The sequence below is a fragment of the Astatotilapia calliptera genome, chromosome 14 (assembly GCF_964374335.1).
Source record: "Astatotilapia calliptera chromosome 14, fAstCal68.1, whole genome shotgun sequence".
Lineage (NCBI taxonomy): Eukaryota > Metazoa > Chordata > Actinopteri > Cichliformes > Cichlidae > Astatotilapia > Astatotilapia calliptera.
The window spans coordinates 20,140,093-20,428,450 of record NC_137435.1 but is presented as its reverse complement, the minus strand read 5'-3'; the positions used below and the strand labels follow the sequence as shown (position 1 = coordinate 20,428,450).

Here is a 288,358-nt window from a genome sequence, read left to right as displayed (position 1 = left end):
CTTGGATATATAGGCAAAAATAGTTCAAGAGCATGAAGGTTTAACTTTTTTTTCACAGATAATCATCAGTAAAGGTTTAGAGATTTTTATCTGCAACTTTAATCCTTGACTCTTTTCCTGCTGACTGCAAACCATTTTAAAGCAATTGTATTGTTCTATAAGAATTCATACATTTTTCTGTAGCAGGGAAACAGTGCTGTGAAAACTTTTTTTTCTTGCATATTTGTCGCACTTAAATGTTTCACATAATCAGACAGATTTTAATAACAGACAAAGAGAAATTGAGTAAATACAAATTGTAGTTTTTAAATGATGATTTTATTCATTATGGAAGGGGAAAGGGCCAGACAAACCTTATGTGAAAGAGTAATAACAAACCAGAACTGGCCAAATACCTTCTTACACCAATGAACATTTACTTACTTTAAGTATATCAGATTTGCAAAAAAGACAGCATGTTTGAATTGTGTTTTTATATTTATTTAATAATTTTTTTCTTTTATATTTTCTTTTTTCTGACCAGTTAAAACCACTGAGACTGCAGCTGTAGGAATAAAAACTGATACTGGTTCACATCTATCTAAATATGAATTAAACTAACAGTTTAGAATAACAGTTGTAATCTGTCAGATCCTCCTGACTTGTAATGATAGTATTGTGATACCAACACATACACAGTGCTTGAAGTCCAAAAACATTACTGCACCCCTTTTTTTCTCACACACCTTCACAGTCTGATGCTTTGTCTGCAGTAGCTGTATTTCTTTTAGTCTCTATTGTGTTTCCTTCTCCATATCTTTCTATTAATACATCTTTACATTTCTTTTAAAATCAGTCTTTCTGCTGCCAGTAGACCTGTCCATTTTTCTGATTGGTCATATATCGCCAGTCCAACCCCATTAAAGCAAAACTGCTAACAGTTCGGTTAGGAAACCATAGGTTGTCAAGTTGATGACCACCCTTGTGTGGCACCTTAGCTTGACTGGAGGAATGATTATTCTCAAACACTATTTTGTGTTTGAGAAATCCCTACACCATAGGGATTTATTTGACCATATATAAAGACTAGCAGTTTAATACATATAGAATCTATATAATAAAAATAGTGTTAATTTAAGGGGAAAAAGAGCTGTTTACATTATAACAAACTAATTACTTTACAGCCTTTAATTGTGAAAACAAACCTTTAATTTAACACGATTTATAATTTGGGCCTCTGGTGACTGATAGGTCTCAGTCTTCCATCAGCCGGATAAGAAGGATCAGAAAAATAAAAGTTTCTTCTTTGAAAATTGCAATCAGGGCTCCACAATGTGACCGTTTTTACATCACTGTCCTAAACAAAAGTCCCCCAGTACTCTCTGACTTTTAGGGATTTATCTAAACTTTCACCAGGGCTGCAGTCGTTTTGCTTTGTAAGGGTTCTTGCTGTACATCCATCATATTCACTACTCAATTCTGATGCATGATAGACACTTCCTTGAGGTTGGCAGCATAAGTAATTCACAATGCATTTAAATGGACTCTCCTGCAGGCACAAATCCGTGAAAAAGTATGAATATAAAATCAAACCTGAAGGAAGCTGCTGACAATTGCTGAACAGAAGACAATAAATATATTGATTTCGATCTGTAATTTGCTTGGGTTTAGACGGCCAAAGTCGTACAGTACAGCACACTGTGCAGGTTCGGTAAATCCAGCTTCGTCTGCTACAGCACCTGACGAGGGTCACATGACTGTATGAAGATTGTTGGTGTATTCACACTCCACAGAGTGAATAGGGTTTTTTAATTTAACTCTATTTTATTGTACACTGAAATGCACTATATATATATATATATATATATATATATAAAAACACCCAGCACGCCCCTGCGGGCGGTTTATCCTTCAAGCTCGGGTCCTCTACCAGAGGCCTGGGAGCTTGAGGGTCCTGCGCAGTATCTTAGCTGTTCCCAGGACTGCGCTCTTCTGGACAGAGATCTCCGATGTTGTTCCCGGGATCTGCTGGAGCCACTCACCTAACTTGGGAGTCACCGCACCTAGTGCTCCGATTACCACGGGGACCACCATTACCTTCACCCTCCACATCCTCTCGAGCTCTTCTCTGAGCCCTTGGTATTTCTCCAGCTTCTCGTGTTCCTTCTTCCTGATATTGCTGTCATTCGGAACCGCTACATCGATCACTACGGCCGTCTTCTTCTGTTTGTCTACCAACATATAGACAATATATAGACAAACATATATATATATATATATATATATATATATATATATATATATAGTGAGATTATAATATTATTTTATGCCATCTTATACCCCTAATTAAAGATTGTGAATTATTATGTAGTTTTAGTTTGCATTATTCTCCTGAATTAGAAGAAGGTGATAACTATTGCATTTGTTAAACTGATTTGCATTACATTAGACTGCTGATTTATTGTGAATGAATGATATTGTTTTATGATGCATTATACTGCTGAGTTATAAGAAATACTGTTCGCAGAAAGTCATCGCCTTAATTGTCTGATTAAAAGAGAACAGAATATACTGGAGTTTTCTGCCCCATCTCAGCAGGAGCAGATAAACAGGGAGCCAAGGTCATAGCTTAGGCGCTGGGTGAGAGAAAGTATGTGAATGTTTAGGCTTTTATGATTAGAGGCTATAAGAGTTTGATCAATGCTCCACCATTTTGAGATCTGATGCTGTCTGCGTACGGTGTCCATCTCCCATGCGTGTGATCATTAAAATCATCGTTTGACTCAACCCGGCCAGACCAGTGTTGCTATTGTGGTTTTTCCTCTTGTATCCATCCCCAATATTTGAATCCGTAACAATATATATATATATATATATATATATATATATATGTACCTCAACCCATAGTTCTAAATAGGTAATGTTGCCACTACACTATCCACCTGCTATAGGAACAGTAGGGGGAGCTATCATGGAAGACAAAGCCCCTCCAATGGAATGATTCATCAACAGACACAGGAAGAGTCTGAAAAGAAATGCCAAAAGTGGCTACAACAAGACAGTTTAAAGAACAGCACAGAGACTGTGATTATGGCAGCACAAGGACCAGCTCTAAGCACGAGATTCATAGTGCATGAATCTACCACAGTTGAGAGCACACTAAGGCTACGTTCACACTGCAGGCAAAAGCGCATCAAATCCAACTTTTTTAACCCTGTGCGACCCATATCCGATCATGGTATGACAGTGTGAACAGCACAAATCCGATATTTTCAAATCCGATCTGGGTCACTTTCGTATGTGGTGCTGAATCCGATACATATCTGATGTTTTAGAAAGTGTCCCGATTTGTGATTGAGGTGTGAGACAAACGACTACTGGTCCAAGTGCGTCAAAACAATGATTTTATTAAACACGTGTGTGGAAAGATACAGCTCTATATTGTCAATACCAATCTCCCGTCAAAACGTACTTTTAGCATGGTTTTATTATGTCAGGGTTAATGCCCCTTCTCGCGTCAGACAAAACATCACATGCATAGGTTATAATTAATGACAGTTCAACAAGTTTCTGTGTTCAACAGCATTTTTCCCTATACGGTTGTCTGGCCCCTCCAGATGTTTCCTGTAGACCCCGGATCACTAGTTGCCAAGCAGAGATAAAGCAAGATGTCTTTCACCTTTACCCTAGAAATTATACTTCATGTCTATGTATATGTAAGCATGTTAGGCATTCATTCACAGCATACAAGTCATTTCATCAATACATCAGTTCAGACATAACGCTGAAAAATGCTTTTAACCTTCATTAGACTGTATGCGACTGCTGTTTGGATGTACACGTCGCATTAAATCCGTCTTCTACATCACTGACACAAGACAGACGCCAATTATCAGCACTGGAGAAGTGCCCAAGAAGACATCGTGAACGCTTCCTGGCTGTCCAGTGTAGATATTAGTGAAACTGTTGGGAAGACAACGTTGGAGAAACGTTATGTTTGTACTGTATAATCTGCAGATTCTGACATAAATCTGCAACGATCCTTTGAAGCACCGCTCAACTCTAAAACAGCAATAAGGATAATTATTAGGCCATATGTAAATAACAAAATAACTTTATAACTTATAGCAAAATTGGGAAACGTCCGAAACAAGTCTTTATATTAAGGGCCATCAGTCAAACAATACTGTTTGGTCTGGGTCTAAGCAGAGTGCGTTCTGTGTGATGTCTTCTTTTGTGCATGCGGGCCACTTTGAGGGTTCACACTAGAGCTCGTTTGCCGTCACATTTTATCTGTAGTGTGAACAAGTAGACAAAAAAATTGGATTTGATCAAAAAATCAGAATTGAGCATTAAGACCTGCAGTGTGAACGTAGCCATAGTTGCAGACTATGTGAAGGTGCCCCAAAGACTATCCAGCATATACCAGCAAGACATACATAAGAAAAGCTGCCAACTTGAACAGTGTACACTGAGGGGCAAAACCGAGTCACTGGGATAGTATACTGGAACATCTGTGAGGCATATGGATTAGAAGCCCCCAAGTCCCAATGGGAGACACCACCAAAGGTTGTTGAGAATGACAGGGCTAAGGTCCTGTGGGACTGAGTTCCAGACAGACAAGCAGCTGCTGGCCAACCAACCAGACATAGTGGTGGTTGACAAGAAACAGAAGGCCGCAGTTGTGGTAGATGTGCCCATCCCAGCGGACAGCGGCATCAGAAAGAAGGAACACAAGAAAATAGAAAAGTACCAGGGTCTGAGGGAACAAATGGTGCATGTGTGGAAGGTAAAGTCCAAAGTGGCCCCAGTGGTAATAGGAACATTAAGAACTATAACCCCAAAACTAGAATAGTGGGTCCAGAAGGTGCCAGGCAACATCAGAGGTCTCCATCCAGAAGAGTGCAGGCCTAAGATACAAAACTCTCAAACCGCAAGTCACCCCCCAGGGGGTGTGGAGGGTTGTTCCTGTGCATAAATTTTATTCTGTACACTGATGTTTTTAGACAGAAATCAGTGAAAGGATACAGTAACGTTCAACCACTAAAACAATTTTTTTTCTTTTTAGCAATTCAAGTAAATAATCACTAATTGTCATTGATTTAGAGAGAGAGAGATGGGGGCACAAAACAAGTCTAAGCATATTCCAACAACCTGGTGTATAGTAGACTATTAAACATGCCATTACTGTGTGCTTAAAGCTTTGACAAGCCTAAAGCAGTTAACTGGCTGTCCAAGCACATTTTTAAGATAAGAAAAAGCATATTGAGGGTTCTTTCAGATGATTTTCAACCTAATTTTTTGGCTAATTTAAGTCAAATTCATTGCAGCTAAATAAGGTCAAATCTTTTCATATGCTTCTAATACCGAAGGGAACTTGGAAGAGCTGGAATGGTAGCAACAGGAATCTTAAACTGTAATGTATTTCTGTGTCTGTCTTTTCAGCAGCAAGGCTTCCTGAAATATTGAAACATACAGCTGTATCAGTATAATAATTTAGAAACACATCTGTGGCACAGTCCTTATGCATCATTCAAGAAAAAAAAAGTACTTTTCTGAGGAGGAATGGCTGACAGTGGCTAAATATTTCCTTGGGATTATATGGAAATGCCGGTGCATTATGGATGTGCCACACAGTAGGTTTTCCCTATGGGAATGAATGCTGTTTGCATGCACATCTATTTCAAGCTTACATCGGGGGGGCTCATCTATTTTGGCCCTTTTGTCACTGCTAAGGCCTGATGCTATGGGAGTGGGCCTTTTTGGCAATTCTTCTACTGTACTGTGCACATCACAAGACTACTGGCAGATTTAAAACCTGGAAGTAACAAGGACATCTAATCTCTTAATCTGTCTACCAACTGCTTGGCTCCAGTGGATAACAACAGGCTATCCAAGCAGCTGTCTGCAAAAACTCCCCTCAACGACAACTTAAAAGTCAAATCATGCTTCCTGGTCCACGATGTGATGCTGAAGGGCACTGATAGCAAACCAAGGGCTGCAATTTGTGGCAACGGGTAGCATTTGCTGATGCTGGCTGCTGATTTTCAACTTGGGTTGAAATCCATACGTTTTATGGATGTAATGAAGCAGGATGTGCAGGGGGTTGATGTGACAGAAGATGAAGCAGCTGAAAGGAGAAGAAGTTGCTAGTTGGACTGGTCACTGCAATGGCATGCTGATGTAAATCAAACCTGGGCACCAATTGTATCTGTGAACATTATTTGATAATGATGATGGAAAACTGTAACCTGTAGATCCCAAAAAGTGGATTCTGTTCATCTGGATGTGGCGTCACTCATCCAAGTGTCTTCTTCAGTCTCAGCTCATCAGTGGTCATTGATCAGTGGTTGATCAGTGGTCATGACAATTTGCATATAATGAACAAGAAACTGACCTCACAGCCCATTGTTCATCGGTAGTGCTAATTACAGTCTTTGTGCTAATGTGCTGTTAATAAGCTTGGGCAAACCTGCAGTCAGCTGAGAGTGAAGAAGTCACTTGGGTGAGTAACGAAATGTTTCTCCCACTGAAAACGCTACATCCACATGAACAGAATCAACTTTTGGGGATTTCCTTAATTGGATAACTGAACATGCATCAACACATTATAACCTGCACAAAACAAATTAGAAAAAGTTTCTCTCCTGTATTTTCTTCTGCTTCTTCTGCAATCTACTGTGCCCAACTCTGATGCTCAACCTTCACATTTACAGTATGCTTAAACAGATTCACCAGCACAGAAATGATTGCTTTCTCTGCTGTGTAAGATTTAAATTTCATGGCTGTTTTCTCATGAGTATGTTATTGGCAGTGCAAGGCTACAGGTATGTACATCTAGATAATAGCCTCTGAATTTAATTAAAACAGGCAGGACAACTATTACTGTCTTCTGCATTGTGTAACACAGTTACACATTATTGCAACATAAACCATACATTTCGTGGAGCAGCATTGTTTATTAAAATGCCAGAAAAGTCAGCAGAGAGCAAGGAATTTACATTTACCCTACCATCAGCCTGAAGGCTTTTTATGAGTGCAGGTATAGGCAGCTGTGGGTGTCTTCTCTCAGTGTATCCATGTATTAGTACAAGCACAATATTGCAGAAGGGAAGAGTGCTAAAATGTTGAATAACAGCTCCTAAGTTCCCTCTCTTCATTGATCTGGGAAACCTGACTAAATAGTTAAAGAGTTGAGAGACTGTGTTGGTGGAGCAGAGTGCACTGCCTGGAGACATGTTAAAATGAGGAGATAACACAGATATAAATGAAACACATTATTAAGACAATTACAGGGAAATAAAGCGGAAAGGAGAGAAGATAAAAACATGCAAGAAGAGTGCCTTGGTTTTCCTCGGTGGGCTGCTGCCGATAGGCTCCTTTTTAAAAAGCGAATAATTTCAAATGTGCTGGGCTTGGGAGCTGAATCTGTGGCTCTGGATGACTACGCGGAGAGTGCTATCAGTATCTCTGCCAGAGAAATGAGTCTTTTGAGGAGAATTGATCATCCGGACCACTGCTTCGTTAACCAGCATTTATTAACAGCTGCTTTGTACCATATGGTAACACTGTCACCTTCCTAATTGAGAAATATCATAATAGAGGTTTAATAACAAGGTGCTTTTTTTTTCTTTATTTCTTCATTTATTTTTTAATGCTGAATCAGAATGGGACTGGAACTTGAGTGATTTGAGATTTGCCATATCACACTGACCATATTGCCATATTAGCTTATCATATATACATAATGTGCACACACACTTCATTAGGCACACCTGTGCATCTCCTTCTTAATCCAAATATCTAATAAGCCAGTGGCAGTTCTGTCAGAGGTCAGAGGGGAATGGCTAGACTTCTTTGAAAGCAATAGTTATTCAAAGAATAACTTGTTACAGCAAAGGTATGTGGGGTCAGCGTCTGGTGCAGGATAGTGTCCATATGACTGACAAACATGTAAAAATGATAAAGGCTATAAGATCAAGATTTGAATAATGGAAGAGCAGAACAACTTGACATTTGTCACTGCTTTATGTTCTGAATGCAATTTCAAGGAAGGCTGTGGTAGGATCAGAGGGTACCAGTGATCTGATTGAAAATATGATGCCTCCGTGTCTGATGACACCCACCTGTTGTGACAAGGGGATATTGCTGAATAATGCTCAGTGCCTGCGCTGATCCTAGGATGTCAAATGATGAAGGAGAAAAACCAAGAAAGGTACCATTGGGGACGCACAATATGCAAAATATTGATTTGTACAAGTTCACCTGGTACAAATCAAAGAATATTTCAAGGAACTGACTCAAAAGTCACTCTCACAGGCATAGTGCTACAATGGTAACCTTTATGAGATTCTCTTTTTTTTTCTTGTTTTTTTCTTGTTTTTAGTGTTGTCACTGACAAGAATATATATATATATATATACATATATATATATATAAACACAACACCCAGCACGCCCCTGCGGGCGGTTTATCCTTCAAGCTCGGGTCCTCTACCAGAGGCCTGGGAGCTTGAGGGTCCTGCGCAGTATCTTAGCTGTTCCCAGGACTGCGCTCTTCTGGACAGAGATCTCCGATGTTGTTCCCGGGATCTGCTGGAGCCACTCACCTAACTTGGGAGTCACCGCACCTAGTGCTCCGATTACCACGGGGACCACTGTTACCTTCATCCTCCACATCCTCTCGAGCTCTTCTCTGAGCCCTTGGTATTTCTCCAGCTTCTCGTGTTCCTTCTTCCTGATATTGCTGTCATTCGGAACCGCTACATCGATCACTACGGCCGTCTTCTTCTGTTTGTCTACCACCAGTATGTCCGGTTGGTTAGCCACCACCATTTTGTCCGTCTGTATCTGGAAGTCCCACAGGATCTTAGCTCGGTCATTCTCCACCACCCTTGGGGGCATCTCCCATTTTGACCTCGGGACTTCCAGGTTATACTCGGCACAGATGTTCCTGTACACTATGCCGGCCACTTGGTTATGGTGTTCCATGTATGCCTTGCCTGCTAGCATCTTGCACCCTGCTGTTATGTGCTGGATTGTCTCTGGGGCATCTTTACACAGCCTGCACCTGGGGTCTTGCCTGGTGTGATAGACCCCAGCCTCTATGGATCTTGTACTCAGAGCTTGTTCTTGTGCTGCCATGATTAGTGCCTCTGTGCTGTCTTTCAGTCCAGCTTTGTCCAGCCACTGGTAGGATTTCTGGATATCAGCCACCTCCTCTATCTGCCGGTGGTACATACCATGCAGGGGCCTGTCCTTCCATGATGGTTCCTCGTCTCCCTCCTCTTTCTTGGGTTTCTGCTGCCTGAGGTATTCACTGAGCACTTGGTCAGTTGATGCCATCGTATCAATGTATTCTTGGATGTTCGTTGTCTCATCCTGGACTGTGATGCTGACACTCACCAGTCCCCGGCCCCCTTCCTTCCGCTTAGCGTACAGCCTCAGGGTGCTGGACTTGGGGTGAAACCCTCCATGCATGGTAAGGAGCTTTCTTGTCTTTATGTCAGTGGCTTCTATCTCCTCCTTTGGCCAGCCTATTACCCCAGCAGGGTACCTGATCACGGGCAGGGCGTAGGTGTTGATGGCCCGGATCTTGTTCTTACCGTTCAGCTGACTCCTCAGGACTTGCCTGACCCTCTGCAGGTACTTGGTGGTTGCAGCCTTTCTAGCGGCCTCTTCATGGTTCCCATTCACCTGCGGGATCCCCAAGTACTTGTAACTGTCCTCTGTGTCTGCAATGTTGCCTTCTGGTAGTTCAATCCCCTCAGTTCTGACTACCTTCCCTCTCTTTGTTACCATTCGACTACACTTCTCCAGTCCGAACAACATTCCAATGTCATTGCTGTATAGCCTGGTGGTGTGGATCAGTGAATCGATGTCTCGTTCACTCTTGGCATACAGCTTGATGTCATCCATGTACAGGAGGTGGCTGACAACTGCTCCGTTCCGTAGTCGGTATCCGTAGCCAGTCTTGTTAATGATCTCACTGAGGGGGTTCAGGCCTATGCAGAACAGCAGTGGGGACAGAGCATCTCCTTGGTAGATCCCGCACTTGATGGTGACTTGTGCTATGGGCTTGGAGTTGGCCTCTAGTGTTGTACGCCACATCCCCATTGACAGGAGCTTCCATGTAGTACTGAGGCAGGTTATTGGTCGGTAGTTGGATGGGACCGGTCCCTTCTTGGGGTCCTTGGGGATCAGGACCGTTCGACCTTCGGTTAGCCATTCCGGGTGTCTCTCGTTAACTAGCAGCTGGTTCATTTTATATATATATATATATATATATATATGATAGATAATATACAAGATGCTGTCAGTCATAAAATCTAAACTGTCGTGATGACAAAAGTGTTCAAACAGGCGACTGTTGTTGTGATTTGGCGCTATATAAATAAAAATTAATTTAATTTAATTTACAGTATGTTGAGCCATTCATCCCATTTCTTAACAGCTGATGCAATTCAGGGTTGCAGCTGCCATTAGACAGTGTGTCGCACGGCAAATACAGTCAGACAATCATTCACACTTATGGTTAATTTAGAATCACCAATTAACTAAACGTGCACATGTCTTGGGACTGTGGGAGGATGTACCTGAATACCTGAGTATAAACATGCTAACTCAGTGTAAAAGTGGCTCAAGCCAACTCAAGAAACCTCCTTGTAAACCACTGAACCACCGTCTCAGAAAGTTCTGTTGAGTTTGCCTGTGATAAAATCATGAAATAGTGTAACTGTTTCCATGCAGGCGGTTAGATTTTAAAGAATAGATTTATTTTTTAGTTGTTGTTTTTTTGTTTGTTTTTTGCCTTAACCACTGATTAACTGTTGATTTGACTGTCCATGCTTTCAGCTACTTCCTCTGTTGAGAACCATCTGAGGTTTGCAAAGCTGATTGTCACCTTGAGAAGTAGAAAAGCACTAAAAAGGCACATCCTCCATAAGGGCAGTGCTTTGAAATCTGGAACGTGTCTTGTAGTTAGTAATAAATTAGACACTTTTAGTGCTTGGGTTCCACCTTACAGACATAATTTGTTCCTCACTGGTTGCTCTCACAGGGTTCCACATGTGCAGAACATATGCAAAGCTAAGTAGCACTGCTAAATTTGTTATCATCTGTTCATGTTCAAATGACTCTGCTCTCTATTATGAAACACTTAAAATGCCTCTCCAAACGTGATTCCTGCAGGATTTGTCCTTGTTAACAAAAGAAATTCGCAACCATGCATGAGAGTTGGGATTAACTATCTGAGTCACAATGTTCGGGTTACTTCTCATCACAAAACACTTACTTTTATTTCTATTTTGTTTGACATTACTTCAGGGCATGCCCTCATCCGCATTAAATCAAGACTGCCTCAAAGAAGATGATGTCTAGTTGCCATAGAAAAAAAGACTTTCTGTCACAAACAGAAAATATGTTATATGTCACTGGCAACCAGCTAACTTGATGTTTAGCTATGGTGATATGGTGCTACTTTGTTTGCCTCAGAATTATTTAAACACCCAAATCTTTTTTAATCTTTTTCAAAGGTCAGTATATTGTTGTTTGCTTTTTCATTTTTATATCATTTTCAATGCCTGCTCTGGGATTAGAAAGGGGATATTCACATTAAAAGCTATTAAATACTGAGCCAGTCAACATGAGAAAAAGAAATAAGACATCTATGTGTCAGACACAGTAGAAGGCATCCTCAAATCAGAAAAAGAAACATTAAAAAAACCTGGATTATGCTGTTAAAAGTCTTCAAGCCAAAAGATTTCCTCTTGTGCTCTTGCCAAATTATCCCACTCACTACCAAATCACACACAATCTATATCAATTTGTGTGTTGTATGCAATGAACACTTTTACCCTGCAGCTACAGAATCAGTGAAGGCTGTAATATTTCATGCAAAAGTCAATGATTGCTGCAGTTAGTCCAAGAAATAAAAACAGCATTGTCCTTGGATTGTTATGCAAGGCATTGAGTTCAGGTTATGTATCAAATATAATTCTCCCACAAAACACTACGTCCAGATGAACAGAATCAACTTTTGGAGATATCAAGTATAATAAATTAAATGGTAAATGGCCTGTATTTATATAGCACCCATTCACACACACATTCACACACTGGTGATGGCAAGCTACATTGTAGCCACAGCCACCCTGGGGAGCACTGACAGAGGCGAGGCTGCCGGACACTGGCACCACCGGCCCCTCTGACCACCACCAGTAGGCAACGGGTGAAGTGTCTTGCCCAAGGACACAACGACCAAGACTGTCCAAGCCGGGGCTCGAACCGGCAACCTTCCGATTACAAGGCGAACTCCCAACTCTTGAGCCACGATCGCCACGAAATTAAGATTAGACTGGGGTTTTTTTTATCTTAAGATAACCTTGTTAAGTTGTGAAACATACAAAATGGGTCAAGCAAAAGGTCATTGGGATCATTTATGCTTAATTTTCAAAATCATGTTTAAATTATATATCCTAAATTAATTGCAAGAGCAAAGACTTTAAAAACACACAACATTAGTTGTGTTTCACTTAGGCTTAGTAAGTTTATGCCATAATTCTGTCCTCTCCTCTGATTTAAAGACCTTTAATAGATGGGTCTGAACAGCAACATGGGAGAAAAGCTTGAAGTTTACTACACAACATAAACATTCAGTTGATTTAATTGAATGTGAATACATCTTTTGCTGCAGTGTTGAAATATTACTCACTGTGAGTACTGTGGACCTGTACTGTATACAATAGTAGTAGTTCTCATAGTAGGCTCTGTACCTTCCAATATAAATCAGCTTAGGGCAACTGTAGTTGTGATTTGCTATATATAAACTGAACTGAATTAAAAAGTTGTAGCAAAAACTGCAGTCTGTGCAACAGCTTTTATCACATAAAATACAACCAGCCATCTATCTATTTATCCATTTTCTCAACTCCTTATGGATTTCAGGGTCATGGGCAGTTGGAGTTTTCTGACACGTCAAGTTTTGTGCTTGACATCTGTAAACACTGTTGGGTTTATGGTGTCAGTCTCTTATTGTTGATGCTGAATAAGAAATTAAATTTTAGCCATAACATTGTATAAAAGTTTTTAGAAAATATAAAATTTGATCAAATTAGTGTATTGTCTGCTGTATAAAACTGCATGCTCAGTGGCTAATGAGTTATCAGACACAAGTCATTTGCTAATGAGCATGTGCTTTTATCACTTCCTTGTCACATACAGTTTTGCAGAAGCAAGATGGCAACAGTGCTACAAAGCCACCAAACAAACAAAATATCATGTAAGAGCCCACTGATGCTAGTGATGCAGCATGCATAGTTTGCGTAACATCACAATGCCTCGTGATGAATTTTAACTATGATTTCTTGTCTAGTTGGCTTCTGAAGATGCGTTTGCAAGACAGCATGCCAAATTGTCAGCTTTAGAGAAATGTGTTAAATAATATTGCTCGGACAGTGAAAGAAGCCTTTTGTATATGCCACAGTGGACTATGGGAGTCCAGTCTTTAGCGATGACTAGTAGAAGGTATTTAAAGATACACACATGCATCCAAGGTACCAAACTGTGCACAAAGTTTCTTTAAATCAAATTAATAATGAAATTCAAACACATTCTCATTTAAAGGATCCAAGTGAATGCAGGACTTCATGGGAATGGATTTGATGATAGACCACAGAGACTGATGGTAGGTTCAGGTCTCCTGGTAGGGCTGTCTGACAGCTAACTTAAGCTTGCTGTCAGCTTTATGATAAGTAATAGTCCTTTTTTAGCTTCCTTCTGTGTCTCTTTTTCTCTTCCCGCTTCTATGCCAGACACAATTTTCCCTCAACAGCTTTGATGTTTCTCTCTTCCACCCTTCCCTTCTGTCCTTTATTCTAATCCATTTAGTCTCCCCTTTCTGTGTCTCCCTTTTCTCCCTGGCCACCATGTCTCTCTCCAATCCTTTCCTGCCTGTAAAAATTCAGGTGAAACTTCCCAAGTTAAGAAGCCGCTCATCTCTGCTCCTGTCTCCCTATCATCCTTCCCTCCCATTCTTGCTGATTAGCAGCTGCTCCTCTCCACCTTTGTCCCTCCCCACACCCCCACCCTCTTGCTGCAATCCTGTGAAAACTATCCTGACTGAGAAGGAAGCATAATATTTAAAAACAAAAAAAACAAAAGAAAAAAAAAACAGTTGAGCTGAAAGAATAAGTGGGAAAGACAGAGGAAAGATTGGAGGCAAGAGTGCAGAGGAAGAAGAAGAAACTTACTGATGTATGAAGAAAACGAAAACAGTAGAGGAGACAGAAAAATCAAACTGTCAAGACAATGAGACTGAGAAAATAACCAGAATTAGCTAGGTTAATTGCAGACAAACAGGCAGATTGACAGAAAGATGGAGAGGAAGACAGCTACAGGCAGCTATAAGAACACAATAGAAATGGACAAAAAGTGAAAGGGCACAGAAACATGGACGTGGCAAAGATTCTTTTTTTTTTTTTACTTCATAAATCTGCATTTTAGACATAGCTGAGAGATACAAAATGACTGCACAATACTTTTTTCAGAGTCAAAGACAGCAGGAGAGCATGCAAATAGACAGAGAGATGAAAAGGTCAAAGAAAAGTAGGCAAACAGACAAGCAAGGTACCATACTGTATACAAATAAGCAGATTTTCAAGACAGGATATTGTGCAATGTGTGAGAAGAGAGACAAGAATGCAGAAAGGGCTTAGAAAGGTTTGGCAGACGAATATGCAGACTTCTGGGCGGGCAAACACGCAAGCAAACAGGCAAGCAAGCTTTAAAAGGAAAAGCCACGGCATGCAGACAAGACACATTTAGGTAGGAAGAGGAATGTAGACTGGGGGAAACAATCACTCAGCATCTCATGCTCTACTTTATGTTTCTTACTGTCATCAGACATAGTGTTATGCACACACTTGTGCTTACAGACACAGACATGCAGCCAAGCAATCCAGTGATTACCCAGGCATGCTACGTTGAGTGCCATCAGAAGCCTGGGAGAAGTATCATGTAGCTTTTGAGTGCTTACACTCACACACACACAGAAAAAGAATAAGTGAGTGAGAGCCTTCACATCTGTTACTGGCTCTACTTCAGGGAAATCCACTTGTGCTACAACAGAGTTCACATATGTTATTCCTATGTCAAATTGTTCTTCGCTATTTCTTAACAACAGCAAATACTTAAGACTTGAATAAAAAGCAATGTGAATATAATCATAGCAATTTGCTATTTTAAAAATTTGAACATGTTTGTTACTTGCTGGTCTCTGGCTATGCAAAGCAACAGAGAGTGGTCAAGTTAGGCGAGTGAGAGAGTGCAGGCAGGGTGGAGCCGAGTGTCGGGGTGATTTGTGAGAGAAGGATAAAAGCGAGAGCGAAAGGGAAGGTTTACAAGATGGTAATGAGACCTGCTGTGATGTATGATTTGGAAATGATGGCATGGAGGGGGAGCTGGAGGTTGCAGAATTGAAGATGCTAAGATTTTTATTGGCAGTGCCCAGGATGTCAAGATTAGAAGTGCATATATCAGAGGAACAGCTCAGGTTGGGCAGTTTGGAGACAAAGTTAGAGAGGCAAGGCTAAGATGGTTTGGATATGTGCAGAGGAGGGATGGTGCCTATATTGGACAAATGATGCTGAAGATTGAGCTGCCAAGAGGAGGAAAAGAGGAAGATCACAGAGGAGTTTCAGAAAGGAGAACATGCCAGAAGGTTGGTATACCAGGATACTAGGGTTAGGGTGCGATGGAGGCATATGATCCACTCTGGTGATAAAGGGAGAGACTGAAAGAAGAAGAAGAGGCTCTTTGGTCTTCGTACCTTGAAGAATGCACAAAATTCTGTGTAATAATACCTGCTGGCTGTCCATGTCAGTATGCCAATAGCACATAAATCTTGACCCAAACGGTCAAGATTGCAGAAGATAGAAATTCTGTCACAAGATAGATCAAAATGGGTTGACCGTTGCTGCTGGATCAGGCGGCACATTTAAACTTTGGACCTCTAAAGGCCTTCAGAGCTAAAATAATGTGCAGCCTGGTAATCAGTAAATTCAGGATTAATGCACAGATAAGCTGTCGTTTGACTATTAATAAATATAATTAAACACTGAACTGTCTCTTTGACTGATGATCTTAATGTATTAGAGCATAAATTAATCTAAAGAGAGGACATGAATTTCTCCTCTCTTTTTCCCATGAAAGATTTCTTATTGCATCCAGCCCTGCATTTATTTTGAGCTTTATCCTCAACATGATCCAAGTAGATGTTGTATTTCTAGTACTTCCACAGAAAGTGGTGTGTATGCTATTTTTCTGCTGCTGCAATGACCCAATTTCAATACACAGATCATTAAAGTTTCATCTTAGAATGTCGAGTTAAATTTAGGGATACTGAAATACTTTAAAAATCAGAAAGAAAGAAAAAACACCTGCTTAAGCTGCAATTGTCAGTGTGCTCCTTATGGATATTTTTTATATTATAAAAGTTGTCAAACTTACTTACTAATTTCCTGGACTATGTATTTATGTGCTTAAACCACCATTCTACTTTGCAGTGTTTTTCAGGTTCGGCTCCAGCATTGTCTGAGAAGAGATAAGGGAGGACTGCAAGATTTCCGACTTGAGTCATGCCTTCTTCTCTAATATTGCTCACTTACAGAATAAAATCTCTCCCTCTCTGGTTTCTCCTCTCCTCCTTCCCCTGTAATTTAGGTGTGAACTCCTACATTTAAAGCTGCTATGTTCTGCCTCGCCTTTTTCCTTTATGCCCGTCTCCTTCTTCTTCCTCTCCTCCTTCTTCCCCTCTGGCAGAAAAAATGATCCAACTTAAAATGAAAGTGTGACATTTAAATAAGCACAAGCAAGAGCAAACAGAAGAAGCAGGAGAGGGAGAGGGTGACGGGGGCAGGAAAAAATGGGAAAGTGACTGATTAGAGAGGGAAAGAATGTGAAGAAAGTGAAGAAAGACTAAGTGAATACTTTCATAATATGGGTTAAAAATAGGCACATAAGAAGGGGGAATATGTAAATTGCACACTTTTAGGGCAAAAAAATCCTGAACCTCTATGTGCAAGAGGTAAATTAAAGGTTACATAAAGAGGAAGTGAAGAAAAAGTATATTCTCTCTGTAGGTATGATTAACCTTCACAAAGAAATAAAAGACTCCACATTTAGATAAACTGAAAAATAGATATTTAAATCATTCTTTATGGGGCGAAACTGCCTTGGTAAGTAAATGAATGCAAAACTACACTCATCAGCCAGGCAGGTAAGTGTACATTATTACCTGTTCAACTGCTCATTAAAACAAATATCTAATCAGCCAATCACATGGCGGCAAGTTAATGCATTAATAGATCATGAAGATGGCCTGGTATCAGAATGGGAAAGAAAGGTTAAGTGACTTCGAACTTTGAGTATATTAAAAATCACTGATAAGCTGGGGCTTTCCACAGAACGATGTCAATGATTTTAAAAAATGGTCTGAAAAACAGAAAATATCCAATGAGCGATGGTTTTCTGGTTAAACATGCTTTGTTGATGCCAGAGGTCAGAAGGGAATTGCCAGACTGCTTTAAGCTGATAGGAAGGCAACAGTAAGTTAATGAACCACTGAATTAACTGGTTAATTGATTAAGAAACGTGTAGTTATTTTTAATAAACAGTTTTAAGCCAAACATGTGCAAATGATCTAATGCAATGCAGATCTAATGCAGAGTTTTGTGCTCTGCAGAGCTTCTGTGAGCGACAGCATTTGAACATTTGGTTACCCTCATACAACGTCTTCTCTGCCTGTATAATGTATATTGGACCCAGTCACACAGGCATAGTGACCAGATGGTGTAACCACTGGACGTCAAGGAAAAATATGTATTCCCCAAATAGATGCTGGAGATCACTAGGTGAAAAGTGATTGCAGAGATAAATATGGTGCTGCACCAAAAACAACCTTGCGATTGCTTTGGTTGCTAATACACTGTCGTGGTTGCCTATAGTTTGTGAGACTTGTCTGCAAATGCTTATGACCTTCTCTCCGTGGGAGTAAAACTGTGAACCATGCAATGCAAAGTACAAATGGAGACTATTCGCCTTCCAAGTAAAAACGGAGCATTTTTAAATTTTAAATATGCTGGTTTCAAGGAGATGGATGGATGGATGGATGGATGGATGGATGGATGGATGGATATTCATTCTCATAAGTCCAAATGCAGGATTTTGTCAAGTCTGTAAAGACACAAAATAAAGACAAACTGCATTTTATTTAATCTACTTGAAGCACTTCTTCCAGACCAGTCCATTAAATGTCATTACAATAGAGAAGGTTATATTCACATCGGTACCAGAAGCCGCAGTTTGCAGAAACCTTAATTTTGTTATTTTTGTCTACTGTGATAGAAAAAAAGATTCTAAGCAAAAAAAAAAAGCCTTTGTGGTCTCTGGTCTCTGTTAAGCAAAGAGATATTGTGCGCATATTTCAGATTCAGGTTCACTGGTGTTGCACTGTTAAAATAAATGCCGTCAAACTTCAGTTTTAATCTTTTTTCACTTTCATATAAATGCTCAATTTCTCTGTATTTCATGTAGATTACCTACAGCTATGTATTCTTTAAAAAGCAACACATGCTGCTGCATAAATGCATCTCAATTTACTTATTATGAAATGAAGGATTTTTTTCTAATTCTATTGGCATATGTATTCTTTAAACCATTTTTCAGTGGCTACTATCCATTTTTGAGCTACTCAAAAACAGGAGCTTCGAAAAATTGTGTGCTTACCTAAGGCACTAAATACCACTGAATGCATTGGCTTGTTTTTTAAACAACGACACAAACACAAAAAGTATGGATCTGTGTATCCTTCTTACCTTTTTTTTATCCAGTTTTCAGGATTTAATAATAAATAAATGGATAATAAATAAATCATGGCTCTTTAGACATTCAACCTCAAAACAGGGACTGCATGACGCCTTTGATGGTTGATGTTTACTTCGAGCCCCACAGGGAATGTATCTTAGTCATTCAAGCTCTGTATGGAGAGATGTTTATAGACTTCTAAATATACAAGTGGAGCTCAGAGTGAAACTGAGAAATATAAAGCTGTCATCTAAAACCTTCTGTGAAGGGATACTTCTTGAAAGAACATGAGTCGTATTCAATTCATATGTATTCATATGGGTATGAGCTGAATAGAAACTGGCTCAGCAGAGAATTTAATAGCTGCGATCAGAATCTTCACCGACGACAAAACAAACTAAAATGTTTCATTTTCAACACAAATGCAAATAGTGGCATGTTGAGCACCCAGTTGTGTTACACAGTGACATGTCCACAATGCTCTTTTGGCATTGCTGTTGATTGGGATTACTGTTGACTGGGTGTCACCTATAGCACACCGACCAAATGAGAGAGTGATTTGGGAAAAAACATAATGTTTAGCACCATAACTGTGTCACAACGATGGATGGAAAGCAGGATTTGATGGTCCCAAGTGGAAGGAGAATGAATCAAGACCAAATTAATCACTGGATTTAGGGAAGACAGAAAACCAAAACTGTGGCACATAATCCTCCTTTAGCTTCTTTCTTGCCCTGCTACATGACCTTGGGCAGTCTTCCAAATCAATCCTGAATAGAAGTTATATAGGGACTGTGGGTGGCCTGCCAATGTAAGCCTGGAGAATAGCCAGTGGCTTCATTAGCTGTGCAATTATGGTCACCAATGGCCTTAAATGGGCGGGGTGAATTTTCAAATGTCACTTGTGATCATACATATTCCTATTACTAACAGAGCAAGTCCATTAAACCTTGTCACATTAAGAATGATACGAGTGATTGCGATTAACAGATATTGGGGTGACTGGAAATTTTTAAATTCTTACCACAGGTGCCTTTCAGCTAACCCTCTGTTCATTGCTTTTGTGACTAAATGGTTTATGTGGGGTTTTTTTCTTTAATTCTGGGCCAAAAGCAACAGTGCCTAATCAACTTTAATAGCCTTTCTGTGCTCAAGTGACCCATTTCTTTCATGTATCTCATTTAGAATGAGAGAGCAGTACATTTCTGTATGCACAGGCTGTCATTTTGTTTGCTTCCTCCTGTGCACGTCTCATCTGTGCTAATCACGCTGTACTACCCCACTGTCCTAACCGCATTCTCAAACGTGCAACTCCTATCTTTTGCTACATGTGCAGCAAGTCTTTAAAGCAGGTTTTTTATACTGTTGTGCTCCCTGCATCACATGTTTGGAAGATGGTTGAACTGTGGTGAGAAGATGTTCTATGTGTTCCTGAGGAGTCATTTTTCCTATCAGATGGCCTGTTGCGCTGGCAGGTAACTCTATGTACATTTTCCTCAAACAGTCATCAACTAAGTGGCAGTGAAACTGTGAGTGCAAACCAAAGTAGAAATGGGTAATGTTTGCCTTCAAAGTAAAAGTTGTGCCTTTGTAAATATGTTGGTATCAATGAAATGATAGTGAGCAGTCCATTAAATGTCATCACGTTAGAACAGGTAATATTCAGTGAGTATTGTGTTGTACTAAATTACCAGACAACTGTGCCAACAGTCATGAAAGATCAAGAACACACTCAGAATCAAAATTTGCAACAAAGAAGAGGACATATCCATCCATATGCTCAATGGTTTCAGGTGTAAGGCACAACTTTCTCTCAGAAGGTGAACGTTCTTTTTTTTTTTTTTAATTCAAGTTTCACTATTGTTTGGCATGTAGTTAGAGAGTGTTTGCAGGTAAGTGGGTGTTTTCCATTCTGCTAGCAACCACAAGGAGGTTGTTATTGCAGCACCCGCTCTGCAACTGATTGAACCCGGTGACTACCAGTGACCACTGAGGCTTTAGTTGACTTTGTATCATTATCTTTTGTTTTCTGTCTGTGTTTGGATTTCTTGAGACTCTGGTTATGATCATAATATAGCTGGATCAGGGTGGGTGTTACTAACCATTCAGAACATGATTCTGAATTTAGAAGAAATGTATTGCTACCTTATTCTTTCATTGGTCTTCCACAGATTATCAGAAAAGGACAGAAGCATTCTGGTTTGAGTTAAAGAAATGACTTTATTGCTCTGCATCTAGTAAAAGCATTAGATTTCTCAATGTACATTTACTACAAGTCTACAAAGCCAAGACAGATTTAATTTAATACCAACGTTTTCAACTGTGCTCTCAGTGGTTATATCTTCGGTACAGTGGCTCAGCATCTGAATTATTATGGCTGTGAAGACTAAAAGAAAAGAGAGTAGTCAGCTTTCACTACTTACATTCTCTCACCCAAATCATAGACGCAGATGAAGCGAAAGTCAAGATGTTAAAGTTGCCGTAACCCTACTGTGGACTGCTCTGTGTTTTTTATTCACTCTCTATCCCCTAATTTAGTTACTACTATTCTTCTTATATAATAAAGTCAGTGAGTTCCACACAGCAGTCTCCAGTCAGCAATTAGCAATAGGAGTAAATAAGCTGAGCAAAAGGGGATGACCAGGGCCCTATTTCAGAAAGCCGGTTTAGTTCAAACTCTGAGTAAGTATACGCTGAGTTAACGAAAACTCTGGGTTTTCGGTTTCACAAAGCGAGTGTAGATTAATTCTGAGTGAGTTACTATGACGACACACTCCGTGAAGCTAACCTGCCCCCTAGCAGGTTTACTTCAACTAACCCTGACGTTCTCCGCCTCTTTGTCGGAAACCTGACTGTAGGAAGTGTCAGACATGGCGTGCCCCTTCCTTGAAGAGCCAGTAGATGTTGAAGCACAAATTCTCCGCAGAGCTCTTCGCCGGGAGAGAGTGATTAGAGCGCGTTTGGACATTTTATCATTTCCTGATGGTTTTCTGTGTGAACGTTACCGTTTTTCAGCACAATCTATAATTTATTTGAATAACATCCTCAGGCCTAATATTGCTCATGTGACACATCGCGGACATTCTCTCAGTTCTGTACATATTATTTGTATCGCACTTCGGTTTTTTGCAAACGGGAGCTTTCTGTATAATATTGGTGACGCTGAGCACGTTTCCAAGGCTACCGTCTGTCGGGCAGTCAGGAATGTTACAGTTGCACTAAAACGTCTCCTGTACTCGTTTGTGGTGTTCCCCGGTCATAGACCCACAAGATTTATCAAAGAGGGATGCCACAAAATTGCAGGTATCAGGATGAACGAAACTAAATTCATGATATGGTGATACTTGAACTACAGTGGGGCAAAAAAGTATTTAGTCAGCCACCGATTGTGCAAGTTCCCCCACTTAAAATGATGACAGAGGTCAGTAATTTGCACCAGAGGTACACTTCAACTGTGAGAGACAGAATGTGAAAAAAAAATCCATGAATCCACATGGTAGGATTTGTAAAGAATTTATTCGTAAATTAGGGTGGAAAATAAGTATTTGGTCACCTCAAACAAAGAAAATCTCTGGCCCTCACAGACCTGTAACGTCTTCTGTAAGAAGCTTTTCTGTCCCCCACTCGTTACCTGTATGAATGGCACCTGTTTGAACTCATCATCTGTATAAAAGACACCTGTCCACAGCCTCAAACAGTCAGACTCCAAACGCCGCCATGGCCAAGACCAAAGAGCTTTCGAAGGACACCAGGAAAAGTATTGTAGACCTGCACCAGACTGGGAAGAGTGAATCTACAATAGGCAAGCAGCTTGGTGTGAAAAAATCAACTGTGGGAGCAATCATCAGAAAATGGAAGACATACAAGACCACTGATAATCTCCCTCGATCTGGGGCTCCACGCAAGATCTCATCCCGTGGGGTCAAAATGATCATGAGAACGGTGAGCAAAGATCCCAGAACCACACGGGGGGACCTGGTGAATGACCTGCAGAGAGCTGGGACCAAAGTAACAAAGGTCACCATCAGTAACACACTACAACGGCAGGGAATCAAATCCCGCACTGTCAGACGTGTTCCGCTGCTGAAGCCAGTGCATGTCCAGGCCCGTCTGAAGTTTGCCAGAGAGCACATGGATGATACAGCAGAGGATTGGGAGAATGTCATGTGGTCAGATGAAACCAAAGTAGAACTTTTTGGTATAAACTCAACTCGTCATGTTTGGAGGAAGAAGAATACTGAGTTGCATCCCAAGAACACCATACCTACTGTGAAGCATGGGGGTGGAAACATCATGCTATGGGGCTGTTTTTCTGCCAAGGGGACAGGACGACTGATCCGTGTTAAGGACAGAATGAATGGGACCATGTATCGTGAGATTTTGAGCCAAAACCTCCTTCCATCAGTGAGAACTTTGAAGATGAAACGAGGCTGGGTCTTCCAACATGACAATGATCCAAAACACACCGCCCGGGCAACAAAGGAGTGGCTCTGTAAGAAGCATTTGAAAGTCCTGGAGTGGCCTAGCCAGTCTCCAGACCTCAACCCCATAGAAAATCTGTGGCGGGAGTTGAATGTCTGTGTTGCTCGGCGACAGCCCCAAAACATCACTGCTCTCGAGAAGATCTGCATGGAGGAATGGGCCAAAATACCAGCTACTGTGTGTGCAAACCTGGTAAAGACCTATAGTAAACGTTTGACCTCTGTTATTGCCAACAAAGGTTATGTTACAAAGTATTGAGTTGTATTTTTGTTATTGACCAAATACTTATTTTCCACCCTGATTTACGAATAAATTCTTTACAAATCCTACCATGTGGATTCATGGATTTTTCTTTCACATTCTGTCTCTCACAGTTGAAGTGTACCTCTGGTGCAAATTACTGACCTCTGTCATCATTTTAAGTGGGGGAACTTGCACAATCGGTGGCTGACTAAATACTTTTTTGCCCCACTGTACTACTTAAATTTTACATTTATTCTCACGGTTCCCAGGCGTGATTGGCTGTATAGATGGCACTCACATTCCAATCATTGCTCCTTCAGTAAATGAAGGAGACTATGTGAACAGGAAGTCTTTCCACAGCATTAATGTACAGGTACATAGTTCCCTGTAGCATTTCAAACTAACAAATTATTTCATTATAGTAATGGATGCTAATTTGTGTTCTCTGCACTGTGAAGATCATATGTGATGCTGCCAACATTATCACAAATGTGGAAGCCAACTGCTCAGCCTCTGTGAGTGGTGGTGGTGGAGGACCTCCACCTGTTTTTCGGGCCTCCCCTTTTTTTCTGTTGGCTATAACGGGTCACATTTGAGCATACAGAGTAAGCAAATATGTACTTGTAATGTGCTCAGATAATTTCAATAAGTGCTTACAGAAAGAAAATTAATGTAGCCTCTAACTGCAATTGATTTACATCGGACAAACAGACCAAGCACTATGGCTCATAATACAATTACACCTTACCTGTTTGGACTATATTTTTATATTTCATTTTTACTTGCTGCCAGGAACGTTTGGGGCCTGTTGGGTTGCACCTGCGCTCAAATCACATCACAAAATAAAATGTATAAAATAAAAAATAAAATAAAATATAATAAAATAACGTGTTAAATGGGTGGAAATCCCTAGATCAATGTTTAAATGAACACTCACGCATTGACTCTGTCGGCTATGTTTTGCCATGCATGTTCCCTTTGTTTTGCAGCTGAGGCTGTGTTACTTTTTTTCTGCAAAATTTGCACGTTATCGGCATATGCTGCCATCGGAATTTCGGCCTCAAGCGCTGTAAAATACATTGACCGCGCCTTCTTTCCCTCCGTCTCCATGGTGACTCGCTTAATCTGTGGTCCACTAATCAGGGCTTTATGTATCCTCGTGCTCGCGCTTAACTTGGGGTTAAAGCAACTCCGCGTTGATTGAACTACTTGTTATCAGCCTTTCTGAAACCGAATATTCTGAGTTGGACAGTTCGGGGTTACTCAACCCTGAGTATCGTTTTTCACTCTGAGTTTTCTAAACCGGCTTCCTGAAATAGGGCCCAGGTCCAAAGAGATTTTGCTGTAGCACTGTTTGAGCTTTGTGCTTCTGGTTTTCTGGTTTGATTGTTTTGCTAGTGTAACGATGTAAAAGAATGGATATGGTTTTGTTGTTGTTAAATTCCTGTTAAACTTGGGATCGCAACCATGGGTTTATTTTGGAACTTTTATTTTGAAAATCCGCAGCGGAAGTCTGCTACTGGTAAACGGGCTACCCCCTAAGCCTATCGTTAGTAGCAATGAAGCTTTCGCTGTGGTAAGTTCCTCTCCGTCCGCTCTCACAGAGCATGAGTTTAAAACATATTTGAAAATCCTCATTGAAGCTAATATGACAGTGCACTAACTGCATGAACTGCCCATACGGTAGTACTTGAGTAGATTTCAGGTTTATGACCGTGTTTTGCAGTTAATAGATTAGACGGTAAGAAAAATGGACACGTGGAGCTAGCGGCTAACAGCTAGAGGAGGCTGTCGTGTCTAATAATTTTGAAACTTCTCTCAATAGTTTGGGCGGAATCCTGTTGCTGAAACCCATGGTTATTCATGTCCCATGTTATTGCAGGTATGTGTACTTTGAAACATGTATATGGTTGAGCTGCAGGCTAATTCTGTTTAAGACATATTGCTTATTAAGTTTGCCCAGTAGATGGCAGCATTGTTCCATTTACTATTGTACGTAAAAGGGAATTTTGGCTTTGGTTTATTTATATTTACATGAATGTGCATTTAAGTGAATTAATTTTTCTTTTGTTATCTAAACCACAACGCAGTAATGTTTCTATTTTATTTTCCGTGATAAGTATTGTTGCCATTTTATTTTTCAATCAATATTTGTTTTTATTTATTTGGGAAAACTAAGAGTTCCACTATACGATCATAAGCCTATCGTTAGTAGCAATGAAGCTTTCGCTGTGTTTGGGCGGAATCCTGTTGCTGAAACCCATGGTTATTCATGTCCCATGTTATTGCAGGGGAATAAATCGCGCCTGAGCTCTACCCACTTCGAGTCCAGAGAGTTTTATTCACACAGCGCTGGAAAGAGAAGCTGACCAGGGGTTACATTGGTGCCGTGAGCCGTCAATCGAGTGTTTGGACGGTGGACTCCTCTCAGCAACGTGGGCCAGTTTCAGCGCTGCACGTTTGTGATTCATTGTTGTTCTTTCTGACACAATTTTTTTTTAAAAAGGAGCCTATATAGCATTTTTGTTTTATTCTAGTTGTTGTGATGGACATCACAGAGGAGGGATCGAGTACTCCTAATGTTGTTGGTAGGGGTAGGGGGTTGTTATGTTCCCCTTTGCGTTTGCGTTATGACACTCCTGTTAGTGGGCGTGGTTTTGTTAGGGGGGATAGTCAGGGGATCCCAGGGCCCCAGTCCAGTGAAGGGGTTGTTGTCCCTCCCCCTAGCCATGTGTCACACACGTCTCAGAACAACAGTTCACCTTCTCCTAACCCAGATACTATTGCCACGGAGATTGTGAGTCAGATGGGGGATGTGATCCAACTGGTTGGTCAGAGAGTAGCGCAGAGTATCTTAACCCAGCTCAGCCCGTCTGCTAGTACCCCCTTACCTGCACCTACGGCCACACCTTTCCATGCTGTGTCATCTACATCTGCTGTTGATGCTGCGCCGGTGCAATTTGTGTCCCACAGGAAGCTTAAGGACCCACCATGCTTTAGAGGGGATGGTTCTGATCTCATTTCTGTGAGAGAGTGGGAGGATCTGATGAGAGCCTTTATAAAGCTGGGGAGTCTGAGACCCGAAGAACAGGCTGAGGAGATTCTTGTTCATTTGAGAGGCAAGGCTAAGGATGTGGTCCAGGTTGGCATTAGAAACAGTGTCGTAGATGTCACACGTGATCCTGAGGCTATTTTTGGAATCCTGAGGAGACACTTTGACTCTGCTCAGTGCTCACCTCTTCCGCTGGCAGACTTCTACACCACTCTCCCAGAGAAAGGCGAAAGTGCATTCGATTACTGGCTTAGGCTGCACCGTGCTGTTGATCTTGCTGTTGAGCGCCTGAAGGAACGAGGACAGGCATTGGGTAGCCCCAGCACTGAGGTCACCCGAATGTTCATCAAAAACTGTCCCTCCCCTGAGCTTGCCATGATCTTTAGATCAAAGACAATTGATAAATGGACAGCCAATGAGGTCCAGGAAATCCTGTGTGAGTCCCACTCTGGAGGAACGTTGAACTCAAGCAGCACGACGGCCGAGAGAGTTGCAGTGAATACGCAGCAGATATCAACAACGTTGCCTGTCCAGCCAACAGAGAAGCACATTCAGCCACAGTCGACAGATTCAGCTGCTTTGGAGCGGCTCATAGGCATGCTTGAGAAGGTTCTTCTGCAAAGATCCTTTCAGCCTGGTTTGACCACACGGCCTAACTCCAGACGTTCCAGGATTGAGGGCCTACATGATAAGCCCTGCTCCGTCTGTCATGATATGTCGCACACAGCTTTCAAGCACTGCCGAGATCACAAACTCTGTTTTCTGTGCCACTCACCTGACCACACCAGGCGTGCCTGTCCTGGATCCTCGTCGTCTTCTGCCCCTCGACGGTCGGAAAACTAGTTGATCCACATTTGAGGGAGGAAAGTGTGGATCATCTGAGTGACTCTCCCACTTGCGACAGCGATGACCTGGGATCCATGTATGAATCTCTGTGCTCCACTTCGCCACCTGGTACGACAGTTGTCTTCCAAATGACGCAAAGAATTAAGAAATCTGACAGTTTGTTTTATACGACTGTGGGGACTGTGGGCGGAGTTTCACTGAGAGCCATGATCGACAGTGGCTCTATGTCGTGCTCTATTAGTGAGGCTACTGCTACGCGGCTTTTACAGTCCTGCCCTGATCTGAAGCTCGAACCAGCTAATGACATTGTTGTTGTTGGTGCTGGGGGCCACCAGTTCCAACCTAAAGCAGTTTGTGATTTGGAAGTGACTCTTTATGGTTTCAAGCTGCTCATCCCCACGCTGGTTATTCCAGGCCAAAGTGACGACATGATTATTGGCAGTAACGCTATTAAGTCGTTGATTCATGTAATGAAGAATACGGATGAGTATTGGAGGCTTGTATCTATTTCAGGTGATGTCACCAATGATGACTGTAGACAGTTTTTATCCATGCTTTCCAATGTTGAGCGTTGGCGAGGAGGGGCGGTGCCTGATAAGATTGGCACAGTGAAGTTGAGACAGCGTGTTACGCTGGAACCCCTTCAGGAACACCTTGTGTGGGGTAAATTACCTCCCTCTTCACCTCTATCAGCAGGCTGCACTGTTATTGTTGAGCCTACACAGTCACGGTGTAGACCCAGAGACATCCTGGTTGGCCGCTCCGTCTCATCATTGTGGGGTGACAAATGGGTTCCTCTCAAGGTGATTAACCCCAGCAACAAGCGTGTGATTCTGAGAAAGAACTGTAAAATCGCTGATGTCTACCCCTGTGTCGCAGTTGAAGAGCTGTCTCCCCCTGAAAAGATCATGTCTAACAGCCACTCTTTTGAACAGGGTTCTGTTCCCATAAGGTCTGTTGAACAAAGGAAGGAACTCTTGCACAGACTAGGACTACAAGACTTGGACTTAGACAGTTGTGAGGTGTCTGACAGATGGAAAGATCAGCTTCTGCAGCTTGTGGAAAAGTATGAGTCTATCTTTTCTAAGGATAAAATGGACTGTGGAGAAGCTACCGATTTTGTCCACAAAATACACCTTGTGGATGAGAAGCCTTTTCGTTTGCCTTATCGCAGAGTACCGCCGAGTCAGTATGAGAAGCTAAGAACTGCTCTGAATGAGATGGAAGAAAGGGACATAATCCGGAAGTCGAACAGTGAGTATGCATCGCCGCTGGTCTTGGTGTGGAAGAAGGATGGCAGCCTGCGCATTTGCACTGATTTCAGATGGCTCAATGCAAAGACTGTTAAAGACGCGCACCCGCTGCCACACCAAGCCGACGCCCTGGCTGCTCTCAGTGGAAATGTTCTCTTTTCAACAATGGATTTGACCTCTGGATTTTACAATGTGCCTCTCTACGAGCCTCACAAGAAATACACAGCATTCTCCTCGCCCTTTGGTCTCCATGAGTACAACCGGATGCCTCAGGGCCTGTCGAACAGTCCGGCGACATTCATGAGAATGATGATGTCGATCTTTGGTGACGAGAATTTCAGCAGCTTGCTTTGTTACTTGGACGACTTGATGGTGTTTGCGCCTGACGAGGCAACTGCCCTTCAGCGCCTTGAGATGGTCTTCTCTCGGTTGAGGAGTCACAACCTTAAGCTGGCCCCTAAGAAATGCCATCTTCTTAAGAGGTCAGTTAGATTTCTTGGACATGTCATTTGTGCGGATGGTGTGAGAACTGATCCAGACAAGGTTAACACCATTACCAACATCAGGGAAGAACAGCTTATGGAGAGCGATGGTGTGACTCCCTCCCAGAAGAAGATCCGGTCCTTCTTAGGAATGATCCTCTATTACCAACATTTCATCCCTGATTGTTCTGCGAAGGCCAAGCCCTTGTTTAGGTTACTTTCGGGACGACAGGCAATTCCCCATGGGAGGAAAGGAAAGAAGCTCAGGAAGCAACCCTCTGCCAAACCATCTCTGACACCAAGTGACTGGACATCAGCATGTCGCACATCATTTCAAACGCTCAAGATGGAACTAGTTAATGTTGTCACCCTGGCTCATCCCAACTTTAGTGAGCCTTTCATCCTGGCGGTTGATGCCTCCTTTGATGGCATCGGGGCAGTACTCTCACAGGTTTCTCCTGGCGAGACAGTGGCTCGACCTGTTGCCTTTGCCAGCAAGACATTGTCACGGTCTCAGATGAACTACCCAGCGCACAGACTAGAGTTCTTGGCGCTTAAATGGGCCGTGTGTGACAAGTTCAGCCACTGGCTGAAAGGAAGGCACTTCACTGCTTGGACAGACAATAACCCCTTGTCCTACATCTTGACAAAGCCACGTTTAGATGCTTGTGAGCAGAGATGGGTGGCGAAGCTCGCGGCATATGATTTTGATCTAAAGTATGTGCCAGGGGTTAGAAATACAGTTGCTGATGCTTTGAGCCGTGAACCATTTGTCGAGTCATGTATTGGTCATCGTTTGCTGAAAGAACCTTATGTTGCCCTGCTAGATGAGGTCAACGGGGTTGTGAGAGGTACTGTGCAGGATGCTTTTCGGCTGACTAACAACTGCCACATTGTTCAAGACACAGAGCCAGACTCACCAGACTCTGTTTCTGAGTGCGACCTTCAGAGCGAGAGGGGTTCGATCGATGCTGATGAGGTGTCAGCTGTGCTGAGTGCGCAGTGTGACCATGGTTTGACCAATGTCAACCCACCTTTATCACAGCTCCCTGAGGTGGACCCGGTCGTTCCTCTTCCCCAAAGCCAGCTCTCGAGCCTTCAGCAACAAGATCAGGCAATAAACAGAGTCCTTTTCTATGTGCGAAGAAAAAGGAAGGCTACGAGGCGAGAAGCAGCTTCAGAACCAGGTGGTGTTGGTGGACTTCTCAGGCAGTGGAAGAAGCTTAAAGTACAGAACGGCATCCTGTACAGGGTGATAAGGCATCACCGCTTGAGTAGAAAGATTTTTCAGTTTGTTGTTCCTGATAGCCTGAAGGTTCAAGTCCTCCTCAGCCTTCATGATAATGCAGGCCATCAGGGCCAGGCACGAACACTTTCCCTCGCCCGTGAGAGGTTTTTCTGGGTCGGGATGGAGAGAGACATAACCAACCATGTTCGACAGTGTGAGAGATGTGTGGTTGGAAAAACACCTGAACCTCATGCCTGTGCACCACTAGAGAACATCCAGACGTCAGAGCCGATGGAGCTAGTGTGCATAGACTTTTGGACTGCTGAGCTCAGCGATAATAAGAAAGTGGATGTCCTGGTCGTAACCGATCATTTCTCCAAGATGGCACATGCCTTCCCCTGCCGAAACCAGTCTGCAAAACATGTCGCACGCAGGTTGTGGGATGATTTCTTTTGTGTTTATGGCTTTCCCAAGAGGATTCATTCGGATCAGGGATCAAACTTTGAGAGCAGACTGTTGAAGGACCTCTTAGAGATGGCAGGTGTGCAGAAATCGCATACTACGCCATATCATCCTATGGGCAATGGGGTCACTGAACGGTTCAACAGGACACTTGGGAATATGCTGAGGACTCTCCCTTCTACAGCCAAGGCTAGGTGGCCTCAGATGTTACGCACTCTCACGTTCTGCTACAATTGCACAGTGCATGAGACGACTGGTTTGGCCCCCTTTTATGTCATGTTTGGGCGAGTCCCACGCCTCCCTGTTGACATGATGTTCCAACATGTGCTGCAAAATGATGATGTGATCAGCCACCATGAGTTTGTCTCACGGTTGCGGAAAGACCTGTTTGATGCCTCACAGATTGCCCAGAACCACGCTTTTCACGAGCAAGCGCGCCATGCCAGACTCTACAACCGCAAAGTCAAAGGCTCACCTCTGGCTGTAGGTGATAGAGTGTTGTTGGCCAATCGTGGTGAAAGGGGAAAAAGAAAGTTAGCCGACAAGTGGGATCCCACGCCTTATGATGTTGTGTCAGTTAGGTCTGGGATCAATGTGTACAGGATAAGAGAAAGCCACACAGGCAAGGAAAGAGTTGTACACAGGAACCTCCTTCTCCCTGTTAACTTCCTGGGCTTAGGTGTGGAAGGGAGTCTGGCCTCCCGTGCTGACTTGGACGGAGGGAACCCGAACAGTGGAGATGACCAAGGGTCTGTGAGGTCAACACAGATGGATCATCATGACAGGACACTGGACTGGCTGCTGAAAACGCCAGAGATACAGGGTCTCGCTAATGAGCCGGTGGAAGTTGAAGGTTCCCTCGACGTGGGACACCATTCTCTCTGCGTTGTGGACCCCAGCAGTGGCTCTATCGCAGCGGAGGACCCACCCCCTGAAGTTAATGCTGAAGTGTTTGAAAACTCCATTAGTGAATTCCCCTTGCCTGCTCCCGTGATCAGTGATGCTGCTCTCCGTCAAGGCTCTGAACCTGTTGCCGTGGCTCCTGTGGTTCCCATGGCTGATGTTGACTTAGATCTTGCTATTTGCACACAGCCTCAGACTATTCAGGCGGGCATGGATGGGCTAGCTATCACTAGGTATGGGAGAAGTGTTAGGCCTCCCAAGAGACTGATTTGTGAGATGGCAGCGCAGAAAGTTGAGGAAACTTCTTCTGTTTCAGGGTCAGTTTTTGCATTTCTGACTAGTATGTTTTAGCTCTGAGGGAATTGACTTGGTTTCATGTATCTTTCGACTTATTTTTTTTGTGTGGTCCAGGATGTGATTTGGAGTATTATTTCGGGTGCTCTTATATGTGATGTTAAGGAGGTGTAGATGGCATCTTCTCTAGTCTGTTGAAGGTATTGGGCTTGGTACCACCCAATGTCTCGACATTTTTATATAAAAGGATTCTGTATCGACAATGATTAATATTAGTGTATCGATTTTACCCCGAAGCACCTGCTGTTCATAGTTCTTTTGTTTCTGGCCCTTGATACTCCCTTGAACTGGTTTGGAGTTTAACAGAATTTAAGGGGGGTGTATGTAACGATGTAAAAGAACGGATATGGTTTTGTTGTTGTTAAATTCCTGTTAAACTTGGGATCGCAACCATGGGTTTATTTTGGAACTTTTATTTTGAAAATCCGCAGCGGAAGTCTGCTACTGGTAAACGGGCTACCCCCTAAGCCTATCGTTAGTAGCAATGAAGCTTTCGCTGTGGTAAGTTCCTCTCCGTCCGCTCTCACAGAGCATGAGTTTAAAACATATTTGAAAATCCTCATTGAAGCTAATATGACAGTGCACTAACTGCATGAACTGCCCATACGGTAGTACTTGAGTAGATTTCAGGTTTATGACCGTGTTTTGCAGTTAATAGATTAGACGGTAAGAAAAATGGACACGTGGAGCTAGCGGCTAACAGCTAGAGGAGGCTGTCGTGTCTAATAATTTTGAAACTTCTCTCAATAGTTTGGGCGGAATCCTGTTGCTGAAACCCATGGTTATTCATGTCCCATGTTATTGCAGGTATGTGTACTTTGAAACATGTATATGGTTGAGCTGCAGGCTAATTCTGTTTAAGACATATTGCTTATTAAGTTTGCCCAGTAGATGGCAGCATTGTTCCATTTACTATTGTACGTAAAAGGGAATTTTGGCTTTGGTTTATTTATATTTACATGAATGTGCATTTAAGTGAATTAATTTTTCTTTTGTTATCTAAACCACAACGCAGTAATGTTTCTATTTTATTTTCCGTGATAAGTATTGTTGCCATTTTATTTTTCAATCAATATTTGTTTTTATTTATTTGGGAAAACTAAGAGTTCCACTATACGATCATAAGCCTATCGTTAGTAGCAATGAAGCTTTCGCTGTGTTTGGGCGGAATCCTGTTGCTGAAACCCATGGTTATTCATGTCCCATGTTATTGCAGGGGAATAAATCGCGCCTGAGCTCTACCCACTTCGAGTCCAGAGAGTTTTATTCACACAGCGCTGGAAAGAGAAGCTGACCAGGGGTTACACTAGCTTATACCCTCTCCTTTATCAGCTTATACGTTTTTCTGTAGTTTTGTTTTATTTTATTTTATGGTTAGGACATCTTTTAACAAAGAAAAACAATGAATAATAAGTATATAAGTAAAGAAATTGAGATTGACCAAAGACCAAAAATGTTCTTAATAAATGAATTCTAAAAAGATTTAAAATGCTTGTACATTCACGACTGCAGTTTCACATTACATTTTCATGTACAGTTGCACAGTGATGTGTGCCAACATCATCTATACCTCTGGCTGATTCCATCACAGCACTGCAACAGTTCTAATTCATCTTATGTTTACAGTAAGCCTTAATGAGCAGATGTGATCACCAAAAAAAAACAGCTGAAACTGTTGCGAACCTCAAAGCTGCAAGTGTGGCCAGCAGCTGCCATGTCTGGAGTTCCAGACTTCTCTAGCAGATTTTTCTTTTTTGCATGTTTTTCCCTATAATGTCTCTGATAACCCACATCAAAGTCATCTCCACTATTACTTAACGGTTTCCACAGAAACACTAAAAAACAGTCTTATTCAAAGCAGTGATCTCCTGTTGATTATTGACAAAAGGGAAAAATAAAGTTGCTTCAATATTCTAAGTTCAGACCACTGTTGATCTAAATATCAAAAGATAAATTTACACATTTTTTGTTAGATTGTATTTACTTTCATTGTAATCTCTATGGTAATATATACAGATATTTCCATATACTTGTCATGGGCAGGAACATCATGGTAATTTTGGGCTTTTAATTACTTTTTGAACTATTCAAGGATGGAATGATTGTACTGCATACATTTTTTTCTTTAATCGACACAGAGTCAAACAAATACAAATACATATTGTGACAAAATGGATGAGCAGTTGTAACACTGTCCATTTGTCCCAGATGTGTTGACCTTTTTTTTTGCACATTATTCCGTCTCTGTATTTATTTGCTGTGATTTGCTATTTGACAAAGTAACATTGCTGCACTAACTATCCCGGGTTTGTTTGTGTAAGCATTCTGTTGCCGGCAAATCAAACATTCTGCAAATTAAGGCAAATACTCAGTTACATGTTACTTTATATTTTATTATGTTACAGATTAAGTCATTTGTTCATACTTACTTTGTTCTTTCATTCAGTCTTCATGTAGTTCAGGCCCACCTATCATTTCCTCATTTTAAAGTGCTGATGATGTCACACATGACATCGGCAGGCTGAACCACGAGAAGGGGTTTCTTTTACCATAGAAATGCTTCCTTTTGTTTGTTTCCAGGTCAGAAGGGATTTGTTGAATCTTTTTTTTTTTGTTAATACAGCCATTTAGTTGTGTAAATGTGCTAATCAGAAGTGTATGGAGGTTTTTGTCATTTTTAGTCAACTATGTAGAGTTTTAGATCACTACTGGCTGGACTAATTGAAGGGAGATTGAAGGGAGATTGACCTATATATGGTCAGTCTCTGCCAGACTCAGATGAAAGGGAACCTGTTTGGAAGGATTTGAGGAATTTTTATTTATTTATTTATTTATTTATTTATTCATTCATTCATTCATTCATTCATTCATTCATTCATTCATTTATTTTTTGTTTTTGTTTTTAGCGTTGTTCCAGACCATACTCCCTACCAGTTGGTGGCGGTAATGCACCTTTCAGTTGTTTGCCAACTGCCAATACAAATGTAAGAAAGAAGAAAGAAGAAGACTCAGATGAGAGAGGAGAGGTGAGCTGTGTTACCAAATCCATGTACTTTGGAGTTTTGTTAATTAAGTCAGCAGTCCCCAACCTTTTTTGCGCCACGGACCGGTTTATGCCCGACAATATTTTCACGGACCGGCCTTTAAGGTGTCGCGGATAAATACAAAAAAAAAAAACTAGTACCGGTACCGAAAAAAAATAAGATTTATTCATAACACACGTGAAAAGACCCAGGAAAACCGAGTTAACGATAAAAACGATAACAAAATAACACTGAAAACCAATAAAAACCCTGAAAACCATACATTTCACACCTGAGCCTCAACTCTCGCGGCCTGGTACCAAACGACTCACGGACCGGTACCGGTCCGAGGCCCGGGGGTTGGGGACCGCTGAATTAAGTTACTTTGGGGGTAAGTTTTATTAAGTTTCACTGTAATTTCTCTGGAAACCGGAATGTCTAATGAGTCTGCTTCCCTACTAGGGCTGCACGATATTAGGAAAACCTGCGATGTGCGATAACTGTGATCAATACTGCGATAACGATATGACTTGCGATAAAATAAATAGCAAAAAAAAAAAAACGAATATATAATTTCCGTTTTACTGCAACTGTTTTATTTATTGAAAGCTGCTATATTAGCAGTGCAACAACAAAGTGCACTTTAACATTGAAACATTACCCCCATAAAAAAATTTCTGAGGCTTGAATCCTGAAAGACATCCTTCCCGGTCTCTAGAATTAGTTTTAAATAAACATAACTTAAATTATACTGCAAATTATCTCAATGCAGTTGTTCATCGTTTTACCACTTACCAAGTAGTTATGATGTAAGTCAAAACTGTTGAGGAAACTTTACTGTAGTGCTTGCGTAGTTTTCAGCTTAGCTCAGTTCAAACATGACGGTCTTGCGGCATGTTTTGAACATTTGTGGAATGGCGACATGGGAAATGTAGTTTCGTGAGGGGATGCGGTATCTCCGGTCCACTTTATGTATCAGACTGGTGAAGCCCTCTCTGCTAAGTGTATTTATAGGCATCATGTCTTTGTCAAAAATGTGTAATGGCCTCTGTTATTTCTTTATACTGACGTTTTCTCATAAGGAGTTCCACTTGAAAACTCTGATACAGAGATGGCTGTTGGACTGCTGTGCTCTTTGTCTTAACATTAGCAACCTTTGTTTGTCTAGCCCTGTCATTCTGGAACTCTTCAAACAGTTCTCTGTGGTTGTATTGAAGATGTGTGTGTGTGAATGGGTGGATGATTGGATATGTAAAGCGCTTTGGGGTCCTTAGGGACTAGTAAAGCTCTATATAAATACAGGCCTTTTACCATGATGGTGGAGATTAGTCGAGTTTCCTCTGGTGATTGCCACACGTGTTTGGCAAGTTTTGCAGAGTACCTGTGTTTGGAGAATGTCGTCTTTATCAAATCCAAAATACCTCCAAATAAGCGAGGTACTATTTTTTTTTTTTTTGCCACGAGTTCATAATCAGTAGCATTCTCGCCATGCGTCTCCCTCTCAGCCTTTACAACTCTGACTCGTTGCTGCAGCGTTGTTCGCTCCCCACCTGCGTAGGAGGCGGGCCTCTAATCCATTTGATTGGTTAATGCCGTGAAGGGCTCTATTCGACTGGTCAAATGTGTAAAGGGGTTTCTTTGATTGGTAAATTCTTTAAAGCACGTGTGTAAACATTTTAAGGTACCCAATTATCGCAGTTTATGTCGTCTTTTGCGATGGGCTCATCGCGCAGGATGACATTGACAATAAATTTTCGATTTATTGTGCAGGCCTATTCCCTACCACCTTCCTTGACATTCGAGTCTGACTACTTCACACATATATACAAATATATACATATATACACATAGACATAAATATATGCATACACCTCCAATAATATTTGGTTAAATGTCCCTCGGCAACATGCACACACAAACACACGCACACAAAATCAATCTAGTTCAACTCGAAGGGCGCAAAAATTGCATCAGTTTAATGCTGTGTTTAAATTTGTATGACCTCGTTTTCAACACCCACTTCAAAACTATATCTGCTTTATTAATGGACTGATTCCAATTAACAAATAAGTGTAAACACTTATTCATATGAGGAAACTGGCACGGAGACTGACAAAAACTGCAAGAAATCGTCCTAACCAGAAACTGGAAACTAGGATGGAGGGAAGAAAAAGATGGAGGGGAAGGGCAACCGGTGGGGGCGATAAAGGAGAGCAGTTCAGATAATCATGTGTTTGACATTTCAGTTTCTGGTGAATGAGAGAATATGGGAGAAAAGAAGATGAATTGACAGGGGATTAGGAGTCTGAAAAGGAAGATGGCTTCTCTTAAGATGCTTTCTTTCTTAAATACAAGTGGGAGGAAATGAGAGGAGGGCCTGTGGTCAGAAAAAAGACAGAGGAAGTAAGAAAGAAAATTATGTGTGAGGGGAGAAGAAAGTAAAAGCAAGATAACCCTCCTACACCCTAACACTATTTCCTCCAGGCTCTCAGTATTGAGTGACGCATGACTGGCTACCCAGGATTTACTTGCTGTCTCACACACATGGAAACACACACAAACAAGTTTTGTCGTCCCAGAAAACTGACTCTAGATTCAGAATTAAATACGAGATTTTAATGTTTCGTGTTCTGTTGCTTTAAATTATCATATCTGAATTTCATTACAAAATAGGATGTTTCTGTTCCTGTTTCCCAAAACAACACAGAACAGGAAATAAGCATGACATATCCACTTATCAGATCTGTGAGAAATGTTGTTTAATCTTTTCCATAATCTGGTTGTTGGGACGTGGCCATGAAGGGTTGTGTGAAAGCCAAGATATGGCACAATGAGACTGAATGAAAAGACAGGAGAATCCAGATCGTCGTGTTCCCAGAAACGGTGGCCTCCTTTGCATTCAGTGAACTAGATTTAGAATTATAAAGTGAGTGATTTTTTCTTTCCCTTAACAAGATTATCTTTCAGACATGACAAGTAAAGTAAAGTTCAAAGAGTTTTTTGTTTCCTCAAAGGGAACTTAGAACAAGCCAAACCCACATCTAAGTAAATAAGCAGAGCACATAGAGCTGTGTCTATTGCTGGAGGCTGAAAAATATTTATTATTACAATACAGTGTTTCATAATTACTATAATTACCCTTTTTAAGGGTGAGAAGCCAGTATGGGCTTCTGTTTGTATCACTGCTTTTTTTTATGCGGCTTCCTAAGAAGGGCAGTGAGATCTAGGCCACTGTATTAAATTCACATGTATTACACCCTATAAAAAGGGCAGCTCATGACTCTAATTTTCACTGATGTCAGCTTGCCATGTCCCCTTGCTTCCATGCTGAGAGCTATTTCAGTTCTCTGAAATGGGCCTGTCATGGACGGAGTAAGCTCATGGAATAAGTGAACGGTGACGTACAGTCAAGAGACATCACATCCAGTATACTGTATGCTGCTATCATTTACTCTGGACTATTCATCAGAGGGGCTCAAGTAATATATAGCGTAAGCAGGGGATATTTTTCTAATTAGCATCATGACAATATTGGATATTCTCCATGCAGTCATACTCACGCAAACAGTACCGTTTTCAGTGAAGTAGTATCACTTTTGAAACAAGTCAAGAAGTAGAATTGCGTTACATCTGTAGAAGTACATCTTTGCTTCTTTTTCGTGTCCTTGAAGTGTAACCTCAGTACCCACGTGTGGAGTGAATGTTTGTTAAAACAACCCCCTCCTGAACATTCTGACATGAGCGATGTTTCTTTCTAGCTCGGCCAACAATCTGTCAATTACAAGTGTGAATACCAATGAGAAAAAGTTCAGCTGAACCAGACGTTTCGCACTCTAAATCCAGACAGCCACTTTCTGTTAGGTCCCTCACTGCGTTTCTGCTCTACAGAATTCACAAACTTACTGCTGTCAGCTTGACAGTTTTAGGCAGGTGCAAGGAATATATCTCAAAGACCCGACACATTTTCTCTGTGCGAACGGACAACATCTACAGGATTGCACAGGTCAAAGTCAGCTGCTTGATGTGAAGTACATCCTCAGATTTGGTACAGTTTACCAAAAGTTAATGGAAAAAAATCTTACTTTTTGTCACAGTCCCTAATCAATGGAGATGCTGAATCTTAAACATGCAAAAAGGCAGATTTCGTTTTTTTACTTTTTTTAATGTTTCCTAAGAGTTGAAAAATTCTACATTAACGTGCAGAATCTCTACCTATTTTCCATGAACTTGTAGCTTAAAGATGTGAAAATGTTCCTTGAATTACTGTGGTTTAGTAACAACACAAACAGATAAATGCTCACTACACATTTGTAAGTGATTAACCTTCTTCTAAAAAGTCCACCAGGTTCACAAGAAACTGTCAGTAGATCACAATCCTCTCAACGTTATCGCCAAAGGCTAAAGAAGGAAAAGTCACCAGCATCTCCCTGGGGACAAATTTCACTGGCTGACTGGCGAGGTTGCACCTCTTAGCATGTGTGGCAATGTCCTCGTAGCTGAAAAAATACTGCACTGTTTATTTGCAGTTTAAGCATCAAAATTGTTCAATAAACTTCACTATAGACAACATAGTTTTGAGAGATATTTGCCAACAGTGAAGATAAGATAACAAACATTGGAAATATTGGAAAGTCTGCTTGTTCTCAGTCTGCATCTTTTGCTTTTCCCGTGCTACGTCATAAATAGTATCTTTATTTCTAGCACCTCTGCACCAGTGGATGTAAGCGTCAGCAACAATTGAGGCTATTTTATTTTATACATTTTTTTAGAGAGGAACTGTAACTGATATAATGTTTATGGGACTTCTAGCTACAGCTAGAATTTGTAAACCTTTTTCCCAGTTGCTAAAGTAAGATTTATAAAGCGGCAGGGAGAGGAAATCAGAGGAGGAGCAATCATGTCACTACAGTAGCTTTAATAAGTCTGCAGAGTCTGCAAGTGTGTGCTGTATCTGTGTATGTGCTGTGTGGGTACGCTTTCTACAGTAATAAGCTTGTTGGTGTCTCCAGTTCATTTATCTGGTTCTATTCACAGTGACCTTCAGCTGCACAGCTTGCACTCACATATTTTCCGCAGGGCACACACAGTTTCTATTTCACACGCACACAACCAACCTGGACACACACAGAGACAAGAACTCACAATCCTTAAACTGTCAGGTGTTAATCATGCCTGCCACAATTAGGGTGTTTAACAACATTTTATTTTGTTAATATTTAATCAGCACTGTCTGCTGGAAAATACAGATGATGGATGATTATTTGTCATCCTGCTTCCTTTCTTGCCTTTTCTTTCTCTTTCCTTTGCTCTTTGTAATCATGGTAATAATACATGTTATGTAAGTCTTGCAGCTTTTCCACAGATAAATGGCCTGTTTTCGTGGTGCACAAGATTAGATTTATGAGACCTGATTTATGAGCTTTGCTTGAGTTAGCAAGCAGGCTGTTCAGCAAATTTACATCATGATGTACAAGGTTTGAGCACAGATGATTGACACTAATAGTCCGAATATTAGCCAACAAAAGCCTGCAAAACCTTATGATCCAATTTATGTTGAAAAATTAGTGTCTGGTGGTTAAAAACACAAAATAAAAGCACTGCATTCCTGCTCTGTCAGCACCAAAATAGTGTTAACAGATGACTCTAGTTCACTTCTGCTATTCCCCTAAAATGTATTTCCTCTATTGCTGAAGTTTTGGACTTATGGGAAAAACACTGCAGATATAAAGTTGGAAACCACACATTAACCAAATAAGAATTCAAGTTAGTTGTTTAACTTCGGTGGACAAGAAATGTGCAAACAAGGGTATAATATAGCTGATGGATAATATGTGCGCCTGGTGAGGCTTACTGACGAGAGCTGTGTTGCAATAAAAGTACAAGGAACCTACCTGAAATATTCAACACATACTCATGCTAAACAGTTACAGTGACAATTACAACAATTCCAAAGTTCTGCAACTCCATTCATAAAAAACAAATCCCTTGTCCATAATTCCATCTATTTTCACGCGTGTGTACCACTTCCACTGCTGCTGTCACTTTCAGATCGCTCCCTAGAAGGCTCACTGTGACCCACAGCATGTGCGCATCAACAATTTCACTGTGAAACAAAATATCAGCTCCCACGTCAAACTGACCAAAACCTTCCAGCTCTCTAGGCTGATGTGACAAGTCTCTGCCTACAAGTCGCAGACCACTCAGTGGTGTTCATTAGAAGGACTGCTGCTGAGTCATTGGTGTGCATCCTCAAACACACATACCCACATCAGCTTCCTGAAAATGTTTTTTTCATTTACTTAATTTACAGAAGAAAAATGTAGACAAACTTGTTAGTTACTGCAATGTCAATAGTGATCATGTCTACGGATTTATTTGAGTCTTTTAAGTATTTTTCTTCTTCTTCTTGCTAACTTTGGATGAAATCTACTGAAAGACATAAAGTGTACGGCAAATGTCTCGGAGTAAAAGCTTTTGCAAAAACGAAATAAATAAAAATTGAACTGAAACTAAACTGACAGCAGAAATTTGCCAACCGTTGGAAGTTCTAACTACAGCTTTAACTTCAAAATCACACAAAATAATTCATCATTACAATGAAACATCTCAGCTGAACTACTGAGCTACAGCATAAAATTACTACATTATATATTTCTCTGTATTCAATATATGTAGGATCATTTCAAACAGTTTGGAAAGGAACAGCTGTCACATATTTATGAAAACTGACTTCTGACTCCTGAAACATTATTCACACTTTCTGCTGGGTTTATGTAAATTTACATATTGATGGGGGAAAACAAGTCTTTTTGACTGTGAACTATTTTGCCTTCTATTTCTAGTTTGGAATAAATATTTGATCTTTGTACCCTCCAAATAACTGAAAAGAACAAATAGGTTTGATATGATCACAGCAGATCAGATCATTTGACTTTGACAGCCTATAACACAAATGTGAGTGTCAGAGTTTCAACAATGTGTGTAAAATAATCAATTTTCTAAACCGATTTAAACTCATCTTTATATTATTGTTTCCTCTTTCCTTATTTTTCTACCTCATTCACCTCTGTATCTCATTTTTCCTCCACCCTCTGAGTCTTTCCCCTCACTTACCCCTCTTTTTGTCAGCATATGCTGATCTTTATTTATCCCTTTCTTTCTTTTTCATTCCCAAGAGAAACCCTGTGTTGATCTCCAGGCCTGATTTTATGACATTATTGTTTTATTGTCTGTTGTCTTGAATTATCTCTATATAAATCAACTGTGCCTCAAGGGAAATGACATGACTGACAGCCAGGGAGGTAGACAGCAGGAGGTGAAGGAGACAGCTGACAGCAGAAGAGGATAGAGAAATCCACATTAACTGCAAGGAAGACGTGGGGAAAGCAGGGGCAAGGAAAAGGAAGAACAATGAAAAATGGCAGAAGATAGGGATGGAGACGAGGAGGAGACAGTGCGGTTTCTGCAACTCAAATTTGTTTTTATATTTATTCAAAATGCAGTTTTAACACATACAATCAACCATAACAGATATTCACATATTCGTTTTATTTTTTTAAGTATGTTTGTAAAGTCTGAATAATGCATGTTAATAACTGATTAATCTGAATGTCACCTCTACCCTCATGTAATCACTTTTCCCAGTAGGAAACTGTCATTGTAAACCTGGTCATGCTGATCAGGGAGCTGAAAATACCCAAAAGATTTTTTTTTTCTTGTAATAACAACACCCCATCAAAGCCATTTACAAAAACATTTTTTTTAAAATGGACAAACGGTCAAATGTAATACTGATTATGTTTTTTAAACACTTTTTTTTCTGTTTTTCAAACTCCATTCATCCAGTTCATGAAGCAGACTTTCTGAAAAATTTGATCTGGTTTTAAGCCCATTCTGAGATGGTGTCATATTAAAAAATGAAATCAGAAAGATGGCTTTTATATGGCTACATATAATATGACTATTATTATACAGTACAGTGGAAAAGTATTTGCACCATTCTCCATTACTTATTTTCTTGCACAAGTGTTTGAGATCATCGAATTTTAATATTGGACAAAAATAACCTGAGTAAACACAAAATGCAATGATTTCATTTATCGAGGTAAAAAAGCTACCCAAATCTAACTGTAATGTAACTACTAAATTTAGTACAGTAATATGTTGCTGACAAATGTCATGTGATCACAGTAACGTGTTACTATAAAATGTCATACCCAACAATATTATATGTTATATAATATTATGTTTTTAACTGGTTGGGTGTGCTTGGGGAAAGAAAGACTTAATCCTGATATAACAGGGGGTTAAATGACAAATTGCATGAAATAGTGATTGACACATCTTGTAGACATATGCTCTGCCACTTTTTCCGTACATCTGACACGACAAGGAAAACACAGAGGGGACAGTAGCCAGCACACTACTGGGGTACTTGACACAAACACCATCCTCACCAGCCTTCATTCATAAAGTGCTCTACAAACCCAAGCATCATGCCCAACGGGTGGATTCACCTGCTTCAGTGGACTAAGAGACAAAGAGTGAAAGTGGACAGTCTTTTCATAAGTCTTTTTCATTTTAATTTCCTTGTTTTCAATATTATTTAGTTATTGGTTCTATCAGTAGTTAGCTAACATTGAATGTAGCACTACCGAACTAGTGACTTCATGTTCTTCACTTGGACAAGATGCCATTAAACATGCTCTAAAAACTGTAACTTAAAACGCTTATATTTTAAATAGAGTTCCACAGACAGTGTTAAATTTACAGTAAAGCGCCATGGTGTAAATTAGTTTTAATATATGTAGCGTTTCATTTCCACTGTAACATACTGTTTAAAATGGAATTATTGTCAGTTTTATAGATCTTTATGAATCACGTAATCACACTGCAGTTCAAAGTAGAACTCTGCTGCCTGTAAGAACACTGCATTAATCCTGCACTGAGATCTTCTTAGGCCTCATTTGTGCAGTACCTTGATATTACCGAATTGCTTTGCAGAATCTTTAAACACAGGTTCACATTCACATTTAACAATAACAGTAGGTGGTAACTGCAGAGCTCCAATAGCCAACCTGGCAAAAAAGGGAGACAAGCTTGTGATTATTGTTGGAACTGGTCAATGATGAAATTTCAAGCATTTCTTAGAGAATGTAAATTAAGATAATCGTGCATTTAAAAAAACACGTATTTTAATAAAGAGAGGTCAACCGTAAGTCTAACAATGTTTACTGTGGACTCATAATTATGATTAAACTTGTTTAAAATCTATGCCCTTAAAATCTGGAGTTGAATGGACTGTGCAACCTTTGATGGAAACATACCTTCTTTTGTGACTCTCCCGTGGGATAATACAGAGACCTTATCATGGTGGTGATCAGTGATGAGGTAGGTTATGTAGCACTCAACCTGAAAGACAGAATGACAGATTCAGCAATGGCATTTAAAGTTCAGTATTCACTAGTCGATCCATCAGTTTTATTTATTTATTTTAAGTTGATTCGCTAGATATGGGCATCTGGAAGTGGTGTGTATGGGACTTTGTACTTACAATAGGTGGGCATAGCAAGGCAGGAATTCAAGTAACACTATATTAAATCTATGACAAAAAAATCTAGAATTTATATAGTCCTCATTTGATGAAATGTGTTAATTTGTGTCCATATCCTTTTGATTGATCTTTACTTTATCATAGAAACATGTAAAAAAAAAAAGAGAGAAAAAAAATCAGCAAGTTTAAGAAACACAATCATTTTTGCCACTTACGTCTCATTGTCAAAACTTTTTGACCATAAATTCACACAGAAAGAAACATTTTAATAAGGTAGTTTCTGAGAGGTCAGTCCAAAGTGACTAATGAAGGACCTCTAAAACCTAACTTCACCTGACTTCATCATCATCTACAGTCAGTTCCTGCTGGGCTATTATTTCTGATAACTACACCTGTACCACTTTTTTCGTCTAAAGCTGAGGAGACTTAAACATTCTATTTCTTTTCAACATCCGCAAGAAGCAAATGCCTTTGCACTCTGTAAAAAAAAAAAAGTAAAGCATACTTACCTAGTTTAAAATGGTATAGCAATAAGTACAAAATATGTAGATAGTTTTCCAGTGGCTGCGCTGCACTGAGCTGAATGTTTCAAGGAAAGGTAAACCCTTTCACACTGACTGTAGGCACCACACTGGGTGGCAAATATGCATGCTTACAGCTGAGGGTGAATAAAAGAATGATCAAATCATATCTCTATAACATTCTATCCTTTTTCCTTTCAGCTGTCTTGAAGATGACTGAATCCAGGTCGAGTCATTCTTCTTTTGGTGCTTTCTGTAGCTGTTTCTGCAGAATGGCAATTCAAAGGTCAACTTCTTTCAACTGTGGGTTGTTATTAGTGATAAATTGAGTATATGTTATATTTCATAGGCCAAAAAATGTTGTTTTCCAAGAAATCTGAAAATAATTTGATCTGTAATACATTAGTAATGTGATTGTTATTTAACCTTCTTTTCTTCTTTTCTTTTAAAGCTGCTTTTTAAAACATTGGAAAATGGTTTAGTTTTATGTACAGCATTGCACTAAAGTCTTGAAGGACATTTTCAAAGCTCCTTTCTAGATTTTCGGTTCTGTATGCTGTCAACATCATCACACACTGCTTCAATAATGTTGAGGTCTGGCCTTTGAGGAGACCAATCCATAACTTATAGAGCTCTTTTGTGTTTTTATCCAGGTATGCTTTACTGAATTGGCAGTGTATTTGGACTTGTCATGCTGAAAAGTGACGCTCTTACCAATCAGACACTTTCCAGATGGTATTGCACGGTGGATCAAATGGTACTTTTCTGTATTCAAAATTACATCTTTTTTGACAAGTTCTAAGCAATGACAGAGCCTCCATCTGTTTTATAGATGACTGTAGACACACACTTTTCTACCACTTACCGGAACTCCTCCTTACAAATTGATGACAAATTGAACCTAAACTTTCCCATTACACCTGTTGACACAGGCACGCACACACTTTTTCCCTTTCTTTCTTGACAGACGCACTTCCACTTAGACCACTTCTACTGTTCTCCATTTATCCAGTTTGCTCTGAACTTTTAAGGACACTCCGTGCACCATGCCTGCATATGCCAGGTTTTCAGCTAACAGCCTTTTGAGAATCACCTTGTTGGTGCAAAAATGTTATTTTTTTCCCTGTCAAACTGTGTTATTTTTGCCATTTTTGTAGATTCAAGCCAGGAAATGGGAGCAAATTATGTGTTTTTGCAAGTAACAAAATTACTAGATACAATTTAAAACTTCTTCTTCAGTTCTTAGCTAAGTTGTCTGTTACATGTACGGACAACATCCCTTGAGTTAGGTACGTGAATGCTTGAATGATTCATAGGTCAGTGTTAAGTGGCTTAACAGTGGCTTAGAATTTAGCAGAGAACTGTCAGTCTGCCTGTGCTCGTTCTATAGATAGATTTCATCAGCTGTGTAAGATACAGCTGCAGAACTTTACATGGATGTCGAGATCAAATTAGAGATTGAGTCAGAAGATGGGTGTTGTGTTAGTAAAAGGGCCAAAGTGTCTGTGTCCCGTCGCTCAGTCTTTTATTTATTATTTTTAATTAAAAAATGCTTAGTAATAATTGAAATTCTCTGTCTTTAATTGCATATTCCTGAACATATTAATGTTTTAAAGTTATGAAAACTTTCATCTAATTGTTTCTCCATAACAACTACATCTCTTGTTCTGCAGTCTTTCAGTGGATGGTGTGGGCTTCCTTTGTGCTGGAGATCCTCTGAAAGCTGGGCAGCAGCTGTGAGACTGCTATTCTTAGCTCATTCTTCAATGCTGAGCTTTGACCACCATTTTGTCTTGATTGAGGCAACAAAAAAAATCTATTTCACACAGTTAGGATGTGGCAAGACGTTGACATTGCAGTGGGTACACCTTTTCAATGTTTCAATCAAAAATGCAGCCAAGGTCTTTGACTAAAACTGCAGCCTCATCGACAAATCAGATGCCGGATCAATAAACACTTCCTGTAGTGATGAAGTCAGCAGTTGGTGTTACACCAAAGCAGTCTTGGATTTAGCCACATTTTGCAGTATACTGTACTGCAGGGCAGAAACATGAGCTTTTATGCACTGACTGTGCTCTACAGTTTGCTGATCTAAATGAATGATTTGAGGCTCTCAAATAAGTCTGTATTGCCTTCTTTCACTCACAGGTTGCTCATCTCTAGGTTAGAGTGGTGTGATTTTATCTACAAACTTTTAAAGTGTGTGTATGCAGGTGTGTGTCAATGAGACATGGAAGTTTTATGAGAAAAATGATAAACAAAAAAGTTCATTACCTTTTATCTCCAACAAGATTCTAATCTCAAAAGTGAGGTAGAGAAGTTCCAATTATACCATATAGTTGGGCCCTAGTGATAATGCTAATGTGATATTGATAGAAACAATTATTATCAGGTTAGGTTAGAGTTGCCAGGAGGGGAGTTTCCCTAATAAGTGGAATATTTTGTGATTAACATAGACATCCTGTTTTTGTGCAATTTCACCAAGACAGTCCCATTTAAGCTTTTCAAACGCATCAATTCAAAGGTGACAATATAATGAATTGTATAATGAATTGTAACGCTGAGACTTTCTGGGGGAAAAGCACTTGTGATTAATATGGGGAGCAGCGAGAACACCTCTGTGGTGTAGACTGTGTGATCAGCCACATAATTTACTCTGTGGAGATTTAATGTAATTAAGTAAATGGACTGCAAATCCTTCCTACCTATAAACCGTCCAGGTTCTCACCTGTGAGCTTAAAAGCATGTGTTTATCAAAAGCACCTGTCTGTATTTGTTTTAGTTAAATAAGGTGAAAGAGTCAAATTAATTCCAGAAGGACAAAGGTCCCTTTCAGCCACTTTTGGTTGTCAGTTATTAAATCAATAAATCTCTGCATGCTAGACCAGTGAGACACTCGGCAGTTCAGTTAAGTAAGCTGCTTCTACATTGTTACCTCACATGTGTAAAAGACAAGTGACAATTACTCCATGCAGACACATCTTGTTGGCAAATTAAAACACAAACATTTAGCTTATAAGCTGAATGATTTCTGCTTACAATGGTGGAGCAAAGATTCTCCCAGCAAGGTGTAAGCACCTCAGATTAGCCTCCATGTCTGAAGCTTGATGGGTGGCGGTGTAACGCTGGAGCTACAGTATGCATATCTAGACCATTAACTCCTTGTCCCCCACCAACTAAGAATGGGTTCCCCTGAACCCAATTTGTATGCAGCGTAATGATTAGGTGTTACAGGAAAAAATATACCGCGTGATTGTGTTTTTCCATGCACTCTCATAATAGAAGAATAGCAGCTATCAAAGTTGGTTTGCTGCCATTTCTCCCCATGGGCGGAGCCTGTGTGTTTCTCATTCGCTAGCTGGCACACCTGTTCTCCATCAGTCTCCATGGAAATGCAAGCTGGTCCGTATATACTGCAAATAAATATTTGCAGTATATACGGACCAGCTTGCATTTCCATTCCATGCCAGATTGCCCTTGCTTGTGTGCTGCAATCAGGCTGTCTCTAGTTTTGGTGCTCCTGTGTAACAGGTGTTACTGACTTTTGTTTTCTCTCTGCCTTCTAGTGCAACCACTCATTGGCTCAAATATCCCACGCAAGATGAAATGTGCTTGTTATCCTAACTAACGATAACTTTCCCAACACTTCAGAGCTGGACAAACCTGCAAAAAGGATTTAACGGATTTTCCGCTTACCTGCACTTACCTGTCTGCCCACTCTCCGCTGCTTTGCTTACTGGAAATGTCTGTGTTGCTCACCCCTTTTGCCACCTGCCAATCACAGACAAGCTCATAAACCTCCTATGAGGGTGTCAGTTTAGCTCACAAGTTGAGCAGGTGCTCATGTGCATGCGGCTGAAATGCAGCTGCCTGGGTTTGAGTCTGAACTCTAGCCCTTTGCTGCATGCCCTCCCCTGCTCTCTCTCCCTGTATGCTCTACACTGCACAATTATCAAAAAAGGCAAAAAAAACCCAAAAATAAATAGTAAACGCCTTCCATTAAATTCAATCTCAAATTCTATGTCCTTTCACTAGCTAAACACAAGCCTGCTTTCTCCTCTGGCAGAAGTCCTGTCCTGCTACTGAAAAAAGCTATTCACCTGCTATCACTTACTCGCTTCAAGCTTGTATTTTTTACATATGTACTGTAAATCGTGTTATTTGAACAGTACAGCAGGACACACCGTTGCAGTGGCTGCTGTGTGAGCTGGGATAGTTCAAGCCTAGTTAGAATTCTGCTACCCTGCAGACAGAAGCAACAACAAAACACTATAGGGATTATACACCCCTCTAAAACTCTTCCTCTCTGCGTCTTTGTGCATCTCTCAGACTTGTTTTCTGTCTTTTTTTAGTGTTTTTTTTCCTGCCTTGATATCTTTTTCCCCCCCTTTTGCACAGTCTTTCTTCCTCTGTTGCTATTTCTCCCTGTCTTTCTCCGATTAATAAAAGTGGCAGAATAAAGGATTTATACTCAAAAGGGATTCATTCAGGGTGCCAGGAAACTAGAAATGGCCTGTGTTAATCACTGCATGCACATTTGCAACCACACACACGCATGCGCAGTTTCCAAAGCACCCACACAGAGATGCATACTCCATATATCATTATCACAGGGTTCCAGCCTGCAGATAATCCAGTAACAGTTGACATTTAGCAGCCTGTTGTTCGCACAAACACATTCAGTGGAAGCTCTGATTAACACTGGCATTAACATGTTTTATGAAGGCAAGATTAACACCAACTAACAGGAAATACATGCCCTCAAATGCTGCAACAAGAGATCACGACAGAACAAAACAATTTCTTTCTTTCTTTGCTTTTACGTAATGTTGAAGGATTTCTGGCTCTGTGCAACTGAGATAGAGAGCTGTTAGGGCGGAAGATGTGGTCAGAAAGAGGAAAAGGCTAATAAAGTGGTGATGACTCACAAATCGATGGTTGCACTCAAAGAGATGAAGTCAATACTCGCAAGTAAGCATGATGAGTGCATGTTTGGGCTTGCAAATGGGTCAAGAGAAATTTTAATTCACGTGATCAAGACACATCACTGACGGGGCTTTGTTCATGAAGGTCAGGCTATAAAATGTTTTAAAAAGAAAGCCTACTACGCTTGGAAAGGTAAAATGATTGACTGGAATCCAAAGTGTATGACATCTCAGGAAAAAAAAAAAGCATCGAAATAAAGCACCAAAATGTGCGTTGCTTTTCGGTCTGGTCACTACCGTTTATGTCAGAACCGGTGCTATCATGGCACCGAATACCGGTACCCATCCCTAGTGATCAGTGTAAGAGTTATTATTATAATTCATCTATAGATGGAGTACAACTCTTCACCTAATGCAAAAAAGAAAAAAAATGATAATGAGCAGACAATCACCACATGTGTGAAAGTGCTGGGCCACCTACACACTCTGCCTGTAGAAGCTGCAGCCGTGTAAACCAATACCATGAAGCTCCCAGCGCACAGATTTTGTGCTGATGTTCATACCAGAGGAGATCTGGAAATGACTGAATCAGCAAAGTGTTGATGGCTTTTACAAACTATGATCATTAGCACTCTGCAACCCTGTAACTCTCTAACTTTACGCTCTCTGACACTTCGAGGGAAAAAATTTACCAGACTGACTTATTGCAATGATGATATCCTATTACAGCACACTGCATAGATAGGTGTTTGATGTTATACAACTCTGTTAATGAGACTAAAAGACCTGAATTCAGTGTTTAAAATGTAAGTATAAGCTTGTAAAGATTGTATTTTAACCTGAACAATAAACTTTTTATTTGCCCTAACCAGGTCAGTTTCATGTCCAATGAACGGCAACTGAAAGTGAAACTAAAAATCAAATGATGCAAGATTTAAACCCAGTGAAGTCTCATGTGATCACAGCAGATGTTTTCTTAATTTCTTTAGTCATTGCATGTAGTCATTTTATGATTTTGTGGCTCTGCTGAATAAAACATGTTGAAGTTATGTAACTAATTATTGATAACTAACATATAAAGAATGTCAGGTGCTGACAGAATAAAATGCTTTAGTTAAGCAGATGCTTCTTTAATGTAGATGACATATGAAAAACAGTAAACTCTCAGGTATTAATTATTATTTTTATCATTTTCATTTGAAAATCAAGTAATAGCAGAAGTAGCCAAGGATCGAAATTGAACAGTTCCTTAACATTTCAAACTCACTACTTTATCTCATTTGGCATTAATTTCAGTTATTTTTTATTTTTTATTTATTTTTTGCTTCCAAGATCCCAGAAATCCTGCCCAGTTGGGTGTGTTTTTCCTGCATTTCCATATGCTGGTGTTCCAGTGCAACAGCTTGAGGGCAGATTTATCTGGCAACGAAAATAGATGAGTTCAGTGAACTAATTACACAGCTGTAATGTACTCATCAATATTTAGGGGCAATCATAGTCTAAACAGGTAGTGATTATACCAGCGAAGAGAAGGGAACAGAAGAGAAAGCTCCAATATTTCAAACAAACCTTTATAGATACTCAAAGAGGAATTATTATACATTGTAAAGTATCACAATGCCCCTGGAGGGAGCACATTGAGTGGGATGTTAAAGTGATCCCTGAGGACTCTTAAAATAAGAAGTAATTGTTTATGAAGCGTAACCAAAGTTTAAATTATGTTTGAATAGTAAAAATGCCTCTCGATGCAAGTAATCCGGGCACTAACTGAAGAATCCATCTCATGATTTCATTGTGAATGGTTTGATTTTTGAAAAGACTGTAGATATACTCAAGCACGATGTACAAATTACATCAAAAAAGGAAAATGAGCGTATTTTATTTCTCTGTTTTGTCTTAATCTCCTTCCTTGATTACTTTTTTAGTTTCCTTTGTTTATTGCCTCACATATGGTGTATTGTCTCAGAATGTCTTCCATATCATCTCCTTATTTTTTACATTATCCGCCTTGACGCCATGAAAAGAACACTGGCACAAAGCCTCACTTTTTACTCAAAAATATCCCCGGAGAGCAAAGCAGGGGAAAGCAGGAATATTTTAGAAAAAGTTGAAAGAAAACCAGAAAGACAGCATGAAAGAGGGCAACATAATCATGCATGTAATTACCCTGTTGATTTCTCTGACAGACATTGAAATCAAGATTTAAAGAGGAAGAAAGAGAGAGATGGAGATAGAAAAAGACATTACTGTACCGTCCTGTGTTCTGCTACTATTATTGCCAGTACAGGATCCTCCATGCTCTGATTAGTCCTACACATCCTGGCACAAAAAGGTGCACAGACACACACACATGCACATGCTCCTGGGAATACACAACCCATATTCAATCATACACGTACCCCTTCAGGGTCATTTTCACCCACACCTGAATGGATGCACCCAAACCCTCCCACACACTCTAATTCTCTGGCTTGTCATAGCACTTTTGAGCTCAATAATATATAGCAGAGAAAAGGCAATTAGGGTGGAGGACAGTCAAAATGAGGGGAAATTAAACACAAAAGAGAGAAATGCAAATTTGCTATCAAAAACAGACGGCTGGAGAGAGATTGGAGAGAAACAAAATCCTAAAAGGATTTATTTTAATCAAATAGAAATTGTTTTTTCTCATGTACAGAAGGAGCATTCGCTATCCTGAATGTGATATAGCCTACGTTTCCTTCTTAATTCTGGTGCTCTGTCTCATTTTGCACCATGCGTTATTAAAGGAAATGGATTTCAGTCCTGCTTAACTGCTTCACCAGACTGTGGAAGGACCATCTCTCACAATTTAAACAGCATATTCTGAGTGGCATGTCTTCCCCAGTGATTTAGATCACTGTGCAATCTGTTTCCTGACTTGTCCCTCATGTAAATTTTAATGCAACATTATTAAATTCACACTTTTGTTTTGTTTTGTTTAGGCTGTTTCCCAGTTTAATGAAATTCTGAATAGTTGCTGGTTGTTTTTGCATTGTTTGAAAAGTTTTACAGCTTTTCCTGTTGATTGATTTTCATTCATACTGCTTCAAAGTAATTAAATAACATAACATTACAGAACATTGTAGCAATGGACCTTTTTCTATATTTTTACCAGTTTATCATGCTGTTTTACTGGTTCGGCACACTTCAAATTAAACTGGGCTACATATGTCCCAGCTATACATCCTTGGTCAAAAGTATCTTGTTTTTTTTTATAAGATCATTTTTCTAAATGTATAAAAGGAGATATTATGGTGGACCACCAGGTGGCTCCACTCACACCCAGTGTGAGGTAAAGCGAGAGGGTTAGGTTTTTGGCGCCTTGAGTTGGGTGTGCAGCCAAGATTAAAGTTGGAGTAAAATATTGGGATTTCTCATGTAATCCTTACAATACTTCCACAATATAATGTTAACTGGGTAAACTGCAAAGCTGGATTTTTACTATACTGACCATGTCAGTTTCACTCTTTATCATTAAAGGCAATGAGTGAAATTCACACAAAAAAAATGTAGTTGAATGTAGTAGAAAGGTAGTTGTTTTGTTTTTTTTTTAATGCTTTTTAATGTTTGTCATTGTTTCAGGAACATTTTGATGAAATCTCATAACAGGGACACATGAGCTGCCGTGAGTCTGAATGCTATTTTAAGATGTTTCTTCTTTTTGTGTTCTCTTTTGCAAAAGTATCCAAGAGGGTGTCTGCTTGAAAGCCCTTTGAGAAAAGAGAAGTGGCATAGAACTTTGATTGTTAATGTTGCACAAACACACACAATACACAGTCCCAGTTGTAACAGGTCATAATAAACAAGGTCACTCCCCACATCTTGGGCATGCCAACCCCGAAGGCGACCATCGTAGCAAGTTTATTAAATGGACCATTAAATGGACCATCTGTCACAGATACGCACACACGCGCAGGTAAAAGATAGGCCTAATATGCATAATAATGCTTAGCCATCAGCTTGCACGCAGAATTAAACTTTACATCCAAAAAACTATTTATGCACAACATATTTTTCATGCAGTTGCATGCAGGAGAAATGCAGTTTAGTAATGTAGCAATATAGCAAATCAATGGTACTTTGTTGCAAAGCAATATCAGGTGTTTCAATTTAAAAAGGAAATGAGTGCTGGACTTGAGCACTATAGCACAAATTCAATTTCTGTGTTCACCCATCTTACGGTATAGCATTCAAAATTAGCATGCTAACCTCTTCCCAAGCCCTTCTAGGCACGGTGCTAACTGGATTCAAAATCTCAAGACGATATCATTTGCTTAGAAAGCATTGCATTTTGAACAACCTAATTTAACTCTGTCAGCAAAAAGTTCATCAATAAAACATGCAGTTTAGTTTATGAGTAATTAAATCATTTGTATCATAGAAACTAAATCCCCTGCACCCCATAGTCATAGTACAAGTAAATGAATGCAATCATTTTGAATTTACCTTCCACTGCGACAATTACAAACACTAAATAAATCCGCGTGGCTAAATTCATTACATTATATTCATTATATTTCATCAGATTCAAGCCAAGTGAACTTCTACATCTGTCATCAAAGTTAAAATAAGGGAAGAAAACACAATTATTGCAGTGCTTGCTACATCTTCATATCAAATTTAACCTTGACATTTACATCTGAATGTTATTTTTAAACTGCTAGAGGGGAGGCTGGAACCAAATGCCTCTATTATGCTTAGTGTCACACAGAGCAGGCGAGTACCGTGCAATGAGATTTGAAGATGTCATTTAAAGACAGAGTTATTTTCACCTATGGGAGACAATGAAGTAATTTTAACCTTAGCCTTGAGCAAGATACATGTAATTGCTGTTATCAAATAGAATTTTTATTACCTCCTTTATCATTTGTCAAATTTTATTTCACGTTAGCGGGGACACACCACCTCGGACATACCGTGGTTTGATACTATTTGCTTTAAAATTATACTCAGATAAGTGGTAGAGACCAAGAGGGAAAGAAAAGTGCTCATATGGCAAGATCTGCATGTTCAGTTGATCAGTTTTCAAGCTTGATCAGAAAGCTGTCTGGCTGCAGCTTGAAGACTGACTGGATTGCCAAGTATGTAGCGCTGCCAGCCTTGGATGTCTGCCTTTTGAGTTTTTCCTCCTCTGCAGCAGCTCTTCGTCTACAACAGTACTGGGTGTGGATTGTTTGGTGTTTGATGTTTTTTGTTTTTTTCTTGTCTCTCATCTGTTATTATTTATGCATGATGACGATCTTGGCCAGACAAACTGTTTAGATACTAATATGTGGAAATTTTCTTGTTTGACTGTCATCAGCAGGTCTATGAATACAATTGCAGAGTGTCCACTGTGCATGACTCTTTATCAGGTTTGTGCAAATGGCATGCTGCTGATACCTCATGAGGTTTTTCATAAAAGCAAGTGATTATACAGGCCAAGAATTTTTTTGTTTTGTTGCTCTTTTTTTTTTTTTTAGAAACTAAAGGAACTCTGACGCATAGTGTTTGACGTCTTGAAGAAGAAGCATAGTGAGAGTCATGCCAGAGTTAAACCACGTGTTTCATAGTTCAATACAACTTTTATTGTAGTGTCAAGTTTGACCTGGTGGCAACGAAGCACAGAAAGCTTGAGTGGTTTGACCAATTCAAAAACCAAATGCAGCCTCAGGTTCATAACTTTCCATCTACTGTTATTGGTGTTTTAGACTTACTGTTTCTTCTGTTGTCCTCTGTTTGTTCAATTTCTTTAAGATTTTTTAAGGACACACTGCACACTGCCAGTATTAGCCATTTCTATCGGTATCATAATTTAAAACAAGAAATGAATGAAAAGTTCAAATGTATAGGAGAGACCTGGACATTTTCAGTGCTGATGTTGCATAGTTTGTGTACCAGAGGGCAGTCTGCAACTTTCCTGTTGACAACACACATTTGGAACACCACAAACACAACAACTAGCAGAGTCATGTAGAGTGTATACAAATAAATAAATAACTACACATAAACATGTGACGGAAATCTGTTTATCTTTTGTGAGGCGAAAAGAAATAAGCATTGACCAACATAACGAAACGTTCGATTTTTAAATTAGCAACTGTCTGTATGATTATCAGTCTTTAAAAAATCTTACATTGGTCAGCTCTAGTTTTGCCCTTTGAAAATAAAAACAAAAATACATTAAAAACTACTGCATTTTAGAAATTTCTTCAATTTTTTGTGAGGCCAGAAATTATACAGATTTTAGTGGCAAAATGTCAAATGTTAGGGGCACACTGACCACACATACTGCATTTAGAAAAATGTGTATGTACCTCAGGCACACTAGGGTGAAATTAGATTTTATCAGGCACAAATGCTGACTTGATCTCAAGGATGAACTGATTATAAGGTGGTTGTCAAAGGTCATAGGATAAAATGATTTGGGACTAGCCGTTTCCTCTTGCAAATCCCAAAGACTTGCCCGCTGTCAAATAGTCAGATACTGGTGTTATCTATAATTAGACAGGCTGCTGGGTTTATAATTCAGATTTTTATCTTAATTATACAATGCTTTAATATATCAATAATGTTGATTCAGTGCAGAATTCAATGTAGAACCAGCAGTGCAAAATGTCTTGTATTGAACTTGGAAGTAACTTTAGCTCTGCTAGAATCACTGACAGTTCTTTCCTTTTCTTCCAAGAGTTAAATCCCTGGACCACACTCCAATCCCTGCCTGTTGTATCCACTTTGTAAGGCTTTAGTCCAGTTCCAGAAGCAAATTATGGCTGAAGTAGCTTGTTTTGGAAGAAAGAAGCACACCACAGCTTACTTAGGACTGACACATCAGAAACAGCTTCATTGACCAGAATTGAACTTTGTACATGTTTACATAACAGAATAAATAACAGACAATAGCACCATGACAAAGACAATAACAGCACATGATGATGTGATGGTGCAGAGATGTTGGAATAAATAAGAAATTGATGCTAGTTACCTCTGTTCTCACTGCCCCTGTCTCAAGTCACCAAAAATTCACAAGCTTTGCAGATTTTGTTGAATACAACTGGAACTACAACGAAAAAGGTTTTGCATTTTTTGCTTCCTAGTTTCTCACAGTGCACCAACATGGTGTGAAGTGACACAATATATGTGTTATAAATGGATAAAAATTTACGTTGTCAGATATGGTTCAAAACAGGTGTGCCAATCATCCAAACTAAAACTCAAAACCTAATACCAGACAGAAGAGCAGTTGAAATAAGAGTGAACTTAAAGAGAATATGGAAGTATACAAAGGCATGAGAACATGAAAATAAACGTAAGCTTCGTTTCATCCTTATTCTATAACAAGAGAGAAAATATACTATATTCGGACCACATTAATAAAGCAACATGAACAATGTATTGTGTTTTTTATTTTTAAGTTAGGTATGAACATTTCAGACTACCTCTCAGCTTTTTTGATGTTTGCTTCTTTGTCCCATACAAATTTATTGGTTTCTGGGCACACATGCTTGCCCCTTGTTTATATTCCGCACCTTCTGTTAATGCTGTGATTAAAGATTCAAGCAGGATTTAAAGAAAGCTCTGTCAAGAGAAAGTCTTCATCATAACCAACTGCATGATTTCCCTTCTTCTTATATGGACTTTTGTTGCTCTTTACGCTACTTTATTATTACTAACCTGTCTGATCTCGTCTTAAAAACAGACCTGCGATTGGCTGTAACCATGCACCTTGGATCAGCTCTTACCCTTCTGATCCCCTGAACCATAATATGATGAAAAGTTCGAATGGGTTTTGTTTTTCTAGCGATGCCAAAAACATGTTCCCTACCCTGTCTTTAACTTGTTTATTTTTAACAAGTTTGAATCGACGATTTTCATAAACGCTATAAACCTTGACCTCTGCATGAACCTGAAAGACGTCATGTCCATCTCCACAAATAAGTCCAAGACCTTGTGATGACTTTATCCTGACATGAACTAATCTCATCTGCCTCCTCTGCCTCTCCAGAGACTCGGGAATGCGTTGACTTGCTAGACCACTTGTTTTTGCTTGACCTGAATCCCTATTCACTCGAATGCTTCCCAGCTAAGGCCTGGCAGGGGAAAAAATAGCTGTTAGTGACAAGAGTCCAGCATATTCAGCCCAGGCATTAGGAGTTTATGGTTCTCCACTGGCTATCAAAAACTGTCTAGCTAATTAAGTGCCATCATGATTGTGGTTATCTATTCACTCTGTCTACCCAGCTTTTTCCAATCTCACACTGAATGTGTTTAAAGTGGTGACAGAAAGTAACTAAGGACGTTTACTCAACCACTCAGACTGACGTGGTTTCATTTTCTTCTGCTTTATATTTTTTTACTCTGATAATCTTGTTGGCCTGTGGCCCCGAATAAAAAAGCACAGGCTGCCTTATTAAATGCTTCAGTTCTCAGCATTTCCACCAAAGACATTTGTCATCTAAATTCGTCAAATGGTTTCAGTTCATTTCATTTAAGAAGCAAAGATGAGGGAAATACATTGAGGTCCATACATTTTACACTTTTTTTCAGTTTTATCTTTGTAAGAAACTGACTGCATTAACTGTTTATTACAGCCATTTTTATGCACATTTCCCTCATTTTCAGAGGCTCAAAAGTAATTGCACTATTAACTGACAAACATTTTCACAGCCAGATGAGGCTTGATATATTAAAAATTAAGGAGACACAAGATGTGAATTGATTCCAAGTGTTGAGCAGGTTGCACTCAAAGAACAAGAAGGCCAGATCAGACATCTCAAAGAGCCTGTGCAGTTTTGAGAAAAAAAATTATTTAGACAGATGTCAAGATGAACTTGTACCAGAATAATGGGAAGAGAAAATATGGAGAAGGAGAGAAACAGCTCATGATCTGAAGCATGTCACATTATCTGTCAGATGTGGTGGAGGCAAAACATCACATGGACAGGTATGGCCTCCGGCAGAACAGGGGTCACAAGTGTTTACTGATGATGTGCCTGCTGGTAGAAGGAGCAGGGTGGATTGTGAAGCGTAGGGCAATACTCTCTGCTCAGATTCAGCCAAATGCTGCAGATCTGATAGGACAGTGCTTCACAGCTCTGCTTAGGCCAGCAGCCTAAGCAGAGAAGCCCAGATCTCCCTTTTCCCAGCCAAGGCGTTCCCCCGGCAGGCCAGCCGAGAGATATAATCTCTCCAGCGTGTCCTGGGTCTGCCCCGGGGCCTCCTCCCGGTGGAACACCTCACCCAGAAGGCGCCCAGGAGGCATCCTTGTCAGATGCCCGAACCACCTCAGCTGGCTCCTTTCGATGTGGAGGAGCAGCGGCTCTACTCTGAGCCCCTCCCGGTTGGAAGAACTTCTCACCCTGTCTCTAAGGGAGAGGCCACCCTTCGGAGGAAGCTCATTTCTGCCGCTTGTATCCGCGATCTCGTTCTTTCGGTCACTACCCACAGCTCGTGGCCATAGGTGAGGGCAGGGACGTAGATCGACCGGTAAATTGAGAGCTTCGCTTTTACACTCAGTTCTCTCTTCATCACGACGGACTGGTGCAGTGTCCGGATCACTGCGGCCGCAGCACCAACCCGTCTGTCAATCTCCAGCTCCCTTCTCACATCACTCGCAAACAAGACCCCGAGATACTTGAACTCCTCCACTTGGGGCAGGAAATCATCCCTGACCCGGAGTGGGCACTCCACCCTTCAGTCCACTCACATCTTGATTGTTTCATTTTAAATCCTGTGTGATTGAAGCAAAACTACAAAAAAAAGAATATTATGGACCAAACTGTATATGAATATTTTATTTTTTAAAAAGTGTCACATAAAAAAAATTACAAATGATCAAATAACTTGTGACCAAACTTTACTTTCAGATGTTTCGACCATAAAAATCATCCTGAAACTGCCTCAGTCCATTTATAGGAAACCCAGTCTCGACACTGGGGAGAACTGATTTCAAAAACCGAACAGGATAAAAATTTACAATTCTGTTTCCAAGAAATTTGGGATGCTGTGTGCAAAGTTAATAAACAGAATGAAATAGCATTAGCATTTGATGTGCTATCTTTGTACTGTCCTTTGAAAAATATATGCTCATTTTGAATTTAATTCCCTCCCACCGTCCAAAGACATGCAGCTTGAGGGGATAGGTTAATTGGAAAATCCAAATTGCCATTGTGTGAATGTGCGAGTGAATGTGAGTGCGAATGGTTGTCTGTCCCTGTGTGTTGGCCCTGCGACAGACTGGCGACCTGTCCAGGGTGTACCCCGCCTCTCGCCCTATGACAGCTGGGATAGGCTCCAGCACCCCCCGCGACCCTGAAAAGGATAAGCGGAAGCGAATGGATGGATGGATGGATGGATGGATGGAATTTAATTCCAACAGTCTGAACATGGACATGTTTACCACTGTCTTGCATCATCTGTTCTGCAAACAACACTCCGTAAGTGTTTGTGAACTGAGGAAACAAAGTGTTGTAGTCCTGGAAGCACAATGCAGCTCCAAGATTTCCCCCCCAAAAGCAGCATTTTGCTTCCAGACCTACAGCAGGTCCGTTGTTCTTGAACGAACTCATAGTCCAAGAACACGGCAACATTTCTGGATTTAATTTTGCTTCCTTTTTCATTTGCATGTTAGGGTTTTAACTGTGGCATTCATAACAGTTGCTACGAAATGCAGATACATACTCAGAAACTGGAGCACATGAGGCATGTATACATGTGCACGTGTGTTTGTGTATTGCTTCTCATGACAGCAGGAGGCACTGCTGCTCCTTAAATGACAAGGTGTGTTATAAATATGTTAGTCTAGTGGAGTGGGTCAGTTTTTATATATATATATATATATAGCAGGTAATTTTGGTAAGCTTATAAAACTGTGCTTACAATAAGGAGCAGGCACCTTGTCCAGGGAATCATTTACAGGTCGGAGCAGATGGTGATATATTAAAATTAGAGCAGAGCTATGAGGAGATTTAAAGACTTGTTGAAGGCAGACACTCGGTGTGGGAAGAGCTCGTAAGGCTGTGTAAAATTTAATTAGAATAGTCTGGGAAGGGATTTTCATCACATCATCTCACACAAGGCTTTAAGGAGTGGGAGTAAATAGAAAGTGCATATTTTCCAAGCACACTGTATTTAATTGATTATTATATTTACATTTAATAGTTTTGAAACTACACATGACCTCTCATGCAGTCAGGAGAAAAGATGGGACCTTATGATGCTTCTCATGAGTTCCTGTTGTTGTGCACAAAATCTAGGATATTCTTGTAATCTGCCAAATAACAATGTTCCGAATATCTACAATGATTTCTTGATTAATTTAATTCACCAGCATCATGTTTCATATCAAGGTATTGCAACACTCATGTAACTTGAGGTATGAGATTATATAACCTACCAGTAATTGTATTGTTTTGGCAGTTCATCGTGGACTTTCATTATTCCTCATTTTAAGTTATTTGTGGGCCACTACAATTTTGTCCTACCCACAAGTTCGAAAATAATCCATGCAGAAAAACACTAAAACACTTGTTGTGTTAATTACACCTGTCATGTCTCCTATAATTGTTAGATGATATTTTTTTAACATCAATAGATTTTTAAAAATAGTAATTATATACTGCAAGTTGTCCCACAGCACATATGCAACATTGTAACCAAAACCTACTTAGCTTGCAAAAGGAAGAGATAAAACAATAAGTGGCATAACAAAGGTGCACAGTCAAGCCCTGTGCTAACACCACAGAACAAAGGTCAATCCTCTTTGACATATTTTCTATCCTTTAACTTTTTTCAAACTAGATTGAATAGATTGAACACTGTCATCTGTATTATCAAAAGAAGACAAATTAAGTTTCCTACCTTACTTTATAGTCTTTATTATACTTGACTTTTTTCTAAGAAAACACTAATACTGATTTGCAGCCCTGTTTCCATACATAAAACAACATGACCAAACATAAAACATGCACAACATTATTAAATAACATTTCTGTGGTCCTGAGTATTTACTTTTACTTTACATTTATATCATAATCTAAAAATAATTCAATTCAGTTTTTCTTTATGTACTGCCAAATCACGATTTGCTAAACAGTCACCCCAAGACACTTTATAGTGTAAGGTAGAGACCCTACAATAATACCCCCACCCTCCCAAAATTTGTAAATTCCGACAGTCCTGGAATGCAGCATTTCCTCTTCCGTCACCGGTATCCCAGAAGCCTCCTGTCCAGGAAGTGTTATGCCGAAGAGATCTTTGCTTTGTATTTGTTTTGACAATGATGGAGGAAGAAGAATTTGAATTTGCTGAAGATCTAGAGGCTATTTTGCATCTAACCCCAGAGGTGCAGCTAGCCATTGAACAGGTAACCGCTTCACCTCGGTACTGAAGGATTTCTTTGTAACCTGTTGTTGTTGGTCTTTGCTAATGTGCTGACAGCTTTCAGCAGGTAGGCTAACCATCTTGCGGGCTTACTGTAGGGTAAAAAGCTGGACTAAGAATACTAGCTATTAAACACCAAGCTGACCGTAATATTAACAGTGTTGGGCTTGCAATAGGCATGTCAAGTAATTAAAATATGATCGCTTTAACGTTACGACGTTAGCCTTAGCTTTTATCTCTTGTTGTTGTTAAATTTAGTATATCATATAATGAATAATTAGCATCACATCACAACTCATTTAACAACATGTTTATACAAAGTATCTGTCGGTCAGCACGTGAGTTTCCGACCAAACGTTGTTTGTTTTTTTGTGTGCAAGGTATTCCCCAGCCAAGACCCGCTGGATAGAGCCGACTTCAATGCGGTGGAATACATCAACACACTTTTCCCCACCGAGCAGGTACACTGAAGTGCTACACAACTGATTGCAGCCAGGTTTTCACTTACACATATATACAGATGTGGTGTGGTCCAGACACAGACTGACACAATTGATAATCAAGTGATAATCTTTAAGTTAGAAGTCATGTTCTCATTTGCCACAGTGGGAAACGTCCCGGTGTTACTTATAATGTAGTATTAACAATGAATGATCCCATTCTACTCTGGAGCTTTAAACTAGCAGACAGAGTAACAGGACCCATTTGGAAGTAGGTTCCTGCATTTAGGCTTTACATATTCAGGCCAATCAGACAGCCAGGAATGTTTGTCGTAGTATTGTGAATATAGTCATCTGGAACCTATCCCAGCTACCATAGGGGCAGGACATGTGACACCCGACGCAGGGCTAACACAGAGAGACAGGAAACCATTCACACTCACATTCACACCTATGGGCAAATTAGATTCAACAATTTTCTATGCAATTTGAAGTCTATCATTCTACAAAATAAATAAAAAATTAATACATTCAAGACAGCTGCCAGGCTTCCCAGAACTGGATGTTTGAGCAAATTCACCCCTGAGGTCGAACCGTGCAATGTTTACAAAAAAAGAAAGTCCAGACATCAACTTGACTGAATTCTGGGGCAAACTTTACTAGAGCTGAGCATAAACAAATGCTTGAAAACATCGATGAACCGAAAGAAGGTTGTAAAGAAGAGTGGCCTCAAAGTCTTCCACCAAAATGTGAGAGACCAAGAAAACACTTGGTTTCAGAAGCTACTGAATAGGGTGTACTGAAAATGTGACACTGTCCTTCTGCGTTTTTTTTTTGTTTTTTTTTTAACTAAACAGTGAACACAATGACATGGTGTAAAAAGCCATGTTTTTGTTGTCCATCTCAGGTTGTATTTAGACCTGGTGAGGACTCAATCATTTTTTTTTTTTTATCATGTCCAATATGATGTCCTGCTGATGGTTTGGTCTGTACTAAGGGTCCCAAAGTGACGACCTAATGCAACTGAAGTGTGTCAGTGTCCTGCTGAAATTGCTAAATATGATTAAATGTAAGAAGAAGGTCATGAGAGAAGAACTGTACAGTTATGGCTTGTTTGTGAAGGGAATGGAACAAACCTGACTGTGAGACATAGAGGGAATACAAAAAAGAAAAGATTGAAATTTATTGTTGCTTTTCTTGCAGCTTTGGTTGATAGATTAGGCAAAGTATCCTTTTTCATATTAATTTGTTTTATTCCTCTTGCAACAGTTAAATCTAAACCATCTATATCATAACATGTGTATACTCTAGTTCCATAAGGGGTCACTGTAACCCTATAGTTTGTGTTTAGACTGCAGAGGTGAGCACAGTTGTGGAGGCATTTTCGTCCTATTGTGTTATATGCATAATAGTTAGGTTAGGAGTTACACTAGCCCTGTGTAGATCTACTGAACTGACTGTATCATCTGAGACAAAGCTATCTGCTTGTTGAAGCACAAATCTGTGAAAAGCAGCTGCATATGGGTTTATGCTCAGTGTTGTTTTGTGTTAAATGTAACACATGAAATGATACATAGTTAGGAAAATGGAAGAACTTAAAAAACAGTAGTCAACTTGCATTAAAACGCAGATTTTTAAAATGTGTTGGGAAAATTCACTGTATACTTCCCTGATTTCCTGTCTTTGTATTTCCATCAGTCCTTGGCTAATATCGACGATGTGGTAAACAAAATTCGATTGAAGATACGGTGAGTTAGATTTCAGTCAATTTGTTTTTTGTCAATTTTTCTCCTTGTTTGTATCTTACCCTCAGTGTGAATAAATTGCTCTTTCACATTTGGCAGGCGTCTGGATGACAACATCAGGACAGTTGTGAGGGGCCAAACCAATGTAGGCCAAGATGGCAGACAGGTAAGCTGTCCTTGAAATATACTTTGTTTTGGAAATATTGATATAATTGTCCCCCGAGGCATGTATAGCAGGTGTGTTTTATTATGCACCGCTGTTTCTCACAAATCGATGCTAAAACACACACTGAAGACCTTGTAATTCCCAGTGGGGGAGACGAAGGAAAGTAATTATGCCCATACATAACATGTCTGTTCATTAGTTGTGGTGTTCAGGCTTACATCCTTCTGCTGAAGTTAAAAGGGTGCCAGTGGCTGTAACAAACTCAGAAGACGCTGCCCCTCCCCCTCTCCTTCTCTTTCGTCTCTCCATATTGCTTCCATGGAAAAGGACAATATGACTCAGATCCATTCCCGCAGCTCACACTGCCCCTTCTTTACGGAAAACACGTCTGTGAAATAGATTCCCGTATGTAAATACTTAGATTTCTTTACAACCCAGGGTTTGGAATCTTTGCCTTTTCTTTAGAGATCATGGCTGGGAAAAAAACAAACAATAAAATCAAAACAAAACGAAAAAACGGCGCCTCCTGATTTAATCCAGGTCCTTGCAAAGTCAGAGTTGTTAAAGTGAATGTGACACCTGGTGGGTGAGCCCTGCGTGTTCTGACCAGTTCATGCGATTAGGTGTGCATTGTCGTCAGGTAGTCTGGCCCGGTGGCCGCGTCTTTCCCAGTTAGCTACTGTTTGGTAGCGGAAACACTTTAAATCCCCTCCAGACCAATAACATTAAACAGTCTCACACAATAATTTTACTTTGTTTTTCCAACCCCACAGAGCCATTCCAACTTTTCCAGGGGGAAAATCCTTTCTGCAGATGGAAAGATGGAGGAGTGTGCATTTCAAGAGGGCAACTGAAACATGCAGACAGCTATAGAGTAAAAACAACAAGATCAGCAATTTTCTTATTTCTGCTATTGACCGAACTTGTTCACTGAGCTCGGCGCATTCCTCCAGTTGAAACCCAAGATAGTTATATTTACAATGAAGGATGGGGTGAGCACATTAGGAAGAGAGAGAAAGTTGAGGCAGTCTGGGTATGACTTCAACTGAGGTTTTTTTGAGTTTCTATAGAGTTAGACTGTCACATGTGCTGACTGAATATGGATATGTGACTGCCTTAGTGGTCAGAGTCCGGTGAAATACAGATGGGTGAATAAATTGGGTGATAATTGAAGATTGTGTTTTTAGGACTTTAAAAGCTTTTGGGGGCAAATTCACAGTGCACAACCCTGTAGATGTTCTCACCCTCATCACACTAACTTTAGGCTCAACCTTTAAACTGAAAATGTTGGTTTAGTGTCTGGATTGTAACCAAAGACTGTGCTCTCATAAGCAGCGACGATTGTTGACGAAGTATTCGGTTCATTTGAAACACAACTTAATGTTCTCTCTCTGCACATGTTTGAGGACCAGGGTGAAATTACAGAGAGCACTGTGCGAGTGGATGTAGCATGAATGTCCAGGAGAGATCTGTTATCTCTCCTCTCTCTTTTCTTTTTAATGAGTGGGTTTATTATTATTATTTTTAATAATCACAAAGCGTTTAGCTTTTTTAACAAAATATCTGCAGGTGCTCAAAGACCCATTTTCTGCAACCACCAGCGTCATCTGTGCTCCAACGGCTGTTTGCTACGTGAAAAGACTAACTGATCACTAGAAAACTCTTTCTCTAATTAGTTCCAAATGCCCAGAAAAAGGGCTAATCTGAAACTTGTCAGGGTTTGCTCAGTGTAAAAAAATGAAATTTATTCCTTGCAGGACACTGCAAAAAGTGAACCTTTCATACATGTGCACCACTCCTTCCAAAACAGTGCAAACTGGCTCTAACAGGAATAGAGAGAGAGTGAGTAAGAGGACAAGAGCATCAGAGTTTCTGGTTTGACACCTCGCAGATCCTCAGCTGGCAACCTTGTGAAATTGCACCTATAAGATTAAGAATCTGCATCTTTGTGAAGAAAATGAAACGCTTGTTTTAATTTACTTGCCTTTATGTTTTTTAAACAATAACACTGGATCTTGCACAAGACACTCAATCAGCCAAATGCTTTTCTCTTTTTTATCAGCACAAACTTGGTTTATAATAGGATGGTTGCTCCCATTAGCTAAAGAAATGGCAGCAGTGCTCATATGTAGTTTACATGCATGACTTAGTATTACAGATGCTATTATTTAACATGCTAATGATAAAGTTTAATTTTGATGTTTTTGCTAATCTGGCTATATTTTAAATTTACCAGCTTTTGTTTACCAGCCTGCAAGTTTCCCACCACATACAGCTTGGTCTTTGCATCCTCTCGCCTGCTCGTTGTCATGGCAACGAGGGGTTTTGTTTTTTTGGGGGCGCACACCTGCTCCACAGTCATCTGATTATAACGCCATAGCACTAATGAAGAGGTTATTTTGTGTTTTTCTATAATGAAAATTAAGGACGTTAAATAATTTTGTTTTGAATGGGTTCGAACTGCAGATCAAATATTTGGTATCATTTTCTGCCTACCATTCACAATCCTGTTAACTGGTTGCTGTTTAGGCTTATGGCAGATTGGCACCAGCCACCATCCAAATAATGACAAAGAAAAAAGTGGCTGGAAGAGGTAAAGAACCAAATAATGATTTGCTGTTGAGTGGCTAGTGCACTGAAACAATAATCTGTTGGTGGCGGCTGTCGTTGTTGAGTCTTTGGATGTTGTGCGTGCTTAAATGATGATTGTATAAACCCCATAAAGGGTGGAGGAAGGCTTTCCTTGGGTTGCTTAGACCACGTCATGCTTTCCTGGCAGCAGTTATGCACAATAACTGCAAATTTCAACTTGTTTATATTAGTAATCAAAGGAAAACTCTTGTTTTTAGAAATTCTGGTGTCTTTTGATTTGGATCACCGTAATAAGTCTCCCTGCACGGTGTTAGGCGCATATTATATCTATGTTACTTTTGGGTTATCTTCCTATTGAGTTGCCTTAGATTGTTAGTTAATGTTCATTTTAAATTGGCTGTTGGGCTTTTATTGTAGTTTCCATGCTTTCATCTTTAGTCTTCTGCAGTCCTCAAGCTATCTCACCATGTGTGTTTTACAGTTTTGTGCAGATGAAGTTCTGAAGAAAAACAGTAGAAGCAGCATAGTAGCTGGCCACTCTTAAATACACAAGAGTGCGTTTGAAAAATGCTGCCTTTGATATTATTTTCTGTTACATTTGGCTATAGCAACCCTTTTTTAACATGAGTGGCGATTTCCTGAGCTTTTCTCCTTTGTCTAAATTGTCTCAGTGAAATGTACACGAAAGCTGCTCAGGCAGCGTTTCAGCTGTTGATCAGATTTATTGTGTTTGGCGCAGAACTCAAAAGTAACATTAAATATGCCCTTTACTTTTAAACGCTGAGAGTCTGCCAGAGGGAGAGGTAAAATGCATCCCAACTGCGTTCAAACAATGAATCGAAGCTCTCCGCTTCTTGTCTGCTCTCCATAATACAGTCTGTGTGCGCCATGGAACATGTGCAGCTTATTGCATGTTAGGGACACACTGGTTTGGATGTGCGTGTTTTTGTGAGTGCAGATAACATCTCTGGCATAGAGGCGCCTGCTGGGCAGTGGTCTCTCTCAGCTTTCCTCAAGGCTAAATACAGGAAATGAGCGCTAGGAAGCGAGCCAGATTGACTCAGCTGAGTCTGCATGAGCGACAAATTTCAGCTTGGGAAGTTTAAGCCTCTTGTGCGCGCACTTTGTTTGTTTAAGATGTGCTCCAGGGATCCTCTTTAAAGATTCAGTGGCACTTCTTTCTCCCAAACATCAGATCAAAGAGGGATCACTTAACCTCTAATTTTTTCCAATTAATTACTCAGCTTGCATAAAAAGCGAAGAAAAGGATACACGAGAGGCTGGATAGATAGCTAGATGCCGTTTTAATAGAAGAACTTTCATGTTAAAACACCCTCTGCAGGATTAAAGGCCAAATCAGTGTTTCGTGACTACTTGAACTGGTCATAGTGTGTCATCTTTACTTTGCTGAATGCCTCCCTAGGAGGCTGTCAGTAATCACAGCTCTTTGACACCAAACAGGAAGGAAAATTAATCCCCTGCTGTCAGTGCAAGCTGTATTTATATGTCTGTGCAGTGGTTGTTGGTGGTACAGCCACAGTTTTGTGTGCATTTGTTAACTCGATGTCCACTTGTTTCTCAGAGGTGCTTTTAAAAGTGGTAAATTCCTTGCACAGCTGGTGCCGGCTGTTAGCATTCCTTCTGTGCAAAAGAGTCCGAGGCCAGTCGAAGCTGCGTCTGCAGAGCTGCCACAGCATCGGGCCAAATGAAGCCCGTTACCTTGGCATCAGATGTCAGAGCAAAATGGACCATCAAAGAACAGCTGCCATGCCAGATGATGGGGAAATATTAGAATGGCACCTCAGCTATCTGACAATTTCCACTGTATAATGTTATCTAATCTGCCCTGGCTTAATAGGCTGTTAAAGCTGCTAATGATGTCTTTAGCCTTTATAGTGACAGCATTTATGCAGTGCTTAGCCTTATGGCATATGTGTCAACTTAGGATCTATCAGTGTCAGATATTGAGTTAGCGTGTCAGTTAAACACACAATTAGTATGTTTGACATTGCTTCATTCCAGAGCTGGGAATAGGCATTAGCGTGATCGTTTGTCACCTGGGCCAAAGCCAGTGTTGTGACCAGATTAATTAATTTAAAAACAAATTCCATGAAAGTTTGACCCACAACTGCAAATGACAGACAAATATTGCAGCCAACACCTGCTTCTCACAACAAAACATCATTAGAAGTGAATCTCACTTTTGGATTTTGGATTTTTTTTATAGAAAGTTGATGTTTTTATTTGAAGTGACATATTTTAATTAAAAGTTTGCTAAAAGAATAAATCAAATTTGACCATCTGCTCCTAACAGACTTTCCGTCTTCTCTGCTAATGAATTTGAGTTGTTTGTATGTTGTTGTTTTTTTGTGGGGGGGGCGTCTGTGTGTTGTTCACACATAGCATGATGGTGGAGACAACATTGTACTTCATGAAGAAGCACATAAACATTTGTTGGCCTTCTCCCCCTCTTGTTATGTATTCTGCTCTAATGGTTGACCAGGAAGCAAGCAGAAAACTCTCTGTCCACTTGGTCAAACCTTGGCATGCAAATACTGTGTGAGATTAATTGTTTTAGTGGTTCTTGCGCAGTAGAAGTCTTCTTATCATGTTGCTCTGTTTATTTTGTGCAGGCTTTGGAGGAGGCCCAGATAGCTATCCAGCAGCTCTTTGGAAAAATCAAAGACATCAAGGACAAAGCTGAGAAGTCTGAACAAATGGTACACACAACAACACACACGTATACAAACACACAAAGGTTTCTGAAGCTCACTGGGGATTTGACCCTAGCAGATGGGAGCTACCATTTGTGTCCTCCTTGTTACAAGAGAGACAGTGCGGCAAGTTATTTAAAGTCCAGGTAATGTGCCGTCCGTGTGTCTTTGTGTTACAAGAGTCCAGGGAAGGCCAGTAGAATGAGTGTTTACAGAGAAGATGGGATGGGATTGTGAGGGGGAGGAGTGGCAGGCTGACTCTCCCTTAGGAGGCAAAAATAGTTTCTCAAAGCAGTGGGTGTGCCGTTAATCCTGCTCTGTCTTTTTGGCATATTGCATCACAAGGCGCACTCACCTTTTTGTGCTTCTTCCTTTCCCTTTTGTGTGCTTTGACCTCCTCCTTCATTCCATGTTGTTTTCCCCACCCTTTCTCCTTGTGGGTTATTTGCCTTTCCTGTCTGACTTGTTCCCGCACAGGTCAAGGAGATAACGAGGGACATAAAGCAGTTGGACCATGCCAAGCGCCACCTCACTACTTCCATCACCACCCTGAACCACCTGCACATGCTGGTGGGGGGTGTCGACTCTTTAGAGTGGGTATACTTAAATCTAGGAACAGAAATACTCAGAAAGTTCCCCATCGTGATAACGAGTGATTTAGTGTATGATCTGCACCGATGCGATGGTACAGTTGGGTTTACTACAGTGTTATAAGTGGTGCAGAAAATTTTTTTTTAACCTTCTACTGCATACTGCAGCACGTGAAACTGAAACAAGAACATTTCATATAGACAGAAGCAATAACTGCATGATATACAGTGAGTAGCATGCTGCTAGAATTCTGCTGGACTGATTTGGATGCACATTATATAGAGAAATTTGGCCCAACTACTTTACACCTGCAGTTACAGAGTACAGGTTTTGATAGTTTTTAAAAATGTTATACTTGCACACATTTTATGTTCCAGAGCCATGACCAGGAAGAGGCAGTATGGGGAGGTGGCCAACTTGCTGCAGGGAGTGGTCAACGTGCTCGAACATTTCCACAAGTATATGGGCATACCCCAGATCAGACAGCTTTCAGAGAGGTAACTTATACGAATGAACACACGCACACCAGCCACTTTATAAGGTATATGTGTTCGAGTTTGAGTTCAAGCTCACATGGGCAATCTCTGGTGAGAATCTCATTTTTAGTAGCCACAGGGTGATTTCTTCTTACAGCTGAAAAACGGTTGAAAACTGGTTACACTAGTAGATGAAGTATGTTGCTTATTGCATCCTGTTTATGCAGATATTGCACACATACAGGGAAACACGGGAAGGAAACTCACTGAATAGGGTTGCATTATGCCAGAATTTCTTCCATTGTGAGAGAGAAGGGACACACTATTTCTGAGGCTGTTTTTATCTCCATGTACTCCTTTTGCATATGTGTGTGGAAAAAGCATTTTTTCACACCATGTTCTTGAGATTAATTGTTCTTGCGGTGTCTCTCATCAGTCTCGTACCTCTAACGCAATTCTTCATTTGAGGATGTTTGTTCAGTCTTGAGTCAGTCATTCCAATATCTGAAGGTTGCCTCACACAGAGATTTACACACACACACACACACACACACACACAAAGACGTGCAGGCACAGTTCTTAGCTGTGCTGTTGTTGTTTCTTAAAGCTCTTCCCAAATTTCCATTTTTACTAATATTTTCCAAGAACACCAGAATCAGTATGGGACATATTAAGCTGGTTAATATTCAGGTTCAAAGCAAAAGCTGATCCCTAAAAACAAAAAAACATAATAAGATGACCTTCTGTTCTGTTATGATTGAGGTGTGGTAGACAGTGTTCATACCAAATAACAGCTGCATGGAAGAAGTGACTCTGCTGGAGAGAAGGATGAGAGGAAAGACATGGGGAAGATATGAAGGCAGGGCTGACAGCTGGATGCTGGACAGTCAATAGAAAGTATCAAGACCTCTCCTAGAGAAACACGGCCTACACAGACTGTAGCCTCTGGGGAATACACATTTGCAACCGCACAGCCACAGATGGCAGACGCAGACAAGAGAATGCTGCACAGATAAAACATGAACAAGAATGGGTATATGAGAAGGGATTAGGGATCCCATGCGAAGTACAAAGGTGGCATGAGTGACAAAAAACACTGGAATTTCAATGTGGTGATAATTTCAGATGTCAAGGTTTCTTCAGGCAGTGCGGTTTAACGAAGTTAAATGAAAAAACATGTACACTGCTTCAAATCTAAAAAAAAAAAAACCCAGATATTTCGGTTCAATTTTTTTTTTTTCATTAAGTCATGTTCTAAAAATGTCAACTTAACTGGCTAATATGCACGTTATAGCTATGTGACAGGCTCTCTTTGACATTCCTCTATTTAATTCACTGAGAAATTAACCTTTTTTGTTCAGACAGTACTTTGAACCATGACTAAATGGAGCCAGTGTAGCTGTCACCTTTGAGCAAGTTTAACTTTGATTATTTTTTAATAAGCCTTTCTCACTTTATCGCTTAATGCTTTTTTTTTTCTTCTTCTTTTTCTTTTTTTTCTTCCCCCATCTGAGTCATACTGCTCAACCGTGGTAAGATAGATGCCACAGAAATCACTGTGAGCTGTGGAGTCCCCGTATAATTAGAGTCTTATGTTCTGCAGCCAATCAGGACAGCCGTAGATGTTCAGACAACAACATCCAAATGCGATGTTGCATCTCCACCCTCTCCTGTTTATTTGAAATGACCGTCGTGCCATTGGATGCTGTGGATGTCTGCAGGCGGATACAAACATCTTCAAGGAACAGCCAAACTGGCCTTTTTATTTATTTATTTAATATTTTTTGAAAGTATTTTACCCTGTTGAGTCTTTGTTTTTTGTAGCAGTTCAAAAACACAGTTGGTCATTATGTGTAAGTGAAAGGCTGACGGCTGTAAAAAGTTTTCCCGTTTGACTTTTTGACAAGAACTTAAATAAGGGATCTGCTAACTGGCTGTTAGTCATGAAAGGTCTCAGTCACAGTAGCTAGTGAACCGAAATATGTCTGCCTCTGTTCTCTGTTGTTCAGTATTTTTGGAGGCTAACATTAAAATGCTGTAATTTCAGCAAAATGGACTGAGATAACAGTTAATTGCTCAATGACCATTTTGACCTGTCTAGAGTAAAGGCGGCACAGAGTGAGCTGGGGACTCAGATCTTGGCAGATTTTGAAGAAGCCTTCCCCTCACAGGGCTCGAAGGTAAATATCTCCACCCAAACTCTCCATTTTCATGTGCCTACTTTCCTTATCTACCTCTATTTTAGAACAAACACATCTTTCATGTCCCGAACTATTCTTATAGAGACCAGGTGGGCCCAGTAACGTGCTGAGGGATGCCTGTCTGGTGGCAAATGTACTCGACCCACGCATCAAGCAAGAGATCATCAAGAAGTTTATTAGGCAGCACCTCTCAGAGTATCTGGTCCTCTTCCAGGAAAATCAAGACGTAAGAACTGGGGAGGAAAAAATGGGTTTTTATTTACTGTATGGTTCCATAATAGAGAGGGGAACCAGGTCAAATCTCATTCTAAAAGAAATGGCTGTCCCTGTTTATCAGGTTGCTTGGCTCGACAAGATCGATCGCCGCTATGCCTGGATCAAGCGCCAGCTGCTGGACTATGAAGAAAAATATGGACGCATGTTTCCTGAAGAGTGGTGCATGACGGAGCGTATCGCCGTGGAGTTCTGCCACATCACCAGGTATAGACGTACAGTAAAACCTGGGATTTAAAACCCATCTGGGGTCATGTGTTGACACAAAAATTAGGTTATGAGTTACACTGTGCATAACTGGTCTAATTTATGCCGATTAGCAAACACTGTGTGTCTGTCCAGCCGAGAAGAATTTGAATGAAATTATCCAGGCAAAAATCGAGAAATTGCTTGTTAGGACTTTTTGGCTTTATGAAAAGAACCCCGCTGTGATGGTGTGCCAGGCCTGACTCCGGGATCCGGTACAACTTTCTGCGCAGTTGATGTAGGTGGCCTACATGAGCAGTGACCTAGTGGGAAACACTTCTCGGTCTCTTTTTTTTCCCCCCCTCAACTACATGAGAAGACGTCGAAGTAAGCGGGCACCATGTGTTGCTACTGGGAATGAAAAACATCTGGCCAAAATTGCAGCAGTGTCAAACATTTTGGGATGTCAAATTATAGAAATTAGAGGTAACGCGCTCAAATTGACACTATGTCCGTGTTTTGTGTGTGTTTTCGGTTTCTCCCAGGGCTGAGCTAGCCAAAGTGATGCGAACACGGGCTAAGGAGATTGAGGTGAAACTGCTTCTGTTTGCCATTCAGAGGACCACAAACTTTGAGGGCTTGCTGGCCAAACGCTTCACGGGATGCACTTTGACGGACGTACCTGGAGTAAGAAAAACACACAGAGACGAACAATACCCACCTAACAATACACGTTTTAAGGCTAAAAATATCCACATGCAAATACAGTTTAGATGTAGCAAATTTGATCATAATTGCAACATTAAAAGCACTCTTCAGTCACACCTTCCTTGTTATATAAAAAGCCGTCTAAATACTCTGACAGGGGAAACTGATGCAAAACATGTGCTCTCCAGTTGGGAACTTAACACTCACTGAAATACTTCCAGTTGGCTTTGTTGTAGTTTAAGCCAACTGGAAGGCTACAGATTAATCCCAGTCAGTCAAAACATATCTTCATTTTTTTTTCTATTTCTTGTTTATATACATAAAACTGTTGATTTGTAGCTAATTTTGCTCACACGCACACTGAGTGCTTTTTGGTGTGTCACAGCCTAAAGAAACCTTTTAATCCAGGTCATTCTGCCATGTGGAGGTGGAAGTGATACACACAGAAATGGATGGATTATGAGGGGTGTGATTAGTTTTGCCATGGCCAAGTAGGCCAGGCTTGTTCAGGACTGATAATGTTTAGGCTAGACAGAGTCCCTCTTGTCTTCAGTTCAATTAACACCCTTGCTGGTTTGGTTATTCAATCGGGGATTTGGTTGAGTGGAATTTAATTATTGGAGGTGCAGATTTATGAAAGCCTGGTCTGTGCTGACAAAAAGGTGATAAATCCTGAATTTAATATTAAACAGCTTTGTTATATTTAATATAATAATATGTAATAGATATGCCACAAATTCTTTAGTGAGAATCAAGCTATTACATGCTCTATTATTCTATTTTTACAGCAGAAGAGGCCAGACAGCCCACTAGACCCAACTAACCCCTTTCTGGAGGATGAGCCAGGAGAGGAGGCCGGCACAGAAAAGGATGAAGATCTGACTAAGGTAAGTTAACCTGGATTGACCTTATTGACATTCTTCGCAAAGTAATTGCGCTCTCAGATATTTCCTCCTTTTGATGAATAACTTTCTTGGGGCTAAATAAAAATGTCCTGTCACCTTTATTCTCTGATTCTTTTAGCCAAAGAAGCCCAAAGCTCCAGACAACCCTTTCCATGGCATTGTCTCCAAATGCTTTGAACCTCATCTATACGTCTACATAGAGTCCCAAGACAAGTGAGCAACACACACTCATAGAAGCAGGAAAGATCTAATTGGATCAGGGTACACAAACCCAGAATTGGGAGCAGGTTGTGTGTAAAGCTGGCACATGCATACTTTTTCCATTGCCCACTCATCAATCAGACCCCCCTTCCCCTCCTTCCTATTCTACTTCACTCCCTTTTTTTCTGTCTTTCCATCCGTTGTTCCTCTATCCACTGTGGCATAAATGTTTCCCATTAGCTCCACAACCACAGACAGTGAGCGAAAGAGAGAGGGAGGTTGAGTAAGTGCTGCCGCAGCAGATCTGCCTATTTTCTTTCCCACCTCTTTATGTTTTTTTTCTTTTTTGGTAGCCTTTCTTCAGGCCCCCTTTATGTAATACATGTTTCAGTTTTGTTTCTCTTGATCCATATTATATTTTTTTATAACCCTCTTTCTCCAAGTCTGATTTTCCTTCTCTTTATTCCTCCTGCCTGTTTTCTTTTCTTTTCACCTCCCCTTTCACTTTTTTACCACCACCCTTACGTCCTCAGTCAGTCACTCCCCTCCCCCAGTGTTGGTGATGGCTCCTGTAACAGTTCTGGAACTGTGGTGCTTGCATGCAGCCCCTGGTTCTTGGCTCTTTGGAGCGTTAAATAGTGTTTGTCTGTCCAAGGGGATGGGATTGACCTATTCTGCAGCTACAGCCTTACAGGCAACGGCCAGATCAGCTTGTCCCCAGTGGGACATAGCAGAAGAGAACAGTGGCCTGCTTGTTTTGTCCTTGGCTTTAGTTCCTTGATTCAGCAGGAGTGGGCCACACCAACTGGCTGTGGACCTGTTGACTGCAGCGCTGATTATTTTGATGCTTAAACTAGTTTCTCCTATTTATCCGTCTCACTCGGTCTGCTTGATAGTTCGTCCATGAATCGATATATGGGGAAAAAACACAATCCTGTTTTAATTAAATAGATTTAATTAATTTCACAAGACCCTACTTCATGCATGGGTGCTTGCTTTCTTTTCTGTTTCTGCAGGAATCTGGGTGAGCTGATTGACCGGTTTGTGGCTGATTTCCGGGCACAAGGCCCTCCCAAGGCTGGCACGGAGGAGGGTGGAGCAGTACTGCCCAGCTGTGCTGACCTGTTTGTCTATTACAAAAAGTGTATGGTGCAGTGCTCCCAACTAAGCACTGGAGAACCGATGATAGCCCTCACAACCATCTTCCAGAAATTCCTCAGAGAGTATGCCTGGAAGATCCTCTCTGGCAACCTGCCTAAGTAAGACCGTTTCAGGTTTTCAGTCTAAATTAAAAACGATATGTCTAAAATGTAATTGGTAAAAGTTATATTATCAACATGACCGTTTCAGTGGTTCTCTGCAACACTTTACACGTAAGTAAAAAAAGAACTAGCATGACATTGTTGAAGATGCTGAATCCACACAAAAACAAAAATCAGACTTTGAAATATATGAGTAATTTTCAACAATTTCCATCAATGACACATATTTATTTGGGATTACCATTTCCTAAACAAGAGTGTCACACCCATAAACTGTTGCTGGGACCGTTTAGCAGTTCAGTCTGAAACTAACATCCTCAGTCCTCGCTCTGTTTGATGAATGAGAATAGCGTGTTGTAAGCAATCTGGAGTTGGTTAAGCTGTGGCAAAACCCAAAATGCTACCAGCAAAAACATCTCTGCTTCACTGGCCACTTAAGAACTCATCACTAGCTTTGGTGTGTACACACACACACACAAGCGTATGCTTTGCACTGTAATTACACACTTGAGCATGGCGACTAATGCATACCATGTTCTGACTTGTATACATACACTGTCATAGATGCACTCAGACTCTTTGCAAGTGTGTTTACTTAAAGACACCCGTCCAGTGTGGTGTGCTGTGAATTGGTTTTGGAAGAGCCCCTAGAATGGAGGTTGAGCTGTGTTGTGGTTTTAAACACATATTTTGTTTTGACATTTATTAATGACTGGGTCGTCTGTGAAGTCTCACTGGCCCAGTGGCCCACATTTGTGTCTCAGTTACAAATAATAATGGATTCTTTACCAGTGTTTTATTTTATTCTTTAAAGGAGTTCTCTTTAAAGCTCAGTAGAAAAGAGGATCCACATCAGCTAGATTCATGAAGAAGAATAAAAAAACATCCCGAGGTCAATATTGCATAACTTAATGGCATAGAGTAATTCTTTGTCTCAAATTGTAAACAATGTGAAGTCCCACCACAAACATTTCAATTACAATACAATGCAAGCACAAACAATATACCACAGTCTTCGTTTTTTATTTACCGTTTGTTTTTTTTGTTTTTGTTTTTTGTATATTCATAGTTTTTGTCAAATGGAGTGTTTGTGTGTGCTTTAATAAAGTACATTTTAATCCATGACCAGGACTTATTACAAAACTGCAAGGCAGAACGTACCTGCTCGGTGCCCTCTTATAAGTATAATAAATCAGCTCTTGCCTTGGAAGATATCCAACCACAGCACTTCAGCATTCTTATTCCTTTTTTCTCACACCGTCCTTCTCTCACGCATATTTGAGTTTCTTGGCCTAACTGGTACAGCACTCTCAGGGCTGTATAAGTACCTTCTTAAATGAACACATTTTGTCATCACGGGAGGCTCCTGGTCTATCTCTTCCCCAGTTAACCACGGTGTGCCTCAAGGCAGAGCTAATGGTTATCGCCCTCAAGGCCCTACTCCGGAAGATAGGAGTTGTACCCATTGTTATTGACGGTTGCACCATCTAACAGTTCCCTGAAGTTTGCAATCTGGGTATCATTCTAGACTCCACAGTTTCATTCCATGCTCATATCAAATCTGTCACCAGATTATTTTTTTTCCACCTAATGAACATCTCTTGACTTTGGTCATCACTCAATGACTATGTAGTAGAAACCCTCATCCATGCCTTTGGATATCTGACAACGCCCTGGACAGACTCCAGTATGTCCAGAATACAACTGCCAGGCTTCTAACATGCACCAAGCTCTGACAACAAATCGCCCCCACCCCCATAAATCTCCTCTGGCTCGCGGTTAAGTCACGCATCATTTACAAGATCCTTCTTCTCACTTATAAATCCCTTAATGTCCTGCCCCCTCAGTACCTGTTCGATCTCCTTCACCCACACACATAGTCTCAAATCCTGCGATACTCAGCCATGGATCTGATTTCTGTTCCTTGCACAAACCTCCATATTTATGGGGATACAGTCTTCACCCACCCAGTGTTTCTTCCATCTGAGCTCTGCAGTGTCCTGTTAGTAGACTATTATTATCATTATTATTATTATTTTAGCCAGTCAAAGAAAAAAATATAAATTAACAGAAATATCCACTGCGGTAATGTGGAAAACTGTTTTGTTGTCTGACAAATCAAAATGTAAAAAAAAATCTTTCTTCTTGTCACAAACCAACATCCATTATAGTGTTCAATGCTTTAGTGTATGTAACATGACAGCACATTAATCCTGACCAAGCTATTTAGCCGTTTTGTAGCAACATACTCGCTGATTTCAGGGAGATGATGCCTCACTATGTTCTGCATTTATTTCAACAGAGACCAGGTGCTAAATTGACCTGCCTGCAGGCCTGACCTTTCACCCACTGAAAACCTTTGATAAATTACACACATGAAAAAATAAAAATACCACAACACTGAAATTCTGTACCAAGGAAGAATGGGAAAATGTTATTTGTCTCCTCAGTTCCCAAGTGCTGACAGTGTTGTTAAAAGAAGAGGTGACGTGATATCATCATAAATATAATATAATGTTAATTGATCTACATTTTACAGAGCACTTTTTTTTCTTAATAGGGTTGTAAAGTATGTTATAAAGCCTTAAAGCTTGTTTTTTCTCCTCTTGTATTTTGCTCGGACCAGCCATGACCCCTCTGTCTCTTTCTGTTTTATCTCTTTCCACTGCTGATTTTCTCCCTCTCATTTTGTCAATCTCTGTCCAGATCCAGCACTAACAGCGGGGGTCTTACCATCAGCAGCCTGTTGAAAGAAAAAGAAGTCTCTGAAGCAGCAAAGTTCACTGTAGACGAGCTCTGCCTGATCTGTAGCATTCTGAGCACTGCGGAGTACTGTCTGGCTACAACACAGCAGGCATGTACACATATGGTGCATCATGTAACTTAGATCTTCATCAGCAAAAGAAATACCTTTGGGAGCGTGCAACGTGTCCATCATGTTAACAGTTAACAGAATGACACGTTTGATCAGGAAAACATTCATGATTAAAGCCTTAAAGGTTTCATCCATTCTGTCCTTTCACACAGACAATTTAAAAAAGACATTTGATGTTTTCTTAGTAAAGACCATTTATTTGTCTGTTTATGTGCACATTCATGTTTTTGTCTGTTTGTGTTCCAGTTGGAAGAGAAGCTGAAGGAGAAGGTAGATAAAGTCTTGGTAGAGAGAATCAATTTGACGGGGGAGATGGACACATTCAGCACGTACGTGACAACTGCAAACCGGCTTTTATTTCTTCTAAAAAAAAAAAGCCTAGCTGCTATTATGTGAAGAGTGTGACGATTTCCCTTTTCATGTGTTCACAGTGTGATCTCAAATAGTATCCAGCTGCTTGTTCAGGATCTTGATGCTGCTTGTGATCCTGCACTAACTGCTATGAGCAAGGTTGAGCACAATCATGCACTCACACATTCAGCTCGTATTGTAAATACGCTACGTTGCCAAAAGTATTCACTCACCCTCTCAGATCTTTGAATTCAGTCGTTCCAATCAGTTTCATGGCCACAGCTTATAAAATCAAGTACCTAGGCATGCAGACAGCTTCTACAAGTACAGTGGAACCCCGCCTTACGAAGACCCCGTTTAACGAAAAATTCAAGTTACGAAGGCACTTAACGGCAATATTTTTGCCCGTGGTACGACAAAATTCCCGTGTAACGAAATCCGTTTGCGAAATGCGTTTCACTGTTCCACGTGAAAGATGTATTGTTGTTGCAGTGCGCTATTTCGTGTGCTTTTCGTTTGCAATCAGCCTATTTTTCATTCATAATGGGGCCGGCATAAAGCATAAATATGAGCGAGTTTAAAAAAAATGTTTAAAAAATATCATTGCACAGTTTACGTATGTAAATTAATTAACGTAAATGTAAGTTTTCGTTTTAAAGTTTAGAATTAAATTCCATAATGTAATGTACATGTACACGTACGTATGTATGCATGCATACGTATGCTGTCTTCAGCCAGCATCGCCTCACTTAAAAGGCAATGGAAAAAGGAGCTTCGACTTACGATAATTTTGACTTATGAAAGACCCTCTGGAACAAATTAATTTCATAAGTCGGGGTTCCACTGTATTTGTGAAAGAATGGGTCGCTCTCAGGAGCTCAGTGAGTTCCAGCAGGCGATCGTGATAAGATGTCACCTGTGCAAGAAGTCCAGTTGTGAATTTTCCTCGCTACTAAATATTTCAGAGTCAATTGTTAGTGGTGTTATAACAAATGGAAGTGACTGGGAAAGTGGTGGGCCACATAAAATCACAGAGCAGGGTCACATAGGCACATAGTGCACAGAGGTTACCGACTTTCTGCAGGGTGTTTGGGGATGGCCCCTTCTTCTTCCAACATTACTACACACCAGTTTAAAAAGCAAGGTTCATAATGGCATGGATTAGTGAGTTTGGTGGGGAACAACTTGACTGGCCTGCACAGAGTCCTGACCTCAAACTGATAGAACCCTTTTGGCATGAATTAAAACAGAGCCAGGCCTTTTGGTCCAACATCAGTGTGTGGCTCAAAAATTCCCACAAACGCACTCCTAAACCTTGTGGAATAGCTTCCCTGAAGAGCTGACGTCATATTAAACCCTATGGATTAAGAATGGGACGTCACTGAAGATCATATGTGTGAAGACAGACAAGCGAGTACTTTTGGTATTATAGTGTATTTTTAGAAATCCCCAAAAGATCGTTGTTTTGGGAATGTCTGTTTGTCAAAAATCTTCATTAAGAAAAACAGTAGAGTTCTCTTTATTTCAGTGCATTTAAAGGATTTATTGTATTAACCAGATGGTAAATATGCTAAACTTCTAATTCTCCGCCTCTAGATGCCGTGGCAGAGTGTGGAGCATGTTGGTGACCAGAGTCCTTATGTGACATCCATTATAATGCACATTAAACAAAATGTGCCAATCATCAGAGACAATCTCGCCTCCACACGCAAATATTTCACGCAATTCTGCATCAAGTTCACAAAGTACAGTGCATAAGCACACATTTACACTTCTTTATTTAAGCCCTGTGTGAAAGCTCCTGTTTGTTGATATATTTGTCATTTCTTTCTATCCTTAGTTCTTTCATTCCCAAATTCATCAACCACTTGTTTAGATGTAAGCCTATCAGCATGGTGGGAGCTGAACAAGTAAGTTTCATTTATTGCAATCTGTATTAAGATGCATTACTGTTGTGATGCATATACAATGAGGGCCTTACAGTGTTTTTATAGCTTTGCCTCTTTACACCACCACAAGGGATTTAAAACCAAACAATTAAAATGTGACTTTCCTTTTTACTTTAAAGGGTTTAACAAAAGTATTACATTACGGTAACTATGTAGGACTTAGAGTCATTTTTATGTGTCATCCTCCCCAGTCAGAGGGCCTGTTCCTTTGTTATTTCATTACAAAGCATATACAAGATCTGGAGTTAAGTGGGGTGTTTTCTTTTCTGAAACTCAATGTGAGGTCCAAAAAGTTGATGATGCAGGTGAAGGCGGTCACCATTAGGCTGGAAAAACAAAATCGACCTATTAGAAACTTAAGAGTGGCCAAATCAGCAGTCTGGTACATTCATTCAAGTATTGTATAAATGCACTGGCCAGGACAATGACTGTCAACGGCCTGGAAGGCCGCTGAAGACAACTAAAATGGCTTATCGCAACATTTTTCCTTGTTTAATAAAACCCTCTTGACAACATCCTCATTTTCTTGACTTGGAAAACTTGAGAAAATGATACACCTACCTTCTCAAGACAACTGTCAAAGAGGTAGACATATCATTAACAAAGACTACAATCAAGAGACTCCTGTATGAACATAAATACAAAGTGTTGCAAATGAATGGTTATACTCAGGATTAGAGTTTGCCAGAAAACATCTATTGAATGACCTGATATCAGACTGATAGGAAAATAAAGTGATGGAGAAGGAGAAAAATAGCTTTGATCTAAGTCAAATCACATCATCTATCAAACATGGTGGAGGCATCGTTATGAGCGGGGCATGTTGGATTTCTAAAACAGTTAATGCAATACCATTTAAAGCCCTTAAATTAAAGCTGAAAGTCTGCACTTTAGTCACATCACGATAGGTTGATTTAAAATCCACTGTTGTGGTGAACAGAAAACCCCTACTGTAATTGTCTGAAAAGTTATGGCTCTTGGATACATTTACTTGCGATTGATTGTATAAGGCTGAGTTTAAGTCTTGTGCAAACTATCCCACCAGCTTCTCCTCGACACTCACTCCTTGAAGACGGTCCTGTTGGATCTGCCCTCCATAGGCTCCCAGGTGCTCCGCAAGGCACCTGCCAGCTACACCAAGATAGTGGTTAAAGGCATGACTCGTGCAGAGATGATACTTAAGGTAAGGAGTGGGAGGGGTGGCATTAATGTGAGCTTGACTTCGGTGCAGCTGTTTGATTCAGGCACGTATTTCCTGGCAGCTTTCAAGTGAATGTTTGTGCAAGTATGAAAACAATCCCAGTTAACCGTCCTTAAATGTATGCTGGAAAACCACTTAACCTTGCTTCTTAGGCCGCTGGTTTACACTTCTTGCATAAACCAAGAATCTTAAACCGATGGATTTAAATGAGAGCTTTAAATACCATATAGTTAAACTTAAACACAGTATCAATGATAGTCATTTTTATGGGTCACTTAAGATTTTATTATATCTAACTTAGGTGGCTAAATTCCTGCTGGCCTTTTTTTTTTTTTTTAACAACTGAAGCTCCTTTTTCTGACCTTTAAAGGCTTCGCCTGTAAGATAGAGCCTTTTACGTAGGTGCAGTGTAAAGGGTTTTTGGGGTTTTCCTTTATCCTTTATTTGCCGTTTTACAGATTTGATGTCGAAACTTGACAGATCCAGTTAAACACGAGCTTTTGTGCTGACACTAACATTTAACCAAGAACAATCTGGCACGACCTACAGCTAACTGCTTTTCCACCGATCTCAACAATAGACTGAACAAACATTTCTCCTGCGAGTGTTTGTGGTTGGACGGGCGAGCCAACTTTTAAATGTTTGTCTTGAGTCACTTGAGCAGATTATCTACTTGGAGTTTATTTTGGGCAGAACAGTCCTTTAATTGTGTCCTTAACCCCACTTACACTAACACTTTATAAGCATGTTTCCACAAAATAAAGCGTCTCACAGGAGGTAATGAAAGAATAGGAACAAATCTAATGCACTGCTGTTTTAATGAATGCTAAACAGGCCAACGTAATACTCACGCTCATACTCTTAACTCAGTATGTGGTTGACTTTGAGCCAGTGGAAAGGTATGAGTGAGTAAATAAATAAATGCTTATAACCTTGTGTCTACTCGCGGAAAAATACACAGCCACACGTGCAGAATGGCATGCTGTATGCAGGACGTTGTTTTCAGCTGTGGAGTGCAGTCACTGGGATCAGCCCTTATGAGGCTCCTGAGGACACTGGTATGCGGATGCCATAGATTAATCTCGCCCTAATTAACTGTCCCACGAGGGTAGAAAACACCCGCCTGTCCCTGATTTTCCTCTTGGGCTCCCAGGAGGCCGTGTTTCCTCTAAAAGATGGACAGTCTTGATGTGTGATTAAGTGTGACCTGCTCTGATCATGCTATGTTGGCCAAGCTTTCCCAGTAAGGGAGTGGATTTCTGTGAGACTGTATAAGAAATAGTTTAGATTGATGGCGCTTTTACACCCTAGCTTAGATTCTGGCCCTCGGGCGCACTAACATTGTTTTGTCTTAGACATTTGCTGTCTTTGCAAACCCTCCTAACCATTTCATATTCGATCGTCTGTTCAGCCCATTGTCTGCAGGGATACGCTCTGTTCCACGGGGCCTCTGTAGAACCTGTCTTTGTCTGCCTGATAAATGCCCTGAATGTGCGTACGTACATTTCCACTCATCTGCCACACATTAAGAAGGCTTTCACATTATAGAATTATGTTAATTCATTCACATCAACCCACAACTGTCTGCTTCTTTTTATTCTTTTTTTTCCTGAATTCGACTGCCAGTGGGCCCCTTTAGCTGGAATGTGATCTGCATGGCTTGTGGAAAGCTCTCACAGACATAGCTGCTAACTTTGATTGATTTATATGCATTACTGTGACAACTGGAGACAGAATCATCATTCCGAAGGCTAGAAATCTGATACAGCAGACATGTCAAAAAACCAAAAACTTGATACCAAACAAACTGCTGAGGAAAATTCACTGTAAATTGTAAATACATTAACAGGGAGTATTTCTAATGATATGATAGACTGAATGATAATATAGACTATATGTAAAGAAGATATATTACTGTAACTATTTGTAGACGGTAAAGAGAAGCTTTTTGTACTATCCAACATTTTACGCATTGACTTTGTGTAACATCAAGGTTCCTTGTAGGTAATTGCTTCCACCTTGAGCTTAGAGTGAAGCCTCTGAAAGACAATCCCAATGAAAGGAGGTCAATACGAGAATTCCTCTGCCTAACCTCAACGATAGTTTTAAATTACACTCTGTGATGCTGTGGCTTGAAATTAAAATCCGTCTTCCTGAGAAACTGCAATTCAGTGGGAGCGTTAAAGGAGCAATTTTAAGTATTTAAAGCTCTGAGATTAAAGCAGATTCCTTGTACGTGTCAATTAATTAAGTGCAGTCTAAGTTCTTTGAACGGAAACAGCTTTGTTTTGCAAGTTTTCATTTATACCCTGGAGAACTTGAAGTCCATGGGGGTAAATTAGAGTTTAAAATAGTTAGTATTTAAATCAGCTGATCTTAGAATTATAAGAATAACAGCATTTGTGAACCAAATGAAGATCAAAACCATGGTGTTTTGTTGCAAGTAGATGTTACTGTGACTTAAAGCAGCAGACGTTGATTATGCTTGCTTCCTGAGTAGCATAACAAGCTGCGTGTGTGAGGTAGAGTTATGGTTAATAGATTATCAAACACTTCACTGACAGCACAAGTGGAACAACATAATGATTTATTGGAGTTGTTTTTCTGACACGGTGATGTGATTCATACACATCCAGCACTCGCTCTGCTTTTTTGCTCAGTTTTATCTCAGACTCTGCCTCTTTAGCCTATAAAGGTAGGTAGTCCACATTGAGTGTGCCACCACCAAAATATTAAGTTTTGTGTCATGAAGCAAAGCAATCACCTGAAAACTGCTAGAATGCTCCATAAAACAGAGGATAAATGCAGTCTTTCATGTTTTTGTGTTTAACCTTTTAAAATTACCAAAATTTCAGTTGGAACTCTAATCGAATTTTAGATAAAACTGATAACACACAGGCATGTTTTTTTTAGTTTACCTCTTTATTGTCACTGCACACTCATAATTTGTACAATAGTACAACAAAATTGCGGTACTGTTGCACATTGGCGCTAAAAGAAGGCCAAGAAGTAATCACAATAAATAAATAACATCTATACAAAATAAAATATATACATAATGTGCCAAAAATAAATGAAACCTACTGAGAAATCACTCCATCTGCTCCCTGGTATACTTGAATTTGGTAACCTAGGGAACCTCAGTTATCAAGTGCAACCTCCATGAGATGTTTATTGTAGCAGCTTTTTAGGTCACCAGCCTGCCTAGCTCAGAATATTAATTTGTTTTTAACAGTTCCAAAACACAAAACAGTTCTAAACAACAATGATCCCTCCACCATGCTTTATAGATAGGACAATTTTCTGTGTGTGTTATTATTTAGTGCCTTTTCTGATCACACCTGCGACCTGTTGACGACAAAGTCATAGCATGTGTTATTTTCTTACTCGTCAACCCATTTTGTGATTCCCTCTGTGTGGATGGGAGTATTGTCATCCTGGAAAAGATGAAATGGATGTGTTTCGTTTTTCCTTATGGTTTTTTCCTTTAATTTGTCACCTATCTTTATTTGGGCTGTCTGTTTTGCGAGCCAGTGCTTAGTTATGTTCAAAGTGCATAGGAATTTTTTGGTCCGTCTGAGACGGCCTCTCCTGGCCGGTACAAAGCCTCTGAGACGTGGCTGTTTTCCACACCCAGCCCAGCCTGCCATGGCTCCGGCTCTCTTTCCCACTTTTGAAGTTCTCTTCTCTTTTAGAGAGTATTTTAAAGGTAGCTCTCATCCCTACCCTTCTCACTGTGCTAAATCTCCCCACCCCACTTACTCGGTTTCTCTCTCCCTTTTAATGCCCATTTTACTTCTAAACTGCATCTCCATCTCTCTTTGTTTCTTTTTTTTTTCTTTTTTTTTTACAAGGGTCCTTACAGGCCTTGCTCTTGGCCTGGCTCCAGGACAGTTGCTTAGTAAATCACTCAGTCAGCAGAGCTTGTAAGAAAGCAGAGAATTCCACACGATCCTGAGCCTTTGATGCTTGCTCTTCACTCGCTCCGTCTTTTGCTTCTGATTCCTCCATTCGCTCACTCCCTCCGCAGCTCGTCTTCTCATTTATTTTACCTCGAGTGAAGATGGAACCAAAGCTTGAAAGACTTTAGACTCTGTTAAGTGACAGATAGGAGAAACATTTTGTGAGCTGGTCCCTTCTGTGGACGCGTATGCATGAGATGGGAATAGGGGTGGTCTGTCAGCCATGTGTTGGTCTTCCTTCTTTGTAGCGGCTTCAAGAAATGCTAACTGATCTGCGTTTTCCACCCAGTCTCTGTTGTAGGGAAAAAACAAAAAACAACAACAAAAAAAACAACCAAGAGGATTAAATCCAGAAAAGTTGCGCCCCATTAAACTTTTTTTTTTTTTTGCCTGCTCTTCCGTAAAGCTGATTTTCACCCAGACTCATTATACCTCCAAAATAATTATGGGTGATCCACTGGTGCTTGAGGTAATTGGTGTGTAAAAGGAGAAGTGCCTAAATATAGAAGTATAATCTAAACTTTGTTTGCAGCTAGAACTGCATGGCTCCATCAGCTGGAGCCCCTCCTTTTCCTCCCATTTGGCCCATAGCTGCCCCCATATGGGATCACTTAAAGATCTCTCGGGTCATCGTGTGATGGCTCACAGGAAGGTGGTTGGTGCTGGTGGTTGTGGTGGGAGGGTAAGGCGACATCAACAATCCTAAACTCTACTTTTCTGCAGGTGGTGATGGCCCCACATGAACCTCCGGTGGTGTTTGTTGATAACTACATCAAGCTCCTGGCTGATGGCAATCCCGAGACCTTCCAGAAGATTCTGGATATGAAGGTCAGTTAGCTTGTCTCTGCCAGTGTGGATTTTCTCATCTAGCTTTCAACGATATCTCCCATAAGGCTGTGCTGCATAGGTTCATTTACCTGTCGTTGTTATCCTGCGTCCTTTATTATTATTTTTTTAAATATATATTTGTGTGTGCTTTATTTTTATTTTGTGTGCGTAGGGCCTGAAGCGCAGCGAGCAGAGCAGCATGCTGGAGCTCTTCAGGCAAAGGCTACCCACTCCGCCCTCGGGGGCAGACGGTGGGCCCTCTCTGTCCTTCAGTACCCCCACCCCTGAGCAGGAATCCTCACGTATCCGCAAACTAGAGAAGCTCATTAAGAAGAGGCTGTGAAATCGCATCTTGAAAAGCGTAGGCTGGCATGGCCTTCAACTTTGTTGCGGTTATTCATCGCAAAGACTCCATCATTGTGCTGCGTTCTGTATTCGTGGAGAAGGAGGAAGAAGTTGACTGAGTTTTCTGACTGATGCCTACCCAAGCTGAGGGTGGATTATGAGGAAACTTCCTTAACTGTTTGATGTTGTTACACATGTCATGTACCTCTGTGGTTTTATTACACTAAAGCCCGAGTTTTGTAACATTACTTAATTGTTGCACAGTTTTTTGTTGTTTTGCAGAATGTGGAGTTGTTGACTAAACTCTAATCAGAGAGCTTCTGGCTGCTTCTCTCTCGACATATCTATTCCAGGAGGCCTGATCTTAATTAAAGCTGAAAATACTATACTTCAAGGATAACCGTGGGTTTTCTTTTTTTGCTCATCTGTTTTAATTCAGTGTGGGGTTGAAATCTGTGTGCCATTCATTAAAAGGGGGCGTGATCATAGGTGTTCTGATTGTTTTTGCTGTGTTTGTCCCGTGACCCAAACTGAACTCGTAGCTTCTTTAAGCAAACGGGATCTTTGGATTCCCTTCGGTTTTTAACACTTAGGCTGTCTTTGACCTTAATCGCACAAGTGTGCAGTCATATTCTGTAAAGGTTACTCCTCTGTTAAAAATCATCTTTAGTGATAGAAGGTAAAGGTTTTCTTTTAGTGAATGTGTGTCCATAAAAGTGCACAAATAGGTTTGTTTTTTGATCTCAAGGTCAAATATATTCCAAATTTGGCTTGCAGACACCAAAACCTTATCCGATGCCTTTTCCCTGGCTGTGTTTATGCATTTTGACATCGGTGTCTCCCAACTCCATAAGTCCTCATTGGCAAACTAGATGGCTGCATTTAGTGTGCACTTTATTTTACATCTTGGGCCACATGCAGCCCTCTGTTATGCTACATTGGCCAGAGCAGTAAAACAACATAAACGTGTAAAACTGGAGAAAAAGTTTTTTAAAAATGTGGACTTAATTTAAAAAAGAAAAAAAAACATTTTCTGTAAGTTAACTGATTTTATTTTATTTTTTTGTATCCATTACTTTTATTACTTTGGTGTAGTATGAATGCCAGTGGGGCGGTGGTCTTTATCAATAGGAAACGTTAGTCCTATGAAAATACAGTTTTAAAAAAATCAAAATCTATATGCACTCCTTCACATTTTGGAAAATTGTGTTAGGAAAAAGTCTTTGCCATTCCTGTGCCCAGGCCTTATGTTTGATACTCCTGCATTAGTTCCTTCAGGTGCAAAATGCCACTGCTTTGGCAACAGTGCAAAAACAGTGCAAAGCATAAAGTTTTTCCTTATGCTTCATAACATGGGCGTACACTACTTCTTTTCTCACTTGCGCGTTTCGAACAATACCAGGAAAACGCATCAACCTGATTTCGCCAGGTTCGCCCGGTCTCTTGTTGCTAATTATCTTCTGACCAATCAGCAGCCACTCAAGTGATTCGAAAGGCGTTTCCTTTCCTGTGTTCGTGGATCTGAAAGCCCCCTTTGAAGGGGGAAGAAGTTTGAAGAGGACCCGCGGGCAGCAGGACAAGCTCAGTGTTTCTCAGAGACAAACCTGCTCAAGTCTCTCTGAATGTCTTCACCGTGGAGGTGGCACAAAGTGCTCGGCGTTTTTGAGATGTTAAGATAAAGAAGTTCGAAAGCTCGAGTTTCTGGCTTTGGCGTTGTGGAGGGAAGGAAACTGATTTACCGCCTGGTTGATGACTTTTCCAGCGTGCAGCCGTGAATGCTGTCCGGGAAGAGGTTAGCAGCTACACCGCGGGACTCTGTGACGGAATAATTAAGAAGAAGAAGAAGAAGAATACGGCGGACTGCACGCTGGAAGGAATCCTCTTTCGTAACCTGCCTCTTACTCGCTGGGATTTTGCAACTTTTACCTAGAAATGGTTGGCAGTTTGAACTTGCCAAATTTATGTGAAGGAGATCCTCTGGATATGAGTTGCAGGGCTGAGAGAGGACTTGATAGCCCGGACTCTGGCTTACCCCCTAGTCCGAGCCCCAGTGCCTGGCTGCTGCCTGTGTCCGCAGATAAAGCCGGTGGAGTGAGCTCTGTGTCCGAAGACGAAGGAAGGGGTTCCCTGGTACGTACCACCAGTGTGTCTCACTACATCCTGTGATCTAACCCATCAGTTTCCTGTCGGAGCAAAACAAATGGTCGTGAACTGCACCTGAAATCTGACTTCTTGCTCTTAAAAATGACTGTTTTACTTTTGAATGCATGTTGCTATTGATTTGAGACATAAAGTAGAGGTTATTGAAGTTACTAGGCAACAGCCTAGTTTTTAAAGTTATTTGTTTATATGCGTAAAAAACCAAAACGTCTTGTTTAAAGCGCCTGTGGCTCTGAACTGGGCCAAAGGTCCCATGTATCCACTGAGGGTCTGTTTCATGTTTTGCAGGTTCCAGCTTTACCTGCTGGATCTTTCCCACAGCTACACCCGCTGTCCTTCGGGGAAGGCATAGCACTTGATCCATTACCACCAAAGGAAATGAGGTGTGTTGTCTTTGATGTGACAGCCCAAAAAGCACGTACAAGAGAAAAGTGGCACTGTTGGCTCACGAGTTAGCTTTACTGTATTTTGTTTGACTAAAATCGCTGCATTCTCTCTTATCCATAGATACACCTCCTCAGTGCACTATGACTCAGACCGCCACTTCATCCAGAATGTCAGCCTGGAGCCGTGGGGCCAAAGCCTCGAACACTGCAGGCAGACCATTATGGCTGTGTCCAACAGCACCTGGCGCCACTACGTGACACAGCTAGAGTTCCAGCCTCGCCATCGTCCCAAGCAGTTCAAGAGCACCACCATCATCTACCCCAAGAAAGCCAGCACCATCTATACCACAGAGCTGAGCTACAACTGTCACCGGCTGTCCAGGCGTTTCCTCTCCAGCGTAGAGCTGGATGCTGTGGCCAACAGAAAGTTACCTCAGTGAGAGTGGACTCGCGGGGGGAGATGGCCGGGGACATGCTGTCATTCCCTCGGCCCCTAAATTGGTGCTCCCTTAAGGCTAGTTGCCACTGACCTGCTGTCTTGTCTTTTTTTGTTTTTTTTTTAACACTTGTGTAGCCTGCTATCATTTTATGAAGTGTGTTTATATAACATGTTACAGAGAACAAAGGAGGTAAGACATGGTTTGAGTAGATTAAATATTCAGACCATGTCAGGACATGTTTATATCCCTGCCAATGAATGAAGCTCTCCACTAGCATGGGTGTTACTTTTGAATGCTTCAGGTTGTAGTTGGTTGAAAGGTTTCCAGAGGTGTAATGATGTGTTGTTTTTATTAGCTGTAGAAACAATATGGACCAAAATTAGGACAATGCATATTTGCTCTCAGCGAATTGTGTTGCATTAAGCTGGTCAAGCATGAGTGGCTTCTTTAAAATTATCTTTAAAGCGATGAGGCTGTAGCTAAAGAGAGGAGCACCTTTTAACACTGCTGAGGATGTTCAACGAGCAGAAGAGCAGTAAACACTTTTTTTTTTTTTAAATATATATGCTAAAAAAATATATCACTAACTTATCCACACTGTACAAAACATCTGGTTTTGTTTTTTGTTTTTTTTGTGCACAGCCAACAACTTAAGCTCTTTGCAAGCCTTGCCTCTAGCTACTGTTAAAGGCCGCACTTAATATTGTATGATGTAAATATTGATGGATTAAGGAAACTTCTCTATTCATAATCGTGTGTAAGCTTAAACTGAACAAGCAGGTAGTTTAGATGAATCACGAGTGTGGAGTTTACTGAAGTGGATACTATGTTGGTATACTTTACTAGCTTACTAGTCAAAGTAACAAGCTGCATTCCCCTGCTACAACTTTCCCTGTGACCTGTTTGGAGTTAGTATTTATCTTGTTGATATTTTAGATCTGACTTTTTTTTTTATTATCAGATGGTTAAATGAGTCTCTACACAAGTGTGGTGTGCTGAGGAGTATTTTTGTAATTTCTTTTTAAAATCTTAATTGGTGTATTGGTTGACTCTTCTTCTTTTCCCCCCACATCAGTCACATATTCAGTGCCAGTTTAAAATAAAGAGATTTGTTAAAAGAACAAGATGTATGTTTTATATGGAGTGAGAAAAAGGGAATGACTGACCTCTAATTTACATTTGTAAACTGTTTTGAACTATTTCATGGTTACAGATCAAATGCTAGTTAGTGTCTAACCTATTGTCCAGACAATGCCTTGTTAAATCTGAAGATCTAACTAAAGTCATCAGGATTTTTTTTTTTTTTTTTTTTTAAGTCAGCAGCATTAAAATATATTTTGATGTGGGGTGAATTGACCCTTTTAAGTCAGACTTTTTTTTTTGGTTTTGTTTTTTTGTAGAATTGTGTTACTTTAATGCCCTCTTGTGGCCACAGAGGCAAAGTGCAGTAATTTGGCTTTCATCAAAATTCTTCATGTTTAAAGTTTGTGCTCTGTTTATTAGCATTGTAAGCATTAGTTCAATATGTCTAAAGCATTGCTGCCCAAGGTGAGTTTCTTCAGAAAGTACTTTCACCTTTGGCAAGTCTTCCCTGATTAGAGGAGAGTATGAATGTTGCAGAAGCCTCCTGCACCATAATTGGACTTTTCATTATTCATAAACCATGTGACCCAGAGACAGACTGGCGACCAGTACAGGGTGTACCCGCCTCTCGCCCTTTGTTAGACGGGAGTTACGACCCTGATGAGGATAAATGGAAGAGAATGGATCTGACTTAATCAGAAAAGGAACCATGAACTCCTGCTTAGAACTTCTTCCATATATTTTGCATGTAAGGAACCAGACTGTTGTATTTTTTATTATTATTATTCTTGAGAATTAGTTCTTCGGGCAGTCCTAAAACACAAACAAACTAGCAGATGAAAATAATGTTCTTAGGAAAAAAAAAAATATATATATATATATATATACACACACACACAGTGGGGCAAAAAAGTATTTAGTCAGCCACCGATTGTGCAAGTTCCCCCACTTAAAATGATGACAGAAGTCAGTAATTTGCACCAGAGGTACACTTCAACTGTGAGAGACAGAATGTGAAAAAAAATCCATGAATTCACATGGTAGGATTTGTAAAGAATTTATTCGTAAAGTAGGGTGGAAAATAAGTATTTGGTCACCTCAAACAAGGAAAATCTCTGGCTCTCACAGACCTGTAACGTCTTCTGTAAGAAGCTTTTCTGTCCCCCACTCGTTACCTGTATGAATGGCACCTGTTTGAACTCATCATCTGTATAAAAGACACCTGTCCACAGCCTCAAACAGTCAGACTCCAAACTCCGCCATGGCCAAGACCAAAGAGCTTTCGAAGGACACCAGGAAAAGTATTGTAGACCTGCACCAGACTGGGAAGAGTGAATCTACAATAGGCAAGCAGCTTGGTGTGAAAAAATCAACTGTGGGAGCAATCATCAGAAAATGGAAGACATACAAGACCACTGATAATCTCCCTCGATCTGGGGCTCCACGCAAGATCTCATCCCGTGGGGTCAAAATGATCATGAGAACGGTGAGCAAAGATCCCAGAACCACACGGGGGGACCTGGTGAATGACCTGCAGAGAGCTGGGACCAAAGTAACAAAGGTCACCATCAGTAACACACTACAACGGCAGGGAATCAAATCCCGCACTGTCAGACGTGTTCCGCTGCTGAAGCCAGTGCATGTCCAGGCCCGTCTGAAGTTTGCCAGAGAGCACATGGATGATACAGCAGAGGATTGGGAGAATGTCATGTGGTCAGATGAAACCAAAGTAGAACTTTTTGGTATAAACTCAACTCGTCGTGTTTGGAGGAAGAAGAATACTGAGTTGCATCCCAAGAACACCATACCTACTGTGAAGCATGGGGGTGGAAACATCATGCTATGGGGCTGTTTTTCTGCCAAGGGGACAGGACGACTGATCCGTGTTAAGGACAGAATGAATGGGGCCATGTATCGTGAGATTTTGAGCCAAAACCTCCTTCCATCAGTGAGAACTTTGAAGATGAAACGAGGCTGGGTCTTCCAACATGACAATGATCCAAAACACACCGCCCGGGCAACAAAGGAGTGGCTCCGTAAGAAGCATTTGAAAGTCCTGGAGTGGCCTAGCCAGTCTCCAGACCTCAACCCCATAGAAAATCTGTGGCGGGAGTTGAAAGTCCGTGTTGCTCGGCGACAGCCCCAAAACATCACTGCTCTCGAGAAGATCTGCATGGAGGAATGGGCCAAAATACCAGCTACTGTGTGTGCAAACCTGGTAAAGACCTATAGTAAACGTTTGACCTCTGTTATTGCCAACAAAGGTTATGTTACAAAGTATTGAGTTGTATTTTTGTTATTGACCAAATACTTATTTTCCACCCTGATTTACGAATAAATTCTTTACAAATCCTACCATGTGGATTCATGGATTTTTTTTTTTTCACATTCTGTCTCTCACAGTTGAAGTGTACCTCTGGTGCAAATTACTGACCTCTGTCATCATTTTAAGTGGGGGAACTTGCACAATCGGTGGCTGACTAAATACTTTTTTGCCCCACTGTATATATACACACACACACACACACACACACACACACACACACACACACACACACACACACACACAACAAAGACCTGAAACAGGACCTGAGAGTTGCATCTACCCATACAGTTTATCCATCTGCTGTTTGAGTCAATTGAGAGAGGACTGTCAAGAAGGAACTACATTTCCGTCACTTGTGTTTGGGATCTTGTCAGAACTGATGGAATTATGAACATGTAAAAATACCATAATATATTCATCCACTATGCAGTACCTTCTGGAAAGCATCTTAATGGCAACAGCTTTATTTTTCAGCATGTTAGTGATGCTAAACACTCTTCTGGTGCAATAAATGCATACCTACAAAAGAATTGACTTTCAAGCTCTTTAGTACAATACAAATTCTGCTTTTGCCTTATTATACTGTAATTCCACGCACGTACATTTTTCAATAAATCTATTTGCACTTATTTTCAATTTTCCTAACATAATGAAAAAGGTGTTTACTAAGCATTTGGGTGGAACTTTATTTTTAAAACATAAATCTTCACAGACTGTGTTTTTTGTTATTTCTTTAGCGTAAATATCTTCATCTTTTCAAATCTCACCTATCAATCAGCAAGCTTCTATTCCAGCATTGCTCTTCAGTCTCGCGCTTTAGTCTTTTGAAGGCTGAAAAGCTAACTTCCCCCGCAGAACCTGAAGGTCGCATTGCGTGACGTAAAGGTGTGGTCGGGGCGTCGAACAACATTTTCTTTATTTTTCATGATTATTTATTTGAAAAAATACACATTACACTGCGAAATAGCTATAGCGTATGTTTGGAGGTCATAATAAAAAAACAAATAAATTAAAAAAGATTAAATACATAAACATACATCTTGTTGCATGACGTAACAGTTCATAAGTCCCAAACACACGCCCGTATTTTTTCCTCCCCTGTACCACTGAGTGGGCACATTTCCGTGAGTGTCGTCTTGAGGTCCATGTAGTCATACCTGCGTATCTCTGTTTAGCAGAATGGCGTTTTACACTGTGAGGTGGGGTCTTCTTTTAGCCTTGAAGTAATACGTCGGACAATAGTACATTTAAACCGCGAAAGGCTTCACGTGCATATTGAGATAGTTAGCTTGTTACGCTACGTGGCTAACGTTTGGCCGCTTATGTGAAGAATGAAGACCGCTAACGGCAACACGAGTGTCATGGACATGTTTGAAAAGGGACAAGTACTGAAAATTTGTGCCCCAATGGTTCGATACTCAAAGTAAGTGAAAGCTGTCATTTCTTTAACTAATTTACAAATTTCTTTGCTTATGGATGAATTTTGGTGAAACACGTGTACAGTTAATGATGCTCACTGTGCTAATATTTATTTCCTTCAGGCTTGCTTTCAGGTCCTTGGTTAGGAAGTACAACTGCGATATCTGCTTCACTCCAATGATCGTTGCAGCCGACTTCTTGCGCTCAATCAAAGCCAGAGACAGTGAATTCACTACTAATGAACGTGAGTAACATTGTAATATGAGCTGGAATGAGCTACTAGGTTGATTTCTTGCACTTCATACCTAGTTTCTTCAAACAGAGAGATTTTCCCTGCGACATAATGTAAAATTTACTAATGCCAGTATTGTCTGTATTGCTATTGCTGATATGATGATAGTTTACAGCTCTTTGTTTATCTGCTCAGGTGACCGACCACTGATAGTGCAGTTTGCTGCCCATGATGCTCAGAGTCTGGCTGATGCAGCCTGTGCAGTGGCACCTTTCTCAGATGGAGTTGACCTCAACTGCGGCTGCCCCCAGAGGTGCAGCTACTGATAGTTTAAACTAATGCTGTCACTTTTCATTATTTAAACAATGTGATTGTACAGAGTAGCTTTTTCTTTGTTGATTCTTAATATTTACATTTTATTCCAGAAAGTAACTAAGAGTTACTGGGACCAGTAGTTAGGTACAAATCTAGTAAACTCAGTGTACTCAGAACGCTTCAGTATCTTTTTTGTGTGTTGTTTTCAGGTGGGCTATGTCAGCTGGGTATGGTGCATGCCTCATTAACAAGCCAGAACTTGTTAAAGACATGGTGAGACACGTCAGAAATCAAGTGGACAATCCAAACTACACAGCATCAATTAAAATAAGGTAAAAAAAAAAAAAAAGCCACACATACTAAACTTTGTTTCTTTTTGAAGAATTATGACCCCTTTATAATATATAACTTTATAACTGTACCTGTCAGTGATGTTTGTGAACGACACTGTTTAGGTACAGTATGGAGTAAATGGAAGAGCGGCTGGAGAGGTGGAGGTACGCACTGGACAGAAGAGGAATTAAAGTGAATAAAAGTGAGGCAGAATAGATGTTTGTGAATGAGAAGGAGACAGGTGGAATGGTGAACATTCAAGATGTAGAGGGTGTGAAGGTAGATGAATTTAAATACCTGGGGTCAATCATCTAGAGCAATGGACAGTGCATAAGAGAGGTGAAGAAAAGAGTGCAGGCAGGGTGGAGACGAGTGTCAGGGGGTGATTTGTGGAAGGATAGCAGCAAGAGGGAAAGGGAAGATTTGCAAGATGGTAGTGAGACCTGCTATGGTTTGGAGAATGTGGCACTAACAAAAAGGCAGTAACCGGAGCTGAAGTTGGTTGAGCTAAAGATGTTCAGATTTTCATTGGGAGTGACCAGGGTGGACAGGAATAAAAACAAGTACCTCAGAGGGCCAGCTCTGATTGAGCAGTTTGGAGGAAAAGTTAGAGAGGCAAAGTTGAGATGGTTTGGACATGAGCAGAGAAGGGCTGGTGGAAGGATGTTGAATATGAAGCTGCCAGTTAGGGGGAAAAGAGGAAGAGCACCATGAATGTGGTGAAGGAGGATATGCAGAGGGTTGGTGTGACAGAAGCGGATGCTAGAAACTGAGTGAGATGCAGAAAGATGGTCTGCCCTGGTAACCCTAAAGGGAGCAACCGAAGGAAGATTATTTAAAACAATACTAGTTATGATTATGATCCTACTTATTATTGGTATATTAATACCGTTACTGTTATCTTTCACAGAATTCACAAGGACCTAAGGCAGACAGTGGATCTATGTCAAAAGGCTGAATCAGCCGGTGTGTCATGGATAACAGTCCATGGTCGTACAACAGAAGAACGCCACCAACCAGTCCATTACGATGCTATAAAGACAATTAAAGACAGTGTTTCTGTCCCTGTCATTGCCAACGGCGACATAAAGTATCTCCGGGATGTGGAGTCAATCCACGAGCTCACAGGTGTTGATGGTATGTTCGTTTTCAGCAACATTGTAACAAATATACTTCTAACTCTGGCAGTTTTCTTTCTATTTGGCTCATGGTTTTTTCTTATCTTTTTTATTAGGTGTCATGGCTGCGCGTGGGTTACTTGCTAACCCTGCTATGTTTGCTGGCTATGAGGACACTCCTTTGCAGTGTATATGGGACTGGGTGGACATATCTGTTGAACAGGGCACTCCATTCACATGCTTCCACCATCATCTTATCTACATGCTGGAGAGGGTTAGCTCGCAGCCGGAGAGAAAAGTGTTCAATTCTCTGTCCAGTACTTCAGCTGTAATAGATTACCTCCAGAATACATATGGATCAGTACATGATCTCAAGACATGACCACATTGAAAATTAACGGCGTGACTTTAGTTTTTATTGTTATTGTTTTTATGCTCAATAAAAATTTTTAATCTATAGCTGTGCAATTTCTGTCTCTATTGCTTTCCTTTTTCCGCAAGTGTGCGATAGTAGGTTATTAAACAGAATATAGAATAATCGTGGGAAGAGTGCATCTCTGTACATGCGTAGTTTGTTTTTGTTTGTCATGTTTATGTAAAGCATTACTGAGATGCAATATTTCTATTGGCTTCAGGGGTTTAAAAGAAAAAGATATTTCAGTGTTCTGAGAGTGGATAATCAATATGAAGTGTAAGAAATTTATTTCGTTATTTCCTTGTCATGAAGGAAAAAACGGCTTCAAGTAATTAATTATTTGCCTTCAACGTAAATGTCACAATCTTCCCTATAACGAAAATCTTCAATATCATGAAATGAAAGGGGTGTTCAAACAGCACTACAGTTTAAAAATGAATAGCAATAACTGTGGAAAATAATTGTACATAGGACGGACCGCATTTATATTGTTAGATTAAAAATTGTAATAGCGCCGCGGCTTTTATTTTGAAAAACTGCAACGGAAGCTATTCTTTCGGAAGAGGCGGTAGGAGGACTCGCTGGTGCAGGAAGACAAACTTACTTTGCCCTGTTTGATTTCAGAAGCTAACTAGTAAGTATCTCAGTTGCTGCTTTTACGGTATTTTGGAAGTTTCATATATGTCTACTTGGAATCTAGCATAACGTGTTATAGCAGGCCTTATAATAGTCTTAAATAGTTTAAAAAAAATGTATGTTTCTATATCACCTGCGTTAGTTGCATGTTAGCGTTAGCTCATGTGTTAATGCAAGCTTGATACTGAACGCTGGCTAAAGATGGAAGAGTGAAATCGTTGAAAGTAGCTAGCCGTTAAACACTCTATTTGCACGTATTTGTTGCGGTGATGCTGTGAAACCAGGTTATAGTAACAGCGGTTTGACAGTTCACTCCAAGCCTCTGCGAGCTTCCGTTAAGGTAAATAGACTGGGTTCGAGATTATTGCAGTCTTTTTCAACGGTAGTGTTATTACTGAGAAATGGCCACGTACGATAGGTAGCTTACCTTCTCTGTACCTGATAGTTTGTTGAGGGAGGCTGGTGAGACCAATTCCTTTCCCTTTTCTTGTTTTCCGTTAGGTTTCCGGTCTTTTGGTTGGTTTATCTTCAGAAGCCATCAGCAAAGATGACGTTGCAGTGGACAGCTGTCGCTCTCTTTCTCTATGTGGAAATTGGCGTCATTGTCATCCTCTGTTTACCCTTTATCTCTGCCAGGAGGTAAGTATAACTGTCACTCTGTTCTCAAGTTGAATATGGTTTTGCACTCAGGTCTCTGTTGACAAAGGAGATCCTTTCTTCTTCTTTTGGTAGCTCAGTTTCGGGGTACCCACAGTGGATCCATATCATTCTATCTCTTCTGTCAAACCAACCCTCTGCATGTCCTCCTTCACTACATTCACGCATCTCTTCTGTGGTCTTCCTCTTTTCCTTCTCCTGTTGAGTAGCTCAACATCTTTTGTCCAGTATATCCACTATCCCTGTGCACATGCCCAAACCATCTCAACCTAAGATGTCCCCCTGATCTATGCATTTCTAAGCTTGTCTGTTCTGATAACTCTCAAATTAAAATCTGCCAACATCTTGAACTCACACATCATAGCAGGTCTCTCTGAACATTTCCTTACACTTTTGCTGCCATCCTTCTGTTACAAATTACCCCAGAAACTCATTTACACCCACTCCACCCTGCCTGAACTCATTTCTTCATCTGTATTGTGCACTTTGTGGTACTTTGGATTGCTGAAAAAGGTACTAATTAAACACTAAAGAATGAATAATGACGACATTGTGCATATGTGTCAGGTTTGTCTCACCACTGGCAGCAAAGTGTGGTGTTTGATTCTGCGTCAAATATACTGTCAGCTGTAGTAATCCTGTAAGAAATGTTATGTTGTGCACCATAGTGATGTGACTTCAAATGTTTGTGCAGATGGCAGAGCATTTTCCATCTGAGGATCTGGAGTTGGATGTCAAGATTCTGGAATAAAGTGTTTCTCACCATGATCATAATACTCATTGTTCTCTTCCTCGGTAAGCAAACAATCATCCCTGTCTGTATTTTTAAGGCTACTTTTGGACTTATGGGGGATTTCTTTTTCTTTGGTTTTTAAAGATGCTGTCCGTGAAGTGAGAAAGTATTCATCTAAAGAGCACGGCGCCGATGCCAAGCTGCAACCAAATATGTTCGACCACTTGCACATGAAGCTTTTTAGAGCCCAGAGGAATCTGTACATCTCTGGTTTTGCCGTCTTCCTGTGGCTGTGAGTCTGTGCTCTAATACAACACCTGGACTTTGAACCTGGCTTTCCTCTAACCTTTGTGTGTTTTTGCAGCGTTATGAAGCGGCTGATCACTCTGATTAATCAGCTGGCGTCAGCGTCTGGGACTACGGCTGCTCTTCAAGCACAGGCTGAAAATGCTAACCAGACTGCTGAGAAATACATGAAGGACAATGAACTGTTGAAACAGGTAATTGCACAAAGATCTGTTATTTGTAATCAATAACCCACTTTGAACTGCATGTGGGGAAACTCATATAGGTCAGGGAATAAGTTACACAGTTATTGAATGATAAAACAGAATTTCAAAGTCCAGATTTTAATAGCACATATTAGCTTGTTGCTTACATAATCTAAAGCTATATTAACAGAGTACCCAGTTGATTGTAATCATATAAAGATGAATTGAAATGGAAGCTACCCAACTCAGCTTTAACCTTTAATCCACATCCAGAGCATATTTAATGTTTATAGGCTGCTCAATGGTTTGACTGTTCAGTTTGTATGCCTGGAATATGCTTTGTGTTTTCCACTGGAGGTACTGGGATAACTATATTTGACTGAAGATTTGAATATATGTATTTTTATGTTATCAGACTCTGATGGAAGGGCGGGGTGATAGGGCTACTGCTGAGGGCATGGACCTGCTAAGGAAGGAAGTGGAGAAACTGAAAGAAGAACTGAAGACTTCTGGAGATGGTTAATATCTGTGTATATTTCAGTCCTCTACACCTTCCCTGGAAACAAATGTAGCTTTTATAACTTGTCAGTTTCTGTAAACAAAGACATGGGGGGTGGGGATTCCTTGTTCTCATGTGTCATTGTTTTCCTCTCCAGGTCTGAAGAAGTCCCAGTCAGAGGCAGATGTAATGAAGAAACAGATGGAGGGCCTCGCCAGGGAGTATGACAGGCTGTTGAAAGAACACCAGGAGCTCCAGGTAATGCTGAGCTCTGAACACAGCAGGGTGATGATTTGCTGGGTCGTTCACTAGCTAGATGTAACAATTCAAAGTGACATTCAAGACAATTAACATCAGGCAGGCAGCCTCAGATCAGCAGTGTGGTTCCTCCATATTTCGTGATCAAAGAAGCCATCAATTTATCGTTTAAGCTTAGGCCTCGAGTATGTTTTGTTGAAACATTTAAAGCACAAATCACTAGTGAAAGACTGCAAATTCTGTTCACTTTCAGGTTTTCATCCATTTCTTTAACAACTAACAGACACTTTGAACCTTTATGGAGTGTGGAATTGTATAATACAGTATAATATTTTAACTGATATTTTCATTTTCTCTCCTTTCAGAATCTGCGAGACAGTGGAAATAAAAAGGAAGATTAGATGAAAAGTTAAAGGTTAAAGTGTTTACTTAGCTCAGTCACAGACAATTGCACCACATGCTTGACCATCTGTAACACCGTGTGTCATACTATTTAATTACAAATTAAAGACTGGCTCATCTGAGGAACATGCTTTCGGCTGGTAGCAGCAATGGTTTCAAAAGTCTTAAACCTTTATTAGAGCACGAGACTGGCTTAAATGGAATGAGTAATATCTGTTTCTGCCTGGTGCAGCCTGACTAAGAGGATTTTCTTTTTCAAGGGTGCGCTATCGGGCAGATTAATTGTGCAAAGCAATTGGAGTTCAGTTAGTAAGTGACTCAGGACTGATCACAGAGCACCTAATATATCAAATATCAAACAAAATGAGTGTTTTCTGTCTCATTTGTTTTTGCCACTTTGCACAAGATATGGGGAAAGTTGAGTCGATCTATAAATGTGGTAAATGGTTACAAAAGTATTTTTATGCTAAAGGTTTTCTCTTGTTTTTGTGCAGCCACTTGCAGCTTAACTTTAGTATGCAAATACAGACTGCATGTACAGTTGCACTGAGATAAATGAGCTTCACTTTTGTTTTGCGGTGTTTCAGCCGATGTGCCAGATGTTTTTACCTGTACAGCTGTAATGGATAACAGTAGGTAGAGGTTTTAGCCAGTATCTGTTTGTTTTTTGTTTTTGTGTCTGTGTTTAGTTTTTTATTTCCTTTTATTTGAAGTTGTAAAAAGATCTGGCACATAAAGTAAAACTTTTTTTTTTTTTTAAGTCCTAGTTAGGTTTTTGCCTGGATGTTCTTCACATGGTCAGTTTTGTGTTAAGGTGCACAGTTTGCTGGGATTCATATTTTATGTCACAAAAAAAGATTGTCTTTGTTTTGTTATATATATATTTTTGTGTATCTTTTAATTATCCAAACAAAACAAATCCATGTCACTGTGAAACAGGACCTGCGATTGTCATCACCACATATTTAAATGTTTGCTTTTTATTAGTGATTTACCATTGTTCATTTTCCCGGTAATATAAATACATGTTCATGTTGCGCTCTGCTGTTTGGACGTAAAAATCAGATTTAAGTGCCTTTCCAGTGGATGTAGAAAGTAGAATTTTCTTTAATAAAGGTTATTTTTTCCTGCGCTTTGTTTTGACTTCTTAACACAAACTCTGTTAATCATTTATCTGAATTTCAGGAGCAGGACCACACTTCCCTTCTGGTCCGTGTGCCTCCTGCACTACAACCATTTTTTTTTTTTTCCATTTTCCCAGCTAATGAAACAAATCACAAAAAACCCATAATGTGATTGGGTATTAAAATTCTTTATTTTAATATTTCATTTAAGATATTCCTTGAAATTTTACAAAAATAATCCAAGAAAATTATTTACATTCTGATTTCTTTAATGCAAGCAAAGACCTTACATTATTGAGATAATGACTTTCTTTCTCTACACCGTTCTGAGTTTGTCAGCCTGAAACTGAACCTGAAGATGACACAGTCACCTCATGCTGCAACTTACCCAAATAGTACGTGTGTTGTGGGTCCACGGCTCCTTTGAAAAACGTGAATTCATGACCTTGAAATAAAACTGGTGACTGCAAAATTATATTGAATGCCTTTTTTGAGTCACACTGAACATTCTGTTACTGGAACAATATCACTTCACCCTGATATCTAAAAATAAAAAAATGGGACTGACTAAATCTGATTTGGCACTTGAGTGGAAAGTTGCAGGAAACTTCAGAATATTCCTAACAGCAGTGCAATGCAAGAAATCCTCCTTCAATCCACACGCTGTTTTTAAAGGACGCAGTTTAACATGTTTTTAAAACCCAATTTTGCCTAATTTCATCCATCCACAAATCAAGCAAATACTTTCAGTTAAGGTCCCCTAAGCTACCAAACCAGAAGCCATATTTAGATTACAGGTTCTCATCAGCGATGAGATGCTGATAGCCCACAGCAGAACAGCAATACAAAAGCTACATGGTAAATAGTGTTCATTTTCAATAGAGTTTATGCTACTATAAATATTATCTATAAATATTATAAACTATGAAACCAGCATATTACTTAAAACACACAGCTCCCGTTGAAAGTGACAAATACCACAACATGTGATGTTGAGGCAAGTTTTTGTCACTTGTAATAACAGGTCAGATGATGCTTTTTGTCATGAAAATATACAATCATGTAGGGACATATGTGTATAAATATATATTTGTATTTATGTATTTTATTTGTGTGTGTGTGTGTTGGGGGGCAGGGGGAGGGGTTTGCATTATCAATACTTCTGAATACACTTTAGTGTCAGTGGTAGGATGCACCCTAAGCTTTATCATTTGCTGAAAGTAGAGAACTACAGACTCGAAAATAATCTCACATCAAACAGTCTCTATGGGCTTGAACTGAAACTGTCTGATCCACTTACTGCTGTTGCAACTGTCCGAAGAAAATAACACTCCGGGAAAGTGTGTCTGTATTAAAAAGTCTGTCAAATCCTTTACCACGTTTTGAATTTTAAACTGGGCTAATTTAGTCTTTCTGCTGATGTACATATTAAGGGCGTCTGGTATTACACAAATGGGTGGTCGAAGGAAACTGTTTTCTGAATCATAGAGATTGGCAGCAGTGTACACTCGTACACTGCTGCACTAAAGAAAAGTGTTGCGATGAGTCTCAATAATCGGTACTCGACTTTCAACCATATCAATACTTTGGGCATGAATTTGAATGCATTCCAGAGATCACGACTTCATCAGTCATTGCAAAACATCACATCAGAGCAGCTAGTGTACCCTCAGATAATTTCATCAGATCCCTGAACAGAGCTCTAGTTTAAGCAGTCAGATATCTGATCATTTGCTCTCAATGAAAGAAAATGCTAAAAAAAAAAAAAATGTCCAGGATTTCAGTGACAGACTGGGATAAAAAGAGTTCTTTAAAAAAAAAGTTGTATAAAATTTAAAAAATGCTACATACTCGATTCATACAACTGAGAAATCACTGTCAGATTTTACAAAAATGGGGTTAATGTTTAAGAGAAGAAAGGGGAGATAAAATTGTGACATTGGCATAAAGACACACATAAAGAATACAAAGGTAGAAACACCAACCAGTGAAACGCATGACGATGGAAACAGAACTTTTACATATCAGCAACAACAATCACACACAGTGTTTTCTTCTTCTTCTCCTTTTTTTTTTTTACAGTAAGTACTTTATCAGTGTTGCAACAATACAATCTCTGCCTTATCCAAGGCACGACAACGGTTATTTAATACCAGAGCCTGGGGAGCCCAACTGAGAAGTGTAAGATGCAAATTTGATCTGATACCAGCTATTAACAGCTTTAGTCAGTTGTGTGTGTGAAACTAAAACATTTGCACCACTCAGAGGTAAGTGTCATGGCTCTAGAATTTGACAAAAGCAGAGCTGTTTGCTGAAGCAGATTTCACTAAAATACAATTCCCATTTCTAGTGATTATGAATATCAACGGACCCAAAGTTCATATCCAGAAAGCACAAAAACAACAAACTGCTATACACTCACAACTTTGGGCTTTTAAGTAAAAAGCAAAAATCAATTGTTTTTTCCTAAACGAGTAAAGAGCCGATGATCTGAAATTTAAAAGTAAAATGAAATTGTTTTTTAAAGATCTCTGAAACACACATTAAGAGGTAACAGTTGAGTGAATGAGGCACATACCGAAACATCATATCAATATCCTCCAAGTGTTACTGAAACGAGCAATTCTACAACTCACTTAAAGGAGAAAAAAATATCTCAGGTCTCTAAAGGCCAGATTTTTCTTTTTAGGACATATCAGTTTGCTGTTGTGCCTCTGGTTTATAAGGCCACTTTACCTCTTCAGTTCTGTAACACTACTGTCAGCTGGAATAACTTTGAAAGAAAGATCTTAAAGAGGCAGCTTTTGAAATGCTGGTGTTTAAAATAGTACTGTTTTGCAGTAGTCTGTACAAGTCACATTTCCTAACTGATATTTTCTTCAACTCAAAAATATCGTGTTTGTATTTTTTTTTTCTTAAAAGGAAAAACAGCATGTACATTCAAGAAATATTTCAGTCATATCAAATTTCTGTCAGATTTACAAAGCCTTTACACATCCAGCAGTACAAATATAGAATTTCTGTTTTACATGAGATGACTGGACAACAAGTGATTCCCTGCAAATCTTGTTTTCATGTGAGCGAGCGTGCATGTGAGCGAGCGTGCATGTGTGCAGCGGCGCTCTGGACATACTGTGGGTATATATGCGGCCGTCAGCTCTGCTGGCTCTGTCAAAGTCGTGTCTGCCTATCTGTGCTGTTCTCTGATGGGTGGTGTGGCTGGTCAGAATTAGAAATAACCAACTCTTCCTTCCTGAGCACCTCCAGTTCGGTTCCACCGTTCCTCAGAGCTCCGTGGATGGCGCTTCGTTCCTCCTCCTTCAGCTGTCGACTGAGCAGGATGAAGCCCGGGATGCAAATAATAAAGGAGATAGTCCGTAGGCTCAGAGTCAGGCCCAGGTATGCTATTCTGAGAGGCACGAAAAAGATTGATTTGATGAAAATTAGCAAAATTTGGCAAGACATCAGACAAGAGTTGGTTATTAATGCTGCAATAGATTCCCTATGTTGAGTTGTACCAGAAAATTGAGCTAGGGTAATGGGATAATATTTATTAATGTTTAATAATCATAATTTGGAAGCTATAAACAGGAATTATAATGTCTCACGTAGAGCTTCCAGGGGTTACAGAAAAACTAGAAAAAAAGAAGTAGGGTAGGCAAGAGGTTACTGCTAATTCAGTTCAAACTCAATGAAAGTATTTCCAGTAAAGCATCAGCAAATAAATGAGATTAAGTCTGGTCTACAGAAGGTCACACTTAAGGCTGCATTATGTTGAATGTTTGGACTAATTAAAAAAAGGGATTCACAAACGACTGAATAGTACATGTGTAAGTACAACCTGTAGGCGGTGGTGTTGTAGATTCGACAGGCTCCTATGCCCCCACACCTTTTCTGACCCCATTTTAGACATGTGGTGTCAATGATGGCTCCAAAGTAAATGGGTGCTGGGATCCCTGCTGTAAGACAAAGGAAACAAAGTCTTTTCACAGTCACGTCTCCTAAAAATGAAACAACAGGTAACAGCGAACACTATTTTGAAAAATCTGAACAAACATTTTATGACTAAACTTGGACAAACAAAGCAAAGGTTTTCAGGAAGAGTTAAACCAAGATCAAATCCCAGAACATTCCCGACTACCGAACAGGTCTTACCAAGGGTCCGTGTTGCCAGTGCGTGGAAACCCAGGGCCAAAGATTTCAGCTGTGGCTTGATGCACCTGCATAAATAAAATAAAATAAATAAATAGAACATGGTTACTATCATTTAAATCAGTTTCTATTGTTACTGGACAAAAAAAAAAAAGCCTATTAGGTAACACCAGAAGTAATGCCACTGTTACTCAAGCGAGTGTAAATGTAAATACAAAATGTAAACCATAGCTGTTCCACTTAAACAACAAAATATATGACATTTGATAAACCTGTTAAGAAGAACTTTTACCATTCCTATGGAAACTAAACCGTCTTTCTGATCTCTGAAAATGAACAGAGGAATAATAAGATGACTATTCACGCACAGCGCAAAGTCACTACATTCCTGCCAGGCCACTGGAATCCAACAGGATCAGCTGACATGGCTTTAAGAGGTCCTACGTTTGTGTGTTAAGTGTGTGCTTATGTGCTCGCATATAGGAGGGTGTAATTCCCTTAGCATAAATCTCTTTACTTGAAAAACACACCCGAGTTGGATTTATAGGGAGAACAAAGCAGAAAATAAATGATTAGCACATGCATGTGTCACAGCATGTCACTGTAAAGTCCACAGTTAACCACCAGAGGCCGCTGTGTGGCAGAAAATTTGAAGCCTGGTTGATGACACATGATTTTGGGTTTGTATACCACCTTTACCTCTGGTAAAATCCTGAAGATGTGCGAGATGTTTCTGTACAACATTGATGCTGTTTTTGTGTACACAAATAAGACTGGTTGTGTGTCAGTGTATTGGATCCAGGAGTGGAAATGCTTCTATGATAAGACTTAGAAGATTACTTGTATCATCAAGCGGGCTCTCCGAGTGAACGGCCCTACAGCTATCCCACAGGCATGTGAACAACTTTCAGGAAAGACTGAACACAGAACAGCCTAAAATGCATTTTTGGCTTCAGATGGCAGGATTAACTATATAACAGGTACAAGGGAGCTGCTATAAAGCGTAGTCTTGGATTATTACATTTATTTTACTGTTACATGTCTACTTGGCACTCAAGAGTTATTGTCATAAATCAAATAAATCAGTTTATTATCAGCAGGTCAAAATGTTCACCTGTCACTTTCTAAGTAATGTGATTGTGGAAACTGATGTCTACTGACACTGGTAATTACCAGTGTGCTAAGGAGCATATCATAGTTTTCAATGATACGTGTGCTTCCACACATTGAGATCAGACATGTCAACAAGGTAACAGTATCTGTTTTAGACTTTCCAGTGTCACTGAAATCATTTGTGACTAGCAGAGCAAAGATTTGCCCTCACCGTCATTCTCAACTAACCACTAGAACAAATGTTGGGTTTTTTTAAAATATTAATTTGACAAAGTCCCTTTTTTATAAGTTTGGCAGACAAACAAATCCACAAACAAGTATGCAGCCACTGCTAATAACAGGAAGTTTATACAAGGCTTTATGAAAACAAGCTCCAAAGTTTTCAGTAGTGAAACAAGCAGGTATAAAATTGTGTAAGAGTCAATGGTAACTACAACAAATGACATTAAGCATTTAGGACTGACTCAACTACTACAGGAGTAGTAGTACAGTACAGGGCTTGTTCTAAAGAGTCCAAATTATATGATATGCCCTTCATATGCAAAACATGCACATGCAACAGGTACAGCATTAGGTCTTTTCAGATGGACTGTGTGGGCATCTCTGTGTAGCTTATTGTATCAAGCCTCATCAAGGCGGCCTGGCAAAGACTCGAATCCAGTCCATCGGATAGATTTGGAAAATGTGCATGATGACATAGATTTTGGACTTTTTCTATCAGTCCAAACACTCCCACATGGATGTTCACAATATAAAGTAATTCAATACTAGCTTTCTGTAATTTAGGCTTTGTTTTTGCAGAAGCGTGTCATTGTCACTATGTGATTTGCTCACGAATGTGCTTTGTCAACATATTCTTTTTATTATCTCATATCTCATATGAGAAAACAAAAACTGTAATAATGACCTATATTAATTATTAGAGATCACCAAAATCTACAGATTTTTCTTTATCAATTAGAAAACAGATTTTTTAAATATTGATTTATATATTTATTAGGGGTGCAACGATACACAAAATTCACGGTTCGGTTCGATACTTTGGTGTCACGGTTCGATATTTTTTCGATACAAAAAATGTTCATGCATTTTTAATTTGTCATTTATTAAAATTATAAATATATATTTTAACTCAAAAGTACAGTTTTTGAATTTAACCCTAACCCTTGTGCGTGTTTTTTATTTTGACAGCGAATGCGCACCTGCGGACCACTTATGTGCAGCCCTGGTTATTTAGCTTGTCATATCGCAGCCACAGAAATTCTTTTGTCCATGAAACCATAAAGCTGCACTTTCTTTTTGCCTTATAGTCTGATTTGTCGTAACTTTTCCGTTTTGTGGTAAGCTTTTCTTTGGCTGTCACTTCTTCACCCTGACCTGTCTTATTTGGCTCAGCAGAACTGAAATGCTTTTACACACTCACTCACATAAGCTCAGCGATTCTCTGCGCGATCAACCTCTCACATGTTTAAGCTGCGGGAGATTTCACTTGTCATGTTTGCATAGTAAGCTAACGATTAATAAGACGATGTCAGAGGAATTGGTGCACAAATTATCATCACTCACAGATCAGTACTGTCGCTCTCTATACACAGTTCACACGATTGCAAAGTGAAAGCAAAAAAACAAGCGCAAATTCAAACGCGATTTCAATATGTCACATATTGACAGTGGCTCACCGATGCCAATGACATAATTACCCAGCTACATTTCCGAAAGAATGCAGAAGCATTGACATATATTTTTCCTAGCTCCAGGACGTCGGGCTAGCGATATTGCAAGCCCTGTATCTGATTGAGGAATCACTCATCTTTGGAAAAGAGAGTTTATTACAGAGAAATGTCTCTTTCCAAAATAAAAGCTATACTATCCGCTTCTTCTGGGCTATATTCTCAGCAGCATAAGGAGAATCATGTGCTAACAGCTGTCTAAATGACTCGGCTAAAGTTAGTAGCATGCTTGTTGTTTTTGTCTTTGCACTAGGATGATGTCAGCGTAAATGTGCAGTCATATTCGTTGTGTTCCCACTAGTGCTTTCAGGTTAATCTCGTTGAAATGACCTTAACGCCACAACACGGCAAATCTCCGTTAACACCGCCGATCACTCCGTGCATGGGGCTAGACGGCCAACACGTTAACGAGCTAACTGCGCTAACACACTAGTTCACACCAATGTAATTGAGCATTGCATGGCACATTCAACATACTGTTTTACTTTAGTCCATGACTCGCTTACCTTCAGGGTCATACATCACATGAAAACCAAAATAATTCCAAACGCCAGATCTGAATGACGTTCAATTTGCCTGTTGCAAGGAGAGCTTAACTTCTGTCTCGCTAGCTTGCCCTGCGCTCTTCCTTCTGACTATGCTGTCTGTGTTGAGCTCTCAGTGGATCTGCGCTTGACAGTGCAGCCTAGGCGGAGTAGTCGAACACAGATTCACTGAGCGCTCAACACAGACAGCATCGTCAGAAGGAAAATTGATAAAATAAATTACAAATGTTGTATTGTTCGATACATATGCGTACCGAACCGAAAGCACTGTATGAACGGTTCAATATCGATACGAATATCGTTGCACCCCTAATATTTATTTATATTGGCTACAGACTCATGCTGCAGAGATGGCTGCAGGAAGTCTGTGCTCAAAGTCACAAGGCACAACTCCGTGTACATGCTGATTAATTAGTATAACAACATTTTATTAAATCTGAATTGGTTCAAGATGTTAGTATTTCCGTGTTTCTGTGTGCGGCAATGGAAAAATGTTCATCATGACCAAAGTTTTTTTGTCTTTGCTGTTTCGACCGCTGTTTGTCTGCATGCCAGGCCGGGCACAGCCTCAACAAGCCACACTTTCGAGCAAAATACTGGCAAGGAAATGTTGGCTGTCCTTTGAGTGAACCTCCCAATTGTCCACTGTTATCCCAAACCCAGGTGTGTGGGGATTTCAAGGTAAGGAAAATACTAAACAGTACAAGAAATGCTTCTTGTACCACCTTAAATAGACAGTTCTAAAAGTTTGAAATTGAGGCTTGATATAAATGCTAATACGAATACAGGGATAATGTAGTTATTTCAAGATCCTTTCTCATTATATGCCTTAAATTTAATCTGACCTGATAAGAAGCATGTATCCTGGTGTCCCCCCAAGAGAGATGATAAAGGAAGTGATGACAGAGAGAGCCAGGAAGTACGGGAACATCCTGTCACAGTCGTCCTTTTGAGGGCAGTGACCTGTACTGGCCGTATAGTTACCAGCCACACCGACACAGGAACAGTTAGAGAAGACCTGGAGAGACACGCATATTCCACACATATGACCATATAGCTAGACACAGACAACTACAGACAAATTAATGGAAAAACCAGTGTGCGTGTGTGTGTCAAAGCATTGTTGCCCAACACCTTACTGAGATAGAGGGAGTTCAGAGAGGGTTTTCCTTTATTTTGTCACTAGCCTGTATGCATAGAATTGCAAACTACATTTATATACAAATCAAAAGATGATAGTAGTCTTTCATGTCTTTTTTATAGGAAAAGTGCAGAAAGATTTTGCAAAACACGAGGTGCAAAAACAATGTCGCTGTATAAAAATACAATAAATAGTGAGAATTACCATTCAGACATACTGGCACAGGTCATGTTTAATGGAAAAAGTGATACACGGCATGTTATTTCTCAAATACAACCCCTGGGACAATAACAGTGCTATATGCATAAAAGTGGACACTGTTCAAGTCAATATTCAGTTATTGATTTGGGATGCTGCACAATTCTGTCCATGTTTTTTAGATGCTGACTTTTGGCTTCCTTATGCTGACTTCCAGTAGAACAGATTTTAACATTTTATTACTTGTTTTTAAGTCACTAAATGGACTTTAGCATCCTCTTACCTTTCTGGACTTTGAACTATTCCTATTTTAACTATTCCTAATAGATCTTTAAACACAGAGCAGGCCAGGCCTTTGCTGTAGTCAAACCTAAACTTTGCAACAGTTAGCCTCTTCAAATTAGCACCTCTGCAACCCTTGAGATGTTTAAAACTCACTTAAAGACACGCCTTTACTCACTAGTGTTTAATTTTGACTGAGTTTTGACACGTTTCTTTTCTTTTTGGTTCTTGCTTTTCTTGTTATTTCTCTATTTCCCTGCTGTTTTATTCTATTTAGCTGTAAAGCACTTTGGCCAACCTGTGTTGTTTTAAAATGTGCTAATAAATAAATTAACTTGACTTAACTAACTTGTCGCAACATTTTTACACCATAAGACAGTTTTAAGCAGTTTAGTAAATCTAGCATTAAACTCCCTCATTTTGAATTTAGCTGGTTTAAATAAAACTCCCTTACTGATTAACAGAAAACTTCAAACCAGTACAAAAAAGCACAAGCCTTTAGTCAATCAAACTTTCTTTAAATAAAGACAATCATATACAGGCAAATAATACCCAGGAAGTAAGCAACCAAATTAATGTAAAAGATTGTGTACAGCGATTTAGAGAGGCTGCCTCCACTGTGTAAGGAACTCTCTGGCCTAAACTAAGTGGACTATTTCCTGCTGTGTGCTACATGTTAGAAAAAGGAACAGTGGAAAATATCCAAATCTAATTCTCATGAAACTCTCCAAGGTTCATGTGTGAACCTTGGAGAGCCCACACAGCCAGTGCTTGAAAGCACTGGCTGTGTGGGCTTCCCTTAAAGGCCCTCAGTCACATGCTTGCTCCCTAAAACAGCACTTAGTCATCAAAACTGTGAATACCCTTTCTTGATATCTGTACTAATCAATAAATAACAATTAAAGTAGACTTATCATAATTAATATAGTTTCACAAGGGCGGAGGATCATTTAAACACTGCCAAAGGTCTGCGCATGTGCAAGTCATCACCAAAAGCCGAAAGCATGACGTCAAAGAGAGGGGATTTCCTTAATATGGTCAGAGTGGCCTTAAGGGGAGAGGAGCTAAAATTGCCTATTTCAGACAGAAACATCCATGAATGTGAATCATGTAAAGTTAATTTAATAAAGTGCAAGAATTAGCATAAAAAGTCCCCTTTTAAAAACCAGCCATGAGCCGTAAAGACCGACATAGCCTGGTTCCAGATCACTGATCTGCTGCCCACGTTTGAGATTTTACCAGCAATTCAATTTGATGCAATGAAATTAGTGTCTTATTCTTATTTTTTATCTTATATTGGTTAAGTATACAGGAATAGAAGATTGTACAACTCATTTTGTTATTTTCTCATATTAAAGCATGTATCTTTCTCTTTAAACCAGCTGTGGGCAAGTTTTACGATGTTTTCTCATGAAAACTGTATTCATTCTCACAATGGAGAATAAATGAATGCACAGTCATGAATGAGTGACAGAAGATCTCTTCTCAGTAACATTTAGTTTAAAAAAAAGAGAGAGAATTATGCCTTGAAGTTCACGCCAAATGACTTTTATGGCAAAACAGTGTGTAATCCAAATGAAACGTAGAAACCCACTTCCGAGAAAAATGCATGTTTTTCTGAGCCAGCCAAGGTTACGCAGTTGGGATATAAGACTACTCCAAGTTTTAAAACAGACGAGACACTAACAAAGTTTTTTGCCTCATAATTTCCAACCGATTCTGGTTGTACAGTATTTACTTTCTGAGCCGCTTGTAAACTTACTGTGTTTTTTCCTGAGCCAGCAGAGGTGGTGCAGCCAGCCAGACACGGAGAAACATATGTGATGCCGTTCTCACCGCAGACTGGGTCCCAGTCGCTCGATGAACAAACGCACTTTGAGTTGCAGTCTGTGAAGAGCGGGTGCTTATCATACGATATCTTTTCGATGCTGGAAGATAGATGATAAGAAAGAAGTACAACTCAGAAACAAATACACTTATTTACAATTTTGTATATATTTGATATGGATTTTGAGTTTCTAGGGATACATTAGACATACGTTATCAAGGTGATATGGCAAATTTGTTAGCAAAGTGCAGCATATTCAGTCACTCTTCCTGGCCTACAGACAAATGTAGGTCAGTTTTTTTGGTGGATTTTTTGGTCCATCATCTCCTGAGAGGAATATCCTGCTGTTTATTTCCTAAATCGTCACCACCTAGTTTACACAGTAAGATTCAGACTATATCTTGAGCTCAGACTGTTAAGTAAGCTGCAGATTTAATTCCCACAGTTCTCTCTAGATTCATCACTACAAGCAACCCCCTTTTTATACGGTGACAATGTAATCTGTAATAAGATGAAATATTACTGCTTCAAATAAACACAGTCAAACGTGCATATTTCCAATCATCAGTGTCTTCAAAAATGACTGGCGCCAGAGCAATCCTCATTCATTTATGAAACTAAATAAGCAAGTTGCTGAGCATTAGGAAATTCCATATTTTATTTACCGCATGCAGTGTTTGGTTTTTAAATTGGTTTTCGAGCTTCGGCACATTCGCTGCATGGACTAATTAGCACGCTGCACCCCTCTGGCTACTTTTAACTTTTCATCTCAGCAGTGTCACTTCAGCTGTGTCTGAATACTGACATGCATTATTAGGCAAACCCAGAGGATGATTTTGTGTTGGTTTCAGCTTGTAATCACCTACTGGTTCCCAAATATGCTTAACAAAAGGGTACCTCGTGCTCCTTTATATGCAGCTCCATGGAAATGTTGCCAGTTCTGCTTAAATATGAGTCGACATCCTCATGATTAAATGGACTTTTATCATACATTTTCTTTTTTGAGAAATCCTCTTTTTTGAGAAATGCCAAAAAACATAGCAATCAACTCTGATGCATGATATGAAACATTTAAATAATGTGTTGCTTTCAGCCACCATAGTGAGGAATCATTCAAATATTAGATGGCTAACTCTGCTGCGTTTAATAGTTTGGAGGAAAAATAAATTTTCCAAACAAGTAGCCATTAACCTCGACACATCATATAATCGCCTCTGACTCACTTGTCATATGAAAGTGTCACCCCGGCCACCTTGGCATTCTCACAACTCATTGCGAAGAAGAACAGTGACAGGATGTAACCTATAAGGGATGTGCCAAAGGCGAACTTGGCTGCTCCCATGATGTTCAGCTTCAGCCTCTTCATCAGCAGACCTCCAGAAAACATCCCCAGTGCCACAGCTGGGATATTTATCACACCTGAGATTAAAGGAAACAGCAAAGCACATGATTAATTAGATGCTGTTTAAAAGGCTAGATGAGGATTCGAACAATGAATGACGGTAACATTTTAAATTTTTCATCAAAGCTTCACTATTGTTTTTCAGACACCTGCTTATCCTACCTTGCAAGTGAGGCAGCTCCGGAGGTAAAATAACCCTACACTAGTTCCAAGTTACCATGATCAAAAAAGAACCCTGCTTTTTATCTTTTTATAGCTTTATTTAACATCAATGTGGAGACATGGTCTTTTATCTATATCCATGTCATTAGCTCTGGTCACTAATATTACATTCTCTTTCATATGCAGCCAGTCTGGTCAGCACAGGCATCTCCCTTGATGAGACCACATGAACCTAGATATTTTCATTTTACGCTATGAACTTCATTAGATATTTTATTTCATGTGCAAAGTAGTTCTCATATTCACAAAGCTCCAGTCTCTGCAGCTGTGGCTGTTAGTGGATTGAATTAGAATATAGCTAACCCAGCTCTCCTTTCTCTAACAAGATCCACTCCCTGAAGTTCTATTTCTGCTTCATCCAACAAATGTAAAAGAGAAGAAGGAGGAGGGTAACGCTGAATGGACAGAAAGCCCATAAATCTGTAATAATTACCATGTTAAACACATGATTCCTGCATTATAACGCCGTTTCCATACTTGACGCTAGAATTCATTTGATCAAACAAGGGACGTCCGAGTCCTTTTTCTCCCATACAATATGAAACAAGCTGGAAAGCTTTCCCTAGTCGTCTGTGATCATTTTCAAGTGTAACACACTAATAATTTATATAACGGCACAATGTTCATGAAACATGTACCATACCCATCAGAAAGTTGGCCTTTGAAGCTGATTGTCTGAAGTGCTGCTCAATGTACTTGGGCTTGTAAGTGACCATGCCGATGAGAGAGTTCAGCTGAATGATTGTCACGCACAGGTAGACCAGATAGACTGGGTGTGCCAGCAGCGTTCGCAGGGTTGGAATGAAGTCTGTGGAGTCAAAAATACAGATGAGTTAAAATTCATTTTAATTCAATTTTATTTATATAACACCAAATCACAACAATAGCCACCTCAAGGTGCTTTATTGTAAGGCAGGCACCCTTCAATAATACAGAGAAACCCTCAGCAATCACATGACCCCCTATGAGCAAGCAGTTGGTGACAGCAGGAAGGAAAAACTCCCTTTAAGCAGGAAGAAAGATCCTGCAGAACCAGGTTTAGGGAGGGGGGCAGTCATCTGCTGCGACTGTTTGGAGGTGAAGGTAGGAAGACAAAAATATGCAATACATACAGTATATGGCTAAAAGTATTTGGGTCGCACCTCTTTGAATTCAGGTGTTTTCTGTCCCATTACCACAGGTGTTTAAAATCAAATTCCTAGCTGCGCAGGATGCATTTAGAGCCTTTTTTGAAAGAACCAGTCTTTTTAAAGAGCTCGCTGGATTCAAACGTGGTACTGTTAATATCTCCAAACCTTCTCTGCCATTAACATCAGCACAAAATAAGCAATAACTCTCTAAGTCGTGACATAAAGCTGATTCAGTGTCTTGATGACGTAGTGGTGAGCTGCACTGTATAAATTCATTTAGTTTTCAAAGGGATAATAAAGCTGTGCAAGTGAAGTTTTGATAAGAGCCTCCACTTTTTTTATATTGTACAGAGTGTACATTGTCGGCATATTGATGTAATATGCCAAAAAACATAGCAATATGCAAAGGCAGTGATGCATCAGGTACACTATATCGCCTCAACTATTTTCTCATCTACCTTCATACACATATGAACTTAAGTGATTATTGTGTTTTGTGTGTGTGTGTGTGTGTGTGTGTGTTTCTGTGTGTGTGTGTGTGTGTGTGTTATGCTATGTGGTTATTATGATACTGGCCCACCCTTTGCAGTTATAACAGCTTCAACTCTTCTGGGAAGGCTGTCCACAAGGTAAGGTAGTGTTTATGGGAACTTTTGACCAATTTTCGCTGATATTGGACGAGAAGGCTTGGCTCGCAGTCTCCGCTCTAATTCATCCCAATGGCGTTCTGTCAAGTTGAGGTCAGGACTCTGTGCAGGCATATCTTTATGCACATGTGGAAGGGGCGATCCCCATACTGTGTCCACAAAGTTGGGAGCATGAAACTGTCCAAAATGTCTTGGTATTCTGAAGCATTAAGAGCTCCTTTCACTGGAACTAAAGGGGTAAGCCAAACTCCTGAAAAACACCATAATCCTCCTCCAACAAACTTTACACTTGCCACAATGCAGCCGGACAAATACTGTTCTCCTGGCAACCACCAAACCCAGACTTGTCCATTGTAAGGTGGAGAAGCATGATTTGTGCTTCCAGAGAACGTGTCTCCACTGCTCTACAGTCCAGTGGCAGCAAGCTCTAGACCACTGAATCCAACAACTTGCATTGCGCTTAGTTATGTAACCATGGCCATGCAAACCGATTACATGAAGCTCTCTATGCACTGTTCTTGATCTAAGCTGAAGGCCACATGAAGTTTGGAGGTCTGTAAAGATTCACTCTGACCTGAAATTCGGTGACCTCTGCGCAGTACATGCATCAGCATCCACTGACCCTATTCTGTGATTTTATATGGCGTGCCACTAAGTGGCTGAGTTGCTGTCATTCCCTGGTGGCATCTTATCACGGCAGCACACTGGAATTCACTGAGCTCCTGAGAGCGACCCATGCTTTCACAAATACTTGTAGAAGCAGTTTGCATGTCAAGGTTGGTTTTATACACTTGTGGCCATGGAAATAACTGGAACACCTGAATTCAGTGATTTGGACAGGTGAGTGAATACTTTTGGCAATATGATGTATAAGCAATTCTTCATCTAAAATGCGGCTTGTACTCACTTTAACACAAAGAAAATGTGTTATTACTGCAAGTTTGTGAAGTGTTAATCCCAAATACAATGTGCTCTGAGAAACATTGTTTTCCACATATGACATATATAAAAACATCACACCCAATAACCTATAGACTTCCTTACCTTTGGCCATCTCTATAAAGCTAGTGTGTTCATCTGCTGAGTACTTGTGCTTCAGAAGGGGAGAGCCTTTGATGAAACTCGTCTGCTCTGGTGTGCACTTCTCTGGGACCTCTGGCCTGGACACGGGTAGTGAGCGGGGCAGAAACCAGAATGGGATAGCAGAAAGAAGGGTGATAACCCCAGCTATGAGGTAACCCAGCCACCAGGCCCCCACCCAGCGGGAATCTGATGGGGTAATGGTGATGGTCTCTATGTTTTGGAAGAAGATGAAAGTTAAGTAATGCTTTCTGAAAACAAGGTACATGTATTATTCATTCTACTAGTTTTCTGATTTTCATCTATTCTAAGCACTCAGATTGTGTGTCCAGTCTGAAAATGACGTACTTTATGGTACTGATTGATATTTTTACTCAACCTATTTTTTGTTGGGGTTTTTTTTGTTACTTTGTTATGAACATGTATTATGCAGCATAGGAAAACTATAGAAACTAATGTTATTTTTTTAGATTAAGAATAATAATAACAAAATCCAGTGCCGACGAACACGTGTTTACTCCTTTGTGTGTTTTTAATTGATCTGAAACTCTATATTTTTCTTCTCCTTTTTTTGTTAAAGGCTACTTTCCTTTTAGCTTTTTCCTGCTGTCCCCTTTTCTTTGTTCTGTTCTGTTCTGTCTCTTTCTCTCAGTCTTTCTTGCCGACCAGAGGGCTTTGTCCCTCTTCTTCCTCAGCTGGCCTCATTACCTAAGTGATGCTAATCCTGTACACCTGCTCTGTTTAGAATTGTGCACGCAACGAATGTGAGCCATTTTTTCCCGATAACATCAGGCCTCAGTTTTATGAATGAAAAACTCTTTTTCACAGCAGATATTTGAGCTCCAAAGGAAGTCAGGCAACAGGTGTTACAAATAACATTAACAATGGCCCTGTTGTATTTAAGTCTCAGTCTCTGTGCACAGTATCAGAGTTTAAGCGTATAAACAATGCATGTGCACAAAAAAGTGATAATGCAATTTTAGACACTGCTGCTTTAGACATTGCTGCTTTTTCGAAAAATGGTACAGTAACAATGTGGATACTTTAGATCAGGTAAAAATAGAGTTTTATAGAGTGAGCTGCATGCAGGTGAAATGTAAAAAAAAGATTCAGTATAAACCAAGAAATGTAATCCCATGGCTTTTTTAAATTGGCAACTTTTCAGCAATCAGACTTCATTTATAATGCTAATGAGTAATGAGCTTTATAATTATTTAAATTAAGATTTCAGCACAAAATTCAAATTTAACCTTAGCTTTTTTTTCCCCACAGTCCTAAAATTAGCCTAATGTTTCTTTCAGTCTTGCAATTTGAGACCGATTATCTTTTTGACATTTAAAATCGAGCAATAATGCTGATTAGCCATCAGTCTCACAATGTAAGAAACCAACCAAGAGTCTGCTGACTCAGCCTCTGGGGGTGACTGGCAATATTTCTAGGGCCAGAAACTATCAAAAGATTTGCTGACATTTGCTGCTCGTTGTTTACAAACCCTTTTTTATCACTTGTTTGTTTTGAGGTATTAACATGTTAAATTACCTATTTTACACAGTGGGCTTTTTATTTGCATTGTTTGCCTGGATACAACCAAAGCAGCCAAAGTTTGCTCAAACATGTATTGGTCCATAGAACTGAAAGCTTCCAGTGCAGGAAATGTCATCCCTCTGCTACAGATTCTGCTCACTCATATGTAGATATATGTGTAGAAATATTATCACGTTCATCATTTAAAAATAAACATTATAAATCAGTAAAATAAATAGCCACAACCCCAATTGTCTGCAAAGCCAACTGTTCTGCAGTTGCACAAGTCAGTTTCAGTTGCAGATGTTTATCTGGGGGCATTTGTATATTCATTTAACTGTGGAAAAGCATATCAGGCTATGTATGATTACAATTTATTAAAACAGAAAACATTCTGTCTTTTTGTGTACACACAACCATGTCAGCATAGTTTTGTGGATCTGGCCTTAGGACCCTAAACCACAGTCAAATATTATTTATTTTAATGGGTACAAAACATTTTATCCACCTCTAGCTTTTTCCTAACGGTGATGGTGCTTATTATTATGATTTTATTTTAACATCTGACTGTTAGCTGGGGCTCACCCTTTAATGTTTATCAACTCTTATCAGCTATTGTGGCACCGTTGTTTTTTTTATGATATCAGCAACAATAATTAAACCAAAAGATGAATCGAGGGACTTTTAATATTCCACAGTCACTCAGATAATAATCAGAGTCATGGTGTTAATGGCAGCGATTTGTGTAGACAGTCTAGCCTCATAATAACAATTTAAAAAATGTGTTAGTATGAAACTCACCCATTTTTACAAATCCAATGTCCACATAGATTTTGGCACAAAGGGAGCCCAATAGGTAACCAAACACAGGGCCAACCACTGAAATGGTCTGCACACAACCTAGGATGTGACAGTCATGCCAAAAGAGACACATGACATATAAAACAGTCAGATATCAGTAGATGAGTACATTGTGGTCATAAAAGGATAGACATAGTGTGCCAAGAAAATATCCCCCTCATCATTACACCACCACCCTGCTTTCATGTTGTTTACACCACATTCTGACTCTAACCTCTGCATGTTGCACTGGAAATCGAGACTCATTAGACCAGGCAGCTTTTTTCCAATCTTTTGTTGTCCAATTTTGGTAAGCCTGGGCAAACTGTAGCCTCAGTTTCCTGTTCTCAGCAAACAGAAGTGATAACCAGTGTGGTCCATCTCATTCAAGGTTTGACGCACTGTGCATTCAGAGGTGCTCATATGCAAAATTGCCCAGTGACATTGCATACCTTGACTGTAATGGGTGGTTATCAGAGTTACTGTTCCTTTCCTGAAAACAGTTTGGTCATTCTCTTCTGAACTCTTCTGCACATGGTTGTGCAGGAAAATCTCAGCAGACCAGCAGTTCAAAGTCACTTAAATCACCTTTTTTCTCCTTTAGAGAAAATCAGAACTTTCTGCTACCCTCACATTGTTCTGAGCTAATAATGTGTTCAAACAAAGGCTGTGTTAACTATTACATCTGAACTGTAGCTGAGCATTTATTGGCTAAATGATAGGAGCTGCCTCGTTTGTGTGTCTGTCTCTCTGTCCTCGAGCAAGTTTATGCAAAAACTACCAAGTTGAAACTTGTGGAAAGGTGAAGCACGGGCAAAAGAAGATCCTACCTAATTTCGGTGCAGAGGAGTATCATTTTCTGTAAATGTAGAAATAAAACACTGGCTTTGGCATTAGCCCTGGTAGCACATCCAATGCACATAACTTACCTTTGATGCAGTGCAGGTTTACAGTCTAGAACAAGTTTCATGTTCTCTACCTGCACAGACTGTTGCCCATGCCAAAAAGTTGGCACCAGAATTGAACCACAACATGTCTGAGCACATAGTTGCTACCTCTGACTTAGTAACTATGATAAAATGCTGCAGGAAAGTCATCAGTGATTTGCAGATAAAGCCCATAGATTATCTCCCCCATGACTTTCTTCCCACAGAAATAACCAAAACATCTGCTACATATCGTTCAGTTTTCAAATCTATCGCAATGTGGGATTCTCTCTGGTTGTGCATCTGCAGTATGTCAGTCAAAATAGGTAAGAGCAAATGTATCTCTACCACTAGGTGATGTTTTTCTTACCAACATAAAGTGCAGCATTCTCCTCAGTGGCAAAATCATCTATATACGAGATTCCCAGAGGCTGAACAGGTGTCTCTCCAATCCCGCGCAAAACATTTCCAAGGAGCACATAGATCCACATGGACAGGTTGGACTCGCCTTCACAACCTTGAGCAAAAGACAAGTACAATTAGACATATTTCTTATTTACACAAGTGTGTGTTTGTGTGTGTGTGTGTCAGCACAAACCTGAGGCTGGCACTTGAGGTAGTGTACCGTCTTCTGTCAGGTTTGCTAGTGAGTCTGGCCGACACGGAGAGGGGTTAAGAGTTGAGTTCACTACCCACCGCACTGATGTCTCAAACTCATAGCTGTTCACAAAATTCAAACAGTTCAGATCAGCGACAGAGACAAAAATACTCATTCAAACTAGTTATAGCTTCAACTTGTGCTGGGAGGGACGTTTGTACAGTTACATGTGACTATGTGCATTTGTGAAAGAAGAAAGGAAAGTGCTTAATGAAAAGGCAACATGCTGGTATAGGCTGACCCATGATGCTCTAAATAACAGATTAAGTACTAGTAATACAGGGAGTGCAGAATTATTAGGCAAATGAGTATTTTGTCCACATCATCCTCTTCATGCATGTTGTCTTACTCCAAGCTGTATAGGCTCGAAAGCCTACTACCAATTAAGCATATTAGGTGATGTGCATCTCTGTAATGAGAAGGGGTGTGGTCTAATGACATCAACACCCTATATCAGGTGTGCATAATTATTAGGCAACGTCCTTTCCTTTGGCAAAATGGGAAAAGTCAAAAATAGTGAGATATCTTGCAGAGGGATGCAGCAGTCTCAAAATTGCAAAGCTTCTGAAGCGTGATCATCGAACAATCAAGCGTTTCATTCAAAATAGTCAACAGGGTCGCAAGAAGCGTGTGGAAAAACCAAGGCGCAAAATAACTGCCCATGAACTGAGAAAAGTCATGGCCACCTCGTTCACCTGATCTGAACCCCATTGAGAATCTGTGGTCCATCATCAAATGTGAGATTTACAAGGAGGGAAAACAGTACACCTCTCTGAACAGTGTCTGGGAGGCTGTGGTTGCTGCTGCACGCAATGTTGATGGTGAACAGATCAAAACACTGACAGAATCCATGGATGGCAGGCTTTTGAGTGTCCTTGCAAAGAAAGGTGGCTATATTGGTCGCTGATTTGTTTTTGTTTTGTTTTTGAATGTCAGAAATGTATATTTGTGAATGTGGAGATGTTATATTGGTTTCAATGGTAAAAATAAATAATTGAAATGGGTATATATTTGTTTTTTGTTAAGTTGCCTAATAATTATGCACAGTAATAGTCACCTGCACACACAGATATCCCCCTAAAATAGCTAAAACTAAAAACAAACTAAAAACTACTTCCAAAAACATTCAGCTTTGATATTAATGAGTTTTTTGGGTTCATTGAGAACATGGTTGTTGTTCAATAATAAAATTATTCCTCAAAAATACAACTTGCCTAATAATTCTGCACTCCCTATATAGCAAGCGCATACGCAGCTGTCCTCCGGATTTTCCACACACTCATCATGGGCATGGATGTGATGGGGTCTTTAATTATTTTTGAACTGTTCTTTTTCCACGGTGGAAATATTTGCAGCATATTTAATGATTTTAAAAAACAAGAACTTTATTTTGGATTTTCTCTAATCCACACAGAGTAAAAGTATACATATATGCTCAAATATATTCATACACTCCAATAATATTTGGTTAAATATCATTTGCACCTCATCCAGATATTTGTGGCAGCCGTCAACAAGCTCCTGGGATAATTCTAGCTGGATATTTGAGCACTCTTCTTGACTAGCAAGTTTATACTTGCTGGTTTTCTGGCATTTACCTGGTTTTTAAGCACAGTCCACACATTTTTAATAGGGTTGTGGTTTGTATCAACACCACTAGCAGCAAAACAGTCCCAGAGAATGATGTGACCACCACCATGCGTGAGAGCCAGTACAGTGTTCTTAGGTTTGAAAGCCTCATGTTTACTCTTCCAAGCATGCCTTGTGTCATAGTGGTCAAAAAGCTCAATCTTTGTCTCTTCAGCTCGTAACATTTTTCTCCAGAAGTCATTTGGCTTGTACATGTGAGCAGCTACAAATTCCAGTCAAACTTGGAGGTGTCAAACTTGGAGGTGTCAATTTTGAAGCGAGGCTTCTTCGTGGTCAGCACTCTCTCAGTCCACAGAGACGTAAAAAGCTTTTTCGCTGTGCACAGTGATGGTGTTCCATCAGTTTCCAGTTCATGGAAGGTTTGAGTCTTGGTGGTCACTGGGTTGTTCCTAAACATCATAAGCAATTTCCTCTTATTTAAGGGTGACAGTTTGGGTCTTCTTGTAGGCCTTGGTAAAGTGGTAACACACTGAATTACTTGTACTTGCATACAATTGTTTGACCTGATGATCTGGAATATGCAATTATTTTAGAAATGTCTCAAAGAGACCTTCCCAACTTGTATAAATCGAAAGTTCTCCCTCTTGGATCTTCACTGAGTTCCTTTGACATTCCCATTGTTTTGAGTTTTAGTCAGTCCAATGACTGTTGTCAAGAAAATCCTTTTTCTATGCTGGGAAAAAACAAACTGCCAGTCACAGTACACCATCATCACTAACAAGAAGTCAACAGGTGTTGCCCTCATCAAGTTAAAAAACACTGCAGAACCTTCAGTATCCCTTATTAAAATATTCAAATTACCGTATTTATAATTTTGAGCCTGTGTGGATTAGACAAACTGCAAAATAAATTCAAACATGTACACTCATTTCTTATTAGAAATAAAAAACAGTTACAAAAATCATTAAAATTCCAAAATAACCATGACATTTATTTCCACAGTTACTAAAACTATCCCAAGTCATCACCTGACAAAAATGAATAACATTAATTGATTATTTGAGTCTTTCATACAATAATTAATATCTGCTATTAGGGTTATGGTTAAAGTCAAAGAGCAAACAGACCTGTTAGTTGGGATTACTCACCGACCAATGATGAAATGAGGCAGAGCTATGATGAAGGTGCCGATGGACATCAATACACAGCCCACTGCAATGATCTTTGGCCTGTGGAGTTTGGCTCCAAAGTAACTGACAAAAGCTATCACCAGTAAGTTGCCTGGAAAGTTTGAGCAAGAAATATCATTGATTTAGAGCAGAAAGCACAGACATGGGGGAAAAACCACATCATTGCCTCCATGCACTAGCTTGGGATTGTTTTTTTATGGGGTTTTTGATAGTGTTTGGTTCATATGTGGCTCTGCGTGCTGAGAATAAAATTAGCAAGGTCTTTTTTTTAACTTGCTTTCTGTACCTGTACAGATACAAATCATAAAGGAAAAGGCCGAGGCGATTATTTTCCATGCAGTAAAAGTAAAATATTTATCCTATACTATAGAGTCAGTAGATGTTATAATAGCATGCGTGACATTTAAATGAGTCAGAGTAAGGTGATGCATTAATTTTTCATGTGGAAATCCTGGTTGCTCAAGTGGCGTGAGATCTTACTTTGAGAGAAGAATTTACAGCACGCAGTAGCAAACATGACAGAAAAATTAAACAAGGCTCCCTGCTGCCACCTTTTTTTAGCGCATTCTGCCCACGATCAGTGACATGGAAACTCCATTTTAAATGGGGTGGTGTAGTGGTGAAGAAATCTCATCTTACATAGTATCCTACAATACTTATCACTTTTTGCAGTAGTGCCTTCTAAAGAAAATAACCACATGCCTCTCATAGCGCAGTCCTTATTATACTCGTAGATTCATCAATGGATTATGGGTATCTAAGTTTTATCTAGTAACAGATTTGTTTTCCCAAAACCTGTTAAAAGTGAGAGACAGAGGGATACAGAGGTGAGCTTGAAGCTAAACAAGTTTATAGAGGAATATATCAGCGCTGCCGGCTGCTCAACGCATGAAGATGACAAACTAAGAATGGTTCATGTAGCATAGTATGTGTATGTACGTATAGTCAGTCACCTGAGCTCATCTTGCAGGCATGATCTCTCTGAAGATCAGCATCTATTACTATCACTCTCTGCTTCTCTTTTTTATTATTCTTTATTTCCTCCCCGACCCCCTCACACACCCCCTCTGTTGTCCTCTCTTGTTCCTTGCACTGTCCTTTTTCCCTTTTCTTTCCTCTTCACAGTGCCCTGCTCTGCCTCTATGTTACCCTGGCAACAGTCCTATAGAAAAAGCCTGTTGCCTAGGCCACATGAGACCAGCAGCTTTCACAGGAGATGGAGAGAATCAGGATACTCCGTATCGACTCCACCCAAGGTGCCATCACCATCTTCTCCTCCGGCAGACTACCAGGGTTCACACACATGTGCGACCCGCAATGCTGCAGATCATAGATGCTAATTATTCTTCATTACTATTGTCTCCCACTGTAACACAATGACTTTTATCTTCTGTAGCCTGTTTCTATAGCATGTTTCTTTGGGACTGAGTCTGCACTGCAAGCCATGTATAATTTATAACCTACAAGAGGCTTCAGATGAATGGATTAGACTTATATAACTGCCCCAGAAATTGGTAAGTGGACCATTGGAGAACAACCTGATAACAGTATATACAGTGGTCATTGTATGCATGCTGTAACACTACTCGGACTGAATTTTGACTGAAAAATTTATTACAGATGATCCTATTATTACCATATGATTAAAATACAAAGAACTCATTTTTTTCTAACATCATATTTTCACATCCACACATTTCTTGCTCTTGAGGCTTGAAAGGGTGTTTACAACTTCTCAATAAATGTATTATGACCTCTTCAGCACACATTCTGATTTGTAAAATTCATTGAGTTTCTCTTTAAAAAGAGCGCCGTAAATGATCACTTCTGTTTTGGGAGTTCCTAAATGATGAGCCTGTGTGCTGATATACTGTTTCAAAGTACATCTGTGACTTTTCCTAGTAGTAACTCTGAGCTTGTAAAACAAGTCAAGCTGAAATTCAAATGGAAGAAATGTGATTTAAGTGACTGAACTTTGTCTTCCTCTCACCCCTGACTAGTCATGTTAGATAGCTACCCCTCCCTGAGCCTTCCAGAAGTTTCTTCCAGTAAAAAGGGAGGGAGCCCCCAGCAGCATAAGCCTATTACAGTGTAACTAAGGAAAGATTCAGGGTCCAGCCCTATCTATATCCTTTAACAAAAAGGAAAGTTTTGATCCTACTCTGGGAGAAATATGAGCTATCTTTCTAGTCCCTGCCAGTACTCTGATGTGACCTGACTCTCATGTCTTGTTAAATAGCATTTAGGAAATCAATTGAATGCATATGATTTATGTTGGAGTTCCATCCCAGCTGATTTTATATTGTGTGAAGGGTCAGTGTTTTTGTAGCCCATTAACAAGTGCACTAAACAAATATTGCATAACAACATCTTTCAAATTTTAGAATGTGGCTTTCCATAGCTTAAAAACAGCTAGGACCTCAGCTTATGTCCTTGCTCAACATTATGACTCATCATCTACGCACACAGACACACAAACACGCAAACACACCCCTCTGTCCTCTTCTGGGAACTCTGATGAATCTTTTATCTGAAGCTTGAATATCTTGATGACCCATTCATATTTTCGCCCCAAAGACAGAACGGGAGAAGCGAGGGGAGCCCATGACACAGAGGCTACAAATAGAACAACAAAATAACAGCAGTCACAGGCAGGCCTACTCACCTATCTCGAAGCTCCCGTCAATGACACCTATTAGGTAACTAGGGATGTCAAAGCGCCTCTCGAGCTGGGTTATTGTGCTCTTCATGTAGCTCCCCGACAGAGCCTTTGCGAAGTAGGCAAAGGACAATGCCACCAGAAACATCTAAAAAACAGAAACACACACACAAACGCATTGATATGCATGAAACTCCAACAGGAGAAAACACACTGTTTTAACATAATCATCCTCCATAATATACTTGATTATGTAATGCTTCTGTTTGTGTCTACCCACAAAAGACGGAAATGAAATGCTTATGTCACCACTGTGGCTTCTACAATGCACGGACGCGCCACATTCAACTTCGTCAACTCATCCAAAAATCACTAATAATTAACATTTGCCAGCGTCACAAGAATAACAAGGATTTTGATGAGGGAAGGGGATAGAGCGCGAAGCAATGAAGTGCAAATAAGATTCTATGAACTGTGAACAACAGCGAGATGAAACAAACCTTTGAGTGTTGACAGATGAATGGACAACTTTGTTATACAGTACGTGACATGTTTCACTTGCTGTTATAAAAATACTAAATTCAATTAAATTCAACATATTTTTTAATTCAGTTTGTATAGTAGCAGTTTACAAGGTAAAGACTGTGCAACACTAAAGGGAGAACATGACCTGTAACTTACTGTAAATCCCTTATAAGAAAGCCCTGTGCAATCGTGGGGAGAAAAAACTCCCTTTTAACAGGAAGAACCAGGCGCAGGGAGTCACCACTGAGGTCAGCACTTGTTATAGACTTATCTCTAGTGCTGCAGCAAGCACTTCCAAAAACAAGTCCAGAGTAGTTATGTGCTAAGTAGAGCCAGCTCCAATCTCCAAGAAAAAAGAAAGGGGGGGGGGGCCCATGACGTCTATGAAAAAATTGAATCATTTAGGCATCATTGAATTAAGTCGAAACCAACACTTTAACAGGCTGCTCTGTAGCATTCTGGAGTGGTAGATTGCACTCAGACAAAGAGACACAGTCAGTAAAGTTTGTAAAAACATCCCTGTGTCATGGCCCTAGGGTTTTGTGTTGTTTTGGAGTGCCTGATTCCTAGTTAAACTGTTTGTAGCTCCGTTTCTCTTTTATTGTTCTTCTAGTGTTTGGAGTTTTGATTTTCTGCCTGTTGATGTTTTTTTTTATTTCTGTTTTAGTTTCTTTATTATTCTACTATTGAGCTTTGTTTCTTGTGATGTTATTGAGTCTGATTCTCTTTATTGTTATCTGACCAGTTAACCTTTGTGGTTTTATGTTTGGATTGCTGTTAAATTTTATTGTTGTTCAATGTTACTTTAGGGGTTTGCATTTGTGTCTGTGTGTGAGTGAGTGTTTTTTTTGGTCTTTATTAATAGACTCCTCTGTTTCCTTGTTTTCCTTTCCCTCCATTATGTCAGTGCCTGTCTTTTCTCCCCCCTGAATTAGTTAATTCACGTTTACCACTTGATTTCTCATTTTTCAGCATCTTCATGTCGCTTATTTTACATTTTCTGTTTTTTTGATAGTCACTTTTCTCTCTTGCTTTAGTTTTTGGTTCGGTTTGCACCTTTAGCTCCTTCGCTAACCTGTCTCTAATCTCTAGTCAGCCCTCTGCCTGTCTATCCCATACTTGTCCCAATTCAGGGGATGCATCCTTCGATAACTGTGAAGGCTGGAAGTCACATTGTGAAATTAGCTGGTCTAGCCTATAGGACACACTCCTTGGTGTAATTAGGCACTATAAAAATAATTTAATTAATATATCAATCAATCAATAAATTAATTAATTTGGTGCTATATAAATAAAACTATATAACTAAAAATGAATTGGCTTGTGCAGTTTGTTGAGTTACACCGTAGTCACACCATCAAATGAATCCCAGCTGTAACGTTATAACAGTGCCTCACTATCACTGAAATTTGCATGCATTCACACAAACACCTTATGAGAACCCATCGATTTGTTAGAAGATGTAATTACAGTAATCGGTGTACATTTATAACAATACCCTTAGAACCTTAAAGCTCAAAAAACGACTGACTATACCTTTAAAGTGTTAAAGAAATAAGAGAAGAGAAAATCACCACATCAACCCCACATCAATTTCACTTAAAGACCAAATCTTAAATTCTGCAGTACTAAAACTGTTGCACTGTGGCTGCAGGTGTAATGAAGGAAATCAGAATCTCAAACTTATTTCTTTCATCCTAAAATGTGATTTGAATTGATTCTTTCACCATGACGTCAAAAAATACAAAATGACCCTTAAAAGAAAGATTGAGGAAATCGAAGGAGTGTTGTGTTTGAGCAGCAGGGAAATCCCCTCTTCAATACCTGGCCAAAATTCTACAACAAAAGCCAGGAGGGGAGCATCTGCAACATACAGCTTTAGATTGGTGACAATTCATGAAGGATGGGAAACTATAAGTTCAATACAATATCTGCTCAATATTAATGGTAATAATGTTCATACAAAGGAGGAACACTGTGGTAATGTGTGAGCCGGTAAACCACAGCGCAGGAAAATGTTAATACATTTTGGCTTTCTATAAGTGGAGGTAAATAATTCATTAAACAGATGAACAAATCAGAGATTCTGAATATATTAACTGATAAGTGGTGCTGGTAGAGCTGCTATATGAAGAACCTTCAACCTGAGATTGTACTGTTTCTGAATATCAGCAAGGTGTCAGTTGCTGTGTCGCTTCCTGAAGATCATCATAACTGCCCGTGTATTATACTGCTCACACTTGACACATGATATTTTCTTGTGATCCTCTAAAGACCTCAAGCGATTTCAATTAAAAAAGAAAAACATTCAAAATCAAACTGCACGTCCTCTGCCTTATGCATTATAATAGCTGGATGTTTCAGGATATATAGTGGAATATTTGAACTCTGGGATTTAGTGTTTTATGGGCTGATTACATAATTAACCATCATTATAAAAAAAAACATTTGTTAAGAGAACACAAAATAAACTTCATACTTGAAATGTCTTTTACTCTTTTTCTAGTGACTTTGTGATGTAGTCTCCTGTACATTTAATGAAGGAATGGATAACGTAGAGCTGTTCCAGTCACTAGATGTGTTTTAAAAGATTCACATGAAATGGATGATGGAGTTTAATCTATAGGTAAATGTTTCTCCCTGCACATCCATGGGAGCAAATCCCCCTATGGTATTTATTCTCTGTCTCCTGTAATCTCATTTCTAATTAAGCGCAAAGAGATGTAATGTGCACTGTGCACACGACTTATTTCCCTCCTCTCTACAGTGTTTGCACTCGATGTACTGTAAACAAAGCTACTAATTATCCTGCCTGTGAGGTTCCCGATTTTAATGATTTATTATTGTCTTTTGAGGCAGTAGGTATAATATTGTGTCTAAAAGAAACATAATTATCTGTCATAAAACAATGGCAAAAAGAGCTCAAATCATTTTTGCTTTAATTCTCCTTGATCGTTTCTTTCACAGAAACCGGCACACAAACCTTGTGTTTACAACCTTCATTTTGTGCTTTATGAGCCATTTCACTAGCTGGGCCCACGTCCTCATTTTAGGTTTGACAGCGTTTTAGTAAGTAAAGGTGAATGCTTGGACATGAATTGAGCTGCGGTTTGAGGAAGGCCTCAGAGGGGACTGGTGACGGCTCCCGGGCCGGGCAGATCCCCATGTACTAAATAGAAATAAAGAAGTTAAAGAATTGAGAATAAGGTGGGAGGGAGGGTGGGGCACGTAAACTAGAATGATCAGCTTGCAGTACTGTGGGAACCTGACAACCGGAAGGAGCGTGTGGTCCCGCTCCTGAAATTCCAATACATAATCTCCAATTAAGGTGGACCTGCTGTCCTGTTCCATAACCCAAGTGTGCCTGAGCATCAGGGCCCAAACTCCAGCAATTACAGGTCCTGACACAGCAAAGCAGCCCCAGACCATCACAGAACCACAATGTTTGACTTTTGGTATGATGTTCTTTTTTGGAATGTTGTGTAAGTTTTATGCCAGATGTTAAGGGATGTAACACTCCCAAATAATTCTCATGTCAGTGCACGTTATATTTTTCCAAAAGTCCTGGGTATCATCAAGATGTTTGTCTTTTTTTGGCGAATGTGATACGAGCCTTTGTGTTCCTTTTAGTCAGCAGTGGTTTTCTCCTTGAACTCTCCCATAGATGCCATTTTTGCCCAGTCTCTTTCTTATTGTTGGATCGGGAACTTTAACCGAGGTAAGTGTGGCCTGTAGTTTTTTTTTTAGGTTGGGGTCTTTTGTGATCTCCTGTATGAATTGTCATTTTACTCTTGGAGTAATTTTAGTAGGCTCGCTACTCCTGAGAAGTTTTCTCCATTTGTGGATAATGGCTGTCACTGTGCTTCACTTGAGTCCCAAAACAGTTCTCTGGGCAAACTTGTCTTGTTAATGCCAGAGGTCAGGAGAGAATGACCGGACTCCTTTGAGCAGAAATAGAGGCAACGCTAATTCAAATAACCATTTCTTACAACCAAGTTATACATAAGAGCATCTCTGACCACACAGCAGCAGAAGATAACACCAGTTGCCACTCCTATTCAATAAGAGCAGAAAACTAAGCCTACAATTCACACAGAGTCACTAAAACTGAACGGCAAGAGATTGGAAAATCTTTGCTTGAGTCTGATGAGTCTCCATTTCTACTGTGACATTCAATTGATAGGGTCATAATTTGGTGCAAACAACAAGAAAGAATGGATCCATTCTGCCTCGTATCAATAGCTGACACTGTAGTGATGGATTAATGGGGTTGGGGACATTTTCTTGACACACTTCTGGCCTGGTAGTGTCAACTAAGCATTGTTTAAATGCCACAGCCTACCTGACTATTGCTCCTGACCATTTCCATCCCTTCATGGCTCCAGTGTATCACAGTGCAGGATAGCGCACCCAGTCACAAGCTCAAATCATCTGGTTTCTTAAATGTGACAATGAGTGCTCTGTGCTCAAATGGCCTCCACAGTCACCAGATCACAGAGCACCTTTGGCATGTGGCAGAATCTGCATCATGGATGTGCAGCTGACAAACCAACTGTGTGATGTTATTATGTTAAAGTGGGCTAAAATCTCAGAGGAGAATCAAGGTTTTTAGTTTCTTGGTGAATCTATGCCACAAAGAATTAAAGCTGTTCTGAAGGCAAAAGCGGGTCCAATCAAGTACTAGCAATTTACACAATCAAGTGGCCAGTGAGTATAAATATGTAAATCTAAAATTACATCTGAAGAAATGTTTGTTGATATGTTTATTTATGCACCACAGTACTCTGACGACTCACGGAGACACACAGGGGACGCCTTAACAATCCTGGCATAACATCATAAGGTTAAGGGCTAATCCTAGTTATTTAATTGTGTTAATCAGTGCCGGTTTCTAATGCCCTTAATAAGCTAGCAGAGTTAAGAAACTGCAGCTAGACGTCAGTAATGCTAATAGAGAACAATTATGCTATGATGCCTTAATGTTTTTAAGTTAATATTGTATAATCAACTTTGTCATGATTTAATGAGGACTAGAAGAAGCCTTTGCATGCCACAGATGCCGCAGAGAATTGAAACGGGACAAACAAAATGCAAATATCTGTCACAAGAGTACTACCTAAAGTTGCTTGTGCACATAAAGAAAGTACGTTCTTGAAGTTGTTTAGCAGAAAAGTCCCACTTTACCAAATGAAAGTTTGGAACTTGCTGCCACATCTTAGTTCCTGTATGGACTTTTTGTCTGTTTAGAGGCCTAACTCGATCATGTGTGAAAAGACTTGTAATTGACTTTGTGATTGCTAGATGATTTAAATCCTGCAAACAGAGCTCGCAGACTCACTCTGAAAGCACCTAAATTATAATTTGATGAAGGGCTATTATGGATTTATTGCTTAGAGACAACACATTCATTTAATATCCTATATGTCCTTTTCTTGTGTACTTTGCTATTACTTGATGTTTTATAACAAATCTGATTTGAGGTCACAGATTGGCCTTTTTGACCATTTAGTAGTCGCTTTATTGGAAACAGTTGTTGTAAAACTACATCAACAAATTAGACAGATGGAAGTAACTCTGAGTATATTTAACATGATATGTTAAGATAATAATGAGTTTAAGACTGTGACTAATAATATGTCTTATGTCAGCACCTATCCTTAGAAGCAGGATAGACTGAGGGACCCCATCAATGTGAGGTGAGATCATGCCGGCCAGTGCTAGCTGTAGAACATTAACACCAGTAGGTCATGACATGACATTTAATGGTGGGGATGAAGCAAGCATGCATACACATTTTTTTCCCACCAAGTGAAGGCTCCTTGCCACCAATCAGCAGTGACACTTAGAGGGAATTAAGCCTCTGTGTCACACATGACTGTTTCTCATCTAAGTCGCATTTAAATCAGTTGGAGTCAGTGCACTGTGTCTATGTTAGTTCAAGCTCACACCAAATATCACTTTTATTGAGACACAAGTTGACTTTACTGCAGTCATAAAGTTCTTCATTTATGTTCAGTAACAGCAAAAATCAAAGTGTTTGTATTTTGGTGAGTGGCAAAATCTCCTGGAGATGTATTTATAAAAAGTAGTCTCTATGCACCTCTGCATTTTTCCAGGTAACTCATGGGTTTACCCATTCTCTTTAATGTGGTACCAGCGTAGAGCTCATTGAAGTTGAGCCAGATGTCTGATGCATGTCAACTCTTAGCATAATTCATATTTTTTTGAATTATTTGGTACAGTTATTCAGCATGCTTTTCAGAATTAAAGTAGGATTGTAAAAGAAATGTTCTTAAATGAAATTGATCAGCAAGTTAAACTGCATTGTTACACAACCAGTAAATTATGTAATGTGTGAAAACACCCAATGACACAACATCTCTCTAAAAGAAGTAGCCAAAGAACCGTAATACACCTCATTCTGTTACAGATAATACTGACAATGAAGGTAATTGCTTGTATAATAAAAAGTACAATAGGCACTCAAAAGACCTAGTCATCAGGAACTGATTATTCCTTCGTGAGTAAGACATCCTAACAATTTAACAAAAGTATAAACGTGGTAACGGACTACTTTTCTTTCTGAATAACATCCTGCTTGCTTTGGGATTTTTCAACAATGGCAAGCATTGTGACCTCCAAACCAGTGTTCCACCAAGTGGCAAATAAGCAGTGGCCTCGACATGATTAGAAATCACTAAAAAGACACATTAAGTCTGTGTGAAAGTTGAAGCAAAAGCTTCCTCGTGACCTGTGACCTGCTTTTGTTCTTGGCTCATTTGATATCATCCACCTAATACGCTTAAACTAACAAAGGCGTCTGACACACACACAGAAAGAGGTTTTAGGATTTTTTTGTTCTAATCTAACAGTGAGATCCAAAAGAATAAAATAGTTAACTATACATGATTAGAAAGTAAGAATGATTTAGAAGTAACAAAAAACTGAGGCGTTATGACACCAAAGTTTGAGACTCCGGTGGATTTAACAAAAAGCAGAGAATAACACTGAGCACCTGATCGGAGTTGAAACGGGCTGTGCCATGTCCCACCCTGCCGGTCAGGGAACCAAACAATTCTGAGAAGAAGTAAGTCTGTCCTGCCACTGCAGTCTGTATTATGATAAGCTGCTTGAACACCATTGTCTCACATCACTTTCAAGTGGGGAAAAAGAAACAACGCTGTCTGATCTAATTTAAGGTTTTATAACTTTCATGTTGTTGGCAGAGACATGCTTTGAGCAAATTGGAAGTTTTTCTTATGTTATATAAACGCTTAAGTCAGGAGAAGGGAAAGACTGAGATGGAAAGCCTGAGGTGGTCATTATGCGACAATATGAGATTTGCATCTTGCTCTGTGCTATTTTTGTTAATTTCACCTCAACAAAATTTGAATAACCATTATTACATTTTTACTGTAGCAACAACAAGACACGGGAGGGAGATTACTGTAAAAACAAAAAATCATTTAAAAAATCACTACCCTGAGAATGCTTGATTTGAGCGTCTTTATCCTTGGATGACTTTTACTGCTCAACAACAACAAAAAATCAGGAGTGTTTAGTGTTTGTAGACAATATTGTTAAGATGAATAATTGCTATTAGGTGGCTGATTTTACATGTTTTGTGAGGAAAAGAAAGAAGAAAGCACTGCAAAGATTGGAAAATTGTTTTGTGGTTACAAGGTGTTGTTCTGTGCTTTGAGATGATGAAACTCCTCAACAAGTGAAATCCAAGAGACGAAAAGTTTCAAACTAATACAGACAGAGATTATGGCCATGAACAGATCAACGGTGAAACTGCAGGGACAGCATATTCAGTAGAAGACAGAGATGATTCATTCATTCCCTCTGACAATTGGTTGTGCTCTTTTATTAAGAAAGAAAGGTCAAAATTTATTAAATACAGTATTCGTCATGCACACATGGAGTACGGTGTATAAGTCTTGAGCCCCAGTTCCTTTTCTTACATTTTGCTTCCAAGGACCCAGAGTTTTAGTATTCTTAAAGCTCTTGAGCATTAATCCTCCAGGCTTCCTGAAGGTCTTTCAAAGTTTTTCTTTGGACATTGTTGCTTTGTTTTACTCATTTTCAGTCCAGTCCTTGTACCTGACCATTTTCAGAGGAATGTTTTTTCTCTTTTGTTCATTAAGCCACTTAACACTGACCCGTGAATCATTCAAGTATAAAAAAGGAACCTAATGCAAAACATGAACCCGTGTTGTGTTTCTATTACATAGCTTAGCAAAGAGCTAATTTTGAATCTAGTAGAAGGCAATGGCAAAAACACATAATTTGTTCTTCTTTCGTTAGCTGAAGGTATACAAAGCTAAGTTTTGCTTTTTTTTTTTTTGCATTAACAAGGTGATTCCCAAAGGGCAGTTAGCTGAAAATGTATTCATGTGTCTGCCTGGTGCGCAGTGTGTCATTAAGAAAACTGGACAAGTGGCAGGCCTAAAACTCAAAGACTTGACACAGAACCTGAAAAGTTTCATTGAAGTTTCATCAGAAATGCTGAGATGAGGTTACACAAGAACAGGAACCAGGTTTTCTGGAGTAATAAATCCAAATTTGAAACTTTTGGTTCAAATTATTGTCAGAATACGCAGATGAGATCAGGGGAGAGAAAGGCTAGCTATAAAACACGGTGGAAGCTCTGTCATGGTTGCAACTGCATTTCAGTCAGTAGTGCTGGGGATCTTGTCAAAATTATGAACGCATAAAAGTACCATCAGATTTGGATCCACCATAAAATAACATCTGGAAAGTGTCTGATTTACCAAGGCTTTGTTTTTAAGCATGCCAAGGACCCCAAACACACTGCCAGTGCAATAAAAGCACACCTGGAGAGAAAAGCACTCAGTGGAACACTATCAGTCATGGATTGGTCTCCCAAGAACCCAGACCTTAATATTATTGAATCAGTGTGTGATCATCTCGACAGAGAATGGAATAAAAGGCAGGCAACATCCAAAGAAGAGCTTTGAATGGCCTTTTGTCTCATATACTCTGTTTCCATATTTAAAAAATGAAAGGGTACGTGCTGTACTGCACATCATTCTTGCAGGAAGAGGCTTGCTGGATTATTGGACTGCTCTAATTTAGTTATTTAGTTATTTCTGGTCTCCACACACAGACATGTCTGAAAGCGTACACAGAGAGAGCATGTGACTCCACAGCAGACACACTTACACACTCACTACATCTACAAAGAGGACATGGCAGTTTGTGTGTACCCTCAGACTGGTGCAGGGAGAGGTGCGAGGCTGTCTGGCTGCACAATCACTGCCTCCGTTCTCCTGTGTGTGTCCTTCCTCAGTTCTCTCCTCCATCCTCCACAAATGTATTTCTTCTTAGCAGAGGTCTCCCACGTATTGCAATTTCTTGGCACTGAGGCATGCAACCCTGCAAATGGATAATTCAAGCATGTGACCCACTTCTTATCCTCAGCACACAAAAAAACAGAAACATGTCTTTGGCGGCTGGCAGAGAGGAAACTAACTCATAATCCTAGAAACATAACAAAACATTAAAGACAAACAGGTTTCTGAATTTTGCTTTAGTAAGCTTAAAACTGAAATACCAAATAAAAGGTGATGACTTCTGGATTCTCAGAAGAAAAAAATACAGTTAGCTATATTAAACCACAATATGTTTTTATCTTTAAACGAAACATTCAAACATATCAAACTACACACCCTGCTGTATTATATGGGTAGTAACAGACCACAAGACAGAATACAATGAAGCATAAACTCAGCTATGAGGCATGTTAAGACTGTAATCTTATGTCTAAGAACTTCAGTGCACTGAAATGATATCATATCAGAGGTAATTTGATTTCCTAGAAGATAAACAGTTGCTTCTGGGGGCCAAAAATGCATTCTGTCGGTGTGGGAAGGTTTTCTATAAACTTGGAGAAAATGCGTCTGAAATAAGCTGAAAGAACAATGATGACTAATGATAGATGATGATAACCGCCACGTGCCCGCCACTAAACTGCTGATCTAGGTTTACTCCGGCTTGCCTCTACTGTCAGTAACCTGCCCATCAAGTGGCCACACTGTGGCCTGAGGAAAGTAAGTATTTGCCTTAATTTATCCACTGAGACTTTAAAGTACTTATACTAGATGATAGATGATATTAGAGCTTGACCAATGTTGGATTTATAAAACTGATGCTGATATTTGGTTTAAAAAATCCAATATTCTCTGTATTTACTCACTTACGTGTTGCCTAACTGCATTCGCATCTGCTGAAGGTATGTATTTAAACAGGGAAATTGCAGAGTTCTGTAGAGGACACACTATGCTGTGTCAACACAAGTAACACGGTTGAAGGGCGTTTGCCTCGTCCATTCTTCACTTTAAAAATTTCATTTCTAAACACCAATACAAATAGCCAATACTGGTGAATAAAGTGGTCAGGCTCTAACTGTTATTTATTAAAGTAGTTAGTTGTTATTTTGTATTTAATGCCACATAATCCAAAAGTTCAGAACTTAAAAGAAAAAAATAAAACGTCCCTGAGATCTCCTTTTAGATACATCAGAGCAGAGTCAACATGCTGCTGTTGAATACTTCACAGTACAATCCACACACTTAACCTCATCATTTTTAACAAGCATAGTAAAATACACACAGTACATGTACCGTTATCGCCAGTCTTGTTAGGGATTTTCCATAACAAACCTATCCAGGCACTGCTGGAGCGCCAGGTCATTGCGTGTAGTGTCGCGCAGAATAGAACTACACTGATATGAGCATCATCTGTGTGAGTAAAACCAAAAAACAGAATCGGTTTCCCATAATATACTCATGCTTGTGCTAACCATTCGGGTGTTTTATAGCTCTATGCAAAGATTTTTATGTCCCAGTTTTTACAATAAATCTAAAGACAGAGCCCTCTTTGTCTAAATCTGTTTTTTTCTTTTTATTTGTCTCATTTGTCTCACTGACGACAAATCAACACTTTGTGAAAACAGCTGATTCACTGTAAAAGCCCCACAGTGGTGGTGTTTTTTTCTTAATAAGTCTATAACTTTTGACAGCAGCATTTTATAATGTTGTTCATTCTTGTACATTTTTATATGAAGCTGTGAGTGTAAATCAGGAATGAAAGGTGTTTTTAGATTCTGGTGAATCAAAAAAGAGTTTTTTAAAAAGCTGTCGTCTGCAGGCAATGCCTTGCATGGCAAACTAGAATACTATGGTTGTTCTTCGTGAGTATACTGAAAACAAAAAGGCAATTCTAAAGGTGGAGAAATAAAATAACGGATGCTGTGTTTATCCTTTCCTTTTAAATCTCTTTCACTGGTCCCTCTCTGACCCTTTTCTCTGCCCGTGTATGAATTCTTTATCTCTAGCTCCTCGCATTTGTCTTGCTTATTTCACGTTTTGCCTTCTCCTCCCTCCTCAGTCCATTTCAGCAGTCATGTGAAACAGTGAATGTAATTGCTCCAGGGAAGCGAGCTGACGATCGCTTTGCAGAAAATAACACAAACTCATTGCTCTTAGCATTTATGTCAGTGACACTGCTGTTATTACTATTACATGTAACACATTTACATTTCTCTCTGATTGGCTCTTTTATTTAGAACAGACTAAAATGAGCTGGCTTATTGCAACAGGTCTGACCTACTTTCAAGGAATTTGACCAACAGTAGATGACTGAGTTCATAAAACAGCGTCCCAAAAAAGATATACGTTAGTCAGCTGTAAGTACTCAGCTAAATAGCATTTAATCTGGCTTTATTGTGCCATATTTCATTAAATTACCTAAACAGAATCACTGCTGAAGGAGGATGACTTCAGCTTCTGAATCTCTGGGTTAATAGGCTGGCTTGTAAGTCAGCATTGAAAGAAATGTTCAAATCACATACAAATATAATTCTGATACAAACAAACTGAGCTTCTAGTGAGCTTCCACTATCCACTAGACCACTGAGAGGACTTTTGCACTTCGCATACCTGTATCATTCCCGAATATACACCTGTCTACACAAACGTTTCTTTCTTTTTAAATAAAACAATATACCATGTACCATATACACCCGAAACAAGCTGTGACTGACTGAATGTGCTGCCCTCTCGCTCATCAAGCCTCATTCTTTATCTGTTCCTTATTAGCATGATAGACATATGTGTCCTCATCTTGTATTCTGCATGCAAAATCTCAGCGCAGAGCAGAAATCTAAACAGAAACGAACAACTCCTTCCAGTAATCAAAGGTGCAGCTTGAAGGCAGGCAACATCGTGGGAAATTAACAATAACAAATCTGATCATGCCTTTATGATGTCCATGTCACCAGCTGGATGAGAATTGCAGTAAAGTGCATAGATGAATCACCACACTTACGGCATTTTGCTGCCTATGTAAAAATAACACTTTGTACAGGTTAAACCGTGTACAGCTTAAGATTTCAGGTAATGAAAATATTAAATGTCTGGATTATTTGGATTTAGATGTTGTGTTGGTGTTAGGAAAAGTTTGGAAATGATGGTTAAATTTGGATTATATCTCCATCATATTTGCTATAGTTTGAACACAAATTAAAGCACCCACCAGTTACCCTGCACATCTGTTTCAACAATATCCTTATAACTGCTTAGGCAGTAAATCAGGAGGATCTACTCAAATTGAAAGCTTCTAGTACCTACAGGAGGGCTTAATGTCCCCAAGCGCTATTCCTGCAATTTACGAACGTCCTTTTTGAGACATTAGTTAAGGTGGCATTTTAAAGCATTTCATAACGCAAGCAGGTCAAACTTCATCAAAGGAACATCTTTTAGTGCATGAAAAACCTCTGGCAAGTTAAAACTCAGGATCCTGCTGTAAGGCTCCTTTGTCAGGATGCCATGCAGGTACTGCAGGTGCTTTGTGAGACACACACACACACACACACACACACATACACAATTCCCTGCACGTCTTATAGGTCACTACTGTTAACTAGTCCCGATCACTACAGGTTACATAAACTTCAATTTCTTTGATGAAACTCTAGGTTGATGTGTTTTAAAATGAATTGCTGGCATTTAGCGTGAGAATTTAATCGAATGCAGACATGTTAAAAGTCTGACTTGACTTAGCCCACAACAGCCTACAAAACAACAGCAACTGTTAAAAAACCCCAACTCACCTCAGTGTCCTGTGGAGCAGTGGTCGAGTTCCGACCGCGAGCTGCAGCCTGCAAAGTGAACAGCCTATCGGAAGCACTGGTAGACTCCCTTCAACCTGCTCCTGTCAAACTTCTCATGTGGACTGGTGATGAGCAGAAGCGCCGATTCTTACGGTGAATGCGCCGACACGAAGCCCACCTTCAGAGTTCATTTCCACCCACGGCAACTCTCGGGCACAGTGTTCCAAGTTACACAGGCGTTTTAGTCCCGTGACACAAGTCTTCACTGCGTGATGTGGGCTGTGTGTTAGTGAGATGCAGGGCGTAAGATGCGCTCAGAGAGGTCGCCCTACAACGGGTTTCCCCCCTTCCTCTTTTTCTTCGTCTTCGACTGACTGCAGACAGAGAGGCGTTGGTACGATGAGTCTACTCGGTGTCTTTCATAATATACTGCTCTCTCTCCTTCGCTTTCTCCTTTCTTTCATTCTGTCTCCTTTCCCCCTCTCTCCTCAGACAGTCTGTCCCCTCCTCCCTAATTTCTGCACAGTTCGGCGGAGCTTTATTGGAATCATGTAACCTACAGTGTCGTGCGTTTGTCAACAAGCTGTGAGCTGGTCATTCACCGGGTTCGTGTGAGAACATCACGCTTCTTCAATTTAAATATATGTTTTTCAAAGAATATTTGTCCTGAGCTTTGATTTGGTTTACAAAATTTGATAGTTGAGCCTCCGCTGTGTACATCCCCGCTCTTGGTCTCTGTGTAAGCCTTTTATAATGAACTGTATGTTTGTGTGCGCTCCTTTCATTAAAGTGACAGTATGTTTTTGCCGATTTGATCCTGTTACTCTGCAGCTGTGCACAAAGAACAAATGTACCCATTGTCACGCCAGTGCAGATTCATAAAAGTCCCGTTTGGTTCTTCTCAACTGCTGAAATCTCGACTCTGTTCAAATTTAGAACAGGCTAGTGAAAGGAGATATATATATATATATATATATATATGTATATATATATATATATATATATATATATATATATATATATATATATATATATATATATATATATATATATATATATATACATATATGAAGAAGCTACTGTTAAGCAAATTCTAATCAACCCAATACATCCACCTAGACACAAATATGAAATGCTGTCATCAAACTTTACTTTTTTCTTCTATTAGCAGAATAGTGTCCACATCATGTTGAGCCCAACAACGTGCCACTGCTGTCCCTGTGTGAAGTGTTTAGATCTTTATGCATGACAGCAGCATACACCTTAACCCCCTCGTCCTGGAGGACAGCTCAGTTTTACGTGGGTAAGTAGGAACAGGAGGTGACGGGTAGCAGATTTCCGTAGTGTTCGTGTAGCACCTGTCCTGCCAAGTTGTATCTGATTGCACTGGCGGTCACAACTGTCAGATGGTGCACATTACAAAAAGCATACAGACACGCTGGAGTGTCCTTGAATTTTCTCATTCAGTGTCTCATTCAATCTCTGTCTTCAGAACCTGCAGCTGTCTCATTAAAGTAGGTTAATGTACTGCAGACGAGGGCTCAACCTGTTGCATTAATACAATTGACTTGCAGGGTTTTGTGTGGCATCCTCATTCTCATTTAATCACTGATGCATAAAAATGAAGCCCTCACAGGTTAAAGAGTCACACTTGTATATTTTGATTGTTTAACACGACTTCTAAAAATGTTGGGATGCTGTGTAAAATGTAAATAACAACAGAATACAGAGATTTGCAGATTTCATAAACTCAACATATTATTTGTTTAAAGTGAGAAATGTTATGATTTTAACAAAAATACTTTGAATTTGATGACAGTAGCACTTCCCATAAAAGCTGGGACAGGGTTACTGAGTACTAACAACGGTCCGTAAACGTTTGGGAACTGAGGAGACCAGTTGGTTGAATTTTTGTGAGAGGATTGTTGTCCCAGTCTTCTCTACTTAATATTCCCGGATCTACTTTTTGGTCTTTTTCATTTCATGATGCAGGAAATGTTTTCAGTTGGGGAAAGGTCTCGACTGCAGGCAGATCAGCTCACATTCTTGATATAAGAGCAGTATCAACTTATGAAGTTTAAACATTTGCATTAAAATTAACTGATTAAAAAAGTTGCTGTTATCTAATGTACAGTAAGTAATCTATGGGCTTTACATATGCAGACACATGTTGCTAAGTTAGCTACGTAGAGCCTAAGAAATGTGTAATCAGCAGGTAACAAAAGTGTAGGAGTGTAAGTGTGTGCATGAGAGATGGAAATGGCTGTGACTGAAGTTAATTGCTTCAATTTCTGAGCAACACAGAAAAAAAGCATCCCTAAGCATGACTCAGAAACCACTGCAGTTTTGCTGCAGATTGTTATGAAGCATAATAAGAAATATCTGTAATCACTGAACTGCTTTCCTTCCTGGGTGTTAGGCTGCTTTTCTGTGCTGTTCCCTCTAGATCCGGGGGCGGGTCCTGTCCTAAATCTACATGAGTTTGCAATTTTAGCTGATCAGCTGATCAGGAATTTTATTCTAAAATGATACTGCTTCATTTTTTTGAGAAAACAGCCCCCAGTTGGCCTAAAGGGGTCTAAAGTACTTTGTGAAATAGTCAGAGATTTTCTTTTACACATCAGGTCATACACCCAAAACATGCTTAAATATCAGCAATCCCATTTTAACCACATAAAAATTGGGCTAATAGTGCAGAGATTTTAAAATCAAAAAATATATATACGTACCCATTATGTGGAATGAAACTTTTCAGAATCATAACAATTATATTTTTGGATCACATTTTTTAAGTTTGATTTTTTTGATGCAATTTATTGTATATATATTTTTGTATGTATATATTTGTATATATTTAATGCTTTTTTATTTATTCCTATCTTGATCTATGACAATGCAATTTATCCTTCACAATCCAACTTTCAAATGAATGTTAATGTAGAATGTACAATAAAAATCATTCCTTCTGGTTCTGTCCATGCTCTCATTTAATGGTGCTGTGATTGTAAGATAATACTCTAGTCCAGTGAGCACTGGCGCTACCTCATGCCCTCCTTCTGAAGATGCTATTCATAACCTGATTATTTCTGGTAATATTATCCCTCTCTTTCCTTTCAGGCCGTTTCTGATTACTTTAAAATGGAAGTTGTCCTTAGAAGGGTGCTCAATCCTTAATAATTCTGGCCAGTCTTAAAATTGTTCTTTCCAAGGTCCTAGACAAGCTATAGCAGAACAGTTGAAATAAAAGGTAAAAGAGAAATTTCAGTTGGGTATAAGGTTTGGGTCGGTTAATCGTTGGGCTTGCAAAGCATCTTGTTGGGAGATTTTTTATTCCTGTTTGCTTGTCGGCAGCCTTTGACATCACTGATCACAGTGACTAAAGTCAAAATCTTAAACTGTGGGCATTTACGATTTGTTTTAGTTTTTCTATCTTCAATGCTTCAATCAATCTGTTTGGACATTTTGAGTTATAAATCAACACAAACACATCTACAAAATGGATCTGGAGTTGCATTCTTAGGCATTTTCTTTTTATCCAGTGCTTAACAGATGTCTAAAATTAAGAGTGTTGGAAATGATCAAAATCATGTTTTATGTTTCTGTAATAATCCACCAATATGCACAAGCCTCTTAATCAAATTAATATTTTTACTGTTGAAACATAATACTTTTTGTTATAACAGATAAGGCAAAACTTAAGCTCTTTATTTAAAGAACTTTATGTTTTGATATTTTGTCTAAAGGACTTTTAAGAACTTAAGGGCTCATTTAAAAAAAATAAAAAAATGGCATCACTAGTAAGATTAAGGCCAGTTTCACGTGTTGTGTCCAGTAGGGTCCCCACGTTACTTAATTGTGCAAAGAAGAAAATATAATAACAGGTGTGCTAAACATTTTGCACACCTGTTAAGCTCAAAATTCAAGCTTTGTCCAAAATTTTCTTTTATGTTACATTTTCAACACTGACATTTAAAGGAAAGCACCTACAGCAATCCAGTTTTCTTTTTTTACTATCTAACGTTGTAATTTTACACAGTTCCCACAGTAACTGGAGTGAGGTTCCTTTATCGTCTCTGTGTCTTTACGAGAGCTTTATAATTACTTTGGAGGCTCTGTAAACTAAGGTGTTTTTGCATTTATCAGCTTGTGGTAAACACCCACTTATAATGAGAACCGAAAGGTCAAAATGCAGCAAAAGATTTCAGATTTAGTCCGTGTAGAAGTGATCATAGTGAGATAAATTAAAGATGACATAGGGAATGCGAACGGTCTGAACTGGCTTACTATGAACTAATGGTGGCGTGTGAGTGATGGTCCCTCCTTCTGATTCACTACACTTGATTCCTGGGCATAGTCATTATCCACAGGAGTCACAAAGTCGGATTTAAGAAGGTCAGGGATTATGGGAAGAAGGAACAAATGAAAGGGAATAAGTAGGGAAGAAGAGATTATGAGAGAGGACAGAATGACCAGAACTGACTGAGAGTGAAAAGGGGGGGGGGGGGGGGGGGGGGGGGGAGGAAGTGATGGGGAAAAGAGCAAGCGTCTCCCTGGAGAGTGTACATGTATTCCTTGCAGAATACAGAATGAAAACTGAGAGAAAAATGTAGGGCACTGGCTTGTGCATAAACCATCTGACTGAAACGTAGCACATCATAAAGATCAAGGGCAAAACTTGTCCTATATTTTCAGTTCACAGAGCAAATGGTAGAAAAGATGTGCCATGATATTTAATACACTCACCAGTAAATTCCAAAGGCTGACATAAAATCAATCTGACAAAGACCACCTCAAGAGAAAGGCAGCTTTAGTGAAAACAAGATTAATAAACACATTTCAGTCTGTACTAGAGAGGAGATGCAGCTGATTTATTTGACTGTCTACATCAGAATTAGTAAATACTAATAACTTTTAAAAAATTCCATTAATTTGACAAAAAGGTTTAGAATTATAGAATTATTCAGAGAGCTATATGTCTAAAGGACTTTTAAGAACGTAAGGACTGAGTTGGTACTCATTTAAAACAACAAAAACATGACATCACTAGTAAGATTAAACCCAGTTTCATGTGTTGTGAGCATCCAAGGTGTGTGCATCCAGTAGGGGGGCCCAGACTAGCCCCCATGCTACCCAAGCCTACCTCGAATATGAGCGAGAGTCATACAGTATAACTGAAGCCATACTGGCTCAGACGTTGACCACAGGGTAGTGAACAGGGTGAGTGACTCAGGATGGATCCTGGACTGACGTGTGCGATCTCTGTCCAGAACAGTGCAGAAGACATTTTGTTCCATATTGGCATGATGAAATCACACAGTTGGTGCAAACTTGCTGGCTGCACATCCACGATGTGAATCCTTTGTTCCACCATATCCCACAGTTGCTCTATTGGATTGAAATCTGGTGACCGTGGAGGACATTTCAATACAATGAACTGGTTGTCATGTTCAAGAGACCAGTTTGAAATGATTTGAGCTTTATGACATGATATCTTATACTGCTGGAAGCATCCATCCGAAGAGTAGTAGTAGTGGGTAGTCATAAAGGGATGGACATGGTCAGCAGCAATACACAGGTAGACTCTGGCACTAACGATGCTCAGTTGGTACTAAGGAGCCCAAAGCGTGCCAAGAAAACATTCTCTACACTATTGCACCAACACTAGCTTGAACCATCGATACAAGGCAGCTGTTCATGTAGTTTATGCAAATTCTGACTCTGTCATTCAAATATTTCAGCAGAAAGTGAGACTCAGGCACCATTTTCCCACTCATCTGTTGTCCAATTTCTTCATAGGTCTGTACAAATTGTAGCCTCAGTTTCCTGTTCTTAGCTGACAGGAATGGCATTCGGTGTGGTCTTCTGCTGCTGTAGCCTATCTGCCTCAAGGTTCAGTGTGCTGTGCATTCACAGATACTCTTCTGCACACCTTGGTTGAAGCAAGTGGTTATCGGAATTATTGTTGCCTTCCTGTCAGCTCCAACTTTTCTGGCTATTTTCGTCTGACCTCTGACTTCAGCAAGACATTTTGACCCAGAGGACTGCCGCTCACTGGATAAATCCCAGCAGATCAGCAGTTTCTGAAACAATCAGAAGAGCCTGTCTGGCACCAATAACCATGTCGCATTCAAATTCAGATAAATAACATTTCTTCCCCATTTTGATGCTCGATTTGAACATCAGGAAGTTTTCTTGACAATGTCTGCATGCCTTAATGCACTGAGTTTCTGTCATATAATCGATCTTTGCGCTCACAAGCAGTCGAACATGTATTCTTAATAAAGTGGCCGGTGACTAAAGTGTAATTATAAATTCAAATTTCTGTCATGCAGAAAACACATTACCATAATAAAACATATCTGTGTATTTCTTTAAAGAGCGAGTCCTGTGAGTTTTTGGAGAAATGACCAAAGAAAGACACACACGTGAAGCATTTATAAATGTTATTATTCAACAATATTCACATTACAACAACAACACTGCTCTGCTAGTGACAGGTTTTAATAATCCCAATATATTGTATAGTTATTTTGTAATACATTATCAAGAGGCACTTCCAGTAAGTCTGGCAATAGAGGAGCTACAGTATTGTGTCTAAATTCCAAAACAGTAAAAATAAATATTTTTCTAAAAGTTTTTTTTTTGTCATAATATACTTTTGAATCTGTACAGTATATATTTTTTATACAAAGTCAAACAATATCTTGAAATAAAATGTCAAATTTCACTTAAATATTGGTGAATCACACATTTTCTTCATCCTGTTGGTATTGCTACATGTGTTTAAGTGCAAGATACTAAAGAGAAGGAAAGAATTGAATCTGTGAAGTGCCTGCTATAGTAGATAAAAACATACCAGTCTCCTTTATCGTGCTTAAAGTTGTGAAAAAAAGACTTTTGGTTTCCTTTCTGACGAAAGAGGAAAACTAACGAATATAGCATTCAAACAATGTCTACATACATATATGTGAAAATGGCACAGGAGCATGTTCCCCTTTGAAATTGGCCAAAACAACAAACAATACAAAAAGAAAAGTTTTTTTTTTTTTGGTTCAAATAAGAAAAGAAAAAAACAAGTACAAGAGCTTCAGTCTACGAACAGAACAGTAGGCCGGTTACATTGCTACTGGTGCCTGTTGACATGGCAGTGAAAGAATAACAGGCAGTTAACGTGCACGTCACCGTGAGCGGTGGTGATGCCAGATGGATACCAATAATTCTTGAATTCATTTTTATCTTCACAGAACAAAATATATATGCATATTCAGATACCCTCACCAGTATTGGAATAACACTGACCAAAAACATGCTCCTTTTAGGGCTTGTTTCTGTGCAAATCACAAAAAAACGCATCGTTCAAAAAGTTTCTTTGGTTTGCACAAGCTCATCCAGTGTTTGGCAATCTCCCCCTCAACATTTAAAGGAAACTGGCTCATGCTGGCTCTTATAAAGTGAAATAACTGGGTAGTTTGTGACCCTGCAGTTTTCTTGTTTGTTTCTCTCTTTTTTTATAACTAATATTTCTAATATTGTTTTTTTTTTTTTCAATTAAGAGAAAATAAGAGTTATGACTGCCATGTGATTGCCTGGTACAAATCACTGACCAGTGCTGCTGTGATGACAAAGAACAAAAAGCTGACAGATGTGACATTTTTTGTGTTAGTAAAGAATTTTTTACTCAGATTCTTCAGCTAACCATGTCGCTAGCTTTCCATGTATCGGCCTATTTACTCCAAATCAGCTATAGTGTATACTTTAAATTACACAATGCAGCCGTATTTCACAAAACAGGCTTTCTTTGGTTTCCTGTTAGTTATGCAAAACGTTTTAAAAGTTATCTATTACGTCTCAGTTAACATTAGGTCTTCATGAAGTTTTCTTGACATAATGCAAAGCTCGATTTAAATTACATGATGGATTCAACAATATTAAAACATTAGCAAAAATAACTGTTTTTCTCACTTGAATGCGTTGTCAACCTCGAGTAAATTTCTAGCATGTGCTAACAGATTTTTCTTCTTTAATTATTGTGCATATATGAAACAAAACCAACGGCTGCCTTGAAATGCAGGAAAGACTCAAATCTAAAACTGTAAAGCGTACATTTAAATGAAGCTTAAGTTAGTTCAATAAGGAAGATCTGTATTCACCCATCTGCCTGCTTTTCCTGGGTGTTCGGCTGCTTTTCTCTTCACACGTCTACCCCTTTCGCACGCTGTCATTCTCAATCCTGACATCATTACAATAGTCCAATCATCTTCTCGCCTGCCTTCTTTGAGCCAATCAGCCTGCACTTAGAATGGTTTAAATCTGTGCTCTCCGTCATTCTACCTTTCAGACTGTCTGTCCTGCGTACCACCTCCTTCCCATCTCCACCTCAGCCACTTCAGTCAGAGCTCTATTCAAGCCTCAGTCTTCACTGCCACCACCAGCATCTAGACGCCGGTGGGTCCTGTCCTAAATCCTTGCACTGCTAGGATTCCATTCTGCCATGATGGCTCATCGGAGTCAAACACATTAACTCCTCTTTCTCAATAAATTATGTTCAGTTCTTCCGAGTCATCTGTCCTTATTGAAATATGGTTAGCAACGATTAAAGAATATGATTTGTAGTGAGAAGCTAAAACACGTGACCCTTGAAACCTTGACCGGTTCATCATTCATCTCTAGTTAAAACCCTAAAATGTTACACAGCAACACGCTGCAGCGTTCTTGGATTATTGAAATGAATATGATAATAAACTAAATAACAACTTGAAACGATATCACAGCTTTGACTTAAGTCTCTTTGAAGTGTCCAAAGGGTAAATTTCTCTTTTGACTGATCTGTTAAGTTTCAAATTTCTGATAAATGAAAACAAAGTAAAGAGATCTGAAACAGTCTACAAAACCCCCAAACACAGGTGGAGAATGGGACCATACAGGTGTGAAACATGAAATATCCAATGTAGTAGAGTTCACATTAGATTATACGTGAGGTACTGATATACTCTATAGTGCATCAGGTATTTACAGCGCATGGCGCTCATGCTCATTCACGTGTACGACAGGAGGCTTGCAGCTTCTTGCAGTGAGGTGGGTCGATGTTTTTTTAAAACTCAAGTTTAAAAGCTTGCAAACCTAAATAATGTCTTGATCTACAGTTGTGTTGCTCTGTTGTGTATCAGCTGGTGTGTACAGGTCATTTTTACCTGCTATAAGCGAACCTATCAGAACAAGCCAATGCAAAGAAAGGCTAGTGGAAGACGACTGGTCCAGGAAGTGACACGTAAAGCCAAGAGCGGATTGCCGCACATGCTACAAATATGCAAATATGACTAGTGCTGCAGTTTTTGCTACCAAACAAATCACATATCGATTTGCTTTTACTTTTTCTTCCTTTTTCTTTTAATTGTCAAATTTTTTTTAAAAAAGAATTTTAGTCAGGGACTTTTGTGTGATTGACATCAATGCTGAAGGTAATTCTGCTTTGATTTGTGTTTTTGCTAAATATAATTTATTAATGAAAACCTAATTAAGTTTTTCCCTCTTTGAGTTTGAGTGATAGCAACTGTAAATAAAAAAGACTTCAAACACCAAGGGGCTTTCAACTTGAACTGAAACATGAACAAAAAGCCCAGGATTTAGTTAGTGCAGGCCTTTTTTTTCATAGTATTAAAAAAGAAGCTGTGGTACTGCACTCCTTTGTAAGTACAGGGTATAAGCAGTAAAGGGAATTATGCTGCACTGTTTAGCCCTCCTTTGCACAATGGACATTTTGATAACAGTGCAATGGATACAGCTGCAGATTTACACAGTATTACCAGAGTATTAGCAAAACTCTAATTGAGTTAAGAAATTGGGTTACAATAGAACAAGTAAAGGTAGCCAGTAAAAATAAGCAAACAAACCTGTTTGATGGATTTCTTAGTGACTGAGATCCAGTGTTTAACATCTAACTGCATAAAGTGTACACTTACTGAAAAGTGTAATGCTGCTTTTTATATTTCTGTCACAGTTTTCTTTTTAGGTTTAATTTCAGCGCTGCTGTTTTCATTGTAAATGTTTCCGCCCTGTTAATGCTCTCCTCTAATCCCTGTCTAATCACTTCAGGTACAAGTAGAATTGCCAAGCCAAAGCTAGCCTGTCACGCGTGACGTCTGTGGCTTCAAATTGTTTACACTCTTTGAGGGATTTGAAATTGTTGTAGGGCTGCTCGATTATGGCAAAAATGATAATCACGATTATTTTCACTGAAATTGAGATCACGATTATTTGACGATATTTATTTAACCCTTTAAGACCTACTATAGAACCAAGTCCGCCAGAGCTTTTTTTTTTTTTTTTTTTTTACATGCTGTAGTGCCATTTGTGGGAGCATTTCAAGTTGCTAAACATCAATACAACTGTTATAGCCCATATTTTAATAATATGTATGCATTAAGTCCATAGTAATTACATAAATTGCAAAAAAGTGCAATAAACTACAAAAAAAATTGAAGATCGCTTTTGTTTTGTTTACATATATTTCTACTTGGAGAAATTTAAGAGGCTTATCCCTCAAAACTTTAAATACAATAAAGTTGCAAAAAATAGTTTCCCACCACAGGAAATTTATTTTGAGTGTCTTCATAGTTTTATTTTGGAGATACAGCAATTTTTATATACTGCAGGAAAAACAAAAAACAATCCTATGATGCAAATTTGCAAAGAAAACAGCATGTGCATCATTTCACTGTGGGAAGTGTTACGAACAGCTGATAGGAACGGCGAAGCCTGTTTCTGGAATATTATGTTTTTGTTCCTGCAAGCGCTTTTTATGCAATTTTTGCAAAGCTATATGTGGAACGAAACCGTGACCGAGGACAAGCTGATGGCATAAGTTGTAAGTACAACTCCTCCGGTTTCATATGCAAAACAAATTATTGCGCTAGCTTACACGGTTCAGGTTCTACAGGGATTTAAAAATAGTTACGCAAAACGGAGCGTGCTGCTCTGACCGGCTTTAAAGGGTTAACAATGACTTTAAAAAAATAATATAAAATAGTGTGCAACACCACTGAAGTTTGTTTTTTAAACTCTCTTTTCAACCAACGGCAGTCACTCTCCAAATAACTTCTGCTTAGCTTTCCGAGCTTCCCTCGGGTCCTCTTAATCAGCGGTCTCCAACCTTTTTTGCGCCACGGACCGGTTTATGCCCGACAATATTTTCACGGACCGGCCTTTAAGGTGTGATAAATTAGGGAGGGGCTAATAATCGGCTCCGTCATTTTTAATGATCGTTGAAAGCCCAGATCGTAATCGTGATTAAAATTCGATTAATTGAGCAGCCCTAAATTGTTGCGTTATGAAATAATAAAATCTGTCAAACTGCTACAGAGATTTACCACAGAAGCAGAAAATCCATTGCTACAGGTCAACAATGCTGTACTGCCTCTTCGATATCTCTACCTTGATCCTACCTCAAGTGTCAGGCAGGTTCCCAAAAAAAGTCTTGTCAAAATGAATGCATCCATTTTTTATTTTGCAAATATGATAAAAGAAAAACAACTGTCCATTACAACTCACTGCATGAAGAAACTAAGTAACCTAAATTCTTGAGATCTGAATCCACAAAGAGCCCCTGTTGCTTTTCTGACGTCAGATCAAATACACTACACTGCATATCCCTGTAATACGGTTTGGAGAATTGGAGAAGTGGATCATCACATGATTTTGAATCCAACTGAACTGGCTCATCTTCAAAGACTTACACCAGAAAGAATCAGCTGAACTGTGACAAAGATCTGAGACCCCTCTGACCTCTCATGAGCAGCTCCAAGTCCAGCTGAAAGGATTCTTCCATTAATAAGCCTCATTACCGAGGCTGTTCTTTTTTTTCACACATTTTCTTCCATTACAGCAAATATGAATGTCCAAGGACATCAAAGACGAGCGCAAACAGTGACATTAATAAAAGAGTGAAGAGAAATAGTCTCTCAAAAAATAGTAGGTAAACTACATCATTCAATAAATAGATAGTAAATATCATATATTTGTGTACATGTGGTTAATTATTAAGCTGGATTCAGAAATGTAAGGGGCTTACTGTTTCCACTATAACTTTCTTTGGCTTTTTATGGAAGTGAAACAACTAGTTCTTTAAAGTTATTTTAACAGCTTTTTCTATGTATCATTAAAAGTCACTCCAAAACACAGATAGGCTTCATGGTGCTGATATTTCTAAACTCTTTCCAAAGGTTTTTTGGCTCGAGAGGTCAAAGTTCACGCTATCATATCTTTTGTTTACATGAGGCAATTTTAAGCAACTGTAGATGTACATCACTGACTCTTGGCTCGTTAACTGCTTTTGCATTCATGTGGACAGATACATTTTAAGGGTGTTTTATCAGGTTTATTTACTTAGAACAACAAAAGAAAACCCCTGTTTGAAAGAATACCCCTATGCGTGTGGACCCGGTCATACGCTTCCATGTATAGTTTTTTTGTGGGCGCACAGCACCTCCTGCATGGCAATAAGCCTCACAGTGTTGAAATGTCTTATTAACGTAAATCTTCTTGGGTAATTTGGAGCTGTGACTCAGCTCTGGCCTAGTCCACTATGGCGGATTACTGCACTTTCTGAAACATTTGGCCTACATACCAGCCTAGAAGTTACACTGGAGAGAAACAGAATCTCTTCTCTTTAACAAATCCCTTAAAGATTGATCCAAGTTGAGAGGTCCCATAAATGTGGGCACAGATTATATGTGCTTGCAATATGAAAACACCTTATATTACCGACTGGTTTCTTTCTTGAGAGTTAGCTGTAGTGTGATTAATATTAATGTGCATTAGGTGTTGCACAAAGAGAACCACACTCTGCTGGGGACGCACTGAAGTGACAAAAAAGGCAGAAGCAGTGACAATTAAAAGGACAAGAACACTAGAGGTCCTTTTTTTGTTTCTCGATCTCTAAGGGTTTCTGCCTTCCTGAGTTATGCAGACTGGAAACGTGTAGGTGCGCTGAACCAATTATAACAAAAGAAAGGGAGAAATGATTGCTGACTAACATTGTTTGACAAGAACAAAACATTGCTTTGTATGTTTTTCCTTGAATGAGAATAAAGCTTTTGGTGCAACAGAGTTCTTTGTTAAACTTCCTATCTGTTCTGAGCATGGAGTGTGTTTCTGCTATAGCACTGTGTGTGTCTGTGTGAAGTGTGTGTACACAATGCATGACCACTGGCTCTTTTTTTCAATCTCCTCCTGAAATTCACGTGGCAGAGGCTCAGTGGACACGGCTTTTCCGCTGGCTTTCATCCCATTGTGTTCACGGAGAAGGGGCCTGGTGCACATCCTCGAGCAGCTGCGTGGCTCCAAAGTGTGCTGATAGCATGGGAACTAAAGACAGGAGTGTGTGTGTGGGAGGGGGGGAGCGGGGTGACAGTGTATTACTCACTGGTGGAGTGAAGATGTGAATCAGCGTGGTTGGCCCATAGTGCAAGATGAGCAGTCTGGGTGCCAAATCCAAACTAAAACAAACAGCAAAACAAACAAATGCACTCCATCTTGATTACTCAGTCTGAGTTTTTCTCTATTTTCCCTCATTTGTCGCTTCATCTTCTTGCTCATCTCACATCTCTCTCCTCGTCAGATGCACTGGGTACGAGTTTATCCCTGTCCTCAACCCTGTTTTTGTTAGGCACATTTTACCCAAAACATCCTCTACAGTGTTGTGTCAAAGTGATGTGCTGGCTACCATATAAAGAGTTTAGTTAGGAAAGAAAAACAAAAAAACCCAAAAACGTTTTGGACAACGTTCAGATTCCTGGTTTAAGAGGAGGTCAGAGTTCATCATTTCACTCAGGTTCTTCCTCTTTTTCTCCTGAAGTGTCCAATTGTGGAAAGATCTCCTCTTCCTCTATAGCTGGCACCTCTTCCCTTTCATTAAGGCCATCAGTCAACTCCTCTTTGCTTGCCTGCTCCTCCTCTTCCTCGTGAATGGCTGTTATTGGATCGGTGGGCTTGCCAATGCAGTTTGGATTCTCTTCCTGAGCCTCCTCCTGGGCTTCTGCAGCAAGCACTCTTTTCCACATTTCATGGTTTTCCAAAAGATGCTGTGTGATCTGGCAAAACACTTTCCTCCTGCTCACCTTTTTGGCTTCTTGCCGCTCTGTCAGACAGAAAACCAACAGTTAGAGAAGATTCTGGGATTGAAAAAGAGTAGAAATAGAAGATTTTCGGGAAACATGCTCATTTGCTCTCTTGCAGAGAGCTACAAGATAGGAATCATATTCATTTTACACATGCGTTACGAGAAAGGCATGAAACAGGAAAACAGTGAGTCTGCACCTTTACAGTGAGATAATTAACATATATATATATATATACACACATATATTATTTTTGTGCTAAAAGCAAAATTTAAGAGTACTGTGGTTTCCTTGTTTGTTTTTTTTATTTTTACTTACAGGAATAAAGGGAGCGTGACGCACGTAACTACTGTAAAAAGAGAAACTAACATTGCACTTGCAGGGGGATGATGAAATGAGCATCATATATATGAAAATCAAAAGAACTGGAATTTCAAATAATAAATTATAGATGCTGATGATAACTGTTGCACTTGTTGTTGCAAGAAAGCAAATGATAACTATTTATCCCATTAGGAATATGTGTAGTAATTAATAGTGTTCTCAACTATTAATACTGTGTGTCTTTTTTGCATCTATCACAGCAGCAGAAACTAGCTGCATTAAATGTCGATAAATGAGTCAAAAATAATGACAGAAAGTCTATCCTGGAACATGTCCTCCCATGCAGTGAATACTCACAGGAACGATTCAGCGACATACGTTAGGTATTCCCTACAACATGAATAATCAAGAGACTGACATACGCGAGGTGTCAGAACTTGTTGACGCATCCTCATCTGCCATATCCTCATCCTCCTCTTCTGTATCTTGTCCTTCCTGGTCTCCCTCAGATTCATCAACCCAGTGTCCCGGCATAAGAGCAGCTGAGTCGTAGGAGGAGCACAGTGGTCCCACGATGTGAGTAATGAATGATTCCTGCAGTTTAGCTAACTGTGGAGCAGACCTGTCCATGAACGGGCTGATGGGAAGGCCCAGGGATGATTCTTCATCGCCCTGGCAGAGTACAAATATGAAAACGTAAGAATAACAGGAATTATTAAATATAAATGATGTGTCTTGCACTCTCTCCTTCAAGAGCTGTACATTTTTAAAGATGGCAGAGAATAAGGGCTTTTACACAGCATAAACTAATTTCTGTATTAAAATAAATCAATATATGAATTAAACACGATATCACTCAAAGGTAAACACAGCTATGCATCTAGTCTTCTGTATAACTCAAGTGGCAAGCACAGAAACTTCCAGATATGCTGCCTCTGGGCACAGTCTCTTGAAAGTAGGTCAAGAAGACTACAAATAGAAAAACATCAGTTCAAACTATGGCCGATCTGTATGTATCAGTCATCCAAATGAGGCTGCCTGCAGAAATTTTCCAGAGTAATGGTGACTGTGATCTTTATATTTGTAACCACATGGTCACCACCAGTAAATGCAGACACAAATCTAATTATCTTTGCTGTGTATGTATAGATTGGGTGCACGACTCCGCATCAGATAAACTGTAATTATGATTTGTTTAAGTATTTATCTATGTAACAGTCGTATACTGTAAATGGAGGCCACATAAAGAAAACCAAAGCGGAGTCATATCTGCCCCAAATCGTGTGGTTTGTGTTGGATTACCCACGACCACACAGCTTGTATTGTATTTTAATACATCGTGACAGTCCTGTACTGTGCTTTTATGTTTGTTATATGATGTTAGAGCTTTCAAAGCTATTCACCGGGAGGACAGAGGGCCAAGAGCTCCAATTGCTATGGAAACCAGAAACCTGGATGGCGTCAGTGCACTGCACTAGTGGTTGTGTGTGAAAAGTGTGTGTGTGTGTGTGTATTTATAGACACGGCACAATCAAACAGAGAAACTTTGTTTTAAGTGAGTATTTTTAAAGTGTAGAATATTAAATTGGTGCATTGCAGTGCATGATGAAAATTCACGCATGTTTGTGTGTGTGTGTGTGCGTTTATATCTGCGCTGACTCTGATGTCACAGAGAGCCTCGTTCCACTTGTGATCTTCCTCAGTGCGACTGTGAATGAGTGCTGTCAAAGGATGGCACATTTAGGTCATGCGCCTCTATGAAAGCAAAGCATGCGCATACGCTCTGTCCCTCGCCACCCTGTCTCTCACCCCCAACCCCCATCCCCCCGGGATGCTGTCACTCAAAGGACTTACATAATCCATAAAGTTTTTTAAGACAACTGAGCCAAAGCTTCCAGAGGAACACCAGAATGCTAAGCAGCAGACATGAGAGGCATGTCGCTTTCCTCGGGAATCAGCAATGTTCAGATTAGAGGTTTCTCGCTGCTGAACACTGGTTTGATATCCTTTCTCTGAGTTTTCCCTTCATTAAAAAGGATTAAATAGATAATACACATTCTGATGCTAAGTTTGGTGGCTGTCAAAGCAACCTTGTGATAACAAGCTTCTGTCCCAGCCTGTATGTCTAACATAAAGACCTGATTTGAGAGGAATTTATATTGTGGGTACCGCTGAGAAATAAATAAAGTTTTCAAATTAGTGCTATGCTGTCTACAAAATCCTTGCTTGTTATCTTTATGGTCTTGTGAGTTTATAGCAGGATTTGTTGCCAGGCATCCATCTACAGCGGCTGTAATAAATACATGAGCTAATAGGTAAATGTTTTCAATATTCAGTTATTGTCAGAGGGAACATGTGGCTACACATTTATACCTTAGAGAAATGTTCTAGGGGCAAGAAATGAAATGCCTTTCATGCACACTGGAAGTTTTTAAAGGTTTAGTTCATTGTGTCTGTTTCTTAGCTTTAATTTCCAATTTCCTGTCACCTCTGTAATGTCACTCTCCCAGTTTCCTTTATTCCCTGCCTCATTGTCTTGCTACTTTGTGTAGTCAAGAGACTTTTCCTCTTTTCTCGTCTTTTCCGTCCCCCTGCCTGTGACCTGGGCAGCAATCTCATTACATGACTGTCTCAGTTCCTAAAATGAATTTGAAGGACAGAGGATTGAGGAGACAGAAAGCTTGCCAGAGCAGATGTAACGAAGGATCAACAGGTGTATCCTTTGTGTGGAAGTGTTGTTACCTCTGTGCTAAACTGCTGAAATACACAAACCACATTGGGAGGAGGGAGCTACAAATAAGTTATTTTAGGAACTGTTCAGTTCACTACTTGTGTATTTGTTTGATAAAAGAAAAAGGTATGATATCTTGACACAATGTCAATTTATTTGAAAGATGGCCTCAATAATAAAGTTGTGAAGCACACTGTTATGCTTGAATGACATCTGAAATAATGAAACACAGCAGTAGTTGGTCTGCACCAAAACAATTTAGGATGCCGCCATGCCAAACATCATATTTACTTGACATTGTTTTAAAAATCCGACTCCAAAGCCAGGATGTCTCATTTAGTTAAATGCCTGTTTCCTTGACTGACTCCCCGTGTCTCTTACTCGCCTCCTCTACTCACATGTCTGGCAGAAGGGCTAAGACGTTAAGAGGATTCAAAGAAAGGCATGAAGAATGTACTTAGAAAGAAATTAGGAATCTGGAAGGTTTCCGGGAATTCTTAGTGTTTGTTGTGTTTTCTGTCTTGCCTTGTTTTCTTCTGTGTGAACTCTGACCTCTGTTTTTAGATTTTTTTTTTTTTTACTCTTTTTTGCCCACTGGATTTATTTGTCATGTTGACTGACTCCTGTGAATGTTCTGTGTTTGGATTTTCCTTCACTGAAAATCACATTGTGTTTATCACTGATAAGGCTGTAGATGAGAACATTTTTGGTTAACTCTCACAAGATATTGGTTGATATTGACAGGATTCGTTAGTAAAACAGTGACATCAAACACAATAAGTATTGTTTTTGTACAGAAAGTTAGCTTGAATTACAATTAATAACTCCTAATCCCTGAATGTAAAATAGTTTTAACTTGTCATAGCTTTATAATTTTTCATGTGACTGAAATATGGAAATAATACTGAGATATTTATCATACATAAACTATGTTAGTAATCTATTACAAAAAAATGACCTCATATCTCTCATTAATGATCTAATAAACGTTCTGCAACAGCCACTCCTAACAGGACTTTGGTTTATTTACAAATGATGACAGTGAAAACACTACTAGAGGCGCTCCTGTGCATCACAGCACTTCCTGTATTTCAAAGTTTTTTGTATAACTATTTGGTTTTTGGCATCTGGCAATTGCTTGTACTTTGGCACACAAGTTAGGCTTTAGCAAAATATCCAGTCTGATCACACTGGATTTTAGGTAGAGTTTTATTGTGTTAAACCATTACTGATATATAAGTAATAAATGGTTGATTTTATTAAGTTGTTTTTTTTGTTTAAATTTAAAGATTTGGGCAAGTGTAGAGTTAAAGAAAGAATATTTTGGTATAATTCTTTTTGAAATAATTCTTGTGTTTTTTTGTGTTTTGTTAGTTTTATGTGAAATGCTGAACATTTAGAAAGCAGTTATTTTTAAGGGAACACTTAACAAAACTGCGCTCTGAATATATTGGAGACATTTTCATGAACATACCTGTTCATAGAACTCATTGACGATCCCCTCTGTCCATTGTAGGTGCAGCTCCTTACACTTCAGTGGCCCGTTGACATCAGCGAGCTTGATGCACATCTGGCACACTAGCAATCGATCATTCTCATTGGTCCAATCAATACAAGACACTCCTTCATCCCCTACCTAAGGAATTAGAAAGATGTTTTTGTCAAAAACAAAAACAGAGCTTATAGATTAGTTGTAGAAAGGTTTATAGACCTTGCATTTAAGACAATGTGAAAAAAAGACATTCTCTGTTACTTCAGAAAGAGACCTTTACAGAAAAAAAATGAAAAGAGCCTGCAGTAAATGTTTATTATCTCTTTCAAGGAGGTTATGATTTTGGTAGTGTTTGCATGTGTGTATCACTCTTTCTGTCCATATACATGATAGCTTAAAAATTTTGAATGATTTCTAATAAAACTTTGTAGGTGTGTAGATTATTGTGACGTTAACAATCCATTAGAATTTGGATTATAAAGGTCTTCAAGGTAAAATTTAATAAGTTGTTGGTGGAAAAAGTGTATTGTCAATATATAGAAAGTACCATTTAAGGATTTACAATGTGTCACGTTTGACCTCTGAGCTCTTCTTCAAGGTCAGATAAGGTCAAAGTTTCATAAAAAGTCTCGTTAAAATGTTTATCGTTAAAACTGTGCTTTAAATTCTGCGTCTTGTTTGTATTGGCAACATTTAGAAATTTGAACTGTTAAATGGGGATTCTAAATATCACATCATAGTTTGCATTCAAATATCAAGTCGAGTCAGTAACAGCATTGTAATTACAGACGAATGATGGATGGTCATGTTTTATACTGTTTATGTAGCTTATTTGATTTACCTTGGCATTAAACTCTGCGAGGAAGTCAAAGTGCTTTTTGAGGTCAGTGGCCAGGATAGCTTCAATGACTAGGAAGCGGAAGCGCTTGAACTCGACGTGTTCAAGGTTAACCAGGAAGTTATACTCAGATCGAGACATAAAGAGGTTCCAAGCTGCAGCTGCGTGATGGTTTTCCAAGACTGACCTGTCGTTGTAAAGAAGAGCCTAAAATGGAGAAGGAGAAACTTAAATTAATATTTCATATCTGTCAATGAATGAATCTTCCTAGTTTAGTAATGAGTCGCTTACTAAACCATGTTTAATATTACATGTTAGGTTTTAAGGTAGGATTTGGTACACCAAAATCTAAAAATAAAAATAACTCATACATGAATCAAAACTTTGACAAGAATCCGTTTTTTTGTTGATGCTAATTCTGGCTTTCTTTTTTACCATAATGTTGCCTAAAACCTGCAGTATCTGCATTGCCTCAGTCTCAACTGTAAACTGCTTAGACTAACAACTTAATCTGCTTTTGGCTGTATGTTGATGTTTGTATTTGGTTCATTTAAAGCTCTTTAACAACAGTACTCATGTCTGAGCATTATGTACGTTTATATTCACACCATTTACGCTCTTGTAACAACATTTGATAACAGGATAAGCGGCTTCATTCATATTAATTATAAGCAAAACAAGCAGATTTTAGCTCAAAGCGCAGTTAATGTGACAGCTTACATTACTCCTTATCTCATCATAATTACATCTGAACCGTTATAAAGGTTTACACTGCTCATAATAAACAAATACTGGTAATATGCTGCCTATCATCTCTCTGGAGCATTTCATAAACATAAACTTAATGAAAAGACGTCTTACTGACATTCAGTTTTGTGAGCTTATCTACCTTAAAACATTAATTACTATCACATAACTAATAATTCAGTCAGTTAGTATTCTAAGATCAGTATAGTTGCTGAAGGGACTTGGTAAATGAATATCCACACAACAACTTGATGTGGACAACGCTCAGGGCGACCTTATTGATGACATTTCACTACTCCATTCCCAGTTTTAGCTTCCCAGTAAATGAACTTTCCCATCCGTCAGTCTTATTGATCACTATCCAGCCATCACTACGGCTCCTCCCTCAAGCCTTCCAGGTCACAAACATTTTCCTGTATTTATTTACCTGTGGTGCACTGGTAGCTACTAGAAAGGCATTGGTTCTTCCAGGGTGGTCATAGTCATGCATGGCAGCAGCTACATAAAGGGCCATGAGCTCCAGGGCAGGGATAAGACCAGCCAGGCAGCCATAGCCTTCCTGCAGCACAGGGTTCATTTTGGACACCAGGAATCCTGTGGCACCAGGTGTAATGCCGTTCTGTGAGTCTACATCCAAAGAGACAACACAGGCAAACTATCAGTGACTCTGACCTCTGATCGCTCCTCTCAAATGTTGCCTGCAAGTCTACTTCATTCTGCAGGACATGCCAGCATTATCACTAACTTTTAGTATCTTGCCATTGACCAAACAGGAGGAAAAAATAATTTTAAAAAATTACTTTCAATAAAAATAAATATGGGAATATCTGGGTAATTTTGCTATCACACTGCACTTGTGATGCCGTCCAAAACTTGTAAACAAGCATGAATAAAAATTGAGGACGACATCTAGTTAAGTTGTGAGCATTAGCTCTGGTTCAGGACCCATGAGAACGACTAAATGTATGTCCTAATTATTCAGCTTGGTCCCTCGTGACAGAAGTTATTAATGCATAAATAACAAAATTGTCAGCTTAATTTTCAATCTATGCACTTTGATCCTCTGACTGAATATCTGTCCTGTACAGTCTAGGTACAGTTATGAGTGTCTTAAGCTTTAAGATTTACACCAACGTGGAAACAGGCTTGCTAGAGTCTGGCAGACGGGAATTAAAATTATGATTTTTTTTTTTGCATGAAATATCAGGAAGATTAATGTATGCGTAGGAGACAGCGCACCAGTGTGTACTCCGTTCTCAGTCAGCAGGGTGGGCAGTCCTGGCACAGGCTGAGTGGTGAGGTACCAGACAGCATGCAGCACGTCTGTAGCATGGATCCGGTTGTGATCTGAGGAGAGTAAAATGAAGTGCTGATTCACAACAGTGTGGGTGGGAAGAGCGTAGTGGAAAAGTCCCAGCTTGACTAGTTTTAAATACCCTCAATCACGGTAGTCACCTCATTGGGCCTCAATGCAAGCAGTGTCCTTTTAAAATATATTGGCGATATAATATGTAAAGTTGGTATACATATAAGTATACTGTATACTATGGATTACTACTGCATCAGTGCATGGCTGATGAAGCGACTTCTCTCGTTTTTACAGAAAAACAATGTTACAATCCATGGAAGACATGGAGATGTAACATAAAAATCCATATAAAATAAACACTTATTAATTGATTGATTTGATTAATTAAGTTTCACTGGAAGGTTTTTTAATAAGAACACAACTTGTAAACATGTTGGGTCACAGTCTTTCGCATAATGAATGAAGTGCTATGAGTAAATCTGCCAATTCAAACAATGGCTTAAAATCTGGGTCACAAATAGACAACAAGACTGATATAGTTTGATTAACGTCACATATGTATGAGATGGATATTGATGCCTCTAAGTAGGCTTTATCCATAGTATTCCCAAACATGTAAAAATATTCCCTCTTGATGTACCCTGTGGAGGCTTTGAGAGAAAGGCTAAAATCTATTTGTATTTGATTAGGAGCTATTTTACAATATATTCCTTCAAATAATCTGTCACACTATAAATTCAAGCTCGTGTCATCACATTTTCAGTATATATTTGCACAGTAAACAGCAGGCAGGAAAAATAGACACGCTATTAAAAGTTTATTTCATGAGCAACACATCCACCTTGTGGCAGCAAAAGGTAATGATGGATCATTTTTTGGTTTTTTCTTAAATATGTGATCCTTCTACTTACAAGGGATGTCCCTGTATCCATTTTCCAAAGAATGGAAGTAGTTCATGAACTCTCGCACAGGAATCCTGAAGGTCTCAAACAGACCTGTGTCCTCAAACAGCCTATAAGAAACCTGGGAGATGCCACCATGAGGAAAACACACACTACAGTGAATCACCTGGATATCAAATCATGCATATTAGAAATCAATTCATTTTTCCACCACCTGCATTAACAAGCTAACATCTTTATCCAGTTAAGCTGCTAATTACATAAGTCTACTGCAAATGTAATCTCAACAATATGAATTCCTGTTTATTGAATTAATGACCATTTGTTTTCATTAAAGTTGCAACATTTCCTCACTAACAAAGTATTTACCTGGCTGAGGATGCAGCCCGTCTTGCCGTGAGTCTTCTCCACAAGACTAAAAATGGGAAAGTTCCAGTTGTTAAGCTGACTCATTAGAGGCTCCAGCCCTGGCATTAACAGAGTCTCTGGGGCCAAGTTTGGCTTGTCCTGTCAGGCAAAGGTAAGTGAACAAAGAGAAGTTCAGGGTGGTGAAAGAAATATTTGGACGTAAGGTAAAATAACCTTTAGGACTTAAAAATTTCAGTCATCACAGTGACACAACAGTAGGAATATTGGTTTACTTAATGCACTCTGTAGACATACAGTAATCGGGCATAACATTATGACCACTGACAGGTGAAGAGAATAACACTGATTATCTCTTCGTCGTGGCACCTCCTAGTGGGTGGGATATATTAGGGGCCATGTGAGCCTTTTACATAAGAAGCAGGAAAAATGGGAAAGCATAAGGATTAGTGCAAGTTGGACAAAGGCGAACTTGTGTTGGCTACAAGACCGGGTCAGGGCATCTCCAAAACTGCAGCTCTTGATGTCATGATCCTTGGTTTGTCAACCCACACTTTTGTCTTTTTTCTCATTGTTTTTCGTTATCTTTGTATTATAGTTCTCACTGTTCTATAGGGTTTTTGGTTCGTTCTGGTTAAGATGAGTTTTGGTTTGGAGCTTCATAGTCTTCTATTTATTCATTTTTTCCTAGTGCCTCTGAGTTTCATTATGTCTATTTGTGGTTCATAGTTTCTTGTTTGATTATGTTAGTTTCTCTTTGTTTCCAGTCTGTGTTCCTTATTGGGTAAGTCAGTGTTTAGTTATCATGTTTTTGTTCCCTTTCTTCATCCCCCCAGTCAGTCATGTCTCTGTGTGTTTATTCTCCAATCGCTGTGTCAAGTTCACATGTCTTAGTTGTGGTCTCAGTGTTTTTACTTCCTGTTTTATTTAGTTCTTTTCATTCTCGTGTGTATGATGTTCAGTTTTGCTTCCCCCATCACATCAGTCAGATAAGTGTGTTTCTTCCTGCTCATGTTTTTCCCAGTTTAGATGGTTTGTTCCTGCCTCATGTTTTGGTTAAGTTTTCAAAGCAATAAACCTGTTTTTGAGTTTTCACGTTGTGCTCCGTGAGGCCCACGTTTGGGTCCTACCTATGACACTTGTGGGGTGCTCCCAGTCTGCAGTGGTCAGTATCTATTAAAAGTGATACAAGGAAGCAACAGCTGTGAACAAGCCACAGGGTCATCGGCGGGCAATGTTTATTGATGCATGTGGGGAGTGAAAGCTGGCCAGTGTGGTCTGATCCAACAGATGAGCTGCTGTAACTCAAAATGCTGATGTTGGTTTCGAAATACACATCCATCCATCCATTCGCTTCCGCTTATCCTTTTCAGGGTCGCGGGGGGCGCTGGAGCCTATCCCAGCTGTCATAGGGCGAAAGGCGGGGTACACCCTGGACAGGTCGCCAGTCTGTCGCAGGGCTTCGAAATACACATTTCACTGCAATTTGTTGCGTATGGGCTGCATCGCTGTAGACCAGTCAGAGTGTCCACTGCTGAAAGTTCCAACAACATCAAAACTGGACCACAGAGCAATGGAAGAAGGTCTGATGAGTCATGTTTTCTTTGTAAATCAATGCCTGTTGCTTACTTTGGAACACCTGGCACCAGGATACTGAAATCCATGTTCCCTACTTAAGCACTGCTGCAGACCATGTACACCATTTCATGGAAACGGTATTCCCTGATGGCTCTGGCCTATTTCAGCAGGATAATGCATCATTCCACAAAACAAAAATGGTTCATTAATGGTTTGAGGAGCACAACAAGTTTGAAGTGTTGACTTGGCCTCCAAATTCCCCAGATTTCAATCCAGTCGAACATTTGTAGGATGTTGCGAGGCCCCACCTGGCAACTTACAGGACTTAAAGAATCTGCTGCTAACATCTTGTTGCCAGATACCACAGCACACCTTCGGTCAGGCCTGTTTTGCTAGCAAAAGGTGGAACAACACAATATTAGACAGGTGACCGTAATGTTATGCCTCATTGACTTATATTGTTAAAGCAAAACCAGCTTTTTTAAAGTAACTTTCAAAGATAGTTGCTGCTTAATAGAGGATAGCTAGCTCATGACATCATAAGATGGTTTCACATAATTTGCAAATGATGTAGTGCTGCTCTTATTGTCGATTCAATTATTCCTTCTTAATGAAATTATTTTGGGGGAAGGACATTAAGTGAGGTCTGATTGTCTACCTCTGAAGAGAGCAGGACAGGGTGAAGAACAATGCCGTCATTCGGATACTCCCTGCAACCTTCCCTTGCTTCAGGAGGCTTCTTGCCTCCCTCTGCTTCCTCTTCATTCTGTGCAAAGTCGCTGCTGTCACTGTGGTTGGTCTCATAGGTGCTGTCGTACGTGCTATCATAGTCTGATGACGCTACTGCGCGTTCATCTGGAAAAACATGACACGATTTAGAAAGGTAGCTTTAATAATCACACTAGTACTTATGGCCACATTGGATTTGACACATTAAAAAGGACTAAACACATTAGAAGTGAACACAGACGTGTTTCTTCTGTTGAGAATACATTATCACTAGAACACAAAGATGTTTCTGTTTAACTAAAAACTGGAGTTAATCCTATGTTAATGTTAACTATAAGACCTTTTTTTTATAATGACTCCATGAAAACATAATCAAAATCCAAATGTCCAAAACTTCAGCTGTCCTAGGTGAAGCGCCCTTGATTTAGATCCTGCCTTATATAAGATTATTTTAAGGTCGAGACCTTAAAAGACCTCGATATGTAAGCCGATATGTTTTTGTTTCAGACACATGAAACAAACAAATTTATGAATCCTTACTAAAATTTGTGTCAAAAACAAACTCTTTTATTGCCATAACGAGTGGTGGATTTCTTGTTTACATTCTGCTTGAATGTCGTAAACTATGCAACTGTATATAACTGAAGGGTGTTTCTGTTGTTTCTTCTTTACTTTTTCAATTTACATTTATTGGCTGCTGTAAATACCGACACCAGTAGATTGACAAACAACTGATATCTGCTGAAATATCAGTTGTGCTCTAATTTGTATCTGGAATAAACAGAAAAATATGTATTTTTTTACTTGATTACCTGGGTGGGGTATTCTGTCTCCTTTGTCTTCAGACTCTACCCCGTTGTTTAGTCGATTGTTGTACGGCCTGCCACAGCTAACGGAGAGCAGAGAGACACAAGCATTCAGAGTATACACACCGGTCCATCCTAATTGATCTCTCTCATCTGGTAATTTGGATGTTGCTTTATTCTCAGAGCAAACTAATGACGTGACTAATTTCCCCCACTCACACGCAGATGACACATAAATTGTACAATCAAATTTTCTGCGGTCAGAATCGCTCTATATATTGTAAGTAAATAACTGATTTAGTATGTGATAGCGTGTAAATTACCTGCCGCAGAGTGATGGAGGCCGCCAGTGAGTGGTGGTGGAGCTCGGAGCGCTCTGGCTGTGAGTTAAGGTTCTGTGGTGGCTTTTGGGGGCCACAGAGCCAGGTACTAGCTCTGTTAGTGGCCCAGCCGGCTCAGGAAGCTGCACTGAACATATTTTTATCGTAGGGCTGGAGGCAGGAGTGCCCTGGACAGGAGGAGATGAGCAAGGAGAGCCCAGAGGTGATATGTTGGAGGGAGGGAAACCTGAAAAAGATTGCATTGTAAATCAATACTCGCTTTTTTTGTTTGTTTGTTTTGTTTTTACCCAAAATAACTGAAATGTTCTACACTCTGCAGTAAAATAGATTCACAGACACACACCTGGTCTTCCCAGTGGTTTGCTGTACAGGTGGTTGGATGTGACAGAGGCAGCACAGGAGGCAGACATGGAGCGACTCTTTGAGATGGTCATCATCACTGAGTTGTTCCAAAAATCACTGGTTTATTGGAGGAGAAAAGTCAGATAAAGAAATGACAGTAATGTTAAACCTTCTGAGTAAGACGTGTTACCTTTCTGTAGTGTGTTTGTTGCTGGCTGAGCGGTCTCTGCGTACAGGGCCTGGCTCGATGGTAGGCAGCCCTGTAGCTGATGTGGTTGTGGTCCAAGTTGATGAAATTCTCCTAAGTAATCCTGGGGGAAGACTCCGCCTGAGACGCTGAAATACAGATGAACATGTAGATGTTACCTAATGGTAAGTAGCTAAGGCAACATTATGAAATTCTAAAAAGTAAAGGGATTTTTTAAATAAAACGCAGCTTAAAAATGATGAAGAGAATGCTTCTTCGTCACAGTGGTCAAAATCAGTCAAACTTCAGAGATATCACTGCGTTCAGTTAGGAAGCATAAACCACTGTGAATCAATTTCACCCACTTTGGTGCAAATGAAAGTGACAACGGTGCACCGGAGAGGCAACCCCAAAAAAGGGAACGGCTTTGTAGGTGGAGGCCACAGATACAGATGAAAGCAGGGTCACACTGAGCACACTTGACAGTTGTGAAAGAGAGTAGAAGGGAGACATGCACCACGTCCCCATGGTGTTAATCAACCCAGTGTTAGACATTTCTCTGTAAATCCATGAGCTGAACGCAGTTAATGAGCTCATATTTTTCTGAAGGGAGCACACAAACACATTTACAGCAGAATATAGAGGGCAGCAGAGGATCACATTTGATGTTCTTCTAAAATAAACTTGCATCCACTCAAGCAGATAACCTCACATACACACATGCTCACTCTGCTCTGTGGCACTTAATCTATTCAAAGATCTCAAGCAGAGTGTGAACGAATGACTGAGGAGGCGAGTAAAAGAGAAAAGGGTGGGCTGAGAGAGAATGGCTGTTGGCGCTTTTTCTATTGTAAATTTTATTATTACTATGGGGTATTCCACTTTAAAGGGCATATCTGAAACATCTTCATGCAACAATAATGTAGCTTGAAAAAGTGACAAAAAAACTTGAAAATTGGTTTCACTGCATAAAAAATAAGTTATGAGCCAATCTTATAAAATCGTATAGTAACTTTGTAAAAATGTAGCCATTTTCAAAGTTTGCTAGGAGTAATATAAAGAGAAAATTTGTTTAACACAAGCTAGTTCAGAAGCTGGAAGTTGCTAAATATTAGAAAAATATCCTGAACAGTAGCAGCTTGATAACATAAACAGCCAAATGATACACTTTCAATAAGAACTACAAGCAAAAACTACAAATTAAGAAAAAAAACAGGGTTTTGCTGTCTCACTGTGCAAGGTCAAAGCTTAGTTGTAGCTCAGTCACCAATAGTACTGATTACCTTTATGTAACTGCTATTTCGGTCCTTAGTTCAGAGCCATACAACAGGCCAGTGCAAGTGAGTTGAATCACCTACATTACCCACTGCCACATGCAGTCTCACAAATCCCCAGTGAGCCAAAATGAGGCAGCATCTCATTGAGTTCCACTACATGGCTCAGGCATTTGAGTGCACTCAGGCATTGTTAAAGCTGCTAGTCACTTTCCTGGTAGGCCGTCCTGCATTGCATCACACACTTTATTTAGTTTCCTTGCTCACGTTAAGTGCCTTCATACATTTTGAAGCACTGGCCTTGTAAAACATTAAAAAGCCCCCTGGAAGAATTTGCGTCATTGTTAGTTATCTTAGAGGCCCCCACCAGGCTAGCAGTGAGGGAGGAAATGGAAAAGATCGCTGATATGTGCCAAAAGAGACATACCTGGTAAATACCTGTATGTGTGTGTGTGTGTGTGTGTGTGTGTGTGTGTGTGTGTGTGTGTGTGTGTGTGTGTGTGTGTACAACAATACAACTAAAAAAACATAGCTTAAATATAATTAAATATTTTTGTGTTTTTATGAGCACATTATTAATACTTTTTACTTTACTCACTCAATATAATAGAGGGAAGTATAATAAGTCTGGCATAACTATAGTAATTTATAATAATTTATTCTAACTTGAGCTATTCCTCATGCCCTTACTACTCATTTTCTGGATAGGTTTATGATATCAGTCACATGTTTCAGTGTTAGTTTTGTGAATATTCACAATATAGATAATAAAGACATTTTTTAGATAGGGGGAGGCTGTCTTGTGATTGATATAATGCTGGGCATGTATCTTTCCTTGTTAGATCGTCCTTTACTTGTTTAGTATGGCGTTATTTTTGTGCCACTATTCTGAGCACACGTAAAAAAAAATTGAGCGCACGTAAAAAAATTTGAGCGCACGTAAAAACATTTTGCAGGTGCATGTGTTGCATTTTGAGGAGAAATTTATTTTGAGCGAAGAAAAGATCAATTTGAGTGAACAAAGGTAATCGCTGTGTGCAAAAAATGTATTTCAGTGTTTGCTATTATCCATGCACACACACACACACACAAACAGCAGCCCCTCTCGCTCAGTTTTTGCATTTGCGCTTGCTCGCAATGTGTTGCTTGCGCTCTCAACATTTCTTCCCGTGTGCGTTCAGCTCTTTCTGTACACCGTTATAGTTGTACCACAAAACCAGCCAATCAGAGACTTGGATGCAAAAAACCCTGATTGGCTGTTTTGGTCTCCAATCAGTTCAAAATGACGAAATGCAGTATCCCAGAATCCATTTCGTCCAAAACTCAAACGAGGCAGTGGCGGAGGAACACAGAGTGGCGGAGTTTGAAATATTACTCTTTCTGGGTCACAAATAAACTTTAAAGATATTTTCATGCAAGAATGGTGCTGTGTAAACTTCAAATATCTGCTCGAATTATCAAGACATCGCATATTTGCAAAAGTGCTCTAAACGTTTTCGTAGATGCCTGTTACCCACCAGCTGACCGCATAGCTGGACTGGCCATTGGGCATACATTTGCCCGGTGGACCGATGGTGACTTTTCATTTTTATGTTTGCTTGTTTTTGTAACGGTATAAACAACGAAAGGTTGGATTAACCAATTCAGCTAGAATGAAAAAAAGACACAAAGCTGGAGTTATTCTGTGTTTTGCTGCACACCTGCCTGTTCTTCTCTCATCCTCTCCCCTCCCTCTCCTGTTGCTACTTCAATCATGAAACTGATCAATGATCAGCTGATCGGCTTTTCTGCCACAAGTCCTGTCTCTCTTGTTTGTTTATCGCCCACTTTGCGACAGAAAGAGGAAACCAGCGGATTTTGCGCTAAACAACATCAGCACGTTCAAGCTTGATCAGCTGTTGTTAGAATTTATTTAATTACTTTCTAGTATCAGCTGATGTTTGCTGGAGTCACAGCTGTAAAAGCTGCTGGTCATGATATTGGTTTGGATATGTGGTGAGAGGGAAACATGAAGGTGATACAAATCATACATATATATGTCTTGATGCATTCTTAATCATCCAGGAAAGTAAATCTCCAAAAGTTTATCCAAGTGACTTTTGTGACTGAAGTGACTTCTTCAGTCTGAGACCAATCCGATTTTTTTTTTGCATCCAAGTCTGTGACTGGCTGGTTTTGTGGCACAAATATAACTGTGTACAGAAACAGTTGAACGCGCACGGGAAGAAATGTTGAGAGCGCAAGCAACACATTGCGAGCGAGCGCAAATGCAAAAACTGAGCGAGAGGGGCTGCTATTGTGTGTGTGTGTATGGATAATAGCAAACACTAAAATACATTTTTTGCACGCAGCAATTAATTTTGTTCACTCAAATTTAGCTTTTCTTTGCTCAAAATAAATTTCTCCTCAAAATGCAACACATGCACCTGCAAAATGTTTTTACATGTGCTCCATTTTTTTTTATTTTTACGTGCGCTCAGAATAGTGGCACAAAAATAACGCCATAGTTTAGCATTTGGTTGTACTAAAACACACACCCAAAGCTGGAGGCTGTTAATTTTTTCTGTCATTACTTTTGTTTTAGTCCCGTTCTACCCAAAACTACGATCACAACAAAGATAAAAAAGGAAAAAAAAGAAAGAAAACCCCACACTTTTATCTATGCATGCTACTTAGCTAGCATTAGCTAACTGAGGTTTCTCGTGTGAGATTATTCACACATTGAGCTGACTATTGGTTCAGCACTGGTTCCTATGGAAAAATGTGTTTCCCAAAGTTTTCTGGCTGTTGCTTGGTAAAACTAGTTGCAATAAGGTGCTGCACCACAAACTGCTCCCTGATTGGTTTTGTTGCTAGCAGGTTGCCATGGTTGCCTGTCATTATTCATGTTTGTCTACAAAAACCTGCAAATTACTAACCAAGTGGTATGCAAAACTTGAAAATATGTGACGCAAATTAGAAATGAACAAGCTTTGCCTTCAAAGTAAACAGTTATAGCTCAGCTCTGCAGCCTGTTTCAAAAACATGTCTCCATTTCTAGCTTGCACGTTTCACAGCTTGGAGAGCAGTGTTTGTAGACAAATCTGTAAAAAATATAAATATGCGACTAAAGTAAAAAAGGAAGTTTTTACCAACCTTTGGGGAATACATATTTTTATATTTTATCCAAGCATTGTCACAACCAGTTAAAATAAAAAGCAGAAAAACAAGACGGCAACAGGACAAACACAAGTGTTCAAAACAGTAACCTAAAAACTGTGTGAGCCACTGAGCCTACTTTTAACATTTATGGTTTAGAACTGTGTCTACAATTTGCACTGGCACTGACTTTTCTATTCACGTTTATCTGCTTTGCCTAGCACACTAAACAGTTAAACATATGTATCTACAATAACTGTAAATCTTACACTGAATAGTAGTGATTCTTCTTCTCCTTTTGGAAGACCAGACAAAACTTTGTTTTTAGCTGTAAGTAAAATTCCACAAAACAGCCAGAACTACACAAACTCAACTTTTCTAGAAAGACAAGCAATAACCTTTGGAATAGCGAGTCTCTCTGTTTTTTCTGGCCCATCTTCAGAGTCAGAGCAGGTGTGGGTGTCTGCAGGGGTGCGAGGTCGGTGGAGTGGCTGGAGGTTGATCTGGGTGCTGAGGAGATTGCTGACAGCCTTCAGAGAGCTGCAGGTGTTAGGGGGCAATGATGGGTCTGCCAGCAGGTCTGAGATCAAACCATGAGCCTCACCCATCACTGCGATGTCCACCACCACACTGGTGCCCGATGACTAGAAGACAAAATGAGAGAAAAGGTGAATAATTAATAATCCATTGTTCATTTTTTCTTGTGTAATACAGTCATGTTGTGGATTTAAAAAGTCTTTACACACTGATGCATACTAAAGTTTTTTTATCTAAAAGAGAATGGAAAAATGTTTGTCTGTATACTGTGGTTGCACAGCAGCGCAACCATTGTCTGTGTGTATATGTGTGTGTGTTTTGAGCATAAAGCATAAATAAAATAAAGCAAATAAATAAGATGAAACAATTGCCTTTAGCCTATGATTGTACTATATGGTTACAGCAGGTTAATAATAAGTAATGAGAGTGGTCAAAATCCTGAAAACTGACTAACAAGCCCCACTCCTCCTACCCCTCCACCTTTTGTTCTATATTTAGCTATTATTGATTCAACATACTGATTGATAAACCCCAAAGGCTCATCTGTGTCAGAGGTAGGCCACGTGTTGTTTCAGTCATGGATTCCACCATTAATGTCAACATCGGTTAATCAGCTTCTCTTTAATTTATACCAGTTTCCATCACACAACCAAACATGTCACCCCACACACACACACACACACACACACACACACACACACACACACACACACACACACACACACACACACACACACACACACACACAAGGCAGTTTCTACATGTACATATTCTCTGCATGCAAAATGCAGTGTCTGCAATAAAGTGAGCCTTGAGAAAGATAAAGAACTGACATTTGAGAGAATTCACCAATCTTGCTGTGCTTAATTAAGTGAAAAGTTAAAATAAATAGCTTTTTTGATTAATGCCATAATTAAACGATGCAAGGCAACAATTAAAAGATCAAAAGATTAAGAAGACTAGTTCCTAAAGAAGATGCTTATTTTTTGTCAGTGAATGGCTTAAGGAAATAGACTGTATAGTGTAAAAGATTCAATTCAATTCAATTCAATTTTATTTATATAGCGCCAAATCACAACAAAAGTCGCCTCAAGGCGCTTCATAGATACAGAGAAAAACCCAACAATCATATGACCCCCTATGAGCAAGCACTTTGGCGACAGTGGGAAGGAAAAACTCCCTTTTAACAGGAAGAAACCTCCGGCAGAACCAGGCTCAGGGAGGGGCGGGGCCATCTGCTGCGACCGGTTGGGGTGAGAGAAGGAAGACAGGATAAAGACATGCTGTGGAAGAGAGACAGAGGTTAATAACAGATATGATTCAATGCAGAGAGGTCTATTAATACATAGTGAGTGAGAAAGGTGACTGGAAAGGAAAAACTCAATGCATCATGGGAATCCCCGGCAGCCAACGTCTATTGCAGCATAACTAAGGGAGGATTCAGGGTCACCTGGTCCAGCCCTAACTATATGCTTTAGCAAAAAGGAAAGTTTTAAGCCTAATCTTAAAAGTAGAGATAGTGTCTGTCTCCCGAATCCAAACTGGAAGCTGGTTCCACAGAAGAGGGGCCTGAAAACTGAAGGCTCTCCCTCCCATTCTACTTTTAAATGATGTAGAAGTGATCGAGTATTGTGTCTCTTCACTGAAGCTTACATGATCTGTGCCATAAAATAATGCTTTTGAACCTGTGAAGGATCAGTACCTTTTCTGTTTAGCTACTGGTCTTTTTTTTTTTTTTTTTTTTTGGACATGTCTCCTTTCGATAAAAAAGCAAAAGATAAAAATCTTAAAGATTTTTATAATTTAAAATCTTAAATAATTGGGCTGAAAAAGTTAAACTTTGATGCTTGCAGGGATCAGTTCCCCAAACTAAGATTTGATATTAAATATTATTATTTAATGTCTCTGTCTAAATAAAATGCTATTCTATTGTGATTTCAAAAAGATCACTTCAATTCAATTTTATTTATATAGTGCCAGAAATCAGATAGAAACTGATTTAGTGGATCAGTGGATGATAGTCCCTAGAGAGGTGGCGTCTGATACCTGACCTGACATATGGACACAGACAAACAGGCACACACAGATACGAACATCCATTCCCACCCTCATGCTCTCATATGCAAATACTCAGCACTCATCCAATGTGGAGACAGACATAAATAGACACTGTACACACAATCACACTCCCCAAGCGCACTCTATACCCCAGGTCTAGGTACTCTTGCCCCTAGAGGGGGAAACTGCACCCAGACCCAGGTAGTGTTACCCTCTTCCCTGGGGTGGAGAGAAGCAGACCACCCGGACTCCGCAGCAGCAGGGAGGCCCCACATTCCAGACCCCAATCGGATGGCCAACTCCTCCTCCCAGCCCCCCGCCCCAACAGGCAACAGAGAATTGGGGTGTATGAAGACTCCAAACCTCCCTCCGCCCGCTCATATGTAGTGTTGATGCATGTGTGTTCTAAGGTGAATTTAATACCCAGGAGGGCATGGAGCTACCTGCCAGAGAGCAGCAGGTAAGCGCATAGCCCCTCCCGATAGCCCTCAATGTCTACGTGTATTTAAAATTGAGAGGTGGGCAACGGCGCCAGAGGTGAGGTCGTACACCCTGACGGTCTTCTGGATGCCGTGTAGCGTGCCCACCCCCAAGGTCCTATATGTATGTGTAATGAGAGTGTGAGTAATGTGAATGTCTAAGTTGTGAGATAAAATTGTGGCACAGGCAGCCAGAAGGGGACAGAGGCCCCTCCCTGGGGGCTAGCTCCCCCGCTGACCCCAGTAGGCACCCCCACACTCTGGAACCTACCAGGGCAAGGGGGCCCATCCGGACTGGGGCCCAGGTCAGCAGGGGCAGCCCATCCAACCCCACCACAGAGAAAACTGCACCCACCCCATCATCCACTCATCTCCCAGACTACACAATGGTGTGTATGTGTAAGTTTGGTGATGGAGTTTTTATTATGAATGAATGATGAATTTTTTATGAATTATTATGTCTATTTTTATGCTTAAGGACAACAGATGGAAATTAGCCCTTGGCTATAATCTGGTATGTTTACATTCATGTAATTTTTTTTTTTTTTACATTTATGTTCATTAACATGCACTGTCCTAAATAAATAAATAAACAAGACAATAGACACCCAGGCTGAGTTCTTCCTCCACCTCTCTTATATCTCTCCCCCACCTGCAGAGTGAGTTCCTGGAGAGAGGAGACCTCCTGCAAAGATGTAACAGCCTCTCCCATCAGTTAAAGAGACCCTCAGGTGGCTTGATGCACCGGTGGCAACCCGCACCAGGGCTGAGCTCCCATATGCCCACCCGCCCACAACCCCGGTGACACACCAACCAGGACACAAGCTCCCAAGGCCCAGCCAGGGTCCCGGCCTGGAGACGGAGCACCCCCAGAACCCCATGCCCACCCCGGACCCACCTAGGGGCAGCCAGGCTACCAGGTCAGTAACCCATGTCCGTCAGCACAGACCCTCCCCTATCCCCGCTGCACGCAGCCACGAGGAAACCATCACCTAAGAGCCCTTAACAGGCCATGACCGCAACCCCGGATTGAGCCCTCCAAGGAAGACGCTCCTGGGGAATCCCCCGACGCCCCAAGCCTATCCCTACCCCCACACCAATCACAACAGCGAATGTGGGACCAAACTATTTTTTGCCATTTTCTAATTATGGTATATGGTGTACAAGGCCAAGTCTTTGGCTTTTAAATGAATATAAACTCTTTCTGTGTCTATGGTTGATTAATAAGCTGGAGTGGAAGATTGCTGCTGCTACTCCTCCTCCTCGGCCTGTACTTCGAGGATTCTGACATTGGTATAACTCAGGAGTGTTGATTCATTTAACTAACATAATCATCCTGTTGTAACCAGGCCTCTGTAAGGCAGAATGAATCAATATGTGGATCAATTATTAAATCATTTACTAAAAGGCAATTAGAACAGAGAGACATAGACCTAGTAGTGTTTCATAATTCACAAATAACTGTTTTATATTTTGGTCCGGTTGAGGATGTATATTACTCTTTTTTTGTCATTTTTTAAATACTTAAGTTATTTTTGCAGATTTTTGGTTTGGGGTTTGGTGATATGGGAACAGAGGGTCTCTATATAGGATTTAAAACAGAAAAACTTTTCCAGCTTTTAATACTTGAAATTGTCAAATACTAATATGTAACAAAGTGTTGCATATTTTTTACTTTTGATTCAAACTCTCTCATATTTTGTCCCTAAACCACCAGCCTGTGTGTTGTAGTACTGAGTTTTGATATCCAGAGCACTTTTAGAAATTGATCTAAGACCTGAAAGTTCAGGTCAAGTGTGGAAGACTACCTTTTCTTTTATTTCTTACACTTATGCTATATTTTAATACCAAGGACCCAACTTTTGTTGTTGATTAAATTACATCAGTAGGATAATGTTAAAGTTATAGAACAAAATCTGTTGCTATTCATTTCAGTCCTGGCAGTTTTTGTATTATATATAAAACAAATAATAATGACCTACCATCATACTGTCATCTGTGGATGTCTGTAGATGTTAGCCAGTTAAACCTCTACAAGGTTTTGTCAGAATTCATTCCAAACTTTTTAAGCTATTGTGTTTGCCACACGTGTATAAACTAGAACCTGGTCATGCAGTCTGGGAATGGGCTATTTCAAAAAAACTCACTGATTTAACTGTGGTCCTTAATAGGATGCCAGAGCTGCAATTTGTTAAGTTTCATGCCTCCTAGCTATCAACTGTAAGTGGTGTTATTGCAAGGGTTTGGGAACCACAGCAATTTAAAAGTAGCAGACCACACAAAGTAACAGAGCAGGGTTAGCAAGTCCTGAGACTCAGAGAGAGTAAAAGTCACTAGTGCTTTGCTAAAGCAGTAATAGAGTAGCAGAGTAGTATTACAGTTTTTTCTGATTGCTTAAGCACATTTTTTGTAACCATTGGCTAATTTTGCAAAACTCTTCACACAAATAAGAAAACCTGTCACCCAATAATCAAAACATTGTAGTTCTCTTGCAAAAGCAAGATTAACTAAGCTAGATTAACTCTTCACACCTTCGTAAAAATGGTGTTTCCGTATCAAACAGTACACACAAGCCATCATCTCCTAAGCACACAATGCGCCAACTGCACACTGATGGTATGAATACAAAACACATCTGGCTTTTGCTTTCTCTGTGCACAAGGTAGGCTATGTCAGTGTGAGCTCATACTTCTGTCATAGATCCATAAGCATAGAGGGATCCAAACTTCAAGTACTGGTGTACTTGAAACACATCAAAACAAACACAAGTGTTTATTTCCAAGTATAGGATTATTTGCAATCGCCATAATGACTATATGGGTTACTTGGTCTGCAGTGAACATGCTTCCTCTGCCCCCAGCATCTGGTCATCTAGCAATTCTGTAAAGTAACAATTTCAGTATTTTTACATCAATGGTATTGGTGTGTTTCTCATTGGCATATGGCAGTGCTACAAATCTTTGTGCGAAGTGACTGTGCTAACCGATTCTCATTTCAAGATGTCCTTATGGTACTTGCTACAGTGTAGCGGCTCGAGTTAGGCTGGACCCGTTGGCCAGCTACCCTCAGGGTCATTCCACGGTTGATTACATGGTCCACTATTGTAGCTCTGATGTCATCAGCAATTCTATTTCTTACTCTTCCTACCCTTCCTCTCCCCCCTCCTCATCTTCCTCTCCCCCCTCCTCGTCTTCCTCTTGCTCCTCCTTGTCCTTGTCGTCCTCTTCATCCTACTTCTTCACCTCCACGTCCTCTTCCTCGGCCTCCTCTACTTCTCACTCTTTCTGCTCCCTCCATTGTACTCCGCACACACAGCTTACCTGTATTATAGTGCTTAGGCTGATTGCAAAGTGAACTAATTATCTAAGAAAGTTTTCACATGTGAAAGTGTGCCAGACAGTTGGCAAATTAGTGTTAATGATAGCCATACATGTGTATACTTTTGCTAGGAGTGTGTTGGAAATTTGGTAATTGAGTGTTGTGCAGTGAATTGTGCCTACAGTTTTGCAAAGTGTGTGTTACAAAATTGCAAACTGAGTGCAAAGCAGTTTTTGTGCTTTTAGTTTTGCAAACTCAGTGAGTGGTTTTGCTATAAGTCTGAATAGTTTTAGAGATTGTGCTACAGGAATCACAGTTAGGGTTTAAGCATTCAGAAAAAACTGTAATAGAGTTCCAAACTTTATCTGACATTACAGTTTTTTGGAAATTGGACGGTCTAGCCTTCTGATTAGCTAATCAGAAGGCTAGACCGTCCAATTTCACGCCTTTAAATTTTAAAGGCGTGTTTGTGTGTGTGTTTATACAATTGCTATTATGTTTGCACTTTATGTGTAATGTTACTGACTGCAGAGATCAGTAAGATGTGTGTATTTTTTATTTATTAGTTTTATTTATTTAATATTATTTTTTAATTGAATGACTGTCTAGTAGTTCACAGATGTCGAAAAACTGAGTGTGGTAAAGCCACTGATTTTGTTTCTGTATATTTCTGCAATCTGCACATTGTACTGACTTTCATTTTAATGTTTACACCAGGGTTCCTTGTCAGCACTTTATGCTCAGATGTTTGTAAGCTAAAAATAAACTATTGTGTATGTTCAAATATACTGTTGTGATTGAAGAAGTTAAATAAAAATGTCAGTCATCAATTCATGCATCACCTCATGTCATCATAACAGAGGTCTGTCTTCCAGGAAAGAACAGTTTAAAATTAATGTAATATAGTATTGGCCATACTATATGATGTATTGCTTGTCTTTGTTTAATAATACAGAAGACAAAGACCTTAAAAAATAATCGCATATCGCATCGCAATCGCAATATTGGGGCAAAAAATCGCAATTAGATTATTTTCCATAATCGTTCAGCCCTAATAATAATAATAATAATAATAATAATAATAATAAATTTACTAGAATTAGGAGAATACTGAAAATAAAACAGTGACTCATGGTTATTAAAAACTAGATCATTACTAATGTAGACAAATCAAAGAACAATATTTTCCACTATACCCCCACCCCCTCTCCTTCTGTATCTTTCTTTCCTCACTGTGGCAGCACATGAAGCTAATTTAGCTCACATGATCACTCCATCCATAAGCCTTCCCATCTGCCTGCCCCCTGAGGCTGCGAGGCTTGACAACTGGCAGCAACCTCTGCTTTTGCCACTTTGCTTGTATCCCTGCCAAACTTTTTCACTTTGGTTGGACTTTAAAGTGTTATTTTTATATCTCGGGCTCGTGAGTGACCCGCTTGAGGATTTTTATTAATTCAATTCTTTTTTGGTCCAGAGGAAAAAAAGATCAAGATGAGACAGCAACAGGAGAGGCACCCCTCCATATTCCAACTAAGTGACAGCTGATTCTCAAAATTTGCTTCTTTAAACAAAATCTATTAGCTCTTCAAACACATCAGGAGTTGTGATGAGTAAATGCAACAAGGACGTAGGTGATAGTTTACTGGAAGAGCATGTGTCTGTACATGCGTGTGCGCGGTAGTGTGCATGTGTTACCTCAACCTGAACAAAACCCATTAGACCACTCCAGAGCTTTATGACATCCTGCTATTGTGACATTCACCTCTTACCTGGCAGTAATAGAGTTGTTGAGCTAATGTCACAGAGGGAGTGACATAGTAGAACCAGCAATTTGTGTGCACCTGTAGATACCCACCCAGACACGGAGACATGATGTAGCTGTTTTATGGCAATGTTATTCTCTGATATTTAACTTCCTAGATTAATTTATTGTCTTGCAATGAATTTAGATTAGAAAATCAAATTTTATGTCTGTGCATTGGCTAGTACATTCAGTACATCATGCAAAAGAATTTGAGCTGATGGATGCTACAGAGATCTGTTTTGAAACATGTTGGTGTAAAGGTGAGGAAGGAGTTTATGGATTTCTCCCAGTATGAAGGGCCACAGGCTACAACTGGGGGAGCAATGGTCAATGAGTAAATCAACAGTGGACACATGAAGATGTGCATAAAGACACACACACAAACACAGAGGTATGCATGTACAAGAACCTGCCTTGGGATCAGACCGAGACAGCATGTAGTGCACATAGAAACATGGGTCATAAAACTTTCTCAAACTGAGTTCACTGTAACAGAATACAAATCGACTGGACTCTGGTGATGTACACAGAGAAATAAAAAGAGATCTGTGTATGCCAGGCTCCTATGAAACCACAGAGATCCTCATTTGGTTTACTTGTCAAACTGCATCATCAGTGTTTAAAGGTTAAACCACTCTCCATTGCATTTGAACTGACACACATAGAATGTGGTCAAAAAGGAAAAACACCACAGTGCTCAAAAAATTCCAAAGAAAATTTTTTTTACCTTTTATTTTTGGTGTGATTTTAAGTCCTGACCTCAAAGGGTTCATAGTTTATGTATATACTGTAAATATACACTCAGGGACCGCTTTATGACACTGTTCAACTGCTGGTTCATGCAAATATCTGAGCAGCCAATCACATGGCAGCAATTAAAACTAAAGACCAATTAAGTTCAAACCAAACATTAGAAAGGAAAAGAAAGGTGGTTTAAGTGACTTTGATGGTGGCGTGATTGTTGGTCTGGGTAGGCTGGTCTGAATCTTTCAGAAACTGTTGATCTGCTGGGATTTTTACCGCTCAGCGATCTTTAGTTTAGTTTAGAGTTTACAGAAAATGGCCAGAAAAAGAAATAATATCCAGTGAGAGGCATTTCTCTGGGTGAAAATGCCAAGAGGTCAGAGGAAAATGACTGATAGGAAGGCAACGGTAACTGAAACATCCGCTCACTACAACCAAGGTGTGCAGAAGAGCATACCCATAACCCTTACCTTGAAGCAGGGTGTGTGTGTGTGTGTGTGTGTGTGTGTGTGTGTGTGTGTGCATGTGTGTCCAGATATAGAGCAAAATCTCTTTCCAGCACCTTGTTGAATCTGAGCCATAAAGAATTAGGTCAGTTCTCAATGCAAAATGAGTCCAAACTGGTACTACCAAAGTGTACCTAATAATATGTCAAGTGATTTTATAACCATGGGAATATACATTCAAGTCAAATACAAGTTTCAAACTCTTTCCACACAAATGAAGATGATACACAAAGGATTTTTCCTCAGGTTTCCCATATCCACCACTTCCCACTATAACAGTTTTCTCTCCTCTCTACCCCCATCCCCCAGCCCTCTCCTGAGAGACAGTTAGAAAATATGCAGGCAGATCAGGCATAAAGGCAGATGGTGAGAGCCGAGAGAGAGAGAGTTAAGCAAAAAAGAGGGATGGAAAGAGAGAACGGGAGAAAGAGAGTGATAGGCACATAGAAAGAGAGAAGCTATGGCCACAGGCAGGCCATGGCCAATCAAGTGAAAAAGAGAACAGCTCACCCTAGCAGACCAGCTGAGCTCCTCCACAGTCTCATCTACAACAACTGTAAATACAGCACTACAGTGGAGAGCTGACAAATGTTTTTTTTCCTGTATATGAAGTAAATAAAAGAATAAAATATGAAAAAAAAACTCATTCCTCTCAGATTTATGAACTAATTCAGGAGTAGTGATATTTAACACGGCTTGCCAGCGGCCAAGTTCATATTCTGAATTCTGTAATCGCCAAGAGGACTATTAAAGATTTACAAACAGTTACAGGATTTCATCGCTGGACCAACAGTTAATCCTTAAGTAAATCAATTGATTGTTTAATAATGGATGGTATATATTTTGGAAGGGGAGCAGTTGAAGATTGTTAATGCTCCAGAGGCTACATTTCTTTGCAAAATTGTATCTCTGCAATGAATGCTCCTTTAGCTCCTGCTCATACTCGGCAGAACTGAAATGCAAACACAGATCAGCAGATATTGATTAAAGAGTGTTTGGATTAAAGGTGGATAAACTACACAAACCATTGTGCTGGAGTCGGATAAAACTGCTTCTCCCCAGCACTACTTCACCTAAGAACAACAGTGACAGTGAATCTCTCAGTAGAGGCTTCACTCTCCTTCTTATGAACGCCAGACTCTGTGACCTAAAAACTAGGCTCTATCAAGAAGCTTAATTTAGACATTGCTTCAAGTTGTCCTATTTAAACCATCTCATCATTACTGATAAAATGGCTTGCACACATGTGTATGCACGAGCGCTCACACACACACACACACACACACACACACACACACACACACACACACACACACACACACACACACACACACACACACACACACACAAAGCATAGAGAACAAGCAGCCTATGCCAAGAGTGAATCAAACCAATACTGGACCTGTTTAAGAAGATTGTCCTGGTGGCGCCCCATGGTACTAGCTGAGTGCCTCCTCTGCATCATTAACGTTCAGCTCGAAGAGAGCCACTCACTCGTGATATTTGCAACAAGATTCCTGGAGAAGTCAACAGCTTTATGCTGTCCTCACTTCCTTAAACCTTAATTCAAATGTCACAGTAAGTGACACATAAGAGTCTCAATCCAAAGCAACTGACATTTCAACAATGTAGCCCACAAACACTTCCTCGCACTCTCTCGTCTCCTTTCCGCTGCTGCTGCTTCATAAGCCCCCCCGCCTCATCATCTCACCCGCCCCTGCTTCCACACATCTACCAATTGAAAACTGGTTCACTGGTGGTTCAGGGACGACAAAACCTGCAGCACATAGAAATCAGTTATATTGAAAATACTTGGTTGCTAGGACACATTGGGGCAAAGATCAAAGTGATTCATCTATGGACCATAAAATAGTTGTTTGGGGTTCAGTCGGCCACAGTTATACTACGCCTTCTACTTGTCAAGGGTTTCCTGTGATAGCAGATGATGCATGACAACCAAACAGTGGGTAACGTGTGTTATCAGAAAAGCACTCTCAGCATCAGGACACTGAGGTACATATTGATTCATTAAAAGTCTGTTAACATGGTTGGATGTTGGCTAAAACTGGAATTACATGTCAACTGTGGGAAAAAAACAGATGATTTAGCTACTATATAAAAAAATGTAAATAAATCACCACAGTATGGAGAGAGCCACACTTCCCGAAAAGACCATATTGACTTCAAAATATGGGAATCTTAAAAAGTTAGAGGCCCCTTTCCAAGGATGACGCTTCTTAGCATTCATCAGATTTTACTTTGTGGTTTTCTATGTATTATCGTAGGATCTTTACCTCACAATATAAAGCACCTTGAGGCAACTGTTATTGTGATTTAGTAGTATATAAATATGAAATTGCACATTGCTCTGTCAAAATTCTTCCTACGGGAATGTTTGAGAGCTAAGTTAATGTGATATAATACCACTATGTTACAGTGCTGTGCAAAAGTCTTGAGCCACCACTCTTTTCTTTTGCTAGGAAAATGGGAAATTGGTGCAATGATTTATTGAAACTTGTAAACATACTAGCATAAAAACTAGCTTTTATTTCATTAGTTTTGTTACCTGGCTGAGATCAATTCCCAATCAAAACCTGAAATATTAATTATTAAGACAATAATAACAACAATGCAAACGTGCCCCACTAACATATCGCTGGAGAGACAGAAGTGAGTCAAACATGAATAGGAATGTGCCGAAATGTATTGAGTGTGTTAAAACAGATTATTTAAGACCGGACAGCTTTCACAGTCAGCTGAGCAGGAACAAAAAGAGTTTAATGTTATGAAAATAAAGATCTGCTTTGAAGCTATTTTGATATTCAGCAAATCTTCAGATTAGAAGAGGAAATTTTGCCAAAGACACACATCCTTTTTTGCCCTTTCCCTCTGGGCTGCATTGACCCAGAATCCGTCCAGAGCTGTCTTGTGGTCCCAATCTGGATGGCACATAATCTGCAGATAAAAGCTAACGAACAGAAGCTGCTCTCAAAGATCATTCTACTTAAACTATAGAGTGCTATCTGGGCGCATAACATCATCTCTCTTGTTCTACGATCCCTCCTTTGCTTACCACTCCTCTCTTCCTTTTTCCCATCTAAAAATAAACAAGAGCAGGCACAGCTGATAAACAAAAAGAAAAAGACACGTGCACCCTTAATGCTGGAGGGCTGATCTACATTTGCTTCTCTTCAGCTCTCTCCCACCACCATCCTGTATCTGTACCCTCTATGAAGTTATTTTTTAAGACTTCCTTCAATAAGGTAAAAAGAGTAATTCAGGTAAACACACTGATAACAATTTTTGAAAAGGTTAATGCTTAAAACGATGGCGTCTTTAACAGAGCACGGCTGCCTACTCATCATTCTAGACATGCTGATTCAAAAGATGACCAGTAGGGGGATTTCTCAAAATGTACAGGTAGTTTGAAATTACATTAGAGAACTAGTGGCCCCAGATGGAAGCAAGAGGTAACTGTTTGGCACTTTAACAAAGAACAGAAACTGTCCATTGTGAGTATTTTTAATTATACTTCTCTGACCTATATTCCACGATGCTGAAAGCTGGTGAACTGGTAAAGAAGTTTTTAACGTTTAGATTTAACATCAAGAATTAAGCACAAGAATTCTGTGTGATTCTCTAAATAGTTTAACTTAAAATTGCAACCACTGCAATTTTAACTTCATGTAATGGTAGAAAAATACATGCACATAGAAACCAGGACAAAACAAGCCAATGATAAATGTAAAAACAAGCAACGGCTTGCACACTTTGGGGCAAAGCTATTATCAGTTTTTGTTCATGAACAGCTGTTCAGGACAGTAGTAGTAGTATTAGTAGTACAGATGGATGCATGCGTTTGAAAAAGGACAATGTAGAATTGAAAATAATTTAAAATACATCTGAATAAAGTTCTTTAGATGTATGTAAAGGTTGTACCTTTGTGTTCTAGGTATGTCTTTATTTATAACAGTCAAATCATTCAAACTAGTGACACTGTGTATACCAGTGATACTCCCTCTAAAATTAAAGGTATTTTTTTAAAGTTTTTTTTTTAATAGGAAAAAAAGAATGCTGTACTTATAAACATATTTTGATTAGTGTGTAATTATGTCTTCCAACAAAATGTGATCTCATGAACTAATGAATTCATTAAAAATACATAAGAGTGAGTGCTGGTTTGTGGAATGTGCCATGTTGTATTTTACCTATGTGCCTAGAGACAAGGTGCATACACAGTACGCTTTATAAATTACTTTTCATTTAAAGATCACAAAGAATCCTTTCAAATTATATATGACCAGTTAACATTTATTAAATGTACATTTTCTACAATAAGATAGACAAAACAGAGAAAACCCAAACAAACATATGACTCCTTGTGAGCAAGTGCTTTGGTGACAGTGGGAAGGAAAAACTCCTTTTTAACAGAAAGAAACCTCTGGCAGAACAAGACTCGGGGAGGGGAGGCCACCTGCCTCAACATTGTGCCAACTAATGTTAGGCTCTCCTAAAAATCTCAGTTTCCCTCTGAAAACTGTAACAGTGGCAAAAACAGCAGCGCTTACCAGCAGAAACGTTCAAGATGAACATTAACAGTAAATGAGTAAATAAGAGCAAATCATTAACAAAGCTCATCAGTGTTACGGGAAGCCTGTGCTATATCATTCCATCAATGATAATAACAGTATAAATTTTCCATGACATATAAGCGCCATCAACAATATCAACCACTGTGTTTACATTCGCTAACGCACACGTCAACCATGCAAGCCCAGACATGTCTGAGAGCGAAAGTAACTCGTTGGCCTTCGATTCTCATTTAGTACCAAAAAAAGGGAACTACAAGAGTTCAGGCCTCCAACAAAGCACATTGCCTTACAAAATATACAAGAATACTGTTCCTGCTAAACCCATAACCACATTGTTTCAACACTTTAGGCAAAAATACACCATATTTAACTAGGCTATGAAGGAGGATATGCTAGTAGTGATTTGCAACCCATCACATGGCTGTAGCACTCACTACTGTTTTCCATATGAGGAGAAGAGCAAAGAGTGGATGGAACTCATTGATCTGGGTCAATGGTGGTAACCACTTAAGGAAATGGTTCAAAAGCTTGACCCAAGTTACAACACACCAGGTAAAAAATACATATTTTTCAATTAGATATTGATCTAAAGTTTTAAACAGTTATTCAGTCTGTTTACTTAATATTTCCATAAAAACTAATACCTAGGCTACTTCTGGACTTATTCTGTATTACTGTATATACTGTGTCCCTACTATTACACTATAAATCTGCTGCTGCTGCTGGTAACTCATGGCACTAGAGGTCCGCCATCAATAACATAGCTTACTGGAAAAGAAGTATGGAAAATGCCACTAATTTTGTGTGGACTAATGAATGCTGCTGCCTGAAAGCTGCATCCACTACTAAAATGTTCAATATTTTTTTGTCTGTCATCATATATATAGAGATAGACATAAACGTTATTAACCCCACACTGGGGAAAAGTCATAAGACAAATGTGAATTAGAGCTATAAGAAAAATAAATAGTAATTTACACTATTTACAATTTATGTTTTACAATGTGACATCATATCATTACATACTCAGGGCTATACCATACACCCCCAGGTTACACAACATTTTTAATATTTAAATGTTTGACTTGCCTGCATAAAGGCAATGTGCATCATGCTTCTTGTGCAACATTAGGTCCATTTAATTATTATTAACAATAACTGTTAACTGATAACTGGTCCCAGGCCTAGTATGCATGCTTGTGTGTCTGTGAGTGTACGTCTGTTTGTACGCTGATTTCATCAAATGTGATGTCCTGACAGTGCAACCGTCATCCACTGGAGATGACTTTGCATCTTGAATGGCAGATGAGATAATCTGCCTAATACAGTGGATTTGTTTAATGTGAGCCCCTGAGGATGGGAAGGCGGTTACGTCACAAAATGAAAAAGCAGGAAAGCTGAATTACATGTAACTCTTTATACATATATACACTGCATATATAGCTATTTAAATGCATTACATTCCTTTCTTTATTAGTGAAAATGTTTGTTTTAGAGATAAGGCATTAAAATAGAGCCGCATTATAGCAGAAATCCAAAGCATTTCAGCATCCATATTTACCACAGGCCATTAAACCTTCCTATGTGGTCGGCTGTCCCTTGACAGCCTCCAACTACAGCTCATATACACTTGTGCTGTCAAGTCTATAAGAGGCCAGGAAAATCACAGCGGTCTAATGTACTCCTGAGCCTCATAAACTCTGACAGCTCCATTATTTAGTCTTAATTAAACTTTTAGTTATTTCACTGACACAAACTGAAAAGTCAACATCATATGTACAAAGGGATGGTGCATCTACACACACACACACACACACACACACACACACACACACACACACACACACACACACACACACCAGTCTAATTTTGCTGGGTCGCCTGGCACATGCATCATCATACTGTGGTCTGCAGGGGGAGCTCTTTTTTCTGACTTACTACTATCAGCATAATGTTTGCTTTGATGTCTAATGCAGTTTGCAGTTTGCTTCTCTTGAGCTGTATCAAAGATACATTTCTGTTGCTTTGTGACAGACAATAAAGGTGTTCTATTCTATTCTATTTCAGTCTATTTTAGGTTTTCTGATATACGCAGAACATAAAATTGATTCCATATTTTTTTAAGTCGATGATTTTCAAAGAAGATGCAAAGAAGATATTTAAAAAGGATCTCTACAGTTTGGGCCATTTTCAACATTTTGATATTTAACAATAACATAGATATAATAACATAATAATTTTTGTGGTGTAACTTTAATGACTGTAAAAACAAACATTAATACACAGAGAAGGAAAGAAGCAGACCAGGTCCCATAGAGACAATAGGATCACAGACTTGTCCGCGGTTGACTTCAGGACCACAGATATCAAACCTCACTGCACCTAAAGCTGGGCCACATTTAAAAACTGTTAAACTTACAAAGGCAGCACTTCTATACAACACTAGTCTTTGACACCATCAGACTGATAAATACTCACCTACAGAACATAAATGTTCTATAACTGCATGAATCTCTGAAAACACAACAGATTTGGACGGCAGCTTCCACTGATAATTTGCTGTGAATTTTGTACTAAACAGGGTAGGAAAGAAATAAAAAAAAACTGCAATGTTTGTTCAAGCCAAAAATAAATAAAAACTGGACTATAGACTATAATTGGAATCTTTATATGTTGCATACTATAGTATCTTATCTTTATCTACTGCCTGTCTATGGCAGGTAGCTCAGTCTTGGTCTCATCTGTCATCACAGCAAAGACACAGTCATAATCTGTTATTATCTGTTTGGTATAGTTTGGTACCTTTAGTCTCCCTTTGCTTGTATAGAATTTACTTAAAAAAATGTAAAAGTCTGCTGTGGAAAACCAGAAAAGAACAACTCGTTTTCACACATTAAAACTTTGCCTAAAACTTAGATTAGACTAGATATTGTACTTTGATATTTATATTACAAATGGGTTTTGTTAATCTTAACCGCTCCTGAAGTTCTGTTCTGTGTTATCGATCCAATTATTATGACAAGAAAAACTATGTTCACATGATGACCTACTTCTTATTGAAAAAAATATCTGAAAGCTAAAAATAACAACAGCAGTCGCACAGGGTTGAAAAAACACTCTCTTGTTTTGCATAAAACACAGTTTAGTCAACCACAGGAAAAACATGGAAACGACATCTGTGTTTTTTCTGGTGCTCACGCTGGCAGTGTGAAACCAGTTAGGTTAGTCTACAAGAGTTAAAAAATCTTATTCTAAAACACTAAGCAGCAGTCTGCGTGAGCCTGTGCATGTTATGTCACATAATGACAAATGACAATTAAAGGCTAAAGGAGCATGGATTTCATCTTGACGGGTTAACGTGTGCACTGACAAACACATAAACACACATGCCCGGTGTCACGACTCAAACGCTCCACTCCTCAGCAACCCAGCAAGCTAGACCAAAACCCCTACTGACCAGCAACTGTTCTTACTAGAGCCCAGCTGAGACAGAAAAAGAGAGGAGGGAAATGCAGTACACATAGCCAACATGAAGAGAGAGACAGAGAAAGTGGGAATTGAAGGACAGAAATAATTCCTATTTCATTTTATCTCAGTAAGCTTCTGAGATAACTGATGTAATATATATATATATATATATATATATATACAGCTGGATAGCGTAGTGGTTAAACTACACGCCTTTGGAACAGAGGATCGCAAGTTCGATTCCTGCCTGGGGCGTCTGTATCCAGTAAGGGTCCTAAGGCTAGACCCCCTATGCTAAGCAAGCCTACCGCAGACATGAGCGAGACAGATAAATATGAAGGCATGCCGGCTCGGACGTCGCCCGGATCAACAAGATCCGCGTCAGGTGTTGAGGAACCAGGGCACCCTGACGAAAAGTGGGCTACTGGAACAAGAAGGCATCGGTGGGCAAGGGACGAAAACAGGGCGTTGTTGGAATGCTACTACGCAAGTAACCCCGGCGGAAGGGGCTACATGAATAGGATGAGGGACCTATGGATTCTTCGATACCCAACATCCACAATGACGGCGAAACAACTAGTAGCTCAGTGTTCCAACATTCGAAAGAAGGGACTGCTCTCACAGCTAGAGATTGACGAGGTACAACACAAATGCTACGGCAAGGAGGAGTCAGGACGCCAGGTCAGGGGGGAGATATCATCACCCCCACCCGAGATTGGGTACATAGCCCCAAGTGCGATAGGAGAAGGATCGTTGAGTGCGAGAGGAACTGACCTGAAAAATAGGATCATGGCCAAGCTTGAAACCTGGATCCCCCGTAGCCGGTTACCAAGATTACGTGAAGTACCCTCAGAAGGTCTGCTAGATGATGTTAATGCAGCACTACGGGCAATACCTACAACCACGATTACCGACACTAACAAGCTGATCTACAATACGGCAGCAGTGATCAGTGAGATGCTTGGCTACAAGTTGAACAGCCACAAGGGGCAGTACCCTCCATGGAGAAGGAGGCTAGAGGGCAAGATCAAAGTAGCACGGAGGGAGGTTAGCCAACTAACAGAGTTGCAGAAAGGTGCGACAAATAAGGTGCCTAAGAAATACAGCAAGCTGTCCATACCTGAGGCCTTGGAAACTGCCAAGCAAAGACTCACAGCCTTGGCCAGCCGCTTGAGGAGGTACACCAGAGAGATAGAAGGCAGGAGAATAAACCAGCTGTTCTCCACAGAACCAGCAAAGGTGTACTCTCAGTGGCAAGGGAACAATAAGAGAACAGCACCACCAAGGCTGGAGACGGAGCAATACTGGAAGAGCATATGGGAGAAGGATGCAACCCATAACGGCAATGCTCAGTGGCTAGTGGATCTGAGGGCAGACCACAGCGACCTCCCTGAACAGGGTCCAGTAACCATCACAGTGGCAGATATCCAAGAAAGGGTCTCCAGTATGAAGAGTTGGACAGCACCAGGGCCCGACATGGTTCACGCCTACTGGCTGAAGAAGCTGACTGCACTCCACGAGCGTCTGGCAGCACAAATGAACCAGCTGCTAGTTAACGAGAGACACCCGGAATGGCTAACTGAAGGCCGGACGGTCCTGATCCCCAAGGACCCCAAGAAGGGACCGGTCCCCTCCAACTACCGACCAATAACCTGCCTCAGTACTACATGGAAGCTCCTGTCAGGCATCATATCGGCTAAGATGAACAGGCACATGGGTCAATACATGAGCGGGACACAGAAAGGAATTGGCAAGAATACCAGAGGTGCAAAACACCAGCTACTGGTAGACAGAACAATCAGCCGAGACTGCAAGACCAGACTGACCAACCTGTGCACTGCCTGGATTGATTACAAGAAGGCCTATGACTCAATGCCCCACAGCTGGATACTGGAATGCCTAGAATTGTACAAGATCAATGGGACCCTAAGAGCCTTCATCAGGAACTCAATGGGGATGTGGCGTACAACACTAGAGGCCAACTCCAAGCCCATAGCACAAGTTACCATCAAGTGCGGGATCTACCAAGGAGATGCTCTGTCCCCACTGCTGTTCTGCATAGGCCTGAACCCCCTCAGTGAGATCATTAACAAGACTGGCTACGGATACCGACTACGGAACGGAGCAGTTGTCAGCCACCTCCTGTACATGGATGACATCAAGCTGTATGCCAAGAGTGAACGAGACATCGATTCACTGATCCACACTACCAGGCTATACAGCAATGACATTGGAATGTCGTTCGGACTGGAGAAGTGTAGTCGGATGGTAACAAAGAGAGGGAAGGTAGTCAGAACTGAGGGGATTGAACTACCAGAAGGCAACATTGCAGACATAGAGGACAGTTACAAGTACCTGGGGATCCCGCAGGCAAATGGGAACCATGAAGAGGCCGCTAGAAAGGCTGCAACCACCAAGTACCTGCAGAGGGTCAGGCAAGTCCTGAGGAGTCAGCTGAATGGTAAGAACAAGATCCGGGCCATCAACACATACGCCCTGCCCGTGATCAGGTACCCTGCTGGGGTAATAGGCTGGCCAAAGGAGGAGATAGAAGCCACTGACATAAAGACAAGAAAGCTCCTTACCATGCATGGAGGGTTTCACCCCAAGTCCAGCACCCTGAGGCTGTACGCTAAGCGGAAGGAAGGGGGCCGGGGACTGGTGAGTGTCAGCACCACAGTCCAGGATGAGACAAGGAACATCCAAGAATACATTGGGAAGATGGCCCCAACTGACCGAGTGCTCAGTGAATACCTCAGGCAGCAGAAACCCAAGAAAGAGGAGGGAGACGAGGAACCATCATGGAAGGACAGGCCCCTGCACGGTATGTACCACCGGCAGATAGAGGAGGTGGCTGATATCCAGAAATCCTACCAGTGGCTGGACAAAGCTGGACTGAAAGACAGCACAGAGGCACTAATCATGGCAGCACAAGAACAAGCTCTGAGTACAAGATCCATAGAGGCTGGGGTCTATCACACCAGGCAAGACCCCAGGTGCAGGCTGTGTAAAGATGCCCCAGAGACAATCCAGCACATAACAGCAGGGTGCAAGATGCTAGCAGGCAAGGCATACATGGAACGCCATAACCAAGTGGCCGGCATAGTGTACAGGAACATCTGTGCCGAGTATAACCTAGAAGTCCCGAGGTCAAAATGGGAGATGCCCCCAAGGGTGGTGGAGAATGACCGAGCTAAGATCCTGTGGGACTTCCAGATACAGACGGACAAAATGGTGGTGGCTAACCAACCGGACATAGTGGTGGTAGACAAACAGAAGAAGACGGCCGTAGTGATCGATGTAGCGGTTCCGAATGACAGCAATATCAGGAAGAAGGAACACGAGAAGCTGGAGAAATACCAAGGGCTCAGAGAAGAGCTCGAGAGGATGTGGAGGGTGAAGGTAACGGTGGTCCCCGTGGTAATCGGAGCACTAGGTGCGGTGACTCCCAAGCTAGGCGAGTGGCTCCAGCAGATCCCGGGAATAACATCGGAGATCTCTGTCCAGAAGAGCGCAGTCCTGGGAACAGCTAAGATACTGCGCAGGACCCTCAAGCTCCCAGGCCTCTGGTAGAGGACCCGAGCTTGAAGGATAAACCGCCCGCAGGGGCGTGCTGGGTGTTTTTGTTTTATATATATATATATATATATATATATATATATATTAGGGGTGTGTATTGGCAAGAATCTGGCGATACAATATGTATCATAATACAGGGTAGACGATACGATATATTGAAATACTGAAAGCCAGACAGATATTTGTGTTTAGTAGGACTCAATTTAATTAGGAAAACTCACAGTAAACAGTCCAAACTGTTTAATGCTTGACATGAAACATCTGAAACAAAAACACTCTCTAAGTTCAAAATGAATGGAGAAATTAACATCTGCCTTATTAGAAGTCATGTCAAATAAACAAACAAAAACTACTTTACTGAAATATCAAGTATTTAACATGAAAAAAGTAAACATGTAACACTGAAGTCTTTCTAAGTACTATGATTGTAAAATACTTATCCAAAAACTGCTCTATGGAGCATCAAAACAAAGTACTTTTTATGTGTCCTTAACATAAACAAATATAAATCAAAAATGAAATTGCTTGAAGAATCCATCCAAGTAAACATTAACAAAAAATGTAAAGTGCTATTACAATTAAGTGTTAATAAAATAAAGTACAGCTCTGCAGTGTCCATCAATGGAACACTTTTAGTACAACCTGAAAAAAGGAATTTACTCATCTAAATAAAAGTGCTTATGAGACTCAACCAAAATGTCAAACATTCTCATATCAGAGATTTTACATGTGTAGTGTTTTCTCAGTGTTTATTTTTCAATTTCCAGATTTTTGTGCAGGAATACAAGCTGATCGACATGGTCAGCTCTCAGGACACTTCTCTGTGCATTTACTATGTCTCCTGCAGAGGAGAAAACTCTCTCTGCAGAGACACTTGTTCCAGGAATGCATAGGAAACTCCTTGCTACTTTGGATAGCTGAGGGTATTCCTGTTCATGGTCCTTCCACCAACTGAGAGGATTTCCTGTGAGAGGCAAAGGGGTCTCATCTCTATACCTCTTGATCTCAGCTGCAGCAACATCATGTTCTGATTTTGGTGCAGTATTGTCACTAGTAGAGGCAAACGTAGCTCCGAGCAAGTCCACCAATGCACATGAGGTCCTCTGTCTCTTTAGGGGTGGCCGAGGGATGGAGTCAAAGTTGTCTTTGATATGTGGGTGATGAGCCTCCTCTGTGGCATTCTCTTCCTCCACCTGTTTGTCAGTCTCCTCATTGTTTTGCTGCTGAAAAACATTAAATTCAAATAGTATTAATGTCAGAAAGTCAAAATTCAAATCCAAGATTCACCCTGTTTTTCACTAATATTTGATGACAAATGTCATCAATATGCATTTTTTTTTGCTTTTTACTTTATTCACTTGCTTATAACTTCAGTTGAATTTTTCCAAATAAATTAATTTATTTACTTACATTTTCTTCCTTCTTTATCACAGTCACCACAGTGTCCAACAGTCTGGAATAGGTCTCACTGGTCTCTGCTTCAGACAGGAAGGGCAGGTCCTTAAACCGAGGATCAACAGTTGATGCCATCCATAGTGTCTCCCTCTCATTTACATATCTCTTTCCCAGATCTTCTGCTATGGCAGTCTTAATGTCCCTTACTGTCGGTGTATCATCAACACTTTCTTGTGCACCCATCACAAGCTTGGCATGAAGAGGAGCAATGATGGACAGGGTTGGCATACTCTCCTCTGACATCACCAGGGTGGCGTCCTTCATAGGCTTGAGTGCCCTGACAACTTCTTCTGCACATGTGATGTCAGACTCACTTAATGTGAAAATTTCTTTTTCACTCTTCCTAACTTCTGCAGAAAGCAGAGCTGCACAGATGGCTGGTTGCTGTTCTAAAAATCGTTCTATCATATCATAGGAGCTGTTCCATCTCGTAATTATGTCCGTGATCACTCTGTGAGCTGGTAGCTGAAGGAGGCGCTGTTTCTGCTTCAACTGGTTGCTGGCTGTGGTGCTGCGCCTGAAAAAGGCTGTTACACGTCGGATCCTCCCGAGAAGTCGCACCACGGATTGTATTTTCAGTGCTTTCTGTGAGGCGAGATTCAGACTGTGTGCAAAACATTGTATGTGCGTTATGCCTGCAAGTCTAGCCGCGAGAGCCATGTTTGGTGCATTATCGGTAACAACAACAAGGTCCTTTGCGTTCAATCCCCATTCAGCCACAGCGTCAGTTAGTAACGCTGCAATGTGCTCACCTGTGTGGCTGTCATGCATGGCTCGGGTTTGTAGTACATGAGACTGAAGGTTCCACTGGTCCGTTATGTGATGTGCTGTAACAGTTACGTACGATTCAGTGGCTCTCGAAGTCCAAGCGTCGCATGTCAGAGCAACTGTCTCAGCCGAGCTGAGAGAGTCCAGCACTGTCGCTTTGACTTCTTGGTACAGCTTTGGCAGAGCGATGTCCGTGATGTGTTGTCGAGAAGGAACGGTGTAACGGGGCTCCAGCGTTTTAATCATATTACGAAATCCTTTATTCTCCACAACACTCAGAGGGCGCATGTCTTTGCAAATAAAAACAAGTACTGACTGCGTTATTTTTGTTGCACGAGTTGAAGTTGCTGGTAGTTTCGAAAAGTTAACTTCTTCAATTGTCCGTTGAGAGGGATCGCCTCGTTTCGTTTTAAAATTAGCATTTGACGCTACGTCGCTATGGTGTCTAGACACGTGTGTTCGTAAATTTGTTGTGTTACCGGAATATTTGACTCTGGCGGTGCAGATTTTACAGACTGCATAGCTCTTGTCATAGTCTTTACTTCCTTCTTTTGTCCTAAATCCAAAATGAGTCCACACATCAGCTTTGAAAGCTGCGGGGGCCGGCTGTATCCTCTCCTCTTCAGTCATCAGTTAGCTAGCATCACACATGTCCACTGACTGTTCTACTTCGTTCTTTTGGCAAACTACCGGTAGACGCTTCTACAGTTATCGCGAGACCTCGTTTTTACGTCATAGTAAAGGCGGTGAAAACTGCAAACCTGTGGCCGGAGTTTGAATTCCAACATACAAAAGAAATAAACAGTAAATGCATGTCATTTTTCAATTAAAAAAATCGATAACACTGATTTTAAATATCGATTCAGTATCATTGCGTGAAATATCGCGATATTTCGTTGTATCGATATTTTCTTACATCCCTAATATATATAGCTAGCTCAGTCGGGAGAGCATGAGACTCTTAATCTCAGGGTCGTGGGTTCGTGCCCCAAGTTGGGCGCCAAGCAGCTGGATAGCGTAGTGGGTAAACTACACGCCTTTGGAACCCAGGATCGCAAGTTTGATTCCTGCCTGGGGCGTCTGTATCCAGTAAGGGTCCTAAGGCTAGACCCCCTATGCTAAGCAAGCCTACCGCAGACATGAGCCAGACAGATAAATATGAAGGCATGCCGGCTCGGACGTCGCCCGGATCAACAAGATCCGCGTCAGGTGTTGAGGAACCAGGGCACCCTGACGAAAAGTGGGCTACTGGAACAAGAAGGCATCGGTGAGCAAGAGACGAAAACAGGGCGTTGTTGGAATAGGCGAGTGGCTCCAGCAGATCCCGGGAATAACATCGGAGATCTCTGTCCAGAAGAGCGCAGTCCTGGGAACAGCTAAGATACTGCGCAGGACCCTCAAGCTCCCAGGCCTCTGGTAGAGGACCCGAGCTTGAAGGATAAACTGCCCGCAGGGGCGTGCTGGGTGTTTATATATATATATATATACACACATGTATATATATATATACACACATGTATATATATATGATGTCTTCTCTTGTGCAGTTAATGAATGGTAAGATGAAAAAGTTCATATAGGCTTTTACAAGTAAACAAGTGCAAAAAAAAAGAGGACTGTTGGTCACCCTAGGATATCTATCTATCTATCTATCTGTATGTATGTATGTATAGACAGAGAGATATGGAAATGAGTATACAAATTCACTAAAACAACTATTCTTAGAAATGTACATGTGGTCAACTCTGGTTTCGAAGTACTAGCAAGCAATCTTTTCAAGTTTTCAGTTGTAACATGGTGCACTGGTTACCAACTTTCTATTGTTGTGCTTATACACTCAACAAAAATATAAACGCAACACCTTTGTTACTGCTCCCATTCCCCATGGGATGGACGTAGAGACCTAAAATTTATTCCAGATACACAATATAACCATCCCTCCCAAACAGTGGTCACAAATCAGTCCAAATGTGTGGTAGTGGGCACATCTGCTATATTGAGATAATCCATCCCACCTCACAGGTGTGCCACATCAGGATGCTGATCTGACATCATGAGTAGTGCACAGGTGTACCTCAGACTGCCCACAACAAAAGGCCACCCTGGAATGTGCATTTTTTTGCGCTATTGGGTGTCTTTGGACCCAGAACCGGTCAGTATCTGGTGTGACCACCATTTGCCTCATGCAGTGCAACACATCGTCGCATGGAGTCTATCAGATTGTCAATTGTGGCCTGTGGAATGTTGGTCCACTCCACTTCAATGGCTGTGCGAGGTTGTTGGATATTCGTGGGAACTGGTACACGCTGTCGTATACGCCGGTCAAGCACATCCCGAACATGCTCAATGGGTGACATGTCCGGTGAGTATGCTGGCCATGCAAGAACTGGGACATTCTCAGCTGCCATCTGCCCTGAACAATGTGAACCATGATTCATCCGTGAAGCGCACACCTCTCCAACATGCCAGACGCCATCGAATGTGAGCATTTGCCCACACAAGTCTGTTACGGCGATGAGCTGGAGTCAGGTCAAGACCCCGATGAGGACGACGGGCATGCAGTTGAGCGTCCCTGAGACGGTTTCTGACAGTTTGTGCAGAAATTGTTTGGTTGTGCAAACCAATTGTTCCAGCAGCTGTCTGGGTGGCTGGTCTCAGACGATCTTGGAGGTGAACCTGCTGGATGTGGAGGTCCTGGGCTGGTGTGGTTACACGAGGTCTGCGGTTGTGAGGCCGGTTGGATGTGCTGCCATATTCTCAGAAACGCCTGTGGAGACGGCTTATGGTTGAGAAATGAACATTCAATGCACGGGCGACAGATCTGGTTGACATTCCTGCTGTCAGCATGCCAATTGCACGCTCCCTCATTGCTTGTGGCATCTGTGGCATTTTGCTGTGAGACAAAACTGCACATTCCAGGGTGGCCTTTTGTTGTGGGCAGTCTGAGGTACACCTGTGCACTACTCATGATGTCAGATCAGCATCCTGATGTGGCACACCTGTGAGGTGGGATAGATTATCTCAATATAGCAGATGTGCCCACTACCACACATTTGGACTGATTTGTGACCACTGTTTGGGAGGGATGGTTATATTGTGTATCTGGAATGAATTTTAGGTCTCTACGTCCATCCCATGGGGAATGGGAGCAGTAACAAAGGTGTTGCGTTTATATTTTTGTTGAGTGTATTAGGTCTCTGAACTCAACTCATGAGTAAGTTGAGTTCCAAAATGCTGCAGCAAGAGTCCTGACAGGGACTAGAAAGAGAGAGCATATGTCTCCTGTTTCATTGGCTTCCTGTTAAATCCAGAATTGAATTCAAAATCCTGCTCCTCACATACAAGGTCTTAAATAATCAGGCCCCATCTTATCTTAATGACCTTGTAGTACCATATCACCCTATCAGAGTACTTCGCTCTCGCACTGCAGGCCTACTTGTTGTTCCTCGAGTATTTAAAAGCAGAATGGGAGGGAGAGCCTTCAGTTTTCAGGCCCCTCTTCTGTGGAACCAGCTTCCAGTTTGGATTCGGGAGACAGACACTATCTCTACTTTTAAGATTAGGCTTAAAACTTTCCTTTTTGCTAAAGCATATAGTTAGGGCTGGACCAGGTCACCCTGAATCCTCCCTTAGTTATGCTGCAATAGACGTAGGCTGCCGGGGATTCCCATGATGCATTGAGTTTTTCCTTTCCAGTCACCTTTCTCACTCACTATGTATTAATAGACCTCTCTGCATTGAATCATATCTGTTATTAACCTCTGTCTCTCTTCCACAGCATGTCTTTATCCTGTCTTCCTTCTCTCACCCCAACCGGTCGCAGCAGATGGCTCCGCCCCTCCCTGAGCCTGGTTCTGCTGGAGGTTTCTTCCTGTTAAAAGGGAGTTTTTCCTTCCCACTGTCGCCAAAGTGCTTGCTCATAGGGGGTCATATGATTGTTGGGTTTTTCTCTGCATCTATGAAGCGCCTTGAGGCGACTTTTGTTGTGATTTGGCGCTATATAAATAAAACTGAATTCAATTCAATTGGTTACACAAGTATGCTTGTGTCTTGTGTCTATATATTATTGAAGACAAACTTTCAGTGTAATTGATGCCTTTCTTTCCGATAATAAATGAAATGGCACTATAGCAAAGTTTCTTAAGAATAGCTGCTGCAGTTTGAGCATATGCTGTAAAATATGACCATAATGCAGCAGAATGATTAGTTATGATATGCTTTTCCATTTTCAAAAAACAATAATTTCTTAACATGAGGTCTGATTTCTTTGTAAGTTTGGATTGTATCTATTAGATTGATACATTTAGTATATTATTTAGTATATTTATGGGACTGGGAATATCAATGGTGAAAGGTTTTGTACCTGTGAGCATTTCACAAGCACGTGACTCTGCACCTCGCCTTAGACTGGAAACATTTTTAAATTAAACAGGCAGGTGTGCAGGTGATCAAAAGCAAATCTGTGTAAAACATAAAACCTTGGTTTGTAAAAATGATACTGTCAGCCTAAATATGGACATAATAGAGCTGAGTTAGAAAATAAATATAACTTATGTAGAGACTGCATGGTAAGATTTATATTTATCCTTTGGGTTACCTAAAAAAAAAATCGTTGCAGAATACCCTTTTAAAAGTCACTAATTCCCTGTTGTAGCACTTGAGTTTGTTAGGCTTCTGATACTGGCCTCTCATTAAGGTAAGTTCTCTGTCATATTGTTGCTCAGTATCATAATTTTGTTATATTTCACAACATGCAGTGAAAGCAGTCTACATTATCTATAAAAACTGGTTCATTTTGACCCGGAGAATTCCATTTTACCCCCTGAACACAGCTAGCTTGCCAGATGGAACTGGCAAAGCTGCATGTGCATGCATGGTTTGCATGTGTGTGTTTATGACAGTGTGTGTGAGTGAGGGAGAGAGATGGGGCTCCTGGGCTGGATAACGATGACTCATCCATCCACCCACCCACCCACACCGCGCACACACACACACACACACACACACACACACACACACACACACACACGTGAATTCAGACATGCACTCTTTACCGTCATCACTCAAAACCCTGTTAGCGGCGCTCACTGATGCTAATTGTTCCCAATCAGCACATCAGGGGTCCTGTCAATGCACTGTGAAACCAGACCACGCCAATGATTGCTTATTGATTTTATTACAGGCTGACGTCATTCTGTCAAGCAAGAGTTTGTGTGTCAGCAAGCAGATGTTTGATGGACTTAATATGGAGCTCAACTCTGAAGGTGTTAAAAAAAAGATTAAAATGATTAAAAGGAATTTGTGAAAACGCTTTAATAAATTTGAAAAAGCAACACTAAGAGTGGAGACCAGCTTGGTATAGCTATACTTATTAACAGAAAATTATGATGCCGATCCGCCCAATGCATGTTGCAAAAAAGCTGCAAAAAAGGTAGTGGCATGGGGAAAATTGTCAGGCAGCTTCCCATAGTAATATTTAACACTTGTGTAACTTTAAATTTGAGTAGTGAGATTGCAGTGTTGAAGGTGGCAGGTGTTAACAAATAGAACTCACAGAAAACAAAAAACACTTGTTTACTTCTACTTTCCCTCACTGGTTAGTTGCTGGTTGGGTTTAAGTCCCACAATACACCCAAAACCCAGAAATGAGCTAAAATGCAACACTTTATGAATGAGTTAGTGTTAGTATTAGTATTTATTTATTTATTTTTCATTGTCAAGAACAATGAAATTGCGTTTGGGGAGTTCAGCCTAATTACTAACAGGGACGATTTCAAAAGACAACTTGTGGATATTGTTAAGATGATTTGTTTTTATGACGAACACTGGTTTTAGCCCTTTGATGTACTGGTAAGCAGTCCAGGGTATGCCTCCACTCTCTCCTAATTTGACCACTGAGATAGATTTTTCGTCCGTGTTGATAACATCCCACAGTTACTGCAGATTTTTCGGCTGCTCCATGTTTATTTTCCCTTATATCACATTTCAAAGGTGCTCTGTTGGATTGGGATCTGGTGACTGTGGAGGTCATTTGAATACAGTGACCTCATTGTCATGTTCAAGAAACTGAGATGATTTGAGATAGTGTGTTATCCTGCTAGAAACAGCCAACAGAAGATTAGTACACTGTGGTGGAATGGACACGGTCAACAACAATGCTCAGGCAGGCTGTGACATTTCAGCTCATTTGGTAATAAGGGGCCCAAAGTGTGCCAAAAATATCTCCCACACTCTTACACCCCAACAAACAACAAATTAAACCGCTGATCTAAGGCAAGATGGATCCATGTTTTGTTTTGGGTTTTTTTGCTGTTTATGCCAAATTCTGACCCATAATTTTCTGTGAACTATATCGCAGCCAAAAGTATTAGTTCTTATTATCAGTTCATTCTTGTCTATCCTGTTGTCCCCGTGCATGGATTGTGCTGATGACAGCCACTAATATAGCCGAATGGTAGTCTTTGAGTGCTTCTGTGTTTCACAGTGGAGTTGCATGACTAAGCCTTTGCATGTACTGTCAAGTAAATGCATGTATGCATCTGTCAACAAGTACAGATTTGTACTGCTTGTATTTCTAGTCACCTTTGCATCTTTGACACATGAACTTCTGTTGTGGTTTTGTAGTTTTACAGTTCAAAAAGGTTTTTTGCCTTTGCCTTCAGAAGGTCATGACAGTGTGACTACCTGACAGAAAATGAAAATGAATCCACATTTTTGCACAGATTTGGCCTTTAATCTAAACTTTTGATCAGCTGTAAAACAGCCTTGTGGTAAGGACCCGACGCACACACTGGATTTCATGCGCTATAGGTTAGTTTTTATTTTTGTTTAAGCAACTGTATTTTGATGTTCCGGCACCAGTCGCACAGGAACAGCTGCTTCCTCCTCCTCCTCTCAGTCCCCCCGTCACTATTTCAACATACAGAGAAGAAGAAGATGATCACCTCGAGCAGTCACACCTGCCCTCTCTGCCACACCTGGGCATCGCCTTGAGCGCTCACTGTAGCGCCCCTCCGCTGCAGCAGGCCAGAGACCACACCCCTGCCACAAGCCTGTTTCAGTTTAAGTGTTGTTTTCAAGAAACTACATTAGAAACTCTATTTAATTTGTAAAATATGTATACACACACACACACACACATACACACACGTAGATATAAATATTTAGTATACACATTCAGTAATATGCATACACTCTTATATTGTACATATATTTATTCATATAACTTTCAGATTTAGCAATTCCTATATTTTGCTTGTTCTTATGTTATTGTATTTTTGCACACCTCTGTTGCTTGTGAAGCTCGCACACAAGAATTTCACTCGCATGTACTGTACCAGTGTACCTCCACATGTGATGTGACAATAAAAGTGATTTGATTTGATTTGGTTTGATCCATGTGTCCTTAAGCTTGTATGTTGAAGTATCCTTAGGCAACTTAACTTAGGTTAAAAGTGCTCAGGTATAGAAAAACGTATGAATGTGTGAACGCGGGTTGTAGTACGAAAGCACTTTGAGTGCTCATACTGAGTAGAAAAGTCCTATATGCAAAAGTCAATTTAACTCCATTTTTTATTTTCTTCAGTTAAATGTTATATATATGTAGTGCCAAATCACAACAAAAGCTGCTTTATATTGTAAGGTAAAGCACTTGGCGATAGTGGGAAGAAAAATCTTTTTTTAACAGGAAGAACATTCAGACAGAGCGACGCTCAGGGTGGGGCAGCCATCTCCAACAGTTTTGAGATCCAGTAAACTAGTGAAAAACAAACATAAACAAGAATAAAGAGAAATAATATAAGATGGATGATAAATTAATGTATAAAGAAGTCAATAACAGTCGTCCTGTGCATTCATATAACTGCACAGTCTACTGTCATCTTTACTTCACTGAGAAAGCTGCATCACGCACAAATAAGTCGCCATGCATGCATAAATACCATTTCATCCTAGTCTTCCTCCTCCTTCCCTACTTCCCTCCAAGGCTCCATGGCTAAGTGAAGTGCTTTTCCCCTGTGTTGTTGTACCCATGTTAGGCTACTGACGCCAGCTTGTCATTCTCTCCTCCTATTACTGTGAGAGGTGAGTGCGTCACGCTCGCGCAACCCACTTCTCTCTGTCAGCTTTCTGCTCTTGCTGATAGACACTGACATTGTCGGGCGTGAGCATTTCAGGCTGGGTCCCATGGGAATAGCATGAGCATTCAGACACTGGTCTTACATTTGACGCTGCATGCATAACGACTTTGGGAAGTTTTGTTCTTCAATGATACTTTTTAAAGACGATAACCAGAGCAAGTTCATACAATCAGGACTCAGTCACTGAATTGCTTCTTGAATGAGACTGGTGAGAAAGTAGTAGAGAAGGAAAAAAGTGGGTGGAGAATAAAGGGAGAGGAAGCAAGAGACATGTATTAAGGAAAAAAGAAAAAGAAGAAAAAATAAAATACATTAACATTAAAACGAGATTAATCTTACAGAAACCAAACAGGCCATAAATGTACTCCATGTATGTGTGTTTGTCTGACTGAGCAATCAAATCAGGGAGAAACAGCAAAGCAGACAGTGTGTGTCTGTATATGTGGTGTTGTTCTGTGAACACATCACTAGCCCGACCCATTCATCTGCTCTTCAGATGAGAACCAAGGGCTCACTTTGTGATGGTTTACCACATCTCTCTGAAAAAAAAAATGTCTATAAATAGTATCCAGGTATTTATGAATATTTAAACCTAACTGATGAAAGGAATGTACAATCTGGTCAATACAATCTGTGTTTGGTAGCATCCCAATCCACCATCTGCACAGCTCCACCCATAGATTAAATTGAATTCATGATGTGAAGCAATCCCATGATTAGCTGGGCATATAGTTATCTGGATAAAACACCTGTCACATCAGCTCAGGTCTAAAAACTGTCTTCACAAGTCTCGGTGCCCAGTTTTTGCTCTAATTTGAATCTGAAAGATATGATTGGAAGCAAAGATTTGTATCTCAGAAACTTCGTTAAGGATATCTTGTTTTTCCACTCACCACTATTCTTTTGTGTACACGTGTCAAAATCACTTTTTAATAGTTCAAGTGTAACTGAAATGCTTGGATAGTGCTTTTATCTGCAAGTATTTTATTTTTTATTTTATTGATTTTAGATTTCCCTTAGAGCAGAGCACTATTCAACAAAAGCTTGTGCAAGTTACAGGTTTACTCCAACCATAGCCGGTAGCAGAACGCTGGTTTAAGTTGACCATATCATATCAAATGTATTTGTTTAGCACATTTAAAGACCAAAGTACACCAAAGTGCTTTCCAGTAAAACCATGATACAGATAAAATCACAATATAAAATATAAACTACAGATATAAAATTGTTACATAATATAAATGCAGAGCCAGATGAAAATCCCACTAGTTAACCTCGAATGGGAGGTAATGGCAAGTACGTTTTTAGACATGATTTAAAAGATTGAATAGAATGTGATGCCCAAATGTCTAGAGGAAGATTATTCCATAATTTGGGTGTGGCAATGGCAAAGGCACAGTCTCCTCTGGTCTTCAGCTGAGACCTAGGTTGCACTAAGAGCAGTTGACCGGATGATCTTAGTGCTCTCTTAGGGCTATACAGACAGAGGAGATCAGCTAAGTAATCAGGTGCCATATTATTTAGGATTTTATAAGTAAACAATAAGATTTTAAAATGTTTGAGAGCAGAATCAGGACTTATCATATCATCAGCTCCTATTGGAAAGAAAGCCTCATTGGACAAGATACTGGCCATCACAAGAGCAAACTACACTTCATACAGCAGGTTTTAGATCTCACCCAGGGTCAACACACCTGAATCAAATGATTAGTTCATTAACAGGGTTCTGGAGAACTTCAAGACATGTTGAGGAGGTAATTTAGCCATTTAAATCAGCTGTCTTGGATCAAGGACACATCTAAAACCTGCAGGACACCGGCCCTCGTGTACTGGAGTTCGACACCTGTGTCATACAGGGTAGTGTGCATGCTGCAACTGAACTTTAAGAATAAAAAACAGAGAGTGCCTTTTTGATGACAAGTTCTTTACCGTTACTCTGAAGAGGGCAGCTTATGTCAGAGATAATAACATAAAACAGGGGTCGGCAACCTTTTTGATGATGAGTGCCGTCTAAAATTTCCTCAGAAGTCAATGTGCCATATGATTGCATTAGCAATAAATTTAATAACACTCTACATGAACAGTTACACACTATATAAAACAACTTTACAGAATTATATTTGTTCACAGATGTTGGCAGTTGTCAGCGAATAATTATCCGCTATCTTGAAACAAAAGAAAGACACTTTTTATCCATAAGCGCAAATGAACTGTACAACAGAAAATGCAAATGCTTTTTATGGTATCCTCACAACAATGAAAACAAACACTGTTGCGACAGTGATGTACAGTCTTGTTGGTATATGTATGATTTCTATACATTTTACATCAGATAAAAACTTTGGTTGTAAAATTCAGATAATTATTTATTAAAAGCGAGATATTTTAAATGAGAATAAGAAAGTATTTCTTTGTGGCCCCCTTTCCCTGTTAATGCCCTACCTGGCCCCCCTGGCAAAACTTTCCTAGACCCGCACCTGCACAGTTACCAGCTGTCAGCTGCTTAGAAAAGGATCCTGGTGTTATTTGTCTCTCAGAAACAGTTGATAACTTCAACTCATTCATGTCACCTAAAAGGTAAACCTGTTTCTCCATCACCTGTTCAGCTCTGATGATTCAGTAAGGACATCTCCTGGTTTCATCTTCATGTTTCCCTCTCACCACATATCCAAACCGATATCATAACCAGCAGCTTTTACAGCTGTGGCTCCAGCAAACATCAGCTGATACTAGAAATCAATATTAAATAAATTCTATTCGTGCTGCTGTTGTTTTTCTGCTGGTTTCCTCTTTCTGGCGCAAAGTGGAAGATAAACAAACAAGAAAGACGATCAGCTGATTATTGATCAGTTTCATGATTGAAGTAACAACAGGAGAGGCAGGGGGAGAGAATGAGAGAAGAAGAGGCAGCTGTGCAGCGTAAAGACGCAGAATAAATCCAGCTTTGTGTCTTTTTCATTGTAGCTGAAGTCCGAGACAAACTGTTCCTTTTCAGCTCAATACGGAACGCGTAATATTTTCTCTGAATACGAGATGATTCCGTTTTATACAGGACGGTTGGCAACTCTACTAAATAACCTTATGAATACAATAAAGTTCACTATCAGTAACATCATAGCACCCACCCAGCAGTATAGAAACTCCGTCATGCTAGCTCACGCAGTACGAGTTATTGTAACTGACTGTAAAAAATCAGCACAACAAAAAATAAACTGCACCTAAACTTGGTTTATATCTGACCCAGATAGACTGCAGGTCATAACTTCTTACCTGAAGTTCAGTTCACCTGACACTCGGACCGGCAGCCGCCTCGGGTCTCTCCTCCTCCTGCCTTCCCTCATCCACCTTCTGGCCTCTGTGGAAGCTCCGCCATAGCCACCACCAAACAACTGAGTTATTTTTACACATCGGCCAGCATCTGGCCAATCCACCACCTCTCATTGTTTATATCGTTACAAAAGACGAAACAACAAACAAACAAACAAACAAACAAAAATCATCGACCCATAAAAACAAAAAATCACATCGGTCCACCGGACAAATGCCCGATGGCCAGTCCAGCTATGGTCGTGCCATCAGTTAACCCTCTGCGTGCCAGCTGTGGCACGCGTGCCCAGGGTTGCCGACCCGTGACATAAAATATAAGATCATCAGATTGCCGACTGCCTGCATCTGAAGGCACACACAAAATTGTAGATATTGTATAAGATTGGCTGGCTCTGTTACGTTGCATGAAACTGCATTTCTAAACAGTGATTTTAGCATGTAGTTTGATGTATGACACATCAACATAGAGAGTGTGCTCTGGATTCAGTGTCTCCACCTCCCCTTTAAAAATCGTGACTACTCCCTATACCCTATTCTGACAGTGTATAGTCACTGTTCCCAACCTCTTGTGATACTGAAGAGGCATGCTACTGAACAAGGGCCAAAAATAGCCAGAACCCTTTAGCATCTAAAGACACAGCTCATCCAAAACCTGTCACTTAACCACCGATGAGCTCCTAACTCCTCTGGTAGAAATATGTGTAAAGCTTTCCTTGAGAATTCAAACTTTAACTACTCCACAGAAGACATGGCAATGCTTGAATATCATGTTCATCGTGGCCAAAAACCGCCAAGTATGGAATTCCTCCTAATCACCTATCAATATATGTCTTCAACGTTGCCCACATGAGTGCTGAAGTACCCCAATGGTAAAATCTCTACTAGTCCTTAGACAATTTCCTTTCCAGGATCTGACCTAAATTCTCCAAGAACTCCAAATACACTTAACTGCTGTTCATAGGTACACCGATACTTAGAGCCTTCCTCTCATTTCCCCTTTATGTTCTCAGGGGAAAACGCCAACTCAGCAGAATTCAGTGAGGGATTTTTGAGAATTCCCAGAGTGGCCTATTGCTATAAGCAACTACTGTATGGAAAAGGATATTCCAAGGCATCTCTAAAATTTCGATTCCAGAACCAAGCATGTATGTGGAGGCAACCTCAATATATATTAATTTAACTTCAGTTTGTTTATATATATCCAGATTGGGTATATGGTTAACATACCATATACCAAATCTGTGACGCCCTGTGTTGGCAGATCATCTTCTGCTGCCAATTCTGTACAGATTTAAAACAGAAAACAACAACAAAGAGCAAGAGGTCAGAGTCGAACCAGACCACACAGCTCTAGATTTACAACGTGTCTGGCCTCTGTTTTGATACACGGGGATGATTGTGAACTGTCAGAAGGCCAGAATCTGAGGTAAGACACAAGCAAAACCTCACACGTGCGCTCACACATACACATACAGACACACATAAGCAATGTCTTACATAACACAGTGAGTGATGGCAGCTGAGGACACAATAATACTGCCTTTGGCATTTGTCCTGTGAAAGTTGGACACAGAGGAAATCGGGTGAGTGGGAGAGAAAACAGAGGGACAGATTTTTAAAAAAGCAATTGAAAGTGAAAGAAAGAGAGAAGATGGGGCAGAAAAGGGGTGAACAAAGACAAGATTTAAAAAAAAAAAAGAAAGAAACAAGAAAATATTTGTTTGTTTGTTTCGCTACTACTGCCCATGGCCAGAGGCACAATACCCCAAGGGAAAATGTGGCTTTATGTTAATATTGCAGCCCAGTCAAAGCCACCCTTATCACCACCGGCATCAACTTCCGGAAAGAAACTGTAATGGGGTGCAAGGGAAAGAAATAATAACAACAGGAGCAAAACAAGAGTAAACATGAGAGCAGCTTTCCAATGCTGGGAATAGCTTCTGGACATAAAATTAAATAAATGAATGATCATGCTGAGTATGCCTCTAAACTTGTATAGTAGGAGAGAGAGCTAATGACTGTCATGTAGCAATGAGATGTAAAGAAAGCTAATTGCAACTGCAGCATTGAAAGGTGGGAGAGTGTAACAATGCAATTGAATAATGTAGTGCTATCTACTCTCGCTGAAGTTAAATGTGTGACAGTAACAGAATTGGTGTATAGGTTTAAGCAGGGGTTAAACTGGGCTAGGAGTTATCTAATAGGCAGGTTAATACATTATACTGCGTGTCCCTGTGGTGCGTTCATGGCGCGCATGTCAAAACTGTGTTCTCGTTACTTTTGCATCAATCTAACACTACTGAGGAGGACTGAGCATAAATGGACTAATGTCTTCAGGTAAATTTCAAATGCAACTGTTCAAACAGCTCCACAAAAATCACCAGATACAAATGCTTTCTCTGCTACTTGGCATATTATTGTGTCTTTGCAGCTAAATATACAGTTCGTCTATTTCCCGGGGAGGGAAAGAGTTATGTTTGACACTGTGGTGAAGTTTACAGTAATGCACTATGCTTGACTGGTACAGAGCAGGCTGTGGTGTGAGGTTACATCAAGGGTAGCAGCCATCAATTTAAATTTAAGGTAAGTATGCTGATTAGATTCTCTCACCAATTTCGACCTTTCATAACAGCTGTATAGTGTCTAGAGGTTGAAAATCAGGTTAACATGAAATCTCATATCATGTTGAATTCAGTTTGCTAAATCCACAAAGAGCAGAGCATCTTAGAGCAGCAGCATCACGGGCCAGCTCATCACAACCTGTATAGAAATTAAACTCTAATGGCGCTTACAATGCACATTATTATGTGACTTATTTCTAAGTGATTCTTTTCCACATGTTGCAGCCCTACACCCAATTTTTAAGCTCCTCCACCTGCCAAATCCCACTTTAACCCCTGGGTTTAGGTGGGTCTTCTTGCCGCCTCTGTGGGAATAATAGGTGAGAGAGAAAGAATCTCAATTTCTTTTTCCAATTTTTTGGGTTTTTTTAAAAAAAAAAAACAACAACAACAGCTTTTTATTAGCCTTTTAAACTGTTTCATGTGTAACATAATTAGTGAGCCAATGACATGTGTTAGCTTAAGGGTGTAGCTGTTCTTTGTAAAATAAGATCAAAAAATAAATAAATACACTACTACTACTGTTGATAATAATATTAACACAGTCATTGAAAGAAACGTTGGTCTATAACACAGATGTAACCAGACTACCAGACTGTTAACTAGGGAATCATGGACCATCAATGCAACCGTTTCCTTAAATTCTCATCTAACTTAGGAGTTCGGGATGAGTGCTGAGGATAACTAGTAAGATGATATGATTGTGATCGTGTGCTGATATCAGAGGCATGAGTGACGACAGCATGATATAGTAAAAAGAGAAAAAAAAATTCAGTCAAATCTGAGAAATGGAGTTGCAGAATCTTTTTTTTTTTTTTGTTTCCCAACTTTCAGCATCGATATCGTGGCATTTATCCCAATTTCAATAGCAAAGGTACAATGAATGTATGACGCAGAGAAGCAGAAACAAACATTCCTGCCTTGGATATTTTATTTATTTATTTATAGTTTTGCTTTTTGTTTTTTAATGATCATGAATTGGGGAAATCATCAAAAAGTGTATTTTGGTTAAACATTAAGAGGCTTGTCATATATATTTGGTCAAAACAAGTCATAGCATAATTGGTTTAGCTTAAATTTCCATGTGCGTAAACTTTTTTTTAATCAAAATAGTCATTTCTACCTAACTATAAATGACTATTTTTCTCACAGAAATTACTAAAATGTAAGTAATGTGATGTAGTTCAGCTGTCTATTGTGTAGGACTGCAACGATTCATCGATGATGGCACAGTCTGGTTGCACACCACGAAGAAGCAAAGAGGCGGAGCCTCAGGTTGAGGGAAAGAAAACGTGTTTCTAACGTCCAAAACAGCAGCGATGTTCCTGTAATCACCATTAAAACCTTCACTGGTAGAAAGCGAGCGGGAATCCTTCACCAAAGCACCTAATCAACAAACTCCGACATGAAGAAAAGCGAACAATCCACCGCTGTTTGTTTTACACAGCGTAAAATCTGCAGTAAGTCTCCAGATGTATTAAAATAAGCAGATGATCTGATAACTTTGTTTGATACCAGACTAGTTAAATTATAGAGCTTGCTGAAGGTTGAAGGCAGCCGTCCTATTTTATATGGAAGTTTACCTGCAGCAAGCAGGGGTGAGTCTAAAGGGGGGCATGGGGTGTACTAGACCACATGTATTTCAAGGCTTTCATAGCATTTTTCCAGACTGAAACAATATAACATATAGTATTAATTAAATTGCATTTATATTTAAAAATATAAAAAGAAAAGATTTTTTTCATAATTGTTTCTAAAGTTTGGACACTGAATCATTGTTAATTAGTTAGTGTCTACATCATCATAATGTCTGTTTTCAGCAGCACAAAAACTTGCCTCCTAACGTCAGAAAGCCTTCCAAGAAAAGTAAAGTAAAGATATGCCTTAGTTTAGACTACATATATATATATCTATATATATATAAATATATCTATATATACACACATATATACACACACACACACACACATATATATATATATATATATATATATATATATAAAACACCCAGCGGGTGGTTTATCCTTCAAGCTCGGGTTCTCTACCAGAGGCCTGGGAGCTTGAGGGTCCTGCGCAGTATCTTAGCTGTTCCCAGGACTGCGCTCTTCTGGACAGAGATCTCCGATGTTGTTCCCGGGATCTGCTGGAGCCACTCGCCTAGCTTGGGAGTCACCGCACCTAGTGCTCCGATTACCACGGGGACCACTGTTACCTTCACCCTCCACATCCTCTCGAGCTCTTCTCTGAGCCCTTGGTATTTCTCCAGCTTCTCATGTTCCTTCTTCCTGATATTGCTGTCATTCGGAACCGCTACATCGATCACTATGGCCGTCTTCTTCTGTTTGTCTACCACCACTATGTCCGGTTGGTTAGCCACCACCATTTTGTCCGTCTGTATCTAGAAGTCCCACAGGATCTTAGCTCGGTCATTCTCCACCACCCTTGGGGGCATCTCCCATTTTGACCTCGGGACTTCCAGGTTATACTCGGCACAGATGTTCCTGTACACTATGCCGGCCACTTGGTTATGGCGTTCCATGTATGCCTTGCCTGCTAGCATCTTGCACCCTGCTGTTATGTGCTGGATTGTCTCTGGGGCATCTTTACACAGCCTGCACCTGGGGTCTTGCCTGGTGTGATAGACCCCAGCCTCTATGGATCTTGTACTAAGAGCTTGTTCTTGTGCTGCCATGATTAGTGCCTCTGTGCTGTCTTTCAGTCCAGCTTTGTCCAGCCACTGGTAGGATTTCTGGATATCAGCCACCTCCTCTATCTGCCGGTGGTACATACCGTGCAGGGGCCTGTCCTTCCATGATGGTTCCTCGTTTCCCTCCTCTTTCTTGGGTTTCTGCTGCCTGAGGTATTCACTGAGCACTCGGTCAGTTGGGCCCATCTTCCCAATGTATTCTTGGATGTTCCTTGTCTCATCCTGGACTGTGGTGCTGACACTCACCAGTCCCCGGCCCCCTTCCTTCCGCTTAGCGCACAGCCTCAGGGTGCTGGACTTGGGGTGAAACCCTCCATGCATGGTAAGGAGCTTTCTTGTCTTTATGTCAGTGGCTTCTATCTCCTCCTTTGGCCAGCCTATTACCCCAGCAGGGTACCTGATCACGGGCAGGGCGTACGTGTTGATGGCCCGGATCTTGTTCTTACCATTCAGCTGACTCCTCAGGACTTGCCTGACCCTCTGCAGGTACTTGGTGGTTGCAGCCTTTCTAGCGGCCTCTTCATGGTTCCCATTTGCCTGCGGGATCCCCAGGTACTTGTAACTGTCCTCTATGTCTGCAATGTTGCCTTCTGCAATGATGCATCACCACCTGGTATGGCAACAGCACCGACTACAACTGCAAAGCTCTCCAGCGAGTAGTGCGGTGCTCTGAACGGATAATTGGAGGTGAGCTTTCCTCCCTCCAAGACATCTACAGGAAGCGCTGCCTGAGGAAAGCGGGGAGGATCATCAAGGACTCCAGTCACCCCAGCCATAAACTGTTCAGACTGCTTCCATCAGGAAGGAGGTTCTGCAGCATCCGGTCCCGTACCAGCAGACTGAGAGACAGCTTTTTCCATCAGGCCATCAGACTGCTGAACACGTCATAGACACCTCAGCTTCACTACTGGAACTTCAACATTATGCACTCCACACTGTATATAAATGCCACTTGTTTTGCACATATTCAACTCTGTATATTTTATATATTTTATTATTATTATTATTATTATTATTATTATTTTATTTTTTTTATTATTTTATTTTTTTACTATTTAATTTGTAAAAATGTATACACACACACACACACACACACACACACACACGTAGGAAAATATTTAGTATACACATCCAGAAATGCATACACTATTATATATTGTACATATATTTATTAGTTTCAGGTTGGCCATTCTTGTATTTTGCTCGTTTGTGTTGTTGTGTTTGCACATCTCTGTTGCTTGTGGGGCTCGCACACAAGAATTTCACTCGCATGTGCTGTGCCAGTGTGCCTGCACATGTGATGTGACAATAAAAGTGATTTGATTTGATTTGATTTGATTCTGGTAGTTCAATCCCCTCAGTTCTGACTACCTTCCCTCTCTTTGTTACCATCCGACTACACTTCTCCAGTCCGAACGACATTCCAATGTCATTGCTGTATAGCCTGGTAGTGTGGATCAGTGAATCGATGTCTCGTTCACTCTTGGCATACAGCTTGATGTCATCCATGTACAGGAGGTGGCTGACAACTGCTCCGTTCCGTAGTCGGTATCCGTAGCCAGTCTTGTTAATGATCTCACTGAGGGGGTTCAGGCCTATGCAGAACAGCAGTGGGGACAGAGCATCTCCTTGGTAGATCCCGCACTTGATGGTGACTTGTGCTATGGGCTTGGAGTCGGCCTCTAATGTTGTACGCCACATCCCCATTGAGTTCCTGATGAAGGCTCTTAGGGTCCCATTGATCTTGTACAATTCTAGGCATTCCAGTATCCAGCTGTGGGGCATTGAGTCATAGGCCTTCTTGTAATCAATCCAGGCAGTGCACAGGTTGGTCAGTCTGGTCTTGCAGTCTCGGCTGATTGTTCTGTCTACCAGTAGCTGGTGTTTTGCGCCTCTGGTATTCTTGCCAATTCCTTTCTGTGTCCCGCTCATGTATTGACCCATGTGCCTGTTCATCTTAGCCGATATGATGCCTGACAGGAGCTTCCATGTAGTACTGAGGCAGGTTATTCGTCGGTAGTTGGAGGGGACCGGTCCCTTCTTGGGGTCCTTGGGGATCAGGACCGTCCGGCCTTCAGTTAGCCATTCCGGGTGTCTCTCGTTAACTAGCAGCTGGTTCATTTGTGCTGCCAGACGCTCGTGGAGTGCAGTCAGCTTCTTCAGCCAGTAGGCGTGAACCATGTCGGGCCCTGGTGCTGTCCAACTCTTCATACTGGAGACCCTTTCTTGGATATCTGCCACTGTGATGGTTACTGGACCCTGTTCAGGGAGGTCGCTGTGGTCTGCCCTCAGATCCTCTAGCCACTGAGCATTGCCGTTATGGGTTGCATCCTTCTCCCATATGCTCTTCCAGTATTGCTCCGTCTCCAGCCTTGGTGGTGCTGTTCTCTTATTGTTCCCTTGCCACTGAGAGTACACCTTTGCTGGTTCTGTGGAGAACAGCTGGTTTATTCTCCTGCCTTCTATTTCTCTGGTGTACCTCCTCAAGCGGCTGGCCAAGGCTGTGAGTCTTTGCTTGGCAGTTTCCAAGGCCTCAGGTATGGACAGCTTGCTGTATTTCTTAGGCACCTTATTTGTCGCACCTTTCTGCAACTCCGTTAGTTGGCTAACCTTTGATCTTGCCCTCTAGCCTCCTTCTCCATGGAGGGTACTGCCCCTTGTCGCTGTTCAACTTGTAGCCAAGCTACTACTGCCGTATTGTAGATCAGCTTGTTAGTGTCGGTAATCGTGGTTGTAGGTATTGCCCGTAGTGCTGCATTAACATCATCTAGCAGACCTTCTGAGGGTACTTCACGTAATCTTAGTAACCGGCTATGGGGGATCCAGGTTTCAAGCTTGGCCATGATCCTATTTTTCAGGTCAGTTCCTCTCGCACTCAACGATCCTTCTCCTATCGCACTTGGGGCTATGTACCCAATCTCGGGTGGGGGTGATGATATCGCCCCCCTGACCTGGCGTCCTGACTCCTCCTTGCCGTAGCATTTGTGTTGTACCTCGTCAATCTCTAGCTGTGAGAGCAGTCCCTTCTTTCGAATGTTGGAACACCGTCTAGCCCCATGCACGGGGCGATCGGCGTAGCTCGTTAACGGAGATTTGCCGTGTTGTGGCGTTAAGGTCATTTCAACGAGATTAACCTGAAAGCACTAGTGGGAACACAACGAATATGACTGCACATTTACGCCGACATCATCCTAGTGCAAAGACAAAAACAACAAGCATGCTACTAACTTTAGCCGAGTCATTTAGACAGCTGTTAGCACATGATTCTCCTTATATGTTTAATATGCTGCTGAGAATATAGCCCAGAAGAAGCGGATAGTATAGCTTTTATTTTGGAAAGAGACATTTCTCTGTAATAAACTCTCTTTTCCAAAGATGAGTGATTCCTCGATCAGATAAAGGGCTCGCAATATCGCTAGCCCGACGTCCCGGGGCTAGCGATTTTTTTCAGTCGGGCTACCAAAATCTATCTCTGCCCTGCCCGTCGGGCTATCGTAGGACGGAAAAATATATGTCAATGCTTTTGCATTCTTTCAGAAATGTAGCTGGGTAATTATGTCATTGGCATCGGTGAGCCACTGTCAATATGTGACATATTGCAATCGCGTTTGAATTTGCGCTTGTTTTTTTGCTTTCACTTTGCAATCGCACGAACTGTGTATAGAGAGCGACAGCACTGATCTGTGAGTGATGATAATTTGTGGGGTTAGGGTTAGGGTTAAAAAAGAAGGGGGAAAAAGGACTCATTACAAACTAAAATAAACCCGTGAGTTATTTTAAACATCAGAAGCAAAATATCATGGTAGTCTCTCATGCATTGTTTCATGTCCACTTCCCCATCATTATAATAACTTCAGACCCATTTCTGAAAGAGCAGGTATGCCAGAGTATCTCTCTTCAAAGCACTTTAGCAGTCAGTGATGCTCTTCTGTCAAAACAGAATACAGCAGGTAAAGACAGCTTTGCATTCTTATGCCTAGATGAAACCTGCCGCGTGTGTCTGCAGCGTGTATGTGTGCGTGAGCGAGACGTGTATGTGTGCATTATGAGGGATAATGGAAGGGAAAAACACTCCCAGATGCATGTGATGCAATTATATCCTTGATTATCTGATTGGGTAATCCACAGACAGGCTGGAGGCGTCCAAGATAAACACAGTGTTGGCAGACTGTTGACCAAGCATAAACCACGACGAAGGACACGCATACAGTCTTACGCAGACACACACACCTGTATTTGAACATGCACTCAACAACATATAGATATTGTGAATACTATTTAAATAATATTCTATTTAAACATTTAAATACTTTAAATGATGAAACATATTTTCCCATAATTTTTTTAGCTAAAATAAAAAAGCTAACAATTTAAATACATACAACAATAATTAGACTGACTTTAGCCGTTAAGATGTTAATGGTCCAGTTTTAATATGTAAATGCATTTTTTTTGCAGGAAATGTTGCCACTGAAAAATAGTTGTTGTTTTTTTTTCATCAAAACTTTAGAAATATTTTTTACATCACTTTGCAAGCTCAAGAATCACCCTGAACCCACAGTATATTTTTAACAGGTTTTGGAGATGCCAGGATGATCTGATGCCGGTTGTTGAAAAGGTAAATCCCTCGTATTTCCTGATAATTCTGAAAACATTAAGGAGAAGGGCATTCTTTAAGCTAGTTGGGTCACCAGTACTCCAACACTGCTTGTGCTGCTGTGTAGCTCCCAGGTACGTCAGTAGGTGTTAACTAAGTCTGTAAACCCAGGGCACAGCAATGAAAGAGATGCACACATGCCAGCAATTCCTGCATAAATACAGTTTTAAAAATGTACCTCTGCTTATGTCCTCGCTGATCCAAACTGCCCATGCTCTGCGTCCACAGAGTAAAGGGAAAGCTGAACAACAAAGAACACTTAAATGTGTGATGTGTGAGGTGGCGTGTTGGGTTTTTCGTGAAGGCTTAAACTGACAAATGTCATGAAAGTAAAGTGTGTAAGAGTGTTTACTGTAGGGGAAGAGAGAAGCAGACATACCTGCAGACAGATGTATGGACAGGTCTAGAGTCTGCTTGTCAATGTTGCCCCCTGCCCAGGCCAACCACCCTCCCCTCACCCCTCCTCACCTCTCACCAAACATATTTTGGAGCTAAAACACACCATTGAATCGAGTAACAAGGCAATCCTTGTCCAGCGCCACCAAACCTCATCTGGACAGCCAGCAGGGAACCCACTGTATGTGCGTGTGTGTGTAAGCGCGTGTACAGTATACAGAAATGACCAGAAAAGGTTAAAATTATTTGCTGTTGCTTTTAAAGAGCAAGCTGCGGAGGCCACTCTATTGCACACACTTTCTTTTGCTCTTGCTCTTTTCCCCCTGCCCTGTGTTCTCTCTCCCTCTCTCTGGAGGCATGTGGCACTGGGCCATCTTCACCTTACATATGCACAAACACATTAAAAACACATACGCAATAACTGCCAGGCAAACTATAAGCAGTCAGTACGAACTTGCCTCAGCTGTGTGTGAGTCCATGTGAGCGTTCAGAGCAAAGGTGTGTTTAGAACAGAAGCAAAGAGGTTGAACACGAGGATCAGATAGTTGTCCTTTTACAATCAACACTTAAGCGGAGCTTGGCAGAGAATCTCCTCTCACTCCCACGTTTTGCCTCGCTGTAAACTGCAAATCTTTCAACACTCCTCTTATACCCCACATTAACTCCAGCTACCCCCCACCCCCAGCTTTTTAAAGCTCTTTGTCACGCACACACACACACACGCACGCACGCACACATATTCACCCATGTCTTCAGGAAGTCTGTTTTCACTGTTTTATCACTATGACTACCTTCCCTGTTTTTCAGTGTGTCTTTTTAATAGTAAAGGAGTATATATGTTTATAACTGAAATGTAGTGATATATAAACAGTAATATCTAATCAAGACTGTTAAGTTTCCTGCTCACACTTTTTCACTTTATGCACAAATATAACCTTTTGGGGTTTTTTTTCTTTGAGGTACTTAAATTACTGCTGTTTAAATGTTACTATAATCTAGTAGAAAACACTGTAGCGCTGCTCAGGTATAGCAAAAAAAATTTTTTTTTTTTATGTATAGATATAGTAATGTGTGAAAGTCTTGAGCCAGCCCTCATTATTTTATAGTTTGCATGCACTGAGTCAGACATTTCTGTAAAATTTAAAGTGGTCTCGAGCAATAGTTCTCCAGGAGATTGACTTCCTTTTCACTCATTTTCAGTCCAACATGGTCAGTACCTGATTATGTTGAGAGGATTTCATGAAGCCACTTAACCTCAATTTCAATAAATTTGAAATTGGAACTGAGAATCCCTCCAAATTATGGAGATAGAAACATATGGTCAGATTTTCCAGTACCATCTGGGAAGTATTGGAATGGCAATAGCTTAATTTTTCAGCATGACAATAATTCCAAACATACTGTCAGTGCAGTAAAACCATACCTGGATAGAAAAGACACAGTGGAATATTATCAGTCCTGCACTGGCATCCCCAGAGACCTCAACATTACTGAAGCAGTGTAGGATGACTGACAGAAGACAGAACAAAAAGGCAGTCACCATCCAAAGAAGAGCTTTAAATGTCCTTCAAGACACCTGGAGAATTATTCCTGAAGATCACTTAAAGAAATTACAAGAAACCGTGCCTAAGAGATTTCAGGCTGTCCTGAAGAATAAAGGTGGTCATACCAAATTTTAGAATTTTAAACTCTTTTTACCTCATACACTGTATTTCTATGTATTTTTGCACAATGTTCAATAAACTGCCGCACCTTTTTCCCATTTTCCTAACAAAGAATAAAGAAATGGAGAGTGGCCCAAGACTTTTCCACAGTGCTATATGTTTTCATAATCTTTTCATCTACTATACACAGCACAGTAAGTCCAACATTTTTTCAGGTGTACTGTGAGATAAATCAATGACATACACAACCTTGCACAGCCTTATTATCTAATGGCCCAGGCTGATTGGAGAATTGCAACTCTCAGGTCATGCAGGCCTAAAGACCGATCAATGTTGCCCTGATAACTGCCAGTCCTTAGAGAAATACATGCATTCCCCGACGGCTTAGCTTGCTGGTCCCACAGAGGGCGCTGCACTAAAAACCTCCTTGTGATTTCTTTGGAGACCAGCAGATTAGCACGGCCACCTTCAGTTTTCATGGAAGACTCCAATTCGTCTGTAAACACTCACTAACTTATCATAGAGCACCAGTGAGATGCAACCCGGAAACAGCATCCGTTCCCCTTCAAAGTAAAAGTTGCAACTTTTGAAACATGTTGGTTTTGGTGGTAAGGCACAAATTCTACACTGAAGGTGAAGCTTCTCTGTTTCCAGTTTGCAGTAAATATACATATAGGAAAATGAACACACGTGAAAATGGCAGGGAAGCTCAGCTAACCATATTAAACAGCTACACTGACATCAGGGAATTGTCTAATTATTATGGAAGTGGCTATTTCTATAAATACAGTTGCTGTTTACAGGTGACATCTGCAACAACAATAAATAACAAAACATGAGGTATACTCAAACCAACAAGCCCACAACTCGTGTTTTTTATAGCGTCTCAGTTTGTATACGGTTTATTTGTCCTAATAACAAGGTTCACTGAACCATAATCCTATTATATTTGCACTGCAAAGCTTTAACACAGTTTCTGATATTGTACAGTCATCTGTGCTTTTACTGGCAATTATTGAGAAGATAAAAACTTGCTGTATTATCTATGCATTTTAAATGATTTTAAAAACTCTCCATCATTATCCTATAAAAGAAAAAATACTGTATGTTAAGACTGGATGCCATTCAGAGTAAGAGCGCTCTGGCGACTGGAGCTGGTTGTGTCTCCCTGGAAATGTATGTGCGTCAGTGAGAGAATGTGGGCCTTCCCTCAAATAGATTTCAGAGCACATGTTTCTGCTTTAGAATCTGTCTCTCTCCCGCCTTTCCCCTCCTGTTTGACACAGATACTTTATATGGTGAAGAGATTATGAAAATGATTTGAACAAGAGAGCAACCTTAATCGTGATATAAAGTAGTGAAATTAGCCTCGGGTGAAACAATGTGCAAATATTTCAGTAAACCCATATTGCTGCTATGCAACTGAAAAAGCAAACACCGCCATAAAAAAATAAATAAAATAAATGTAAATATTACGCTGCTTATCGACATACTTATGGTTGTTGTCATGTTGCACACAGCAAGTGTTTGTCAGCTGCATGCAACCCAACAAACAAAATACTATTCCCCAAAATCCCCCATCCCACTGAGACCCTGGCTAAAAGACAAACAACTCCTGTCAAAACACAAGGCCTCTGTGTGGAGCTGATCCAGAAGGATCATAATGGATGTTAAAATCATCAAATATTATAAACTCCTTTGTATGGACAGCAGAAACCAACAGGCTTTAACGTAGTGGTGCATCAGCAGGAGAATTAATCCCATTCACTTTAGAGAAAAAAAAATACTGAAATAAAGCCATGGAGCTGAGCCAATGCTATTTCCCAGCTTCCTGTTCAGCAGAGTGCCTGTCTTGCCTCTGGCTTGGCAGGCTGCACCAGCCTGCTTCATAAATACTGCACAACCAACGCTTGATGAAAACGCCCGCTTCTCTCAGGTACAACTGCACTCTGGAGAGCTTCATTTTCTACAGTATGGATAAACTGTGAGCATCTGTGTCAAAGAGAGGCTCTGAGATAAAGGCCGCAACCTCAAAAATGTGCTTGATTTTTAATATAACCTCATTTTGCTTCTGGAAATTTACCTATGTAATGTGTGTGGCTAAAACAAAAACCAGTGCTAACCCCAGGTGGCCCTCCGGTGACCTGGTGGAAGTTTAAGAGGTTTAAGAGCAATCCAATTGCTTTGAATTTCTTTCTCTTTTTGTGGCGTACATCTGTGTCCGTGCGTCGGTCCTACAGATTACACCCAGTGGGAAAAGGTTAAAAGAGGACGCGCTGTCCTCAGCAGCTGGTCAGTTAAAAAAATTTTCATTGTTTTTTTTTTTAACTCTCAGAATTCAATTTGTCACTATTCCTGTTCCAAACATGGTGACCAGAATGGGTAATGGAGCTCTTCTAATAGTACAGATAGTCCACTAACTCACTGTTCCCTAGATACCAATTAGCAGTGAACATCCCAGCATCACGAGTCAGACAGCTGATGTGGGAACAGCTTGACGTGAGAGAATGAAACTTGTGTGTTGGGACAATGTGGGTGAGTCCAGATTAGTAAACTGTGAAAGGTGTATTCCCTTTGCTATTTTGGGGCACTTGGTGGCTCACCATCACCCACACTGAGTTCATCTCAGGTAAACACAAATTTTAGGCTTCTGTGAGACAAAATGTATCTATGGCAATTCAGTCTAACATGGATATATAGCTAATTATAATAATGTTTTATAATGCAAAAGTCAGGAAGGAAACGTTCTTTTTAACAGGGCATTAATGAATGTTTTGATTCTCCTTAAAAACATCAAACAGTCTCAGTAAAATCACAGAAAACAGCACCTGTATATTTTTCTCCAGAAAGCAATATGAGGTACGCTCCCTCTTCCACAGGACAAATATAAATAATAGAAAGCTACAAAGTGTGTACAAAGTACCAACGTTTTTGTGTGGACGTACAGAAAGCACCATCATCCACTGTGATTACACCATAAACCAAGCCATTTAACTGCTACTGTTAAGCTTTTCTTTCTCTGCCATGTTTCCTTTCTCTCTCTATTCTCAAAATCTACAAATGAGATCAGGGTAAAGTTGAAGAAAAAGAGCAGCGTAATCAGGATTATGCTGCTTCTGTAGCTAAGCCATACACGGGTGACTGTGACACAAGCTCACCCACTCGGGATGATCACCGAATCCCCACTGTGAAAACACCAGCATGCCTCCCTATTACTATGCACCATGTGGTGACACTTTCAGTTGAAAATGAGTGGCTTCATATAACATTCATTTTATCTCAGCTTGCCGGTGTAGGACATAAGAACCAAAAAGAAGGAGGGGGGCAAAGACGGGCGAAGAACATTCAAACAAGGTAGCATCCATGAGTGTGAAGGGATGGATGTTTGGAGGTTGGAGCACTGTTCTAAGAAGAAGGCACCATCTGTGATATATTAAAAACTTAACATTACTTAACAAGTATTTTTTTAAGTCACATTAAGTTTTAATCACATTAAGTCACATTATTTTGTATGTATGTTTTATTTAAATTTCCCGGTTTTAGTATATATATATATATATATATATATATATATATATATATATATATATATATATATATATATATGATCACAAGCTGTGAGCCATTATTCACAATCCCTTATGCTGCCATAAAGATAATATGTGTAAAAAGTCTGACACGGCACCACGGGCCTGCAAGCTGGAGAAGCAGAGGCTTGCAAAAATATTTACATGTGACTTCACACCTATGCACGCGAATACAGACACACACACACAGGCACGCGGTAACTTGGCGTGATAAATACACCATCCATTTCCTTATCAGCAGCCCCAAACAGAGCACAGCACAACTATGATGACCAAATGAACAACGTCAGAGTAGGCTCAAGGTAAACATCGGTGTTTAAAGGGATGTACAGGATCGTGAAATTCAAAAGACCAAAGCACCAAAATACTACATTAACAAGCATCTTGGGAAAACACAGATGTGGCCCTGCATGGAGCAAACAGGTCATCAAAACAAGTGTTATTATAGTGTCTTCGGCCTATTCCGTTTTGGCCCAATGTTTAAAAAAAATGCATGTAAAGCTCTCACACATGCCATCAGAGAAAGAGGGGGACTCGAAAGCATTACATGCCAGTGGTTGAAAGTTCCTAAGCAAATCAGTAACAAAACAGCCAGTAAGGTCCGGTCCAAAGTTACATCTTACCTGGTCCCGCGGAATGCAAGGCAGCGAAGTCCTGCGGTGGGACTTGCTGTTGCTCTGACTGTGAGCCATCATTTCCGAGGCCGCTATGGAGCTGGACCTCCGTCTCCTTTTGAAGACAGGGATGTCCTCCTCCTTCGCCCCGGTCACAGAGCCACAGCACCCCGTCCCGCTGGTCCCTGAGGCCGGCAAGAGCCGGTCAGCATACCTCGCAAGCAAAACCCCCAGCAGCCCCAGCAGGTAGGCCAGGTAGGGTCTCCAACTGGCCCGGACTCGACTCAGGGAGACAAGTGAGACGGTCCTGATGACGCTAATGAAGACGAGGATGGACACTCCCTGACCCAGCCGGACGACCAGCAGAGCCCCGCTGCCTAGGCAGCCGAGGACTACCAGGGTTGCGGAGAAGGACAGCAGCTGCTCCTCGGCGCCGCACAGGAGGGAATGCGCCGCGGCTTCGCCCAAGTGGCACACCGCTAACAGAAACAGCGCGGTGCGGATGAGTACTCCGCAGCGAATCAGATACAGCCCTACCCAGAAGAAGGCACATACGAGTGTAAAAGCGGGGGAGACGCAGTAACACACGCTCAAAAGCAGCTCGACAGCGCAGCCCGCCGCGAAATGAAGACGAGGGTCGGAGCCGCTGCTATTTCCGTTGGTCCTGCTGCCTGCATCCCAGTCGACCAATCTGAGCAGCAGAGCGAGAGTAACGGAGATGGAGGCAACGCAGACCGCAGACGACACTCCTCGGCAAGTCCATGTCACGGCGAGTCTGAGCCACGACGACTGGCACCCTGCGTCCTGGAACAGCGGGGTGACACATGTCTTCACGTAGCCGTTGCGCTCCAACGCCGCCCGGGGATATTTTTCAGGAGCGCTCCTTGATGAACCTCCGTCTGCCTCCAAGGCCATCGTTATCAGTCAAGCGGCATAAAAGAGATAGATTTAGTCCCTGTGTGGGTGTTTTAGTTTGCACATACCACCAAGAACTCTTTATTTTATTGTATTTCTGTGCACCAAAACTCAGGACCACCCCAACTCTAAAGTTTGCATATTATTTAAAAAGCGCAAAACTGAGAGGTCTACACAACTTTTCATTTAGTTTGGTGCTTCAGGACGTCCCTGTTATATTTGTTCCACTATTGGGTTGACTGTGTTAGTCAAGCAGTGAACCAAAAAAAGAAAGAAAAAAAGGCAACCCCTGGCGTTTCACACATCTAGGCCACTACCCCAACTCCTCTACATGTTTTTTCTCTCTCCTTTCCCTCAACCTCTCCTCGTCTCTCTCTCTCTCCCCTCCCACTAGAAATTATCCCCCCTTTTTCCTTTTTTTTTTTTGCCGCTCCGGTGATTCCTCCATCACGTTTTGGCTCTTCCCCTCCTCCGTGTGTTTCTGCTGTTCATTCTGCAGGCTGCGGTCTCGCCCTGGATGTGACTCAGTTCGCAGTGGATGGATGCCATGTTTATACGAAGATTTCCTGGCTTGTTCGGGAAGATGGAGCGGGTCATTACGAGAATTGACTATAACAATCCTGTTATACATTTTAGAAGTCCTGTGCACTGTAAATATGACAGAACACCAAAACGTGGATGTCGTGCTATGCACACTGGTACCATGCAGCTTTAAACAATATCATTCATCAAGCTTTCAATCTTTCATGACTTAATTATTTATTTACCTTCGCTTTCATTGCTGTGCGCACTGTGTACCTCTAAAAACACGCAGTGAAATGAAAAGCACAGTCCAAAAAAAGAGAAAATGCTTTCCTCTGTTAGTAATCTTGCGACCCATGTTTTTTTTTCTTTTTTTTTTTTCCGGATTAAAATCCTAAATCACATCATCCTGTGCCTCCTGTGTGGCAGACCGGGACAGGGCAAGTTAGCGGCCTTCACCTGTTTGGCCTACATTTTGTGAGAGGATTTAGAAGGAGACTGCATCTGCATAATGCTATTGTAATTCTCACATATCTTTCTGTAAAAATACTACAACAACAACACTGGCAAACTGGGGTTCTTTAAGATGTAAAGCAGTACAGATGTTACCGAAAGACAAAGAAGTCATAAGCAGACAATTAATAAACTGGGTGCAGTTTGTTTTGTGTGTAAATGCATCAGGAAAATATGAGGCCTATCCTTCCCCACATTGGTAGTTTGTGCTGTAACTTTGGTACGTTATTTCCACTGACACTGGTGTTACACAACATGGGTCGGTGCAATCAGTCAAGTGCAATCAGGGTATAAATCTTGGGTTTTAGTCATCCTATCGCAGTGTGCTGGGAAAATTTTGCCAGCACAAATTGTTCATCGGTATTTAAGCTGGTTAGTATGTCAGAACAAGAGATTAGATTGTTAAGTTTGACTCCGGCTGTTTATTCTGGTTGATTGTGTTCCACAGCGGCCGTCAGCATTACAGCTAAACTGAACTGGTCAAAGGAAATCACCACGTACACTCATTTTGTTTAACACGCACTAGTCTCCAACTCGCAACCATGTCAAAGAAAACGAATAAAAACTGAGATGTGTTCCTGTACAGGGTACAGTATGCTGGCCCCTGCAGGGGACACACAATAAATCACATTTGGCAAAGGTAGCCATGATAATAACATTCCTCGTCCTTTCCTCTTGGAAACATTGTCCAGACACCCTTCTCCAGGTATACTGAGGAAGTGTAGTAACGATGTCATCTATTACTGGTAAGTGTTGGAGGACAACTGGATGTGAGCATATGGTTTGGTTTTATTGAGTTATCTGTAGCATGGTCGGTTAATCAAACTCATGCATCCTGATATATATTTATACTGTCATTCATGTAACCGAAATATTCCACCCAGCGGTCTGACCTGTTTGGGTGGAAACAAAATGCCAAGAGTCCAAGAGACTTGATTTTGGTAACACAACTCAACTAACATACAAAAAATAAATCCGCACACATTTACCAAGTACATCTTACACTAAAAATGCCTCAAAAAGTCATTTTGACACAATTTAAGTATCAAAACTGTTTTTTCACCCTGTTCACATGGAAATACAGGGAGTGCAGAATTATTAGGCAAGTTGTATTTTTGAGGAATAATTTTATTATTGAACAACAACCATGTTCTCAATGAACCCAAAAAACTCATTAATATCAAAGCTGAATGTTTTTGGAAGTAATTTTTAGTTTGTTTTTAGTTTTAGCTATTTTAGGGGGATATCTGTGTGTGCAGGTGACTATTACTGTGCATAATTATTAGGCAACTTAACAAAAAACAAATATATACCCATTTCAATTATTTATTTTTACCAGTGAAACCAATATAACATCTCCACGTTCACAAATATACATTTCTGACATTCAAAAACAAAACAAAAACAAATCAGCGACCAATATAGCCACCTTTCTTTGCAAGGACACTCAAAAGCCTGCCATCCATGGATTCTGTCAGTGTTTTGATCTGTTCACCATCAACATTGCGTGCAGCAGCAACCACAGCCTCCCAGACACTGTACAGAGAGGTGTACTGTTTTCCCTCCTTGTAAATCTCACATTTGATGATGGACCACAGGTTCTCAATGGGGTTCAGATCAGGTGAACAAAGAGGCCATGTCATTAGTTTTTCTTCTTTTATACCCTTTCTTGCCAGCCACGCTGTGGAGTACTTGGATGCGTGTGATGGAGCATTGTCCTGCATGAAAATCATGTTTTTCGTGAAGGATGCAGACTTCTTCCTGTACCACTGCTTGAAGAAGGTGTCTTCCAGAAACTGGCAGTAGGACTGGGAGTTGAGCTTGACTCCATCCTCAACCCGAAAAGGCCCCACAAGCTCATCTTTGATGATACCAGCCCAAACCAGTACTCCACCTCCACCTTGCTGGCGTCTGAGTCGGACTGGAGCTCTCTGCCCTTTACCAATCCAGCCACAGGCCCATCCATCTGGCCCATCAAGACTCACTCTCATTTCATCAGTCCATAAACCTTAGAAAAACCAGTCTTGAGATATTTCTTGGCCCAGTCTTGACGTTTCAGCTTGTGTGTCTTGTTCAGTGGTGGTCGTCTTTCAGCCTTTCTTACCTTGGCCATGTCTCTGAGTATTGCACACCTTGTGCTTTTGGGCACTCCAGTGATGTTGCAGCTCTGAAATATGGCCAAACTGGTGGCAAGTGGCATCTTGGCAGCTGCACGCTTGACTTTTCTCAGTTCATGGGCAGTTATTTTGTGCCTTGGTTTTTCCACACGCTTCTTGCGACCCTGTTGACTATTTTGAATGAAACGCTTGATTGTTCGATGATCAAATCACTTTTATTGTCACATCACATGTGCAGGTACATTGGTACAGCACATGCGAGTGAAATTCTTGTGTGCGAGCTTCACAAGCAACAGAGTTGTGCAAAATACAATAACATAAACAGGCAAAATATACGAATGGCTAAATCTGAAACTAATAAATATATGTACAATATATAATAGTATATGCAAAAAATAATAATAATTTCTGGATGTGTATACTAAATGTTTTTCTACGTGTGTGTGTGTGTGTGTACACATATTTTACAAATTAAATAGAGTCAATAAATAAAATATATAAAAATATACAGAGTTGAGACATGTGCAAAACAGTGGCGTTACTGTACAGTATGGAGTGCATAATGTTAAAGTTCCAGTAGTGAAGCTGAGGTGTCTATGACATGTTCAGCAGTCTGATGGCCTGATGGAAAAAGCTGTCTCTCAGTCTGCTGGTACGGGACCGGATGCTGCAGAACCTCCTTCCTGATGGAAGTAGTCTGAACAGTTTATGGCTGGGGTGACTGGAGTCCTTGATGATCCTCCCCGCTTTCCTCAGGCACCGCTTCCTATAGATGTCTTGGAGGGAGGGAAGCTCACCTCCAATTATCCATTCAGAGCACCGCACTACTCGCTGGAGAGCTTTGCGGTTGTAGGCGGTGCTGTTGCCATACCAGGTGGTGATGCATCCAGTGAGGATGCTCTCAATGGCACAGTGATAGAAGGTCCTGAGGATGCGGGGGCTCATGCCAAATCTTTTCAGTCTCCTGAGAAAGAAGAGGCGCTGCTGCGCCTTCTTCACTGTTTTGTTTATGTGTACTGACCACGTAAGATCCTCAGCCAGATGTACACCAAGGAACCGGAAGCTGCTCACTCTCTCCACAGCAGCGCCGTTGATGGTGATGGGGGTGTGTACTTCTCTGCACCTCCGGAAGTCCACTATCAACTCCTTTGTCTTTGCGACGTTGAGGGTGAGATGGTTGTCTTGACACCAGTGGGTCAGGGCGCTGACCTCCTCCCTGTAAGCCGTCTCATCACCGTTGGTGATAAGACCCACCACTGTAGTGTCGTCCGCAAACTTCACAATGATGTTGGAGCTGTTAGTGGCTGTGCAGTCGTAGGTGTAGAGTGAGTACAGGAGAGGGCTCAGTACACACCCCTGTGGAGCACCAGTGTTCAGTGTGACGGGGGATGAGGTGATGCTGCCCAGTCTGACCACTTGGCGTCTGTCAGACAGGAAGCTAAAGATCCAGCTGCAGAGGGAGCTGCTCAGTCCTAGATCCTGCAGTTTCAGAAGCTTTGCAATTTTGAGACTGCTGCATCCCTCTGCAAGATATCTCACTATTTTTGACTTTTCTGAGCCTGTCAAGTCCTTCTTTTGACCCATTTGACCCAAGGAAAGGACGTTGCCTAATAATTATGCACACCTGATATAGGGTGTTGATGTCATTAGACCACACCCCTTCTCATTGCAGAGATGCACATCACCTAATATGCTTAATTGGTAGTAGGCTTTCGAGCCTATACAGCTTGGAGTAAGACAACATGCATGAAGAGGATGATGTGGACAAAATACTCATTTGCCTAATAATTCTGCACTCCCTGTATGTCAAATGACTCTTTGTGGATTATGGGGACCGTGAGTAGCTAGCCAGAGGAGAAACCCCATCACAACCAATGTATGTTTGGGTTTTTGCAAACATTTGCATTTATTAAGAGTGTGTCAGAGATATCATTCATTGATTCAGCTCCTATTCTTCTCCGTATCAAACAATGTGAATGAACAAAGTGTTTTCAAGTTACTGTTAAGTGTCATTGTTTGTGTTTTGAGCAGATTCTGAAAGGCATTGTGTTTTCTTCTGAAATTAAACTTCTATGTTGCATTAATTAGTTCAGCTATGATCCGAAAACTATTAATTAACATCTCATTTACATTTACATTACCACACTAATCTCTCATTATTTTTATATCTGTACCTTTGTCTGTCCTTAAGCTGTCTTTTGGTTGTTGTTGTTTTCATTATGTCTCCTTAGTGTTAAATTCCTTATTCTATTTGTCTACTATTGTACTTTTTATGTACCGGTAATTACATGAAAAAAGTACAATGTTGATATAAGTGTACTTTGTATGGCACTTTGTTCAGTTAAAGCTGTTTAAATGTGATTATAGATACATTTTACTTACTTACTTACTTTACTTACTTTATATCCTAAACATTAAATTCAGAAATATATACCAGTTCATTGCAATTTTCTGTGGCAGTGGTAAAAACTATATATCAGTAGGAATTGTGAGCACATATTGTACTGAAAAACAAAGGGAAATTTAAAGCCACTGCAAATGATATGATGAGTCACAATGACGCTAGCTGTTTAACTTGGTTATAGATTAACAAAGACCTTTAGGTGCTATTTTTTTTAGGGGATTTGAAACATAAACCAGAACTAAGAGTGTCACGACCTGTGGTTTGTACATAAACCTTGTCTTACTGTTTGTGTTCCTGTATAAACTTCTGCATTTTAGACATTATACAGTGCGTTCCTGCTGTCATAACCTCTTTGCATAACAAAACAAACCTGTTGAATATGTTCTGACACACCGGGCTAGAAAGACATCACGGGGTAGATGAAAACCAAATGCAGCTGCTTGTTGAGAACCTGTGTGTGTGTGTGTGTGTAGGTGTGTGTGTGTGTGTGTGTGTCAGTGACTCCATGCCTCTGGGGTTGTGTACATGTGCAAATGTGAGGAGAGAGGACAGACTATGTTTCTGGAGGCTGTAAAGCAGTGAGATGACTGCTCTCTCTCACGTCTTTCCTCTGCCTCTCCATGTTTTGCTACCCCTCAAAAAATATTCTTTGATGGTGCTCTTTCGACACCGTAAAGCTTGGATGGGCAAACTGCACCGTTTCAATTACAGCACGCCTTCCAAAGACCCACGACTTACTCGCTCTAAACAAAGCCCACCAAATCAGCAGTGGCCCGAGGATGTCTTAGAAAAAGCTGGGTTGGATCGACAAAATGGTTCAGAAGCATGCAACTCTTATACAAGACCTTTATTACATTGGAAAAAAACACAGTGAGGTATAATGATTTTCTGTGTTTGTTTTTGCATCTGGAACAGAGGCATTAAAGCCGGGGATGTGCAGGAAGAATGCACATAGAGTTAACATCTACAGTATATTAAGCACTGCTCTGGGCAAAATTATTTTAATGCTCATTCTTCTTTTTTGAGAAATTAAGAGCTCATAAAAACCTGCATAAGCACACAGTTCAAATACAGACCTTTTTTTAATGGAATTTTTAAATGAAAAATGAAAAATCTAGTAGATATTTTTTTCAGCTGTTAGGTCACTGTATGGACTGTAAATGTAAATAAATTTAAAATAACAAAAGCTCCAAAAAAATGCATCAAATGTTAACATTGACCTTTGTTTGTGTCGTTTTAGCATCTACCAAACATTTCACTTTCCACACTTGCGGTGTCTAAATTTAGCTGAGACATCTACAATTATGTGGTCGTATCCTAAATGGCAAATAGTGTCAAATTGCTTGGCGGGATCATCACTAGAAAACTATGAAATTTATTCTGTTTTTAACTACATTCAGTGGAACTTCTTGGAACTGCTTTTCAACATAGGAAAATATGAACTTCCTGCTATGCACACATGCAAAATCCAAGCTTGCGTCACGCATACACATGCTCCTTGTTCAGTCCACTCTGTTTACTGTTACCATATGATGGATTAAGATTTGTTTATGAGTTAGTGCAGCATAACATTTGCCATATCCTGTTTGCTTCTTGCAACAGTGGCCAGTTCTCACCACTAATGACCTGAAACATGCAGCTCAAATACCCGTGTCGTTATAAGTTTCTGTGTGTGTGGTAACAGAGAAGAGAAATTTATGAAATATGAGTTTAAATGTTTTTGTGCTTCACAAAGAGCAAAAAAAAAAAAAGAAATTCGCTATAATTCTCTCACAATAGCAGAAGAGCCATAGTAAGGTTTGCTCAGTCTCATCTCTCCAAGTGCTCCCTGAGCTCATCAGGCGAGATCAGGAAACACAACCAAACCAGTCAGTCCCTGTTAGTCAAACTTGAAAGAATGTCTTTATTGGGCAGCGGGATGGCATTGCGTCAGCAGTGTGATAAGCTGTGCCTGCTAACCGTTCAGGAATCCATGGATAAAAAAAAAAATGCTTATCAGGGCTGTAAGTCTGGGTGTGTGCATCTATGCATGTGTGTTACTTACAGGACAATTCTGGTTTATTTCAAAAAGTGGCTGTTGTGTACATAGCATTGTGTCCAGGATTTCTACCTCTATTCCACCACTGGTCTCAGTTTAATTTATTTGTGTACAGTTCCTCCATTGCTGTGTGTTTACCACTTCTGCCTGACCTTCTCCTGCTGTGTTTGTCCAGCTTTCTGCAAACCTTTGTGATCTGCTGGGATAACACACACACACACACACACACACACACACACACACACACACACACACACACACACACACACAGAGAGAGAGAGAGAGAGAGAGAGAGAGACAAGATGTAGGGCTACTCATTCTGCTGCGCTTGAGAAATCCCACTTAAACTTGGTAAATAAATAAACCCTATATATAGAATAGTCTGTGACTGTATTACAGCTATGATGCCATATTTTTTCATGTAACAACATGACAAAGTTTTCCCAGCTTTTAACTGCAGAATTAAGTGCAAATGTATTGAGGGTCAGCCCTGCAGCTGGCTAGTGATTATTGCTGGTTATTGATTAGAATTGATTTTTTAAAAGCTGCAAATGCAAATGTTGGTCTTTGCAAACCTTTGATGCCCCCTCCAATAAATGTAATGAGCCTCTTTATCTTCCTTCATTGTTCTCACAATCACTTCTGCAGCCCTTTAGACAATGCCTCCTTATTGTAAAGCTCTTTTTTTTTGTCCGTACCTTTGTTCGAATGGCACACAGCTGACTGAGAAACATGTAACATTATCCCATTACTTTTGAACGCTTACGGTTTGGGTTACAGTGTGTTATTTACCACACAACTCTTTGATTTTCTTTTTTCCAAACAAAGGTTAATCCAGTTTCGGGCACAAAGCTCATTATGCCACCAAGATGTCCATCAGCCATCCTAGAGCAGTGAGCCAGCAACTGCATACCGTGGATGTTAGTGTTTAATTCATATATTCAGTAATTCAGTACAAAAATAATATGCTGCATCTACTCAATGATTAATATGCAAATGGGTATTTTGCATCTGTGGTGCAACAAAGAAAAAACTGTCTGGTCAATTGGGCTCACAAGACATGAAAAAAGAGGCAGGTGTGTGGGTGTGTGCAGAGGTGTATCAAAAGGCTGTGCGTTTGTGTGTATTTATGCGGACAACTCCCGGGGCCTCTTGTTGTCCTCAGGGTTAAGTATCCCATCTAGTGAGAGTTGTTCTTTTGAACATTATGCTAATTGTCTATTTATACCTGTTTGCTATTCAAAATAATGTTTTGTTTGTTGTTGTTTGCTCCGCTGCAGCATATGTCGCTCTGTGTGGGCAGCTGGAAGAATAATTATCAGGTTTTACTCGCTAATGATGTGGTTTTCAGTGCACTCAGAGCAGCACATAAACCGAAAGCTTATCTCTTTCCAAAAGTCTTATATTAGACAAAGCAAACACAAAATATAGGCCGGTGAGGAGAAAAATAGGAGAAGGGACGGCAATGTACTCTAATGGAATAAAAAAATGCTAAAGGGAGTACATGTGATGCATGCACATGTGAGTATATACATGTGATGACTTCTGGCATAGTAGTTTGGGAAACTGATATAAAGACTAAAGATAATGTGTCTGAAAACATTTAACTATCAATAGCTAGACAGACAGGCAGACAGCCCTTATTGTCTTCATAAAAGATTTAGTTAGGTGCAAATAACCCCCTTAAACCAAAATTCATGGCTTGCAGTTGCAGTTCTTAAACATTTCCCGGCAAAGACAAATGCTCAAATGAAGATGTATTCAGGCAGACAGGACAAGACACTTGTACAATTGCATGCATGGCTGCACATGCATGAACTGTAACACCAGCACAGAAAGAAAAAGAGGGAGAAAAAAAACACACGCACACGCGCGCACACACACAACACGCATACAACCAGAGACACACAGATGTGGACACAGAGGCAAATACACCCACCAGGAACAAAACGGGGATGCAGCATCCATACAAACGACTCTTAGTCAGTTGAGGAGCAGGAAACTGTCTGGATGCTAGTCATCTGTCTTTCCATAACAGCTACTCTTATAGAGAGGTGGTATGTTGCTTCCAGGGAGGATTTGTTTGTTTGTGCTTTTATGTGTGTGTTTTGGCAGTGGCCATTTTTCATGCAACATTCATATCCACCGAGAGGGCTCAGACCTCCGGTCCCTGCTGATTTTACTGCAAGTGACGGAACAAGTCAATTTAGCACAGTTCTTGTTTCATTTTAACATCATGACCTCCCTTTATTTTGTCCCGGTTTGCAGACTCTGCAATGCAGAATTTGTGAATGCTTGGACTATTTTTTTGTTCATTATAAGCTCTATCCCTACCACAGAAAGATACACATATTTACATTTATTTTTAATACAAAAACTGTGAGGGCAGATTCCCAAATTATTACTGCTGCAAGTTTTATTACAACTGCTCATGTGGTGAGAAAAGCCCAGAACTCATATTATGAATGAAGGCGGAACACAAAGACAAATACCTGTGCATCACCTTGTCTCAATCTCTCAGTAAATGTAAGCCTCAAAGAGAAATCTATTTCTCTTTACATCAAGCTGTTTGCTATGTATTGACTGGATTCAAGGGATCAGAATGCAAACTCCCTAGAGAATGGAGAGGGGTTAACAGTTTTACTATTGAAAATATGGTCACAGAAAATACCAATAAGGCAGAATTAGATAATCTTTAAAGTTGTCACTGTTGCTTTAAAACCGACTCCAGCTACAGTCACACAATATATCTGTGACTCTGTCTGTCTGTCTTCCACCATGGAGTTCCACCACCCTTAGGAGGTGCCCAGGAGACTTCCTAATCAGTTGTCCAAATCACTTCAGCTGGCTTCTCTCAATGTGAAGGAGTAGCAGATCTATTCTGACCCCCCACCCCCCTCCCAATTCAAAGGTGACCCAGACACACTTTGGAGGAAGCTCATTTCCACTGCTTGCATCAGCGATCTCATTCTTTTGGTTACTACCCAGAGCTAGCGAGACTAGGTGAGGGTAGGAGAGTAAATTGATGTCTTCATGTTCATACTCGCTTCTCTCACAACAGGACTAGTACACAGCATCCACATCACTACAGACACCCCACCAGTGCATCTGGCCTTCACCTACAGTCCACAAACAGATGTAGACTGTTTGGGCAAACTCAAGAGGATATCTGTGAAAGAATATAGAGCTGAGCATTTATAATGCAGGACTGTATTAGACAGATTTTTGCTTTGCATACAGTGAAACTGTTTGTAATTTTGTGAAATGCAAATACTTGCTAAATTCAAATTACACAGGGAGATGCAGAGATGCAAAGCAGCCGGTAACCTGGACAATGGCTGGTTTGAGGTGGGGCTGCTTGTATCAAACAGACATTAAAGTATAGATTTACTGTTTTTTTCCCCCCATTTATTTACTTTTTATCAACATAAACACTAATAATTCAGTGACACTTTTGCCGCTCATCTTATGAACTGATTTGAATCCTCAGGTAAGAACAGTTTTGAGTTTATCAGTCAGATATGATTTGGATCAGTCATGATAATCACATCAAAACACACAGGAAGCAGCTTATTTAATGCAATGACATGGATGTAGGTCAACATTTGTTAAAATTACAAGAATCCCCGTCTTTATGCAATGGATGCACCTGCACAGTATTCTGAAGAGTAAAACAGTTTTCTTTTTGGGATTTTGATTATTCCCTATTCGCCGTACGGCACCGTACCAGATAATGCAAACATATTATGTTTGGCTCAAAGGATTCCAATTAAGGATACACAACATGTTCAGAAGTTAAGAGCCAAACATCTTGCCAAACAAATTTGCTCTGGCATTAATATTTCTGTCGCTCTCCTCTTCAAACCATCTCAGATCACCTCATACATATCCATCGGCAGCCAGTGCACTTAGACTGAAATTCTTTGGCTCGGTGTAGTTAAAGCCCGGCAGTGCTTCCTATTTTTGTCTTACAGATGTTATGGGCAAGTTCCATTCCACCCAAAAGCCAAATGACAATTATTGCAACTTGCACAAACAGTAAAAGAGAAGGGGAATGTAAGCAATGAGAACAGCAGCTGTTTTTATTTACTTTTTCATGTTTCAGTGCTAATTTCTTAATTGTGAATTTTCCTTCTTGTGACTGTATATAATACAAAATATATGGAGCATAGTAACACACACTGATAAACAGAGACATTCACACACAAAGGGCGAATATCTGCACACCATGGAAAGCAAAAGATTAGTTTGTTGGGTTTGTGTTCATACACTTGTTTCTTTAAATCCTCAGGACTAGAGGAAAAAAAACAAAACAAAAAAAACACTCCGGTAAATGAGTAACACTCCCTGCTGCCTCACAGCAACCATCGCAGTGGTACTGACTAAATGGCAAAGGACTGGAGCTGTGCTGAGCAGCTTTCAGGTCAAGCATAACTGTATGCTTTTCAGCTTTCATAAATAAAGACATTACAAAGTCAAACATTTCACTCCCCCGTGTGCTTCTTCCTGTTTCTCTCTAATGTGTCCCACTCTGCCATTTTTCTTAGTAAAGTAGTCTATGAAAAGAACAGCACGTCAGTGTTATGTAACAAAAAAAGCACCACCTGGCGATCTGACTCTTTCGCAAAATGCTGAAGTCACTCATGATATATTTAGCAGTTTATCCTAATCTGTGCATCATGTGTCCGAATGCCTGCGCACACATGTGTGCTTCCACTAAAACCGGGATTTGTCTTACATGCATCTGGGAATAATGAATAGCGAGCAAAGGAACCGTTACACGCAGCTGTAAAGGCCTCATCACTTCACCCTGCCCCCTTTCTGCCTCTTCCTGCTTTCCAGACTGTCTGTTTCTTATCGTCTCAACACCTTCCCATAGGAGTCATGGACTCACAGCAACAGCGAGCTGGGGGAGGGTGAGAAAGCAAGAAAAGGGGTCGATGGAAATGCAGATTAATGCACAGTAAAATCCCGGGGAGTCACCCTCTACAGAGGAACAGCATAATTTATGGTCCTCATCTGAACTTTTTCAAAACAAGTTCCCATGTTAAATACACCAGTATTATTATACATGATTGAAGCTGGCCTGTCTGTTATACATCATTTTTAACAGCGTGTTCCCAAAACTTTATATATTAGGGAAATTTTATTACTAACATGATGTGGTCTGTTTCTTCATAGAAATATATGAGAAAAGAAGAGTCCAAACATCTGCACATTATGTCAACAATGTGAGAACAGTTTGGATAAGCTGGCACTCCACGTGTCCTGTCTTGAGAAGAACGGCTGGTTCGCATCAGTCTGTGTGGTTATAAATTTCCCACAGCCCCCAAAGGTATTTCTATAAGTTTGTGGAGCTTGCTGCTGTTCCCTGAGTTACTCTGAGCTTATAGCAGAATCATTACCCCTTACTATGAGGCCGTTTCGTGACCACACTCTTTGCAATAGCTGCTAAATTTCCTGGAAATCCATCAACAACCAGAAATCATAACCACATATAGCCAGCCACTTAAAACATCTCTGCCAAGTGGCTTTCAGCTATTTCACTGATTAAGTTTGTGGAGACGTAGCAACACTTCACGTCCCATCTTAGGGTATCCAGGATTGGTGATTCATGCCATGCTGAAAGGTCGTGCACAGTCACAAAACATTTCTCTTAAAACCCGGCCCCTGACTGTGGAAACCAATCAGTGCTGTTGAGTCTGTGAGTGGGTTTGCATTTTGCATGCATGTATTGTGTCTGTGCTCTACAGCGTCACTGTCGGTGCCTCGAGGATCAGCACACAGAAAATGGGATTTCAAGGTCCTTATAAGGTTTTAGATTAACCAACGCTCATTCGCAATTCACTTTTCAATGAACATGGGAGCATGGCTCCTTATTTCTACCTGCATGGGATCAATAAATTGTACCATTAACAGTGTTGTTACTGTTGACACACTGAAAACAGTGCTATTTACACACTCTGTATAGCGGCCATGATTGATGTTAATCAGCGCACACGGCTTGTTCCTGGTTGCAGTTTTGGATTGTCAAACTCTGATTTTAGAGGTTATTAAAAGTTAAAGGTTGAAATTTTATTTCCAAGCTCTCAAATTATAGTAGGTTTTGAATGTCTGATATCATTTTAGTTGCCTACACCACATAGGTACATACTGAGAAGAAGAAAATTCAGATACTGTACTGTGGTCTTCACTGTTTTTCATGAGTAAGGAGGAGTGGCCACTTCATCACCACCCTTGTGTGTGCTTTGTGTGTGAGAGTGGGCTCTTTGTTGAGGTGAGAAACATGAGGCCTAACTGGATTCCTTCATGGTCCTCACTTCCCTCCATATGGTGATGTGTGTTTTGTGTGATTTCACGTGAAGGTTAGTCAGGAGTGTGCACATAAATATCATTATGCTTCTCAAATGTCCAAAATAGTGCCATATTTTAATACTGTCATGGCTGTGTGCATGCAGGCAAGGAGGAAGGACCCAAAATGCAGGACTCACTGAGGCAAAGTTGAACTAAAAATAAACAGCTTTATTGCAGGTTGCAGACTGAACAGAAGATTAACTATACTGGGGGAAAATAAACTAACAGGCAGGCAAAACAGGTAACGGAACACACAGCGAAATCTGAGGGTGAGCAGATGTTAACGACGCGACAGAGAGCAAAGGGAAACACAGGGCTTATATACACTGGGGAGTAATCAGGGAACGGGAAACAAAAACAACAAAAACAAAGTCCAAAAACAAACCAAAATACACAAAACCAAAAATACTAGAGCACAAGAAAAACAGAACCAGCAAACAGTTCAGAGGGCCTACCCAGAGGCCGACAATGCATGCGGCCAAAACAGTTCAGGAGGCCAACTGTGTGAAAAGCAGCGGCGGCGGCACAGGTGAAAAAGGTCTAGAGGCCGGCCACGCGGAAGGCAGTGGTGGCAGTCAGGAGGTTGCGCACGGTGGCGATGATGCCGAACAAGCTGCCTGGCAGATGGCCGACGATGTTGAGGCGGCAAATGTGGACCTGCAGCACCAGGCGGGGCAGATGCCGAGGCTGCACCAGGCGGGGCAGATGCCGAGGCTGCACCAGGCGGGGCAGATGCCGAGGCTGCACCAGGCGGGGCAGATGCCGAGGCTGCTCGGACCCTCCAGCGGAAGCAGGCTGCTGAACAGGCCCCTTGGACCCTCCAGCAGGGCCAGCAGGCACGGAGGCCTCTGGCAGACAAAACAGAACCAGCAGGTGCGGGGACCTCTGGCAAGGTTGATGCTGACTGGAGCTGAGCAGCACATGGGTTTGGCTCAGGCACTGACAGCAAGGTGCAGTCCTCTGCTGACTGAAATAGTTCACAGAAACTCCCAACAGAGGGCGGAGGTGACTGGGTTAACTCTCCCGGGCTCTCAGCGGAGAATGATTGCTGAGAGGGCTCAGAGTTCTCAGGTAACACAGGTTGTGCTAGCTTCTTGGTCTCCAGGGGTCCAGAGTCAGCTGAGGGTTGAAGCTCAGCCTCTGGGAAGGCCTTGGGAGAGTTACAGTCTCTAGAGAAACCAGCTTTTGAGGGAACAAGACAGTCTTAATGAGTGCATCTCTTTGTTTAGCATGAGTGAGTGAAGAGGGCGGCTCAGCAGGAGACTGGGCTGCTAAAGGCTGAAGTGCCGGTTGAGGTGAGAATGAAACTGGTGGTGGAGCAGATGATTGAGCTACGGGTAGCGGGGGACACCGGAGACTGAGCTATTACTAAGTGAAATGAGGGATGGAGGTCCTCCTGAGTCCCTGAACCACGGTTTAACTAGCTGGAAGAGCTCAGAGGAAACAGTCTTAGATTCTTCTGCTCTGAGTGAACAGGAAAACAAGTCTTTTGCAGGCTGGCTGAGCTCGCCTGGGCTCTCAGCGGAAAAGGAGGAAGAGGCGGCTCAGCTGAGCTGCCAGCGGAGGGAAAAGCAGGCTGCACTAGCTCAATAGTTTCTGAAAATGCAAGGTTAGCAGCAATATGCACAGTTTTTGAATGTTCAGTCGATGAGTTAAGCTTCAGATTATTTGTTTTAGTTCTAGGCTCTAAAGGAGCATGAACAGAGTTATTTGTGTCTCCTGGTGAAACAGCCCCCCTCAGATGGAACAGAGTTGGTGTTTTTGTCACTCACCCCAGCCGGCTGCTCAGAAGTCCCAGAATCTGGCTGAGTTAAGGGGTGCCAGCGGCGTGAACGACGGCGTTTCCTCTCCGATGAGGGAATGGAGGTGATGGAGGAAACTGGTGATGTTGGAGCGATGAAGGCTTGCTCTTCATCCTCTGACCACATTGCTGCCAAGAAGAAGGCCGGTAAGTTAGGCTCAGAATGGCACGAGGAGGAATTCCACGGCAGCTGTGTTGAGACTCCTCTCTCCAATGGCGGTCGCCGGTGTGCCGCTGCGGCGGCGGGGGCTTTGGGATAGACTACGGGCGAAAGCTGCGAGCTCCCGAGCTTGTAGCACCTCCTGGGCTTTGTGCAGCTGGTCCATCAAGCCCATAAATCCTCTTAGCGGGCGCAGATGAGGATACCCCTCCAGGACCGCTTCAATAGCGTTAATCCCATTGCCATCACTTTAGCGTCCTTAGTGTGGGAAATCCGCTTGACCAGGCTGTGGATGCGGGAGAGATCACACTCCCGGGATGAATCCGTTGGGTCCAGGTTGTGGTTGTTCTGTCATGGCTGTGTGCAGGCAGGCAGGGAGGAAGGACCCAAAATGCAGGACTCACTGAGGCAAAGTTGAACTCAAAATAAACAGCTTTATTGCAGGTTGCAGACTGAACAGAAGATTAACTATACTGGGGGGAAATAAACTATCAGGCAGGCAAAACAGGTACCGGAACACACAGCGAAATCTGAGGGTGAGCAGATGTTAACGACGCGACAGAGAGCAAAGGGAAACACAGGGCTTATATACACTGGGGAGTAATGAGGGAACGGGAAACAGGAGGGAGACACAGCTGGGAGAAATTAGACTAACGAGACAGGGGAGAAGTAAAACAGAACACACTGACATCAGACTGGGACTATCAAAATAAAACAGAAAACACGAAACAAATCACAAAGACTCAGACTTGACACTGAGAGGCAGACTGAAAGAATATAACACATGGAACCCAGAGACGACAGAGACTTAAAGAAGAATTAACATCAAACTAAACTCATGACTAGAACCCAATTGAAACATCGATTTATAATACTCATCAACACAGGATAGCTAAAGAATCAGATATAAATCATAATACAGAAAAACACCAAAACATAAGAAACAGAAAATGCTGGGTGACCCAGAACTGTGACAAATGCATATGAATTTTTCTATTAAAGGTTGTTTTAAACCTTTAATTTAGCAACAGCACATTTACAGAAGGAGACACGTTACATTCATATCATTTATTCTGCAAGAATTGAATTGTGTGGATTTATTTCAAGCTAATACAGCAAGCACATCCACCTGCTGTAGGTGGAAAGGTGTAGTGCATGTGGGTTGTGTTTTTGTATTAACAGTGACTGGAGAATTGCTGTATGCTCCTTCCGTCTGTCTACTCAATGGAAAGCTCCCTCATGCAGGCAGCTCTCATCTCATGCCAGCGTTGATGCCATAAATGGCCCCATTTCTGTGCCTCCTATTGGTCCGTTCAGCGTGACACAGCTCTTCTGGTTGACGTACAATTAGGAAATCCACGTCACTGTAGTAAGTGGTCTGATGTCTCCCCCACTCGCGCGTGCACCTTTCATCGTTTTCTTTATTCTTTACAGTCTTTTTGGTCACTCGCTGCGGTAAAAGGAAATGCCAAGTGAGCCATTTGCTGATTGGTTTAGTCAAAACCAGCCAGTGATGCATGTGGCTGCCAGACACATAAACAGACCTCAGTAAACCTGAACTCATTTGTTTGTTTGTGTCACTGTGTGTGGTGTATATGCATGTGTAGGTGTGGTTGTGGGTGTCAGGGTTTGCATCTACCTGATCCTGACTAAAAGGTTCAGTGGATATTTCAATCCTTCTGTTGTCCTTAGATTTGAATGATTATAATAACTCAACTTTCAGTTTGAGGGAACAAATAGACCTTCAAAAAACAGCACCTTTCTTCAAAGCACCATCCTTCCATTTAAAAAAAAAAAAAAAATCATCATACAGAAACATATTACATTTGATCCAATGATGATGGAATCTACAAATGCAGTGGATTAAAGCTCCACCAGACTCTGGTGGACAGAATAAAGTCAGCATTTTCAGTACGTGAAAGAGAAAGGATAGATCTACAATGGCAAAAAAATTTAAAGCATAGTTTATGGTAATTACTAGAGAATAAAAAGCAATGGAAGCACTTAATATTACAGCTCGGTAATAAAGGGGTAATAGTAGGGTAACGAGGGGAAACAAAAGGGTAATAATGTGGTAATTTCTAAGTTATTACTATGCAATTACCAAAGTAATAACCATGTAATATCCAAGTAATTCTTTGGCTGGTGTTTGTTCTGTTGTCCACCACGGTGATACCGCACTGCTAATAATGAGTTCTGTTTTATGCTTTGACTGCACCACACTGTCAATCAGATGTTTTACACGTGGTATTGTATGGTGAATCAAAATTTGATTTGGATATTTCTGTGTTTATAAGTCCAACAATTTTAACAAGATGCCCAACACCACTGGCTGAAATGCAGTCCCAATCCATGACAGAGCCCCTACTACATTTTACACATGGCTAAAGACACTCACTGTTGTGACAGTCTGAACCAAAAAACATTAGAAAAATGTAGATTTGCCCCTCCATAAAACCTGTTGCCACTGATTTTCAGTTATTTTCTTGTGTCTCAGCATTTTCTCCCTACTGAGTTCCTTAAGAACAGCTTCTCTCCCACTGAGACAATTTCTAATGACAGTTTGGTGAACAGTAAATGGACTGAAAATCAACTGAAAGGTTAAATTATTCAGGTCAGTGCTAAGTGGCTTAATGCACAAATATTCTTTTGAATATAAGAATATTTAGGAGTCGACTCAAAATGAGTGAAAACTAATGTCCAGAGAAAGATTGTCAGAAAGCCTGAGAAATATTGCTCAACACCACTTAAAAAAAAGTCTGGCAAAAGTCTTTTATGCAATACTGTGTTGGCATATAAATATATAGGCGAAAACCACACTGACCATGTCACTCAGTCCGTGTGTCAGGTAGCATCTATATTTTGAATGCCAAAGCACATCTTGCAGTTGCATTGTTTTGTTGCACTATGCATGATATGAGACAAAAACGCGAATGAGGGACCAATAGCCTGCAAACTGTAGTCTGCATAAGAATTAAGGGAGCACTATCCATCCACTTTGCAACCACTTGTGCAATTCGTGGTCATAGCGGTGAAGCTATTCCAGTTGTCCTAAGGCATGAGGCAGAATAAACTCTGGGCATGTCACCATTATTGAGGGGCAATAGTTTGTATTTTTGCTTTTTTTCTTAGGGATCAAATAATCTCCTAATATACTCTGACTGATTGCCAGCAGGGAAGACACTGTGGATATTTTTAGTGTGTGCTAACATACACATAAATAGACGTTACCTTCACGTTACAACATTTCTGAAAATATGCACTTAGTGCTTCATGATGTCTTCCCTCTGGCTGACTCTTGTTATTCACAGTGAAAAAGGTACACAGAAGAACCTAGACATACACATATTTTACATAGTTATAATCATCAACTCAGAGTTAAATCTTGGTACTGTTTCCCAGATACTCAGGCTGTTAGTGCGTCCTTGATGCTGGTTAAAATCAAAAGGTCAGGGGAAAATGTGTGAATCACTGGTGTGGACTGCATTCATCACACTGTGAGTTACTAAACTAGCCACATGATGGCACTGTTGGAATCACTGCAAAATATTTCGGTGCCAGGATTACCCTACTAGGTGGATTTTTTGAGAATGTACAACTGTATAAGAACAACAGTTATTTTTCTTTTTAAAAAAGGGATCATGGCCAAATAACTGAATCATTATAGAGAGAGTAGATAAGTAAAAATAAATTAAGAAAGAAAGACATCAATGTGTCATGTGCACATAAATATAGAGGGCAAAAAGAAACGAGTGTATTAAATATCCTTAATGTGGAGGAAAAGCACTAGTTTCAGTTTGCTTTCAGACTCTCGCTGTCTCAGCCACAGTAAAAGTAATGAGCTGCCCCAAGGCTACCCACAGCTGGAAATGAAAAGAATAAGGCCTCCCCCTAATGGCAAGCAGAGCAAATATCAAATGCTTTGCTATATTCCTGTAGATGTATAGTATTGACACTGTGACAATAGCTTCTACCATCCACTAGCTGATGCTAGAGGACAAAAGATTCACAGGTCATCCAAAAAAAGTATGCATCAATTACTGACAGTTTCTATTGTAGAATTATTGCAGCCCTTTGGTTATTAAGATCATATATAACATATAGGTTCTCCATATCTGAACACTACATCCAGTGTAGTATTAAGCTTCTTTCACAGAGTGTCAGACAGCAATAACAAGAGGTTGTTGTTGTTTAAGTGGATTGTCCCTGTTTGGGTCCCAACAAAACAGGGTTGTAACACATTTTTATGGTGGCTCATTACTAAAAAGCTTTGAAATAAAACCTTTCAAAATGCGAAAAAACTGAGATAGTTGTAAGTACAAAAAGAGGCTCTATACGCAGGTGTATAAAATGCCCCCAGAACATCCACAGTCTCTCAGATAACAGATTTAAAACTGGTTTATGGATTTTTTTTTTCATAGGTAGTTTCATTTACTTCTGTAAACAGTTTAATTCAGATCTATCCAGGTTTGTTGGATATATTAAGTCTATAAAAAATCTTTATTGCTCATCATTAGTGGTTGTTTTTTTTTAACCCTTTTAACTAAGTATACTTTACCCCCACTTATCTAAATTGCCATGTTCTCTACAGAGAGCGTGTGTTTTCTGTCACATGCATACTAATGGAAATTTCTGTTTTTGAGCACTCCCTTCTGGGTGTAAGAACTTAATCAAACTGTTGCCGTAGCAACAAATAGGCAATCTTTCCATTCCACACAGTTAACTCTGTGTGTGTGTTTGTATGTTCAGTGTCCAGATCAATGAGTGCCCTCATTGCCCTCACTCGTTCCCTGTTGTTCGGCAGACAGCAGTGTGATCTCCACCTCCGCAAAATCTCACTCAAATACACACGTACACGCACAAACTAAAAGCAACCAGGAAGAACACATTTATACCACGAGCACCTAGACAGATGGCTTAGATAGACATCGTAATTGCACAGTAATCTTCATCCGCCTTCTATTTGTCATAGCCGAGGCAGGTGGCACAGACTATTTGTAACTGTAATTGTAATTGCTTGTTTAGTTGCAGATGGGATTGTTTCTCCTCCCTCGAGTCCTTCAGTGCAGTCCACCTGCTCTCACTGCCGCCCTGTGACACTAATGAAGTTACGCCAACCCTCATCGAAGCTCTTAAAAGCCTCATGGCAGGGCAAAGTGCTCCCCATTGCTTTACCTTTGCCCTCTCTTACCTCAGTAAAAAGCCTGTCATTTCATATCAGCCAAAAGTCGCTGCGACCGTCCTTGTGCTGTTCATGCACTAACAGCTCAGTTTGCTTGTTTCTTTTTCTCTTTTTCTGAAATTAATGCTGCTTTCTTTCCTGAGGGTTTGCTCTTCTATTCTACTCTATTGCACTACATTTGAGGGTTCTGCTCTTTATATCACCCTCCACCAGTGTGATTGATGCACTACGCTGCTGGGAGATCTGAGCTGGGGATGCATTTGTCTACCATAAATGGTTGTGTCAGCTACAAAGTGTGAGGGCTTTTGCTGTTTTGGCTATCTGAATTCCACACTGTTTGATAGTTCTGTGTTTGGACCTTGTTAGAGCCACAATCTTGGTGTTAGATTTCTGCTCTTATGTAGTTCTGCTATGGAATATTTGAATTGTACTTTTTTCATAAATCAAGCAAAGTTGTTGCTTTTAAAAGCTTATAAAAAGCTTAATTGGGATATATGTTTCAGAGGTTTCAATTTCTGCCTGAAGATAGCAGCTTTAAACCACATTTTGATGTGAAAGAGCACTTTGAAAAATCATTCAAGCATTCTTTGCATGAAAGCTGCAATATAGTCCCTGGATGCTCTTATTACACTGCAGATGCTGTTAACCAAATTTTACTCTTCCAGCATCCTGGTTTTGTTGAATATATTTGCAATGGAAATGAGTTTCTAAAGTAAGCTGCTGACTAAAATATTAAAAAAGAACAAGAGCAACAGAGTCGTCATTGTTGGAGATGAGATATTCAAAACGGGAAAAGAATGAAAACATCCCTAAACTTGTTTGCTTTTCATATTCTTGCACTTGTTATTGCCTGGATAACAGACAGGAGGGGAGGGGTCCAGACCCTCCTCCCTGACATGCAAAAAAAAAATAAAAAAATTAATGGATGCCAGTTCAGAATTTCCATTAGTTTTTACAATCTATTGCTCATACTACACCTATCTCTCTTCTAAATTACTGGCCCTTATCATGCTGTTTGGAGATGCTGCAGGAGAGAGGATGTTTGGGCTATTGCCCATGGCACATAGAGCTTTTAGTAAACTGTGGCTCCTTTCCAGTCACATACACACACACACACCCTCCCCCCTCCAGCATTATCACGAGATGTGTAGCACTAACAACAGGGTTGATTTAGCCACATCGGCACAGACAGATAGGTTTGCTTTTGCAATCGATCTGATTCAACACTTGGATTTGTCTTGGCTGAGCCTTTTTAAATGAATGAAAATAAACAGTAAAGTGTGTCTGTGGAATTGTGTTATTTATTTGAGGGGAGCCAGACCTGCTCGAGTCTCTATAGTACGAAGCTCGTGCTCAGTCCGCATGGCATTTTGTTCTTGATTATGATTTATGGCTGCCTTTTAAATGGGTAAAGGGGCAGAGCAAAAACTGTATGATATTTATGCAGGCTTTTATGTAACATGATACAGAATCAATGAGAAATTTCTAAGACATCTTATCTGAAAAACAAAATGCTATTTTCAGTTGAGTAGGTTCAAATAGGACCTAAGTATTCTTTCCGAGTTTGTTTTTATCATCTGTGCTAAAAGGGCAGTTAGTGTATTTATGTGACAGTGTGTATGAACGTTTGTATTCATCAATATGTGAATTTGCTGTGATTTCCGTACACTGTAAGCTTCAGTATATTAATGAACACCTGTTTTTTGCATTGCATGTTTGTAACTGGAACACCGAAACATGAATATGTGTTTCCATTTTAGCAAGTGTGAGTGTGTGACTGTGTATGAGGTTTCCAGAGTCTGTGAACCCCCACATTTCTCATTAGCTCTGTGTTTCTTTTCTTCACTTTCTCTCTGTCACACACACTACAGCTGACTTCACTTTCTATTTTGGGAAATAGAGATCCTGTCAGCCAGCGCTCACTCTCTCCCTTTGATGCTGCAAAGTGCATCGGTCTGATGTAAAAGTCCTTTAATGACTTCCTTTAAGACAGCAGAGGTATTTAAAAAATGACAGTTCAAGAACAGAAGTTCCTCAAGACACACCTATGTAATGCCTAAGTCTTGTATCATGCTACAAAAAAAAGATATATTCCTAAGCACAAAAACTACCCAGTAAAATTTATTTTTGTGTTGGCTAATTTTAGCAACCAGAAACTGCATATTCTTTGTAACACATATTTTTAATTACATTATGTACAGCATGACTCACCGCTGCTATGGGTGCATATGACAGTTTATAGCTTATAGGTTTTAGGCCTTTCTTCTTTCTTTTTTGTGTTCAGACATTTCCCACAGCTGATCTTTGACTTGAAAGCCAGCTATACAAAACATGATATCTATTTAAATGTACAATACACTGAGAGACAAAAAACTGTAGTGCAAGAAGTGTCTTTTTTCAGAGCACTCTGTTTAGTCTCCCGTCTCTAATTCAATTTCCTCTTGCTTTTTTTCTCCTCCTCTTCCTCCTTCTTCATTCCCTGCCAGGGGGCTCCTCTGTGGCAAAACTCAGCCAGAAGTTTATCCATCAGCTGTAAGAGTTCTGTACAGTACTGCTTTCTTATGCAAGGACTACAGAAAAACAGGCAAAGTAAACTTTTATTTCCCTCGATTGCCAAATGCTGCACAGTTTTAGTTTCACTCCTTCAGCAGAAAACATGTCAGGAAGAAACACTGAAACGTCCCGACTTGTAGAGAACTTCATTTCATGCACTACAGATCAGTTATACAACATTTTCCTTTCTTCTACCGAGATTTCTACGCTAATAAATATAGATCCATAAATTAAAGAATGGTCTTCGACTAAAATGCAGGAGATTTGAGACGTCCACACTTGAGGTTTCGTCCTGTGGTGGGGTGTGGTTGGTGGGTCAGCTGCAGGGGATGGGTGGAGCAGTTGTTTCAGGGAGCTAGGAGAGGCTGGAGGCCAGAGCTGACCCTCATTATTTCCATCATGTCTCCTCTATTTCAGTAGCGCCCTGGGATTTGGAAGAGTGGAAGTAGACAGAGCTATATTAAGAGGGACAGAGTGTACAGGAGCGAAAGCTCGAGTAGTCGGAAAGCAACACCCAGCCAGTTTTTGTGCACAAAGCACTTTCAATAAAGTGTCACATGTTGTGTAACAATGAGTGTAACAGGTCATACGTTCACACCTCTGTTTGACTTTGATCCCCTGGACTCCAAATTTAAAAGTTTTACCCCAATCAGGAAGTTCTGAAGAGTCTGTTGCAGCATCAAGAGTTTGAACAATTAGTCTTTTTCCCTTCTATTATCAGCATGCCGTCATTGAAACGAGATTTCGCTTTGAATTAAAAGTTACAGCTTTTGAAACACGATGGTTCTAACAGTTAGTTTCAGCTTTTACTTTGAAGGCAAATGTCATGCTTCTCATTTGTTCACAGTTTCATTACTACTTTAGTTGGCAGGCAGATGCTGACAAATCAGTGTTTCCATGCAAACTATGGGTGAACGTGGCAATCCACTATCACAAACGAAAGCACCAGTTGACCAATTCCACCTGGGAGGTGACAGCCAACAGAACACCAAGGCTTCATTATATAGCTGTGGTTAGTGCTGTGCAAAACTGAAAAATTTGGTCCGGTATTAAGTAAATACAGCACCAGTACCACCAGTGCCGATACCAAGACCAATACTGACAGATTTCACTAATAATGAAATTAATTTAAGGATGCTCATGTAGGGAACATCAGTGTGTAATGACTTATGCGAGGACTCATCATCCATTTTGGAAATTCTGAACACATTTTAATGACTTCTAAAACACTTTGATTTTGAGTTTTCACAATACTCAGTTAACACAATAAAACACAACTTTTAGCATTTCGTATGTTTTGAGACTGGGTATTTTGGAGAACTGAAATGTAAATTTGCTTTTCACTAAAGAATTTAAAACCAACGTTTTGTATTTAATGAAGAAAATAATTCTATTATATTTATTATTATAGTCGTTAAAAAACCTTTCATGCTTCGTGGATGTCATCAAGTATCTCTCTGTTCGTTTTATCAATAGTTTTAGTAAATTTATCATCTGGTGATCAGGTGGTCCTTTCCTTATATTTTCTCTTTTTTTAAGTGACAGCATGTCTTAGAAGTGTCTGACATTTTTATTCTCTTCAGAAATTACACTTTTCATATTAATTGCTAAAAAAACAATAACAACAACAAAAAAACATGTTATTGTTCCAGGACATTGAAGCCTTACTTTTACTCACAGCCATGAACAAAAGCTACTTATAAAAATATTCTATTACTTGTGCAGGTACACCTTTTATGGAGGCGTGGAAGTCGATGGCAGGGCCTCAGGAATTCCTCCCGCCTCGGTCAGACTTCCAGCCCTGACAGGACTCTGCCAGGGCAAGGGAAATTAACTTTTAATTAAAGTTGCAATACACAAATGTAAGAAGCAGACAAAGTACAAAGCAGGCAAAATACTCTTCAGACTGTCACCTGTCAGAGAGTACTTCCATGGACTTTAAGTGCAGTTTCTGATATCAGTATATTATAATCTCTGTAATAAATCTTTAAAATAATTTTGTCATAGTGGATGTGGCCACTCAAGCACAAAAATGCAAAAAAGTTCAACAGTAATGAGGGTTACTGCCCTCGCTGGCATCCTGCCTTAGTAAACAATGTATGTTCTGTCTTGCTTCACACAAATCAGTGTAGCCAGAATGGGAATACAAATTTGTGATATGACATGCTTTATTTCACTCTAGAGAGGCAACAACATGAGTTTTAAACAGACCATATGCAGTCATGCACAAATACACTATCTAGGCATGATAGCCTTATTGTGTGGTCCAGAGAACTTCAGTGCATGGTGAATATGTTTCTAAATGTCAAATATAATTCTCTGGTAATCCAACCGTGTGTGTATGATATGCATATGTAAGTATTTTTATACTTCCTCGGTTTTTAGCCTTGATCTCACCCTATCTCCAGCTTCCTCTCCTCTATCACACCAACTATCTTGCATGTCCTTCTCCGCTACATCCATGAACCTTCTGTGCTCTTCCTCTTTTCTTTCTGCCTCGCAGCTCCATTTTTAACATCCTTTGTCCCGTATATTCATTATTCCTCACTATTCCTTGTGTATAAAAAACCTATTAAAATCAAATGACAACGAAATGAATTAAAATGAAATGCAGCTTCTTGGCAGTTGTTTTTTATGAAGCAGAAAAATAAAATCGTGGTTATAAAGTAATTGTGGGGGGGGGGGGGGGAGGGTAGCTTTATTTTTGGAAAATATACAAGCAAAAAAAATGTATGGAGAAAGCCAGGCACTTTATTTAGTAGACCTTACTAGTACTACACTGGACCCCAAACATTCCTCAGCGATTTTGATCCATATTGACATGATAGCATCACACAGTTTATCGGCTGCACATGTAAAATTCCAATTCTACCAGTTTGCAAAGATGCTCTGTTGGACTGAGATCTGCTAACTGTGGAGGACAGTGAACTCCATCCATCCATTTTTTCTGCTTATCTAAGCAGAAGAAAATTTAAGGTCTCCTTTGCTTGTCTAAGCAGGGCGAGAGACAGGATACACCATGGAAAGGTTGCCAGTCCTCAATTGTCCAATTTAGGTGAGCCTGGTCAAATTTTAGCCTCAGTTACTTGTGATAGTTGGTGTAGCCTTCTGCTGCTAGTACAGCCCATCTGCTTCATGGTGTGATGGCCTTCTGCATGCCTTGGTTGTAATGATCCAGTGAACTGCTGCTCACTGGATATCGTCTCTTTTTCAGGTCATTCACATTTGAGCTAAAACGGTAGATCAACAATTTCTGAAATCATCTTTCCTCCCCATTATGATGTTCAGCTTGAACTTCAGTAGGCTGCCTTATGATTGGCTAACTAGCATGTGTACCTAATGAAGTGGCCAGTTAGTCTATTTCCTCTCTTAAAGGGCAGCATCCTTTATTGGTTCAGGTTATCTCAGTTAAAGAAGAAATGCTCTAGTTAGATCTGTCAGTAGTGAATCTCAGACCATCCAGCAAAATACATTTAGTTATTATTTTTCCTTTATACTTCAAATCGCATCTCTCTCACGTGAATGTGGATCCGGTCAGTCTTGGAGGTTTTTTATTTTGGTTGAATGTTGGCTGCAAAGTGGCCATGGTCTATTGTTATTTCTTTTTATCACGTCATTGCTGAGGTGGGGCGGGCTCATTTGACTATTGTTGTCTGCGGTGGTAAAGGCCATTTTCTGAATGCATTCATCCTTTCATGTTGAACTTCCTTCCTGCCATTCACTGTTGATGTCACTGGTGCTATTTCAAGAGAACATCACAAACTCTCATCGCTGTTTAACTGACTGCAAGTCTCTAAATAACGTGAGACTGTACTCTCTAAGTGTGAATTTGAAGTGACAGAGAACAATCAGGAACAAAAATAACACTTTTTTTTATAGCTTATGAAAATGTTTGAACGACTGCAACAGTGAAGTGAAAGGCATCTGAGTCTTCCACTCTTATTCGTGGCTCGATGTTCTGACTAATGGGTTAATGTTGCAGTAAGTAAAATCCAGTCTCATGTTGCAGAAAAGCCGCACACGCTTTTATGCTGCACTTTATTCACCTTCAGAGTCTGTCAACATGCTCTTATCTTAGCACCGTGTTTGCACTAGTAGCTGTCAACAAATCATAAAAAGACGGTAAATCAAGTTCCCAGGTTTCAGGAATTGGTGACTACCACGTTGTTGTTGATCTGCAGTTAAGGTTGAAGGCTGAAGAAATAAAAATGAACGTTTACTGTATTCATATTTATTTTATACATTGTATAGATCCCAAATTTGTTTCTAAATTCAAACAGAACAGAGAGTATTGTACTTGGCAATAACAAAATCATAAAAGCATTACCTTGGCCTCCAGCACTACTTTGAGGAATTTTTGAGGAATTTCTAGCCAATACGCATCCTTCAACACACACATTAAGCAAATATCTATGAATGCTTTCCTTTGTGTGCACAATCCTGCTAAAGTTAGAAACAAACTGTCTCTGTCTTCATGCATTTGCTGGACTACTGTATTTCATTGTTATCAGGCTGTTCTAAAAGCTGCCTGAAAAGCCTCCGTGTGATCTAACACACCAATAATAAAACTAACACCAGCTAGAAAGATCATATATTTTTCCTATATTGGCTTCTCTTTGCTGGCTCCCTGTTGAATCCAGAATTGAATTTAAATTCTTCTTTTCACATACAAAGTCAGATCAGGCCCCGTCAGATCATAAAAGCCTTGTGGTGTCCTGTTATTTTATTAGAGCACTTCACTCTCAGACTGCAGGCTTACTTGTTTTTCTTAGAGTTTCTAAAAAGCAGAATAAGAGTGGTGCAGAACCTTCAGCTATCTGGCCCCTCTCCTGTGCAACTACCTCTCAGTCTGGAGTGATCACCTCTTATTTATGCTGCTACAGCCTCTTTCCCCCAAACCAGTCTCAGCAGATGGCTGCCCCTCCCTGAGCCTGCCAGTAGGAATATTCTTGTTAAATAGGAGCTCTTCGTTCCCACCATTAGGAGCTGCTTGCTCTCTAACATTATGGGGTCCTTACCTTGCAATGTAAAACACCTTGAGGTAACTGTTGTTGAAAACCGGCAAAATCATCTCCAACTTCTTTCATGACATTAATCTTCCTAAATATATATTTCTCTCACTCAGGCAGGACAAATAACAATGTCAATAAACCAACTTGTAAAATACAGTATGCAGAAAGCTGGGAGGTTCAGTGTACTGGGACATATAGTTTATGTGCAGCCTTGACCGTCAAGGAACAGGCAGAATGAAGTAATCCTCTTTGTGATTTATAACCTTCAACATTATGTCATGTGATGTATGATTTCAGAAGGCTGTAATACTAGAGTCTCAATCGTAATAAAGTTTTGCCAGTCATTGTAAATCTTAAATATTTAACCAAAGTAAATGTTGGACTTTGCAGTTTAAATCCTAAGAAATCCTTTTATGGAAAAGAATGAAGTAAGAACCTGGAAGAAAATCTCGCCATTATCTTTCTTGGGTTTGTGTATAAATATAACAGTTCAGTGACTGTAATTAACAGTTATGTGCACTGACTTCACCCCGCAAGAGGTGGAGCAAGAGCTCATCACACAATCAGCTATGTGAAGGCTCTAAGTAAGTGTGTGTGTGTGTGTGTGTGTGTGTGTGTGTGTGTGTGTGTGTGTGTGTGTGTGTGTGTGTGTGTGTGTGTGTGTGTGTGTGTGTGTGTGTGTGTGTGAGGCCACGGAGATGAGCAGTACACTTCAAGGAAACTTAGATAAAGAAAACTTTCTTGCACTTGAATGAAAATGTTATGCTTGCATTTAGCAATAAATTCAACAAAAACAGGGCGGTATTTCTTAGGATGAAGCTCTTTCTGTGAATGGCAAAGAAATAGGGAAGAAGAAGGTGGGTAATAATCAGTGTTGGGGAGTAACGGAATACATGTACTGCCGTTACGTATTTAGAATACAAAATATGAGTAACTGTATTCCGTTACAGTTACCGTTTAAAAAGGTGGTATTCAGAATACAGTTACTTTGTTGAAATAAATGGATTACACTGCGGTACTTTCCTGTTTCATTTTGTCGCGGGTCAGGACTGTTTGGGTTTTGTTTGACAGCTACGTTCTTTCGTTCCAGGCGGCAGCGTTACGGTTGCCATGGTTACAGGGCGACGCTCTCTCTCTCTCTGCGACTGTGTGTTTCCTGGGTGAGAGAGCGCCTTTTTGTTGTTGTGCTAAGCTAACAGGCAGAATGCTACAAGCATAGCTCTAAAGAATGTAGCATCATGGGCAGTATAGTCCGTGTTGCAGGGAGAATGCACTGCCATACACGTTATGTGTCTGTGAGCGCGAGGAGGGAGAAAAAGGCGAGTGGAAAGGTACGAGTTGTCGTCGAGGAAAAACGGGAGCTGGAAGCATGTAAATATAATAATAACCACTTCAGCCAAGAAGAGTGCCTGACGAGCCCAGTTGTAAGTAAGCTATTAAGACTCGACTGTACACCGTGTTCGTGTTTTCCTCCGAAAACAATAAGTTCCGTTGGAGCAGTCTTTCAACGCCTCTCTCTGTCTCTCGCAAGAAAAATTGACCCACACAACAAAGTAAAGCTATTTTTCGGCTATGAGCCGACAGGGACCCCGCCGTATTAGTCAGAGGTCCCTTTACTACAGTTCGGAGTCGCGGACCTTCAGTAATAGTAATAAATCACACAGCAATAGTACATTCACGTTGTTGTAAAAAGCACGATAATATATTAAGTAATCCAAAGTATTCAGAATACGTTACTCTCATTGAGTAACGTAACGGAATACGTTACAGAATACATTTTGGGGCATGTATTCTGTATTCTGTAACGGAATACATTTTAAAAGTAACCTTCCCAACACTGGTAATAATATGCACCCGTACAGTAACTGAAGCACCCCGGCCATTAGCAGAGTTGACAGGCTGACCCTTGGAAAGCAGCATGACCTTCTGAGTCTGCCTCTAGCAGAAATAACACGGCCCAGTCTCATGGGGAGTTGTGAAATAGTCACAAAATGTGATTCATTTGTTCGTGTGCATGGAGATGCATTGTCCTTTGTTATTCCTGACAGATAGGACTACTTTAAGGCTCATGTATTTTAACTGGAAGTATGTATCATGCCAGCGCCTTTTGAATTTCCTATGAAGGGATTTCTTCTTACTGTAACCGTTTAGTTTTGGCCACCAATTTAGTTTCAAATCTTGTTTTGAAGCACTTTTTTTAGCCACAAGTGGATGAGGGCATACAAATACAGAAAACTGCTAACTAGTGCTCAGTAACATCCAAGACGTCCCAGAATTTAACTAAACAAAACTGGAGCATAGACTTCCTGGATAGGCTTCTATTAAAATGAAACACACAAGAACCTTTTATCCATCAGGCAGCGGTCACATTTTGTTTATCCGTCCATCTGTCCGAACCTCTTCTATTTTATACATTTCAGGGTCACAGAGGGGCCGTGGAGCCTTGTTTCACCCCGTATTAATAGGGTGAAATGCAGGGTACACCATGGACAGGTCATCAGCCTGTCATAGGGCTAACACAGAGAGACAGACAATTAGTCACGCTCACATTCACACCTATAGCCAATTGGGAACTGCCAATTAACCTAACCCCGGTGAATCTGAGTCCAGTGCACCATTATGCTGCCATAAATACGCATAAAAACATCACATATGGAAGAACACATGCTGCACATCATTTCTCTCTATGCATGACATGATGTGCAGATAACGTGACTCACTGCACACTTGGCATGGCTTCTGCACATGTATGCAGCTGTAACATGATTAAAGGCAGAATATAACACCTGCTTGCACAAAAAGAAAAGGTCAGCAATGAATGTAATTTGTTATCCATGTTGACTTAACAACTGGTAGTCAAACATGATGGATCATGCTATAACAAATCAGGGGAATACTTCTCGTGACTGATAAGACCCAATCAAGGAGCAAAAGAGGGTCTCTGTCATCTTTCCAAACAGTCTGTTTTTATTGCTTTCAAACTGAAAATTGTGGGGCAGCAAACTTTTCAACAGTTACTGGATGCTAAAATGCAGAACTGTGAATTTTAGCAAACAAAGTCTTATCAGTGTGGATTTAGTCTGCATGGTTCAAAGAGAGTGTCAGGCCATGCTAAGGATAAACAAAATAGCCTGAATTACTGCAGCAGCTCAAGTGTAACTGGATGATATAATGATAGCATGAACAACTGGGACAAGCTTTCAACTATTCAGTTCTTTGTAGATTGAATGAGCATTGTTGTCCTTACATATTGTTCTATTAGCCACAAGGATGGCCATTAGCCTTCATTTTGACCTTTACATTCTCTATTGTAATAAATAATAAATAGAAATCAGTCAACAGCTTGTTTTTTTAAGATTTGGCTATGACATCAGCATGTCAACCTGCACATTTCATAATGTGCTCTCATGACTCACCAACTTGCAAATAAAAAGAAAAAAATGAATTCCCAATTTCACATGGCCTTGATTACTGAAGCTTGTGTCATTAAGGAGATCCCTCTGGATTATAAACAATGACAGCGAGAACAAACACAGATATCGTCAGAGCTGTAACACAACTATCAGTAAAAGGTCAAGAACAGACACCTGATTTCTTTCTACACATGTCCAACAAGAAATAGTGTTGCTTAAACTGCAGGAACTTTCAGTTTTAAAGTGCAGATGATTCCTCTATTCCTCTGCGTAATTCTGGTAGCATTTGAATTATTTGCACAATGGCTGAAAGATTCGTAATTAACTGATAAGACTCACTGGGAGAGTTACAGCTCATGAGGAACTCATAGACAAAATGATGCTGTATCCTTATTTGCAAACTAAATAAACAAAAGAACGAATGAATGATCTGAGTCAATGTTTGAGTTTTATTATACATCTCTGCCAAGTAGAGGTTAGGTGGGTGGCCAATGACGTACCAAAGCTAACCAATTAAACATGCATGCTGCGTTCCAGTTAGCTCAGAAGTGAGATGACAGATTTGGGTGTCATACCACTCTGGAGTTAAAATAAAACAGACGTTGTTTTGGTTCTTACCAGAACAACGTTCATTCATCCATCACTTGCAACACAAAGAAATTCTTGTTCTGATTTCTGTTTTGGGGGGTTTCTTTCCTTAAAAAACAAACAAACAAAAAGCTTATCCTAGCCCTATGGTTTCTAGGATTAGCTCCAGTCCCTCTTTGACCCTGAACTAGATAAGCGTAAGAGAATGGATGGAATGAAAAAAAAACAAAAAAAACATGCATGCTCATGGAAATAGCCTGGTCAGTGCTTAGTGCCGGGCTTATTGTGCAGATCATAAATACACAACAGTCACAGCACAGATTACAATGTGTACAGTGGTGCTAATGTTTACGTGCATTGTTGCCATCTTGGATTGCAGTATGTGATGAAGTTGGGCTGGGTCAGACTTCTCCAACTGGAAATCTGGGTGTCCCGGTTGAAAATTCCCACTTCAAATAAAATGTAGTGTTATTCTCTACATAACCCTGAGAGGCCAAACGGACTGCAACTTAAGAAAAAACACCAGAAATAAGAAAAATGCTGCAAAAGCACACAAAACACAACGGAAATAGGAAAAACGACAACGGAAATAGGAAAAAACTGATTTCCAAATGCACAGGGGAAATGTTTCTGGGGAGACAATAACCCGACGGACCAGTTGCAGGAACCAAATATGCTAAGAATTGCGCTGGGTGATACTTAAAAGAAGTGGAGGATTTGTGAGGAAAGAAAAGATGAGAGGTAAGTCGTTAGACTAACCATTAGCCTAAAAATCCATCATCACTATTATATGAATCATGATAAAACACACCTATCATGTTTTGGGTTCCGGCAACTAGTCCGTCGGGTTATTGTCTTCCCAGAAACACTTCCCTTGTGCTTTCGGAAATCTGTTTTTTCCTATCTCTGTTTTCTTTTTCCTATTTCTGTACTCGTTTTCCCTCTTTGTGTTTTGTTTTTTCCTATTTCCGTTGTCGTTTTTTCCTATTTCCGTTGTTGTTTTTCCTATTTCCATTCTGTTTTGTGTGCTTTTGCAGCATTTTTCTTATTGCTGGTGTTTTCTTAAGTTGCAGTCCATTTGGCCTCTCAGGGCCACCGCACACACAGTACAATTACAATGCATTCAAACTAAATCCTGAACACTGGTCCTTCAGAGGAGCACTATAGTGTCTGGCCTTTACACTACAGCTGAAAAGGAAATTAGCCTTTGCTGCTCTAGTGATAGATAGATCTGTAAAACTGCCTTCCCTCATTATACAATTATATTCAATTCAGTTTTATTTTTATAGCCCCAATTCACAACAACAATCACCTCAAGGCAATATACTGTAAACTCCAGTCTGCCTGCCTGGCTGCCATGCAAGTGTTTTTCGGGGGATGCTGGCTGTCACTACGTGAAACTAAGGAGGTATAGCATGCTGCAACAAAAATCTCCTTGCAATTGTGAAAGTGAAAGTGCAAAAAGTGCTATCTTTTACTTTGTAGGTAAAGGTTCTCCATTTTGGGTTTTTTTTGGTTGTGAAGCATTGTTTCATGTTTAAAGACTGGTTAACCACTTGCTAACCAGCTGGTTTGTTAGCAAGTCTCTGCAAACAAGCTGCAAGCTACATGCAGCTGCAGCAGTCTGCTAGCAAGTAAAGCAATCATAAGGTGGTTTCTGGAGCAGCACCCTTTTTCTCCACTCACTGCAGTTTTTAAATGCTAAATGTGACACAACACACTTTTAGAGGGCTCTTCGGAGCTGGGGACTTCAGAGAAAGTTGTGATGTGGGTTTATGCAAAAATTAATTCATTAATTAAATTAACTCATTCACTGCCAGCCATTGGCAGTGAATGAGTTAAACCCATTGACTCATTCACTGCAATTGACGGCTATAGACGTCAATGGCAGTGAATGAGTTAATTGACTGCGCCCAATTCAAAAGAGGATCTGGAGGGAAAGAAAGCAGCTTGGTGGTGCTCCTACAACGATCAAAAATAACCACATATTTTTTTTTTTTTAAAGCATACAAAGTAGAAGCTGAGCAAACAACAGCAAATGGCCTAAATTTCTATACCTCTCTTCTTGCCCTATGACAGCTGGGATAGGCTCCAGTGCCTCCACAAACCTGATAAGGATAAGTGGAAGAGAATGGCTGGACTGATGGATGAAAACGAGGGCATGTTTCACAGACAATCATTCAAAGTCAGAGGAGGGAGATGGGAATCATCGCATCTGACTGAAAGGTGTTAACATTGTTTTGTTTTTTTACATACTTCTTAATAGTGCAGATAGTTTGCAAATGTTTGACTGTCACCAGTGGCTCCAGTAGTATTGACCTATTTTCAGCCCATAAAATTGCCAATATATCCTTGAAAAACATCAGTAAACACTTCAGACTGAGTGCTGTCAGACCACATGTTTGCAATTTAGAATCATGTGATGAAAAACATTTTCCCCTGTTAATCGTAACTTCCTTTAATGACCGAGAGGTATGAAATGATATTGTGCATGTGCAGGTCAGCTCTTGATCTATTTGTCCAAACTCCTCGCACGTCTGGGAAGTGAAGCTAAAGAGTGTTTATTAGTAAAAACCTGCCAAGCACCCCACATTAAGAGACGTTTGACATTTCACGAGATCATGTTGTTTCCAGCTGCGAGCTCCTGCTGATGCTTTTCCTTGTGATGATTTGATTTCCTCAAAATGGAAAGACTTTTTTTTTAACAGAAGATAACTCATAATACAGTTTGATGTGATGCTGAAACAGGATTTCATATTCTTAATGATTTTTTGACTGTTTCTGACCATGTCGCGTGGAATCTGGATTCAAAACTTCAAATCTTCTCAATAATATAAAATATCAATGAAAACGTGTAATAACATTCTTAGAAATGCTTGTTATTAACATTTTCAAAGTGAGCCTCCAACTAATGAAAAGACTCAAAGACATAAACAAATGCAGAAATCTATTTGGTGATATAAGTGATACGGCAGATATTTGTGTATTGACGTATCACCCACCATTAGGTATTCAGAGCCTTATTTAAAGTAATACTTCAGATTTGCTTTTTAAAAGTGTGCATGTAGGTTTATTGCTGGAAAACACTGGCATACTATCCTATTAATACATTATACAGTATGCGTAACAGTAGACCTGTCTCAATTTCTTAGACAAAACTAGAGCACAGGAATAGGAGTAAGGACTGTTGTGGTGACAGCCAAGACTTGCTAATCTCCATCTAATCTATTTTCCATTAGGCATCCCTATTGAGAAGAGGGTCAAGAAGCAAACTATGAAAGCATTCAGGGCAGATCTACATAATTCTGCATATTTTACAATCATATTAAGTTGTAGCATCTTCTTCTATGAGACTCTCCAGGTCCTTTTTTTCCTCTTTTTGTTTTATTTTACCCCCAATTCTTACTCCTCCCTCTTTGACTACTGGTGCATCAACACTTTGTTTTTCCAATCTATTCCTCATCTTTCCTTTAATTTGAGAGAATGGGTATGTTTAGAGAATTAGTCTCAGATTAGCTTTCCTCTTGATGGGCTTTAAAATTAGAACAGGGCTGTGGGAGTCGGCATATTGCAGTTCACGGGGTATTCGGTTCTGCTGCCAGTATTGTGGATCAAGCTGAATTTGAAACAACACCAAATGACTGATGACAAAAACCAAAAGGCAAATGGCAGCTGTAAGCAATGAAACAGAAGGCTGTTATGAAGAAATTCATACTAACCTGTATTGGCATGTATAAGCTCAGACTTACAGTTTATTCTTTTTTTTTTTTTGGCAAGGGTGTGCAGGTAAAGCTTAGTGAGTTGCTTTTGTCCATACACTTAAATCTTGTCATTGCAAAATGACAAGATTTATACATGTCATGTTTAAAATTTACGTTTTAATATCAACGGAAATTTAAGTGGGACAGGAAGGCCGTCTGAGAGGAAGTGGTCATGCACTGACATGTGCAAGAGGTTAGTAAAACTACACTGTGGCTGAAAGTCACAGGCAGTGACTTTAGAAAACATTCGCAGTTACCTCATTTTTTATCTCTCTTACTCTGTGGTAGATGTGGAGAATAATGTGTGTTCTCTACATTTTATATCAAATTTAATGATGTTATCAAAGCAAATGGAGACATTTGTTTCTGTGTGTCCAACATTCTCCGGAGACTGCAACCCTTCAAAATATTCACCAGAGGAAGAGGATATGTTTGTTAGATCATGGATATAATTCAGTCAGGGAAAGGCTTACGTCACAGTCCGGGTTCAGGACGAGGACATCTACTGCATCACCACATAAGTACATGTCAGTGTTTGAAGAAGTTAAAGCCAGCGTAAACATGAGCTCTGCATATGGTTGCCATTACAGCAGCTGGGTGAGAGGTGACTGTGAGGTTTCTGCTTTCCTAAACGTTGAGGTGTGTTGGAGAAGAAAACAGGAGAACATCAACAAAACTGTGGCTCAGCCAAACGTTTCCCTGCATTATGGATGTGCGTGTGGAACTATGACAGAGTCACTGTTTGTTTTGATGTCAAAGGTTGTTGGCTTTTCCATAGTGGCACATGACAGGTTGAGGCTGGAGAGGAGGGGGTGAGGACGGTGTGAGACCAGCAGAGCAGTCTCCTCTGTATGTGCAGATGTGACAGTTGTTTGAGCTCGCAAATTACAGCTAGCCAGGCACAAAGACTTCTATATAGAGAAGGATCCCTTAGAAAGAAAGTAGAAGCACAACACTGACTTTATTTTTTTCTCTCATACCGTGCACACAATCATCTGGGTGCTGCTGCACTGTGGTGAGCGCAGACAGAGACCTGTGTTTGTGGTGGAAGAGCAACAACAGCAAGTCAGTTAGTCTTGCTAGATTGGCAACACTGCGGTGAGCTAAAGCATGATGATCACCACTGTGACTGAGCGGGATGTAAAGCATAGAAGATAAGATCTTATACATTTCCACAATTTAAAGAAATAAATCCAGATCTCAAAACTGGAAATCTGGTGATGACATCTGTCAAATTTCTGAGAATGAAACTGTACATGAGTCACCCTTTCTAAGAGACGGAAACTGCAATGTGTATAAAAGATGAGAGACGCAAAACTCGAACTTACATTAACCTTTAATTGAAACTTGGCTTCTATTACTTTCAGGCTTCTAGATAAAAACCATGGATTCAGTGATTTAAACCTTTTTTCCCTTTCAGTATTTTTAAAGAAGCTTCCAACAAAAGTTTGCCTTCTTCAAAAAGTCACAAAGTCTGTTTTCTGTTTTGCATATTTTGCACATCAAACCAACAGTCAAACATGGTGGTGTAGTGTGATGGTCTGGGACAGCTTTGCTGCTTCGGGACCTGGAAGACTTGCTGTATTTGATGAAATCATGAATTCTGATCTCTACCAGAAAATCCTGAAACACAATGTCCAGCCATCAGTTTGAATGAAGGTTTTGGAGTGACCTATTCAAAGTTTGGACTTAAATCCAATTGAGATGCTTTTCCATGACCTTAAACAGACCGTTCATCTTGGAAAACCCCCAATGTGGTTGAATTAAAACAATTCTGCAAAGAAGAGTCGGCCAAAATTATTCCACAGGGATGTGAAAGACTCTTCAAGGGTGACACAACTGCTGTCAGGTAGGGTTGGATGGCTATTTTACCAATAATACATAAAATCATTTTAGAAATGATTAATCAGGTTTTCTTTGTCTAATATTACAAATTTGTTTGATCACCTGAAACAGAGTGACAAATTTGCAAAAAAGGAAAAGAAATGGGATCAGAAATGTGGAAATACTTTCACAGCACTGTATATGGACTTTGTTTGTCGGCCTTAGTTTCATATTCAAATTGGAACAATTCTCATATTAAAACTACCCTTAAAAAAAGTTAAAGACTAGAATTTGGTTTGATCGTGCTTTGTTTTTTTAGGTAAAAATCCATTCTTGATTCATTAAGCTGTTGCAGCAAGATATTCTAACTTTTGCATTTAGTTCTTTATGCTGATTGTGTCTCCTCTTACACAGTGTACGTAAATGTCAGCAGAATCTCAGCCAGGAGACTTCATCCAGGGTGCAAAATGCAGCCTCTGGGCTACATCTTCATATTGGCCCAGTTCTTTTCTTATTCAGTCAGCACTCCTGGGAAAACACTCATTCTTACAGACATTCTCCTAATGTTTGATGGGATCTACAATCTGTTGTCAGGTGTAAGTAGTTGCAAAGATGAGGATATTTTTCATGCAGTACAGCATTTGATGTTTGTTTTGAACATAAAAAAAGCACCACAATCTGTTTAGTCTAAACTTTGTAGTCATTTTTACTTGTAGAAGTCAGGTCGATTTCTAGTTCATTTTCCTCCTCATCTCTTCTCATCAATGCAAAATGTATTTTTGTGGTCCACGCCAGTTTGTCTCTTGGGACTGTTTGAGTCAGTGTATTGACTGAACAAAGACTGGATCTGGATTGCAACATCTTGACCTCAAGAGTTTTTCAAATTAATACCGCTTTGAAAAATGGCCTCTGTGCAAAAGTCAATCTAAAATCCAAAACACATGAAGTCCTGACCCTTTCTATCCATTACAAATTACATCAGTAAGATGGTTTATTTAACTGTGATCATTGTGAATGAGCCTCACATTTTACTTTAGTAAAGCAAGTTTATAAATACCAAATATTGGAGAACATCGCTTACAAATATTGGGTTCACATATATACAGAAAGTAATGCATAATGAGATTTGTTACTGGTTTAAAGAGAACACCTGATCTGACACTTGCAAACCCGTGCTTATTAGAGACTTCGATAGTCTGATGCACTGCACAGAGGTCAGAGTTTTCCTTGATTAGCTTTCAAAATGAACCGATTTCACCAACAAACAAAAATGATTGCTTGTCCAAGAATAGCCGTGGCTGTAATCGTTTGGCAGCAAGAAGGGTAATATATCATTTTCAGAACCAGTGGAGGAAAAAGAGTTTTCTGGGAAATGAAAACAGAACTTGAATGCAATATTTAAGGGGACTGAACACATATACACATTCTAGATTAAGTTAAAGAACTGAATTGAAGCTGGTCATCACCCAACTTTAGAGCATCACTGCACGCATGGATGCACACAAAGTGCAGAAAAGCAAATATTTGGTGCCTGTGAGGCGTGTTACCACAATGCTTCGGTCTCTTGTTTTTCTTTATTCTCTGCTCAATGTTTTGGTGTCGGCTATTTGTTCTTTCTGGCTAATCCAGTGGACTGATGCAGGCTTGAAACCTGCCACAAAGACACAATGCACTATCGCCTTGCCAGTTTCCGTTTGGGTGTGTTTCCTCTTGCCTGTACACATTACATCTCCACACTGTCACTGTGAGATCAGGATGAAGCACTTAGTTGTGCTTCTAGACTGAGTGTTAAAGATATATTTCACTGCAAAAACAGATGACAGCACTAAAGCTTTTCACAAAATTAATTAACAGTATTTTAGTAATAGCTTTAGATTCTACTGATAAAGATTCAAATGGGATATTCCATGGTAAATACAAATATGGGTTCTCCTCGTGTCTGATTTAAAAAAATCTTTTATGCATGGTGTTCAAATGTCCCGCCCTTCACACAGTGGAGAAGAGAAACATTTGTAAATCGTTAAAGTGTTAAATTTCTTTTCATTCATTTGAATTTTGTAGTATGCTGAGTTCGGGCACCAGAGAGATGAGTGGGTACAAACTGGATCTCCCCGCAGTTAAACTGCAGAAGAGTCTGTGTGTCTAATGACAATTGTTCTTTTTTCAGCCTTTCCCACAAGTGAAAATCACAAAAACTGTGCCACCAAGCAAAACTGAAGATGAACAGAAGCCTTAACAGGGTCTCCACCAAAAGTTCACAGATCACTCTTTATTCATTTTTACCTCTCTCACACTTTCCGAGTACAAGGTCACATCTGATAATGGTCGTGCGCGGTACACAGGTCTGCCTCCACCGTGTGTGAAGAGCAAAGTGCAGTTACGGGAGGGTGTGGTTCTTTCCATGAGGCTGATGGAGACGAAGTGTACGGGTTTGTTTGTTGTTGATTTTTTAAAAATCGTTGTTTACAGGAAGTATTTTCATGGGAGAGTAAATAACAGCACAGATAACCACACATACCTGTTCTCCCCTATAAGGGGTTGGTCTTAATGGGACCCATCGTGGGGGGCGTTTCCAGCAGCGCGTTGCTCACGGATATTTCTCGCGCTATAGACTGTTGGGTGGAAGCGCTGGTGTCGGGAAAGTGCAGTGTGGATAAGTGAACGGAACTGTCCCTGCGTGTTTTATAGCTAGATAATCACAACTGAAGGCATTAACTAGCCTCTGTTGTGGGAGCTGGAATGACAGAAACGCTGCGTAATCGGGACCGCGCGGTTGTAATGACCGGGGACTCGTGCGCTTTGGCACCGGAGGGAGCACTAAGCTTTAACTGAGGAGTTGAGCACCAACAGACAAAAGCAGCAAGGTGCAAGACGGCTAATCTTTCTGTTAACTAATTTGCAATATGCAAATGTAGAATATAAAGTGGAAAGTGTTCGCGTTGTCGCATTTTGCTCATCCCGAACCGTGCCAATGCTGGAATGGCTTTTGGCTCTGTGCTTTGTGATCCTGGTGGTCTCAATCTGGCCAGGCTCCAAATATTTCTGTACCGAGAGCCAGCGCGATGCTTTGCTTCAGAGATTTGGAATTTTACAGCAGGTGGCGAAAGGCAAGACGGAGAAGTGCGTCTCGGAGCGAGAGGGGAGCGACGATGCCCAGTCGGCCTGCGTGGGCGCTTTGACCGGTGAGAAGCAACGCACCGTGGCGCTAATATGTAAACCTTCCGCGCTGGCAAACTACCTGCTGAAGCACTGCTGGACTTTCAGTAACTACTCACCGTGTGTCGGCTGGACATGGCGGGCCAGCGCCTTTCTCCAGAGTGTTTACGAGGCGTGCTGGCCGTACGAAAGCCCGGTCCAGTTTGTGCGAGATAACCTGCAGCTAAGTGATGACGGAGTGGTGGCCTTGGACTGGGCTGTGCCATCCTACCAGAAACGTCGCAGGACTTCGAGTCACTCCACCAGTCCGGTTCTTCTCATCATTCCAAACTCTTTTGGGAAGATCACTAGAAATGTCCTGAAGGTAACTCGTGCGTTATCGGCATGTCAATAAAAACTTAACTGAGTGTAAAGAAGTATATTGTGGAACAAAGAGGAGGCTAGTAGTTTGTATACAGCGTATTGACAACAGGAAGCCATTTGTATCTGCTTTAGAGACAGAAGCAGATACAAATGGCTGAAGTCCCCAGCAGATGAATCTCAACTTGTGTTGTGAACTTTTACAGATGCCCTGTTCCTCTTATCAGTGTTACAGCATAAACCAACGTGATGTAAATACAGCAGTCGCTTGGGAGTTCGTTCTGTCTTATTTGGGGGAGGTTTTTGCATCAAAAATACAAGTGCAGCAGTTTGAGTATTTCAAGAGCTAAATAGCTGGGCAAATGATTAAAAATAAAATAAAACCAGAAACAAATAAGGTAATTTTTAATGCACACCCTTGCACAGTGAATTGCCATCTTAATTAAAAAGAGAAGACGCCAAATAGCCATTTGAGCTTAAGCCATGGCAAGTTGAGTTGAAAGGAAAGAGCAGAGCAGTGAAAAGAGCAGATGCAGTGGCTACGCCAGTCTTTCAACTGCTCTTTCAATACACTGAGGTAATTGAGTGAGGGATTACAAAGCATCGCTTGACTTGTGAAGGCCGGGGAAGTGCAAGTGCTGCTCCACATGAACGCTTGTTGGTTCATTCACCGTTCTGGCCACCTGGTATCATGCTTCATTTCATACTGTTAGCTTTGTGTGTAAAGCACTCACAGGCTTACTGTCAGCCCTGTGTCAGAAATGACAAGTCTGCAGGAATACTGGAAAATCAAATGTGCCTGACATTAAACTAGGGCAACTCTTTAAAAAAAAGAGGAAAGGATAGAGAGTGACAATAAGGAAGAAATAAGAAGAAGCAAAGAAAACGGAGAGTGCAGCCTACAGCTTTACCACAAGGAAAAGCCTCTGAATGATGTAGAGATGAAGAGTAAGTGATCGGTGCAGCATGCATTTTTTTTTTTTTTTTTTTTTACTGGCACCCATTATCAGAATACAGTATTTACAATGAACCCGGTCATTTACGCTTGGGAGGGCTGGAAACTGAGGCACCACAAGGGATGTGCACCAATTAAGATTGCTTCTGCTATTGGTGAGACTCACTATGCATAAAGCAGTCACAGTCTCTGTGTGTGGGAGGGAGAGGCAAAGATAAAAAGAGCTCAAACACAACCATGCATCTATATCTGTCACACAAGACTGAAACCAAGGAACATGTAGATTCTTTTATGGGCTTGTGGTTCCTGTCGCCTCCTCTTTAACGCATCCCATTCCAGGGATTTATGAATTTATGAATGAACCACCTCTTCATCAATTATTCATACTTTTACTCACAGTTTGTCTTAGACCTCTTTCGTCTCTCTCATTCTGGTACGGTTCATATGCATTAAACATTGTTTATCATATCTATTACTTTTTACTGCCTTTATATTCAGGTCAGAGTTTTAAATGTACTTGCATACCTCATACCCAGCTGCTGGTAGTTGCTGGTGGCTGTTTTGCCTTGGAAACAGTGGAAACTAACTCCCACCAGTCCTCATAAACCTTTCCAGTTAACAAGTTGCATCTTGCTTGCTTAAACTGTGAGACTGAAATTAAGAAATACTTTACTGTGGTTTATTTCTTGGCCTGGTGCAGCAATGGAGAAATGCACTACATGGGGGTTTAGATAATGTTTTGGTTACATGTAAACTACACTTTATCACTTACATTTTTTTAACCATTTCTTTATGTTACTGTTAAAAAAGCAGCTTTCAGCTTACGAACGTCTTGGATGGAATAGCTGCGTAGCACTTGCTCAGTAAAAGTGGGGAAATTTTTAATATCAACACTCATGATTCTGTCAGTGAGGGATGCAATAAAACCTCAACATTCCCGATTCTGGAAAAAGAGTATGTTTATCAAAAAGCTAACCAGCAGTATTAAACAAAATATGACAAGCTCTGCATAAATGTGCCAAAATCCTGAGCATACTGTTCATCAAATACTTTACTGTCTTTTTCACAAGAAAAAAAAAAACCTGATCATGGATCTGTTTTCCGTCTCCCCCATCAGTTTTTATAATTTATAGTGTCAGAGCAGTGAGAGAGTCCAAACCATCTCAGCCGTGACTCCCAAAGTTTGTCTCCAAACTGCTCAACCTGAGTTGTCCTTGCAAAAATCTGATTTCCATCTTTTAAAGGTGTAAGATGTGCATATGTCAAGATATGTATAAAGATGCGCACATAACCTCAATGGCTTCTTCAGTAAGTGCGCCTTGGTAATACCAGCTGGTGCCACATCGTTGCACTAGCTGCAGCCTGAACCGCTGATACAAGGGAAGATGAATCCATGCATGTTGTTTTTCTGCTGCCATAGCCCATCTGCTTCAAGTTTCAACAAGTTGTTTGTCCAGAGATGGTCTCCTGCATACCTCGGTTGTAACAAGTGGTATTTTGAGTTAGTGTTGCCTTCATATCAGGTTCAAGCCATTTCCCCTGACTTCTGGCATCACTAAGTCATTTTCACCCAGAGAACTGCTGCTCTCTGCATATTTTCTCTTTTTCAGTCCATTCTCTGTAGATCCTAGAGATGGCTGTGTGGGAAAATCCCAGTAGATCAGCAGTTTGTGAACTGCTGATCTACTTTCTCAGATCAGCGCCTCCGGCAGCACCAGCCCTGCCACATTCAAGACACTTAAGCCACCTTTCTTCCCTATTCTGCTGCTCAGTTTCAAGTTCAGCAGGTCGTTTTGATCATGTCTACGTGCTTAAATGCACTGAGCTGGTGCCAGGTGGCTGTAAAGCACTGGTGCCTAATGAAGTAACCAGTGCATGTGTAAGTGAACAATGCAGACTGCTTTATTTTATACTTAAATTTTATATACTGTACAGAACATAACAAATTGGAAAGGGTGGAAATTAAAACTTTCTGAGAACCATTCACAAAGTTCTCGATTTAATGCAACGTTACATCCACAAATCAGTTTCACGCTTTGCTTGCATTGGTTTTTGTAAAGCAACGCAGTTGCATCATAAACTCACCCATTTCTTCCAGCAACACAGGCTTTTGTTTCTCTACTGTTTGTGTGTTTTACTCCAAACAATTAATATGAAACAGCCTTTCCTTTGATTAGAGTTCATACAAATAGTTGGTCATAAAACTGCCAACCATTTAAATAAACCAGGACACCAGAAATCGTGATTAATACATAACAAATGCAACAACTTTTTTTAAATTGTAGATTTCTATTTTTGATTTAAACGTCTAAAACTAATAGCCTAAAGTGAATGGCGGTATAAACGGCAACATGGTAATATATTGCAGCAAAAATTTGTGTTGACGTTCTGTACATGTGACTGCTGAATAGTATTATAGCAAACTGTTAACCAGCGGACACATTGTTGTTGCCTCTGAAGGGCTTTTGATCAAGTAGCATTCCTAATTGAATGTGAGCACCGCTGACCTTTAGAAGCCTTCTGGTATTAATGTCTTTGTCGCTGTGTGAGGACAAGGGGTGTTGCGCAGTGTGTGCAGCCCTGGGTGGAGGAATTTGTCACGGAGCTGACAGTTTATCAGCACCAGCCAAAAAGTGCTGGAGTGGCTGTTGCAGTACAATTAAACTTAAATCTCTAACAAAACCAACTGCATAGTGTTAGTATAATATATCCCCACAAACTAGAACATGTACATTTGATCTGACATGTGCTTTGCAGCGACTTTAAAATCACAGAATCTTTCGTGATCAAGTACCAAATGGTAATGCTGAGGCTAAAAACGTCAAGTCCTTTTGAGGTTTAATGATAAAGCTTTTTTTATCATTATTGTGGGTAAACTGCACCGTCTGATGTTTGTTTACACTGTGCGACTGGAAAATACCTTAGTAGGCGGGCAGTTCTCCTAATTTAATCACAGCTGGAGCGCTCATTGTTTGTCACAGCTCTAATATGCTGCTGAAACCGTAAGATCGCTCTGCGTTTCTCTGCATCACCAGGAATTTAACTGAACCCAGAAGTGATTTATATTCATATGTGAATAGTCCTTTCTCCTGTGTGCTCCTCTCAAATCCTGATGATTTGAGGAAGAGGCTAATGAATGAGCAAATGAGTGATGTTCTGGTATAAGAACTCAGCGCAGCACTGACCTAGTAATGTGTCTGGCACAGTAAATCCTCTTTTCATATAGACAACGAAGAAGTGGCAAAACTGCTACTGCAGTCTTTCTCAGCTGGTAAATATTTAATGCTCTTCCCGCAGCCCGTTGGGATTCCTGCAGATTTAAAGTGAAAGGTCATTTAAAATCCAGCCATTTATTTGCACAAAATGTACAATAATCTCACCGTCGTCCCGAGTCACAAGCCTCTGTGTGTCTGTGCACTCTCCTTCTCTTGTGCTGAGATAAAGGATTAGAAGCACTGCAGATTTAGAGGGAAGACAAATCTTCTCCCTGTGCTTCCAGACAACATAATGGGTCATTTGGTCTAATGGTAATATTTAGAGACTAGACTGCAGCAGTTTCTCATTTTCAGTCCCTCTCTGCATGGAGAGCTTTTCACAGTAATTTAGAAAATCACTCGTCATTTGTGATCTGCTCTGAATCAAAACCTTCCCAGAGTTAAATCACAGTCATTTTTTTTTCCAGGGTAATAAATGAAGACGAAGAGGTTCACTATTTTTTGATGTTGTCTGTTTGTCATGTGAAAAGGAAAGTTAGAGAACTAAGAATAACCCGTGATTCAGTAAGTTGTAGACCAACCTGTAGCAGCAATAACTCAAATTATGTTTGTGTAAAAATTGGCGTGTAAAAATATAATCATGAGCAAATAATATTATTGCACAGGGGCAGCTATTTAATGCGGTATGCACAATTAAATTCCTTGCACATAAATTCAACAACCTGCATGTGTAGATCTCAGCAGCCAAAAAAAAACTCATCATGCACGTGAGAGTGTCTGTTTGGTGAGCATTGCAGCAGGTTAATGGGGAAATTATGTTTGCATGTCTGCCTGTTTGCAGTCCTTTTGCATGCTCAGACAGTCCATCTACCTGCAAAGAGCGTCTGTTGTCAGACGGGGACTATGTCATAAATATGTCATACAGTCCATCTGTGGGCTCCTGCTGGTGATGTTGTTGGTCTGTCAGCAAGCTGCAGAGAAGAGAGAAGTTCTAACATACAAATAGGGATGGGAATTGATCAAATTTAGCAATTCTTGTTCCATTTTTAAATCTCGTTTCGATTTGATTCCTTATCAATTCTCATTGGCTCAGCTTTGAGAGTCTATCAAAAACATGACATTTGTCTAGAATAAATTACGTTATGTGGTCAAATCTTAGTGTGTGTTGCAGGTATTTTCCCTCTATATTATGTCCAATGTTAATCAAAGAAAATAATGTAATCTTACACAGAACACTTTTCTTTATAGTACAATATGTTTTCTCCGTAAAATGACCTGAAAAACGCTGCCTCATAGTTAACAATACCCGGTTACAACAACCAAACACTAGTTAACAATATCAACTTATAGGGTAAAGTTCCACACACCAATTTCACTCAGCTTTAACATCACTCTGGGTTCTTAGCTAGTTTAGCGTTAGCATGCTGTCTGTGCAGGTGCTTGCAAATGCAGATGTTTGCGCTTTACATCGGCAACATTGTTACAAAATCTGCAACATTTTTTTTCAATAAAAATAAAAGTAATGTCCATATCCACGCTGTAGACTGTCACTATTTTCATCCTCCCTTCACAAACTAAAATCAGCTGATTGTTGCACAAGTGCAATTGGAACTGATAAGCGGATCCAACTGCCAAGAAGAGCAGCAATTGAAAGGAAGTGAGCTACTGAGTTTATTGAGTTTATTCCCATCTCTACATTCAAAAAGCTGAAATGAAATGCTGTGTTAAAAACAATTAAGTGTCCACTGCAGCCACTGTCTGTGTTTCTTATGGTGTTTTTCTTTTTTTAAAAGCCTTGATTAGGTTTTCTTCATGCTTCTTCCATTCCTAGTCAACTCCACTGTCACAGCCTTCCCTGTTCATAAAGCTTATAATGGTGGACAGCATCGCCGTCATATTGAGCAGAATGCATTTGGGATTTTGGAGGACTGCACAGAGGCACATTTGCTTTGGTTGAAAACCTCTTTGTGGGCCCTAGATGGGCAAATACCTGTGCAAACTGATGCAATCATGGTACCATAAATAAAGAAATAAAGTGTTATTGCTCTCACAAGCAACTGTGCTCTCAAAGCTGAATTCTGCTTTCTCTGATCAGTCTAAATTTTGACAGTTTGGAGGGCAGAGCCCAACGGAAGCATTAAAGTCCATCCATTGATGTCAGTATTTCCGTCATTACGCCGCAAAAAAATAACTATTGGCAGTTAATTCAGCAAAGTTTATTTGTTAAATTGTGAACAGATATGGTATTAAAGAGCAATTATGTTGCTGTCATAGTGTCATTTCGTTTGAGGGTATAATCTGAATGTCTCAGTCACAAAGGTTGTGGAATTACTCGTTTGAAATCACTATGAGAAGTCTGATTAGAGCGAGCACTGCCTGCAAGAGCGTGAATCTGCTGTAGCACTTGTCAAGTGGATACTCTTGTAATGGATTCTCTGTGTAGTTGGTTGCTGAGTTCTACCTGTGTATGTTATTGAATTTACATGTGAGGAATTTAATTCAGAATCAGAGAGACTTTATTAATCCAGAGGGAAATTGGGTTGTCATAGCAGCAAATATACAACAAACATCAAGCACTTATATAAAATGAGGGTAGAAACAGAGATAATGATAGATAAATATTAAGATGAATAGATAAATATAGAGATATAGGTATAAATATAAAAAGACAAGTGCGCATGCAAATATATCTTGTGGTGTATAAGAGTGACAGGATGCATTGAGGCGTGATTAATTCTGTTCCACACGTGTGGACCTGACCCAAGTCGATGAATTGAAGAGTGTGATAGCAGCAGAAAGGAATGACCTCCTTTAATGTTCTTTCAGATAGTTCAAGGAAGCTGTTGCTGAAACTGTTCTTCAGCTTGTCCCAAGTGTGGGAGTCATTGTCCATGATTGCCCGCAGTCTTGTCAGCATTCTGTCACTGATCACCTCCTCCATGGTGGCGAGCTTCATGCCAAGAACAGACTCTGCCGATGAGTTTGTTCAGTCTGTTTGCGTCCTTTGCTTCGATGCCTGCACGCCACAGCAAAGAAGATGGTGCTCACAACAACAGACTGATAAAACATGTAGAGCAGCCTGTTGCATACATTGAATGATCTGAGCCTTCGTAGAAGTCAGTGTTAGCTGAGCACTCCAGCTCGTGATCCAGTTGAACTCCCAGATCCTTATAGGATTGCATAAGCAGCATTGTGCCTGTGCTTGTGAGGTGAAATACTTTGCTCATAATTAGATTTTACCACAAATATAATTCCATGTTTAAGCTCCCGCCACAGCTTCATGAACCAGTTTGGGCCAAGTTTTAGCTGTTGCACAGATGTCCTCACATCTGAATCTAGAATACAACTTCAGATGAGAGGAGTTCATGGTTGACTCTGTGAGTTCAAGGTGCCCAGGTCCTGTGGCTTCAAAACAAGCCCATATCATCACACCTCCACCACTATGCTTGACAGTTGGTATGAGGTGTGTGTGCTGATAGGCTGTGGTTGCTTTTCTCCAAACATGGTGCTGTAGTTCTTGTTTTAAAACTGGAGAAGCCTTTTAGATGAGAGGTGAAAACTCTTTAAAATAACCTTGGAGAAGTCCAGTTACCTTCTTTTCAAAGTCTTAAGACTACCATGTCCTGGATGACGGAGAACCTACAGATGCATAACCCATTCTTCTGCTGTCTTTTTCTAATTGTACTGTCATTTACTTTATATTTAATATGCTAACTTAAGCCTGTATAGTCTGTAGCTGTTTTAAGTGTATCTGAGCATTGATGTGTGCTGTTGGGAGCTGATAGTTAAACCTATGCTGTAAGACAGTCGTGTGCACTTTAAGCAAAGTTAGACACTTAATTAATGGACACTTAATAAGCAAAGCTTTCTTAGTTTTACCATGTTCTGATTTCCTACAGTAATAGTTTTTTTTTCCATACAATAAAAGTAATGTTATTCATGTTTGTGTGTTACAGCTGTGAAGATGCTGTGTTCTAAAAAAGTTTTCTACTCGTGTGTGTGTGTGTGTGTGTGTGTGTGTGTGTGTGTGTGTGTGTGTGTATAAATAAATAAATAAATAATCAATCAATCAATCTGCTTTGTTTCTTTCAACAGTTGTGTGAAATGGCACTGTCCCATGGCTACCTTCCCGTGGTATTCAATCGCCGCAACCACAACAGCTGCCCACTTACAACCGTGAAACTGCAGCAGTTTGGTGATCCTGCAGATCTACGAGAGGCTGTGCGCTACATTCGCTACCGGCAGCCTGCGGGTAGACTGTATGCAGTGAGCGAGAGCTCAGGGTCGGGCCTTCTGCTGTCCTACCTGGGGGAGTGTGGATCTTCAAGCTACGTGACGGCGGCTGTCTGCCTGTCTCCTGTGTTCCGCTGCCAGAGCTGGTTTGAGAGTGGGCTGTGCTGGCCTCTGCAGGGGGCGTTGGTGCTGTACCAGAAAATATGTCTCAGCAGGTACAGAGAGGGGGGGGGGATAAGAACCAGTTATCCATAGTTTTTACATGATGTCAAAACTACTGGGACATGCCCACCTCATGGGCAAAAGTAGTCCTTTGCACTCCAGCCATTATTTGAATGTCTTCAAATTGAACTTAGCCGAAATATCAGATAGTTGCTGTGCTATCAGATGCATACATCAATGTTTATTTACAGCTGCCAGAAGGGCCAGCGACACACGCTGTTAGTGGCAGCTCATAGAAATGTTTCCTACCTGACACTGGAAAATAATCAGTCAGCTTTACTGTCATGACATGACATTAATGTGAAAAATTTATACTACCAGAACTTTTCTGGCCCTACACTGTAAATGTTCAAGTTGACAAATTGTAAGATTTACATGTAGCTTTGTTTAAGCTTGCTATGTATTACTTACCTTTGCTTTAATGATGAACAATTTCTAGTTCTTCACCTCCCAGACGGTGACATTATTTACCCATTCAGATCAAAATACATGTACCTGTCTATACTTTACGCCAGGATGACATCTTTCATCCTGGCACCGAACTGCAGGTCTAGGAGAGATATTGTCACTTTCAGGGACTTAAATAAAGCTGCCGGGTCAGAATATGGATCACAAGAGATCCAAGTAGTCACCAGACTCAAGACTGGTGAAAAAAGCAACACTTTTGGCCTGCAGTACTGTCCACTATGAGCCAGATGGAGTAATGTTGTGACCACGAGAGCAGTGAGTCTGTCACATGACTGAAAAAAACTGTGTATTGACAGACTGATAGTAAAACAGTGGCCTTAACTCCACAATATTACCACTTGGGTTTTATTTTTATAGCTTTGGCTACATTTTGTATTGTATGATGATTTATGCATATCCATATCGCAACAGCGAGTCAAAAAAAGGCAGATGATTAAATAAGTAAAATCCTCCATAATGTAAGAAGCTCGTCTAATTATTTGACTGCTAATTTGTCTTGTCCATTCTGACTTATTCTTGGGGTTTATTGCTGCATCCCCAGAACAACAGAAGACAAGACAAAGTGTGTATTTGTCCAAATACACGGTAACATTTCAGGAATTCAGTGCTGGAACAGTTTTATTCAGCTTAAATTGTCAAAGTGCAGCCATGTAAGGATAAGGGCATTGTGTCACAAGGTAATTCATTTGAGCTGCTTGCATGCTGTGGCTGAAATTAACATAGCATGAGCTTGTGCTATGTTTGGGTTTGTGACACAGGATGTACAAATTTGACCTATACTAATGAGTAAAATATGCATTGTACACTCAAAGTCATGAGGCCATGTGATCATGTGGCATACACAAAGCACAACACCAAAATAAAAGAATTCTATAAATACAACTGTATGAAAATTTAAGTTTTCTTTTAATGATATTTGGTAGCTTGCAAAGGGAAGAAAAAAAGGAGCTCAATAAGGCTCCGGTTCGAAGTACAACTTAAAATTATGTCCTTTAAGACGGAAAATCGCAATGTTTTTGTGGGCCGAAAGGGAGAAGGAGACTTGTGTGACAAACAGACAAATAAGTACTCACAAACCTTCAATTGGAGAGGCACATACAATTTAGGAAACAGTCATGTCACTGTAGCAACAAATAGCTCGCTCAGTGTTGAGTCATTGATTCTGAGAGACATCGTGACCATGGCAAAGTTTCTCAAATCAAGGCCAATGAGGAGTATGAGACCCATGCAGCTCTTCAGAATTGATTTACTGTTTTTTCATTTGTCTTTGTAACCATCCCTCTGTGTGTGTGTGTGTGTGTGTGTGTGTGTGTGTGTGTGTGTGTGTGTGTGTGTGTGTGTGTGTGTGTGTGTGTGTGTGTGTGTGTGTGTGTGTGTGTGTGTGTGTGTGTGTGTGTGTGTGTGTGTGTGTGTGTGTGTGTGTGTGTAATGATAGATACAGGACCGTGCTGGCTGAGACCCTGCAGACAGACACTCTGTTCTCCAGCCATTCTTTGCGTGGCCTGGAGGAAGCACTGTTTTGTCAGCCTGGATATCCTGACTCTACACCTGCAGCACCAACAGGAAACGGCTGTAGCAGCAATACATCAATTACCTGGGATGCTTACTGGGAACACAATGAACCCTTAAGAGATGTGGATGAAGTGGCCATTCCTGTTTTGAGCGTGTGTGCTAAGGATGACCCTATCCGTGGAGATGCCCAGTCCACAGTCCCCTTGGAACTTTTTGAAACAAATCCACATTTTTTTCTCCTCCTAACTGACCGTGGAGGTCACTGCGGTTTCTCCACCCAATCTGAAGGGAATGATGCTGGTGCTGTGGGTGCAGTGGGCTCCGTGGCTGCATCAAACAGAGGGATGGAGAGTCACGGGATCAACTGGAGCCACAGAGCTTCACTGGAATTCTTTAGGGCCACCACGGACTTCTTCAATGCAGAGGAGAGAGCGAAGCAGCTTGCTTCAAGGAGGAGGGGCCTGGGAGGAGCTGCAGGAGGAAGATTTTTTCGCCACCGCAGTGTCAGTACATGTAAAAGAGTGCCAGCTTGTTCTCATAATATCCATGCTATTTACAGCTGGCAGAGATCCTACACACGATGAGGAAGCTTTATGGAGATTAAAGGTACCCTGTGGAGTTTCTGTGTAATCACATTCAGCTATTCCATTTTAGTAAACCAAAAAGGGAGAAAGTTTTAACTTTTACATTCAGATACACTTTAGTCCTCAACAGAGCTGACTTTTCTGCTGGCTCCTTTGACTCGTCTTGCCTCCCATTGTTCATGCGTTGTTGTATTATACATGATGCTCGATGCACATGTAGATGAGTGGAATGGTGTAACGCCATATGTGTGTACATGTGCATTGTTGTGTATGTATGTGAACTCATAGCACTGCTAAAACTAAAAAAAAAAAAAAAAAAAACACCACAGGGCACGAGTGACGTCTGACTTTAATGCTTCTAATGTTTTTTTTCCGATTTGGGATGTGAGGGGCCAAATTGTTCTCTGGATGTGTGGCACTCACTTGAAAGTGTTATGACAACCAAACTTTGAAAAGTGCTGGGATTGTGAAGCACTGAGTCGGTGTGTGTGTGTGTGTGTGTGTGCGCGCGCGCGCGCACGCACATGCGCGTGCATTGTTTTCACACTGCTAAGTCGGGGCACAAACCATTAGGATAGAAAAATGACAGACCACAAGATTGCAAGCAGTTGTTATGTTCAAAAGTGACACTAAAAAAAAATCGACAAATTATGAGTGTCTCTATATTTTTCTACAGACAGATTTAGGTCCTCTGTAACGTCAGCTGTTGCAGGAATTTCTCAGTTATATTAACAAGCTCACTATATGTTTACAGGGTCCAAGTCATCTGCTGCACATTTTCCCCCATTTGCTACATTTGTAGCCACATTTGCTTTGACTTTTGAAACCTTACTGTGTATTGTATTTTGTTGGTTTTACTGCAAGTATATCTATTGAGGACTAAGACTTATGCCTAAGTGAATCAGAGTTTCAGACTAATTGGAGCTGAATGTTAAAGGAGTTTAATTAGTTAATCGACTGTTTTTTCTATGTGTTACAGAGAGTTAAGTGAGTATGTTCTCCTCTGTGTCAGAAAATATCCTGTGATGAACAGAATAGGTGAACACCTGTGAGACTTTTAACCAGTCAGCTTTTATAGGTCTGTGTCATGCGAATGGAAGCACTTTGTAAGTTTTCATTTCGTATCCTTTGACTTCCTGCTCCGAGGCTTTTTCCTGAGCTGCTTGGGATCCGCAGGTGGCTGTTGTTTTACTCTGAGTAGGAGAATTTTGGGTTCATACTTCTACAATAAACAATAAATAAATAAAACTCAGTATTTCTGTTTCCTATTAATTAAGGAAAAGCCAAGGTGCATTATAACAGTGAGTATACAGTAAATCAGGACATTAAGTACCACAGTGCACAAATGATTGTTGTCTTGTGTTTATTGAACAGGCTGTGCCCACGTTTGATGTGTTATATTATGTGACAAGATGAAATTAAAAGTATACTGAGTGAACCAAGACGCGCTGCTGGGTCTGAATTTAATAACCATGCATCCTTCTACTACCGTTAAACAGATTCCTCTTTAATAACGATATGTTGCATGATATTATGTCTTGTTCCATGTTGCAGATCTCATTAAAGCTAACCTGTGGTCTTGTCAACCCCTTATTTTATTTTATTTTTTTTTTTAAATCAGTGCTCACAGACATTATCTATTATGGTAAAGTACCCACGGCCTTTCTGTGTGTGCATGTGTGTTACAATCACTGTAGCATTTGTCCTTTCATTGAGCCTTATCCACTCAGACAGCTGGAACCCAGCAGTGTACACACTGAAAGACACAAAATGTGTGCTGGCAGACACATTGTCAACATACAGCCCTGCGGTCAGAAAAGCACACAAATAGAAATAGAAATACAGAGACCTTTAGGAAAACAAACAAGCTGTCAGATATATATTGTTCATATCGATGCACATTATCTGCAGGAAGATTTTCATACCATTTTCTTCCACATATCTAATTCAGGGTGTATAAAAGGCCCCAAAGTTCATAGAATAGTTTTATTGGTGTTTATAAGTTTATATAAGTTCATTTAAGGACGCGACTAAGCTGTTCAAGTATCAAGTGTTGGTTGATCACCTGCACCTAGAGGAGGCCAGATTAATAGCCGATGCTTACCTCAACTCTACCACACCCTTCACTGATACTATGGAGGCCTTCAATGATAAATTGACAATGACAACCTGACATCAGGCGTGGAGACGTCTCGGCATTTGAGAGATTTGCCCTCCAGATAAGATAAGATAACCTTTATTAGTCCCACACGTGGGAAATTTGTTTTGTCACAGCAGGAAGTGGACAGTGCAAAAGTTATGAGGCAAAAATTAGAATACAATAAGAATAAATACAGTACACAACTGTACAGAATAGAATAAAATAAAATACTATATACAGTAGAATAAAATAAAATAAATATACAATAAGATAAAAATAGAATACAAATACAAATACTATATACAACTGAGTAAAAATACAACGATGACAGAAAGGATTATTGCACTTAGTATTATTGCATATGTATGGATGTGTGTGCTTGATCAGTTAAAGTCTTTATTATGGAGTCTGACAGCAGTGGGGAGGAAAGACCTGCGAAATCTCTCCGTCCCACACCGTGGGTGCCGCAGTCTCCCACTGAAGGAGCTGCTCAGTGCTGTCACAGTCTGCTGCATGGGGTGGGAGATGTTGTCCATCAGGGATGACAGCTTAGCCGCCGTTCTCCTGTCACTCACCACCTCCACTGGGTCCAGAGGGCATCCTAGAACAGAGCTGGCCCTTCGGATCACCCTGTTCAGTCTCTTCCTGTCCCCAGCAGAGATGCTGCCGCCCCAGCAGACCACGCCATAAAAGATAGCAGAAGCCACAACAGAGTCATAGAATTTCTTCAGGAGTGGGCCCTCCACTCCAAACGACCTGAGTCTCCACAGCAGGTACAGCCTGCTCTGCCCTTTCCTGTAGAGGGCGTCTGAGTTATGAGTCCAGTCCAGTCTATTGTTCAGATGAACACCAAGGTACCTGTAGCTGTCCACAGCCTCAATGTCCATACCTTGGATGTTCAGTGGTTGCAGTGGAGAATGCTTGTGCCTGCGGAAGTCTACCACCAGTTCCTTGGTTTTACTGGCGTTGATCTGGAGGTAGTTCAGCTGGCACCAGTCCACAAAGTCTTGGGTCAGACCTCTGTACTCCTTGTCGTCCCCATCAGTGATGAGGCCGACTATTGCAGAGTCATCAGAGAACTTCTGCAGGAAGCACTGGGTGGAATTGTGGGAGAAGTCTGCAGTGTAGATGGTGAAGAGGAACGGAGCCAGAACCGTTCCCTGTGGGGCCCCCGTACTGCAGACGACCCTGTCCGACACACAGCCCTGAGTCCTCACATACTGTGGTCGGTCGGTGAGGTAGTCCAGGATCCAGGTAGTGAGGTGATGGTCCACTCCAGAGTTCACCAGCTTGTCCTTTAGAACCAAGGGAAGAATGGTGTTGAAGGCACTGGAGAAATCAAAGAACATGATTCTCACAGTGCTTCCAGCGGTCTCCAGGTGAGCGAGGGAACGATGTAGGAGGTGAATGACAGCATCATCCGCTCCAATGCCAGGCTGGTAGGCAAACTGAAGTGGGTCCAGTGATGAGCTTATTAGGTGCCGAAGCTGAGCCAGGACCAACCGCTCCAGGGTCTTCATCAGGTGGGATGTCAGAGCCACCGGCCTGTAGCTGTTGAGGTCCTTGGGGTGTGAAGTCTTTGGCACTGGTACAACACAGGAGGTTTTCCAGAGCTGTGGGACTCTTCCCAACCTCAGGCTCAGGTTGAAGAGGTGCTCCATCACCCCACACAGTTGGTCCGCGCAGGACCTGACGACCCTCGAGCTGATGCCATCTGGACCCGCTGCCTTCTTGCCATTAATCCTCCTCAGTTCCCTCCTAACCTGGGTGGTTGAGAGAGACAGGCTGGAGCCTTGTGTTGAGTGTGTATTGGATGCTGTTGTTGGGGGTGGGGGGGAGTGAGCAGGGTGAATAGAGGAGGTGTGAAGTGTCTGAGGTGGAACAGCAGCAGTGGGGGTGGGTGAGTCTGCAGCCGATGTTGCAGACTGCCTCATGGCTGAGTCAAATCTGTTGAAGAAATGATTCAGTTCATTTGCCCATCTCACATCCCTCCCAGGCAGAGAGTTCTGCTGTTTGTGGCCCGAGATGGTTCTGAGGCCTCTCCAGACTTCACCAACGTTATTTTGTTGAAGCTGGTTCTCCATCTTCTGCCTGTAGCTCTCCTTCCCATTCCTTATCAGTCCCCTCAGCTCTCTCTGCACCCTTTTCAACTCCTCTTTGTCTCTGGATTTGAAGGCCCTCCTCTTCTGCTTGAGGACGGTTTTAATTTCTGGGGTAATCCAAGGTTTGTTGTTGGAGAAACACCGTACAGTCCTGGTAGGTACAGTGTTATCCACACAGAAGTTTATATAGTCAGTAATGCATGTAGTAAGGCTGTCGATGTCCTCACCGTGGTCATCACAAATCACCTCCCACACAGTCGACTCAAAACAATCCTTAAGAGCCTCCTCGCTCTCCTCTGACCATCTCTGTACTGTGCGGGTGGCTGGTGGCTCCCTGCGCACTAAGGGCTCATACACAGGGACAAGGTGCACCAGGTTGTGATCAGATCTGCCCAGGGGAGGGAGAGGTGATGAACTGTATGCCTCTTCTGCATTGGCATACAGTAAGTCCAGTGTTTTATTGACTCTGGTTGGGCAGGTCACATACTGGGTGAAGGTGGGCAGTGTGGAGTCCAGTGAGGCATGATTGAAGTCCCCTGATATTATGAGAAGGGCTCTCGGTGATTGTGTTTGCAGTCTGCTGACCACAGAGTGGAGAGAGTCACAGGCTGCATCCGCGTTGGCCGAGGGGGGGACATACGCTGTTATCGCGATAACATGCGAGAACTCCCGGGGCAGGTAGTACGGACGCATGCTAACGGCTAACAGCTCAATGTCTCTGCTGCAGAGTTGCTCTTTTACAGTGATGTGCCCAGGGTTACACCATCTGTCGTTCACAAAAACTGCCAGTCCCCCTCCTTTCCTCTTACCGCTGTCTCTGGTCCTGTCCGCTCGCAGCAGCTGGAATCCCGGTAGTGTCACGCTTGTGTCCGGAGTTAGCGATGTTAGCCACGACTCCGTTAGCATCATGATGCTACATTGCCGGTACTCCCTCTGTGACCAGGTTAGCGACATGAGCTCATCCATCTTATTGGGCAAAGATCTTACGTTTCCAATAATTACAGAAGGAAGAGATGGTCGATAACGTCTCCTTCTCGGGCGACGGCGCTCCTTCCCAGCACGACACCCCCGTCTTTTCCTCCTCAGCTCGCTGGGAATATCGGGTCTGTCCGCCGGCAGTACCGCTGCAGGACTCAGCACTAACAGCTGATCCTTACTGTAAACAAAGATCTCTGCTCTGGGTCCCCAGACACGGGTGAAAAAAGTAGAAATAAACTGAGAAAAACGACCAGGACTAGCACAAAACGGTAGAACATGGTTGCAGAGTCTAATTACTAATACGTTAGTTATAAAAAAATTACGAGAAAAAAGATAAGAAAGAAAGAAACTCAGAATGAGCAGAGCTGCTGTAACAGGCTGCCGCACACGGGGGGCGCCGGAAGTACAGTCACTAGTGGGGATGTTAAGGACACTAGGCCCAGAAGGAGAAGTGGAACTACACTGTGGTTCACATGTTGCTCGTCTGCTTAGTAAACTACCCCCCGAGCAGAGAGCAGAGTTCCGCCGCTGCATGTTCCAACAAGGTGTGAGGATGCATACCTTGGCAGATCTCGCAGGGTGGCTTAAGTATGAGTCCTCGTGCCAAGACTCTGAAGGGCAGCTAGCAGTGAAAGGGACAAAGGAGAAACAGTGACCCAGGCCTGAGATGCGCCAGAGTAAGAGATCCATCACAGTCCTTCATGGTGCAAAGGAGGTAACGACAAAGCCACAGGCTGTGAGGCCAGGTGGTGTGGCCAGTAAGAACAAGCCATACTGTCCATTCTGAAACACGGAAGAGCACTATCTCAGTCAGTGCACAGTGGTATCCAAGTTGACAAAGGACCAGCTAACAGAGTGGATAAAGAGTAACAAGATATGCTGGCGCTGCGCACGGTCACACCAGGCGGCCCAGTGCAATCTGAGAAAGACGTGCAGCCTCTGCCAAGGGAAGCACCTGCAAGGTACTGCATGATGTCAATGTTAGAACACCTAAAAGGGTCACCAACAACAGCGGTGGTGAGCTGTGACTCGAAGGCGGCGACCGACGTCCTGTATCTAGACAGACCCACTGAAGGCTGCAGAGTCCTTCTAAAGATCGTCAAAGCCTGCATTCATTATGGCAAGCGAACAATCAACACTTACGCCGTACTGGATGACGGGTCAGAGAGGACAATGCTTCTGCCAGAGGCTGCCGAGAAGTTAGGCATGCAAGGGATCGCAGAGGACGTCCCACTGCGCACGATTAGGCAGGATGTGCAGACTCTCAGAGGTGAGTCAGTGTCGTTCTCTGTTTCCTCTCCCTCAAGGCCCAGGACCAGGTTCAAGATTGCTGGGGCCTTCACTGCTGCACGCATCGGACTTGCAGGCCACACTTATCCCATGGAGCAACTCAGAGAAAGGTATAAGCACCTGATTGGCCTTCCGATCCACACCTTGATAAATGTGAAACCTTTGCTACTCATTGGCAGTGACCATCCCCATCTGGTTACCCCCGTTGAACCAGTCAGGCTGGGACCTCCAGGAGGGCCTGCTGCTATTCGTACCAGGCTAGGCGCTACAAGGGCCAGCAAGTATAGTCGGCCAGCTTGCCCAACCGCAGCAATGCTTACTGACAACTGTGGCACCTCAGGTCAGTGAGTTAATGAAACATGTGGAGAAACTATGGCAGGTTGACATCGTTCCATTCCGAAACGAGAAGCTTGTTACTCGTTCAAGGCAAGACCAAGAGGCCATACGCATTCTAGACACCAGAACTGTCCAAATAGAGGTTGAAGGCATACTCCGCTATGCCCCCCCCCCCCCCCCACTGCTTCGCCGGAATGGGATGCCTTTACCGCAGGCTACTAAAGACGCCATCATGTCACATCTACGGGGTGTGGAGAGAAGGCTGGCCAAAGACCCAGAAAGAGCTGAGGCCTACAAGGTGGAGATGGAGAAGTTTATCAAGGCTGGCTCCATCATCAAGTGGGACTCTGGGACACCTGTGACAGAAGGTCAGGAGGCGCGGTACATCCCTCATCACATGGTGAGCCATCCTTACGTGCGTCGCTTCTGGGAGTTCTATTACGCTTTCGAGAGCATTCAGTTGCAGTGAGTGGGGACATTAAAGGCATGTTTCACCAGGTTCGTCTCTTACCAGAAGATCGTGCACTGCTCAGATTTGTCTGGCGAGACATCGGCGACGAGAGCCCTCCAGCAGCCTATGAGTGGTGGGTGCCCCCGTTCGGAACCACGTGTAGCCCCTGCTGTGCCACATTCGCCCTGCAGCGTCAAGTCATGGATAACAGCCAGCCAGATGATGACGTGAGACTCTCAGTCGAAAGGTGTTTTTATGTGGACAACTGCCTTCAGAGTTTCTCCACCGTGGAAGAGGCAAGGAACCTTGTCGACAAGTTACGGGCCATCCTAGCCTCAGCAGGGTTTGACCTACGACAGTGGGCCAGCAATAAACGTGACGTCATCAGTCATTTTCCAGAAGAGAGCTGCTCTGCTAGTGTGGAGCTATGGCTGGTCCAGAACAAGGTAGATACCCCAGAATCTACCCTTGAATTGAGCTGGCTATTCCACACAGATGTCCTAGGCTACAAGCATCGTCAAGTTCCATATGCAGTCCCCACGATGCGCAATATCTACAAGGTCCTGGCCAGCCAGTACGACCCCCTAGGGTTCATCTTACCCTACACAACCAAAGTGAAGGTAATCATCTGCCATCTTTGGGACAAGAAAAGGGGTTGGGATGACCCACACCCACCTCAGGAGCTTATGCAGCAGTGGACAGCCTGGGAGGAAGAGGCTGTCCACTGGATGCTGTTTAGCTGCATATCCAGTCGTTAAGTCTGACGTCACTAGCCGTGTCTGGGCCTAAACTCCGCTGCAGGTCCATATCAAACGATCACTATGGCATTACCGAGAGTTGAAAAACTGTCTAAAGTCTTTCATCTTTAATAAAATGATCAGCGTTCTGTTCTACCGGGTGTAACAATTGAGTTTAACATCCAGGCATCCATGAAAATGGAATTTGTGACATTTAACGGAGTTAGAAGTTAGCAGGAAGTTAGCTCGCTAGCTTCTATCTAAATACAATATAGCATATCCTGACTGCGGGGTTTTGGAAACAAATTAAAACGTACAGCTCTGTTATCACTTCCAACATAAATGAAGACAGAAAACTAAACAGCAGTGATGTTTGTAGGCTTACTGAAGTTTGGCTAGCTGGTATATAATGATGTGCTATGTGACCGCTAGCAACACAGCTATGTTAGCATAATATAAACAAGCTAACTTTTTTCCACTCAATAAAAGTTAACGTGAGTGTTCTCGGTGGTCAGGAACAAATGTAATCGCATAGCAGGATGCTGTAAAAAGACCAAACTTAAATAAATAGAAGAAAATACAAAACATTAAACATGTTAACAACACAAAAGTCATTAAACGCAGATTACTTTAGGCCCGGAAGTAGGATTCGTCACGTCATCACTTAAAGACCGGATAGTGTGAGCAGTTGAAGTGTGCTATATTTTTGCTGATCTTTATATTTGATTATGTTAACTGTATTATATTATGTCTGTATTTGAGTGTTTTACTTGTCTATTCTCTTTTTTATCGTTATTTCCATTGTTTATTTCCTTTGTAGAAAACCACACACACACACACACACACACACACACACATGTACACCCGCAACTGTGTTTACAGGCCCAGAAATTGACTGGTGACAATAAAGTGCCTCAAACGGAACCTCAAGCTCCCTTCTTCTTTCATACTCTGGGACAATTTGGCCTTAAGTGGTGTTCTGGCCGACACACCGGGGTGACTGTAGTGCTCAAAGACTGAATCAGTGCCACAGCCGTGCCTATCTTTGATATCTCCACTACACAGGGTCACTGGACTCTATCCCTCCTGTCATAGGCCGAGGGGCAGGGTACACCCTGGACAGGTTGCCAGTCCACTGCAGGGCTAACACATGGAGACAGGCAACCATCCACATCCACCACTTGCATATCTTTGTGGGGAAACTATAGTAACCATGCTGACGGGAAGAACATGCAAACTTCACACAGAAAAGCCCTAGCCTGGCTCCAAAGCCGAGACGTGCTTCCTGTAAGGCTACAGTGCTAAGCACCTCACCACTGTGCCACCCTGTTTCATTTCCCATGAAGTAGCAAATAAAGTTCTATATTTACAGATACTAAACATCAGTTTACTATATAAACATTCTATAGCGGACAAGAAATAATCACCAATGTTATCAGTAGTGTCAGTAGAAGTCAGTTGACACACAAACATGTCTGCCCATAGGTGACATGAAATGTTTTTATTTTAGTCTTATCTTCAAGGCAATTTTTATTATTATTACTAAACTGCATTTATACATCTCCCATTAAACATGCTTCTATTTGGTGTTGAAATGATCAGACTGTGAAGCTTGAATTATTCTTGAATTAATTACCCTACCCTACATATGGTGAAAGGTGCTGACAGGAGACGTGCCCACTTTAAAAAAATTAAAAAAAAAAGGTCTGTCGCTGTTGCTGATATTAAGTCGGATAATTTATGACCAATCTGTTTCTTCGCAATAAACGCTGACTTTCACTAGCCTCCAAAAAGATTAAGCCATTAAGATTGAATTGCCCTTTCCCGCTTTGCTTATTTAATTCTGACCCAATGGTGTGCTTCAGTGATAAGAGACTGATTTAATTAAAATGACTGATATTCAATTAACAGAACCTGACATATCCATTGCTTTGATTGTACTAAATCATAGGCTCTCTTAAGGGCGGCACACTATTTTTCTGATAAAATCAGTTCAGTAACTTGGCCAAGGATAATTTGACATGCAGACAGGAGCAGAATGACTTGCTGTGCCTATAGCTACAGCCACCTCTGAAGCTTCCTCAGAAATGATCTCAGTTAAAGGTTGGCAGTCAACGGGGAGAAAAGGTTGAGGTATGCTGAATGACAAAAGAACTGGAC

At 40.6% G+C, this 288,358-nt stretch overlaps 6 protein-coding genes and 2 long non-coding RNA genes across 9 annotated transcripts; 5 read left to right on the top strand and 3 right to left on the bottom strand.

Annotated features, from left to right (window-relative positions):
- Positions 1-24,957: 24,957 nt before the first annotated feature.
- On the top strand, positions 24,958-33,385 carry LOC113017900 (uncharacterized). Its single transcript, XR_013901233.1, has 2 exons — positions 24,958-26,022; positions 32,895-33,385. It is a non-coding gene; the product is annotated as an uncharacterized LOC113017900 (long non-coding RNA).
- Positions 33,386-62,373: 28,988 nt separating this feature from the next.
- On the top strand, positions 62,374-88,912 carry vps53 (VPS53 subunit of GARP complex). 2 transcript variants are annotated; one of them, XM_026192111.2, is made up of 22 exons: positions 62,374-62,530; positions 62,928-63,008; positions 64,686-64,735; positions 64,832-64,898; positions 70,124-70,210; positions 70,682-70,797; positions 71,173-71,292; positions 73,373-73,451; positions 73,555-73,698; positions 73,810-73,952; positions 74,477-74,618; positions 75,428-75,526; positions 75,663-75,757; positions 76,762-77,004; positions 79,714-79,861; positions 80,129-80,211; positions 80,314-80,392; positions 81,830-81,978; positions 82,074-82,143; positions 83,228-83,365; positions 88,069-88,173; positions 88,346-88,912. In XM_026192111.2, exons 1-22 carry the CDS (start codon positions 62,444-62,446, stop codon positions 88,514-88,516), a joined length of 2,496 nt encoding a protein of 831 aa, XP_026047896.1. In that variant the 5' UTR covers positions 62,374-62,443; the 3' UTR covers positions 88,517-88,912. The 2 variants fall into 2 exon arrangements, with proteins under 2 accessions (XP_026047896.1, XP_026047895.1); XM_026192110.2 differs by having other exon boundaries at positions 62,388-62,530; positions 75,431-75,526.
- Positions 88,913-89,711: 799 nt separating this feature from the next.
- Positions 89,712-92,625, top strand: rflnb (refilin B). Its single transcript, XM_026193640.2, has 3 exons — positions 89,712-90,648; positions 90,967-91,061; positions 91,186-92,625. The coding sequence occupies exons 1-3, from the start codon at positions 90,451-90,453 to the stop codon at positions 91,502-91,504; spliced, it is 612 nt and encodes a 203-aa protein (XP_026049425.1). The 5' UTR covers positions 89,712-90,450; the 3' UTR covers positions 91,505-92,625.
- A 3,367-nt stretch (positions 92,626-95,992) lies between these two features.
- LOC113035978 (putative tRNA-dihydrouridine synthase 1) lies at positions 95,993-102,785 on the top strand. The gene is made up of 12 exons (XM_080289227.1): positions 95,993-96,336; positions 96,455-96,576; positions 96,760-96,877; positions 97,089-97,211; positions 98,123-98,357; positions 99,914-100,020; positions 100,733-100,833; positions 100,916-101,063; positions 101,136-101,271; positions 101,678-101,780; positions 101,919-102,019; positions 102,385-102,785. The coding sequence occupies exons 1-12, from the start codon at positions 96,245-96,247 to the stop codon at positions 102,418-102,420; spliced, it is 1,422 nt and encodes a 473-aa protein (XP_080145353.1). The 5' UTR covers positions 95,993-96,244; the 3' UTR covers positions 102,421-102,785.
- Positions 102,786-106,443: 3,658 nt separating this feature from the next.
- Positions 106,444-142,205, bottom strand: LOC113035975 (solute carrier organic anion transporter family member 1C1-like). Its single transcript, XM_026191906.2, has 15 exons — positions 142,066-142,205; positions 138,161-138,329; positions 128,409-128,550; positions 125,702-125,834; positions 122,904-123,025; positions 122,676-122,822; positions 121,341-121,439; positions 118,980-119,228; positions 116,802-116,966; positions 115,758-115,953; positions 114,469-114,634; positions 111,931-112,103; positions 107,701-107,765; positions 107,387-107,504; positions 106,444-106,954 (listed from the first exon to the last, which is right to left on the bottom strand). Exons 2-15 carry the CDS (start codon positions 138,254-138,256, stop codon positions 106,717-106,719), a joined length of 2,109 nt encoding a protein of 702 aa, XP_026047691.1. The 5' UTR covers positions 138,257-138,329; positions 142,066-142,205; the 3' UTR covers positions 106,444-106,716.
- Positions 142,206-148,491: 6,286 nt separating this feature from the next.
- LOC113036022 (cGMP-inhibited 3',5'-cyclic phosphodiesterase 3A-like) lies at positions 148,492-226,392 on the bottom strand. Its single transcript, XM_026192015.2, has 15 exons — positions 224,312-226,392; positions 173,682-173,927; positions 168,875-169,020; positions 168,686-168,801; positions 168,325-168,568; positions 168,008-168,084; positions 167,125-167,321; positions 164,892-165,029; positions 164,532-164,643; positions 163,551-163,658; positions 162,739-162,938; positions 161,568-161,771; positions 160,709-160,870; positions 156,926-157,175; positions 148,492-156,199 (listed from the first exon to the last, which is right to left on the bottom strand). The coding sequence occupies exons 1-15, from the start codon at positions 225,215-225,217 to the stop codon at positions 155,886-155,888; spliced, it is 3,420 nt and encodes a 1,139-aa protein (XP_026047800.2). The 5' UTR covers positions 225,218-226,392; the 3' UTR covers positions 148,492-155,885.
- A 12,920-nt stretch (positions 226,393-239,312) lies between these two features.
- LOC145420215 (uncharacterized) lies at positions 239,313-242,048 on the bottom strand. The gene is made up of 2 exons (XR_013901519.1): positions 240,938-242,048; positions 239,313-240,347 (listed from the first exon to the last, which is right to left on the bottom strand). It is a non-coding gene; the product is annotated as an uncharacterized LOC145420215 (long non-coding RNA).
- Positions 242,049-266,007: 23,959 nt separating this feature from the next.
- On the top strand, positions 266,008-279,606 carry abhd15a (abhydrolase domain containing 15a). The gene is made up of 3 exons (XM_026193499.2): positions 266,008-266,979; positions 275,241-275,593; positions 277,504-279,606. The coding sequence occupies exons 1-3, from the start codon at positions 266,431-266,433 to the stop codon at positions 278,162-278,164; spliced, it is 1,563 nt and encodes a 520-aa protein (XP_026049284.1). The 5' UTR covers positions 266,008-266,430; the 3' UTR covers positions 278,165-279,606.
- The last annotated feature ends 8,752 nt before the right edge of the window (positions 279,607-288,358 follow it).

Excerpts from the sequence above, each read along its gene's own strand:
- vps53 (XM_026192111.2), top strand. The coding sequence starts at position 62,444 with ATGATGGAGGAAGAAGAATTTGAATTTGCTGAAGATCTAGAGGCTATT. Across the intron at positions 70,798-71,172 it reads GGGGGTGTCGACTCTTTAGA|AGCCATGACCAGGAAGAGGC; the intron begins GTGGGTATACTT and ends TTTATGTTCCAG. Across the intron at positions 73,452-73,554 it reads TCCCCTCACAGGGCTCGAAG|AGACCAGGTGGGCCCAGTAA; the intron begins GTAAATATCTCC and ends CTATTCTTATAG.
- rflnb (XM_026193640.2), top strand. The coding sequence starts at position 90,451 with ATGGTTGGCAGTTTGAACTTGCCAAATTTATGTGAAGGAGATCCTCTG. Across the intron at positions 90,649-90,966 it reads ACGAAGGAAGGGGTTCCCTG|GTTCCAGCTTTACCTGCTGG; the intron begins GTACGTACCACC and ends CATGTTTTGCAG. Across the intron at positions 91,062-91,185 it reads TTACCACCAAAGGAAATGAG|ATACACCTCCTCAGTGCACT; the intron begins GTGTGTTGTCTT and ends TCTTATCCATAG.
- LOC113035978 (XM_080289227.1), top strand. The coding sequence starts at position 96,245 with ATGAAGACCGCTAACGGCAACACGAGTGTCATGGACATGTTTGAAAAG. Across the intron at positions 96,337-96,454 it reads CCAATGGTTCGATACTCAAA|GCTTGCTTTCAGGTCCTTGG; the intron begins GTAAGTGAAAGC and ends TATTTCCTTCAG. Across the intron at positions 101,781-101,918 it reads ACTGAAGACTTCTGGAGATG|GTCTGAAGAAGTCCCAGTCA; the intron begins GTTAATATCTGT and ends TTTCCTCTCCAG.
- LOC113035975 (XM_026191906.2), bottom strand. The coding sequence starts at position 138,256 with ATGGAGGAGAGAACTGAGGAAGGACACACACAGGAGAACGGAGGCAGT. Across the intron at positions 125,835-128,408 it reads TGACGGGAGCTTCGAGATAG|GCAACTTACTGGTGATAGCT; the intron begins GTGAGTAGGCCT and ends CAAACTTTCCAG. Across the intron at positions 112,104-114,468 it reads CTGGCTCAGGAAAAAACACA|GTCTTCTCTAACTGTTCCTG; the intron begins GTAAGTTTACAA and ends GTGTCTCTCCAG.
- LOC113036022 (XM_026192015.2), bottom strand. The coding sequence starts at position 225,217 with ATGGCCTTGGAGGCAGACGGAGGTTCATCAAGGAGCGCTCCTGAAAAA. Across the intron at positions 167,322-168,007 it reads AGACAGAATACCCCACCCAG|ATGAACGCGCAGTAGCGTCA; the intron begins GTAATCAAGTAA and ends ATGTTTTTCCAG. Across the intron at positions 163,659-164,531 it reads TGGATACAGGGACATCCCTT|ATCACAACCGGATCCATGCT; the intron begins GTAAGTAGAAGG and ends TACTCTCCTCAG.
- abhd15a (XM_026193499.2), top strand. The coding sequence starts at position 266,431 with ATGCTGGAATGGCTTTTGGCTCTGTGCTTTGTGATCCTGGTGGTCTCA. Across the intron at positions 266,980-275,240 it reads TCACTAGAAATGTCCTGAAG|TTGTGTGAAATGGCACTGTC; the intron begins GTAACTCGTGCG and ends TTCTTTCAACAG. Across the intron at positions 275,594-277,503 it reads CAGAAAATATGTCTCAGCAG|ATACAGGACCGTGCTGGCTG; the intron begins GTACAGAGAGGG and ends GTGTAATGATAG.